The sequence below is a fragment of the Dasypus novemcinctus genome, chromosome 3 (genome assembly GCF_030445035.2).
Source record: "Dasypus novemcinctus isolate mDasNov1 chromosome 3, mDasNov1.1.hap2, whole genome shotgun sequence".
NCBI lineage: Eukaryota > Metazoa > Chordata > Mammalia > Cingulata > Dasypodidae > Dasypus > Dasypus novemcinctus.
Window position 1 is genome coordinate 3,281,064 of NC_080675.1, and position 261,040 is coordinate 3,542,103.

The 261,040-nt window shown below is 48.5% G+C and overlaps 4 protein-coding genes and 1 long non-coding RNA gene across 10 annotated transcripts in view; 2 read left to right on the top strand and 3 right to left on the bottom strand.

Annotated features, from left to right (window-relative positions):
- Positions 1–81,160: 81,160 nt before the first annotated feature.
- LOC131277194 (uncharacterized) lies at positions 81,161–84,945 on the bottom strand. Its single transcript, XR_009184363.2, has 3 exons — positions 84,720–84,945; positions 81,864–81,926; positions 81,161–81,742 (listed from the first exon to the last, which is right to left on the bottom strand). It is a non-coding gene; the product is annotated as an uncharacterized lncRNA (long non-coding RNA).
- Positions 84,946–90,968: 6,023 nt separating this feature from the next.
- On the top strand, positions 90,969–93,383 carry ANKRD9 (ankyrin repeat domain 9). 2 transcript variants are annotated; one of them, XM_058291407.2, is made up of 3 exons: positions 90,969–91,078; positions 91,842–91,913; positions 92,278–93,383. In XM_058291407.2, exon 3 carries the CDS (start codon positions 92,331–92,333, stop codon positions 93,294–93,296), a length of 966 nt encoding a protein of 321 aa, XP_058147390.1. In that variant the 5' UTR covers positions 90,969–91,078; positions 91,842–91,913; positions 92,278–92,330; the 3' UTR covers positions 93,297–93,383. The 2 variants fall into 2 exon arrangements, with proteins under 2 accessions (XP_058147390.1, XP_004483592.1); XM_004483535.4 differs by lacking the exon at positions 90,969–91,078 and adding an exon at positions 91,376–91,511.
- A 2,322-nt stretch (positions 93,384–95,705) lies between these two features.
- TECPR2 (tectonin beta-propeller repeat containing 2) lies at positions 95,706–232,552 on the bottom strand. Of its 2 annotated transcripts, none has more exons than XM_004483537.3 (20): positions 232,393–232,552; positions 205,221–205,511; positions 182,973–183,101; positions 182,464–182,595; positions 173,754–173,911; positions 167,068–167,380; positions 164,625–164,757; positions 153,562–153,882; positions 151,552–152,519; positions 149,129–149,312; positions 141,838–142,011; positions 139,932–140,112; positions 138,686–138,827; positions 137,333–137,573; positions 136,804–136,893; positions 135,159–135,392; positions 118,584–118,732; positions 100,171–100,312; positions 99,564–99,713; positions 95,706–99,298 (listed from the first exon to the last, which is right to left on the bottom strand). In XM_004483537.3, exons 2-20 carry the CDS (start codon positions 205,437–205,439, stop codon positions 99,141–99,143), a joined length of 4,218 nt encoding a protein of 1,405 aa, XP_004483594.2. In that variant the 5' UTR covers positions 205,440–205,511; positions 232,393–232,552; the 3' UTR covers positions 95,706–99,140. The 2 variants fall into 2 exon arrangements, with proteins under 2 accessions (XP_004483594.2, XP_004483593.2); XM_004483536.4 differs by lacking the exon at positions 232,393–232,552 and adding an exon at positions 231,967–232,169.
- On the top strand, positions 232,398–242,738 carry CINP (cyclin dependent kinase 2 interacting protein). Its single transcript, XM_004483538.2, has 5 exons — positions 232,398–232,647; positions 235,204–235,372; positions 236,654–236,783; positions 240,890–241,019; positions 242,130–242,738. Exons 1-5 carry the CDS (start codon positions 232,641–232,643, stop codon positions 242,330–242,332), a joined length of 639 nt encoding a protein of 212 aa, XP_004483595.1. The 5' UTR covers positions 232,398–232,640; the 3' UTR covers positions 242,333–242,738.
- A 5,897-nt stretch (positions 242,739–248,635) lies between these two features.
- ZNF839 (zinc finger protein 839) overlaps positions 248,636–261,040 on the bottom strand; it is a 16,011-nt gene continuing 3,606 nt past the window's right edge. The window contains exons 2-8 of one of the 4 annotated variants that reach the window (XM_058291380.2): positions 260,371–261,040; positions 257,787–258,020; positions 253,219–253,311; positions 252,461–252,610; positions 250,919–251,059; positions 250,683–250,812; positions 248,636–249,570 (exon numbers count right to left, since the gene is read on the bottom strand). The exon at positions 260,371–261,040 is cut by the window's right edge and continues 215 nt beyond it. In XM_058291380.2, coding sequence (XP_058147363.1) covers positions 248,750–249,570; positions 250,683–250,812; positions 250,919–251,059; positions 252,461–252,610; positions 253,219–253,311; positions 257,787–258,020; positions 260,371–261,040 — 2,239 coding nt within the window. In that variant the 3' untranslated portion in view covers positions 248,636–248,749. Of the gene's footprint in view, positions 249,571–250,676; positions 250,813–250,918; positions 251,060–252,460; positions 252,611–253,218; positions 253,312–257,786; positions 258,021–260,370 lie in introns of all 4 variants that reach the window. The other 3 variants (XM_058291378.2, XM_058291400.2, XM_058291391.2) reach the window with 3 other exon arrangements.

Sequence of the window (261,040 nt, forward strand, 5' to 3'; positions counted from 1 at the left end):
TATTATGGGGGCAGCGGCTTGGCCTGCCGCGGCTGCTCCCCCGCCAGGCCAGCAAACCACACTTCAGCCCAAGGGGTGACCGCATTTCCCCCTTCTTTTCAAATAAGGGCCAGGATGGCAGCAGCAACAAGTAGCCGAGGCCCAAGAGGCAGTAAGCAATGAGGGAAGCGGGGCTGAAGAGGGAGGTGAGTATGACGGGGATATAAATGTACAATTTGGGGGGCGGTATCTTGCCGTTGCAAGTAAGGGTGGCCAATGTCCAATTCTTGTTGATCTCGGCGGCTATAAGATCCATCTGTTGTTAAAAGTCCAGGATGACAGCGCGTTGCAGGTAGTTGATCTCTCCTTGGCAGCGAAGACATTGTAGGAGAGGATTACTTTTTCCTGCCAGAGGCTTACTGTCCAATTAAAAGGCTGATGGCTGGGGTTGGTGAGTGCAATGGGGAGTGTGAGGAAAAGAAGGGTGATGGTTTTGGACAAGAGGAGGCTTGGTGAAGTCATTATGGGAGGAAGATAAGGAGTAAAGCATAAAAGAGGATAATAAACAGAAAGGCGATGGAGAGTAGAATTCGTTGGCCAGGGTTCCAATCTTCTGGGGCGGTAGCGGCTAGACAGATGGCGGAAAATATTATCAAGAAAGCAAAGGTTATGAGGAAGAAATAAAGTATTAAAGGCTATGGGGGAAGTGAGAAGATCATTTAGAGGATAGGGTTGAGAATGGTATGTTTAAGACAGAAGCTTTGTGGTTTGTAGGAGACTGCTTTATAAATGAAGGAGAATGAGGGCAGTAAATATAGTAATGATAGATAGGAAGATGACAGTGAGGAGGAGTCTTTGTTTAAGGTTCCAATCGTCCGGCGCAACAGTGGCTAGGCCAATAGCGAGGGGTGTTGCTAAATAGACAATGGCTGCAAAGACAAAATCATCTTCTGTTTCCTTAAGAATAACTTTTCTTTAAATACTTAGTAGCATGCAATATTAGAAACCGTTGTCCTAAAAGCAAGTTGGCAGGGGAGCTTGGTTGCTGTTAATCTTTCCTGTTATAAAATTACCTTTTATTATTATTATCATCAATTTAGTTTTATATATATATATTTAAGAATGACCTTTTGGAATTAGCCATTTAATACCTTAATGTAAACTATTGAAGATAAATTTTATCTTTACAGAACACATTCCCTTACGTAAAGTTATCACAATACCTTTTACACTTGCCGCATGCAAATTAAATTTCAAGAGTTTATGAAAAATTAGCCATCTTACTTTAGGACAAAATACGTCTTTTTGCAAAACTTATTACATTTCCGTTAGCATTTTTACAAACTTTTAACCTTTTTAATATTCATATAAGTTTTACATTCTTTATATTATCCTGTGAAGAAAAATAAGTTATTCATTTTAATCTAGGCAAGAACAACTTTTTATGAAGACGTACAGTTAATTTTGTTAATTAAGACTTATAATTTTTTTAAATTGTAGATATCTTATTAACATTTAAACTTATGTATTAATATAATAAACTTAAGTATTAATGTAAGCACTTATTTAATTTTTGGCCATTTGAATAGAGCTCTTTTAAAGATTTCTAGTAATTTATATTTACCATCCAGAGGTATCACAATATATGTTGACATTGAACGAACAGACAGACAAACACAGAACAATTACAACACATTAACAGAAATATATAATTTATTTACAGTTGACTCATAATTCTTACTTTCTTGTTATAGCTGCTTTTAAATCCTTTTTTATATAGCATATCATAGATTATACCCTTCAAGATTTCTTCTGGACTTCATGTTGCCTGTAATAAGCCAGGAGGGAATCTTTTACCTTCCTGCTCCACAGGAAAAGTGACCCTATCTATAAGGCGAGTATAGGTGTCCGGGTCCCAAAGCTGACATGTGGTAAGCCACGGATTAAAGGGGAGAAGAAGGTCCCAATATACTTGAAGCTGTTTGAAAGAGATCTTACACCGGTGAGTGTCTAGGAGACCGGCGAGGGCCCGAACTTGTGGGGCTTGCTTAGCAGATAGGATGTTACCCATTGCTAATGGCCTTTTGGAGCCGATTAGAAAAGGGGCCCTTACCTTGAGAGCGCGGCGATGGGAGCCGAGGTGCGCGGTGAGACGAGGGGTCGGAGCCGATGGGACTCCGACGGTGGTCGCGGGCCAAAAGAAGGCCCCGATGAGGGGAGGGCGGAACGACGAGCAGTGGAGCAAGGCAAAGGGGAGCAAGCGCGGAGGGGAGGAGGCAGAGGTGAAGGCAGGGGTGGAGGTGCTCAGGCACGCGCTCCTGAGAGTTTTATTTGCGCCTCTTAATCATAGCAGGTCGGTATAAGCCCCCGACATGGAAGGAGAAAGCCATCCAGCGATTCTCCCAGACCGCCGTGGATCATATGAGGTCACCAAGGTTCAGGAGCAGCAATGCAGAGCGAAAAGATAGGGGTGAGAAGAGAGGAGGGCGTAGGGCTGTGGTAGGGTTACTTCAGACGTGCAAGCGCGTGCTCCCGAGAAATCCAAGGCTCCTCTTAATCATAGCGGGTCGGTATAAGCCCCCGACATGGAAGGAGAAAGCCATCCAGCGATTCTCCCAGACCGCCGTGGATCGTATGAGGTAGCCAAGGCTCAGGTAGCAGCAATGTTGCACGAGAGAAGTCCCAAGGTGAGAAGAGAGGAGGGGGGGGCCGCCAGGTTATGGAGTGAGGCTGTGGTGGAGTTGCCTTGCCCCACATTGGGCGCCAACTGCGACGGCCTGCTCGGTCGGTAGAGGTGGGGTCTGGCTGCGGACGAGGGGTCGGTCCCGCTTGGGACGAGGGGTCGGTCCCAGTTGGGGCGAGGGGTCGGTCCGGCAGCAGACGAGGGATCAGTCTCACAAGGGGTTGCGTGGTTCGGCTGACGGGGTCGCCCGGCGAAGCCGGCGACGAAGGGGTCGCGCGGAGAAACAGGCGACGAAGGGGTCGCCTGGAGAAGCAGGCGACGAACTGGGGACAAGGGAGGCCAGGCCCTTGTCGGGGGCTCTCAGGACTGGAGGGCGCACGGCAGAAGAACTACCGCGGAGACAAGGTAAACACGCAAGTCCACTTTATTGAGGGAGAGGCAACAGTTTTATAGGGGCTGGGGAAGGCTGATTGGTCGAAGTCATGCCCTGTTCTGATTGGTTGCCGGCGAAAGGTCAGTGGGCGGTACTGGAAGGGGGAGGGGTGGTGGTTAGGGATTGGCTGTCGCTGTTGCCAGGGGAAGGGGCAGGGTTTAGGGATTGGTGGCTGCTGTTGCTGGGGTGGAGGGCAGGCTTGAGTTTCCTGCCCACGCCTGGCTGTTGCTGCTGTCGGGGGGAGGGAAAAGGGCAGACTGGATTTTTCCACCCACGCCTGGCTGTTGCTGCTGTTGGGGGAGGGGAAAAGGACAGACTGGAATTTTCTGCCCTGCTCCTGCGCAGGAGAAAGAAGAAGAAGGGTGCCGCCCCACAGGCATCGTGTGGCGCCAACCGGGAGGAGGGGCGGCTGCAGAAGCATGGCTGCCGAGAAGGGGAGACCCGAGGGCACTCTGCGCCCATGCCGAGCTCCCTTTGGGGGTGGCCGTGAGTCCGACCAGCCACCCTATTATGGGGGCAGCGGCTTGGCCTGCCGCGGCTGCTCCCCCGCCAGGCCAGCAAACCACACTTCAGCCCAAGGGGTGACCACACCTGGGACCTTCCACAGTGGGAGAGGGGTGATCATTCTCTTGTGCCACCTCAGCTCACTGATGGACTGCGTCTCTTATTGTCTCTCCTCTGTGTCTCTTTTTGTGGTGTCATCTTGCTGCACCAGCTCTTTGCATGCGCAGCACTCTGCGTGGGCCAACTTACCGCACGGGCCAGCTCGCCCTCACCAGGAGGCTCTGGGCATCAAACCCTGGACCTCCTATATGATAGACGGGAGCCCGATAGCTTGAGCCGCATCTGCTTCCCTGATGGAGCCTTTTTTTTTTTTTAAGATTTATTTTTTATTTATTTATCTCTCCCCCCCCCACTCCTCCATTGTCTTGTCCATTCACTTTGTGTTCTTCTGTGTCTGCTTGCATTATTTGGTGGCACTGGGAAACTGTCTCTTTTTGTTGCGTCATCTTTTTTTTTTTTTTTTTTTAAAGATTTATTTATTTATTTAATTTCCCCCCCTCCCCTGGTTGTCTGTTCTTGGTGTCTATTTGCTGCGTCTTGTTTCTTTGTCCGCTTCTGTTGTCAGCGGCACGGGAAGTGTGGGCGGTGCCATTCCTGGGCAGGCTGCTCTTTCTTTTCACGCTGGGCGGCTTTCCTCACGGGCGCACTCCTTGCGCATGGGGCTCCCCCACGTGGGGGACACCCTTGCGTGGCACGGCACTCCTTGCGCGCATCAGCACTGCGCATGGCCAGTTCCACACGGGTCAAGGAGGCCCGGGTTTGAACCGCGGACCTCCCATGTGGTAGACGGACGCCCTAACCACTGGGCCAAAGTCCGTTTCCTGTTGCGTCATCTTGCTGCGTCAGCTCTCTACGTGTGCGGCACCACTCCTGGGCAGGCTGCACTTTTTTTGCGCTGGCGGCTCTCCTTACGGGGTGCACTCCTTGTGTGTGGGGCTCCCCTAGGTGGGGGACACCCCTGTGTGGCACGGCACTCCTTGGGCACATCAGCACTGCACGTGGGCCAGCTCATCACTTGGGCCAGGAGGCCCTGGGTTTGAACCCTGGACCCTCCATATGGTAGGTGGACGCTCTGCCAGTTGAACCACATCTGCTTCCCCCCTGGAGCCTTTAACAGCTTAGATCTCACTCGCCCAGAGGACATTTCTGCCTCCACCCTCCCCCACGCAGCAGGCGCCTCCATCCTCCATCCATCACCAGGTCTCAGTGCTTGTGACGCTCCCAGACCCCTCCTGGGAGCCCGTCCTGCCCTCTCAGCACCCCTGCCCCAGTGGAGCTCTTCCCCCTCCAGCCCTGGAAGCTACATTGGCGCTCCCCACCCAGGGGGCAGCCAGCCTCTGCCTCTACTTCCCTTGCTCTGTTCCCGGGGACCTCCTCCTGCCTGTTGAGATCCCACCTTCCCACGCGCTCCCTGCGTGCTTCCAATCCGTGCCTCCCTCCTTGCCGCATGCAGACCGGGAGAGAGCACGTGCAAAGGGCCCAGAGCGCTGGTCCCGTGGGACGCCAACTCCGCGTGCCCTGCTGCTGCTGGAGGCTCTGGTTTCTGGGCTTCTAGATTCTTGGCTTATTCACATAAAAGAATTTAAGGACAGGCCCCAGGGTAGGCAAGGAATAAAGAGTTTATTAAGAAACAAGAAGGCGGCGGACTTGGCCCAGTGGTTAGGGCAAGGAGTGCCCTGCCATGCAGGGGTGTCCCCCATGTAGGGGAGCCCCACGCGCAAGGAATGTGCCCCGTAAGGAGAGCCACCCAGCGCGAAGGAGATTGCAGTCTGCCCAGGAATGGCGCTGCCCACACGGAGAGCTGACACAAGATGACGCAACAAAAAGAAACACAGATTCCCATGCCGTTGACAACAACAGAAGCAGACAAAGAAGACGCAGCAAATAGACACAGAGAACAGACAACTGGGGCGCTCGGGGGATGGGAGAGAAATAAATAAATAAATAAATCTTAAAAAAAAAAGAAACAAGAAAATGAGAAAAGTACACGGTCCATGGGCATACCTCAGGGTGAATTGCACACGTGGGATCCCAGGTCGGGCTTTTTTTAAAGATTTATTTATTTACTTTATTCTTTTTTAAAATTTTATTTCTCCATCCTTCCCTCCAGATGGTTCTCTCGTCTGTCTGCTCATTGTTTGCTCACCTTCTCCAGGAGGCACCGGGAACCGAACCCGGGACTTCCACGTGAGAGGCGAGTGCCCCACGGCCTGAGCCACATCTGCTCCCCGTGGGCTGCAGCGACAGCTGGCTTGTGGCTTCTGCTCGTTTAGGCGTCTGCTCGTTGCGGCAGGTGCACTGTCTGCTCGTCCTCTTTAGGAGGCACCGGGAACCAAACCTGGGACCGCCCACGTGGTAGGCAGGTGCTCAACTGGTCGAGCCACGTCCGCTTCCCCAGCTCAGGGCGTTGTAAAGTCTGCTGTTCTGATTGGTTGCCCCCGCTGTCATTCCTCAGGGGGCCAGTGGTGAGGCCTTTTGAGGAGAACCTGGGCTTTCTCTTGACCCCAAATCTCCTTCCAATCTCGTTCCAAATGGGGTTCTCGTGGCCGGGGCCGTGGGGTCCTTCCACAGCCTTCCCAGGGGCGGTCTTTCCCTCGGGGGTCTCCATGTGCTTGGCAGCCGTGTTCTTCTGCCAGGCCTTGGGCTCGTCTTCCCTCCTCCTGGACTCAGTGGCCCCACCACCTGCCTCCAACGGGAAATGGGAACAGCCGCAGCCGACTGCACACGTCTCGGGCTAGTGGGAGGCCGGGGAACGCAGCCGCGAGGGCTCTGCGAAGGACAGCCTTCACCACCGCTGCTCCTGCTCTTATTCGTGTGGGTGTGTTTTCCTTTACTCTGAAGTTTTAGATTACATAAAAGTTACACTGAAAATATAGGGGGAAAAAATGAATAAAAAATTAAAAAAAGAAAAAAAAAAGAAAATTTAGGGGAGTCCCGTATACCCCGCCCTGCCCCCTTTGACACTCTCCCCATGAGCCGCATCTTTCATTAGCGTTGTACGTTTGTTACAGCCGATGGACACACATTGAAGCATCGCTGCTGACCTTGCTCTATAGTTTACATTATGGTTTACACTTTGGACCACACAATTTTATAGATTCTGACAAAATGTATAGTGGCCTGGATCTGTCATTGCGACATCATGCAGAACAATCCCAGTGTCCCCAAATGCCCCACATTACACCCACTCTCCCCTCTCCCTGCCCGCAGCCCTCTGGTGACCGCTGCCTGTAGATCAGTGTCACAGGTTTTCCCATTCCTGGAATAATAGCATCTACTTTGGTCCGTAGTTACGTTCTGCCCTTACGTGTGTTCATTCCCCAGTCCTGAGGCTTGTGGGGTGGTGTGTGGCGGCTTGCTCGGTCGGTGGCGGTGGGGTCTGGCTGCGGACGAGGGGTCGGTCCAGCTTTGGATGAGGGGTCGGTCCGGCTTGGGATGAGGGGTCGGTCCGGCTTGGGACGAGGGGTCGGTCCGGCAGCAGACGAGGGATCGGTCTCACAGGGATTGCGCGGTTCGGCTGACGGGGTCGCCCGGCGAAGCCGGCGACGAAGGGGTCGCCCGGAGAAGCAGGTGACGAACTGGGGACAAGGGAGGCCAGGCCCTTGTCGGGGGCTCTCAGGACTGGAGGGCGCACAGCAGAAGAACTACTGTGGAGACGAGGTAAACACGCAAGTCCAATTTTATTGAGGAGGTGGCTACAGTTTTATAGGGGCTGGGGAAGGCTGATTGGTCGAAGCTTATGCCATGTTCTGATTGGTTGCCGTAAGCAGTTACTGGGGAGAAAGGTCGGTGGGAGGTACTGGAAGGGGGAGGGGTGGTGGTTAGGGATTGGCTGTTGCTGTTGCTGGGGGAAGTGGCAGGGTTTAGGGATTGGCTGCTGCTGTTGCTGGGGTAGAGGGCAGACTTGAGTTTCCCGCCTTGTGCCTGGCTGTTGCTGCTGTCGGTGGGGGGGGGGGGGAAGGGCAGACTGGAATTTTCCGCCCTGTGCCTGCGCAGGGAGAAAGAAGAAGAAGGGTGTTGCCTCATAAGGCATCGTGTGGCGCTATCCGGGAGGAGGGGTGGCCGCGGAAGCATGGCTGCCAAGAAGGGGAGACCCGAGGGCACTCTGCGCCCATGCCGAACTCCCTTCAGGGGTGGCGGTGAGTCCGACCAGCCACCCTATTATGGGGGCAGTGGCTTGGAATTAGGCCTACCGCGGCTGCTCCCCTGCCAGGCCAGCAAACCCCACTTCAGCCCGAGGGGTGGCCGCATTTCCCCCTTCTTTTCAAATAAGGGCCAGGATGGCAGCAGCAACAAGTAGCTGAGGCCCAAGAGGCAGTAAGCAATGAGGGAAGCGGGGCTGAAGAGGGAGGTGAGTATGACGGGGATATAAATGTACAATTTGGGGGGCGGTATCTTGCCGTTGCAAGCAAGGGTGGCCAATGTCCAATTCTCGTTGATCTCGGTGACTATAAGGTCCATCTGCTATTAAAAGTCCAGGATGACAGCGCATTACAGGTAGTTGATCTCTTCTTGGCGGTGAAGAGCGGTAAAGGCAGACAGTGTGATGGTCTGGAGGATCGCAGTGGTGAGGACAAGTCGCGTCAGGGCACCAGCGGCAGTGGTGGCGGCAGCGTCGGGAGTGGTGGAGATGTAGGCGAGGACAACAAGAAGGCCAAAGTCTTCACGGGCGCGAGAGAGGCCGATGTTAACGGGGCGGGCCAACATGGGGCGGCCCAATCTGCAATGCAATGGGGGTTCAAGCAAAAAAAGGAGGGGGGCGGGGGACGAGAAAGGATGCTTTGGATGGCTGAGAAGAGGAGTGAGGTCGAGACAGGAGGAAGCTCCGCAGAAGTATGGGGAGGCAAAAGCAGAAACGTTATTAGATGCTAGAAAGCAGGCCACGGGCCGGGGAAAGTGGGTTGCGGGCCGTTTAGCGGGGCTGGAGCTGCTTGAGAGCGATGGTAGCATGGGGGGCCACGGTTACAGAAGACTTGGGGCACCTGCGGGAAGAGTGAGCAGGAAGAGGTCGGGTAGGAGGAGGCCGAGAAGATGAAGTGGGGGGGGTGTCCTCGGCAGTGGCGAGTCGCTGATAGCTGACCTGTACGTATGTGCTAAAAATTGCATTAGCCTGATCCTTGGCGAGTTGGATGATCCTTCTAATGGCCCATGGTCCAACTGCCAGTGCGAAGAGGACAATAATTAGGGGGCCTACGAAAGGGAGGATGTAGGGGAGGATGCCATTGAATCCCCAGGAGAAGCCTCCTTGGGATTCTCTCTCCCTTTTTCGTTTTTCCAGGCCGGCCCTGACTTGGGCCAGATTGTCCTGAATGAGACCAGAGTAGTTAGCATAGAAACAGCACTCCTCACCGAGAGCGGCACAGAGGCCTCCCTCTTTGAGGAGGAGGGGGTCTAACCCCCTACGATTTTGTAGGACCACTTCGGGTAGGGAGTTAAGCGATTTTTCTAGGTGGCGGATGGATGTTTCGAGGCGGGCGACATCCTCGTCAACGGCTGCCCTGAGAGATGAGAAAGCAGTGCTGTGAATGGTTAAGGCTGCAATTCCGGTGCCAGCTCCTGCAAGACCTAGAAGAGAGGCGATAGTAATGGTGGTAATGATTTCTCTTTTCTGCACATGGACTGGAAGAAGATAGTGCTGCCAGGAATCAAAGAATTGGTTATTTGTATGATAGAAAACCCAGGGGAGTATGATTGCGAGCACGCAGGTTTCGTTGGTGGAGTTAAGGGTGCCGACATTAAGACACGGGGTGTGACCTGTGGAGGAACACAGCCATCTTGTATTATTGGGGGGTAAAAGAAATTTTGAGGTTATGTTAGGGGTGACTGTAAGGTTGCAAAGAGTCTTCATGGAGGGGTGAACAGCGCCTCCAATTCTGGTGACGCAAAGCCCGCTTTGAGAGACAGATTGGATTGTCAGTCCTACCTTCGTTTGGTTCCAATTACAAGAGGCGGAATTGCTGCTATCAGAAGATTGGTAAGAGGCATTGGTGGCTATGGCCTCGTAGAGAGGAAGTGAAGGGGAGAGGCATAGCCAACAGCTAACAGTAAGGTTAGAATTAGAGGAGTTAAGTGTACGAAAGGTAGCTTGGACTAGAGACAGAAGCGGGTTATGGATCTGGAGTGGGGGTAGAGGGGTAGGAGGGGTACGGACGGGATTAGAGGATTGACTGCTGGTGGTTATGTAGGAGGGAATGGTCGATGGTGGAGGAGGAGAAGGAGGATTGATGATTGGCCTCGGCGCAGCAGAAGGAGGAGAGGGAGGGTTGATGATTGCGTTGGGACCAACTGCAACTGAAGGGGTGGGAGTTACGTTAAGGGGAAAGCAGGTGGTAGGAGGCGGCAGGGAGGTAGGCGGAGGTGCCCCAGCGGGGGAGGAATATGGGTCCAAAAATAGGCTAGAGGGGGCCATGCGTGCGGCAGCTTGTCACGGATCGGATGGAGGGGGCTGCCAGGGGGAGGCAGAGCCGGGGGGGGGGCCGCTGGCGCGGAGGGCGCGAGAGGAGCCATTGCCCATGCGGTGTTACAAAATGGCTGCGGGCCGTCCCCAGCGGTACTACAAAATGGCGGTGGGCCACAAAATGGCCGTGGGCTACAAGATGGCTACGGACCGCCCTGCGCGGAGGGGTAAAATGGCGGGGAGGGAGCTTCTGGCCCACCCAGGCAGGAAGTCATCGGGGGGAGGGAGGGGCAAAGGGACCTCCCCTTTTCGAGCGAGGAAGAAGGCGGAAGTTCGCCATCTTCACCGGCGCTCGGCACTGCAAGATTACACTGTTTAGGGGGACAATTTTCGAGCGCGTTATTAAGGTGCTCGACAAGCGACTCAGAGTCGGAGTCGGAGCCGGCATCAGGATCCCGATCAGGATCCCAGTTAAAGTCGCCGTCCTGACAATCACGGGCGGCGGCAGTGGCGCGGCCGGGGGGGAGTCGATGGTAGGGGCGCCTTGAAGGCAGGAGCGGATGGTAAAAAGCGCCGGTAATAAGCCAGGAGGGAATCTTTTACCTTCCTGCTCCACAGCAGAAGTGACCCTATCTATAAGGCGAGTGTAGGTATCTGGGTCCCAGAGCTGACACGTGGTAAGCCACGGATTAAAGGGAGAAGAAGGTCCCAATATACTTGGAGCTGTTTCAAAGAGATCTTACACCGGTGAGTGTCTAGGAGACCGGCGAGGGCCCGAACTTGCGGGGCTTGCTTAGCAGAAAGGATGTTACCCATTGCTAATGGCCTTTGGAGCCGATAAGAGAAGGGGCCCTTACCTTGAGAGAGCGGCGATGGGAGCCGAGGTGCGCGGTGAGGCGAGGGGTCGGAGCCGGTGGGGCTCCGATGGTGGTCGCGGGCCAAGAGAAGGCCCCCACGAGGGGAAAGCGGAACTAAGAGCTCCTTAGGGGAAGAGGAGAACGACGAGCAGTGGAGCAAGGTGAAGGGGGTCCTTACCCCTGCCCCACGTTGGGCGCCAGCTGTGGCGGCTTGCTCGGTCGGGTGGTGGTGGGGTCTGGCTGTGGACGAGGGGTTGGTCCAGCTTTGGACGAGGGGTTGGTCCGGCAGCAGACGAGGGGGTCGGTCTGGCAGCAGACGAGGGGTCGGTCTCACAGGGGTTGCGCGGTTTGGCTGACGGGGTCGCCCGGCGAAGCCGGCGATGAAGGGGTCGCCCGGAGAAGCAGGTGACAAACTGGGGACAAGGGAGGCCAGGCCCTTGCCGGGGGCTCTCAGGACTGGAGGGCGCACGGCAGAAGAACTACCGCGGAGACGAGGTAAACACGCAGGTCCAATTTTATTGAGGAGGTGGCTACAGTTTTATAGGGGCTGGGGAAGGCTGATTGGTCGAAGCTTATGCCATGTTCTGATTGGTTGCTGCAAGCAGTTACTGGGGAGAAAGGTCGGTGGGAGGTACTGGAAGGGGGAGGGGCGGTGGTTAGGGATTGGCTGCTGCTGTTGCCGGGGGAAGTGGCAGGGTTTAGGGATTGGCTGCTGCTGTTGCTGGGGTAGAGGGCAGACTTGAGTTTCCCGCCTTGTGCCTGGCTGTTGCTGCTGTCGGGGCAGGGGGAAGGGCAGACTGGAATTTTCTGCCCTGCACCTGCGCAGGGAGAAAGAAGAAGAAGGGTGCCGCCCCACAGGCATCGTGTGGCGCTATCCGGGAGGAGGGGCGGCCGCGGAAGCATGGCTGCCGAGAAGGGGAGACCCGAGGGCACTCTGCGCCCGTGCCGAGCTCCCTTCAGGGGTGGCGGTGAGTCCGACCAGCCACCCTATTATGGGGGCAGCGGCTTGGAATTAGGCCTACCGCGGCTGCTCCCCTGCCAGGCCAGCAAACCCCACTTCAGCCCGAGGGGTGGCCGCAGTGGTGGTGCCCTCTCTGCTTCCAATTGAGAGGGGGCTTCGACCAATGGAACCGTCTTGCCTGAGGTTGGGGACCCCCTCTGTGTTTGGGGCTGGCATTGTCCATCATCTGTGTCCGCTGTCCTGGGTGAGGCCAACAGGCTGGAGAGCGGGCACCGGGCGCGGTTCACCGCGTATGCTGCCATTACGTTGATGCAACGCTGTGTTTGAGCCACAGGATGGCTGCTCAGTGCCAAAGACCAGACAGTTCCTCCTGGTGTTTCCCCAGCACAGAGCATGGGGCAGCGTGGGTGGGAGGAGGCCAGCCTGGGGGTCACAGCAGAGGACAGGTTCAAGGCCTCTGCAGTCCGCAGTAGGAGGAGCTGCCAGGACTAACTCTCCTTCACCACGTACCTTCTGGGGCCCATGAAATGTCTGAATCTTTACAACTTGTATTGTGGTGACTTGTATACAACACCGCATTTCTCATTTTCAGCAGTTTCAAGTACACATTTCAGTGGTGTTCGTTGCATGCACAGTGCTGTGCTCTCGGCACCGTCCTTCCCAGAAGTGGTCCTCCCCTCAAGCGGGAACTCTGCACCCGTGGGCAGCTTCCTGAAGTGTTTTCATCTCACTTAAAATCAAAGGGAGGGAAGCAGATGTGGCTCAAGCAATTGGGCTCCACATGGGAGGTTCCGGGTTCGGCTCCCTGTGCCTCCTGGAGAAGGTGAGCAAGAGAGCAAGCTGGCCTAATGGGCAGGCACAGCAAGCTGATGTGACAAGAAGACTCAATAAAGAGGAAAGACAATGAGAGACACAACAAACCAAGGCACAGAGGTTTGATTCCCGGTGCCTCCTAAAGAGAAGACAGACAGACACAGAGAGCACACAGTGAGCGCAAACAGTGAGGCGGGGGGGGGGGCATAAATAAGTAAAATAAATCTTAAAACTAACTAAATAAATGAAAATAAAAGGGAAAGAGGCCTGTGGGAAGATGGTGGGGTAGGAAGCTCCAGAAATCAGTCCCTCCACCAAAAAACTGGCACTAGCAGTTATTTGTCAGAATCAACTATTTAGAAACTTGAGTCTCGTGGAACGCTGGGGCATCCAGTGGGGAGCCGGAGGAGGGGGCCGGTAGGCAGAAGATATTGGGGGGTCCCAGCCTCCAGGCTGCGGCTACCACCCCCAGCCCCACCTCCCCACCGTCCAGCAGGGAACGTTGCCTCGGGGGGAGGCTGGCTCTGCTGACCCGTGTTCCACCCTCAGGCAAAGGAGCAGGAGAAGGTGCTTAAAAGGACAGTAGCTTTTTTCCCCTTTCAGTTCCGCACTGGAGAGGAAAAATACTTTGGGAAAGCCACAAATTGATGGCTCCAGCCCTCAACAATATTGATGACAACATAAATAAAGTAGCAAGCCCAGGGAAGCAGATGGGGCTCAACTGATAGAGCATCCGCTTACCATATGGAGGGTCCAGGGTTCGATCCCCAGGGCCTCCTGACCCGTGTGGACCTGGCCCACGTGCAGTGCTGCTGCGCACAAAGAGTGCCATGCCACGCAGGGGTGTCCCCCGTGTAGGGGAGCCTGACTTGCAAGGAGTGTGCCCCGCAAGAAGAGCTGCTCTGTGTGAAAAAAGCACAGCCTGCCCAGGAGTGGCACCACACACACGGAGAGCTGAAGCAGCAAGATGATGCAACAAAAAAAAAGACGCAGTTTCCCAGTACCACCGGATAATGTAGGCAGACGCAGAAGAACACACAGCGAATGGACACAGCAGACAACAGGGGGGAAGGGGAGAAGAAATAAATAAAAAAACAAACAAATCTTTATTTAAAAAAAAAAAGTAGCAAGCCCAGAGGAGTGGGAGAACTATATTCCCAGAGTTATGACAACATAATACTCTGCATGTCCAGTCCTCAACAACAACAAAAATTACAAAAAGAAACAGGAAAGTATAGCCCTTACACAGGAAAGGGTTTGCCAGAAACCATTCCTGAGGTTTAAAGTTATTAGTCAAAAATTAATTAAACTATCTTAATATATGTTCGATGAGTTAAAGGAATCCATACACAAAGAACTAAGGGATATTAGTAAATATTGGCCGAACAAAATTAAGAGATGGAAATTATAAAACAGAACCAAAAAATGTTGGAACTGCAAGGAATAGTAATTGAAATGAAAAACTCATTAACTTGATTCATCAGCAGATTTGCATGGTCAGAAGAAAGGATAAGTGAACTTGAAGATAAGAAAATAGAAATTACCAAGTGTGAGGAACAGAAAAACAAAATAATGAAGAAAAATGTACAGAGACTGGTGAGCCGGTGGGACACCTTTAAGCATACCAACATATATGTCATTAGAGTCCCAGAAGGACAAGGGAGAAAGAAAGGGGCAGAAAAAGCATGGAAGAAATAGCGGTCGAAAACTTCCCAAATCTGATGAAAGACATGACCATATCAGCCAGGAAGCTCAGTGTCCTCCAAGCAGGATAGACTCAAAGTCCTGGAGCCCCCAGCCCCATCCCTTCAGTCCCCGCTTCCAGCTGCAGTCCTCGGCCTCCTCCTGCCCCTCTGTGCCACACCTCACCTGCTTCCAGTACCAGCCTGGGGAATGAGGAGCCACAGGACCTTGTAGGTGGGAAGCCAGCACTCAACTGCTGAGCCACATCTTCTCCCACATCTTGTTGCTGTTTTTAAAAAAATTATTTATTTCTCCCCCACCCCCAATTCCCCCTTTGTCTGCTCTCTGTGTCCATTCATTGTGTGTTCTTCTGTGTCTGCTTGTCTTCTCATTAGGCAGATCCAGGAACCGATCCTGGGGCCTTCTGGAGTGGGAGAGTGGTGACCATTCTCTTGAGCCACCTCATCTCCCTGGTCTGCTGCATCTCTTATTGTCTCTCCTCTGTGTCTCTTTTTGTTGCGTATCTTGCCACACCTGCTTTCTGTGTGGGCCAGCACTCCTGCACGGGCAGCACTCCTGTGTGGGGCAGCATTCCTGCGCAGGGCAGTGCTCTGCATGGGCCAGCTCACCACACGGGCCAGCTCGCCCTCACCAGGAGGCCCTGGGCATCAAACCCTGGTCCTCCCATATGGTAGATGGGAGCCCAATTGCTTGAGTCACATCTGCTTCCCTTGTTGTTTTTGAGGTACTGGGGCTAGGAATTGAACCTGGGACCTTGTAGGTGGGAAGCTGGTGCTCAACCACTGAGCCACATCTTCTCCCACATCTTGTTTTATTTTTTTTCTTTTTTTTTTTTTTTTTTTTTTTTTTAAAGATTTATTTATTTAATTTCCCCCCCTCCCCTGGTTGTCTGTTCTTGGTGTCTATTTGCTGCGTCTTGTTTCTTTGTCCGCTTCTGTTGTCGTCAGCAGCACGGGAAGTGTGGGCGGCGCCATTCCTGGGCAGGCTGCTCTTTCTTTTCACGCTGGGCGGCTTTCCTCACGGGCGCACTCCTTGCGCGTGGGGCTCCCCCACGCGGGGGACACCCTTGCGTGGCACGGCACTCCTTGCGCGCATCAGCACTGCGCATGGCCAGCTCCACACGGGTCAAGGAGGCCCGGGGTTTGAACCGCGGACCTCCCATATGGTAGACGGACGCCCTAACCACTGGGCCAAAGTCCGTTTCCCACATCTTGTTTTAAAAGAGCACATACCTGGATGTTTCCCAGGACTTCCTTTGTCACTCAACCGTCTTTGTCCCTGAACTCTAAATAATCTAAAGAGCAGCTGCCGGGAAGCAGACTTGGCCCAGTGGTTAGGGCATCCATCTAACACATGGGAGGTCCGCGGTTCAAACCCCGGGCCTCCTTGACCCGTGTGGAGCTGGCCCATGCACAGCACTGATGCATGCAAGGATTGCCATGCCACGCAGGGGTGTCCCCATGTAGGGGAACCCCATGCACAAGGAGTGCACCCCATAAGGAGAGCCGCCCAGCGCAAAAGAAAGTGCAGCCTGCCCAGGAATGGCACCACCCACACAGAGAGCTGACACAGCAAGGTGATGCAACAAAAAGAAACAGATTCCCGTGCTTCTGACAACAACAGAAGCGGACAAAGACAACGCAGCAAAATTGACACAGAGAACAGACAACTGGGGTGGAGGGATGGGGGAAAGGGAAGATAAATAAATAAATTAATTAATTAATAAGGAGCAGCTGCCTTAGGTGTGGGCACAGCCCAGGAAACTTCTCGCCTCTGGCTGCCTGTCATGAAATAGCTGCAGTCCTCTATAAGTAAGTGCCCCTAATAAAAGCTTAAGGGCTGAAGAAAAAAAAAAATGAAGGCGAGGGGAGCAGGTGTAGGTCAGTGGTATATGCATCGGCTTCCTGTGTACGATGTCCTGACTTTGCTCCCTGGTACTTCCTTAAAAAAATTTGAAAGGAAGGGGGAAAGAATGAAGGAAAACTGGGAAGTGGATGTGGCTCAAGTGATTGATAGGTGAAAAAGAAAATGTGCCCATGCGGCAGCCAGTGTCCACATGGTGAGCACAAGTGCCCACGTGGTGAGCCAGTGCCCATGCAAGCGAGTCACGCAGCAAGATGATGACGCATCAAAAGAGAGACAAGGGGAGAGTCAAGGTGAAGCACAGCAGAGACCAGGAACTGAGGTGGCACAAGTGACAGGGAGCCTCTCTCCACAGCAGAGGTCCCCAGGATGGAATTCCAATGAATCTTAGAGGAGAAAGATGAGAAGACAACATAGACAGCAAAAACAGCAGGGTGGGAGGAGGGAAAGGGGGAAAATAAAAAATTAAAAAAACATAAAAAAAAAAATGAAGGAGAACTTAAGACATTTACAGGTAAAAACGGAAAAGTTTCTTTACCAGAAGACCTGCCCTACAAGAAATGCTAAAGAGAGTCCCTCAGGCTGAAATAAAAGGACACTAGATAGTACTCACAGTCACAGGAAAAAATAAAGAACATTTGTAAAGGTAAATAAAAAATCCTGTTTATTGTACTTTTGGTTTGTAATTGCTTTTCCCCCATATGACTCAATAGGCAAGTGTGTAAAATAACATTTAAAATCTATGTTAATGCACATACATGTATAAAGATGTAATCTGAGATAATAACAATATAAAGAGTGAGGGAAGAGATAGGTGTAGAGAGTCTGTATACTACTGAAACTAGGTTGGTGTTAGCTTAACAAGGTTGTTATTAGCATAAAATGTTCATTGCAATTACAAAGGTAACCACTAAGAAAATAATTATAACTAAAACAATTAGAGAAAAGGAACAAATGGAATCAAAATTGTACACTACAAAAAAATTAATTTTTAAAAAGGTAGTAATCAAGTAATTGTGGAAGTAAATTATATAAGACATACAGAAAACAAATAGCTAAATGGCAGAAGCAAATCCTTCCTTCTCAGTTATTACCTTAAACGTCAATGGATTAAATTCCTCTATTAAAAGATAGAGATTGGCAGATGGTACAAAAAACTTCAGCCATCAATATACTGTCTATAGGAGACTTAATTTAGATACAAAGACACTAAGAAATTGGAAGTAAAAGGGTGGAAAAATATATCACATGGAAAAAAAGTGTGCCAAAATGGCTATATTATTGCCAGAAAAAAAAGATGTTAACTCAAAAATGATTACAAGAGACAAAATAAGATATTATATATTGACAAAAGGTTCAATCCAACAAGAAGATATAATGATTAAAAATATATATGCTGAGAAGCAGATTTGACTCAACTGATAGTGTGTCCACCTACCACACAGGAGGTCCAGGGTTCAAACCCCAGGCCTCCTGATCCATGAGATGAGCTGGCCCATATGCAGTGCTGATGCACACAAGGAGTGCCGTGCCACACAGGGGTGTCCCTTGCGTAGGGGAGCCCCACGTGCAAGGAGTGCGCCCCGTAAGGAAAGCCACCCCACGCAAAAAGTGCAGCCTGCCCAGGAGTGGCGCCACACACATGGAGAGCTGACGCAGCAAGATGACACAACAATAAAGAGATGCAGTTTCCCAGTGCCGCTGACAAGAATGCTAGGGAACACGGAAGAACACACAGTGAATGGATACAGAGCTGTATCCATTCAGGGGGGGGAGGGGAGAGAAAGAAATAAATAAAAACTCTTAAAAAAACCATATATATATATATATGCAGGGAAGTGGATGTGGCTCAAGCAATTGAGCTCCTACCTACCACATGGGAGGTCCTGGGTTCAGTTTCCAGTGCCTCCTGGAAAAGATGAGCAAGACAGTGACCTGGTGTGGCAGAAGCTGATGCAACAAGATGACACAACAAGGAGACACAAAGAGGAAAGACAGTGAGAGACACAACAAAGCACGGAGCTGAGGTGGCTCCAGCAACTGAGTGCCTTTCTACCTCATGGGAAGTCCCAGGCTTGATTTCTGGTGCCTCCTAAAGAGAGGGCAAACAGACACAGAGAGCACACAGAAAATGGACACAGAGCAGAATGTGAGTGCAAACAATGGAGGGGGGGATAAATACATAAAATAAATCTTTAAAAACAAATAAACATATATGCACCTCACAAAAGAGTCCCAAAATGTATGAAGCAAAAATTGACAAAATTGAAGGGAGAAATAGATAGTTCTACAGTAATAGTTGAAGATTTCAAAACACCACTTTCAATAATTGAAAAAAGCCAATAAGGAAAAAGACTTGAACAACACTGTTAACCAATTACCGAATGTATAAAGCACTATCACCCAACAATAGCAGAATACACATTCTTCTCAAGAGCACTTGGAACATTTCCCAGGACAGACAATATGTTAGGTCACAAATTAAATCTTAATAAATTAAAAATTATTGAAATCATACAAAGCATCTTCTTGGACTACAATGGAATAAAGCTAGAAATCAATAATGGAAGGAAAAATGGAAAATTTACAAATATGTGCTATTCTCCTCAATCACTGAGCTACCAATGAGAGCTGGTTGTTTGTTTTTAGGAGGTACTGGGGATTGAACCTGGGACCTAATACATGGGAAGCAGGCACTTAACCACTTGAGCTGCATCTGCTCCCAAATTTGTAGCTTTAATGACCTACTTAAAAAAAGATTGCAAATCAATACCTGAACTTCCCACCTAAAGAAACTAAAACCAGAAGAGCAAACCAAACCCAAAGTTAGTAGCAGTAAGGAAATAATAAAGATTAGAACAGAGAGAAATGAAATAAAGAATAGAAAAACAACAGAGAGAATCAACAAAACCAAAAACTGGTTTTTAAAACCAGATCAATAAAACTGACAAAACTTTACACAGAATGACAAAGAAAAGAGAGCGAGGACACAAATAACTAAAATCAGGAATGAAAGTGGGGACATTACTACCAACCATACAGAAAGAAAAAGGATTAAAAGAGGATACAGTGAACAATTAATTATATGCCAACAAATTAGAAAACCTGCACAAAATGGACAAATTCCTTGAAACATCTAAGTTGGATAATGTGACACAAGAAGAAATGGAAAATCTCAACTGATCTATAACAAGAAAAAAGATTGAATCAGGAACTAAAATCTTTCCTATCTAGAATATAGGTTGAAAAACTGATTCTAACAGTATATTAAAATGATTATGGGAAACGGACTTGGTGGTTAGGGCGTCTGTCTACCACATGGGAGGTCCGCAGTTCAAACTCCAGGCCTCCTTGACCTGTGTGGAGCTGGCCCATGCGCAGTGCTGATGCGCGCAAGGAGTGCCATGCCACGCAGGGGTGTCCCCCGCGTAGGGGAGCCCCACGTGCAAGAAGTGTGCCCCGTAAGGAGAGCCGCCCAGCGTGAAAGAAAGTGCAGCCTGCCCAGGAATGGCGCCGCCCACACTTCCCGTGCCACTGACGACAACAGAAGCGGACAAAGAAACAAGACGCAGCAAATAGACACAGAGAACAGACAACCGGGGAAGGGGGGGAATTAAATAAATAAATAAATCTTTTTAAATAAATAAATAAATAAAAGTTATGTTTAGGGAAGTGAACACGGCTCAACCGATAGAGCGTCCACCTACCATATGGAGGGTCCAAGGTTCGATACCCAGGGCCTCCTGACCCGTGTGGTGAGCTGACCCATGCGCAAAGCTGCCATGCACAAGGAGTGCCCCCCTGTGGGGGTGCCCCACGTGCAAGGAGTGCGCCCTGCAAGGAGAGCAGCCACGTGAAAAATGCACAGCTTGCCCAGGAGTGGCGTCGCACACACGGAGAGATGACACAACAAAAAAAAGATGCAGTTTCCTGGTGCCGCCGAAGGTGCAAGTGGGCACAGAACACACAGCGAGTGGACAGAGGGAGCAGACAACGGGGTGGGAGGAGGGGAGAGAAATAAATAAATGTTTTAAAAAATAATAATTTTTAAACTTTTTAAAAAGTTATGTTTAACTATACAGTAGTCTATTACATGTGCAATGGTGCTATGTCTAAAAAAAACAATATACTTACCTTATTTAGAACGTGACACAGAGACACAAGCACATGCTATTGGAAAAATGGTGCTGAGCTGAGAGTCTTGTCTGGTGCAGGGTTGCCACAAATATTCAATTTGTAAAAAAAAAAAAAAAAAAAGGCAATATCTGCAAAGTACCATACATCAAAGTGCAATAAAAAGAGATGCCTCTATGTGAAGAACTCCTACAACTCAGCAGTAAAAACATAACCTAATTTAAAATGGATCAAGCATTTGAACAGACATTTTTCCAACGATATTCAAATGGCCAGTAAGTCCATGAAAAGATGCTTCTATTAGACAGGGAATCAGAACTGAGAGGGCATGAGATTTGTTACGGGATTTGGTTCACGAGACTGGCAGTCCAAATTCCATAGGGCAGGCCACAAGTTGGGAATTCTGAAGGTTTCACTGAATTCTCCAGGAGAAGCTGGCAGGCTGAGTGGCCTTTCTGACGGCTGAAATCCTTGGTTCTCGCTCAAAGACCTTCCACGGAAGGAGGAGACCTCTCTCGCGGCTGAAGGCGCTCCCTCCGGAGATCATGTGGAATCAGCCGTAGATGCAGGCAGCGTGCTGATGAATTAGTCCATGAGATGTCCTCACAGGAACAGTCAGGCAGAGCTTGCTTGACCACACAGCTGGACCCCACGACCTAATCGAGTCGGTGCAGGAACCCAGCCATCACGGTCCACCCCTTGTCAACTTGGCACCCCCACCTATCTCTTTAAACCATGCCCCATCTCTCAATAAAAGCAAGAACAGTTGTGCTTTTGCCTGACATAATTCAACTTTCCTGTATACAGCTGGAAACACACTCTTTCCCCGAAGGGGCATGCAAATCCTTGGGTAACATTCATTCTTAAACTGGATACCCTGTAACTTAAATACTCTATAATATAAAGTTAACAGCACTCGGGGAGTGGATGTGGCTCCGTGGTTGCACACGGCTTCTCACACATTAGGTCCCTGTACCTAAAATACCGTGTACCTTAAAAAAAAAGTTAATACCACTTATGTTATATGATGAGGGGTTAAGACAGGAAGGAAAACGAAGATATTTGCTTTATGTATATGTACAAATAAACTCAAAACAAGGAAGAGACCCTCAGAGCCATTGCAGCCTTCATGTCTGTAACTGGTCGCGTGGTCGTGGCTCATTTACTACCACCTTCTCCCACTGCCCCATCCGTACTCCTTTTATCCTCTGCAAGCACCCCAGGTTGCTGTGGTTCGTTGGCCAGTAGAGTGATCCACGTCATCATTCCTGAACATTCTGGGTCACTGTGAGTCCTGCCTGGATTGGGATGTTGCAGTTATCCATTGAATTTCATCACAGGGCATGGCTGAAGAAAGACACGCCCTAGGGGTCTCCTGTGTCCCAGGCAACCTCTTCTTTACCTCCATTATGTAGGTGCAGTCCTATTGCCCTCCCCCCCTTTTTAAAAGATTTATTTTTTTATTTATTTCTCTCCCCCCGCCCCCAGTTGTCTGCTCTCTGTGTCCATTCGCTGTTTGTTCTTCTGTGACCGCTTTTTTCCTTATCAGCGACACCGGGAATCTGTGTTTCTTTTTGTTGCGTCATCTTGTTTCAGCTCTCCATGTGTGCAGCGCCACTCCTGGGCAGGCTGCACTTTCTTTGGCGCTGGGTGGCTCTCCTTACGGGGTGCACTCCTTGTGCGTGGGGCTCCCCTACGTGGGGGACACCCCTGCGTGGCACGGCACTCCTTGGGCGCCTCAGCACTGCTCATGGGCCAGCTCCACACGGGTCAAGGAGGCCCACGGTTTGAACCGCAGACCTCCCCATGGGGTAGGCAGACTCCCTATCCATTGGACCAAGTCTGCTTCCCATTCCAAGCAAAATGAACAACCAGCTACACTGTTCAATGTTCTGCCCACCGGGAGGACTTCCCTTCACCAGAGTCCTTCAGGGATGTCCCAGAAATGGGCTGCAGTGCTGCAGCTGTCCACTTTTGGGTGGTACCTGCATATTGTGCAGAACCATCTGTAAACCAGGCCCAAGTTTCCCTTGGCCAACTGATTGTTGGGAACTCCCCAAAGGCCAGAGCTGTAGGCTGAGAAAGAGAAGGATGATGCGGCAGGAGGGGACCATGTGCGTTTGGGCTCCTTTGTCATGTAATTTTCTTGTGCCTTCATGGTCTGCTCAAGCCTCGTCTCATGTGTATATATATATATATATATATATATATATATATATATATATATACCACTTTCATTTGATGATGGGGTATTGCAGTACCTTCCCAAAGCTATGGCTTGGTGGGTCAGACAAAACTCAGTTCATGAGAGGCAACTCTGGTCTAATGGTAACTAGGTGGCCCATGGTTAAACTTTCAATCTCTACTAGGGCCCAGTAGCAGGCCAAAAGCTGTTTCTCAGAAGGAATGCCATTATCTGCAAAGGATGGCAGGGCTTTGCTCCAGAATCCTATGGGTCTGCGTTGTGATTCTCCCACAGGGGCCTGCCAAAGGCTCCAGACAGCATCTGTATTTGCCACTGAAACTTCCAGCACCATTGGATCTGCTGGATCATATGGCCCAAGTGGCAGTGCAGCTTGCACGGCAGCCTAGATCTTTTGTAGAGCCTCCTCTTGTTCTAGTCCCCAATTAAAACCAGCAGTTTTTCTGGTCACTCAGTAAATTGGCTGGAGTAGCACACTCAAATAAGGAGTAGGTTGCCTCCAAAATCCAAAGAGGTCAACTAGGAGTTGTGTCTCTCTTTTGGTTGTAGGAGGGAGATGAAGCAGCTGATCCTACTCCTTTGAAGGGATATCTCAACATGCCTCACACTACTGGATACCTCAAAATTTCACCGAGGTGGAGGGAACCTAAATTTTTGTTGTCTTAACCTCCCATCCTCTGATACTCAAGTGTCTTACCAATATATCTAGACTCATTGCTACTTCCTGCTTACTAGGTCCAGTCAACATGATATCATAATATAATGGACCAGTGTGATGTCTTGTGGGAGGGAGAGATGTCCTGCGGAAAATATTATGACACAGGGATGGGGAGTTGATATGCCCTCTAGATAGGACAGTGAAGGTATACTGCTGGCCTTGCAAGCTGAAAGCAAACTGCTTCTGGGGGTCTTTAGTAACAGGTATCAAGAAAGAAGCATTTGCTAGATCAATAGGTGTGTACCGGTACCAGGGGATGTGTTGATTTGCTCAAGCCATGATACCACATCTGGGACAGCATCTGTGATCAGAGTTACCACCTGGTTCAATTTACGATAATCTACTGTCATCCTTCAAGATCCATGTGTTTTCTGCACAGGCCAAATAGGAGAGTTGGAGGGGGATGTGGTGGGAATCATGACCCCTACATCCTTCAGATCCTTGATGGTAACGCCGATCTCTGCATTCTCTCCAAGAATCCAGTATTACTTTTGATTTACTATTTGGCTAGGTGGGGGCTTCCACTTGGCCCTTCCTACCATAACAGCTCTCACTCCACAAGTCAGGGATCCAGTGTGGCGGTTCTGCCAGTTGCTAAGTATGTCTATTCCAGTTATGCATTCTGGAACCAGGGAAGTAACCACAGATTGGGTCCAGGGACCCTCTTGACCCACTGTCGGACGGACCTGAGCTAAAACTCCATCCATCATCTGACCTCCTTAAGCCCCCACTCTGAATGGTGGGCCACAGTGATGTTTTGGGTCTCCTGGAATTAATGTCAGTTCTGACCAGTGTCTAATAATCCCTAAAATGTCTGATCATATCCTTTTCATCAATGCACAGTCACCCTGGCAAAAAGCCATTGGTACCTCTGGAAGAGGCTGGGAGGAACAGTAACAGTATAAAACTTTGTTCCCCCAAGGGGACCTGGCCTTCCCCTCATTCGAGGGGCTCTGGGTCTATAAACTGTCTCAAGTCTGGGAATTGATTAAGGGACTGTGACTCTGTTTCTGTAATTCAAGTTAGACTTGACCTAAAACTCTTCTGCTTATACAGAACGTGTAAGAATTTAGTCAACTGCCCAGGTATTTTACTCCTAGGTCCCCCATGATCTACTAGGCTCAGACTCTCTTGATTCTGCTCGGAGTCTGCTGGGCCTTGTGCTGGCCCCACAGCCCTGTCCAGTGGTGATTAAGTGCTGCCACCTGGCTTCTGCCACCCAGCAGGCGCCCACCCCACAGGGTGTAAGGACCCCAGGGCAGGGACGGCATCTGTCCTACAGAAAGGAAAGACCACAGAGCTCTTCAGGGAAGATGGAGCTGCTCTTACAAATTTATTCCAGAGCCACTCTGACATTCCAATCTCTAAGCCATTGGATCTGCTCATCTACCTTACCCCAAGGCAGTTCTGGCATCTCAAGTTGAGATAATGTAGGCCATCTTTTGGTCTATGTTTCAACCAACCACCTGAAAAAATGGGTAGAGCCCTTTCTGGCCTCTGGAGCTACAGTGAGGAATCCAGAATCTCTGCTTAGTGGGCTCATATCAATAAATTCAGCCTCATCCAACTTTATGTTCCTCCCACTGCTATCCCACATCTTTAATAGCCGTTCCCACTCAGATTGCCCTGGTTTCTGTCTATGTACATTGGAAAAATCACACGGTTCTTTTGGATGTAGCGCATCTCTTATGTGTTACTTTGTGCCTTGCCTTTGGGGGTCCTGTTGACGTTTTAATCTAGTTATAGGTCTGTAAGGAAAGAGGGCTAGGGGGTAGGCCATGAGAGGAATTATCAGTGTCTTGCAAATCAGCTGCCTCGGCATTCCATTGCAGTTTCTCCTGCTGAAACAGGGTTACTCTCTTCGGAGGCTGAGGGCTGTTTCCCCAGGGGAGGCAGTTACCAGGCACTGGGGGAAGGGGGTGATCTCTTCAGGTGGAGGCTGGTGGGCTGGGTCCTCAGGGCAGACCACTGCAGGTTTATCTGGCAAAGAGGACTCAGCAAAATCTGGGTTTCACTGTCATCATCTTCAGCCCATATGTTCTCATTCCAACTTTCAGCATCTCTTTCCCCATCAATGTCCTCGCTTTAACAGCAGACATCCTGAAAGGATGGGAATTCAATTCATGTTGTAAATCAGTCACTAGCACAATGAGACTCTGGATCTGCTTTTCAGAATTCTCAAGTCTGTGGCTACAAGAAATTTGTTTCTTTTAGAGCATACATAGAAACTTTCATGTGGCACCTGCACTGGGAATTTGAAGCCTAGAGATCATTCCTTTCTTTTATAACTGTAACCAGCATATTTAGGAACAACCAGCCAACATCATTATACTTTTTTTTTAATTAAAAAAAATTTTAATTTAAGTGTTCAGGACTTCCAGGAAGATGATAGACCAGAAAGACATGGGACTCTCTTCTCCTCCAGAAAAATAGATAGAGGACAGGCTGAAACAGCCTAGAAAAAGATCTTCTAGGGTTTAGGACACCAGGCAAAGACTGGACACTGCCCAGAGGAGAGAGGGACAAAGGAGGGAAATCGTGATGACAGAACTGTGAGTTGAAAACAGAAGCTGCTGTGGCCAGCACCATCCCCCACATAAAAGACATTAGAATTCTCGGGCCTCTGGGCCTGCAAGTACAGACAAAGGGGGTTCCAGGGATCCACCTCCCCAGGAAAGGGGAGAATGAGGGGCACAGCCTAAGGCTGACTCAGCTTTTGACTCACAAATTTGGGCTGCTGTGTCTCAGGAGCCCTTCCAGGCCGGGTGGGGCTGGGCCATTGCTTGCCTTGGGAGCTGGCAAGGGGCTAAAGAGATACGACCCCCCCCCCAAACTCCTCCTCTACTAATAGGACTAATTGTTGAGGACTCAGAGGGGAGTGGAAATATTTTGACTTGGGGAAAAAGGAGGGGGCTGCCAGAGAAGCTGGAGAACTGTCTCAGAGAAAGTTTGAATTACAAGGCTCCTAGACTCCAGACAGGAAGCTCTGCCACATTGATCCCATCTAGGTTGCAACAAATACACTCTGATCAGGCATGGAACTGAGAACTGTCAAATAGTGCCATCTGCTGAAAGATGAAGGAAGTGCATGCAAGAAAATTAAAAATAAGTTGGAGGGCCTTTTTCTGGCCTCTATTGCCTCCCTCCCCAAGGCCCTAAGTAATGACACCACAACCAATTACAAGTTTTGAGCAACCAGCAGGACAATCCTAACAATCCAGGTTGAGCCAAGACTCAAAGAGCAGTGGTAACATACAGCCTTCTGCCACTAAATCCCTACAAAAGAGAAAGAAACTGAGCATCAGTTAAACTACACTCTAATCAGATGCCTAGTTATCAGCAAAAAATCATGAGCCATACTAATAAAATAGAAGACATGAACCAAGAAAAGGAATATATTGAAGCCCCAGAAGAGATGCAGAATTTGAGAGAACTAGTCAGTGAGATGCTCACTAATTTCCAAAATCAAATTAATAAGTTGAAAGAAAATATGGTTAAAGAGATAAGTGATATCAAGAAGACATTGAACAAGTGCAAAGAAGAATTTGAAATCCTAGACAGAAAAGTAACAGAGCTCATGGGAATGAAAGACACAATAAGTGAAATTAAAAACACATTTGATCCAATGGATGTGTCATGATGATGGGAACGAGTGTTGTTGGGGGGGGAGGGGGGGTGGGGGGTGGGGCTGAATGGGACCTCACATATATATTTTTAATGTAATATTATTACAAAGTCAATAAAAAAAAAGGAAAAAAAAAACACATTTGAGGCATACAGCAGCAGACTTGAAATGATAGAAGAAAGAATAAGTGATACCAGGAAGCAGATTTGGTTCAACTGATAGAGTGCCCCCCTACCATATAGGAGGTCCAGGATTCAAACCCAGGGCCTCCTGGCCCATGTGGTGAGCTGGCCCATGTGCAGTGCTGATGTGTGCAGGGAGAGCCATGCCATGCAGGGGTGTCCCATGTAGGGGTGCCCCACATGCAAGGAGAGCAGTTTCTTGGTGTCACCTGACAATGTAAGTGAAAGGACACAAAGAGCAGACAATGGGGGGGGAAGGGAGAGAAATAAATAAATCTTAAAAAAAAAACTTATGAGAGGAACAACGAGTAAGATGGCAGCAGAGTAAGGAGCTCCTAGAGTCAGCTCCTTCTACAGGGCAGTTAGCAAACACCCAGAGCTATCTGGAGCTAGCTGAAGCCCTGTTTGTGGGCTCCAGGAGACCAGAAGAGCATCCTGCCACATCCTTGAAGGAATGGGAGGAGGAGACTGCCCGTCTGCAGAGAAGACTCATAAGTAGGGCACTCCATGCCAGGGAGGCCAGTGCCCATCCTCAACTGGAGGCACAAGCCACCTCGAGAGCTGTTCTGCTACTGGAATTGAAAGCTCCATTTCCCAAAAATGGGGGAGGAAGAGACAGTTGGGCACCAACTTCAGCTACTGATGAGTAAATTCAGCGGCTGAAGTATAATCCTAAGAACAGCTAAAGTTTGAGCTTGCCCAAGTTGGAAAGAGGCTGATGACCCTCATTTTGAGTCTGCCACCAGCATGAGGGGAAGCCAGGCTGACCTAAAATCACAGTGATGATAGGAACCAGTTTCTTTCACCCAGATTGGCCTGCAGCCCTAGCCTAGGCTTCTGCCCCACCTCTGACAGGGGAAGGCTGGAGGGCCCTGCACCAGCCTATCCAGGTAACTGCAGGTACTTTTAGCTGACACAAACTAAATAATTGGAAGTCTACAGGGGCAACTGCTGTCATCCTGGACCTGCACTGTACAGATTGCTGCCCACACCTGCAGCTCCATCCCCACCCCAGGCAGGGGAGAAAGGGCCATGAAGCTTCATCAGTCTCTCTGGGCAACTACAATCTAGGCCTGCATGACTTGGATTATTCCACACAACTGTGACTGACCCTATCCCTGGCAAAGGAGAAAGCGAGAGAAGTTTCATTGGTCCCTGGGGCAATGAGGGCAGCTTGAGCCTCCACAGCTTACAGTGCCAACTACATGCTTGGCTCCTACTGCACAACCAGCAAGGGAGAAAGGGCAGGAAACCCTAAACTAAAGAGAAAAACTGCACCCAGAACAAATACTCTAGTAAGCCAGATGCCAAGATACTAACAAAAAATTACAATCCACATCAAGAAACAGGAAGATATGGCCCAGTTAAAGAACAAGATAAGCCTCCAGTTGACATAAAGGAGGTGAGACAACTAATGATAGATATTCAAACAAATCTCCTTAATAAATTCAATGAGGGAAACGGACTTTGGCCCAGTGGTTAGGGCGCCCGTCTACCACATGGGAGGTCCGCGGTTCAAGCCCTGGGCCTCCTTGACCCGTGTGGAGCTGGCCCATGCGCAGTGCTGATGCGCGCAAGGAGTGCCGTGCTACACAGGGGTGCCCCCCGCGTAGGGGAGCCCCACGCGCAAGGAGTGCACCCATTGGGAGAGCCGCCCAGCGCAAAGGAGAGAGCAGCTTGCTGAGGAATGGCGCCGCCCACACTTCCCGTGCCGCTGATGACAACAGAAGCGGACAAAGAAACAAGAAACAAGACGCAGCAAAAAGACACAGAAAACAGACAACCGGGGGAGGGGAGGGGAATTAAATAAATAAAAAATAAATCTTTAAAAATAAATAAATAAATAAATTCAATGATATGGCTAATGAGATTAAGGATATTAAGAGGACATTAGATGAGCACAAAGAAGAATTTGAAAGCATACATAGAAAATTAGCAGATCTTATGGGAATGAAAGGCATAATAAATGAAATTTAAGAACATTGGAATCATATAATAGCAAATTTAGGAGGCAGAAGAAAGGATTGGTGAGCTTGAAGAAAGGGCCTCTGAAAGTGAACATACAAAAGAACAGATAAAGAAAAGAATGGAGGGAAGTGGACTTTGGCCCAGTGGTTAGGGCGTCCATCTACCATATGGGAGGTCCGCGGTTCAAACCCCGGGCCTCCTTGACCCGTGTGGAGCTGGCCACGCGCAGCGCTGATGCGCGCAAGGAGTGCCGTGCCACGCAGGGGTGTCCCCCACGTGGGGGAGCCCCACGTGCAGGGAGTGCGCCCGTGAGGAGGGCCGCCCAGCGTGAAAAGAGGGTGCAGCTTGCCCAGGAATGGCGCCACCCACACTTCCTGTGCCGCTGACGACAACAGAAGCGGACAAAGAAACAAAAGCAGACAAAGAAACAAGACGCAGCAAATAGACACCAAGAACAGACAACCAGGGGAGGGGGGGAAATTAAATAAATAAATAAATCTTTAAAAAAAAAAAAAAAGAAAAGAATGGAAAAAATTGAACAAGGTCTCAGGGAACTAAATGACAGCAAAAGGTGTGCAAACATATGTGTCATGGGTGTCCCAGAAGGAGAAGAGAAGGGAAAAGAGGTGGAAGGAATATTTGAAGAAATAATGATAGACAATTTCCTGGCCCTATTGAAGGACATAGATATCCATGTCCAAGAAACACAACATACTCCCATCCAAAAAAATCCTAGTAGACCAACTCTGAGACACATACTCATCAGAATGTCAAATGCTAAAGACAAAGAGAGACTTTTGAGAGCAGCAAGAGAAAAGTCATGCATAACATATAAGGGATATCCAAGAAAATTAAGTGCTGATTTCTCACTAGAAACCATGGAGGCAAGAAGACAGTGGTCTAATACATTTAAGATACTACAAGAGAAAAACTTCCAGTGAAGAATCTTATAGCTGGCAAGTTTGTCTTTCAAAAATGAGGGCAAGTTTAGAATACTCACAGATTAACAGAAACTGAGAGAATTTCTAAGCAAGAGACCAGATTTTCAGGAAATACTAAAGGGTGTGCCAGAGTCTGAAAAGAAAAGACAGAAGAGAGAGGCCTGGAAGAGAGTCTAGAATAGAAGATTATATCGATAAAAGTAACCAAAAGTGTCAAAATAGTGGTGAAAATAAAATATGACAGATAAAACTCAAATAGTCAGGAATAAACTTAACTAATGATGTAAAGCACTCATATTCAGAAAACTGCAACTCAATGTTAAAAGAAATTTAAAAAGTCCTAAATAACTTGTGGAATATTCCATACTCACGGATTGGAAGACTAAATATCATTAAGATGTCAATTCTGAGAAGCAGATTTGGCTCCACAGATAGAGCATCTGCCTACCACATGGGAGGTCCAAGGTTCAAACCCAGGGCCTCCTGATCCATGTGATGAGCTGGTCCACGCACAGTACTCATGCATGCAAGGAGTGCTGTACCATGCAAGGGTGTCCCCCGCATAGGGGAGCCCCACGTGCAAGGAGTGTGCGCTGTAAGGAGAGCCACCCAGTGTGAAAAAAGTGCAGCCTGCCCAGGAGTGGCGCTGCACACACAAAGAGCTGACGCAGCAAGATGACACAACAAAAAGAGACACAGATTCCAGGTGCCACTGACAAGAATACAAGTGGACACAGAAGAACGCACAGTGAATGGACACAGAGAGCAGACAAGGGGAGAGATATAAATAAATCTTTTTAAAAAAAGTGTCAATTCTACTCAAATTGATATACAGATTCAATGCAATCCCGATAAAAATTTCACCAGCATTTAAAAACAAAATTGACAACACTAGTATCAAGTTTATATGGAAGGGTAATGGGTCCTAAATAGCCAGAAACATCATAAAAAGGAAAAGCAAACCCTCATCTCCAGACTTTAAATCATATTACATATCTAGAGTGGTAAAAAACAGCATGGTGCTAGCATAAAGACAGACACATAGACCAATGGAACTAAATGGATGGTTCAGAAACAGACCCTCACATGTATCGTCAAGTGATTTTTGACTAGCTTTTCAAACCCACAGAGCTCAGGCAGTCCATTCAACAAATGGTGCTGAAAGAATTGGACATCCATAGCCAAAAGAAGGAAAGAGGACTCCCTATCTCACACCGTATCCAAAAATTAACTCAAAATGGATCAAAAACCCAAAAATAAAAGCAAGAACCATAAAGCTCCTAGAAGAAATTGTAGAAAAATACCTTTAAGACCTGGTCGTAGGTGGTAGATTCTTAAAGGAGATAAGAGGAGGACTGAGTGGACTACTGATGTTTAATGTATGTATAAATTTTAATTAGCTTTACTATAAAAGTGTGGAAATATATAGAGTGGATGGTAACACATAGTGAGTAACAGCCAGTTTATAAATGGGGATGTGGCTGAAAATGGTAGTCTAGGGATGTAAATGCCAACTGACAGAATTGTAGAGAATAATCTAGGAACTGAATAGCACAGTAAACCAAGATGCAGATGAGAATTGTGGTTGATGGTACAGATGCATGAGTGTCCTTTGTGAGCTAGAGCAAATGTACATCACTACTGCAGGGTGGTGGGAATGTGGAGAAGCATAGGAAAAATACAACTGGAGTGACCTATGGACTGTGGTTAGCAGTTATAATATAATATTCTTGCATCTATGCCAAAGATGTACTGTGTAGATAATGGGCAATATGGAAATTGTGAACCAAATGTATACTATGGATGCAGGTAACAATCAGAAGATGTTATCTTATCTGTAACAAATGCTCCACCACAGTGTGGTGTGTTGATAGAGGGGTGCTGTTTGTGAATCCTGCACATGTGTATGATTGTTTCATAAGTTTACAACTTCTGTCATAAAAATTTTTTTAAAAATATAATAGGGTTGGTTGAGGGGAAAATACATCAAATGTAAGATAAGGACTGTAATTAGTAGTAAGATTTTGGCAATATTCCTTTATAATTTTTAACAAACGTCAACAAACCAGGCAAGGTGTTGGTGGAGGGTTGATGTATGGGACCCCTGTATGATGTTATGCATGTTTGCTTTGTAAATTCACAACTTTTGCCAAATACTTTACTGTTTATGTATGCTCATATATAAATGATATAAATATAATAATAATAATAGGGTGACTTGGGAGATAATACTTTGGTTAGTAGCAATATTTTGACAATATTCTTGAATCATTAGTTAAAACTGTTTAACAACAATGTAAGGTATTGGTGGGAGGGTGAAGAATAAAAGTCCCGTATGATGTTATAAATGTTTGTTTTATAAGTTCACAACCATTACTATACATTTATAGTTTATGTACACTTGTGTATGAGTGATATACTTCAATACAGTTTTTTAAAATAAAAACTTATGGGATACAGTGAAGGCAGTCTTGGGAGGGAAATTTATAGACCTAAATGCCTATATTTAAAAAAAGAAAGAGTTAAACTCAAAAATTTAACTGAACAATTAGAGAAACTAGAAAAAGAACAGCAAACCAATCCCAAAGCAAGCAGAAGAAAAGAAATAATAAAGATTAGAGCAGAAATAAATGAAATTGAGAGAAAGAAAAACACAATAGAGACAATCAACAAAACCAAAAGCTGGTTCTTTGAGAAGGTCAAAAAAAATTGACAAACCCCTAACTAGATCAATGAAGAAAAAAAGAGAGAAAATGCAAATAAATACAGTCAGAAACAAAAGGGGGGAAATTACAACAGATCCCACAGAAATAAAGATTCATAAGAAGATATTATGATAAACTATATGCCAACAAACTAGACAACCTACATGAAATGGACAAATTCCTAGGAATGAACACCCAACCTACACTGATGCTACAAGGAATACAAGAACTTAACAAACCAATCACATTTAAGGAGATTGAATCTGTCATCAAAAATCTTCCAGCAAAGAAAAGTCCAGGACCAGATGGATTCACAGGTGAATTCTACCAAGCATTTCAAAAAGAATTAACACTAATCCTGTTTAAACTCTTCCAAAACATTAAAGAGGGGGGAAAATTATCCAACACATTTTCTGAAGCCACCATCACCCTAATACCAAAGCCAGATAAAAATATTACAAAAAAGAAAATTACAGACCAATCTAACGAACATGAATACAAAAATTCTCAACAAAACACTTGCAAATCGAATCCAACAGCATATCAAAAGACTTCTATATCATGACCAAGTGGGGTTTATTCCTGGTATGCAAGGATGGTTCAACATAAGAAAACCAGTCAATGTAATACACCACATTAACCAATTGAGGGAATAAAACACATGATCCTCTTAATTGACAATGACAAAATCCAGCATCCTTTTTTGATAAAAAACCCTTCAAAAGATTGGAATAGAAGGAAAATTCCTCAATATGATAAAAGGCAGATATGAAAAACCTACAGCCAACATCATACTCAATGGGGAAAGGTTGAAAGCTTTCCCTCTAAGATTGGGAACAAGACAAGGATGTCCACTGTCACCATTGTTATTCAACATTGTGCTAGAAGTTCTAGCTAAGGCAATTAGAGAAGAAAAAAAATAAAGGCATCGAAATAGGAAAAGAGGAAGTAAAACTCTCACTGTTTGTGGATGACATGACCCTGTACTTAGAACATCCTACTTGAGTTAATAAATGAGTTTAGCAAAGTGGCAGGATATAAGATCGACATGCAAAAATCAATAATGTTTTTGTACACTAGTACTGAACAATCTGAGGAGGAAATCTGGGGGAAAATTCTATTTTCAATATCAACAAAAAGACTCAAATATCTAGGAATTAATCTAACCAAAGAAGTGCAGGACCTATATGCAGAAAACTACAAAACAATGCTAAATTTAAAAAGACCTAAACAGGGAAACTTCTGCCTACCACATGGGAGATCTGTGGTTCAAACCCCGGGCCTCCTTGACCCGTGTGGAGCTGGCCCATGTGCAGTGCTGATGCATGCAAGGAGTGCCATGCCACGCAGTGTGCTCTGCGTAGGGGAGCCCCATGCGCAAGGAGTGCACCCCATAAGGAGAGCCGCCCAGCACGAAAGAAAGTGCAGCCTGCCCAGGAATGGCGCCACACACATGGAGAGCTGACACAACAAGATGACACAACAACAACAACAACAAAAAGAAACATGGATTCCTGGTGCCGCTGATAAGGATAGAAGCAGTCACAGAAGAACACACAGTGAATGGACACAGGAGCAGACAACTAGGGGGGGGAAGGGGAGAGAAATAAATAAAAAATAAATCTTTAAAAAATAATAATAAAATAAAATAAAATAACCTAAACAAATGGAAACACATTCTGTGTTCATGAATTGGAAAAATAAATATTGTGAAGATGTCAATCTTACCCAAACTGATTTATCGATTTAATGCAATACTAATCAAAATCCCAACAGCTTACTCTACAGAATTAGAAAAGGCAATTACCAAATTCATTTGGAAGGGAAAGTTCACCCAAACAGCCAAAAACATTCTAAAAAAGAAAAGCATCGTGGGAGGAATTTCACTGCCTGACCTTGAAACATATTACAAAGCTACAGTGGTTAAAACAGCATGGTATTGGCATAAAGATAGACATATTGATCAGTGGAACAGAACAGAGAACCCAGAAATAAGTTCTCACATATACAGTCAACTGTTTTTGACAAACCTACCAAGTCAATGTTAATGGGACAAAACAGTCTTTTCAACAAATGGTGCTGGGACAACTGGGTATCTATTACCAAAAGAAGAAAGAGGACCCCAATCTCAGGCCCTATACAAGAATCAACTTAAAATGGATCAAAGACATAAATACAAAAGCCAGGACCATACAACTACTAGAAGAAAATGTAGGGAACATCTTCAAGGCCTTGTGGTGGGGGGGTGTTTCCTGACCTTACACCCAAAGCACACATAACGAAAGGAAAAGTAGAAAAATGGGACCTCCTCAAAATTAAACACTTTTGCACCTCCCAGGGCTTTGTCAAAAGGGTGAAAAGGCAGCCCACTAAATAGGAGAAAATATTTGGAAATCACATGTCAGATAAGGGTTGAATATCCAGGATATAAAAAGAGATGTTACGACTCAACAATAAAAAGACAAATGACCCAATTAAAAAATGGGTCAAAGACTTTAATAGACATTTTTCCAAAGAAGAAATACAAATGGCAAAAAAGACACACATGAAATGTTCAACATCACTAATGATTAGGGAAATGCAAATCAAAACTTCAATGAGATTTCATTTCATACCTATCAGAATGGCCACAGAGACCTACAAGCGTTAGAGAGGATGTGGAGAGATGGGAACACTTATTCACTGTTGGTGGGAATGTAGAGTGGTGCAGCCGCTGTGGAGGACTGTGTGGCAGTTTCTAAAGAAGCTGAATATAGACTTGCCACGTGACCCTGCGGTACCACTACTGGCGTATGCCCAGAAGAACTGAGAGCAGGGACACGAATAGACATGTGCACACTGATGTTCATAGCAGCATTATTCGTGACTGCCAAAAGCTGGAAACAACCCAGATGTCCAACAACCAATGAATGGATAAACAAACTGTGATCTGTTCATACGATGGACTGATGCAGCTGTAAGAAATGAAGTGGTGAAGCACATGACAACATGGATGAACCTGGAGGACGTTATGTTGAGCGAAGCAAGCCAGACACAAAAGGACAAATACTGTATGATTGTGTTACTATGAACCAAATAAATTGTGTAGCATACTGTATGATTTAAAATTTTTAGGGAAACAGACTTGGCCCAGTGGTTAGGGCGTCCGTCTACCACATGGGAGGTCCATGGTTCAAACCCCGGGCCTCCTTGACCCGTGTGCAGCTGGCCCATGCGCAGTGCTGATGCGCGCAAGGAGTGCCGGGCCACGCAGGGGTGTCCCCCGCGTAGGGGAGCCCCACGCACAAGGAGTGCGCCCGTGAGGAGAGCCGCCCAGCGTGAAAAGAAAGAGCAGCCTGCCCAGGAATGGCGCCACACACACTTCCCACGCCGCTGACGACAACAGAAGCGGACAAAGAAACAAGATGCAGCAAATAGATAAAAGAGAACAGACAACCGGGGCAGGGTGTAGGAATTAAATAAATAAATAATCTTTAAAAAATAAATAAATAAAATAAAATTTTTATATATATATCCAGTACATTTAAATGAGAAACGTATGTTTTTATTCAACTATGTTTTCTTTGAAACTTTCCTTGTTTTTTTATTTTAATTTTATTTTTTGTGTATTTCTCCCCCCTTCCCCACCCACCCCCAGTTCGTTGTCTGCTCTCTGTGTCCATTCACTGTGTGTTCTTCTGTGCCCACTTGTACTCTTGTCAGCAGCACCAGGAATCTGTGTTTCTTTTTGTTGCATCATCTTGCTGCGTCAGCTCTCTCTGTGTGCGGCCACACTCCTGGGCAGGCTGCACTTTTGTTACATGGGGCGGCTCTCCTTACATGGAGCACTCCTTGCGCGTGGGGCTCCCCTACGTGGGGGACACCCCTGCATGGCACAGCACTCCTTGCGCACATCAGCACTGTATGTGGACCAGCTTCACCACACGGGTCAGGGGGCCCTGGGTTTGAGCCTTGGACCTTCCATGTGGTAGGCGGATGCTTTATGCATTGAGCCAAATCCACTTCCCTCTTTTAAGTTTTTAATTGTTTATATTTTCATTTATTAAATGTACGAAATAAAATGTAGCACTTTGATATGGTTATGAATTCCAAAAATAGATATTGTATTATGTTTGTGATCTGGTCTGTCCCTGGGGTTGACTGAGTTATGATTAGGGCTTTGATTGGACCGTGTCATTAGGGTGTTGAGTCCCCGCCCACCAAGGGGTGGGGACTCACAGATAAAAGACATAGTAAAGGACAGAGCTTGAGGGTTTTTGATGTTGGAGTTTGATGCTGAAGCCTTAAGCTGGAATCCTGGGGAATAAGCTCACAGAGGAAAGAGAAGCAAGCCTCAGGAAGAGAGGAAATCTAAACCCAGAGAGAAGCAAGACCCTGGAGGAGAGGAACCCAGGAAGCCTGAGCCCTGGCAGACGTCAGCAGCCATCTTGCTCCAACACGTGGAAATAGACTTTGGTGAGGGAGTAACTTATGCTTATGGCCTTGTGAAAACCAACCAATTTCTGGTATTTTGCATCAGCACCCCTTTGGCTGACTAATACATAAAGTTTAAAAAAAAAATAATTCAGATCTTTATTGAACATTTTACCAAAGAAGGGTCTAGCCAAAAGACCAAAGCTCAGATTTTTCTTTCTTTGCCTCCACTTTCTTCTCTTCTGCGGAGGCAGCCGTTGGGGGGACAGGACCTCCCGCTGGGGCAGCACCTGCTGGGCGGGTCCCCCTGCCCCGAGACTGCAGACGACGGTCCCGTGTTGACGTGGGCCGGGGCCTTTGCCGACAAGCCTGGCCGGAAGTTTCAGCCTCTGCGCCCACAGCTTCAAGGAGGGCAGAGCTTGTCCTCCGAGACGCTGACCTCATCTCCGTGGAGCAGGCCTGAGGAGGGGCAGGAGCACGCGCGGCCAGAGCCCGGGTGTGGACAAGCGCTGCCGCAGTGCTAGCGCCCGGTGGAGGGAGGGCCTCGGCCCGGCCGGCCGCAGCCTCTCGGGGAAGGGCTCTGACGCTTTTTAACTCCACAGAACTCTGTTAAGGTATGAAGCACGGGGTCACCCAGAGGCTGCCTCTTCTAAGCATTTGTGTCGTAGTGTCCAACGGTGACATTTTGCATCTCTGTTGCCAACTCACGCCACGGACTATCGTCGGAAATAGACTCATTTGTGCCTTTGAATCTAAACAGATTAGAGAACCACTTCCCAAAACCCAGGATGTGACTCAGGAATCTCATCCAGAAGATTGTTTCTCAAGAGCCACACTCAGTACCAAATTTGTATTCGACAGGATTCTCCAGAGAAACAGAACTGATATATATATATATATATTTATATTTATATATCATGTAAATACTAAGAAATTTTGTATAGAAATCGGCCCACATGTCCACTGGAACTGGCAAATCCAAATTCCGTGGGCAGGCTGCAAGTTGGGAACTCTGATGAAGGCTCGGGATAAATTCTCCAGGAGAAGTGGGCAGGCTGATGTAGAGCCAAAAGTTCTGACTGCTGAAAACTTCAGTTCTCCTTTTAAGGCTTTCGTCTGATTAGACGAGACTCCTCTCATCGCTGAAGAAATCTCTTTGTTGATTGTGGATGGAATCAGCCACAGGTGCAATCAACTGACTGATAGTTTAAGTCCAGAAAATATCCTCTCAGGAATAATCAGCCCAGTGCTTGGTTGACCAAACAACTGGACACCATGACCTGGTCAAGCCGACACACAAACTTCACCATCACAACAGACACCGTTAGCCATGAAAGAAATGCAAGCTGGAACAATGAGCTACCACCTCACACTCATGGAGGGCTATCATTTAAAAAGCTAAACATAACGAATGTTGACAAGGAGGCAGGGAAATGGCAACGCTCGTACGCTGTTGGAGGCGAGGTAAATGGTGCAGCCACTGTGGAAAACCGTTCGGCAGTTCCTCAGGAAATTAAGCACAGAATTATCCTATGATCCAGCAATTCCACTCCTGGGTCTATATCCAAGAGAATCGAAGTCAGGGATTGAAACAGACCTTTGTACTCTGATGTTCATAGCAGCATTATCCACGATAGTCAAAAGGTGGAAGCAGCTCAAGTGTCCATCAACAGATGAATCGATACACAAAACGTGTTATATCCATGCAATGGAATATCACTCAGCCTTAAAAAGAACGGAGCGCTGTCCACGCTACGGCACGGATGGACCGTAAAGAGTCATAGCGAGTGAAATAAGCCAGATGCAAAAGGACAAACACTGCATGCTTTTTCCCATATGAGCAAATATCTAGAGACCAAAAGTAGAATAGTGGGTACCTGGGGTTAGGGCCATTATTGCCAAATGAGTATGAGTTTTGGTTTGGGGTGTTGAAAATAGTCTGGAAATAGTGGTGAAAGTTACACGGTATTGTCAGTGTATCTAGCGTCAGACTATTGTGCGGGTGGGGAGTGGACGGAGCGCAGTGGTCGAGCACCTGCTTCTGATGTATGAGGTCCTGGGTTCAGGCCCTGGTACCTGTGGTACCCCAGGACCCCCGTAACTATTGTGCACTTAAAATGCTTAAAATGACTTTGTGTTATGTACATTTTACCACAATTAGAAAAAAAACTAAAAAATCCTAGGGTGGTCGCATAGTTTGTAACAAATGTTCCACAACAACACAAGGTGTCGGTGCAGGGGCGATGTGCGAGAGCCCGTCGTTACGCGTGTGCGTTTTGTAAGCTCACAATCTTTGCTGTACACTTGAACATGCATGTTCAAGTATGAATGACATGCTTCAATAGAAAATACATTTTAAAAAACCTTTGGGTGGGAAAAGAACGTGTAGGTTAAAGACAATGTCTTAATTAATATATAACAGTCACATTAATATATGACATTACACCGATGCAGTCGAGAGCATGCTTTTCAGAGTTTCTTACGGAGGAAGGGTCCCCCAAAGGCAAACAAGCCTGGGGTCCCTGGCGGTCACTGGCAGCCGGGGCGGGCGTCCCCGAGCCTCTGCTTTGCGCTGTGGCTACGCCCGCCTCGAGAGCTGGGGGCAGTGGCCACACCAGGCCCGTCTGTCTGTCCGGTACCTCTGGTGTCTGCCCTGGCGGTACCTGGTACCTGCAGCCTCGCGGGGCGGCCAAGCCTGGCCCTGCAGCTCCCAGGGCTCCGTCTCCGCGGGCACCGCTGGCCAGGAAGGAGAACCCTGGTCGGGGGCCGAGGCCCTCCTCCGCGCCTGGTGAAGCAGGGCCTGGGGGGCGCACGAGCTGGGGCCACGGCGCGGGGGGGCCGGGGGCCTCGGGAGGGGCTGCCACCGGGGAGGACTCTCGTGAGCTGGGGACGAGGTGAAGGCGGGGGACAGGTGGGGCCCCCTAGTGCCCCGGCCGGCTCTGCCAGGGTCCCGCTGAATCCCAGCGAGGGGTCCCGGGGTCGGCAGGGCCTCCAAGGAGCTGGTTGGGGGGCTGGGCCGCTCGGGCTCGGCCTCTGGGCCTCCCGCCCCCAGGAAGGCCATGGAGGGGACGGGGGCTCTTCGGGGCAGGGAGCCCTCCCAGGGCGGGTTCTGGGGGTGAGTGTGGACATGTGCCCCTGCCACACCATGTTTGCCCCAAGGCGCTCACGCAGCCGTGCCCCCAGTCGGGGGTGAAGGTGGCAACGCAGGCGCCAGCCCCAGCCGCGCCGCACCGCAGCATCCAGTGGAGGGGCCCTCCCGCCGCCCTCTGTGCCCCCTGGCGATGGTGGGCTGCCCAGCCTGGCCAGCGGCCTGTGGGAAATGGGGACCTGTGGGCAGGGACGGGCTGGACCTAGAGGGGGGCGGAGGGGAGCATGGGGAGGGAGCCCCCAGAGGACCCTGCTCTCCTCCCGGCCAGGCCTCCTGCTGGGGTCCCTGCTCACTGCCCCCACCCCCAGCACCCATCCCCTAGCCATGCTGGCCCCCCCCCCGGGGCTCCGGCGCCGGCTCCCACCGCCAGCCTCTCCCCCCTGGCCTGGCAGCCTCGGGAACGTGGCTCCAGCACAAATACTTTCAGCTGGAAGTGTCCGGGAGGGGATGGGGTAGGCCTTGAGACATCTGGAACCTTCTATATGGGAAGAGGATGTGGCTCAACTGGTAGAGTGTCTGTCTACCATATGGAGGGTTCGGGGTTTGAAACCCCGGGCCTCCTTGACCCGTGTGGAGCTGGCCCTTGCGCAGTGCTGATGCGCGCAAGGAATGCCCTGCCACGCAGGGGTGTCCCCCGCGTAGGGGAGCCCCACGCGCAAGGAGTGCACCCATAGGGAGAGCCGCCCAGCGCGAAAGAAAGTGCAGCCTGCCCAGGAATGGCGCCGCACACGGAGAGCTGACACAGCAAGATGACGCAACAAAAAGAGATGCCCTTTCCAGCGCCGCCTGACGATGCAAGCGGACACAGAAAAGCACACGGCAAATGGCCACAGCGCAGACAACGAGGGGGGAGGGGAGAGAAAGAAAGAAAGAAAGAAATCTTTAAAATAAATAAATAAATAAAAGCGTCCTTTCTAAAAAAAAAAAAATTCCAGGCCCCCTGTGGGGCGGGTGTTTGGGGCTCAGGACCCCCAGTTCTGATCTGGGGAGGACGGGGGGCAGTGCAGGCCGCTGGAGGGCGGTGGCTGGGGTTCAAGTGCAGACGCCGCCTGTGGCCTCAGCCTCTCCCGGGGCTCGGCGTCCCCCCAGCTCCCCGCGCTGCCGCTGAGGCTGCACCTCCTCTTCTCTCCTGCTGCCCGCAGCTCCCGGGCACGCCTCACGCCGCTGCCCGCCGTGCCCCGCCTGCCCGCCCTCAGGTCCTTCCCATCACAACCCCAGTCAGGACGACCGCACACGGCCGGCACTGCTCACCCCGCCCGGGCACACACCCCTGCCGCCACCTGCCCTTGCCCCACCAAGGGGGACCCGCCAGGAGGGCGGCCCCTGCGCGGCCCCCGCTGGGAGCCGAGGACCCGGGTACCCAGAGAGGGCCGTGGAAATTCTGAGAGTCTGAACGACGGAGACACTCCTGTGGACGGCTGTTACCCCCGACCTCGCCCAAGGGCACAGCGCGGGGGAAGAGCGCTGGGATCTGCAGCCAGGCCCGTGGGCCGCGCTCTCCCTCCGAACTTGGCCTTTTCATGAATGCCACGCCTTGCCCCAGCTTTTTAATTTTTAAAATCAATTTGTTGATACATATTAATAAAGCATACAATCCGTCCAAAGCGTACAATCAGTGGTATTTGGCATAATCACAGAGTTGTGCGTTCATCACTTCAATCATTATTAGAGCATTTTCATGATTCCAACCATGATAATAATAATAAAAAAAAGACAAAGCGCGACCCCTTAAAAACCCCCTCTCAAGCTTTGTGCCTGCCCCAGCACACAGAGCTGCTGTTCTGTTTCTGTGTCTCTTTTTGCATTTATGTTTTGTGAAGGCGGGGTTAAATGATACGCAGGACCTTTTGTCTAGTTTCTTTCACTTTGTGTATTTCCTTTTTTTTTGCCCGTAGTGGAAGAGGGTAGTATCTTACTCTACACAGCTCGCCCTGGCTGTCTTTTCGCCTGACACGCACATCTTGTAACACGAGCACATTTGTTCAGCTTCACAGAGAAGCAGCCTGACGGCGCCCGCGCCCGCCGAGGCCTGCTCGGCTCTGCCCACGTCGCGGTTTCTGGCTTTCCTCCCGTAACACTCACGGCCTTGCTCTGCCCTCTCCGCCGCGGTCGTGGCCCCGCATTAGCGCCGCTAGTTGCGCCCCAGCTTCTCCTGAGCCCACTGCAGCTGCTCCAGGGGCCGCCTTAACGCTCACGTGACTCCTGTCTCCACAGGCGAGGAAGTGAGTACAGAGAGGGTGTATAACTCGTCCAGGGCCACACAGCCCGGAGCGGAGGCGCGGACTCTGAACCCAGGACTTGGCTAAAAAGGGTGCCCTTCACCACGGAGGCCGCGGGGCTCTTTCTCTTAAATGTCCCGAGGTCCCCTCTGGCCACGGGGAGGACGGCCCTCTTGCCTCCCTGTCCCACCGTCAGCTCAGGCATCCAGGCGCGTTCCTCAGACCTGAGCAGGACGAGGAAACCCGCCCTGCCTGGGGAGACGCCCCTCTGCGGCCTGCCGGCCGGGGCCCCTCACAGAGCGGGGGGCCATGGGGCAGGAGGGGGGGGCCGCCCAGCTGCCGGGAGGCGCCACGTGACCCCCCCAGGGTGGCAGTGCGGGGTCCCGGGCCCGGTCACCAGGGCCCCTCCCTGGGGACGCCCAGGGTCCGGCCCCTCCCGGGGAGTGAGACGAGCAGGTGCCAGAGGCGGAGCCACCCGGCAGCGCCCAGTCCCCGGGCGGAAGCCCCGACGGAGGCGCGGCGGCCACACTCTGCCACGCTCTGCCCCGCGGCCCGGGCCCCCGGGCCTTCCTCTCCAGCTCCCGCTGCCCTCCGGCCTCTGGCGCTCCCCTGCGTCCTCTCTGTCACTCCTGAAGGCAGGGCTCTGGTCACCTGGACAAAAGTCCAGCCGGCCAGTGGGCCTTCCTTGCCCCCCTCTTGAAGAGCCCGTGGACACGGGGCCACACCCACAGAGGACGACCGGGTCCGACTGGGGCCTGCGCCGTAACCAGCAGGCGGGGCGGCCAGGGGCCCCTGGGGCCACCCAGAGCCACGGCTCCACGGGGACGCCCGCCCCAACCCGCAGGCAGACCCCGCGCCACCCGGGAGCCCCTGCTCTCCCCAGGCTGCCGCTCTTCCTCCCCGGTGGACACAGGCCACTCCAGCCCAGTCCCGGCGATTTTGGGACGCTGGGAGCCCGGCCGGTGGCTGGGAAGGGCCCGCTCCCTCCTGGGTCCGGCGCAGCTCCCCGCGGCAGTCGGGGCCTGAGGGCGGCTGGGGCCTGGGAGAGGGGGAGCAATTTGCCCGGAGACAGAGACCGTGCACTGTGCTCCGGTGCCTTCACCCCAGCTCCTGGGTCTGAGGGCCCAGAACCCCATCTTTCATCTAGGGCTTTTCTGCCTAGAGGAAGACACCGCCCGGCTCTTGTACTCAGCGTCACTGGGTGATGAGGTTTGGGCCTGGACGTGAGCAGGGTGCTGAAGGATGAGGCCTTTCTCCTTCCTGTTGCCTGGAATGCCGATATAATGGTTGGAGCTTCAGCAGCCATCTTGGACCACAAGGTAACCTTGGACATGAAAAGCACGTGTGGCAGGAGCAGAGCCGCGGAGCGCTAGGCCAGCCTGGGCCACAGCCACACGCCTCAAACGCGAGAGGACCAGGCTTCTATCTTGTCAACCGCTGTTATTTAGGGTTTTATTGCATCACTGTGGCTTTCCCAGGGTGTCACCTCTAAGGAAGTTCATTGAGGTCTCAGTGACAAGCAAGGCCTGGGGTCACAACGTGACCCTGCAGTGGGGTGCTGGACCCCAAATGCTTATTAATAGCTGTACTCTCTTTCCAGGAAACCTGGAAACAGTATCACTTTTGAACGTAGGAAGCTTCAGTTGAGAGGAAGGGGTGGGGCCCCACTCTCGCAGCCTCCCTTCAGGGGCTCCCCAAAGCCCCGAGAGCGCAGTGTCCACCGGGGCACCGATCTCCTAAGCCTGCTCCGGCCGCCACCTCACCCCAGGGTGCCGGGGCTCCGGTCCCCGGCGGTCAGTCCCACAGACGGACAGACTGCTGCGGGCTGCAGTGACCGAGCCGTGCCTGAGGCCCCCCGCCCCGCAGTGCCCCTCCTTTCCAGGCTGCTGCCTGGCGCTCAGGGTCCCCAGGGGGCTGGGGGCGGACCCCTTCACCTGCCCCACCTGTGCCCAGCGCCCCGAGCGCCCTGTGGCCCCAGTGCTGCCCTCCGTGGGGCGGGCAAGCGGTGCCCTGCCCGCCCCCCTCCCCTGCGCGTGGAGACCCCCAAGCCAGGGGCTGGCCTTTGAGGTGCCAACCTGGGGGGCCTGGGCGGCAGCTGCAAAGTGCCACGTGACCCAGGTCACCCCCACGGCAGGGTCCCGGCTCGTCCCCAGGGTGGCAGATGGAGCCGCCTTCTCCAACCTGTCCACGGAAGTCCCCTCATCTGCAGAGGCCAGGGACCAGGCATGAGGGCTCCGGTCGCTGGCATGGATTTTTCCAGAAGTCCAGCAGGTGCTGTGCTCTGTCCCTTTGGAACGGGGACATTTGTATGCCCCAAGGGCAGGACTTCTGCTGAGTGGCACCCCCCACCCCAGGTGTTGGGGTAAACCACTCCCCGCCCCCGCCCGGGCTCGCTGGTGCTCCCGGCCGAGACGCATGTTAGGGAGACTGTGAGTGTTACACAGAGGCTGGGTCCCAACTGTGGCTGATGCCACCAGCGGTGTGACCCTGGCATGTCGCTCAACCTCTCTGAGCCTCCCTTTCCCCTCTGCCTCCACTCCCCAGGGGTCCACGTGGGTGTTAGGATGTGTCTTCTGACAACACAGAGAGGGCTTTCGAGAGTGTCGCTAGGGGCTCTGTTCTGTAGAGGGAGCCCCCAGCCCTCAAGAGCAGCTGGGGAAGCTTCTGGAGGCGAAAAGTTAGAATCCTGGAGCCAGCGCCGGCAGCGCCAGCCCCCCGCCCGGAAGAGGGGCTGCAGGCCCTGCCAAGGGCGTCCTGGGCCCGCGCGCGGTTTCTCCCCAGTGGGGCCAGGGGCAGCAGGTCCAGTGAACGCCGTGACATTTGGGCTTTTTCCCACCTCCCGTGCGGGACGCCTGTGTCCCCGGGCCCCTCCCGCCATCGCTCCAGGAGAACCTGCCCTGCCCTCTGCCCTCTGCCCCGCACGTCCCCTCGCGGTGCGTGAGGTGCCCCGATTTCACCCACCAGCCTCAGGCCTGGCCGGGACAGGCCATCCTTGCCTGGTGCCTCAGCCCGGGGCCACCCAGGTGACAGATGCTCCTGGTGGGCGCGGAGGCCCCGCCAGCCTCTCCCGAGGGTGGCGCATGGGTGCTGGGACACTTTAGATGGCTGGGAACTCCCTTTAACCATTAGCGCCGTGCAGACGGGCCCCCAGGCCTCCAGACACTGCTGCGTAGGGGCCGGCTGGGCGCTGGGGGTCCCTGCACAGACACGCGGGGGGCGGGCGCCGGGTGGGGACAGGGCCGCGGACCTCAGGGCTGGGGAGGAATGAGCTGGGCCCCCGGAGCCAGGCTGAGCGCCCTTTCTCTGCTGCTCCCGGGGTCAGCTCCCCCCCTGCCCCCCCTTTTCCCTCCCCTCCCCCATTTCCCTTTCCCTCCCCCCTCTCCCCCCATTCCCCTACCCTCTCCCCTCCCCCTCCCCTTTCCCCTTTCCCTCCCCTCACCATCCCTATCCCTCCTCCCCCATTCTCCTTTCCCTTCCCGTCCCTCTCTCCCCCCTCCCCCTCTCCTCCCTTCCCGTCCCTCTCTCCCCCCTCCCCCCCTTCCCCCCGGGCTTTTGGGCTTCAGGTCCCAGGAAGGCGCCCGATTGGCCCACCTCAGGGGCTCCCACCCTGATAGGCCGCCGGCCAGCCTATGGATGGGCTCTCCTGGGTCAGGTGTCCAGGCCTGGGCCAATCAGAGGCGGGCACGCAGGCGCACGTGGCGGGGGGTTAAGGGCAAGGCCCGAGGCTGGCGGGTGCCCCCGGGCGGGCGTGGGGCTCCTGCCCCGCCGAGACCCCCGCACCCGGCCCGCGCTGGGCTCGCTGAGCGCTGCCGGGGCGTGGGCGCCGCGGGCCTGCGAGAGGCGCCCCAGGTGCGCGGGCGCCCCGGGACCCCGCCCCGGCGGCCTGGCCTCCTCCCCGGCCCCCTCTATCACGCGGGGTGCCCCCGGCAGCTCCTGCTCTGTTCCCGCCCTTCCTCAAGGCTAGGGGTCCTCCGTGGGGTCGGGAGCCCCCCGCGCTGGCCTTTCAGCGAGCCCAGGGCCTGGAGGACCCGTCCTTTGATTCAGGCTCGAGTGGGGGACCCTGAGCCCCTGCGGCGGGTGGGGAGCGCTGCCCCAGGGGCTTGTTTCCCCGCGGCCTCCCCCCCCCCCCGGAGGGGGCCCCTAATTGCGCAGCGCTAATTGCCAGCCTCACCTGCGCAGCCGGCTGGGCCTCCCGGGGCCTCGGCTTGTTGTTGGAAAGAAACTGATTTCCCCGGTTTCGGAGAATCCAGACTTAGGGGCTGACTACTCTGTGGTTTGGAACATTTATTATTCAAAACAGGCCTGGGTCCTCTCCCAGGAGGGGAGTTTTCTATACACAGCTGAGAAAGCACCCCGCAGCATCCGGGCTCCTGCCCAGCTGGGGTTCCCGACTGAGGGGGCACGAGATGGCACCACCACTAAACGGGGGCTGGGGTCTTAAGCGTCAACGGCCCAGGGCTGGCCCCGGCCCCGATGCTCTCAGCTGACCCGCAGCCTGTTATTCCATGAGTTTTATTGGTGCGCATTTTGGGTACTATAAAATTCACCCCAAATCAAAAAGAAGTAAAAAAACCCCACAAAAACAGAACAAATTCACCCAGTGGTAGGGGTCCAATTCAGTGATTTTCAGTGTTTACCACAATTCTGGCTTTCTTTGTTTCATATAATAAACCTTATTTTCAGAGAAGTTTTAGGTTTCATGAAAATTACATGGAAAGTCTAGGGGATTCCCAAATGCCCCACCCCGGCCCCTCAAAGTCTGAACGTCTCCTGAGCCTGGGGATGTCACCTCCTGCTCCCCCCGCCCAAGCACTCCCTGATTTCTCCATAGCTACTGATTTGCTCCTCTGCAGACCCCCCAACCCAGATACACAGATCAAACAATTATAATTTTTTGCTACTTTTGCCATATCTACCTGTCTTAGCCTGTGTCAAAGGGCTGCCAGTGCGAAGTCCCAGGAATGGGTTGGCTTGCTTTTTTTTGAGGTACAGGGCCAGGGACTGAACCTGGGGCCTCGTATACGGAAAGCTGGTGCTCAACCACTGAGCTACACGGGCTCCCCTGAACTGGTTTATTTGTTTGTTTGTTTTTAGGAGGTACCAGGGCTTGAACCCAGGACCTTGTACATGGGAAGCAAGCGCTCAACCACTCGAGCTACATCTGCTTCCCTGGGTTGGCTTTTATAAAGAGGGTTTATTTGGGGTCAATGCTTAGTTCCAAGGCTGCACAAAGTCCAAGTCAAGACACCCTGAGTGTGCGTTCCCGACCAAGCCGGCGGCCACGTGGTGGAGCGAGCTGGCGCCGCTGGTGCCCGGTGTGCGCCTTTGGGCAGCTGCAGGCAAGCCTGGCCTTGTCCTGCCCGGCCTCCTCGCTCGGTCTCGGCGGCTCTGCTTTCTTCCCGAGTTCAGCTGCACGCGATCAGACGTCCGGGTCCCTTCTCCCTGGGCCTCTGCGGGCGTCTGTCCTGGCAGCTCAGCCGTGGGCCTTTGTCTCGGACCAGGCCAATATGTGGCTCCCTTTTCCCGCGCCTCCATTTTTAGCAGACCCAGGGGGAGGGTGGGGCTCAACCTGAGTCCCGCCTCAGCGCCGCAGCCCACCCAAAAAGGTCTCGCTCCACAGGAATGGATCAGTTTCTTTTTAGGATTCATAAAATAATTTCGAACTGCCACATTACCTACCCATTTTCTGAACATTTGAGAGTAGCAGTGCTCCTTGAACGCTAAACACTGCCATGTACATTTCCTAAAAACAAGGATATTCACTTATTCCCGAAACAGCCCAGGATGTTCACTTCTGTAACCACCTTAAGTGCAGTTCAAGGTCAAGATACTTAACGTCACTATCAAGCGTACAGTCTAAATTCCAGTGTTTTCATATGTCCCAAGAATGTCCCTTTGAGCCTTTTCTCCTCCCTTGTTCTATCTTGTCTCTTCAGTTGCTTTCTTTTTTCTTCTTATTGTGAGAACATTCATGAAACGTGAACTTTCCCGCCTCGTGCGCTCCCCAGCACACCGTCCTGTGGGTTAATCACCTTCACTGTGCTGCGGGAGCCTCACCACCTGCCATTACTAGGGCTTTCCCAGCTTCCCAGACAGAAAACTGACACCCATTTTGCCTTAACTTCCTGTTGGAGATTTGGACCCAAAGGGTATCGGGAATGAAAGAAAGAGAAAAAGGAGAATGAAAGAAAGAGAAAGAAAGAAAAAGAAGGAACGAGAGAGCTGAGATCAGGGGGTCTGTGAGTAGAGACTCATCAGACAACTTTATTGTTCGCAAGGAGCTCTGCATACACCCCAGTCCACGTGGGTAGAAGCAGCAGCACGCAGTTAACCACCAACAGTGCTCCTAGTCTAAGGAATTCAAAAAATCTTATCTTAAGGTACAAAGTTTTAAGTGTTCTATTTACTACACAAATGTCATCTGCTAGTCTTTTCTTTCAGCCTTTCACAGCTTCATCCTTAGGTTGCAAGCATAGCCATGGAAACAGCACATCTCTCCTTGTGAGACCACTGTGCCTCAGTTTCCAACAACTTCTCATTCCCCCCACCAACCTGTACTCTAATTTCTGTCTTTATGATCTTGTAAATTCTGATATTTTCTTTGTAGTTACCATGGGGCTTATATTTAACATCCTAAATCTATAATAATCTCATTTGCTTAGATATCAGTTTCACTTTAATAGTACACATAAACTATGTTCTGTCCTCCACCATCCCCCCACCTCTATGTAGTTCTTGTTACATGGTTATACAGTATGAGTCCAAAACCACTGATCTCTCACTACATCTCATGCATTTGCCTTTTAGATCCTGTAGGAAGTAAAAAGTGGAGTTACAAACCAAAAATACACTAGCACTGGCATTTATATTTACCCTTGTCATTATTTCTTCATACAGCTTTGATTTCTTGCCTGTTGTTCTTTCCTTTTAACCTGCAGGGCTCTCTTTAGTATCTCTCGTAGGGTCATTCTAGCAACAAATTCCCTCAGCTTTTGTTTCCTTGGGAATATCTTAATTTTGCCCTTATTTTTAAAATTTTTTAAATCTTCCCCTCAAGATAGCGCCCTCATCTGTTTGTTTGTTTGTTGTTTTGCTCATTGTTTTTGCTCATTGTCTGCTAGTTGTTTTTGCTGGATGTTTGCTTGTTGTTTGTCTTTTTTTGAGATTTATTTCTCCCCCGTTATTTGCATTCACGGTCTGCTCTCTGTGTCTGTGTCTGTTTGTTGTGTGCTCTCTGTGTCTGCTTGTCTCCTCTTAAGAGGCACCGGGAACCTAGGCTCACCCATGTGGGAGGGTGGCACCCAATCACTGAGCCACATCTGCTCCCTGCTTGTTGTGTCTCTTGTTGTGCCTTCTCTTTGTGTCTCCTCATTAAGTCATCTTGTGTCAGCTCGCTGCCTTGCTCATATCCTTTAGGAGGCACTGGGAACCAAACCTGGGACCTCCCATTTGGGAGGCAGGAACTCAACTGCGTGAGCCACGTCTGATCCTTGCCCTTATTTTTTTCCCACTTTTTTTGGAATGTGTCACTCATGCATAAACAGTAAATGCATAATAGTTGTGAACTTACAAAACAAACATATAACATCGAACATATGCCACAAATAACTTGCATTGTTTTTTAACTAATGATTAAGGGCACTGTCAAAATATTACTGCTAAACAAAGTATATTTTCCCCTAACCAATCTGATTATTATCTTTATACCATTTATATATGAACTTACATAAGCAATTAAGTTATAGTAAAAGCTGTGAACTCACAAAGCAAACATGCATAACATCATGCAGGGGTCCCATACATCAACCCTCCACCAACACCTTGCATTGTCATGAGACATTTGTTACAAACTATGAAAGAACACTGTCAAATCTTACTACTAATTATAGCTCTTATCTTACATTTGGTGTGTTTTTCCCCCAACCCACTCTATTAATTTTCAAATATATTTTTTATGACAGAGGTTGTAAACTTATAAAACAGTCATACACATGTGCAGAATTTCCAAACAACATCCCTCCATCAACACACCACAATGTGCTGTGTCATTTGCTACAGATAAAATAATATCATCTGATTATTGCCATGTCCATAGCATACATGGAAAAGCGTACTTTTTCCATACTGCCTCAGTATCAGCACAGGACATCTTTTGCATGAATGCAAGAATATTATATTATTACTACTAACCACAGTCCATAGGTCACTCCAGCTGTATTTTTCCCATGCTTCTCCACATTCCCATCACCCTGCAGGACACTCTTGCATCTGTACCATCAACCACAATTCTCACCCACCTCTTGGTTTACTGTGCTATCCAGTTCCTAGACTATTCTTAACCATTCTGTCAATTGGCATTTAAATAGCTAGACTACCATTTTCAGCCACATCTCCATTTATAAACTAACTGTTACTCACTGTGTGTTACCATCCACTCTATACATTTCCACAATTTTATAGTAAAGCTAATTAAAACTTCTACATACATTAAACATGAGTAGTCCACTCAGTCCTTCTCTTATCTCCTTTAAGAATCCACCACCTACCACCAGGTCTTCAAGATATTTTCCAATAATTTCTTCTAGAAATTTTATGGTTCTTGCTTTTATTTTTAGTTTTTTGATCCATTTTGAGTTAATTTTTGGATAAGGTGTGAGATAGGGGTCCTCTTTCCTTCTTTCAGCTATGGATGTCCAATTCTTTCAGCACCGTTTGTTGAATGGATCGTTCTGCCTGAGCTGTGTGGGTTTGACAGGCTAGTCAAAAATCACTTGACCATACCTGTGAGGGTCTGTTTCTGAATCATATATTTGGTTCCATTGGTCTATTGTATCTGTCTTTAGGCCAGTACCGTGCTGTTTTTACCACTATAGGTAGGTATTATGATTTAAAGTTTGGAGATGAGGGTTCACTTTTCCTTTTTATGATGTTTCTGGCTATTCAGGGTTCCTTACCCTTCCAAATAAATTTAATGGTCTTGTTTTCAATTTTTTCTTTAATGCTGGTGGAATTTTTATCAGGGTTGCATTAAATCTGTATATCAATTTGAGTAGAATTGACATCTTAATGATATTTAGTCTTCCAGTCCATAAGCATGGAATGTTCTAGTTATTTAGGGCTTTTTTAAAATTTGTTTTAACATTGAGTTGCAGTTTTCTGAATACAAGTGCTTTACATCCTTGGTTAAGTTTATTCCTGACTATTTGAGTTTTATCTGTCATATTTTATTTTCACCACTCTTTTAGTTACTTTTATTGATATAATCTTCATGTCTAGACTCTCTTTCAGGCCTCTCTTTCCTGTCTTTTATTTTCAGTCTCTAGCATGCTGTTTAGTATTTCCTGAAATTCTGGTCTCTTGCTTAGAAATTCTCTCAGTTTCTGTTTATCTGTGAATATTTTAATTTCGCCCCCAGTTTTGAAAGACAGTCTTGTTGGATATACAATTCTTGGCTGGAAGTTTTTCTCTTGTAATACTTTAAATACATCAGACCACTGTCTTCTTGCCTCCATGGTTTCTGGTGAGAAATCAGCACTTAATCTTATTGGGTATCTCTTATATATTTTTTGTTTTTGTTTTTGTTTTGGGGGATTTTTTTTTAAGATTTATTTATTTATTTCTCTCCCCTCCCCCCCCCACCCAGTTGTCTGTTCTCTGTGTCTATTTGCTGCATGTTCTTCTTTGTCCACTTCTGTTGTCAGTGGCACGGGAATCTGTGTTTCTTTTTGTTGCGTCGTCTTTTTGTGTTAGCTCTCCGTGTGTGTGGCGCCATTCTTAGGCAGGCTGCACTTTCTTTCGTGCTGGGCGGCTCTCCTTATGGGGCACACTCCTTGTGTGTGGGGCTCCCCTACGCGGGGGACACCCCTGAGTGGCACGGCCCTCCTTGCGTGCATCAGCACTGCACATGGGCCAGCTCCACACGGGTCATGGAGGCCCAGGGTTTGAACTGCGGACCTCCCATGTTGTAGCTGGACACCCTATCCATTGGGCCAAGTCCACTTCCTTCCAATGTTTTTTTAATTTCATTTATTGTGCCTTTCATTCCCATAAGATCTGCTATTTTTCTATGTATGCTCTCAAATTCTTCTTTGTGCTCATCCAATGTCTTCTTAATATCCTTAATCTCTTTAAATTTGTTAAGGAGATTTGTTTGAACATCTATAATTAGTTGTCTTAACTCCTTTATGTCATCTGGAGGCTTATCTTTTTCCTTTAACTGGGCCATAGCTTCCTGTTTCTTGGTGTGGATTGTAATATTTTGTTGGTATCTTGGCACCTGGCTTCCTAGAGTATTTATTCTGGGTGCAGTTTTTCTCTTTAGTTTAGGGCTTCCTATCATTTCTCCCTTGCTGGTTGCGCAGTAGGAGCCAAGCATGTAGTTGGTGCTTTAAACTGTGGAGGCTCAAGCTGCCCTCATTGCACCAGGGACCAATGATGTTTCTTTCAACTCTCTCCTTTGCCAGGGGTAGGGAAAAAGTCACAGCTGTGTGGGATAATCCAAGTCATGCAGGCCTAGACTGTAGTTGCCCAGAGAGACTGATGAAGCTTCACATCTCTTTCTCCCCTGCCTGGGTCAGGGATGGAGCTGCAGGTGTGGGCAGCATTCCATGCAGTGTGGGTCCAAGATGACTGCAGTTGCCCTGGTAGACTTCTGATTTTCAGTCTATGCCAGCCAAAGTTACCAGCAGTTACCTGTATAGGCTGGTGCAGGGCTCCTCAGCCTCCTCCCTGCCAGAGGCGGGGCTGAAGCCTCGATGGGCTTCAGGCTGATCTGCGTGAAAGAAACTGGTTCCTGCCAACACTGAGAGTTTCAGTCAGCCCGGCTTCCCCTCAGGCTGGGGGTGGAGTCAGAATGGGGGCTACTGGGAAGCAGACTTGGCCAAATGGATAGGGCATCCACCTACCACATGAGAGGTCCACATTTTAAACCCCAGGCCTCATTGACCTGTGTGGAGCTGGCCCATGCGCAGTGCTGATGCCCGCAAGGAGTGCCGTGCCACGCAGGGGTGTCCCCCACGTAGGGGAGCCCCATGCATAAGGGGTGAACCCTGTAAGGAGAACTGCCCAGCGTGAAAGAAAGTGCAGCCTGCCCAAGAATGGCATTGCACACACAGAGAACTGACACAACAAGATGATGCAACAAAAAGAAACACAGATTCTTAGTGCCACAGGTAAGGATAGAAGTGGTCACAGAAGAACATGCAGCGAATGGACACAGAGAACAGACAACTGGGCGGGGGGGAAGGGGAGAGAAATTAAAAAAAAAAAAAAAGAATGGCAGCTACTGACCTCTTTCTGACTTGGGCTGGTTCTCACCCCAGCATTCCCAGGGTTCTCTCTTAGCCAGCCAAGTCTCCCAGTCCATAGCTGAAATCGGCAGCCAACTGTCTCCTTTTCCCCTGTTTCTGGGAAATGGAGCTTCCAATTCCCATCGCAGAGTAGCTCCTGGGGTGGCTCGTGCCGCCAGAGTAGGATAATCACCAGCCTCTGTGGCTTGGCTGGTATTTCCCTGAAAGGCTGGCACAGGTCCCCGCAGCTTCCTCCCTGCTGGAGGTGGCACTGGGGCTTAGGCTAGACCTGCAATATGATTTGGATGGGAAGAAGCCTATCTCCACCAGCACTGGGATTCTCAGTCCACCCCGCTTCCCCTCATGCCAGGTGTAGTTAAGATGGCAGCTCCCAGACTCTTTCTAACGTGAACAGGCTCAAACCTTAGCTGTTCTCAGGATCATATTGTAGCCCTCTGAATTTCCTCATCATAGCTGAAATTGGTGCCCAACTGTCTCTTCTTCCTCTGTTTTTGGCAAATGGAGCTTTCAATTCCAGCTGCAGAACAGCTCCCAAGGTGGCTTGTGTCTCCAGTGGAGAATAGGCACTGGCCTCTGTGGCATGGAGTGCTCTACTTATGAGTCTTCTCTGCAGATGGGCAGTCTCCTCTTTCCGCTTCCCCAAGGATGTTGCAGGATGCTCTTCTGGCCTCTTGGAGCCCCCAAACAGGTGCTTCAGCTAGCTCCATGGAGCTCTGGGTGTTTGCTAACTGACCTGTAGCAGGAGCTGACTCTAGGAGCTCCTTACTCCACTGCCATCTTGCTGGTTGTTGGAAGCTGATATTTTTAATTGAAATAGCCTTGAATCCAAAAGTCAATCTGAGATGAATTAATATTGTCTTCTGATCTATGAACACAGTATATTTTTCCACTTAGTTGGCCTTTAACTGCTCTCTAGGAGCTCCTTACTCTGCCACCATCTTACTGGTTCTCCCTCACCCTTATTTTTTGAAAGATAGTTGTGCTGGATATAGAATTTTTGGTTGGCAATTTTTTTTCAGTACTGTAAATACATCATTCCATTGCCTTCTTACCTCCATGGTTTCTGATGAGAAATCAGAACTTAATCTTATTGAGGCCCTCTTGTACAGGACAGGTTGCTTCTCTCTTGCAGCTGTAAGAATTCTCTTTATTTTGGCATTCAACATTTTGATTATAATATGGTGCAGTGTGGGTCTATTTGAGTTTATACTGTTTGGAGTTCTTTGAGCATCTTGGTTGTGTATACTCAGGTCTTTTGTTAAATTTGGGAAGTTTTCAGCCATTATTTCTTTGAGTATTCTCTCTGCTCCTTTCTCTCTTTCTTCCTTTTTGGACTCCAACAATGTGTATATGAGTATGCTTGATGGTGTCTCACTCACTACTCAGGTTCTGTTCATTTTCTTCATTCTTCTTTCAGCTCCTCAGACAGAATGATTTCTTTTTTTTTTTTTAAGATTTATTTTTTATTTATTTCTCTTCCCTTTCCCCCCACCCCTGTTGTCTGCTCTCTGTGTCCATTTGCTGTGTGTTCTTCTGTATCTGCTTGTATTCTTGTCAGCGGCACCGGGAATCTGTGTCTCTTTTTGTTGTATCATCTTGCTGCATCAGCTCTCTGTGTGTGTGGCACCATTCTTGGGCAGCCTGCACTTTTTTTGCACTGGGCAGCTCTCCTTGTGGGGCACACTCCTTGCACGTGGGGCTCCCCTCTGCAGGGGACACCCCTGTGTGGCATGACACTCCTTGCACACATCAGCACTGCACGTGGACCAGCTCATCACATGGGTCAGGAGGCCCAGGGTTTGAACCTTGGACCTTCCATGTGGTGGGCAGATGCTCTATTCATTAGGCCAAATCCGCTTCCCTGATTTCATTTGTTTTTGATTCTTGCTTCTGCCAGCTCCAATCTGCTGTTGAATATCCTCTAGGATAGGAGTTCTCTCCAGGGGTCCACAGACCCCCAAGGGATCTGTGGAAAGATTTCAGGGGTTCCATGAGCTTGTATTGAAAAAATTCAACTTATTATCTTTATTTTCTGACCTCTAACTGAAATCTAGCATTTCCTTCACTTATGAATGTATGCAATAGATAAATTACAGTAGTACTCATTTCACCTGACTGGTAACAGGGTGCATGGAACAAAAAAGGTTAAGAACCCCTGCTCTAGGAATTTTACATTTCTGTCACTGTTTTCTTCAGCTCTGCCTGGTTCCTTTTCATCATTTCCATTGCTCTATTGATATTTTTTGTGTTCATCTATCTTTTTCCTGATTTTCTTCATTCATTGTTCATGTTTTCCTCAAAGAGCACATTTAGGACTTTTTTTTTTTTAAGATTTATTTATTTATGTCTCCCCCCCACACTCATTATTTTGCACTCACTGTCCGATCTCTGTGTCCATTCGCTGTGTTCTGTGCCAGCTTGTCTTCTCTTTAGGCAGCACCAGGAACCAATCCTGGGACCTTCTGGAGTGGGAGAAAGGAGCTCAATCTCGTGCCACCTCAGCTCCCTGGCCTGCTGCATCTCTTAATGTCTCTCCTCTGTGTCTCTTTTTGTTCTTCTTGCTGCACCAGCTTTTCCAAGCAGACCAGCACTCTGTGTGGGCCAGTACTCCTGTGCAGGCCAGCATACCGCATGGGTCAACACTCCACATGGGCCAGCTCTCCCCTGGGCAGCTCTCTGATCAGGTCAGCTCGCCTTCACCAGGAGTCCCTGGGAATCGAACCCTGGGCCTCCTATATTGTAGATGGGAGCCCAATCACTTGAGCCACATCTGCTTCCCAGGACCATTGTTAAAAAGTCTTTGTCCAGGGAAGTGGATTTGGCTCAACTGATAGAGCATCTGCCTATCATATAGGAGGTCCAGGGTTCAAATCCAGGGCCTCCTGGCCCACCCGTGTGGTGAGCTGGCTCATGTGCAGTGCTGCTGCACACAAGGAGTGCTGTCCCATGCAGGGGTGTTCCCTGTATAGGGGAACCCCACACTCAAGGATTGTCCGCTTCAGGGAGAGCCACTCCTTGCAAAAAAAGTGCAGCCTGCCCAAGAGTGGTGCCACACACATGGAAAGCTGACACAGCAAGATGACACAGCAAAAAGAAACACAGATTCCTGGTACTGTTGACAAGAATACAAGCGGACAAAGAAGAACACACAGCAAATGGACAGAGAGCAGACAACTGGGGGAGGGGAAGGAGAGAGAAATAAATTAAAAATGTATCTTTAAAAAATAAAAATAGGAGGCAGGGCAAGATGGCATCTGAGTGAGTGCACCTTATAATCTCTCCTGCAAAGAAGTGGCTGAGTAGGGTTGGAATCCTGCTGGACCAGACTGTTTTGGGTGTTTGCAGGGCAGGAGGTGTCTGGACATTGATTTAGTGGGACGGTGACAGAGAAGATTCTTATAAAAGGTAGAATTTTGGGTCTCTTTTATGGAGATAGGGGCTGCACGCAGGATGCTTCCCCCTGGGGCTGACAGCCTGGCGGCGGCGGTTCCTGGAGGCTTTGCTGCGCTGGAGAGTTCCCAAGCCCTGAGCATTCTATTCGGGGGCTTGCAGGGTGGGAGGTGTCTGGAAGTCTATTTGGTGAGACAGAGACAGAGGCAATTCTTGTGAAACCTGGAATTTTGGGTTTCTGACTCGGGGGTCAGAGTTTCTGGCTGGAGCCCCTCCCTCTAGGGCTGGCGGCCCATCTGCGGCAGTCCCTGAATTGTTTGTAGTGCAGTGGCGCCCCCAGAAGGCTGTTTCGGGGGCTTGCAGGGAGGGAAGTGTCCTGAAGTCAATTTGGTGAGACAGTGACAGAAGAGACTCTTGTGAGAAGTGGAATTTTGGGTTTCTGATGCAGAGGTCAGAGTTTGCAGGCGTGACCTCTCCCCCTATGGCTGGCACCCAGCTGCGGGGATCCCTGAAGGCTGTGTTGCACTGCGGTGATCCCAGGCTCCCTGTTAACTGGATGCATGGTTCCCAGGTCTGTGTCCCCTAAACCCTGGTGGCCCACACTCCAGAGAGTCACACCTCTTGAGTCTGCAAAATCACAGACTTCCCATCCCTGAATCCACCATGCCCTGAGGTCCATCTAAGGTCCTTGATCGTCCTAGCCCTCAGTATTTGTGTTTTTTTTTTTCCTTTTTCTCTTTTTTCTTTTTTTTTAATGGCCTTGGTTGCTAATATTGCATTATCTCCTGGTCTTTTCTCCCATTGTATCCCCCAAGGTTCTTTTTCATTTATTTAGGGTTTTTTTTCTTTCTTCTTTTCTTTTTCTTGCTTGTTTCCCTCCCTTTTCTTTGCCCACCTCCCTTTTTTTCTTCTTTTTTTCTTTTCTCTTTTTTTCTTCTTATTTTATTTTATTTTATTTATACAATAGGTGCTGCAGGGAGCGCCTCACATTTGCTGTGTTTCCTCATCCTCCATTTCTTCATTTCTGTGTGAATTGGTTTTGGCCACCTACACTATCCCCTTTCCCCCACATCTTGCTATTCTCCATCATCCACTGTCTCTCTTACATTCCACCTCCCTTTCATTGGTCCCCAAATTGTCTAACTTTTAATTTCTAATACCTTTGTTCTGTTTTCTTTCTTTTCTCTTTCCCTCTCTCATGAAAACACTGGCCTTTTAATTCATACTATATTCCTCCCCATATTCAGTTGACTATCTCATTATAGGTACTCTACTTACTGCTATAACTCTACACAACTTACATGAGTCTAATATCCGTTCTCCCAGATCTCACATTGTTGCTCTGTTAACATTTATTACCAATACTACTTTACACATTTTCTTTTCTTACACAATTTCCTTTCCCTGCCCCTAATATTTTCCTTCAAACTGAACTCAGCCAGCAACAAGAAACTAGAATAAGAAGAACAAAGTGACAAAGAGAAGACATAACACTTACACAAGAACAACAACTAGTTAATCCCCAAGACTAGACAAAGAAGCTAAGGAACTGATTACACCCGTCAAAATAAAATGATGACCAGACAGCAACAAAAAACTACAAACCAAACCAATGATTGGGAAAACATGGCTGAATCCAATGAACAAACAGAAAACCAGGAAGGGGAGCAGAACATTGGACAAATAATTAAAGTTCTCAGAACATATATTAGATACCAACTTAATGAAGTAAAGGAAGAGTTTAACAATATGAAGAAAACACTTGGAGAGGAAATTGCAGACATATGCAAAAAGATAACAGATATGATGAGAATGAACACCACAGTTCAAGAAATAAAAAATACACTTTCAACAAATAGCAGCAGATTAGAAGAGGCAGAGGAGAGAATTAGTGACATGGAAGACATCACATCTGAAATCAAACAGATAGTAGAACTCATAGATAAAAAGACAGAAAAAATCCAGCTAGGACTTAGGGACCTGAATGACAATGCAAAACACACAAACATACATATTATAGGCATCCCAGAAGGAGAAGAGAAGGGAAAGGGGTCAGAAGGGGTGTTGCAGGAAATAATGGCTGAAAACTTCCCAAATCTACTGAAAGAGATGGATGTACATATCCAGGAGGCACAACACACCCCAAACATCATAAACCCCAACAGGCCCACCCCAAGACATATACTTGTCAAATTATCCAATGCTCAAGACAAAGAGAAAATTCTAAAAGCAGCAAGAGAAAAGGAAACCATCACATACAAGGGAGGCTCCATAAGATTAAGTCCTGATTTCTCATCTGAAACCATGGAGGCAAGAAGGCAGTGGTATGATATAGTCAAGGTACTAAACGAAAAAAAATTCCAACCAAGAATACTCTACCCAGCTAAACTAGCATTCAATAATGACGGAGTGTTCAAAATATTCACAGATAAGCAGAAATTAAAAGAGTATGCCAACAAGAAACCTCCCCTTCAAGAAATGCTAAAGGGAGTTCTGCAGGAAGAAAGGAAAAAAACAGGAGAGGCAGAGTTGGAGGAGAGTGTAAGAGCAACAAAAAAGACAAAAAGAGAAGGAAACAAAATATAACAAACACAATTCCAATAAAAATATGGCTAACACAAATAATTCCTTGAAAGTAATAACACTGAATGTCAACGGATTAAACTCACCTATCAAAAGATTCAGACTGGGACATTGGATAAGGAAAATATGACCCATCTATATGCTGTCTACAAGAAACACATCTTAGACCCAGGGATTCATGGAGGCTGAAAGTGAATTGTTGGAAAACAATCTTACAAGCACACAATAACCAAAAAAAGGCAGGAGTAGCTATATTAATATCAGACAAAATGGACTTTAAATGCGAAACAATTGTGAGAGACAAAGAAGGACACTACATATTAGTGAAAGGGACAATCTCTCAAGAAGAATGAACAATCATAAATATTTATGCTCCTAACAATGGCGCCTCCAAATATGTGAGGCAAACACTGGAAAAACTAAGTGAAAGAATAGATGCCTCTACAATTATAGATGGAGATTTTAATACACCACTATCAACTTTGGACAGAACATCTCAAAAGAGAATCACTAAAGGAACAAAATATTTGAACAGTATATTAGAGGAGCTGGATCTAATAGACATATAAAGATCATTACACCTGAATACAGCAGGATATTTATTTTTCTCCAGTGCACATGGATCATTCTCCAAGATAGACCATATGCTAGGCCACAAAGAAAGGCTCAATGAATTCAGAAAGATCGAAATCATACAAAACAATATCTCTGACCACAGTGGGGTGAAGCTGGAAATCTGCAAGGGCCAGAGGCCCAGATTTCACACCAAGATATGGAAATTAAATAGCACACTCTTAGAAAAACAGTGGGTCAAAGAGGAAATCTCAAAAGAAATTAATAACTACCTTGAAACTAATGAAAATGATAACACAACATAACAAAACTTATGGTATGCAGCAAAAGCAGTACTGAGAGGGAAAGTTATAGCCATAAATTCATACATCAAAAAAGAAGAAAGAGCAAAAATTGAAGAACTAACTGCACATTTGGAGGAATTAGTAAAAAACAACAACAACAAAGTAACCCCACAGGAAGAAGAAAGAAAGAAATAACAAAGATAAGAGCAGAACTAAATGAAATAGAAAATAAGAAAGCACTTGAAAAGATAAACAAGACCAAGAGCTGGTTCTTTGAGAAGATCAATAAAATTGACAAACCCTTAGTGAGACTAACAAAGAAAAAAAGAGAGAAGATGCAGATACACAAAATAAGAAATGAGAAAGGAGATATCACCACTGACCCCACAGAAATAAAGACTATCATAAGATGATACTTTGAAAAACTATATTCCAACAAAAATGACAATTCAGAGGAAATGGACAAATTTCTAGAAACACATAAGCAGCCTATATTGATGAAAGAAGAAATTGATGATCTCAACAAACCAATCACAAGTAAAGAGATAGAATCAGTCATTAAAAACCTCCCACAAAGAAGAGCCCAGGGCCAGATGGCTTCACAGGTGAATTCTACAAAACATTCCGGAAAGAACTAACACCAATCCTGCTGAAACTCTTCCAAAAAATCGAAACAGAAGGAACATTACCGAACTCATTCTATGATGCCAACATTGCCCTAGTACCAAAGCCAAACAAAGACACCACAAGAAAGGAAAATTACAGACCAATTTCTCTAATGAACGTAGATGCAAAAATCCTCAACAAAATACTTGCTAATCGTATCCAACAACACATTAAACGAATTATACACTATGACCAAGTGGGATTCATTCTGGGTATGCAAAGATGGTTCAACATAAGAAAATCAATCAATGTAAAACACCATATAAACAGATTGAAGGGAAAAAAATCACATGATTATATCTATAGATGCAGAAAAAGCATTTGACAAAATACAGCACCCTTTCTTGATAAAAACACTCCAAAAGATTGGAATACAAGGAAATTTTTTGAACATGATAAAGAGTACATATGAAAAACCCACAGCCAACATCATTTACAATGGTGAAATCCTAAAATCCTTCCCTCTAAGATCAGGAACAAGACAAGGAACCCACTCTCTCCCCTTCTATTTAACATAGTCTTAGAAGTACTTGCTCGAGCACTGTGGAAAGAACCAGATATAAAAGGCATTCAGATTGGAAAGGAAGAAATCAAAATTTCAATATTTGCAGATGACATGATCCTATACACAGAAAACCCTGAGAGGTGTACAACAAAGCTTCTAGAACTCATAAATGAGTTAGTAAAGTTGTAGGTTATAAGATCAATGCGCAAAAATCAGTAGCATTTCTGTACACCAATAATGAGCAAGCTCAGGAGGAAATCAAGAAACAAATACCATTTACAATAGTCAATAAAAAAATCAAATACCTAGGAATAAATTTAACTAAAGATGTAAAAAACTTACACACAGAGAACTACACAAGACTGTTAAAGGAAATCAAAGAAGACCTAAATAAATGGAAGAATATTCCCTGTTCTTGGATAGGAAGACTAAATATTATTAAGATGTCTATCCTACCAAAACTGATCTACATATTCAATGCAATCCAATAAAAATCAACACAGCCTTCTTTAAGGAACTAGAAAAACTAACTATGAAATTTATTTGGAAAGGAAAGAGGCCCCGAATAGCCAAAGACATATTGAAAAAGAAAATAGAAATTGGACGAATCACACTACCTGACTTCAAAACACACTACAAAGCTACAGTAGTGAAAACAGCATGGTATTGGCACAAGGACAGACACACAGACCAATGGAACCGAATTGAGAGTTATGATATAGATCCTCATATATATAGTCATATAATATTTGATAAAGTCACCAAACCCTCTCAACTGGGAGAGAATGGCCTCTTCAACAAATGGTGCCTGGAGAACTGGATATCCATATGTAAAAGAATGAAAGAGGATTACCATCTCACACCTTATACAAAAATCAACTCAAGATGGATCAAAGACCTAAATATAAGAGCCAAGACCATAAGGACTTTGGAAAGCAGTGTAGGGAAGCATCTACAGGACCTTGTAATAGGATATGGCTTCATGAACTTCACATCAAAAGCATGAGCAGCAAAAGAACAAATAGATAAAGTGACTTCCTCAAAATTAAATCCTTCTGCACCTCAAAGGAGTTTGTCAAGAAAGTGAAAAGGGAGCCTACACAATGGGAGAAAATATTTGGCAACCATATATCCGATAGGAGACTTATAACTTGCATATATAAAGAACAACTACATCTTGAAAAGAAACAGAAAAACAACCCATTCAAAAAATGGGAAAAAGGCTTAAACAGACACTTCTCCAAAGAAGAAATACAAATGGCTAAAAAGCACATGAAAAAATGCTCCAAATCTCTAGCTATCAGGGAAATGCAAATCAAAACTACAATGAGATACCATCTTACTCCCATAAGATTGGCAGCTGTGAAAAAAACAGAAGACTACAAATGCTGGGAGGATGTGGAGGAATGGGAACACTCATCCACTGCTGGTGGGAATGCAGAAGGATCCAGCCATTCTGGAGGACGGTTTGGCAGTTTCTCAAAAAACTAATCATAGATTTGCCATATGACCCAGAAATTCCACTGCTGGGTATATACCCAGCAGAACTGAAAACAAGGACACAAACCAACATATGCACACCAATGTTCATAGCAGCATTGTTCACTATCGCCAAAAGTTGGAATCAACCCAAATGCCCATCTAAGATAAATGGATAAATAAAATGTGGTATATACATACAATGGAATACTACTCAGCTTTAAGAACAAATACACTACAAACACACGTGATAACATGGATGAAACTTGAGAACCTTAGGTTGAGTGAAGCAATCCAGGCATTGAAGGACAAATACTCCATGACCTCAATGATATGAATTAAGTAAACCAAGCTGCCTCAGAGAGCTAGAGACTGTATTAGAGGAAATCGGGGGATAGAAGAAGGACGTAAGCTGACATCTACATGGGTGAAATCTATGATAACCTGGAGGTAAGTATGTGTACATGGAAGGGATAAAATGGGGGCATAGGGTTACCTTTGGGTGGGGCTTTGCAGGCTTGAGGGGGGCTAGGGATGGGAGGATGGGTAATATTGCCCAAGAAATTGGGGGGAGGGTGGGGCAACATACGAACATAGGAGATTGTCAGGTGTTCATTGAGAGTATAATGCTGAGAAAACCTTTTCAAAAATATAATAAGGAAAGTCACCTGTTTAAGATACTTAAAGGGGATAATCTGATACAGGACAGACTCCTAGGGAATATGTGAATGCTCATTTTGCCAGAGTGGGTTATATCATTGGGTAGAGACCCATACAATGAGAGTGAAGGTAAACCCACATCCTGGGGAGGACTGAGGCCATCAAATAGAGGGAACTGTATCTCTCAAGAGAAATGGTGGCTCCCAGGGCATTAGGGCAGTTGAGCATGTCAAGCTCTCAACACTGTTGCAAGTATCTCTGAACATGGCTCTTCAAGAAATGAAGATTGACTGTCACTGTGGGCCCCAAGGGGAGGGGGAAATAGGTATTGAATAGATGGAACCAATGTAACTGTGTGGGCAATAGAAGTGTTTCACAAGAGTACACAAGGATGGATATAAGACATGTAAAATTACACCAGAAATATGTAGGGGCTGATAGGCTAAAATGTAAATCATAATGTAAAACATAAGATAACTGAAAATTTAGAAAATTGTATAGTCTAAATATAAACCACAATGTAAACACAAATGTTACCTTGTTAGAAAGGCTATTGTCTCAATATCTGTACATCAGTTTCAGTAAATACGGTATGAATATGTTAAAAGATTATTGCTGTGGAAGGGAAAAGGTTTTATGTTGGATATGTGGGAGTACTGTATATTGTATATATGAATTACTGTGATCTAAGACTCTTGCGAAGATAAGCTTAATAATTAGAAAATAAAAAGATAGGATGTAGAATTTTTCCAAATTAATATGTATTCTATATCTAAACTTTAAGCTCATCGCTATATTCCATTTTACTATTAAGGGAACCTGGCAATATATTGGGCTTCACTTTTCAGGAAGTTTTGGATCACAGAGAGGTTAAAGAAGGGCAACGGAGGAATACTAGTGTGGGATATTATTGACAGAGGACACATGGTTGGCAGGGAGTTCTACAGGGCATATATCCATGGTACATAAAAACGTTTGGATATTTTCATAGTGGAAACAATTAAAAACAACAACTGAAGGAGTGCTGAGATCCTAGCCAGGGGAGCTCTACCACATTCCCTAAAGGAACAGCAACAATCCCTCAAGTGCAATGGCAAAGATCAAAAAAGAATGAAGGTCCAACAATGAGCCCCTGATACTAATGGCTATGCTTGTGAGCCTGTGCACCTGAAATAAGAACAAGGCCTAGAGTAGCAGTGTGCCTAAGAGTTACCTCCTGAGAGCCTCCGTGTTGCTCAAATGTGGCTAGTCTCGAAGCCAAACTCAGCATGTATATTCGTTGCCTTCCCCCCAGCATGGGACATGACTCCCGGGGATGAGCCTCCCTGCCACCAAGGGATCACTACCAAGTACCAGCTGATGACGTAACTAGAAAATGACCTTGAATAAAAGGTTCAACTTGGACCAGCAAATATCTCAGTCTACATATAATAACAGGAGTTAAAAATGCTGTTTGACCTAAATCAAGGGGGAAATGGAAAGGACAAATGAGTTTATATGGCTATGTGTCTCTAAAAAAGAGCCAGGAGGTTATCAGAGGGGTTGCCCTTATGCACACCTCAGCAGAGTCCCAGAGACAGATAAAGTAGATACAACCCCAGTATTCGTTCTTCTGAGGGCTACAGAGACCCACAGGTTTTATGGTCATGGCAGATGGAATTCACTGCCATGTCAGTTGGCCCTTCTGTGGAGTTGGTGTTTCTGTGTGATGGAGCTGGTCTCAGATGTGATCTTTTTTCACAAGCCTTTTCTGTTACTTTACCAGAATTGTAGTTGGTGCGGGGGTTTAAGATATACCCAGAGGATCTGAATCTCTGGACTGACCATATGATAGCCAGGCCCTGAGCCTCAACAGACTTCAGCTCCTACACTCTGGATTATTAGACTTAAACCACTCAGCTAACATGGAGTTGAAGAATGTCAACCACCACACCACAGAGCCAAGAGTGCCTACAACTGAAAGCAGGAGGACTGCATCCAGCATCCATGTGGAATCTAAGCCCCCTCTTGACATAGATGTGGAATGGGCACAACCAATCCAAGGTCCACAGGATGGAGGAACAGAATATGGATTAGAAAGGACTTACTGATATTCTATTCATGAACTATTGTGATTAGTAATCGAAGAAAATGTGGCATTGGTGTGGAAAAGTGGCCATGGTGGCTGCTGGGTGTGGGGAATGGGAGGAAGAGATGAGATGTGGAGGCGTTTTTGGGACTTGGAGTTGTCCTGGGTGGTGCTGCAGGGACAATTACCAGACGTTGTAGGTCCTCCCATGGCCCCTGGGATGGAACGTGGGAGAGTGTGGGCTATGATGTGGACCATTGACCATGAGGTGCAGCGATGCTCAGAGATGTATTCACCAAATGCAATGAATGTGTCATGATGATGGAGGAGAATGTTGCTATGGGAGGAGTAGTGGGGTGAGGGGGGTGGGGGGTACATGGGGACCTCATATTTTTTAAATGTAATATGTAGATATGAATTAAAATAAATAATCAATTAATTTTAAAAAATAAAATAAAGTAACTAAGAGTAAAAAAAATAAAAAATAAAAATAAATTTAAAAATTAAAAAAAAATTGTCTTTGTCTGGTACGTCCTATGTCTGCTTCTCCTCTTTGATGGTTTCTTTTTTTTAAAATTAATTTATTGAAGTATATCACTCATACATAAACATACAGAAACAATAAGGTATAATAATAGTTGTGAATTTACAAAACAAACCTATATAACATCATACAAGACTCTCATAACTCACCATACCACAAATAACTTGCACTGTTGTTAAACCTTTTTAACTAATGATTAAAGAGTATTGTAAAAATATTACTACTAACCAAACTATTTTTCACCCAACCAACCCTATTATTATCTTTATATAATTTATATATGAACATACGTAAACAAGTGTATAGTAAAAGTTGTGAACTTACAAAGCAAACATGCATAACATCATACAGGGGTCCCATAATCCACCCTCCACCAACACCTTGCAGTGTCGTGAGCCGTTTGTTACAAATTATAAAAGAATATTGTCAAAATCTTACTACTAATCATAGTCCTTATCTTACATTTGGTGTGTTTTTCCCCCAATCCACCTTATTATTACTTTATAAATATATTTTTTAATGACAGAACTTGTAAACTTATAAAACAATCATGCACATGTGGAGAATTCCCCCAAAGAACACCCCTCCATCAACACCACACTGTGGTGAAACATTTGCTATAGATAAGATAATCTCATCTGTTTTGTAATCTTTTGTTGAATCCTAGACACTTTGCTATTTTAATATGTTATTACTGGAATGAAGACTCTGAGATGCCTGTTCCTTAAGCTTGTGTCCAGCTAGTGTTATGACAGATCCTTCCTTGAATGCCAGGAGCCAACAACCACCACCACCAAGAAGGAAACACCTTGCCTAGTTTCTGCAGTTTGGCCTGTGTGAGTGCTCTGCTTAGGGCTGATGCATACAATGAGCTTCAAGGATAGCTGTAGGCCAAAGCTGGGGCACTTCCCTGACCCTTTCTGTGCATGTGCCTTGTCTTGGGCATGCACCTGTGGGCCTGGGAATTCCCAATTTACAGGGATACAAATGTCCCCTCCTCCCTAGAAAGCAGTTTCCTCAAGGTCCTGGGCATTGCACTGTTGTGGCAGTTTGGGATTATTTTATGAATCCCCAAAAGAGGGTGTGATACCCTTTGCTTTAAATTCAGCTGAGGGGCCTTTGGTTAGATTACTTTAGGGCTTTGGCCTGGACTATGTCACTGAGGCGTGGCTCAGGTTGAGTCCCTGCCTCATTGCTGGGCCTGACATAATCGGACTCACGTGGACAGAGACCGAGGGAAAAAGGGAGCCAGGATATTTTTTATTCTGCCATGAGAGAGAGTAGGTTGCTTAAGCACGAAGTTCCCAAGAGGCTGGGTGCATGGAGCAGCTCAGGAGGACACCAGCCCTGCGGTCTCCCTGCTAGCTACAACTGAACTTGAGAAGAGCATGGAACAGCCGAGACCAACACAGGAGGCCCGGAAAGAGACAAGCCCTAGGCCAGCTTGCAGTTGAAATTGAGAAAAGGTGGAGCACAGAGCCTGAGAGTGGAAGACCAGAGGGGAAGGCAGAGAGCAGGCAGAGCTCACCGCCATCTTGCTTCAACATGTGGCGGCTGACTTTGGTGAGAAACCACCTCTTATGGCACCTCAAGTTGGGCTCTTCACGGCCTGGAACTGTAAGCTTTTATGCCAAATAAGTCCCCTTTATAAAAGCCAACAGCTTTTATGCCAAATAAGTCCCCTTTATAAAAGCCAACAGACTTCTTGTACTTTGCACCAGCAGCCCTTTGGCAATCTAAAACAGCTTCTCGTTCCACATCTTGATTGGGCCGGGGACTTCCCTCATTGATTCCTACTCCACTGTAACGGTGGAATGGTTTTGCTACAGTCTGTTCATCCCTTTACCAGTCAATGGGCTTGGGGGTTGTTTCCATTGTTTGGCTATTATGAATATTGCTGCTAAAATCATTCGTGTACAAGGTTTAGCGTGGATGCATGTTCTCATTTCTCGTGGGTAAGCACTAGGAGTGGAATTGCTGGGTCATATGGTAGGCTTATGTTTGGCTATTTAAGAAACTACCAAACTCTTTTCCAAAGTGATTGTACCATTTTACATTTCTACCAGCAATGCACAAGGGTTTCAGTTTCTCCACATCTGGGCAGATGCTTGGCATGTGTGGCAGTTTGATATTATTTATGAATTCCAAGAAGAGATATAGATTACATTTGTAAACTGGTCTGTTCCTCGAGGCCTAATAACCCTTTGATTGTATTAGATTCAGCTGAGATGTCTGATTAAATTATGTTACAATTAGGGCTTTGATTCAACCATGTCATTAGAGTGTGACTCCGCACTGAGTCCCAGCCCCCCCAGTGGCCTGATAAAACAGACTCTCACATGGAAGTAGACACAGAGAAGAACACAGAGGAAGACAGACAGCTCAGCACAGGCCCGGGAAGAGAGAGCGCCTGATAGTTTATAGCTGGCCTCGTGAAAAACAGAGCAGATGAACCCAGAAAGAAACGAGCTCAGGGGAGGGACGAGCCTAATGCCAGCCTACAGCTGAGATCAGAAGAAGCTGTGAGCACGGAGCCTTAAGAGGAAGAGGAAGGCTGAACCCTGGCAGACATCACCCGCCGTCTTGCTTCAACACATGGCAGGGGAATTTGGTAAGGAAGTAACCTTAGTTGGACTCTTTAGGACCTTGTGACTGTAAGCTTCTACCCCACATAAATATGCTCTAGGGAAGTAGATGTGGCTCAAGCAGTTGGGTGCCCACCTACCACATGGGAGGTCCCAGGTTCAGTTCCTGGTGCCTCTTACAGAAGACGAGCAAGACAGTGAGCTGACACAACGGGCTGGTGCGGAGAGCTGATGCAACAAGAAAACGTAATGAGATGACGCAACAAAGAATAACCATGAGGAAACACAGTGAGAGACAAAGCAAGCAGGAGAAGGTGGTTCAAGCCATTGGGTGCCTCCCTGCCACATGGGAGGTGCTGGGTTTGGTTCCTGATACCTCCTAAAAAGAAGACAAGCACACAACAAACAGACAGCAAGCACAGACAACAGGGAGGAGGGGCATAAATAAATAAATCTTTTTTAAAAAAGATTGTTTGTTTGTTTGTTTCTCCCCCCTCCCTCCATAGTCTGCTCTCTGTGTCCATTTGCTGTCTGTTCTTCGGTGTCTGTTCTCTTTAGGCAGTTCTGGGAACCGATCTTGGGGCCTTCTGGAGTGGGAGGGAGGCAATCATTCTCTTGCACCACCTCAGCTCCCTGATCTGCTGTGTCTCTTATTGTCTCTCTGTGTCTCTTGTTGTGTCATCTTGCTGCACCAGCTCTCTGCATCAGCCGGCATTCCTGCATGGGGCAGCACTCCCCACAGGCCAGCACTCTGTGTGGGCCAGTTCCCACATGGGCCCACTTGCCTTCACCAGGAGACCCTGGGCATCGAGCCCTGGACCTCCTATATGGTAGATGGGGGCCCAATTGCTTGAGCCACATTTGCTTCCCAATAAATAAATTAAAAAAAAAAAAAAACCTTAAAAAAAACTAACAGATTTCTGGTACTTTGCTAACTAATACAGAATTGTAGGTCTTTTTAATTTTAGACATTCTGAGAGGTATGTTGTGGTATTTTGCTGTAGTTTTCATTTGCATTTCCCTAACGATGTTGAACAGCTTGTGCTTATGGACGATCTGTATATCTTCAGTGAAGTGTCTGTTCGAATCTTTTACCCATTTTAAAAATTGGTTGTCTGTCTTATGTTAAGTTGAAAGAGTTTTTGATACATTTTGGATATTTCATTTGCAAATATTTTCTGTCAGTCGGTGGCTTAGCTTCATTTTATCCATGGTGACTTTGAAGTGCAAATGTTTTTAATGTTTTAATTTATCAACTTTTCCTTTTCTGAACAGTGCTTTTGGTGTTGTATCCAGGAACTCTGCTTCATCCAAGGTCACAGAGATTTTCTCCTGAGCTCATCCTTCTTTTCCCTCCTCTCCCATTTCGAGGCTGCCTTTTTCTTCCCTCCCATTCAGATATCCAGTGTTGCTTCCATTTTTGTTTTTTCTTTCTTTAAAAACATATTTATTGTGGCAATAAATACACAACGCAAAATTTCCCATTTTAACCATTTTTAAGTGTACAATTCAGGGACAATAATGACCTTTACAATGCGCTACCATCACCACCATCCACTACCAAAAGTTTTCATTCCTCCAAGAGGCACTATATCCTTTAAGAAATAACTCCCCATTCCCTCTGCCCAAGCGCCTGGTAGCCTGCAATCTACTTTCTTTCTCTATGAATTCGCCTATTCTACTTGTTTCGTGTAAGAGAACTCATACAGCATTTGCCTTTTGAGTCTGGCATATTTCAAGCAGTGTGATGCCTTCAAGGTTCAGCCATGTTGGAGCGTGTCTCTGGAATTCCTCCCTTTCCATGACTGAGCACTATTCTGTTGGATGGACAGACCATGCTTGTTTGTCCATTTCTCCTCTGAGGGACTCCTGGGCTGCTCCCACCTTTTAGCTCTTGTGGGCAACGCTGCTATAAACACTGTGTCCAAGCACCTGCTCAAGTCCCTGTTTGTCAGTCTTTGGGGTATTGTATTTGTCAGCCAAAGAGGCGCTGATGCAAAGGACAAGAAATCTGTTGGGTTTTACAAAGGGTATTTATTTGGGGTAGAAGCTTACAGTCAAAAGGCCCTAAAGAGCCCAACTCAAGGTTGATTTCTCACCCAAAGTCATCGGCCACGTGTGGAACAAGATGGCGGGCGATGTCTGCAGGGCTCAGCCTTCCTCTTCTCCCTAAGGCTCCCCGGGCGCAGCTTCGCAGCTCTCAGCCATAGGCGGGCCCGGGGCTCAGCTGCTCTCTTCTCTTCACCTGCAAGCTGTCAGGCGAATGGCCCATCTCTCTTCCTGGAGCCACAGGCTCAAAGTCCTCTCCTCTCCGTGTCTGGGGAGCTCTCTCCTCACTTGCGTATCTTCTTCTGTGTTCTCCTTGATTGAGTGTCTGTTTACGTAGCCCCCCAAGGAGGCGGGGGCCCAACCCTGCAAGCCCTAATGACGCGGTCAAATGAAGCCCTAATCTTAACGTAACCTAGTAAACGTAAAACCTCTGAATTTAATATAATCAAAGGGTATTACGCCTGGAGGAACAGACAAGTTTACAAACATAATCAGTATCTCTTTTTGGAATTCATAAATAATATCAAACTGCTCTGGACAGTTTGGTATCCAAGCGATTGGATGCTGGGCTTGCCCATGTGACTTGCTTTGTCCAATGAGATATCTGCAAGCTTGATGCAAGCAGAGCCTTGATATACTTTTTTACTTTGGGGCGTGTCCTCTTGGAACACTGTCTCGTGAAACCAAATTGCCAAGCTGTAAGGAAGCTCAAGCTGGCCAAGCGGAGAGGCCAAGTGGAGGAGGGCTCAAGTACCTGGGACACCGGTCTGCTGACAGCGCATCAGCTGCAGCCCTGGAGGTGACGGCAGCGTGGCCGTCTCACCCAGGTGAACCTCAGATAATTGTAGCTGTAAAAAACATCCCAGTTGACCCCACGTGAAGCAGGAGAACCATCCAGGCAATCCAGAGGAGTGTGAGCAATCATAAATCATGGCTGTTTTAAGCCAGTGCGGTGGGGTATTTGTTACACAGCAGTAGGTAACTGATACTCCTCGGGAAGCCTCATTTGTCTCTCAGGCTCACTGGCACATAGCTGACACTGTGCGAGGCCAGTCCAGGGAATCCAGCCTGGGTCTGCTTTCAGGAGTCTGTGGTCCAGTGGTGGGAAGGGGCGGGGGTTGCAGACCATGTAGGAACCTGGCCGTGTAGGAAGAGACTTTCTGCACTGAGGCTGTGGGAGCCAGGCACCCACCCGAGGCCTCTGCAAACAAATGAGAGGCAGATCCACAGAGCTAGAAAGTAGACTAGTGACCGCCAGGGGGCGGGGCAGGTGGGGAATTGGGAGTGACTACCCGCAGACACAGGATTTCTTATTGGGGTGATGGAATCGGATCGTGGGGTTGGCGGCACGACATTGTGATATGCTGAAAGCCACTGAATTGTCCGCTTTCAAATGGTGACCCCTGTGTTCCATGAATGATGTCTCAACAAACATTTTTCAAAGTGTTTTTAAAAACTGTGAAGCTGGACATAATGACTAACAAAATTCTCCTCTCCCTTGAATAAAAGGAAATTAGGGTTTCCACAGCCTTCCCGCGAGGCGGGGCTCTGCCCCCCGTTTTCTTTTTCATTTCCTAGTTGTGCCCAGCGAGCCCCTTCCTCAGGGCTTGGCGGCTGCTCCCTCTTGCCGGGACCTCCAAGGGCCCCCTCAGCGCCCCCTTGCCGTCCCGGGGCCCACCCCTGTCGCTGAGCGTGAGGGTTTCGACCTCGCTCAGGCACAAGGGTTGGGAGGGCTTGCTCCTGCCGAACCGCCGGCGGGGGGTACTCCAAGTGGGAGCACCGGTTCTCCAGGCGTGGGGGACGCGCAGTTGAGAAAGAACCACGGAGCCCACTTGAGCGCAAGAACAGGTCTGCTTTATTGCGGCAGTACACTTAGCTATATAGGGTTGGGTGGAGGGAGGGGTGTGGTGAAGGGAGGGCTGGCTATAGGGCGGCTGCGGATAGACTGAAGCTGATGGACATACGTGAGGTAAGCAGTCGCTGGGGGAGAGGGCAGATTGTGGGTTGGCAATATAGGCGGGACTGGCGGGAAGGACGGCGGGGGCTGGAAGGGGAGGAGGGGTGGAGAAAGGCGGTAACAATCGCTCCTTTTGTTTTAAAAAGAAATAGAAGTAACAAGTTTTGGTGCGCACGGTGGGTGCGAATGACTCGGCGTGCGCAGCAACAAAAGACAGGGATAAGAGAGGGAGGAGGAAAAGGAGGTCATGGGGACAGGCACTGGGATAAGACGAGGGGTGGGGGGAGACCACGAGGACCGGCCGGCCGTGAGCGGACGACATAGCATCTGGCCAGGACGCATGTGCCCGCCATTAGGGTCGGCGCGCGCCGAGCCTTGCCAGCGAAACGGGCCCGTGATGTCCCTGGACACCCCCGCCCGAAGGGTGGAAGAAGGCGGGAGAGGTGCAGGGAGAGGGACAAGAGGTTACAGGCGTGCTGTTTGGAGTAGGTGGCGCGGGCGGAAGGGGCGCGGTGGACGGCTGGGGGGGGACTCAGCGGTGACGAGGCGTTGGTAGTGGACTTGTACAAAGGAGCTGAACACTGCATTGGCTTGATCTTTGGCGAGGCGGACTATTTTTCTTACGGCCCAGGGTCCTACAGTGAGGGCTAGGATGAGGATGATGAGAGGGCCTAGGAATGGAAGGAGGTATGGGAGGAGGGAATGAAGAACATTGGGAAAGTAGTTTGCATTTTCTCGCTCTTTGCGGCACTTATCTAATCCTTCTTGGACTTTTCTTAGATTGTCTTCGACTAGGCCGGTGGAGTTGGCGTATATGCAGCACTCTTCTCCAAGGGCGGCACAGAGACCTCCCTCTTTAAGGAGGAGGAGGTCGAGGCCGCGGCGGTTTGGAGGACTACTTCAGAGAGAGAATTGAGAGAGTCTTTTAAGAATTTTACGGCATCTCGAAGGTAAGTGATATCCTCATCGACGGCTTGCCTGAGAGAAGAGAGAGCAGAGGATTGTGTGGCAAGGGCGGCGACCCCTGTGCCTGCCCCTGCAAGACCTAAAAGGGAAGCAACTGTTAGGACTGCGGTGATGGGCTCCCTCTTTTGTAGGTTGAGGGAGGTTTGTCTACGCAGCAAGCGGTGGAAAAATTCGGTATCAGAGTGGTAAAGGACTCGAGGGGCATGAAGGATGAGCAGACAAGTTTCATTGGTAGCGTTGAGGGTGGCAACATTGAGGCAGGGGGTGAGTCCGGTGGAGGTACAAAGCCACTGGGAGGTGTTAAGGGGGATTAAGAATTTGGCGGAAGCGCTGGGAGAGGAGTAGTTGGAGCAGGCCCGAAGGGAGGGATGGGAACCTTGACGAGAATGAACACAGCGTCCTGTGGAGGAAACAGATTGAAAGGTAAGGGGGACGGAGGAAGTGTTCCATTTACAGTTGCCTGGGGCCTCTGAAGTGGATTCATCGAACGTGAAGTTAACGGCGATGGGCTCATAGATAGGAAGGGAGGGGGAGAGGCAGAGCCAACAGCTTTTGGTAAGGTTGGGGTGAGAGGAGTTTAGGGAGGTGTACGAGGCTTTGATTAGGTTAATGAGGGGGCTGGAAAGCTGACTAGGGGGTAAGTGAGGCTTGGGGTGGTGGGAGCTGGGGAGGACGGTAACGAGGAGGGTGCTGGGCGAGGGAGAGGGTGAGGCAGAACGGGACAGAGGGGGAGGCTGTGCCTGTGGAGGATTGAGAATCTGATTTGGCCCCACTGGGGTGGAACGTGAGGGAATTGGCTCTTTTGTTATAGTGATAACGGCGCCGTAATCGTAGCCTACTGCATACAGGCGGGCTCCCCACGTGCGGCCCTGTAACCAGAGGTCGGAGTTGGGGTCTTTGACTGTGAGTGTGATGGTGTTCCATCAAGTAGCATTACGCTGGAGAGTGAGGTATGGGTCTTTGTTAGGGGCGCCGGACCATCCGTGAGCGATGGTTTCGCACCCCCAGGAAGGACAGTAATAGTGCGTTGGGTCATGGCATCCTCTGGCGGAGGATGGGCACATGTAGAAGCCCGTGGCAGCGGGTTGGCCTGCCCCCCAATTATAAGACGGCATGTTTATGCGTCCAGTGAGATTGGCGACATCAGTTGTGAAAGAGGGGGCGGAGGCGGTTATGTTTGAGGCGAGGAGCCTTTTGTTGTCCCGGCAGCTTTCGCAGGTTAAGAGGGAGAGGGTCCAATTGAAGGGCTGATGACTCAGGTTGGCAGCAGCCGGGAGAGCTACGGAAGCCAGAACGAAGAGAACGATCGCGAGGCTGTATAGTGGCATCATCTGGTGGTGCGGCATCTGTGGAGACAAAAGAAGAGAAAACTCCTCGCTCGATACACGTGTCGAGCAGGCGGCACGAGGGGGGTAAAGAGAGCAGGGTAAGGGTTTGAAACATTTTAAGAGGGGGCATTTCTTGATGATGGCTGGTGCTGGATCCGGGTGAACGGGGCGACATCTGGGCCATACCCACTGTCAATATTATCTCTCACCGAAGGCATAGGGTGCTGATCGTTCGGTGGAACTAGTGGGTCAGTGGCAGGCCGGATGCAGCGTCCAGGAACCCAGAGCGGCTGCGGCTCAGAATCTGGAAAGATGCAAGCAAAACCCCTCCCCTGTGCTAGGAGGGGAGCTGGATCTTGCCAACAATTTGTGGCAGGGTCTTTCCAATGGACAAGGGGAACTTGTGAGGGCTGCCACATGGGTCCCCAGTGCTTATGGGTGGGGGAGAGTCCATGGTCATCGAAGGTTAGGAGATTGTGATGAATGAGGCAGGCAGTCACGACGTTGGCTGGGGCCTTGTGGGGAGAGGAGGCCCTTTCTTTTTGAATGAGTAGCTTGAGCTGTTGGTGAGTGCACTCGATGATCCCTTGTCCCTGTGGATTGTATGGAATGCCAAAATGATGCGTGATGTGATACATTTGCACGAAGCTGGCGAAGGCGGCACTGCGATATGCTGGTCCATTGTCGGTCTTGAGATCCCATGGAACGCCCATGAACAAAATAGCTTGGCAAAGCGCCTGGATGCAGTGTTTGGCACTTTCTCCTGCAAGAGGGACTGCATAGCACAGATGCGAAAAGGTGTCAATTGCTACGTGAAGATATTTAAGGCGGCCAAAGGCGCTGACATGAGTGACATCTAATTGCCATCTCGAGTTTGGGCGGAGGCCGCGAGGGTTGACACCCTGAGGATGAAGAGGTCCAAGTGGTAACAATGGCGCGCAAGTCCGGCACGCGCGCACAAGGTGTTTGCAAGTTTCAATGGGTAGGTCTGGAAAGAGCTTCCAGATGGACCGCGCAGAGAAGTGGAATTGGGAATGCAGGAGCTTAGCTTGATTGACAAAGTCTCCAAGCCGCGGCCCATTGGTGGAGTCTTCATGGAGAGTGACTGAGTTTACCCGGTGGGTGGACACTGAAGTGTCAGCAAGGTCATTTCCTTGAGCCAGAGGCCCCGGTAGGCCAGAATGGCTTCTTTTTTTTTTTTTTTTTAAAGATTTATTTATTTATTTAATTCCCCCCCCCCTCCCCTGGTTGTCTGTTTTTCTGTGTCTTTTTGCTGCGTCTTGTTTCTTTGTCCGCTTCTGTTGTCGTCAGCGGCACGGGAAGTGTGGGCGGTGCCATTCCTGGGCAGGCTGCACCTTCTTTCGCGCTGGGCGGCTTTCCTCACGGGCGCACTCCTTGCGCGTGGGGCTCCCGCACGTGGGGAACACCCTTGCGTGGCTCGGCACTACCTTGCGCGCATCAGCACTGCGCATGGCCAGCTCCACACGGGTCAAGGAGGCCCGGGGTTTGAACCGCGGACCTCCCATATGGTAGACGGGCGCCCTAACCACTGGGCCAAAGTCCGTTTCCCCAGAATGGCTTCTGATGTGAGCAATGAACCAGGGCTGCTGCCATTCTTCAAGCAGCCGCTGCACGAAGGCGAGCGCCTGATCGATATTTGAGTCACCTGGCAGGAAAGTGGCAAGCAGGAGGCTGCGACACACCTGAAGAGTGTACAGGCTGTCAGTAAAGATGTTGAGAGGCTGGTCTGGGTGGAGATTGAGGACTACAGCGACAGCTAGAAGCTCACCCACTTGAACAGAAAAGTCATTAGCGAACAGCAGTTGCCGTGGCTCAGGATTTCCAGGAGTGTATATAATGGCTGCAAACGCTGTTTTTGAGGCGTCTGTGAAGGCAGTGATGGCTGAAGGGATCGGGTTCCGTGCGGGCAATGGACGGAACGGGTTGGAAAACGCCAATTGAGACATTCCTTGCAGCAATCGGTGATGAGGATAGTGGTTGTCAAAGGAGCCACGAAAGAGCTCTATAAGGCTTTGCATTTGGGCATTGTTCATGATGAGGGAGGTAACTTCTTTGGCATCTAAAGGCCAGACAATGGTGTGTGGCGGGATACCATACATTTGTATGGAGAGAAGTACTAAGTCAGTGGCTAGCGCGATCCAGGCCCTTATGAAAGGGCAGATTTTCGGGAGTTTGCTCTTTGACGTATGCAGAAAAAGGAGAGGGCCATCTTGCCACAAGAGACCTGTGGGAGTGATTGGCGTTGGCAGAACTAAAGCCAAGATTGGAAGGTCAGGGGAGAATCGCTCTAGGCGGCATTGCTGCAGAGCGGCGCTGACCTGTTGGACGGCTTCTCGGGCAGCGGGGGTGATGGTGATGCGGCGAGTGGCTGCAGTTGGTGGGCTATCTTTGGTCTGCAGGAGCTCGAAGAGGGGCTGCATTTGCGCTGTTGTGATGGGGAGCGCTGAGTGAAGCCAATTAATTTGTCCACAAAGCCGTTGGAGCTCAGTGAGTGTCATCCTGTGAGAGACGTGAATCTTTGGGCTTGCGGGTTGAATGGATTGGTGAAAATGAAAGCCTAAGAATTGAAAAGGAGGTTGGAGGCTTATTTTATCTGACTGGATGGTAATCCGAGGCTTGAGAGGTTTGTTATCACTGCAGAGAGCAGGTTATTGAGGAGCGCGCTGGAACTTGCTGCTAAGAGGAGGTCATCCATGTAGTGGAGGATGTATGTGTGCTCTGGCTGGAACTTTGAGCGTAGCGGTTCAATGGCATGGTTGACATACAGTTGGCACATGGTCGGGCTGTTCCGCATGCCTTGCGGTAGCACTCGCCATTGGAACCGTAGTGCTGCTCCCTGGTTGTTGGTGCAGGGGACCGTGAACGCGAATCGTGGACGGTCCCGTGGGTGAAGAGGAATAGAGAAAAAGCAGTCTTTGATGTCAATGGTTGCTGCATGAAAACGCTGGGGAACTGCAGTGGGGTGCGGGCATCCTGGCTGAGGTGACCCCATTGGTTTGATATGCTTGTTGATTTCGCGGAGATTGTGGAGAAGGCGGTATTTGCCGGTGCTCTTTTTGCTGATGACAAAGACTGGTGAATTGTAGGGACTAGTGGATGACTCTATATGCCCTGCCTGTAGCTGCTCTTGGACGAGGGCAGAGAGAGCTTGTAATTTATGAGCTGGTAAGGGCCACTGCTCGACCCAGATGGGCTCCTCTGTGTCCCACTCCAGAGGAATAGGGTCAGGTCTTGAGATGTGAGCAGTGGCCCCTAGTAGGGGGGGGGGCAGCGCAGCTGAGAAGGCTTCTGTGGTAATTCGGGCCTTTAACTGGCTGAGGACATCTCTCCCCCACAAGATGGTCTGGACAGACGAAAGGACAAGTGGGCGAATTTGGCCTCTGTGGCCTTCTCGGTTGCTCCAATGCAGAGGCTGGGATGTTTTCCAGGAGGTAGCAGCTCCCGTGGCGCCGATGACTTGAGGGCCGGTCTCTAGGGGCCAGTGGTTGAACGCAGCGACTTCGAAGGGAACACAGGAGACTTCAGCGCCAGAATCCAGGAGCCTATCCAGCCATTGCCCATCGATTTTAAGCTCTAAGGAGGGTTTCTGGCGGCGCGTGATGGGCATCGTCCACATTATGGCTTGGGAACTCTTCTGGGGGCCTCTTGGGGGAGGGGCTGAGGCCTGACCCGCTAGGAGTTTAAAGGCTGCTGAGGACTTTGGGCAGAACGGCAGTCGCGGGCCCAGTGATATCCTTTCCCACAACGTGGACATGGCGTAGAAGGGCCCCTTGGTCGCCGCGATGGTGGGTCGGGGCGAGGCGCTGGGCCTGGCTGAGGGCACTCGCGGACAAAATGGCCGGGCTGGCCGCATTGGAAGCAGACGGAAGTGGAGGTGGATGAAACAGCCATGGCAGTTGCAAAGGCAGCAGTGAGCGTTTTGACTTGCGGGTCGACGTCGCGGCAAGCAAGGACCCACTCATGCAGAGCTTTATCACGTATGGGGAGGACTACGGCTCGGAATGGCGCAAGGCATCCGTCTATGATGAGTTCTTTGGCCAGCGCAAATTGGGCATCTTCGCTAGAAATTTTTCGCTGACAAGCTTCCAGGACGCGGGCGACAAACGCTGGGAAAGTCTCATTAGAATCCTGAAGCAGTTGCGCGAGCTTGGTGGGCTGCTTGGTGGAGACTAGAGAGAAAGACCGCTGGACGAGGACTTTTACCCGGTGCCAAAACCCTGGGTCAATCTGAAGGTAAGAACGAGGGTCTGCATAGTTGTTAGTCCCCATGTATGCATCGGAGGGATCGAGGACGCCGGCTTGGGCATTCTCCACGATTTGCCGGTCAACAGCTGCTTGGTAATGGGCGCGCCATTCAATAAATTGACCTGGTGTCAGGATGGCATGGGCTAGTGCAATCCAGTCATACGGAAGAACAAGTTGGGTCCCCAACTCCTCAAGTAGTTGCTGTGCATAAGGGCTGCCGATTCCATCTTCCTTTACAGCTTTGCGGAGGGTTCTGACCTCTTCCGCTGTAAAGGGCAGCCAAGTTTGGGGCCGCTGTGGCGTGGGCTGTGGATTCAGCGGATACAGCTGGGGGGTTTGAGAAGACGTGGCACCGGGGACTGATGGAGCAGCTAAGGCAGGCAAAGGGCTATTGCCGTACGGTGGCGGCAAGGGATAAGCGGGACACGGGTGAGAAAATGGCGGCTTAGCGGCTTCCGGGCGACAACAAAATGGCGGCGGGACCCTTCCGGGCGCCGGCCAAGATGGCGGAGCAGCCACATCCGGCAGCGGACAAAATAGCGCGAGGGGCGCTTCCGGTTTAGCGGAAGATGGCGACCATGCAGTTTCCGGGCCAGAACCGGATGCTGACTGGGCAGGAAGAGGCGGATAGAGGTGGGAGGAGGACGCCGGCGAAGAAGAAGCCGGATGTGCGCCATCTTGGACAGGAGTGGGGGAAGAAGGCGGAAGTCCGCCATCTTGGGGAGCGGCAGGGGTGGTTTCTGTCTGCTGCGGGGAGCTCGAGTGGGGAGGTTCGCGCTCGAGAGCAGCAGCAAGTTGGTCAGACAGAGAGTCAGTGTTGGCGGGCTCATTGGGATCACAGTCTAGAGGCCGTTTGGGAGAAGCTTCATAAACGGCTTCGGTCGGAGCGCCAAGGAGACAAGCGCGAATGGCAACGAGAACGGGTAAGAGGCCTGTTGGGAAGGTGCGTTTCTCGTGCTCCATGGCGGAGGTGACTCGATCTATGAGTCGCGAGTATGTGTCTGGGCTCCAGAGTTGGCAGGTGGCGAGCCACGGATTAAAAGGTAGCAAGAGATCCCAGTACTTTTGGAGCTGCCGCAAAGAGACGCGGACTCCATTGGCATCGAGCAGGGCAGCGAGGGCCCTGACTTGCGGCGCCTGACGCAATGATAAAGAGGCACCCATGACGGGATAGAGACGGGACGACGGCGAGGGGTCCCTACCTGGAGAGGAGGATGATCGCCGATTACAGCAGCAGCAGCAGCAGAGAGGGGCCGGGGGAGGAGCTGCCCCACGTTGGGCACCAGTTGTCGCTGAGCATGAGGGTTTCGACCTCGCTCAGGCACAAGGGTTGGGAGGGCTTGCTCCTGCCGAACCGCCGGTGGGGGGTACTCCAAGTGGGAGCACCGGTTCTCCAGGCGTGGGGGACGCGCAGTTGAGAAAGAACCACGGAGACCGCTTGAGCGCAAGAACAGGTCTGCTTTATTGCGGCAGTACACTTAGCTATATAGGGTTGGGTGGAGGGAGGGGTGTGGTGAGGGAGGGCTGGCTATAGGGCGGCTGCGGATAGACTGAAGCTGATGGACATATGTGAGGTAAGCAGTCGCTGGGGGAGAGGGCAGATTGTAGGTTAGCAATATGGGCGGGACTGGCGGGAAGGACGGCGGGGGGCTGGAAGGGGAGGAGGAGTGGAGAAAGGCGGTAACACACCCCCACCCAGGGCCGGCGTCCCTCTGGCAGGGGCTTGGTTTTGCTCATGGTGGCCGGGCCCCATCCCTGGGCCAGGCCTGGCATACGGCACTCGCTCAGCAGATTCTTGCTGCGGTTCAGAACAGTGACTTGTCAGAGGCCTGGTGGCCGAGCCCGGCCTCCCTGCCCCGGCTGTCTTCCCGGGGCCTGGCCCCCCGTTCCTTCTCCTTGGGCTGAGTACATTTTGCAGAGTGAAATAAAGGTTCCAAAGCACGGATTGAAGAAGCCCAGTGAGCTCCAAGCAGGACAACTAGGAAATAAGAAATCCATTCCTGGGCACATCCTCGTGAACCTGCAAAATCCAAATTCAAAGGGAACATCTTGCAAACAGTCAGGAAAAAAAGGGGGGGGGGGGAGGGCAGGTATTTAACACCCGTGAGGTGTTAAAAAGAGAGCCACAGAGGACTTCTCACCACTGGATGCCAGATGACCAGGGAATGATGTTTGCAAGATGCTGAAGGAAAATACTTGTCCACCTAGAATTCCAAACCAGAGAAAACATCCTTCAAGAACGGAGGCAGGAAAGGGATGCGGCTCAAGCAGCTGGGCTCCCGCCCACCATCCAGGAGGTCCAGGGTTCGATGCCCAGGGCCTCCTGGTGAGGGCGAGCTGGCCAGCGCGGCGAGCTGGCCCACGTGGAGTGCGGCCCCACACAGGAATGCCGGCCAACACGGAGAGCTGGTGCAGCAAGATGACGCAACAAGAGACTCAGAGGAGAGACAATAAGAGATGTTGCAGAAAAGGGAGTTGAGGTGGCGCAAGAGAATGATTGCCTCTCCCACTCGGAAAGTCCCAGGATTGGTTCCTGGTGCCACCTAATGAGAAGACAAGCGGACACAGAACACACAGCGAATGGACAGAGAGCAGGCAACGGAGGGGGTGGAATAAATAAATAAATCTTTTAAAAAAAGAAAAAGAATGAAGGCAAAATGAAGGCATTTTTACACAAAACACCCCAAGTTCACCACCAGCAGATTAGTACCAAAGAATGATCTGAAGAGCGTTCTTCAGGCAGAAGGAAAATGATTTCAGATGTAAAGTCAGACACAGAAGAAGGCGTAAAGAGCAACGGAAGCGGTGACTGTCTAGGTAAATGCGAACATCAGCCGGACACAATGGGCTAAAGGTCTCATTGGATTTAAATCGCTTGCACGGGGAAGCCGATGTGGCTCGTGGTTGAGCACTGGCTCCCCACATACCAGGTAGATCTGGCCTTGGCACCTAAAGAAAAAATCACCTATGTTAAATGCACAACAACGTCATATGAATGGGGAGGGGGCATGCATAACTTCAAACTAAGAAGGAAAAAATGTTCATGATAAAAAATAATCCAGGGAAGTGGACTTGGCCCAGTGGTTAGGGCGTCCGTCTACCACATGGGAGGTCCGCAGTTCAAACCCCGGGCCTCCTTGACCCGTGTGGAGCTGGCCCATGTGCAGTGCTGATGCGCGCAGGGAGTGCCGTGCCACGCAGGGCTGTCCCCACGTAGGGGAGCCCCACGCGCAAGGAGTGCGCCCCGTAAGGAGAGCCACCCAGCGCGAAAGACAGCGCAGCCTGCCCAGGAATGGCGCCACACACACGGAGAGCTGACACAACAAGATGACGCAACAAAAAGAAACACAGATTCCTGTGCCGCTGAGAAGACGACAGAAGCGGACAAAGAAGACGCAGCAAATAGACACAGAGAACAGACACCTGGGGTGGCGGGGGGTGGGGGGGGATGAGGAGAAGGGGAGAGAAATAAATACATGAATCAAAAAAATAATAATTCAAAGAAAAGGAAAAAAAGAAAGAAAAGGGAGAGAAAAGGGGGAAAGAGAGGCGGCTGAATAGAGAGGCAGATTTACACCCAAATACATTAGACAGGTGGGATACTACACAGCAATGAAAACAAACCAACTATTGCCACGAAAAACACCAGGGGCAGACCTCACAGACTTAATGGTGAACGAAGGGGAAAACACAAACGATAAGTGCAAACTGTGTCATTCCATTTACAGCGTTCGAAAATTAGGGGAAGTAAGGCGGCGTCGAGGGAGATGCGTTTAGGAGGTAGAGGACGGCGCAGGGCGCAGAGCGGGAGGCGGCGGGCCGCGGGGCTGGGGCGCCTGGCCCTGCGCGGCTGCGGGAGCGCTCCCGCCGCGCCTCCGGCTCGGTGCTGACACAGCGGCGAGAGCGCGGGCCCAGCCGCCCGCCGCCTCCACCCGCGCTCCTCTCCTCTGCGGGAAGCCCTCCCTGCCCAGCACCCGTCCCTGACCGCCCCCACCCCAGTCCAGGGCACGTCAGGACTCCGGGGAACTGCGCAGGGCCTGACCCCAGCCCCCGGGCGGCGCGGCCCGCGGGGGACAGGGGGTGACGCGGCCGACGCCCCTGCCCAGCCCTGCCCCTGGGGGCCCTGGAGCGCTGGCGTGAGGAGCGGCCCCGCGGGGACCCCTGAGCTCCTGTCCCGACCCTCGGGGGGCTCGGCCGGCCACGTCCCAGAGTCCCTGGGTGGGGGCAGCGGGACAGGCCCAGGGCGCGGCGACGCGGGGTGGGGGAGGCGGGACCCCCGGACCGCAGCGGCCTCGGGGTCCGCATCGGAAAAACGGGCAGGACAGGCCCCCGCGCGGCCCCGGGCGGGCCAAGGAGGGGGCGGCGGGGCAGGAGGGTCCCGCGCGCCCCGCGGAGGGGGCGGGAGAGCCGGGGCCAGTCCCGGGGAGGGGGCGCCGCAGGCCGCGCACCGGGGGCGGCCACGGGGTCCGAGGCAGGGAGGCCGGGCGCCCCACGCCCCTCTGCGGGGACTCCGCGCAGCCCGGCCCAGGGGAGGCGGAGGCCCGGGGGTGGGCGCACCCCGGCGCCCTCGCGGGCCAGGCCCATTGGGCCGCGCGCCCCCCACCCCCGCGGCCTCCCCCCGGGGCTCGGCGGTGCTGGTCCCGCCCACGAGGAGGGGCGCTCGCGGGGCTGGACCCCGCGCGGAGAGGCGGGCGCAGGGCGCGGACGTGGGGCGGCCGGGGTGCGGGGCCCGGGGCGCCCGCGCCCTCCTCCGGCGCCCGCAGCGCATCGCCCCGGCTCCCGCCCCGCGCGTGGCTCCGCCCCCCGGCCTGAGAGAAAGGGCCGCGAGGTCGGGGGTGTCCCCTGCGCAGGGTCCACTCTCAGGGGCCGCTCAGTCCGCGTCGCCTGGGAGCCTTAGGGCTCGACCTGAACCGGTCCGGCCTTCGGCCTCAGTTTCCCCTTCTGACTCGGGCCACTGCGAGCTGCCGGCAGTTCCCGACGTCAGCCTCTGCCCTCACCTGGACGGCGAGGGCCCGACGCTCAAGGTCACCGCCCGGTGGGCCTCTGGCGGGGGCAGGAGGAAGGGCGCAAGGGCGCGCTGCCCGTCGCCCCCTCCCCCCCCCCGCGGTCACGGCGGCCCCGCGGGGCACACCCGGCTGCGTCCCTTCGGCTTCCGGGGCCAGGTCTGGGCTGACCCCCGCGGAGGGCCCGCCCTGTCCCTCTCGGCGGCCGCCCTGCGGGAGCCACAGCGCTGAGTCATCAGCGTCCACGGGCCGCCATGGGCACCGTGCCGGGCCCCACCCGTGGGTGGCCACAGAGGGAGGGGACGCCGCGCCAGCTGGAGCAGGGAGACGGCTGAACTGAGGCAGAGGCCAGCAAGTGCAAGGGCCCTGGGGCAGGGGCGGGGTGAAGCGGGAGGCGCAGGGGGCTGGCGGTGTGGCAGGGAGGGCTCTGGGCCGACAGGGGCCTGGGCGGCTTTGGTTTGGGCAGGATTCCTCGGGCAGCTGGAGGCAGGGCCTGGAGTGCAGCAGGGACACGGGGGACTGAGCCCGGGAGGGGGCTGCAGCAGCGAGGAGGGGTGGGCTCAGGTTTGGGGCGCAGTGCCCACAGGACATGACCACTATGGGGGCCCCTGGTGATTCCTTCTAATGCAGCAGCCACTGCTCAGGTATTGTCTCCTCCTCCAGGAAGCCTCCCTGCTACCTCCCTCTGGTCCTCAGAACAGGCTCCAGCCTCCTGCTTGTCGAGCAGACCAAGGAACAAAGCTGCTCCGGGGCGCCGGCTGGCCACCTGGCTCCCCTGGCCACGGCCCACCAGCCCCCAGCCCACCTTGTGCTTGAGCCACCCCCAGCTTGTGAGTGGGGGGCATTTCCAGGGGGAGGGGCCACAGCTTTCCAAGGAGGCTGAGGCCTGGCGAGGGGCTTAGGGACCCGTGAAAGCAAAGCCTTTGCTTCCTGGGGCAGGACGGCGCTTTGCGGCCCCACCTCTGGGGGAGAAGTCCCGTCCCTTCTCTGAGCCTCAGTTTCCCCTCCTGTTGAGTGGGGCTGACGATCTGACCTACAGTGCTGGGCAAGCCCAGGAGATGACGGCCGGGACCAGCGTTGGCCAGAGGGGCCGCCCTCTTTGGGGACTTACTTTAACGACACAGGCAATGCTTGGACTTGGGCCCGCGGGACAGTGGAACCACCCGGAGAGCAGGGCCTGGGAACGGCCATGCGTGGCTCCCAGGATTTTTAGAACCTTGTTATCTGCACTCGACAGACGAGCAAACCCGGTGCCTTCATGCGGGGCCGAGGCCGCACCCGTGACTGGCGTGTGCCTTAGTGGCAGGCTGAGTGACGGACCTTGCACCGCCGGCCCGCGGGTGCGACAGCCTGTCCCAAGTGGTGATGCCAGGGCCGGGCTAATCCCCCCCGAGCCTGCACTGTTCAAGTGATGCACCCTGGCTCCAGCGGGCCCGGGCCGAACATGGGGACTTCCCCGCTCGTTTAATGGGGGGTCCAGGTGTTCAGGCACAGCTGGACCCAGGGGGAGGGGGCGCCGTCGGGGGCCCCAGGGCCCAGGCTCACACCCCGGCCGCTCCTGTGCAGCAGGCCCACAGCGGGGCAGGGGTGCTCAAGCACCCCCTTTGCGTGGACACCCAGGTGGTTTCTGGATTTTCATGATTACAAGTGTGGCTGGGACCCGGCCTCCCGGGGTTCTGGTAATCACCTGCACTCTCGCCAGATTTCACTACGAAAAGGTTAGAGAGGGAGGTTAGCTTAAGGCTGGGTTCTTCTATTAAAACTTGAATGAGGGACGCGGACTTGGCTCAATGGATAGGGCATCTGCCTACCACACAGGAGGTCTAGGTCAAACCCCGGGCCTCCCTGACCCGTGTGGAGCTGGCCCATGCGCAGTGCTGATGCGCGCAAGGAGTGCCGCGCCACGCAGGGGTGTCCCTCGCATCAGGGAGCCCCATGAACAAGAGTGCGCCCCGTAAGGAGAGCCGCCCAGCGCGAAAGAAAGTGCAGCCTGCCCAGGAATGGTGCCGCACCCACGGAGAGCTGACAGACAAGATGCCGCAACAAAAGGAAACACAGATTCCCGGTGCCGCTGATAAGGATAGAAGCGGGCACAGAACAACACACAGCGAATGGACGCTGGGAGCAGACAATGGGGGGGGGATAAAATATCTTTAAAAAACAAACAAACTTGAATGAATCAAGGGCGCAAGCAAATCAAAACCCCCACGCGGGACTCAGCACCGGGGCGCGCATTTATCCACAGTAAGCGCTACCCAGGAACTGTGCGCTGGGGGCTTCCCCGCCGTGGGCTTCCTGGGGGACCCCTGGCCTCCCGCCTGCGTGGGGACGGCAGCTCCTGAGCCCTGTGGATTTCTTCACGGGGGTGCTGCCCCCTCCCCCTCAGCTTGATCCCGGCCACTCCCTTCCCAGCATCGCACGGCCCTGCCGCTTGGACACTTTCCTTTGGAGGACCCCAAATCCACCTGCTGCTTCTCACAGGTGAGGAGACTGCACTCAGAGCTGCTTGGGCAGAAGCCCGTGGGTCTCGCCCCAGCCTCCTCCTCCAGGAAGACCCCCCGCCTCAACCTGGCACACTCTGCGCCCTGCACCCAGGCGTCCGCCATTGCCGGCTGCACCCTGCACCCGGGCGTCTGCCACCGCCGGTGCCCCGCACCCCGCACTCTGCGCCCTGCACCCGGGCATCCTCCATCCCCTTTCCCTGATGTCAGGCTCCACAGGCCCTGCGGGGCGGCGGGGCCTGGGGGTGGAAGCGGATCTGGTGCTCCCCCCACCCCCCTTCAGCCGATGACCTTGAAAGTAGAGGTTGCCAGAGTGGACTTCTCAGAGGCGCCTTCACCTCTGCCCTCGCCCGCGCCTCTGCCCACCTCTAGGGGGAACTGCCTGTGCCCGGGGTCTCGCTTCCCTCCGTGAGGCGGGTCCCAGCCTCAAGGTCACTGCTCGGCGGGTCTCTCCCGGGGCTCCTGCATCACCCGCACATCTCAGTCCGTGCACACAGAGCGCAATATTCAGTGCACACACCTGTGTGCACACACCACAAAGGTGCACGCGGTTCACACACATGCAACACAACTGCACGCACACACCTGCACACATATGCACATTTGTGCAAATAGACACGCACATGCACATTTGTACAACTGCGCGCACGACCCCTTACCTGCCAGCTCCCTCCCCCCTCCGCGCCCCTAGAGCTTGCTCCCCTCCCTCTTCTCTCCTGACCCCTCATGAGAAGGTGTCCCCGCCACTCCAGGGCCTCGGAGAAGGTCACCAGGGGCCTACTCACCGCCAAGCCATCTTGGCCCCAGCTTGGCTTCCAGGACCCGGGGGCCTTTGGGGCTTTGGCTGGCCCCTCACCAGGCTCCCGGGCCCTTGGGCCCGGCCTCTTGGTTCCCATCGTGCTGCGTGGTCTTGCCGGGCGCCCTGGCACCAGCCGGGACCCCCACCCTGAGCCCCAGCTGCCCCTCGGCCGCAGGCACCTTGGGATGAACACACTTCAAACTCCACACTCTTCTTTGGAGCTTCCCCCTGCTGCTCCGCCCCAACCTCAGAGGCATTCGGGACTTTTCTCTCCCCCTCATACCCATGTGGGCCGGGCCGGACCTGGCGCCACCCCCTCGGCCCCCTACCCTCTGCCACCGCTCTTCTGCCTTAGCACAGCCACCCCAGGGAGCCGAGCAAACCTGAGCCACCCCATGTCCTCTGCTCCGGCCCTCGAATCCCCCACTTCACTCTAGTAACAGCCAGAGTCTTCCCTAGACTTAGGGTTCCTTTGACGTGTGCACCCCAGCTCTCTGACCTCATTGCCTATACCCTCCACCCAGCCTCCCAGCCCCCTGCCCTGCCCGCCCCGGGGGGCGAGCTCCCAGGAGGCAGAGGGGAGCGTGTCCCCAGCAGGCACGAGGGCGGAAGCGCAGGGACAGCAGCGACGGGCTGGCTTGCGTTAAAGCGCCCGGGGTGGGGGCAGGCCTTGTGGGGCGTGTCCTGGGCTGAGCAATGGGCCCCCTCTCAGGGGAGCGCTCAGGCGGCGGCGAGGCCGCGGCCCAGGGACACGGGGGAAGGCCCCACCAAAGTCTGCACAGACCCCAGGCAAAGTTGAGACAAGGCTGGGGGCCAAGCAGGGTTCAGAGGGTCAAAGGTTAAGCCCCGTCCCAGAAGGCTGTGCGGTGAGCGCCCTGTGGGACCCGGGCCTGGGCGGCCTGGCACTTCCTAAGCCTCCTGGGTGCCCAGAGGTCCCTCCACCTGGCCCACCCCCCATGGCCAGCCTCCTCCTGAGGGGCCTGCCCTTCACACCCCTCACCCGCACCAGCGCCCCCCGCCAGCGCCAAAGGCCCGACACCCCACGGGCTGGGGCGCAGCGAGGTGGCCACCGGGAGAGCAAGGGGCAAGGGGAGGGCGCCAGGCATGGCAGGTGTCACAGTGTCGCTGCCGCGTCGGGAGACCCCATCATGGAGGAGACCCTCATCGTAAGGGGAGACCCACAAAGGGCGGGGGTTCCCACACCGCGGGGGGCACCCTCACCAGCGTCAGGCTGAGGTCACGGGGGAGCGGGGCAGGGGCATGCAGCCTCTGGGCTGGAGGCGCCGCACTCCCGGAGGGGGGTGGCCTGTGTGCCCCCAGCCACCCCCCACCCCCCTGGCCGCAGGTCCCCACCTTGCCCTGCTGCCCTGCCCGTGCCCTGGGCCGCGGCCTCGCCGCCGTCTGTGGCAGCTCTGCCCTCTGCCAGGAGCGCCCTTCCCTGTCCCGCTGGCCTCGAGGCCAAGTCCAAGCGCACAGACAGCTTCTAGGCAGTGGCAAAGCGGGGTCGGCCCGATGGTGACCCCAGCGAGGTGGGCAGGCTGGAGGGGGAGACAGGGAGGGCAGCCAGGCGTGGAGGGAGCCGGGTGCTCTCTGCACCCTCAGCCCCTGCTGGCCCCCAGCTTCAGTCTGCCGCTCCTGTGGACCCCCGAGGGGAAGTGGGCCGGCAAGGGCGCGCTGCCCTGAGGGGCCCGGGGGACCCCTGCACCACCTGCCCTGGTGGGACCTGGCCCTCTGAGCCCACCTGTCTAAGGGCCTGCCCAGTCCCCTGCAGTCCAGACCTGCCAGGGGCCTGCTGTGGCTGTGTGCACGTGTGCGCCCGCGCGTGTGCGAGAGCACGAGTGGGCAAGCGCGGGGCTGGGCGCAGACAGGCCCCCCTGCCCTGCTGAGGGTGGGTGCAGAGGGGCGCCCACCTGCCAGGCCCCCCCACCCGGGAGGCGTGCCCGAAGGCTGCCTGCACCTGGGGGAGGGGTGATCCTGGGCAGGTGGAAACGGCACTGCAGGAGGGGACCCCAAGACCCCTGCAGGGGGCACCCTGGCTCCCAGGCCTCAGAGCACGCGGGTGGGGACCCAGGCAGAAGGGGCCAGGTCTGAAGCCAGGCTGGGGAGCACTTGTCGCTCCTTCCTGGGGGGCCTCCATGCTGTCATCCGTTCACCGGGCCCCAAACCCCGGCCTCCAGGGTCAGCGCGAGTCGTTCGGAACCGACGCGGGCAGGATAGAGCCGGGCTGCGGGGCCACGGGCCCCTGGCGCGGGGAGGCGGGCTGGGGGCGCGGGACCCTGGCGGGGAGGCGGGGGTGGCCCGCACACTTCCCGCCCGGCTGCTTGCTAGCGCCTCGTGTCCTCGCCTGTGAAAGGGGGTGAGAATTCACACCCGCCGCGCGGGGGGAAAACACAAGGCACCCACGCGTGTTCAGCGCTGGACCGTGCGCCACACACAGGGTCTCCTTCCATCCCTCCCTGGGGGCGTCAGCCTGGAGCCCGCGCTCGTGTCACCCCAGCCCTGGGGGACAAAACGCGGCGGGACCCCCGCGGGGTCGCGGCCAGCCTGCCCCCACCCCACGCACAGAGGGAAGCGGCCCTGGTCTCCCCAAGGTCACGGAGGGTCCGGGCGGAGGGCACCCGCCAGACTGGGGCGACGCGGCAGGTGGCGCGTCGCCGCCGCAGCTCGGGCTCCCCGCGCCCCGCCCCGCGCGCCCCCAAGTTTCTCCCAACTTTTCCGCCCGCCCCGCCCGGCGCCCCGCCCCCGGTGACGCAACAATGGTGCAGCGCGGCGGCCAATGGCGGCGCGGGCCCGGCGGCGCGGGCCAATGGCGGCGGCGGACGGGCCCGCGGGCCTGCCCGGCCCGGGCCGCACTGCGCCGCCCGCCGCCCGCCGCCCGCACCGCCGCCCGCACCGCCGCCCAGCGACCCGGCCCGGGCGGCTCCGAGCGCGGCGCGGCGGGCGGCGTGGCCCCCGGCCCGTGCGTGCGCCCGTGCGGCCTGCGCCAGGACCCCGCGCGGGGACGGCGCGCGCTCCGGCCACCGCGCGGGCAGGACGCCAGGCCCGCGGCCCCGGTGAGTGCCCCTCCCCCGCCCGGGGTCCCCTCTGGCCTCGCGCACCCGCGCGCGCAGGTGCGGTCCTAGCGGCGCGCGCCCCAAGGCCCGCCGGCCGGAGGGTGGCCATGCCCGGGGGGACGGGGAGGCCTGGCGGGCGCCCCGGCGCGCCCCCTCCCACGCCCGAAGCCGCGACCGCGACTCGCTGCCCGGTGACGCGGGGCCGCCAACTTTACGTAACCCGCCCGCGCCCCACGCGTGCCCACGGGGGCGCGGAGGCCGGTGTTGGGGGGGGGGCGGGGCCTCTGGCCACGGGGCCGTCCCAAGGAGCGCTGTGGCCGCGGCCCACCGAGCGCAGCTGCCCCAGTTACGGCCAGCGATGGTGACCCGGCGTGGGGAGCCGGCTGCCTGGCCCTCCTGGGTCCAAGGGCAGTGGGGAGCTGGGGCCGCCGGGGTGAGGGGTCAAAGGCCGGGCCGGCGCTGGGGGCTCAGGGCACCCTGGGGTGGGGGGTCTCCCCCCTGTCCGCAGTGAATCTGAGACGGGCGGCAGGAGCCCCGGTTCTGGCTTGGCTCTCCCGGGGCTGGCCGAGTGACCTTGGCCCTGTCCCCTGCTGGGAAATGGGATGGCAGCGCCCGCTTCACCGGAGGTGACCGACTCGGAGGGCGTTGCAGACTGCGGTGCCGTGCGCACCAGCCTCGGGTGCCAGGAGCGCCTACAGGTGGGCAAACACCCAGCGTGTTGGGGGGCACGGGGCTCACAGCTGTCCGAACCCCCTTCTTACAGATGAAGCCGCGGCCCAGCCAGAGAGAGTGATAGCCCCGCGGCCACACCGGCTCGTCTCGGCGCAGGAACCAGGTGGGTCTGAGTGTGGCGGCTTCGGGACCGCCGCTCACCCCCACGTGGTCAGGACTCAGCCCGCACAGGGGCAGGGGCCCGGCCTGGGGCCTGCTGGGGCGCAGCCACAGATGCGGCCTCCAGGTGGGAGCAGGTGCTGGTGCGCCGGCGGGCAGGTCCCCGGCTTGGACAAGGGTGTGGGGAGGCCAGAGGGCAGGGACTGGAGGGCCGTGACGGTGGGCGAGGATGGAGCAGGGGCCCTGGGATGGGGAGCCAGGGCGCAGCGCCCATTTGGGGCCGGAGATCAGGAAGCCGGGAAGGGCCGCAGGTAGGTGCGAGGGTCCGGGACGGCCCCGCCCCTCACCGCCTCTCTGTCCTCCCGTAGGTGCTCCCGCAGGCGCTCCCGCGGCCCCATGCCGTGAGGCCCGAGGCGCCAGCATGCCGTGGGCTGCGCGGGGCCCCGGCGGCGGCTCGGGCGGCGGCGCGGACGGCGGCCCCGAGGGTGCGGGCGCAGCGCGCTCCCAGGCGCAGAAGCAGTGCCGCCGGTCGTCGTTCGCCTTCTACCAGGCCGTGCGCGACCTGCTGCCCGTGTGGCTGCTGGAGGACATGCGCGCCAGCGAGGCCTTCCACTGGGACGAGCGCGGGCGCGCCGCCGCCTACTCGCCGTCCGAGGCGCTGCTCTACGCGCTCGTGCACGACCACCAGGCCTACGCGCACTACCTGCTCGCCACCTTCCCGCGGCGCGCGCTGGCGCCGCCCAGCGCCGGCTTCCGCTGCTGCGCCGCGCCGGGCCCGCACGTGGCGCTGGCCGTGCGCTACAACCGCGTGGCCATCCTGCGGCGCCTGCTGCGCGCCCTGCGCGACTTCCCGGCCGAGGAGCGCGCGCGCCTGCTGGACCGGCGCGGCTGCGGGCGCGTGGAGGGCGGCGGCACGGCGCTGCACCTGGCCTGCGAGCTGGCGCGGCCCGAGTGCCTCTTCCTGCTGCTCGGCCACGGCGCCTCGCCCGGCCTGCGCGACGCGGGCGGCCTCACGCCGCTCGAGCTGCTGCTGCGCCAGCTGGGCCGCGACGCGGGCGCCGGCCCCGCCGCCGAGGGCTCCGCCGCCGCCGGCCCCGTGGAGTCGCGCCCGCGCCGCCTGCTGCTGCTGGACCTGCTGGCGCTGTACACGCCCGCGGGCGCCGCCGGCCCGGCCCGCCGCGAGCTGCGGGGCGACCCCGCGCGCTGGCGGCGGCTGCTCGGCGAGGACAAGTTCCAGTGGCTGGCGGGGCTGGCGCCGCCCTCGCTCTTTGCGCGCGCCATGCAGGTGCTGGTGGCTGCCATCGCCCCGGGCCGCTTCCCCGAGGCCCTGGACGAGCTGCCGCTGCCGCCCTTCCTGCAGCCGCTGGACCTCTCCGGCAAGGGCTAGGCCGCCGGGGCGCCCCGGGACCGGGGGGACAACGCGGTGTTGTGCGTGCTGTAGCCGGCCCTTGACATATAGTCATCTCTGTACGCACACTCGGCCTCGGTTTCCTGCGTCCGGGGCTGGGCGCCAAGCGGCGGGCGTGTGGGTGGGTCACCCTCCCGTGCTGAGCAGGGGCCCAGGGGCCGGGCGACCCCAAAGGGGTGGGGAGCAGGGCCTCCAGGAAGGTTTCCCAGAGGAAGTGACCCCCGAGCTGGTCAGAAGGTGGCTGCGCAAGGAGACCTGGACGTGTGCCTCCTTGGCGTCAGCGTGGCTGCTCTTGGGCCTGGACTGGACAGCTGCGAGCGCTGGGCGGGTCTGCTGCGACTGGAGCTGCTAAGGGAAGTTCACCCAGGGCTCCCGGGTGGTGGCCGTGGGAGAAGCAGGACATGGAGGGCTGGACATGGGGGCTGACGGCCATCTTGGCGCTGGGCCTTCCGGAGCCCAGCCTGCGCCTGGCACGGCCCAGCCTGTCTCTCCCACTCTGCCAACTGCCTGCCGCCTCCCTGGACGCCCCTCCTCCCACGGCTGTCCATGCGGGCCCAGACTTGTCTCTTGTCCCCCCAGCAGACACCAGGTGGTCCTGGGCTCCTGCCTGTACCTTGGCCATTGGCCACTGCAGCTGCTGCTGCTGCCTCTGGCCCCCAGCACCCCCCTCAGGTGGGGTTGGGTGTGCCTTCCTTTGGGCCCCGGTGGCTGCAGGGGGATGCCCCCCGGTGACGGGGATGGGGCTGCACTGCTGGGCACACCTCCCTCCCTGGCCTGGGGAGCTGGGTTCCACGGGAAGTCCTTGAGAAGAGCCGTGACTCTGAGGACCTGCAGAGAACCTGGGTGACCCCAGGCCAAGTGGTCGGGGCCCCTGGGACCCCCCACAGGACTGCCCAGGCCTTGCTGGATGAGCAGAGGGGCTAATGGTGCGCTGCTGGAACTTACGGGAAAGGCTCTGCCGGAGCCCTGGACGGGGAGGGCTGCCAGGCCGCCTGCTGCCAGTTCCTTGGCCCTGGCATTCAGCCCGTGCCAGGCGGGGGCGCCCGCAGCCCACCCTCCCCCGCAGCCCTGGGGACACCCCTGGCGGCCCAGGGGGTTGGGGTGTGGCAGCAGGTACCTGGCACCTGGCACTGGGCTGCCAGAGGCAAGTCCTGCCTGGGGGCTAGTTGTGGATTTGCCACCTCTGCTCAGGGTGACCTTGACAAGCCCGTGCCCTGTGCTGGGCCTGTTTTCCTGTCTCAAAGGGGTTTGGGGGACTTCCACGGGCCCCACAGCCGGCAGCTGCGCCCTGGTTGGGATTTCACGAGCCGTCTAGGGGTGAGGCCAACGACGGGTCCTAGCTCCCTGGTTCCAGTTACCAGTGTCCTGGGAGGGGGCCTTGGGTCTCGTGTTGTGTCCTTAAGTAGCCTCAGAATGGACGTGCAGGGCCCGAGGACAGCGCTGTTTATCCCCACCCCAGGCCTGGGTGCAGGAGGCCCCAGGTGCCCAGAGGGTCCCAGGCCACACTGAATAACGGCCGGGGGCAGGCGTGCCTGGGGGGGTCTGGCCCCGATGCCCAGCAGCAACTCCTGGGGAAGGCCTGGGCACCTGAGGGGACTGGGGATGCACACTGCTCAGGCCACCCCCCCTCCTAGGCCCATGACCCAGGGGACATGGAGGGCTGCGGCCCCCTCGGTGCTTCCTCCAAACCCACAGCTGCCCCCGGCTCCCTGGGGAGCCACCCCTGGCTCTGGGGCCCCATGCTGCCAGGCAGGACACCATTGGCCCCGGGAAGGTCCTGTGAGGTGGGAAGTGCCAGGGTGGGGCCCACAGGCCCAGCAGCACGTACAGAGAAGGGTGGTGCCGGGGGCCTGCCCTCAAGGGCTGGGTGGGGGGGGCACAGCTGGGAAGCGGCCCCTGGGTGGAGAGGAGGGTCCACCTGGCCGGGAGGGCGGGAGGGTAGCCCAGGACCCAGGCCCTGCCGCCCCACCCTGGGTGGGAGCAGGTGCGGACGGCGGCAGTGCTGACCTGGCGGCCAAGTGTGCGGGGCAGATAGGCAGCGCCGCGGGGTATCTGGGGGCCCAGGACCTGGCAGGAGCCGCTCCGCCTCTGCCTAGCCCAGAGCCCCTGGGCTCATTTGCTCAGTTCATTCCCCTTGGGTTAACAGGCGCCTGGGGAGAGCCGGCCGGCAGGGAGCTCTGGGGCCCACGCCCCCGCCGCCCTCGCTCTCCACAGGATCTGGAGAAACTCAGGTCAAGTCTCGACTAGTGAAGCCGTGAGGGCAGGAAGCCGGCGCCGGGAGGCACCACCCCGCCCTGATAAGCCCCGAGCAGCCAGGGTGCCCCGTCCCTGCCAACAGCCTCCCCGCCTCAGCCAAAAAAGGGGCCGCCGCTGAGACCAGGACCAGCATTTGGGTGTAATTTTTTAGTTTTTTTCTCTGCATATACAGAAATACGTTAACAAAATTTTTATGCATATATATTTTTTACATACATGAAATCACACAGTTTAGTATTTTTAAACTGAGAGTAGTACAACTATATCCCCACATTGTAAAACATTTTGTAAATATAAACTTTAGGAAGTCTTCAGTGATCAAGTGTTGATATCTCGAAGAGTTCATGTTAGGACTACGTTTTTTATTTTGTTTTCGGAATAAATATTTATGTGGCTCATAATCCAAAAGGTACAAAGAGGTGTATGCTCCTGGCGGCCACTGACCGCTTCTTGCAGAGAACGTCTTCCCGGCACCGCCCTGCGCCCCCCTTGGATGAGAACTTTCCCACCTACAGAAAGGCTGGGAGCGGGAGGAGGCCCCCCCCACCGTGGTATGGGGGTGACGCTCCCCCAAACCACAGGACCACCCACCCCCAAACCCAAGAGCTGCAGCACCACGGCGTGAAATTGGTGGTGGTGGGGGTACACCCGGCAGGTCCCCAGCTGCCTGCACTCATCCCAGAGCAGCCCCAGCTGTCACCTTGAGGGCCCTGGGCAGGTAGGTGTGAAGGAGGCTGCCCCCAGGGGGCAGGGGAGGTGGAGCTCACCCACTCCACCCTCTTGAGGCCGCTGCGGCCGCGCTGGGGTTCCCAGAGCCTGTGCGGGCAGCGTGTCCTGCGGGGCCCCGGAGCTGTGCCCCCTCCACGGGCCTCCCCCGCAGCCCGTCTTCTCTGTCCACCTGAGTCTGAAGGACTCCCCCACTGGTTTATCCGAGTTTTTAAGGTACATGTTCAACACCGATGCCACAGTGGAGCAGTGACTTAGCTTTTTGACTTGAGGTGGGGTTTTTAGTGGCACTTCTGCAGTTTGAAGAACTCTATGTACTTATTTCCTACATGGCTTTTCCCATCACATGTGAACTTTGAAAGCCCTTGCCATCCAGAAGGCAGGCGCTGGGACCCCTGTGTGTACAGTCCCTTCTTCGTTCAGCTAATTTGGGTTTCAGTGAGGAGCCACACGGAATGCTCCCCTAGCTGCTCCCTTCTGGCTTGGCGGCGCCGCCTCCACCCTGCCACGTCCTGGGCACGTTGTGGGGTCTGGTCGCACCTGTCCTGTGCCCGCTCCTGGGCCCGGCCTGCCTGGTACAGGTGGGCTCTGCCCCGACTTCCCTCCAGCTGCCTCTCACCTGTTCCTCCTTCCAGGTGGCAGCAGGGAGTGATGCCAAATGGCAGCGGCCTGGGTCCCGCAGAGCCGGGGTCCCTGTATGACCGTGGGCAGGTCACGGACCGGGCTCTAACAAGGCCATGCAGCTGCAAGGGGGCCGGGGCGTGGCTGGCAGACAAGGGGTGCTGACATCAGTCTCTGGGTGCCTCCCCAACAGCACCAAAACCCAAGTGGGATTTGGACTGACGTTGAGTTAAACCTGAAAGTGCCCTGGAAAGCAGTGACCTCTCTGCACAGCTGCCCTCAGGAACGTCACACATGCTGTCCTCTAGCCAGGGTCTCCTTTCTGTTTTCTGTGGAGCCTGCCCACTCTCCACGATGGCCATCATTTTCTGCTACGTCATCTGCCCGGCCACCGTCAGAACAGATCTCCAGCTGCATGCTGTTCTCCCGTGGGCACCTCTGCTGGGCTGGAGACTTGGCCAGGGGCTCGAGCCTCCTAGCCCTGCGTTGGCCGCTCCAGCATGACAGCAGTGCGGCACCAGGAGAGGCCTCCGCCCTCACCCCTGGCAGGGGACCAGGCCACCGACGGCCTCCTCCTGGCTCGAACAGCACGCTTGGCAGGCCTGGGGAGAGCCTACTGCGTTGCACTGTCTCAAAGCTCACCTAAAAATTAAAACCAGAAAGAAAACTACGGAACACTGATGCAGAAAGCACTTTAAGATGGTCACCTTGACGTGGGCTGGACTGCACTGGAGACCGGGGACAGCTCAGGGAGCTCTGCCTGTGGGGGCTGGCGGTGGCTGCGGTCCTGGCTGGGGCTGCCCCTGGTGACAGGGAACTTTTAGGAAGGGTTCTCTGACAGTGGACTGTGAGCAGGACCTAGGATTCCAGCGGCCCTCTGCAGGCCTTCGCGCTGCTGGACCCTGCCCAGCGTGCTTCCTGCTCTCCCCCATGGCCCGGGGCCCTTGCGCTCCTTACGTGTAGAAGGCCCCGAGCCAGGCGGGCTAGAAAGAGCTGCCGGCTTGCAGTGCTCTTGGGACTGGCTCCAGGAGGGAGAGGGTGGTGGGCCTGGAAGCACGGCTGGCTGGTCCCCAGGCTCCGAGGCCAGCGAGAGGAGTGGGCACTGCATGCTGACCCAAGGAAGGGCGCCCTAGTGTGACCACAGCAGACACTGGCGCCGAGCCCCTAAGCCATCGGCCCCGACTGCCCGCTGAAGGGGCTGGGCTGCCGCAGAGTTGGCCACAGGCCCTGCGGCCGCCCTGCCTGCCAGGGCCAGGCGGAGAGATGCTGCCCCTCCAGAGCTGCGGCCAAGGGCAGCACAGGCTCAGCGTGACCATGGGAAGCGACAAAAGGGCCTCCACTGGTCTCAGAAAATCTGCTCTCTTCTAAATCTGCCAGGTTAAAGTGAGGTATCACATACAGGTTGAAGCACAACAGGCAAACCAGGCCGTGGTCCGTAGGTCCATCCTGAGGCTGGGGCTGGTTCTCGAGTCCAGCAGCAGTGCTTCCCAGGTATCTTCCCAAGACACCTCTAGACCAGCCGACAGCGCAGCTCCCTATGTCTGCCGGCACCATCCCGGGCCACCCTGCCTCAGTGGAAGCGACACGGCTTGGACACGTGCACACTTGCAGGCTCCTTTATTTGATTCTGAAGTGCGTCCCTGTGGTGGGACACCCACTCGCGGTGTAGCAGGGAGACAGCGGTGCGCTGTGGGCGAGCCCTGCGCCCAGGCCTGGCGCCCCACGTCTCAGACACAGCCTGCCTCGCCCTGCTGCAGTGTCCAGCACGGAGGGTGTGCTTGGGCCTGTGCCCACGGACATGAGACGGTCACGCAGCCCCCCGGGAATGCTGCTTGGGGGGAAAGCTCTGCCTGCAGCCCGCTGACGTGCACGGCAGCACCGCGTGGTCTGGGTGGCCTATGGTGGCTCGTGGCGCCCCTGGCCTTGACCCCATCCTGCCCTGCAAGAGGCTGCCCTGTGCCATCTCCCACGTGGAGCTTGGATGTCGTGGCTGCAGGACATGGACAGCTGTGGGCGTGCAGGGGACCGAATGACCCGGGAAGGTCTGCCCATGTGGCCGCAGCAGCAGCCTCATGTCCCTTGGCTGAGGCAGTGGGCGGTGGAACGAGACGGAAACAAACGTGGATGAAAGCAAGTGTGGGCGCCCCCCTGGCCCGGCGCGCCCGAGAGAGCAGCCCAGATGCCCTTGTCCTTCCTGAGCGACGGCCCCACCCCTCTCCTTCAGATGACCTCCCACTCGTCCTCCAAGTCCTCGGGACGGAGCGCGGCGGTGGAGAGGCCGCTCTTCTGGGGGCCGTGTGAGTGGCTGAAAGTCTTGGTCAGCCGCTGCAGCAGGCAGCCAGGGGGCCCAACGGCCCACAGCTCGTCGGCCGAGGTCACTGCAGGGACAGCACACATGCTTGTGAGCCCCCGGGGGTGCGGCCCCTGCCTCCACCCTGGACCTCAGTCTCCTCAGCCTGGAGGAGGGCTGCCCAGGGCCCACCCCTCTGGGCACAGCGCGGGCTCCTGCAGGCAGGGTCTTGCCGCCCGCCCTGCTCTGGGAGAGCAGAACCTTGAGATCCCCAGGTCATGACCCCACACCCCCAAGGAGAGCCCTGACCCCACCGGGCCCCCAGCACACCCCTCTGGGCCCCGGAAACCTGCCTGTGAAACACAGCACGTTCCCAGGAATTTTCTTCCAGTAGTCTCCGGCTGGGTTCTTGTCGGTGACGCCGTACCGCCGGGCAAGGTCGCCGTTGGGGCAGCGGGCCCACACGGTCCTCGTGCTCAGTGCCAGCTGACAGGCCTGTAACCCTGCGGGCAACACGGGCACTGCTGCTCAGCTGCGGGGGCCACCCTGGACCCCAGGGCAGAAGGCTGTGGCTTTCTGGGAGGTGCAGAGTGCCAGCACCGGGTCTGGATGGAGCCGAGGGGGTGGGCCGGGAGCCGAGGGGCCAGGAGCCGAAGGGCTGGGCTAGGAGCCTGGGGGCCAGACTGGGAGCTCAGGGGCTGGGAGCCGAGGGGCCGGGCCGGGAGCCGAGGGGCCGGGCTGGGAGCCGAGGGGCCGGGCCGCCCTGTGGAGCAGCAGGGCTGGGGAGCCCAGTCTAAAGCTGCCTCCTCCCCCCAAGGCCGAGGACGCAGGCTGGCTGCTCCAACAAGCAGTGCGGTTAAGAACTCCTTTGTCCGCTCCCTTGGGCTGATGCCCCAGGCAGGAGGTGGCAACGCCCCTGAGGGCCCAGGCCGCATCAGGGAGGCGCTGGCCTGCTCCTACCTGGCACGTGCTCCCAGGCAGTCCCCAGCGGCATCTCCTCGGTGATGCCAGTTCGCACGTGGACGTTCCACTTGCTGTCGAGTGCCCACAGCATCCGGTCGTTGGGGCTGGAGTGGACGCTGACCAGGGTGACCCCAGCAGGCTGGAACAGGAGGGGCATTTCCTCAGGGCAGGGCGCGGGGGGACGTTGTTTTTGCAGAGAGGGAGGACGGGGGTTGAAGAACGCAGACCGTCGGTCCGCTCAGGCTGGGGGCAGCAGGGCGGGTGGGCGCACGGCGCAAGGCGGTGTGGACACAGCCCCTGCCCTCGGGCCCACACGACCAGGTCGAGGCTCCACCGATGCTCAGAAAGGCAGGTCGTGAGGGACCCAGGACGGGAGGGACGGCCGCAGCTCCAAGGGGACAAAGGCGCGAGAGATGTCCCTGAGGTGGTTGTCGGCGGGGCCGGGGCTGCCTGGGGGCCACCGCCGACCAGAGGGCTGGTCAGAGCGAGGACAGCACCGTGGAATCGCAGGAGAACCTGCACAGGGGCCGGGCTCAGAATGACCCCCCACACGAGGTGATGCGGATGGAGCAGAAGGGGGGATTTAGCAGTGGGGGCTGGGCAGGGCCGCAGGGTTTGTCGGTCTAAGGTCTTCAAAGTAAAAAGCTGAACGAAAGGCCATTACAGAAGCAAAGCCACAAAGGACGTGGCTGCCCTGCTGCGCGCGGCGGGGAAGAGCCCAGGACAGGCCGGCAGCGCCCCCCGTCTGGGCTGGCCGGGGCGATGCTGCCTGACCCTGCAGCAGCTCTGGGCCTTCCAGGGCCCTGGCCCCGTGCTGTGCAGGAGCGGAGCGGCCCCTCTGCGCGGCCACCCCAGCCGAGGCCCTGCGTCCTGACCCACACAACCCTTTCGTCCTGTCGCCGCGTCCTGACCCACACAACCACATGACGAGGCAATAACCAACCTGCTGTAAGTTTTGGGTGGTGCGTAGTGGGTCACCAGGACAACAGAAAGAGGGTGCAGGCTGTGAAGCAGGGGAAGGGAAAGGCCAAAAACTGGGCAATAAAGGGATGTGAGGGCGTGGCAGGTGGCGGCGGTGACCCCTACCAGCACTTTGGTCCAGGCCGGCGGCAGGTGCTGGTCCCACCTGTGCCTCCACCCCCCGGCTCTGATCGGCTCCCGCCTTCCTGCAGCCTGCCCTGTCCCCAGGCGCTGCCACCTGCCCAGCACCAGGGGGCTTCCACCCCTTTCCCTTTGAAGCCGCCTGCTGAGCAGCGCGGTGCGAAGAACCCCAAGTCCCTGGCCCGCTCGTGCTCCCTGCCCAGCGCAGGCGCCCTAAGGTGGCAAATGCCCACACAGCCGAGAACCCGCTCACACCGCCTCCCTGCAAAGCTCCTCGGCTCCCGCAGTGCCCAGGAAGCCCAGGCAGACCCTCCGGGGGTCTCGCTGCTCGTCCAAGGGCATGCTGACAGCGGGAGGTGCCCACAACTGGTCACTCTGCCCAGGGCCCAGCCCAGCACATGGGTGCCCAGTGGGTGCTTGGAGCATCTGTGTCCTCTGAAATGTCCATCCAGCTTCCCAGCTCTTCCCCTGCTCCTGTTACTGAAGGAAAAAGCACGTTCCAAAGAGGGCGCAGACCCTGCACGTGAGCCTGGCGAGGCTTCGCGTCCGCACACGCCGTGCAGAGCTCAGTGCCGAGGGGCACACTGCGACCCGGGGGCGTGAGCCGCGACAGTGACCATGGCTGGAGTCAGCCGCGCGGGGCAGGGGCCCCTTGCACAGCCAGGTGGCGCGCGAGGGGCTTGGCTGCGGGTGTGTTTCCTGTCAGGAACCCAAGCCAATGGCGTGGTCCTCTTTCTTGGGAGAAACAGTTCCTTCCAGGTCTCAGAGAATCTCTGGTGGGAAAGGCGGTAGGTCCCAGGAGCAGGAATTCTGCTCCGCGCTGCTTTCGGACAATGGAAATGCTGTGCGCCGCTGCCATCAGATGACTCGCTGCTGCCATCAGATGACTCGCTGCATTCACAGTCTCAATGTTCCTTTGCTGTATCAATTTTATGAACTCAGAATTCTCTTTGGACTGTCACTTCCTGCTTTGCTTTTCTGCTTGCTGGCACCTGTTTACCTCTTCCCTCATGAAAGGTGCTGACCTAACATAGGTGCCTCCCCTAAGACAAGTTCAAGTACACCCTCCTTGGGCCCTTCCCGGGCATGAGGGCAGCCCAGTGTCCTCTGATTTAGAAGCTGCACCACCAGGACAGAGGGGCTTACCCTTCTGGTCTGAACCAGAGTGTCTGGGGTTAAAGAAACCCTCATTTAAGCGGACAAAACCCAGGCACACCCCCAGGCCTTTCAAATGGGTGGACGTTGCTCAGCGCCCAGCAGCGTGTCGGCAGGCGGGACACACTGCCACCGTCCATCAGGAAACACGAAGAACAAAGTAACAAGGACCTTCTGAAAGTGCCCCTGTTAACATCTGACTTCTTCTTGGTTTTGTTCCTAAGTAAGCATCCTCTCGGCACCGTGCCCTGTCGAGCTTCGGCTGGATTTGTCCTGGAGGGTGCCTTCTCCCCACGGGTGTGGGCTGCACTTCTCAGCACTGCTTACTCACTGCTACCACCCAGACGGCTTCTACCAAATGAAAACCTGAACAGCAGTCAAAACGGTGTGGTGCTGCCCTAGGACACAGCGACCGATGGAACCAAACTGAGAGTCCAGAAACAGACCCAACATCCATGGCTACTTGGTTTTCAACAAGGATGCCAAGTCCACTCGATGGGAAAAGACCAGGCTCCCCAACAAGTGGCACTGGGGCAACCGGAGAGCCATGTGCAAAGTGGCACTGGGACAACCGGAGAGCCACATGCAAAGTGGCACTGGGACAACCGGAGAGCCATGTGCAAAGTGGCACTGGGACAACCGGAGAGCCATGTGCAAAGTGGCACTGGGACAACCGGAGAGCCATGTGCAAAGTGGCACTGGGGCAACCGGAGAGCCACATGCAAAGTGGCACTGGGACAACCGGAGAGCCATGTGCAAAGTGGCACTGGGACAACTGGAGAGCCACATGCAAAGGAAGGAGGTCGGACTCCCACCCATACCACAGACAAAATTGACACAGAAGAGATCAATGACATAAACGTAAGAGCTAAAGCTATAAAATTCATAGTAGAAAATGGGAAAATCCTCAGACCTTTGGGTTAAACAATGGATTCTTAGATATGATACTAAAGGCATGCACAACAAAAGAAAAAATAAACTGGATTTCATAAAAATTAAAAACTGTTGCACATCAAGGAAGATTACCAAGGAAGTAAAATGATAACCTACAGAATGGGAGAAAATAGTTGTAAATGATTTATCTGACAAGGGTTTAACATCCAGAACACAACAACAAAAGGACAAACAAGTTTGCCCAATGGATAGGGCATCCATCTACCAGATGGGAGGTCCGCGGTTCAAACTCTGGGCCTCCTTGACCTGTGTGGAGCTGGCCCAAAAGCACAGTGCTGCTGCACGCAAGGAGTGCCATGCCACGCAGGGGTGTCCCCAACGTAGGGGAGCCCCACCTGCAAGGCATGCACCCCATAAGGAGAGCCACCCAGCGCGAAAGAAAGTGCAGCCTGCCCAGGAATGGCGCTGCACACACAGAGAGCTGACACAACAAGATGACGCAACAAAAACAAACACAGATTCCCATGCTGCTGACAAGAATAGAAACGGACACGGAAGAACACACAGTGAATGGACACAGAGAGCAGACACAGGGGAAGAGGGGGAGAGGAGAGAAATAAATAAATCTTAAAAAAAAAAAAAAAACTGGGTAAAGGGAAGCAGAAGTGACAGGGCCTCCGCCTACCACATGGGAGGACCCAGATTCAATCCTTGGGACCTCCTGGTAAAAAGAAGAGAAAGTGTGCCTGCGCAGTGAGCCAGTGCCCGTGTGGTGAGCCAGTGCCCATGCAGCAAGCCAATGCCTGCACAGTGAGCTGAGTGCCCGCGCAATGAGCCAGTGCCGTGTGAGTCACGCAGCAAGATGATGACACAACAAAAGAGAGATGAAGGGGAGAATCACAGCAAAGTGCAGCAGAGACCAGGAACTGAGGTGGCACAATTGACAGGGAACCTCTCTCCACATCAGAGGTCCCCAGGATCGAATCCTGGTGAATCTTAAGAGAAGAAAGATGAGAATAGAAGACCAAAAGAAAAACAGATACAGAAGATCACACAGCGAATGGATACAGACATCAAAAACATCAGGGCGGGGAGGAAATAAATTAAAAAAAAATAAAAAATAGGCAAGGGACTTGAATAGACATTTCTCCAAAAAAGATATAAAAATAGCCCATAAGCATTTGAAGAGATGCTTGGTATCAGCAGTCATTAGGGAAAGACAAGTAAAAACCAAAATGAGGTATCATTTCACCCAACAAGGATAACGATTATTAAAATATAGATACAACAAATGTTGGTGACGATGTGGAGAAACCAGAACTCTCAAGTATTGCTTGTGGGAATGTAAAATGGTATAGCTGCTGTGGAAAACAGTTTGGCAGGTCTCAGAAAGTTAGGCATAGAATTACTGTATGACCCAGTAGTTCAACTCCTAGGTATATACCCCAAAGTACTGCAAGTAGGGACTTGAACAAATATCTGTTCACCAATGTTCACAACAGAATTATTCATAATAGCCAAAAGGCTGGAAACCACCCAAGTGTCCACCTACAGAGGATAACAAAACGTGGGCTGGCCACACAACGGAATTCTAGTCAGCCTTAAAAGGAGTGTCATTCAGTCCATGCTACAGGCTCCAGAACGGACGACCTTGAGAACACGATGCTTGGTGAAATAAGCCAGCACAAAAGGACCGAGATTCTATGATTCCACTTGCGTGGAGTATCTAGAATAAGCAATTATAGAGACAAAAGGAGATCAGAGGTTACCCAGGGCATGGGGTGAGGGGAAATGGGGAGTTACTACTTAATGGGTACAAGGTTCTGTTTGGGATGATAAAAATGTTCTGGCAATAGTGGTGAAGGTTAAACAACATTGTCAGCATACTTAATGTCACAGAATTGTACACTTAATAGTGGTTAAAATTATTTTTATGTATGTATATTCTAACACAGATTAAAAGAAAACTAACTAAAAATAAGTAGGCAAAACACTACTACCTAAAGTGATCTACAGATTCAGCGTAATCCCTATCGAAATCCCAGTGGCCTTTTTTTGAAGAAAAGCTCACCCTAAAATTCATATGGAAATGCAGGGGCCCAGAATAACCAAAACAACTGTAAAAATGAAGAACAAAGTTGGAGGACTCATACTTCCCGATTTCAAAACTTACAAAGCTATTGGAGCCAAAATAGTGAGGTACTGGCATAAGGACAAACAAACAGGCCAAGAGAATAGAATTTAGAGTCCAGAAATAGACCTTCATATCTATAACCAACTGACTTTCAACAAGGGTGCCAAGTCCATTCAGTGGGGAAAGAACAGTCTCTTCAACAAATGGTGCTGGAACAATTGGACATCACATGCGCAAGAGTGACACTGGACCCTTACCTTATACACGAAAACTAACTCCAAATGGCTCAAAGCCTAAATAAAAGAGCAAAAACAGAAGTGTAAATCTTTATGATCTTAGATTTGGCAACAGTTTCTCAGATATGATACCAGAAGTGTAAGAAACCAATGAAAACAATAAATTAGACTTGCTCAAAATTAACAATGTTTGTGCATCAAAGAATAATATCAAGAAAGTAAAGAGACAACATACAGAATGGGAGAAAATATTTGCAATTTATGTGTGTGACAAGGGTCTATCTTAAAGCTCAATAACGAAAAGACAAACAACCCAATTAAAAATGGGCAAAAGGGAAACGGACTTTGGCCCAGTGTTAGGGCGTCCGTCTACCACATGGGAGGTCCATGGTTCAAACCCCGGGCCTCCTTGACCCGTGTGGAGCTGGCCAGGGGCAGTGCTGATGCGCGCAAGGAGTGCCGTGCCACGCAAGGGTGTCCCCCGCGTGGGGAGCCCCACGCGCAAGGAGGGCGCCCATGAGGAAAGCCGCCCAGCGTGAAAAGAAAGTGCAGCCTGCCCAGGAATGGCGCCGCCCACACTTCCCGTGCCACTGACGACAACAGAAGCGGACAAAGAAACAAGACGCAGCAAATAGACACCAAGAACAGACAACCAGGGGAGGGGGGGAAATTAAATAAATAAAAAAATAAATCTTAAAAAAAAAAAGGGCAAAAGACCTAAACGGGGGTTTCTCCGAAGAGGAGGCACGAATGGCCAACAAGCACATGAGCAGCTGCTCAACGCTCGCTGCGCATTGAGGACACGCAGATCCAAACCACAATGGAAACTACTCCACACCCTCTAGGACGGTTCTAAGAAAATAAAAACAAAAACAAGCAAGACTGGGAGGATGTGGAGAAACTGGAGCCCGCGTGCACTGCTGGCAGAAATGTACAACGGTGCAGCCACTGTGGGAATTACCATGTGATCCAGCAATTCCAGCCCTAGATACATACTGCAAAAACCTGAAAACAGGGGTTCAAACAAAAGCGTGTACATGCAGCATTATTCCTAAGAGCCCAAAGGTGGAAACAACCCAAAGTCCATCAACTAATGAATGGAGAAAAAGATGTGGTATTATCTGTATGATGTAATAGTATTTAGCCATGAGAAGAGAATAAAGTACTGATTCATGCTACTACGTGGATAAACTTTGACAATATTATGCTAGGTGAAAGAATTCAGACACATTAAGGCCACATATGCTACAATCCCATTTTTATCCAGATTAGGTAAATTGGTGGGCGGGGAAGAGGGGTATAGGTAAGTGCTTAAGGGGTGAAGGATTTCCTTTTGGGGTGATGAAAATGTTCTAGAACTAGCTAGTGGTGATGGTTGCACAACGGTGAATGTATTAAATGTCACCAATGCTAAACAGGTGTTATGTGTTACAGCAATTTGATATGGTTATGAATTCCAAAAATAGATACTGGATTGTGTTTGTAATCTGGTCTGCAACTGGGCATGATTAAGTTATGATTAGGGCTCTGAGATAAAAGGCAGATAAAAGGCATGGCAAAGGACGGAGTTAGCGGTTTTTGATGTTAAGAGTTTAGATGGAGTTTCATGCGGAAGTCTTAAGCTGAAGCCCCAGGAAGTAAGCACACAGAGGAAAGAGAAGCAAGCCCCAGGAAGGCAGGAACCCTGAACCCAGAGAAAAGCAAGACCCTGGAAGGGAGGAACCCAGGAAGCCTGAGCCCTGGCAGACGTCGGCAGCCATCTTGCTCCAACACGTGGCAAAAGACTTTGGTGAGGGAAGTAACCTACGCTTTATGGCCTGGTATCTGTAAGCTCCTACCCCAAATAAATACCCTTTTTAAGCCAACAGACTTCTGGTATTTTGCATTAGCACCCTTTTGGCTGACTAATACATGTGTATTTTACACAATGAATAGAAACAACTGACAAGCCTTGGTTGTGACAGTGGACTGGAGTTTTGTAAGATGTTACCACCGGAGGGAAATAGGTAACGGGTACACAGGAGCTCTGTGTTATTTGTTTCAAATGCGTGTGAACCTACAATTATCTCAACAAACATTTCAAATAAGAAAAAAGTAGACAAGTCTAAAATTTGGTTGAATTATTCATATTCAGAACTTTATAAAAATGAAACAGAAAAGGAATGAAGGATGCAAACTTGCAAAATGGAGTAAATAAGTAACTTTAAGATTTAAAAACAATTTGGAAATGCTTCCAAAGTGTGTGTGTGTGTGTGTGTGTACAGAGTCCATGCGTGGGGGGCTGTTCCTCTAATTACAGCCACAGAGGAAGTGCTGTGATCTTTACAGGTCAGAGAGGTGGTTGGGGTGGGATGTAAATTTTCCCTTAAACAAGATTTTGTGAAAAGAAAAAAAAAAAACAAAACTGCTATCCCATGTTCTCAAAAATCATAATAATTATTAAGAACATGCAGTGTGTTTTCTTTATTCCCAGCCACCAGGGTTGGTTACAGAACAAACCATTACTTTCTATCATCATAAGAGACTCTCAATAGAATTTGTTAGTTTATTTTATACATTTAGATTTTCAACTAGAAGTGGAATTTAAGTTAAGGACCAAAATTTTAATGTGACCGACACCCCTGGGTGCCTCCACCCTGGGAGGAGTCTGCAGTGACTCTTCTCAGTTGAAGGGGTTGATCTCAGTTGTGAGGTGTGGTCAAACACTGTGCAGTTTAGATAACACAGGCTAGAGATGTGACAGTTGTTTCCTGGTAATCAAAAATTTGTTTTTGAGTAAACACACAGTACTTGTAAACTCTAAGTCCACTTTCCTCATCTCGAAGAGTTCATCTGACCACAGCCACTCCATTAGTTGTGTTAAGACCACACACTGGTAGAGAAATGATTCAATTAACCACAGATCATGGGAACATTTCCCCAGCCAAAGTTTTCACTGCCGCTTTGGCTTGGTTGGAAGGCGCACGCCACACCTTCATCAACTGGTAAGGCTGCAGCAGGGCAAGCGTGCAGCCAAATGGGTCATCCACCTGCTCCTGACCTCCGACTTGCTACAAGTTTTCATGAGGCCACGAGCTCTGCATGACGGCAGTGGCCTCCTACTGCCCACTGCCTCGAGCCGTCCTACTTGGGCTGCCAGTGTCCTGGGCGGCCTCCCTGGGCCTGCTCTGCCTGCAGAAGGGCCAGCCCTGTGGCCCGTTGTGCCCTCTCCAGCAGGCGCCACGCGCCTCTCGGCCCACGGCCCTGGGCTGGGCATCGGGGAAGGCCAGCTCCCGCCTCCCAGCTCTGCCTGCGCCTCCCCAGGCCCCTCTGCGGGTTCCGCTGCTCCACAGGGCCCCGCGCACAGAGCACCTGTGGTGCCGGCCGTCCAGGTCACTCCCATCCGTGGGACAGAAGCAGATGCCTTCTCCACGCACCCCCACACCCTCTCCCCAGATGGGCGTCCCCGGAGGGCATGTGCCAGGCTTGTCATCCTCACCAGGCTCGGGGCTCCCGAGGGCCTGTCGAGTTGGGCACTGCAGAGGCCGCGAGGCCAGACACCCGGGACCCGGCCCCTCCGTGCTTCCCTCAGCCAGAGTGAGGAAACCAGGCAGGGAGAAGACATCCTGAAACGGCACACCAAAGGAAACGGCTGTTTAGGCAGATCATTTCGGGACGGACCTTATGTGAATGTGGATAAAGTTCAAAAACCAGTTCAGGAGCTGGAGGCAGACGACTCCAAGAGCCGCCAGTGCCCGGACGACTTCTGGAAGGAAACCTTCGCCCAAACCAAAAGTGGTCGTCAGAAGGGCCAGCTGTGCTTTCTGGGTGGCCTTTCCCAGGTCACGCCTCTCTCTATTCTAACTTTGTTGTTGTTGCTGAGGTACTGGGGGCCGGGACTGAACCCAGGGGGAAAACCTTCAAAAATCTAAAGGAAAATGACTCCCAACCTAGACTTCTATATCCAGTCAAGGTCAAGGGCAAAGGTTGATGAAAGATATTCTCAGAACATTACCTAGCACCAACCGTTCCTCAGGAATCTGGTGGAAGGTAAGCTCCACCAAAACAGAAAGGGGAACCACTACCGCATGGAGCCAAGAGTGCCTACAACTGCAAGCAGGAGGATGGCATCCAGCATCCATGTGGAATCTAAGCCCCCTCTTGATATGGATGTGGAGTGGACACAACCATTCCAGGGTCCACAGGATGGAGGAATAGAGTATGGATGAGAGTGGACTTACTGATATTCTATTCATGAACTATTGTTGATTAGTAATCGAAGAAAATGTGGCATTGGTGTGCAGAAAGTGGCCATGGTGGCTGCTGGGGGTACGGAGTGGGAGGAAGAGATAAGATGTGGGAGTGTTTTCGGGACTTGGAGTTGTCCTGGGTGGTGCTGCAGGGACAATTACCAGACAGTGTATGCCCTCCCATGGCCCACTGGGTGGAACGTGGGAGCGTGTGGGCTATGGTGTGGACCATAGACCATGGGGTGCAGCGATGCCCAGAGATGTACTCACCAAATGCAATGGATGTCTCATGATAATGGAGGAGAACGTTGCTATGGGGAGAGTAGTGGGGTGAGGGGGTGGGGGGTAATATTAAAAAAATGAATAAACACACACACACAAAAAACAAAAACAGAAAGGGGAGGACACAGGGTGAGAGGGAGATGGGGGCTGCCCAGAGTGGCGGTGAAGGACAAGCTGGGGTGGCAGCTGCCACCAGGTGGACAGCCAGTCAGCACAGGGCAGGCCAGAGGGCCCAGGAGAGATCTCTCCTGGAAGACAGGAGGCAGAGAACACCTGAGTGTCCACCTGCACGGAGAGGCAGTTTATTCAACTGGTAGAGAGCCTGGGCTGGCTGTGTGCGAGAGGACTCAGAAAATGAGATGAAAAGATGACCAAGCCCAGGAAAATCAGGAGCAGTACAGAAGAGAAAACCGAAGTGTGGCTTATCCCCTGCCCAGCTGGGAGGCGCACACCCCCTCGTGATCCCACCAACACTGAGCCGTGTGGCCAGGGTGGAGGTGGGGGCTCATCGTGTCTGTCGGGGCAAGAAAGCATGAGAGTGCCCTCTACCCCACCCTCGGAAACTCTACGAAGATCAAGAAATAGCCATGTAAGCAGTTATTCAGAGGTGGGAAGCTAAAAAGCTGAAAGTAGTTCTCTTGGCAGGGGAGCGTGGGGGGGGCTTTTTTTTTGTCGCACACCTTGTAGAGCTAACTGACCCAATAAATTATGTGCGTGTCTGACTAATTAAAAAACAAAGAGGTCCAAACCACCCAGGCCCACTCTAGACCTGCAGAACTAGCATCTCCAGGGGAGGGGCCCAGGCCTGGACACTTTAAGGTTTATTTATTTTTAGTTGCAGTAAAATGGACAAAATACAAAATCATTTTAAGCATTTTTAAGTGGCAATTCCCTGACATCAAGTATATTGACAAGACTGCAACTGTCACCACTATTTCAGTCTACATCCATCATCTCAAACCAAAGCTCCTTTAGCAGGCACTCTCCATGCCGCTGCCCCACCCCTGGGACCCACTGCTCTGCGTTCTGTCTCTCTGAATTTGCTTATCCTAAGTATCTCATGTAGGAGAGCTCATACATCGGTCCTTCTGTGTCTGGCTTAGAAGGAAGCTGTACGGGGACCACAGCTGCACAACATTCTGTCCTGTGGACTTTATCCCTTCACCTGCGGAACACGTGGGCTGCTTCCACCTTCTGACCTCTGTGAACGAGATGAACACTGGACTACAGATATCTGTTTGAGCCCCTGCTTTCAACTCTTCTGGGTAAATACCTAGGAGAGGAATTGCTGGCTCTTAAGGTGGTTCTGCGTTTAACTTTCTGAGGAGCTGCCAGACTGCACCATTTTACATCTCTACCTACAATGCATGAGGGTCCCTATTTTTCCGCTTCCTTGCCGACACTTGTTATTTTCAGTTTTTTAAGCACTAATCCCAGCAGGGCGAAGTGGCAGCTCACTGCATTTCTTTAATGGCTTATGATGTGGAGCATGTTTTCATATACTTATTGGCCATGTGAGTATCTTCTTTGGAGAAATTACTATTCAAATCCTTGACTATTTCTTAATTGGGTTGTCTTTTTGTTGTTGAGTTGTAGTTCTTTATATATTCTGGATATTAAACCCTTATCAGATTACAATGTGGTCTACAAATACTTTCTCCCATTATGCAGGCTGTCTTTTCACTTTCTCGATATCCTCAGATGCACGTAAATTTTAAGTTTGATGAAGTCCATTTTATCTTTTTTTTTCTTCTTTTGTTGCTTGTCCTTTTGGTGTAAAATCCAAAAATCTATTGCCTACCACAGGTCCTGAAGCTATTTCCTTGTTTTCTTGTAAGAGTTTTGACATTTAGCTCTGACATTTAGGTCATTGATCCATTTTGAATTAATTTTTGTACATGGTGAGAGGCAGGGGTCCACACTCTTTTGCATGTGGATATCCCATTGTCCCAGCATCATTTGTTGAAGGGACTATGCTTTCCCCATTGAATGGAGTTGGCACCTTTGTTGAAAATCAACTGGCCACAGATGTGTGGATTAATATCTGGACCCTTGATTCTATCCTATGGGTCTATGTCTGTTCTTATGCCAGTACTATATTGTTTTAATTATTGTAGTTTTGTAGTAAGTTTTGAAATCAAGAAGTTGAGTCCTCCAACTTTGTTCTTCTTTTTCAAGACCGTTTGGCTACTCAGGGCCCCTTGTAATTCCACATGAATCTGGGGATCAGCTTTTCCATTTCTGCAGAAAAGGCTGCTGGAATTTTGACAGGGAATGCATTGATCTTATAGATTGCTTTATGCAGATTGATATCTTAACATCTTTCAATTCATGAACACAGGATGTCTTTTCATTTATTTAGGTCTTTTTTAGTTTCTTTCAGCAATGTTTTGCAGTTACTGGTGCACAAGTCTTTCCACTTCCTTGGTTAATTTCTAGGTATTTTATTCTTTTAGATGCAATTGTAAATGGAATTGTTTCCTGATTTCCTTTTCAGATTGCTCATTACTGGTGTATTGGAACCTGACTGACTTCTGAGTGTTTATTTCCTGGATTTGTTTATTAGTTCTAGGAGCTTTCTATATCTAAATCATGTTGTCTGATGAATAAGGATTTGACTTCTTCCTTTTAACCTGGATGCCTTTTATCTTTCTCTTGCCTGATTGCTCTAGCTAGACCTGCGGCATAATGTTGTACAGCAGTGGTAATGGCAGGCACCACTGTCCCTGATGATCTTAGGGAAAAGCGTCCAGTATTTTGCCACTGAGTATATTTGCTGTGGGTTTTTCATAAATGTCCTTTATCAGGTTGAGAAAGTTCCCTTCTATTCTTAGTTTTCTGAGTGTTTTTTAAATCATGAAAGGACGATGGATTTTGTCAAATGCCCTTTCTGCATCAGCTGAGGTGATCATGTGGTGTTTCCCCTTCATTTATTGAGGTGAGTTATACTGATTGACTTCATGTTGAACTATTCTTATGTTTCTGGAATAAATTCTACTTGGTCTTGCTGTATAATGTTGTTTTAGGTTGCCATTATTTTGTTGACGATTTTTGCATCTATAATATAAGGGAGATTGGTCTGTAATATTCTTTTCTTGTGCCGTTTTTATGTCTTTGGTATCAGGGTAATGCTGGCCTCATAGAAGGAGTTAGGAAGTAATCCCCCCCTCTTCTACACTTCAGGAAGAGTATGAGAAGGACTCGTTAAATCTTTAAATATTTGGTGGAAATCATCAGTGCAACTTTCTGGTCCCGTACTTTCTTTTGTTGGGCGATTTTAAATTACTGATCCAATCTCTTTACTTGTTAGAGTCTGCTGAGATTTCTATTGCTTCTTGCATCAGATATGTAATTTGTATATTTCAAAGAATTTGTCCATTTTTGCCAGGCATAACATTGTTTGCTGATTCCATCTGCCTTGGTTTGCCATATTTCTTTCTTTTCTGAGCCAAACATGTGCTCCAGGCACAGCACACCGTCTCCCACTGCGCTGGTCCGAGGAGGAAGGGACAGCCGAGAGCAAGAGCTTCCTCCCTGTGTGGCCATGCCCGTGGTGGCCCGGCAGGAGCAAGGTCAGTTCTGGAGGCGCCGAGAGGAGCAGGAGGTGAGGGTGGGGGCCGGGCGCGGAGAGGGCCATGCCTGAGAGAAGGGGCGAGGCTGGGCTGTGGCAGCAGGAGGGCTTTCTTCTTCTATTTCTTTTTTGAGGTACATGAGGCCAGGGACTGAACCCGACCTCAACCACTGAGCCTCGTCGGCTTCCCTGACTTGGCTTTCTTGTCTGTTTTGCTTGTTTGGTTTTCCAGGAGGCACTGGCAACTGAACCTGGGACCTCTCACGTGGGAAGCAGGCGCTCAACTGCTCGAGCCACATCTGCTCCCTGCTTTCTTCTTCTATCCTCCTGTTCAGTCCGACAGAGTCCTGATGTGTGGAAATATCCCATCAACAACTGTGCCCTCTAACACAGACAGAAAATCCTCCAACTGAGGCAGGCAGCAAACTCCAAACTCATGAGATGCTGAAGGCAACTACACTTATTTTCTCAAATCCTTCTAATGCTAGCAAGCGTGAAAACCAGTCATTTGTTTTGAGTACTTGTTAAAACTTCACCCCACAACTACCACAGGAGGGAGGTTTTACTAGAGAAGATAATAGGGAACAAAAATAGAGTGAGGCTACTGCTGATTTTAAATCAGTTCTGTTGCTTCACCCCTGTGCTCATGAGTATAAAATTATCACCTGCTTCCATGTCAGTGTCAACTGAAAATACATCCTGCTTGCCATCAAGAAGTTGAAGTTGAAAAATAAAAATGAAGTAGGGAGGTGCTGATCATGATAAACAATGTAAACCATTTCCTTTCTAATACACCTACACCTTCCTGACTTTCAGAATCCCTCTACCAACCCCTTGCCCCTCCCACCTGGCCACTTCTCGGGAATCCTCTGCGCCTCTGGGACGCAGGCGGGCGCCATCCTTCAGCTCGGCGTGAGGTGGAGTCTAACACGCCGCGGCGGCTCCTCCCTCTGCCACCTGCAGGCTCCCCATCCCTGACCCCCGTGGCTCCCCCAGATCCCATCCTGCTCCCTCACCCAGGAGGCGCTGAGGATGGGCAGGTCATGTAACTGCTTCCTCTGGGAAGCGGGGACAGCGCCTGACCGTTCTGCCTCCCTGGACTGAAACAGGATTAAGGACAGGGCCAAGGCTGGACAGGTGCAATGTACAGCCTGCCCCCCGCCCCCGCCCTGGAACCATTTAAAAAGCATCTCGTGGTTTCCCATGCTCCCTTTCGAAGACAAGGTCGTGAAATCAGGAGGAGTCAGCGCCGCCACTTGTGCTGCCCTCCATCCCTGCGCCTTTGGCAGCGCCTCCAACCACACCATGCTGGGGCAGAGCGGAGCAAGGTCACTGCCTTTGTGCTCTGTGCCAGGCCCAGGGAAGAAGGTGGTCATTTTCAGTGGAAAACAAGTAGTGGCCACAGATTATGATAACTTTTTACTTTGGATCTGGATTTTCCACACCTTTCTTTATATTAAGACACCAGTGCTTAGCAAATAAAGATGTTTTGGTTCATCTATGAAACAGCTATGAAGATGTGCCATCTTGGAAAAAAGGATCAAACTCTTGAACATGTAGAGTATGCTGAATATATTTATAAAGAAATTTATTATGTGAATGCCAAAAAAAAAAAAAAGCATTTTGTACCTACAAATTCCATGGCAGAGTACACTAAAAGTCAAATGAATAAGAGAGCATGGTCTGATTCAGCAGGAACTACTGGAGATAGCTGTTCACAGCCCATTTAGCTTTATTCAGAGCACAGCATTGAGGCTCTTTCAGGTAAACTTGTTCTATTTCGGTCATTTTCCTGGCCAATAGAGAAATCCAAGTAAAGCTTTCTTCCTCCAATTTTAGTTTTGCTTCCTAGAAGTTATTTTAGAACCCTCGAGGAGAAAGGGGCAGGCATTTGGGGCTTCACCCACCACCCGGGCCCCGGCCGTGGCTTGGTGGGAAACAGCGAGGCCAGGCCCTGAGCAGCGCTCTGCTGCCACACAGCCCGCACACCTAGGCCGGCCACGAGCAGTCCTTGACTGACCATGCCCCTGCAAAGCTTCACAGGCCAGCATCCCTGCAGGACTCGTGCGGGTGCATGATAAACACGACAAACATGACAGGATCCATCCGAAAAACCTCTATCAAGAGAGCACTGGAAAAATGCATGTGTGGAAGAATGAATAAAGTGCAAGTAAATGAAATAGAGAAAATCAACAAAACCAAAAGTTGGTTTTAGAAAAATCAGTAACACTGACAAACCTTTAGGAAGACTGAGCAAGGAAAAAAGAATACTCAAATTACTAACGAAATTTCAGGAATGAGAGAGGGGACATTACTACTGAACTTACAGAAATAAAAAGCATTTTAAGGGAATACTAAGAATAATTGTATGCCAACAAATTAGATGACAGAGATGAAACAGAAAAATTTCTAGAAAGACAAACTACTGAAACTGATTAAAAAAGAAATAGAAAATCCGAACTGATTATAGCAAGAAAGAGATGGAATCAGTCATCAAAAACGTCCCACAAAGAAAAGCCCAGGCCAGATGGTTACAGTTGTGAATTCTACCAAATATTTATAGAAAAACCAACACCGATCTTTCACAGACTTCTCAATGGAAAAGGAGGGAACACTCCCCAACTTATTCTGAGGCCAGTTTTATCCTGATATCAAAACCAGACAAAGACATCACAAGAGAATAAAACCACAGACCAACAACCCTCATGAAAGTGCACATAAAAACCCTCAAGAAAATATTAGCAACCCAAATACAGCAACCTACACAAAGGAGTATACCCCAGGACCCCCTGACCAAGTGGGATTTATCCCAGGAATGCAAAGTTATTTTGTTCGTTTGTTTGTACTGGGGCTGGGGATTGAACCCAGGGCCCTGTATGTGGGAAGCCAGTGCTCAACCACTGAGCCACACTGGCTCCCCTGAGTTGTTTTTTTTGTTTTCAGGAGGCACTGGGAACTGAACCTGGGACCTCCCATGTGGGAAGCAGGTGCTCAGTCGCCTGAGCCACATCTGCTCCCCAAAGTTTGTTTAACATCCCAATATCATATAATACAATATATCATTCTGAATTGAGTATCCAGATTACATAAATATTAAAAATAAAGGACCAAACCCACATGATCATCTGAACAGGTATAGAAAAAGCATTTGGAACAAACAAACAAACAACCCAATACCTTTTTATGATAAAAACACTCCACAAGCTTGGAATAGAAGGTAACTTCCTCAGTTTGGTAACACAGCCAACTTCACACTCAACGGTAAAGAATGAATGCTTTTCCCTAACGTGATGAACTAGACAATGAATGGCTGCTCTTGCTACTTCTATTTGATATAATTATGGTGGAGGTTATCGTCAGGGCAACTAGGTAAGAAATAAAAGGCATCCCAATGGGAAAGGAAGATGTAAAATCATCTCTATTTGCAAATGACAAGATTCTGTAGGTAGGAAATCCTAAGGAATCTGCCAAAAAAAATCTATTAGCGGGGAGCAGGTGTAGCCCAGTGGTTGAGCGCCTGCTTCACATGTACGGGGTCCCAGGTTCAATCCTGGTACCTCCTAAAAAACAACAACAAAACTATAAAGAAGTTTGGCAATGTTGCAGGCTACAAGATCAATACTCAAAAATCAAAAGTATTTCTATGCACTAGAACTGAACAATCTGAAAATGAAATCAAGAAAACAATTCCATTTACAATAGAATCAAAAAGAAAGAATAAAATACTTAGGAATAAATTTAGCCAAGGAGATTGGCAAGACTTGCACACTGAAAACTACAAGCACTGTTTAAAAAACTAAAGAAGACCTAAGCCAGTGGAAAGACCGCCTACATTCAGGAATGGGAAGACTCAGTCTCCTGAGGGGAGCACTCCCTAAGGTGGTCTGCAGACTCAACACAGGCCCCATCAGAATCCCGGCTTCTCTGCAGAAATTCAAAAGCTGATTCCAAATCTCACAGGGCTATGCAAGGGACTCAGAAGAGCAAAACAATATTGAAAATGAAGAACCAAGTTGGAGGATTCACACTTCTCTTCAAAACTTACAAGAAAGCAAAGTCATCAGGACAGCGTGGTACTGACCTATCACTGGAACAGAACGGAGAGTCTATTAAGAAACGCACATAGCCAGGACCACCTGATTTTTGCAGAGTACCAGAACCATCTAATGAGAAAAGAATGCTCAGATGGTGCTAGCACAATGGGATATCCACAAGCAAACGACACCGCAACCGGGGCTAGCAGGCGTCCAGGCAAGTTGTTCTGAGGAAGATGTGGCCCCGGGATCTCTTAATAGCACCCAAGCCTAGGCGGTTGTTAACAGTCTCTAAAAGCAGCCTCTGGTTTGGGTGGTGGAACAGTCCAAAGAGAAAACTACATGCATTTAAATATGGCAGGAGTGGGGCCACGTGGGGCAGGGCAGGGGAATTTCTTCGACAAACCAGGATGGGTTCTCACAAAGTGCTGATAGGAAGTTACTGCCAGATATAATTTTAAGTGACTTTCACTTTCTTCTTTATACTTTTGGGTATTGTTTGATTAAAAATCATAATGTTCATTTTGCAAAAATTCAGAAACACAGTATTTTTGAAAGGAAATAAACTTATTGTTGGCTCAAATGGTCTCTGAAGGTCTGTTCAGCTCAAAATGTCACAGATATTCAATTCCAGATCTGGGACGCCAGGGAGCGAGTGTGCTGGGCCTGGGCACGCTGCTCCCCCCGGGCTGTGCTCCTCGCTTCCCCACGACCGCAGCCCAGCAGCCCCTCCCGAGCCGAGGAGCGAGCCCCTCCCAGCTAACTTCTGCTTACCTGGGCAGGCGACTCAATGGTTATCCAGGCAGGGAGCATCAGGCTGGGGTTCAGAGGCTGGGTTCCGACGCGGAAGTGAACTCCACCCCTGGAATCACAGGCCCAGACGTGCTGATTCCCGCATGCCACGCTCGTCAGCTTTACACCTCCTGTAGACAAATAAGGGGAAAGCACAGAGCATAACTGCTTTTGTAAAATGACTAACCTTTCATTTAATCAGTGACCTTCGGTTCTATCCTTCAAAGGAAAAGAGGAGCCTGCACTTTTGGCTGGACTGAGGCCACAGCATCAGCAGACGGCCTACACAGGGCGGTTAGAAAGGCCTCTGGCTGCCCTGCCACCTCCCAGGTCCACGTGGCAGCCCCTCTACACCCAGTGGAGCAGCCAAGATGCTGAGCGCCAGGCTCAGCCCTCTGCAACACGGGCCACGCCTGCAGCTTCACCGGACGTGAGCCACCATGAGCAAACTCTAGATTTGGGGATGGGAACTTGTATAAGCTGGTAATCTTGACCTGTATTAGAATGAACATGAATGATCTAAGCCTCCAGTGGATTTTCATCTTTATTTTCACATTTCTTCTTGTTGATTAAAATGACTTTAAGAAGGAAAAAAAGGTGCCTTCAAAAAGAAATTACACTTGACAATAGTCTCTCTTGGCAAAAACAGCAGCAGCTCCAAGTTACCGAGCAGCTGTGGCAAGACAGGCGGCAGCCAAGGTTCCCATCCCGTTCAAGCCGCAAGGCAAGGCTGCAGCCACTCGGCCCAGCTGATACCCGAGACCATCGAGGCGTGGACACGCAGAGCGCTGCCCAGGACCCCTGGGCAGGAAGGCAGCGAAGCCAGGAGGCAAAGGGGGTGGCTGAGGCGTCGGGCCATCGCTGGACCTCACACCCAGCGAGACACCCGGCTGCAAAGGTTCTGCTCAGCCAGTTCTCACAAAGTGTCTCCTCAGGTGACCCACATCGTCTTTGGTGAAGTATCCAGTCTTTTGTCCATTTTCAGAGCTGGATAACTGTCCTCTGATTATGGAGTGAGAGAAGCGCCTTTGAAATTCTAAACAGAGTTCTCCTGTCAGATACCTGTATTGTGAATATTTTCTCCTAGTCTGTGGCTTGCATTTCCATTTTGAAAAGTGTCTTTTGAGAAACAGAAGTTTTTGAACTGTGATGGGTCAGTTTGACTTTTAAACAGGAAAAAAAAATGGTGCAAGTTAATGCCTGCCAACCTCAGGGGCATAGCCCAGCAGTGGAGAGGAGGGCCTGGGCCTGGGGTGCGAGCACACAGAGGGCGGACGAGGGGCTGCTCTCACGGTGGTCCCAGGCCTCGGGCACGGCCAAGTCCATGCCAAAGCCCACAGGCATGGGATCTGGCTGTGTGGGAGCCTCCTCATATGTCTTCAGTTATTACAGCAACTTAATACTATTAATTGACTGCTACACAGAGACTTACTGTTGTTCCTTTGTACAGTTCCTATAGATGGTGGTTTCTCTTGTACTTAAAATAGTTGTATTTTTTTCCTTCTTTAATCTTTCATGAAATGTATTACCAGCAAGTTCAAAAGACTCCACAGAATTCTAACACTGCATATTAAAAGGTTCATACCAATCAAAATAAATTCCCTTCAGCAGTAAATTCCAGAAATAGCAGAGAAGCAAATGCTAACTTAGAAGACAAATCTTGCCATTGGGTCTTCAACTTCCCTAAGAGGAACTACAAGCCAATCAGCACACAGTAGATTTGTCAGAGCTAGTGCTAAACTGCAGCACTTCAGAAGAACGTAAGCGCAGATTATAAGCAAGTGTTCTTCTAGATTATAATGGGCTGCTAGAATCCTCCTTCAGTGTATAAAGCAGCTTGTTCTGAACTCAGGTTTGACCAAGGGCCTTCAGCAGTCTCCCACTCGTGGAGACCTCCACGGGGCTGCCCAAATCCTGAGGTTCATGAGACCTTGACCTGGAGAAGTTGGTCAAGGCTGGCGGGCGGGCGGGCGGCTGGTCCGGCTGTGAGCAGCAGCGGCTGGCCCATGGGAGCCCGAGCACGGGGAGCCGCAGGGCCTTTCTGCCCGGGGCTGCTGCGGTGGTCTGGGTGAATCGGAGGAGGTCGCTGAGGTGTATGGCGTGTCCTCCCGTGACCCAGCCTGACTCCTCAGACACATTCTGTGATTGCTTTTCCCATTAAACGCAAAGTTCTTAATAACGTTATTCAACAGAGAAGGGATTTTCCCCTTTAGGAGTACTTTTTAAACATATATTTTAGAAAAATGGCACTTATTTGGTATTTCGCTATTTATAAAATAGTTTTCCACAGAAATTAATGTATAATATAATCCTATTTGTTACCTAAAGCATAAACTGACATTGAATATTTCTTCATGAAATGCCATGACCAGATGAATTAAATTACAAATTGCATTAGTTTGTTAAACATTCAAATGCCTGACATAATGCATAAAATGTCATAAGCATTTTAAATATCTGCTAAACAATGCAACTTATCTTCCAAAAACTAGGATAGTAATAGATCATTGCAAAATTCCATATCCAGTTTCTACAAGTGAGTTTGGTAGCCAGTCATTTAATTTTCAATTGAATTTTAAAGTAGGAATTGACTTGGTAATTTGTATATTGGCAGAAAGGAAGGGGATGCTATGCCTTAAATAAGAAATTAAAGGTAAAATTCATGTCTATGCTTTGACAGTTAGCTAAAGTCACCCTTGAAACTGCGATTTCTGCTTGCACTTTAGAGGACTGATGGCACTGAAACCTTACAGTGACCTGACACCATCCAAAGCTGTTACTGTCTGTGAGGTGGCACAGAGCGCATTTTCATCACAGGCTGCGAAAGCCGCCAGCAGAGAAAAAGGCTTTCACAGTTTATGCTTGCTTTCTTTTTAAAGATTTATTTCTCCCCACCCCCTCTTTATTTGCATTTGCTGTGTCTGTTTGTTATGTGCTTGTCTTCCTTTTAGGAGGTACCAGGAACCGAATCTGGTAACTTCTGTGTGGGAGGAAGGCACCTAATTGCTTGAGCCACTTCTGCTCCCTGCTTTATCCAGGGTCTGTCGTTATGTTTTCCTCCTTGTGTCTCTTGTTGCATCTGCTCGCTGCGCCAGCCTATCATGTCAGCTCACTGTCTTGCTCATCATCTTTAGGAGACACCAGGAACCAAATCCAGGACTTCCCATGTGGTAAGTGGGAGCTCAATTGCTAGAGCCACAGCTGCTTCCCAGTTTATGCTTTCAATGTCTGAACTCCTGTAAAGATAAACCAAGCTGCAGGGAAGAAACACGTAAACCGTGGCTCTGAACACTGCCCTGGCTGCTTCACGCCCTGAGCAGACCAATAGCAACTTGAAGCAGCAGCCAAGACGCTTCCCAGGAGGGTGCGAGGTGTTTCTTCCAGTGGACTCCTTGTGAGGATGCCCCGAACCTGCATGTGAGGCTGCATTGTTTTTTATTACCAATTACAAAGTCCAATGTAGTGCCAAACTGCATATCCCAGAAGCACTTAAATGTGGAGTTACAAAGAGTGCCCACTTTCCTTGATGGTTCACCTTTCCCATAGGGCCCTGCCTGCAAGGACTCTGCCCCATGGCCTACTGGGCCTAAACACCTGCTGCCCCAGAGCAGCCGTGCTCAGGAACAGGGCAAGGCTCGTGGGGGACAGGCACGCCTGGAGCACAGCCCACCAGGGAAGGGGGCCTCCATGGCACGGAAAGCTCGGAAGGCTACCTGGAGTGACTGGAGGCTTTAGAGGCCACGCGGAGCACTGGAGATTTATCCAAGGGGCAATGTGGAGCGACGCTGAGCTGTGTCAGGGAAATAACTGTCAACCGCGGCTGGTGTCCCTAAGGTGCACTGACAAATGGGCCACCACCGTGGCCGGGTAGGAGGTAAAGGGAGGACAAGGCAGCGGGGAAGAATCCAGGGGTAGACTGAGAGGACACTGTGACCGACTGGCCAGTCTGACCGTTCCAGCGCTCAGGAGGAGCAGAGGTGGGAACTCAGGAAAAAGGGCACGTGTGTGTGTGGGGGTAAATTAATTTGGTATTGAACAAAATCCTCAAATGCAGAGTCCAAGTCCTGAAAAGGTTCCTTTCATTGCTCTGAGCCCGCTCAACCGTAAAAACAAAAACAAAAACCACCAACAAAAAACATCCAACAAAGCATTTCGAATGAATTCCAGAAAACACACAAGGCAGCATTTAACGCTCTTAGACAACCACTTTCTTCGCTTCTGAAACGACCGACAGCAGCCACGAGTCCTGGCAGCTGGCACCCCTGAGCTCCAGGCCGGCAGCCTTCCGCTGGAGAAGAGGGAAACCTCCCATCCCCGCCATCCAGGCTGGCCAGACATGCATGGAGAGGCCTGGCCCGTGCTTCGGCACCCCCGCCTGGCTCAGGGGCGGCCAGCACCCCTCCCACGGCGCCCTGCCCCCCCTCCCAGCTCCGAGACAAAACCTACCAGGTATGGACTTGTTGCGTTCTCTCAGGAGGCAGGAGAACAGTAAAAGACAACCCAGGTAGAAGAAGGCCACCCGGCGCTCAGCGGCCACGGGCCGGGAAGGCAGCCCCTTGGCCAGCCAGGCCGAAGTCACGCTCCCTTGAGCACGTGCCCCGCAGGCCCGAGGATCTGCGCTGTGAAGGCTCGAGAGGGACCCACCCAGGTGCTTCACAGACATGAGACCATCCCTCCTGCCCAGGACACTGGACTGGACACAGGCTGCTGGCCTGCATTTGAAAGATGAGGAGATGAGGCTGAGGCAGCTGGGCAGCCCGCCTGAGTCCCAGGCCCTGGCTGGCACCTCCGCCGCGCTGCTCCACCTCCGCTGCGAGGCCCAGCTCCTTTCCCATGAGTGCCTTGCCCCGCTGTCTGTGGAATCCATTTTGGGACCTGGCTGGACACTGGCATTTGACTCGTGTTGTGACTGTTCTCTCTCTACACGGGGCCCAAGCTGGGACCAGGCTAGGGTGGGCTCGGTGAGGCTCGGCCCTCTGTGGGGACCAAGACATGCCATGCTGTTCTTGGGTCAAACCCCGAGACGCTGAGTGGGCACTGACTCCACACTGGGCGGACTCAAGCTGGCCTTGTTCCTGCTTCACGCTCACGGTCAGACTCCGAGCCACAGAAGCCAAGTTTCTCCCCTAGAAAGAAGGGCACTGACCCAGGGCAGTCCAAATGCACCTCTCGGACACCTGCACACTTGAGGCCGCTGGCTGGAGCCAGGCGGGAGCATGAGCTGAGCGCTGGCAGACGCTCTCCAGGAACTAGCAGGTGGGCGGCCCTGCCTCTTCCCAGACATGAGGCAGAGCAGCAGAGGAGCAGGGCCACTCCAATGCTGGGAAAAAGTTTATTTATCTATCTATTTATTTTTAGGAGGTACTGAGAATCAAACCCAGGACCTTGTACATGGGAAGCAGGCGCTCAATCACTGAGCTACATCCGCTCCCCTGGAAAAAAAAATTTTTAACAGTTGTAATTGTATAATAGGTATCAATGACCAAAATGTAAAAGTTAACAATTGGGTGGGAAGATGGCAGAGTAGGGGGCTCCAGGACTGAGTCCTCCTGCCAGAGCAACATCAAGCAAGCAGGACTATCTGAAACAACTATCCTGAAACACCATCCAAGGAAGAGAGGGCGAAGGAGGCCGAGAAGGTATAAAGTGCTCTCTCCGCTGGTGGGAACTGGTACCCATGCCCAATTCTCACGGCAGGCAACCCTGGGGTCCAGCCCCTGAGGAGCTCACTGGTGACAGAAAGGGACATAAAATCCTCTTCCCCAAGAACAGGGGGGAGCATGGCCAATCCCTGATTGTGGCTTTCGAGTAGTGACTTTGGATTGCTGGGTCCTGGCTCTGAGGGCAGCCACCGTTTCAACGTGCCCTGGACAAAGCCCGCGAGGGAGGATGTAACAGCACTGCACTGCCACAGGCTGCAGGGACAATGAGGTGAAGGGCTGAATTTCCTGGGAAGGCCAAGGAAGCTCAGCTTTGGAGAACTGTAGAAGAAGCTCCTGGAACCCCCTTAGGGCACTCTGGAGCCAGTCTGTGCCCCCTCCATTGGTCCCTGGTCCTTTTGTGGCTGGGAAAGACTGGATTGGGAATATCTGCTCCAGTGAGCCCCTCCGGCCAGGATGTGCCCTCCAGGCAAAAGCAGCCTGAGACAACAAAAGGAGTGGAAGGAACTACAGAGGAGGAGAGTCTGGGGCAAAGGTCTGCTGGCTTCAGATATGTTTGTCCTCTGGGGAACAGAGAGGACAACTCCAAAAAGCCCAGGATAAGACAGAGGACCAGAGAAACAGGGAAAACCCTGCACAGAGCATTCGCCTGAGCAGGCCTTCCTGAGAGGAGAATGAAGCTCAAGAAAGTCTCTGTCCTATCACCAGCTGCTTACAAAATCAAGAAACAGACCTCTCAGGGAATAAATCCCAGAGTTAACATTTTAAAATATGAAAGTGTACAGTGTACAACAAGAGTACAAGACAAACAAAGATACAGGCAATGATGGCCCATCCACAGGAAGAGGACAGAAATCCACAAAACACCAACAAAGAAGACCAGAATGTGGACACACCAAAGACTTTTAAAAAAATGATCTTAAAAATGCTCAAGAGGATGAAGGAAAGTACAGAGAAAGAACTACAGGATATCAGGAAATCACTGAATGAGCAATATGAGAATCTTAGTAAAGAGACAGGAGTTTTAAAAAGGAACCAAACAGAACTACTGGAGTTAAGACCACAATAGCTGAAATGAAAAATGTCCACAAGGGTTTCAAGAGCGGATTAGAGATGGCAGAAGAATCAGTGAAAGTGAAGAAAAGATACTTGAAATGAGTTAGGCAAAGGAGCAAAAAGAAAAAAAAGAATTATAAAAAGTGATAATAGTGAGAAGCAGACAAGGCTCAACTGATAGAGCGTCTGCCTACCATATGGGAGGATCCAGGGTTCAAACCCAGGGCCTCCTGACCCATGTGGTGAGCTAGCCAATGCACAGAGCTCATGAGTGCAAGGAGTGCCATGCCACTCAGGCACGTCCCTGTGAAGAGGTACCCCACGCACAAGGAGCGTGCCCTGTAAGGATTGCCACCCCACGTGAAAAAAGTGCAGCCTGCCCAGGAGTGGCGCCACACATGGAGAGCTGATGCAGCAAGATGACACAACAAAAAAGAGATGCAGTTTCCTGGTGCCACCAAGGGTGCAAGCGACACAGAAGAACACAGCAAGTGGACAGAGAGAGTAGACAACGGGGGGGGGGGGAGCGGGGGGAGGGGAGTGATAATAGGACTTCTGGGAAGATGGCAGACTAGAAAGACATGGGCCTCTCTTCTCCTCCAGAAAAATGGCTGGAGCACAGGCTGAAACAGCCAAGAAAAAGATCTTCTTGGGCCTCTGGGCCTGGGAGTACAGACAAAGGGGGCTCCAGGGACCTACTGAAAGAGAAGAGAGAGGGACAAAGCCTAAGGCTGACCCTACTTCTAACCCATAAATTTGGTCTGCTGTGTCCAGGCCAGGAGGGGCTGCACTTCTCTTGGCCTTGGAACTAGCAAGGGGGTAAAAATACACAACTCCCCCAATCTTCTCCGCTACTAACAGGGACTGATTGCTGAGGACTGGGCAGGGAGCGGAAATATTTCCAACCAGGGAAAAGGGAGGGGCGTGCCAGAGGAGGCTGGAGAACTGTCTTGAAGAAAGTTTGAATTACAAGGTTCCTAGCCTCCAGACAGGAAGCTCTAGCACATTGATCCAGTCTGCGTGGCATCAAATACACTCCACCCAGGCACTGAGCCTAGAACTTCCAAAGAGCACCATCTGTTGGCAGACAAAGGAAGTGCACTCAAGAAAATAAAAGTAAGTAGGAGAGGCTTTTTCTGGCCTCTACAGCCTCCCTTCCCAAGGCCCTAAGAAGTGACTCTACAACCGATTATTGGGTCCAATGCCCAGTTTTGAGCAACTGGCAGGACAATCCTAACAATCCAGGACAAGCCAAGAAATCAAACAGAAGGGTAACATAGCCTTCTGCCACTAAATACCTATAAAAGAGAAAGAAATTGAGTATCTGAGTAAAGAACATCCTAATCAGATGCATAGATATCAGCAAAAAATCATGAGGCATACTAAGAAAATAGAAGACGTGACCAAAGAAAAGGAATGTATCAAAGCCCCAGAAGAGATGCAGAATTTGAGAGAACTAATCAGCGAGATGTACACAAACTTCCAAAATCAAATTAATGAGTTGAAAGATAATATGATTAAAGAGATAAATGACATCAAGAAGACACTGAACGAGCTCAAAGAAGAATTTGAAATCCTGAACAGAAAAGTAGCAGAGCTTCTGGGAATGAAAGGCACAATAGGTGATATCAAAATTATAGATCCTGCCATAACTCACTGAATGGACTGGAGGAGAGTGTAAACTACAATGTAAACTATTATCCATGCATTGCAGCAGCGCTCCAAAATGTATTTACCAAATGCAGTGAATGTGCCACAATATATATATATTTTTTAAAGATTTATTTATTTAATTCCCCCCTTCTCCCCCGGTTGTCTGTTCTCTGTGTCTATTTGCTGTGTCTTGTTTCTTTGTCCACTTCTGTTGTCATCAGCGGCATGGGAAGTGTGGGCGGCGCCATTCCTGGGCAGGCTTCCCTTTCTTTCGGGCTGGGTGGCTCCCCTTACGGGGCGCACTCCTTGTGCTTGGGGCTCCCCTACGCGGGGGACACCCCTGCGTGGCAGGGCACTCCTTGCGCGCATCAGCACTGCGCATGGGCCAGCTCCACACGGGTCAAGGAGGCCCGGGGTTTGAACCACGGACCTCCCATGTGGTAGACGGACGCCCTAACCACTGGGCCAAGTCCGTTTCCCCTTATATTTTTTAATGTAACATTTTTTGTGATCTATGTATCTTCAAAAAAAAAATACAATTAAAAAGAAATAAAATAATATTACTGGGAGAAAAAAGCACATTTGAGGCATATGAGATCAGACTCAAAATGACAGAAGAAAGAATAAGTGATACCAAAGACAGAACAGGTAAAATTGAATGAAAAAAGGACAGAGAGAGAAAAATAGAAAAAATTGAGCAGGGGATCAGAGAGTTGAATGATAACACAAAACACAACAACATATGTGTCATGGGAGTTCCAGAAGGAGAAGAGAAAGGAAAAGGTGCAGAAAGAGTATCTCAGGAAATAATAGCTGAAAATTTTCCAACTCTCAAGAAATAAATGAACTTACAGACCCAAGAAGCACACTGTACTCCAATCAGAATAAATCCGAATAGATGTACTCCAAGAGCACATACTACTCAGAATGTCAAATGTCAAAGATACAGAGAAAATTCTCAGAGCAGCAAAGGAGAAGAAAACCATCATGTACAAGGAGCGTTCAATAAGACTTAGCACAGATTTCTCTTTAGAAACCATGGAGGCGAGAAGACAGTGGTATGATATAATTAGGACACTGAATGAGAAAAACTGCCAGCTGAGAATTCCTTTTTTTTAAAATTTCTCTCCCCTTCCCCAACTCCCCCCTCCCCCCGCAGTTGTCTGCTCTCTGTGTCCATTCGCTGTTCTTCTGTGACCGCTTCTATCCTTATCAGAGGTACCAGGAATCTCTGTTTCTTTTTGTTGTGTCATCTTGTTGTGTCAGCTTTCTGTGTGTGCAGCACCATTCTTGGGCAAACTGCACTTTCTTTCGCTCTCCTTACGGGGCACACTCCTTGTATGTGGGGTTCCCCTACGTGGGGGACACCCCAGTGTGGCACAGCACGTGCATCAGCACTGCGCATGGGCCAGCTCCACACAGGTCAAGGACACCTGGGGTTTGAACCACGGACCTCCCATGTGGTAGGTGGACGCCCTATCCATTGGGCCAAGTCCGCTTCCCTGAGAATTCTTTATCCAGCAAAACTGTCCTTCACATATGACGATAAGTATAAAATATTCACAAACAAACAGAAACTAAGAGAGTGCAAAAAATAATCCACTTTTGCAGTAAATATTAAAGGAAGCCTTAGAACCTGAAAGAAAAAGACAGGAGAGACAGGCTTGGAAGAGAGTATAAAAGAAAGAATAGCAGAAAGAATAACCAAATGAGTAAAAAGACAGACAAAAATAAGATATGACATATGAAAACCAAAGAATAAAATGGAGGAAGTAAATAGTGCATTTACATTAATATCATTAAATGTGAATGCATTAAATTTCCCAATAAAGAGATACAATCTGACAGAATGGATAAAAAAATCACAAGCCATCCATATGCTGCTTACAAGAAACTCACCTTAGCCCTGGGATACCAACCGGCTGAAAGAGAAAGGCTGGAAAAAGATACTCCACACAAAGAGTAACCAGAGGGAAGTGGATTTGGCCCAATGGATAGGGCGTTCGCCTACCACATGGGAGGTCCAGGGTTCAAACCCAGGGCCTCCTGACCCGTGTGATGAGCTGGCCCACGTGCAGTGCTGATGTGTGCAAGGAGTGCCGTGCCACGCAGGGGTGTCCTCCACGTAGGGGAGCCCCATGCTCAAGGAGTACACCCCATAAGTAGAACCGCCCAGCATGAAAAAAGTGCATCCTGACCAGGAATGGTGCCACACACACAGAGAGCTGATGCAGCAAGATGATGCAACAAAAAGAGACACAGATTCCCACAGAAGAACACACAGCAAATGGACACAGAGAGCAGATAACTGGGGGGGTGGAGTGGGGGGTTGGGAGAGGAAAAAAAAACAAAAAGAGTAACCAGAAAAGAGCAGGAGTAGCTATACTTAATATCAGACAAAACAGACTTTAAGTGCAAAAAAGTTCTAAGAAATACAGAAGGTCATTATATATAGGGGCAATCCACCAGGAAGATATAACAGTCATAAATATATATGCATCTAACCAGGGTGTCCCAAAATATGAGACAAACTCTGACAAAACTGAAGGGAGAAATAAACATCTCAACAATAATCATTGGAGACGTCAACACCCCACTCACATCATTAGACAGAACAACTAGACAGATGATCAGCAAGGAAACAGAGAACTTAAACAATATGATAAACGAGCTAGACCTAACAGATATACAGAATACTGCATCCCAACTCAGCAGGTTATACTTTCTTCTCAAGTGCCCATGGATCTTTCTCCAGGATAGACCACATGTTAGGGCACAAGGCAGCTCTCAATAAATATAAAAAGACTGAAATTATACAAAGCACCTTCTCAGATCACAATGGAATGAAACTGGAAATCAGTAATAGACAGGAAAAAAGTAAATTCTCAAATGTGTGGAGGCTGAACAACACACTCTTAAATAATCAGTGGGTCAAAGAAGAAACTGCAAGTGAATTCAGTAAATACCCTGAGACAAATGAAAACGAGAACACAACTTACCAAAACTTATGGGATACAGTGAAGGCAGTTTTGAGTGAGAAATTTATAGCCCTAAATGCCTATATTAAGAAAGAAGAAAAAGCTAAACTCAAAGACTTAATCGAAGAACTTGAGAAACTAGAAAAAGAACAGCAACCCAGTCCCAAAGCAAGCAGAAAGAAAGAAATAATAAAGATTAGGGCAGAAATAAATGAAATTGAGGAAAAAAAAGAGAAAATCAACAAAACCAAAAGATGGTTTTTTGAAAAGATCAATAAAACAGTCAAACCCCTAGCTAGACTAATGAAGGAAAAAAGAGAGAAGATGCAGATAAATACCATCAGAAATGAAAGGGGGGAAGTTACAACTGACCCTGAAGAAATTTGTAAGAGGCTACTATGAGAAACTATATGCCAACAAACTAGACAACCTAGATGAAATGGACAAATTCCTAGAAATGCACAACCAACCTACACTGACACTACAAGAAATTCAAGAACTTAACAAACCAATCACATTTAAGGAGATTGAATCTGTCATCAAAAATCTCCCAGCAAGGAAAAAGCACTAATAGCCTAAGAGAGCTATGATACACCATCAAGAGTACCAATATATGCATTATGGGAGTCCCAGAAGAAGAAAAAGAGGCACAAGGAATATTCAAAGAAATAATGACAGAGAACTTCCCAAACTTGGCAAAAAGACATTAACATGCACATCCAAGAAGCCCAAAGAACACCAAACAGGATAAATATGAAGAAAAACACACCCCGTCATATACTGATTACACTGCCAAATGTGAAGGACAAGGAGAGAGTTCTGAAAGCTGCTAGAGAAAAGGAACATAATGTGTTATATCCAGGGGAGTCCCAATTAGACTGAGAGCCAATTTCTCATTGGAAACCATGGAGGCAAAAAGGCAGTGGGTTGAACCACTTAAAGTGCTGAAGGAAAACAACACCAAGCAAGAATTTTATCTGGTTAGACTTTCTTTCAAAGCTGAGGGAGAGATGAAGACATTCCCAGATAAACTGAAGCTGAGGGGGTGCATCCCCACTAGCCCCGCCCTACACGCAGTGCTGAAGGGAGCTCTTCAGACGGAAAGAAAAGGACACTAGACAGTGGCAAAGCAATGTATAAATTCAACGCAATCCCAATCAAAATCCCAAGAACTTTCTTTGCAGAAATGGAAAGGCCAACCATCAATTTACGTGGAAGGGTAAGAGGCCCCAAACAGCCAAAAACATCTTGTAAAAGAAGAATGAAGTTGGAGGACTCACACCACTCAATGTTAAAACATATTACAAAGGGATAGTAATCAAAACAGCATGGGGAAGCAGTTGTGGCTCAACTGACAGAGCATCTGCCTACCATATGGAAGGTCCAGGGTTCAATACCCAGGGCCTCCTGATTATGTGGTGAGCTGGCCCATGCACAGTGCTGCCACACGCAAGGAGTGCCATGACACACAGGGGCATCCCCTGTGTAGGGGTGCCCCACACGCAAGAAGTATGCCCTGCAAGGAGAGCCATCCCATGCAAAAAAAGCGCAGCCTGCCCAGGAATGGCATCGCACACATGGAGAGCTGACACAGCAAAGATGACGCAGTTTCCTGGTGCCGCATGACAAGAATGCAAGTGGACACAGAAGAATATACAGCAAATGGACAGAGAGAGCAGACAACAGGCGGGAAGGGGAGAGAAATAAAGTAACTCTTTAAAAAAAGGAAAAAACAAAACAAAACAAAAAAATCCAGCACGGTACTATACATGTACAGACATATAGAATACAGACCAATGGAACTAATTTTTGAGCTCAGAAATCAACACTCACATTTATGGCCAACTGATTTTTGACAAGGTGGCAAAGACCACACAATTGGGAAAGAATTTTCTCTTCAACAGATAGTGCTAGAAAAACTGGATCTCCATTTGTAAAGAAAAAAAAAAAAGATGACCTCAACCTCACACCTTATAGAAAAATCAACTCAAAATGGATCAAAGACCTAAATATAAAAGCTAGCACTATCAAATGCCTAGAAGAAAACATAGGAAAACGTCAGCACCTTGTCTTAGGCAATGGTTTCTTAGACTTTACACCCAAAGCATGAGCAACAAAAGAAAAATAGATAAATGGACTTCATCAAAATGAAAAGTTTTTATGCCTCAAAGGACTACTGTATCATGAAAGTAAAACAACCTACACAATGGAAGAAAATATTTGGAAACGACATCTCCAATAAGGGTTTAATATTCACAATATGTAAAGAAATTCTTCAACTTAACAACAAAACGGCAAACAACCCAATTTAAAAATGGGCAAAGGACTCAGGTAGACATCTCTCCAAAGATGATATACAAATGGTCAGAAAGCACATGAATAGATGCTCATCATCATTAGCCATCAGGGAAATGGAAATCACAACCACAATGAAATACTATTTTACACTCATTAGAATGGCTGCTATTAAAAATAAAAAAGGAAAGTAACAAGTGTTGGAGAGGATACGGAGAAACAGAACACTTGCTAGTGGCAATGTAAAATTGTGTAGCTGTGGTAGAAGACATTTTGGTGGTTCCTTAGAAAGCCAAGAATAGAACTACCATATGACCCAGCAATCTCACTACTAGATATATACCTAAAAGAACTGAAAGCAGGGATTCAGTTATTTGCACACTGATGTGCAGAGCAGCATTATGCACAGCTGCCAGAGGATGGAGGCAACCCATCTGCCTGTCAACTGATGAATGGGTAAACAAATGTGGTATCTACATGCAATGGACTATTACTCAGCTGTAAAGGGCAAGAAGGCCTGACACACGTGACGTGGATGAACCTGAAAACGTCATATTGAATGAAATAAGCCAGTCACAAAAGAACAAATATTGAAATGATTTCACTGATCCGAAATAATTAGAATAAGCAAACTAAGTCAGAATCTAGAATACCGGTTACCAGGGGATGGAATGGGGATAGGGGATGGGAAGTCAAGGCTTAAAATGGACAGGTTGCCTATTTGGAATGACAGGGATGTTTTAGTAATGGATGGCGGTGATGGTAGCACAATGCTGCAAACATGGTTAACCGCACTGAAATATATTTCTGATTGAGGTTAAAAGGTGAAGTATTAGATTGGCTATATGGTAACAGAATACATTTTTTTTTTTAAAGTCCATGAAACTGCACTGCACAAAAATGAGCCGTAAGTAAAACTGTGGACTATATAGTTAATAGTACAATTATAAAACTGTGCCTTCATCAATTGTAACAAATGTTCCACATCAGTGCAAGGTACTGGTGGTAGAATCCTGTATTTTATGCCCAATTGGTCTGTAAACCCCCAACTTCTCTAAAGAAGAAAAAAAAGTTAAAAAGTTACCCCCAATCTCCCCAGCTGAAACTTCTAAGGGATCAAGCAGGATCGGTGAGGAGGGGACCTAAGGAGGACCAGCTTGTGGCGCTAGCCCGCGGGGGCGGGTGGTCGGGGCTAGTGAGGGCAGCGGAGGAGCCCCCCGAGGCCTGCAGGCTCTGGCTCTTTGGGTGGGAGGATGGATTAACGGCCCGCTGGGATGAGCCTTTGCACTGCCAACCGCCAGCGCGATTCTTTGTAGAGGCCCTGCACCCTGTCCTGGTCCTGCTCGTTCGTTCACATGTTCATTCATTCGTTCTTCTCCTACGTCTTCAGCCGTGGGATAGGCTCTGGGGTGCTGCAGTGGGTAGGCCAGTCTCGGTGCGGGCTCCTCAGACCAGTTGGCCAGAGAGGCCGTGTACAGCTTCCTCTTCTCCCCCGAGACTGAGGGGCAGCTCGAAGGGACCCAAATTCCCAAAAAAAAGTTTCCTCCCACTGCAAATACCAAAGCCACCTATATTTCAGGAGACTGTCGGAAGAATTTAAGAAGAACCATCCCACAGCAGCACGAGATGGTTAATGCAGAACTGGAAAGAATCAAAGGGAGGCAGATTGTGGTGATTTTGCTCCTGCCCCTGCTTCAGTGTCGAGGACTTGACTGGCAACACCCGTGCTTATCTGTGGGCAAGCCGCCGACCCCTTGTTAGATGTAGGAAAACCTCTCCAACTATAAGGCCTTTGGGGTTCCACCCAAAAGATGGTGCCGAGGCATGCGGCGAACATGCCCGGGCATGTCCCTCAGAAATCTGCCTTCCCCCCAGCAACTAGAGCACATGAGCCAATCAGCCTCACTAAATTAGCACAGCCAGTAAGCTGCTTGCACGTTGCCTCACGGTCTATAAAAGCTACTACACTTCCTCAATAAATCAGACCTGCGCCACCAGCCTGCGTCTCCAGAGCGGTTACTGTGTGTTGTCTTGCTCTGTTCGTCCTTAGGTTACTGTGTGTTGTCTTGCTCTGTTCGTCCTTAGGTTACTGTGTGTTGTCTTGCTCTGTTCGTCCTTACCTCTTCGGGAGCGGAGCCACTGGACGGCACCGCAACACTTATCCATTTGATTCAAAACCATTTCCATATTATAATTATAGAATAGTCTATTTAGATGTGAGTTAAGGTAACAGGCAATGAGAAAAAATACAGTGTGACACTAAAAACAAAAGGTGCTGCCTCTGCCTTGGCCAGACCTGGCCAGTCGCCTTTACTGGAAGGATAACCTACTGTTGGGGACTGACCTTACTCCACTTCTTGAAATACGAATGAGTCGTTTCTAAATGGCATCACTCGCTAGCCTGCTCTGAAAGTCGAGGGGAGAATCAGAGACTAGCAGCGGCTTGCAGGGACCCACCAGCCCTGGCCTCTGACCACAGAGGCTCCACACACGGGGCTGCACAGCTTTTCTGTGCTGGGCATGATGCTAGACGCCGAGGAGACGGCAATATGGCACTGATCCTGCCTCAGGTTTAAAGGTCGCAAAGCTGGGTCCCGTGACTAAAGATGGAAGAGATAGCCATGCCAGCATATCATCTCAAGCTGTCCTTGGCACGACTTTACTTGATTATATCCTCCCATGAGGGTTCTGAAAACCCTGCAAACCCTAAGGAAGGGGCAGAGTAGAACACTTGACAAAATTCAAAGGGCCACGGAATCTTAACGAGTGGGCAAGGATCTTCCGAAACCCACCCCCTCACACAACGCCTGAGTCAGAATTCCCGCAGGCCTAGCATGGGGCCCCGTGAATTCTGCTCGGACCCGTACGCCTCAGCCGGCTCGGCCAAGGTGTGCGCGCTCACGAGACAGCCGTACCTAGCTGGGAGAGATCCAGCCTGGTCCAGTGCATGCCCGCGGGGCAGCTCTTGGAGAGCGTCCTGATGAACACCTGGCCCCAGCTGTCCAGGGCCCACAGGGCATCGGGGCAGGCGGAGTATGCCCTCATCTCAGCGTCGGGGGGCAGCTGCACGGTGGACGGGCGAGACCGGGCATCCTGGGCACTGATGCTGCACAGCTCCTGGCTGCTCTGGCACAGCCACAGACAGCTTCCTGTGGGCAGAGTTGGAGCTCGCCATCGCCTTGGCCTCGGGCAGCCGCCTGACACCCCCACAGGCCGCTCCTGGCTGGCGGCCGGGCTCACCCCCCCAGGGCTTGCTCCACCACCCAGCTGGGGTCCAACAGGGACCTTAACTCAGACGCCAGAGGGCGCCACCACGACCAAGCCAGCTAACGAGAACCCACCCAAGGCAGCAGAAGAAACGGGAAGGCAAGCGGGCTTCTGGGGTTTAGGAGGGCTGCAGCGCTGGCTCGGGCTCTGGCCTGGCACTTAAAGAGGTTGGGGCCCTTAACTTCAACAAAGCACAAAGCCTTTCATCAGAACGTTAAATCTCACCAAACGGGAAGGGCTGCCTCAGTCCCCTGGAAAAAGGACGATGCCAGCACATTCCTGTGCTGGCCTGGGGGCTGCTGGCAAGGGCTTGGGAAACTGGGAAGCCTGCTCGCCCACCCTCACCTCAAAATTACATCATTTCATCCAGGCCACCATGTTTAAAGGGTCCTTCAGTTTAACAGAGTCTATTTAAAATGCAAATAACCCCTGGGAGGTTAGAATCATGCAAAGTCCACAGTCCCTTATCTTAAACCTGTTGCAAGTTATGTCTGGAACTCAAAAACACGTTTGGAAACCTACGATCAGTGTAATGCCACGTATCTACATGAGAGCCCAGAGGAGGGGGCAGAACCCCCAGTGCAATAGGGGAGCGGGGTTCAGTACATAGCCCCACTGCAGGTCAGGTCCAGTTCTGGTGCCACATGAACTGGTGCCAAACTGAGGACATAACTGCCAGGGCTCTCTGACTTCCGAAGTGTAGTCAGAACAACTTGGCAAGAAGGCCTTTCCTGGCCTGGCCAGGTCACCCACATCCTAGTGTGGGACCAACACGGGGACCACCAACCGGCTTCCTCCTATGCCAGACCCCAGAGCACCTTCTCCTTAACTTCCTCGCAGCCCTGCATGCCACTACATGGGGTACAATCGGGGGACTCAGGTCAGCCAGAGGCCGTGGACAAGAAGGAAAGAGGCTGCTGGGAGGAGAGGGCAGAGCTCCAGGGGAGATGGGAAGGTATCCGAAGAAGCCTGCTGCCTTCTGGGGGTGCCATGGCCCCCACTGTGCGCCTGGGGAGGCCCCTGCCGCCAGCCCCTGCCGACCCCCTTTTGCTCCCCTCCTCCAGGGGCATGCCTTGCCTTCAGACTCTCTCAGCTTCACCCCACGAGGTGAGGTCCCCTCTCTGTGGCTCTAGGCCACGCCCAGCCGGGTGCTGGGGCCCTACAGCCCGGACGGGAGCCCCACTACCACCGCTGCCTTCCCTACCCCGGGCCCACACAGAGCAGTCTCCGCCAGCAGAGGGGTCACGCTGACTGCAACAAACTGTGCCAACTGCCAGGCGCAGGCTGACCAACCTTCCTTGGTGGGGGCTGCAGAAGCCAACACAAAGGCCCATTTCGTGGCAGAAGCTGTCCCACGGGGAACAACGGTGTTCCAGTATGTGCCTGAAAGAACAGACAGGAAGGCCCTGCTAAAGAGAAGAGTGAAGGAACACTGCAGAGCCTTCGTTGTGACCCCAACCGGCCTCCACACCTCTCGCAGCTAATTCCAGAGTGTTGGGGTGAGGGGTGGGGAGGGAGGCTGGAGGGGAGAGCAGGAGAAAATCCACAAAGCAGGGGACTCGCTCGCAGAGACGAGCCCCGCCCACACGGCTCCACCCCTGCGGCCCCAAGCCTTCTGGCTCCTCCAGGAAACGCAGTAGCTTAAGAGGTTTTAGGTTTGGTGGATTTCTTCACTTAAGTGTGAAATTATTCAGGTAACAATGAGCTCCGTGTATCTTCCCATACCCCAGAAATTATCTTTCCAAATTGGGATTTTAAAGCTTTTCTTTAAACAGTCTGCTTTAAAATGACGCTGCCTGTAACTACGAAGCCGCCGGCCCACCTACGAGGCTTCCCTTCGCCACGTGGATCTCGTTCTTGCCCGAGGAGATCCAGACGCCGCTGTGGTTGACGCCGAGGAGGCTGGGCTGGCACTGGAGCTGCTGAGACCAGAACGCCGTGCGCAGCTTGTCCGCCACCTTCTCCACGGGCACTTGTGCCGCGGTGGCCACCGAGTGTGTGGCGTGGAGAAGTGTCTGGAACAAGCTACACTGGTCGAACACCACGTAGTCCGTGATGCCCACCTAGGAGGAGACCGCAGGGCCTGAGCTCAGGGCACAGTGTGGCCTGGGATCCCGAGCGCTGGGAGGCAAGGCCCTGCCCCGACCTGGACGTCCCAATTTCTAGTGACACGTGCTTGTGTTCAGGGCTGAGAGGAGTCTAGCCAGATACCACCAACTAATGGGAATTGCTCCCAAGGGTCGGACTTAAAGGGAGGGAAGGAAACATTCACTTTCAATTTTGTAAACTTCCCTACTACACGGCCCTGTTACAAGCCAGTTATTTCTGTGATTCTCAGTACAGAGAAGGCATTTTAAAATCGTTGGCACAGCTTTTTCAAACGTCACCTAATGCCACAGCCACATGCACGCACGTGTTCATCAAAGAACACATGACCAGTTTCTCTCATTACAGCTGTGACAGCCCCCGAGCAGCCTAAGTCTGAAGTGAAAATAAACCTGAACCAATGGGAACGTAGGGCGGGAGGTCCCATCTACCAGAGCGGTGTGCAGTCCTCACCCCTCCACAGGGGCTAAGCTAGAACTGAGGGGGACCAGAGAGGGGGAGTAGGCGTTCCTTAAAAGCACATTCTAGGCCACGTGGGTTGGAACTGAGCCATGAGAAAAGTTACCTCAGTTATACCCTCCTATTTCTCAAAGTATTTTCTTTTCTGGGAGCATGTGGGAAAATTCTTTCTTGGTCAAAATACCATTTACTCACAGGGCTTTTGAACAAGTTGAGATGGATGAATTGTAATTGTGGGTTGGGTTTTGCGAACCTATTGTCTAGTCTCTTTTTTTAGCACGTTTGTTCAGAATTAAACATCATCATTACCGAGGTCTTCAAATGGATGCCACTGGGTTATTTAGCATAAAGTGATCAGTTTATCAACAGCACCAAAAAGATAATTAAGTAAAGCCTGCTTTATGAAAAGAGGGCTTTGCAGGTTATTTCCTAGGGTGAAATGCCCTGGATGTTTCCATTGTTCTTAAATACATCAAATAGTGGAAGTGGCTGTTAGTAGTTCAATCCCACCTCTCCCATCTCTAAGAAGAGAGAGAGGGGTTCAAAAAAGGGGAGCAGAAGCCCGGCTCAGCCGCACAGCCCACGCACGCCGCTGGGCTTGAACGCCTACTTGCCACCAGTGGTCATCGTCTCCTTGGGGCTTCTTGGAAACGATGCCAGTCCTGAACCACAAGCTTCCGTGGATGTCCAGGGCCCAGAGTGTTTGCTGATGGCCGAGAGCTATGCAGACGGGCTCCAGAGCTTGCCTTTCACTGGAAATGGAAGAGACAGCCTGTGGGTCAATGCCCCATGGGCAAAACACTCCCCATTGCCAGGACGCCACCTCCAGTGTCTCGGGGGGGGGGAGGGGGGGCATGGGAGAAGAAACGTGCGTGGCCCACACGTTCCAAGGGAGAAAGTTCGAGCTCTGAGTTAAACGACTGTGCAAACTACACTGTCCAAGTGCATGGTAGCTCCTGAAGGACTTACAAGAAGACCCAGAGTGGGAGGGGGGCTCATTAAGTAAAGCAGCCTAAGAAGAGCCTGAGTAGGCGTGCAAGTTGCTCACGGCCTATGAGCACCTCCACCTCTCTACTCAATCCTTCCCCGCACGGACCAGGTGGGCTCTGCAGCTGGCCCGGGCAGCAAGATCCGCCCGTTCTGCTGGCAACGCCCCACCATCCTTTCTGCCCTGCAGGCAGTGGCTGCTCCCACGGTGCCCCGTGCACCACCCTCCCCTTTGGGGCCACGGACAGGGGCAGGTGGCGACTGGTGTGCGTGCCCTGTCTAGATGAGGCAGGTTGCATCTCTGCACACCCAGCCCCAGCACAGTTCTGGTGCCTACAGGTACTCACTAAGGATTTTCCCGGCTGCTAATTTAAACCAAGACTATTCTCATCTCAGTTTTCTAAGAACTGCTAATCTTTCACATTAACTGGTTTGATGGTAATTCTATAATGAAAATCTTGAATATTAAAAAAGTAGTTAAATAAATGACAGCTCAGAGATCAATTTTAATTGACTAAAATGAGAATTAAAAAATACGTGTGTGTATATATATGTATCTGGCCCTAAACTACCATAGACTTTACAGAGAAACTATCTGACAGAGGGCGGCTGCCAATGCAGAGGCTCGGGGCCCGTGGGAGGGGCGAGGCTGCACAAGGCGCAGCACTCCAGCGTCCGGTCTGCCACCAGGGTGGGAGCAGAAGAGGCTCCAGGACAGGCTCCCACAGTTCAAGAGGACACACTGCCATGGGCTTCCAGGGAACCAGCTTTTCCCGGGAAAGCCACACACCAATGCTTTGTGCAGTCAACCTGACCCAGAAGGGAGGCTGGACAAATGAGTCACTGCCGGGTGCCAGCCCTCGCGGTACCTGATGATGTCCCACTTCCACTGCTCCCCTTCAGGACAGAAGCTGCTCACGCCCTCCCGGAACAGGAGGGCCCTCTGCTCCGTGAGTGCCCACACCACGCTGTCTCGGGCCGTGACCTGGGCCAGGGGGTAGGGGCAGTCCACCTTCGAGGCTCTGGCACAAGGGCGGTCCACGCTGAGACCTGCCGGGAGACAGACAAGGAGCCCTGAGGGCACAGGACAGTCAGCACTCGGCACCTCCTGTGCCTTCTGCGGTTCCGTTTTCTCTTTTTGGTATTTCCCTATCTCCTTTCCTAATAAGCATTTTTCCTTGTTAGGGTTGCTTGATATAAGATGGTTAAGCTCCCTTAAGTGTAACACCTGCCTGCAGCGTTTTCGGATGCTCTTTGGAAATGCAGGGGCGACAATAAAGAACGCTGCTGTCCTGAAGGCACATGGAAGCCAAGGGCAGGAGCACAGCAGGACCGCGAGCCAGGAGGTCAGGGGAGAGGGCGGCCCAGCCGGCCGCGTGCAGGGCCGAGCCTGGCCTCGCGGTCCCAGGCCGACGAGCAGGACTCCGGGTGCCTCTGACCATCCTCTCAGAACAGCAGAGCAGGGCGCTCCGCTGCCGCTGCTCTTACCTGGCGGTTTCTACTACTAACTCGGAAACCTCAAATTTCCTAGAGGAATCTGAGGCGGAGAGAAGCCCACCGTGGGCCATGGCAGGGCCAGCACTCAGGGCTCTCCCCACCTCCTTGAGGCCCCTGTCACTCAGCCGAGTCTAAGGAGCTCAGGCCACTCAGGGGACCTGGCAGAACAGCTGTCACTGAAACCCTGGACTCGCAGGCCAGCCTGCGCCAGGTTGGATTACTCAAATTTGGCCCTCAACTACCACAAAAGCACACGGTCGCATGCCAGGCCTCGGGGTGTAGGGTGTATCTGCCTGCACCCAGCTCAGCGGGAACCACTTGTGGGACTCCTGGCACGTCCAAACCTGCCGCCCCAACGTTCCTATGGCATTTGGTGGCAGAGCCTTCTCATTCGAAGGGGGTCAGAGGACGAGGCTGGAGAGGCGGGCTGAGGGCGGAGCCCCAGGACGGGCCTGCGCCTCCGCACCGGGGCAGAGGCAGAGGAGCGAGGGCTTTCCGTCTCGGGGGCTCGCCCGCAGTGGGCTTTCCTAACAGGGATTAGACTCTTCCCTCAGAATCAGCACCTTTAAATGGGGAGAAGCTCAGGCTTTCCATAGATCCAGTGTGGCCTCTTGACAACCAGGAAGGCGCTTCTGCCCCGCGATCCTTCCCAGATGCTGATAAATCACATTGCTTTCAGAAAATCATTTCCCATTTTGCTGACAGTACATAAACACTGATTCTCATTACAGTTATTTTTAATAAACGAGTCCCACTGTGCCTCTTCCAGCAGCTCAAGGTTTCCCTCGGGGCGGTTTCCTAGGACAAGGTGAACTGCTATCTAGAGTAAATAATTACACGTTAGTTTTTTCTGACTCGCATGTAAGTAAGTATATAGAAACAGGGCTTTGACCTGGCAAGAAAATTCAGTCACATAAGCTTAAAGGGAAAGAAATGATTCTAAGGCAATTTCTGTTATTCTTTCCTCTTAATACTTGGTACTACAGGATAAGTGAGAGGCAATGGGTTAGTCATAAGATGATTCTGTTCTTGTACTTCACTAAACAACCCTATTTAATTCTTGCCCTCTATTTGTCACAAGTTGAAATTTTTGTCAATAGCTGGAAATTGTTAATATGCTCTAAACGGCAAATACTCTTTCCAGAAGTGTTTACATGTAACTGATTTTTGGCCTCTTCAGCTCTGTACCTGCACTAAATATCCCACTAACAAAGCAGGAGGCAGTAAGAAGCAGCAGAACCAGACCTGACAGGGTACCTGAGTACTGCCTTCAGTTACCTGTCTGCAGGTACAGGTCTCCATTTGTCCTGATGATCCAGGCAGTGTCATCACTCAATGCCACAAACACTGTCTGGGGCAGCGCTTCATACCAGTGACGCTTCCCCCTGATGGTTACTTTCCCACAAGCAAAAGCCCTGTTAGACTTTTGTTCAATCTTCCAGAGAAGGGCTCCTGTAAAAAACAACAGTTCTGTTCATTATACAACAAAGATGGAGAGGAGAGTTAGCTATATGCAAAACTTTATTCTATAAAGAAAAATAAGCTGTACCCAAAGCTGGCAGGGGGACAGAAATAATAAAGATTAGAGCAGAGGTAAATGAAAATAGGGAACTGAAAAAAGAGAAAATCAATGAAAGTGAATGCTGGTTCTTTGAAAAGATCAACAAAATCAACACATCTTTAGATAGACCAGGGGTTCTTTACCTTTTTTGTTCCATGGACCCCTTTGCCAGTCAGGTGAAAACCAGAGACCCCTTACTAAGTCCTCATGATACTATGTATTATTAAATAAATATATCACACCTGCTCCAACATGTCCCCATAAAAATAATGGTTTTTTTATTTCAATTCAAGCTCATGGACCCCTGGCTAAGAACCCCTGAGCTAGAATGATTAAGAGAAAAAAGGGGAAAAAAAAGAAGAATAAAGGAGTAGGTGTAGCTCAGTGGTTGTACACTGGATTTACATGTATGAGGTCCCAAGTTCAATGCCCGGTACCTCTTAAAAAAAAAGGTGTGGAGGGGGTGGGCATTACTATTGACTTTACAGAAATAAAAAGAAAAGAATTATGAAAGGACACTATGGACAACTGCCTGCCAATTAATTAGACAACCCAGGTGAAATGGACAGATTCATAAACACACAAACCACCTCCACTGCTCAAGAATGAAGAGACAACCTGAGTAGACCTATTGCAAGTAAGGAGACGGACTCAGAGTCCAAGCCTCCCAACAGAGAGAGGGCCAGGAGCAGGGAGGTGGCTTCACTGGCAAGTCGGCCAGCCAGGAGAAGACGGTTCTGTTTCTATACTTCACTAAATCCTGCTCAAACTCTCCCAAAGAGCTAAAGAGGAAGGAACTCTCCCTAATTCATTCTACGAGGCCAGCATTTCCCTGATGCCAAAGATAGACAGATATTATAAGGAAACTACAGATTAAATTCCTTATAAATACAGACATAAAATTCCTCAGCAATATATTAGCAAACTGAATTCAGTATTATAAAAGGATTACACATCATGACCAAGTGGCTCAATATACGAAAACTAACGACAGCAACAGTTTACATTAATAGAATGAAAAACACACACGTATCTATCTCAAATGATACAGAAAAAGCATTTGACAAATCTAATACCCTTTCATGATTAAAACATTCCATACATTAGGAATAGAAGGGAATTTCCTCAACATGGTAAAGGGCACATATGAAAAATCCACAGCTAACGTCATACTTAGTGGTGAAAGATGAAAGTTCCTCCCCTAAAATCAGGAACAAGACAAGTATGTCTGCTTTCACTACGGTTATTCAACATTATACTAAAAGTTATAGCCAGAGTAACTAGGCAAGAAAAAGAAATAAAAGGAATCCAAATTAGAAAGGAAGAAATAAAACTATCTCTGTTCACAAAAGGCATGATTTGATATGTAAAAAACTCAAAGAGAGATAGGAACACTTATTCACTGTTGGTGGGAATGCAGAATGGTACAGCCACTGTGGAGGACTGTTTGGCAGTTCCTAAAGAAGCTGAATATAGACTTGCCATGTGACCCTGCGGTACCACTACTGGCGTATGCCCAGAAGAACTGAGAGCAGGGACACGAATAGACATGTGCACACTGATGTTCATAACAGCATTATTCGTTACTGCCAAAAGCTGGAAAACAACCCAGATGTCCAACAACCAATGAATGGATAAACAAACTGGTGTATTCACACAATGGAATATTATGCAGCTGTAAGAAGAAATGAACATAAAGCACATGACAACATGGATGGACCTGCAGTACATTATGTTGAGCGAAGCAAGACAGATACAAAAGAACAAATACTGTATGACTGCATTACTATGAACCAAATGCATTGTATAACATAGTGGGGTGATTAAAAAAAAATTATCAGTACATTTAATTGAGAAATGTATGTTTTTATTCAACTGTGTTTTCTTTTCATTTTAAAATTATTGTTTATATTTTCAATAATTAAATGTACAAAATAAAGTAAAAAAAAAAACTCAAAGAATACACATACACACACACACAAAAAACCCTGTTAGAACGAATAAACAAATTTGGTAAAGTTGCAAGATACAAAGCACACAAAAATCAGATACATGTCCACATACTAGCAATGAATAATCTAAAAAGAAAATTAAGAAATCAATTCCATTTACAATAGCATCGAAAAGATAAAAGTCCTTAGGAATAAATTTAACCCAGAAAGCACAAGACTTGTACACTGCAAATTATAAAACATTGCTGAAAGAAATTAAAGAAGACCTAAATAAATGGAAAGATACCTCATGTTCATGGTTTGGAAGACTTAATAGAGTTACATCAGGGCAATACTTATCAAAAAAACCCAATAGTGTCTTTTGCAGAAATTGAAAAACCCATCCTAGAAATCATGCAGAATTTAAAACAACCAAAACAATCTTGAAAAAGAAGAACAAAGTTGGAACCCAAACCTCCCTATTCAAAACTTACTAGGGGAGCAGATGTGGCTCAAGTGGTTAAGTGCCTGCTTCCCACATGAGAGGTTCCAGGTTTGGTTCCCAGTGCCTCTAAAACACAAACAAACAACAAGCAAAACAAATGGAAAAAACACCAACTCAGGGGAGCCGATGTGGCATTGGCTTCCCATTTATGAAGTCTCGGGTTCAATTCCCAGGCCTGGTACCACAAAACAAAACAAAACAAGACAAAACTTACTAGGCATCAAAACTGTGTAGCACTGGCAAAAGGATAGACATATAGACCAATGGAATAGAGTTAAGAGTCCAGAAATGAGCCCTCACATCTATGGTGAATTGATTTTTTTACAATGGTACCAAAACCATTTCATGGGAAAAGAACAGTCTCAAACAAATGGTTCTGAGAAAACTGGAAGTCCATATGCAAAAGAATGAAGATGGACCCTTACCCTATAGACAAAATGATCAAAGACCTAAAGAACTAAAACTACAAAACCCTTCATGATCTTGGATTTGGGAATGCTTTCTTAAACAGGACATCAAAAGCACAGGCAACAGGGAAGTGGACGTGGTTCAAGAGATGGGGCTCCCACCTACCACATGGGAGGTCCCAGATTCGGTTCCCAGTGCCTCCTAGAGAAGACGAGGAAGACAGCAAGCTGGCGCTACAGGAAGGTGTGGTAAGGTAATGCAACAAGATGAGTCAACAAAGGAGACACCAAGAGGAAAAACAATGAGAGACACAACAAAACCAGGGAGCTGAGGTGGCTCAAGCTCAATGATTGAGCACCTCTCTCCCACATGGGAGGTTCCAGGTTTGGTTTCCGGTGCCTCCTAAAGAGAACATGAGCAGACAGAAAGCACACAGCAAATGGACAAGAGCAGACAGCAAGTGCAAACATGACGGGAGGGGGGAGAGTAAATAAATAAAACAGTTTTGTTTTTGTTTTTGTTTTTTTAAAAAAGGCATAGGCAACAAAAGAAAAAATAGAAAAACTGCACTTCATTAAAAACTTTTGTGCCACAAAGGACACTATCGAGAGAGTGAAGAGATAACCCACAGAATGACAGAAACAATTTTCAACCACATATCTATGGGAGTTAAATTCCAGAATATATAAAGAACTCCTACAACTCAACAATAAAAACTTAAAAATGAGCAAAGGACTTGAATAGACATTTCTCCAGAGAAAATATACAAATGGCAAATAAGTATATGAAAAGATGCTTGTGGCAATTTGATATTATTTATGAACTCCAAAATGAGATACAGATTATGTTTGTAAACTGGTCTGTTCCTCTGGGCATGATACTCTTTGACTGTATTAAATTCAGAGGTTTTATTTTTACTTTATTAAATCAAGATTAGAGTTTTGATTCAACCACAGTCATCGGGGCGTGCAGCATTGAGTCCCTGTCCCCCGTGGTGGGCTATATAAACGGATGCTCAATCAAGAACGAGATAGATAGATACACAGAGAAAAACACCGAAGAAGAGAGACACCTCCACGGACATGGCAGAGGCCCTGAGAAGAGAGAGAAGCTGAACAGTTTGCAGCTGAGAAGCCCTGAGAGACGAGCCTTATGCCAGCCTACAGCTGAGATTGGAAGAAGCTGGGACCACGGAGCCTTAAGAGGAAGAGGGAGGCTGAACCCTTACAGACATCACCCGCCACCTTGCTTCAACATGGGGCAAGTGACTGAGTGAGAAAGTACCTCTTATAGTATCCTGAGTTGGGCTCTTTCAGGCCTTTTGACTGTAAGCTTCTACCCCAAATAAATACCCTTTATAAAAGCCAACAGATTTCTAGTACTTTGCATCAGCACCCCTTTTGCAGACTAATACAATGCTAAACATCATTAGCTATTAGAGAAATACAAATCAAATGCACAGTGAGATGGCTGTAATTTAAAATATGGACAGTAACAAGTATTGGTGAGGATATGGAGAAAATAGTGGGAATGTAAAATGGTGTAGCCACTGTGGAAAACAGTTTGGTGGTGCCTTAAAAGTTAAACATAAAATTAGCACCTGGCAATTCCAAGCCTAGGTATATACCCAAGAGAATTTGTGTAAATCAAGGTTTACATACTTGTTCAGACAAGGGACTAAATGGTTTGGAAACACGAAGTAATTAACATAATCAGGAAAGAGCCAAAGTTTGTAAGTGGCTGGGGAGCTGAACCTAAGGGTATGTGACAGAAAGAGAAAAAAATTAAACACATAATGGTATGATGCCAGTTAATGGTCCTGGGCTATTAACTCAGCTAGTCTTTAATGAGAACTATTTCTCTAACAAGCACCAAGAGAGAGAAAGCAAAGCAACTGTGAACAAATAATATTTTAAATAATCACAAAGGCCAAGAAGAGTTTAAGGAAATTCATGCTGAAGCACAATAAAGTTATACAAGACTGGTCAAAAGACACAGGCTCAGGGAAATGCTAAGAAACTTTTGCCTGATGTCTGTTCCAATGTCCTACACAAACCAGGTTATTTTAAGGTGAAAAACACATAAATACTTCTATTCTACTTTCCTCCCCTGTGTACCACACCCATGTACGCCCTGGAACTGGTAAAGAAGTGGCTAACATTAAAAATAAATATGGGAAATGGCTGTGGTTCAACTGATAAGAGCATCCGCCTACCATATGGAAGGTCCAGCGTTCCATACTCAGGACCTCCTGACCCATGTGGTGAGCTGGCCCAGGCATAGTGCTGCCACGTGCAAGGAGTGCCGTGCCACACAGGGGTGCCCCCCATGTAGGGGAGCCCCATGAGCAAGGAGTACACCCTGCAAGGAGAGCCACCCCGTGCAAATAAAGCACAGCCTGCCCAGGAGTGGCGCCACACACAGGGAGAGCTGATACAGCAAGATGACACAACAAAAAAGCAACACAGTTTCCTGGTCCCGCATGACAAGAATAAAAGCAGACACAGAAGAACACACAGCAAATGGACAGAAAAGAGCAGACAACAGGAGGAAGGGGAGAGAATTAAATAAATCTTTTTAAAAAAGAAGACGAAATAGAGGTGCATGCAAACGATTTCCTGCACAGAAAGGAGGTATTTCAATGTAGCAGGGTACCGTTCAGCAAACGTCTGTTAAAATTCACTAAACGTGGCCTGAAAATGGCAGGAAAAGAACACATGGTTTCCTTCTATAGTCAGGGAGTAGCTCTTTCAGCCAAAGCACATAACTCATTAAAAAATAATTTCTAAGTTACCACATTTAAAAATTTAAGAAAAACAACAAAAGTCATACAGCTGTACAACAAAAAGAATGAGCCCTTGGGAAACGGACTTTGGCCCAGTGGTTAGGGCGTCCGTCTACCATATGGGAGGTCCGCGGTTCAAACCCCGGGCCTCCTTGACCCGTGTGGAGCTGGCCCATGCGCAATGCTGATGCGCGCAAGGAGAGCCGTGCCACGCAAGGGTGTCCCCCGCGTGGGGGAGCCCCACGCGCAAGGAGTGCGCCCCGTAAGGAGAGCCGCCCAGCGTGAAGGGAAAGTGCAGCCTGCCCAGGAATGGCGCCACCCACACTTCCCATGCCGCTGACAACAACAGAAGCGGACAAAGAAACAAGACGCAACAAATAGACACCAAGAACAGACAACCAGGGGAGGGGGGGAAATTAAATAAACAAATAAATCTTTAAAAAAAAAAAAAAAAGAATGAGCCCTAATATAAACTATATACTTCAATTAGTAACATCAATATAATAATTTCAGTTCAAAATAATATTTTCTAATAAGGAAACCGAATAATCTGAGCATACCCAACATGCCCACAGGCCAGTCTTCATTGGTTCAGTTGCTTTAAAGCAACACTGAGAAATAGAACCACATTTTATTTTTATAAGTAGTATATTATCCCTCAAAAAAAACCTGTCAAGGGAAACGGACTTTGGCCCAGTGGTTAGGGCGTCCGTCTACCATATGGGAGGTCCGCGGTTCAAACCCCGGGCCTCCTCGACCCGTGTGGAGCTGGCCATGCGCAGCGCTGATGCGCGCAAGGAGTGCCGTGCCACGCAAGGGTGTCCCCCGCGTGGGGGAGCCCCCACGCGCAAGGAGTGCGCCCGTGAGGAAAGCCGCCCAGCGTGAAAAGAAAGAGCAGCCTGCCCAGGAATGGCGCCGCCCACACTTCCCGTGCCGCTGACGACAACAGAAGCGGACAAAGAAACAAAAGCAGACAAAGAAACAAGACGCAGCAAATAGACACCAAGAACAGACAACCAGGGGAGGGGGGGAAATTAAATAAATAAATAAATCTTTAAAAAAAAAAAAAAAAAACAACTTTAAAAAAAAAAAAACCTGTCAAGATTCAAACTACTTGTGTAGTTTACAAACATATATATATATATATTCATGTGTTACCATTGCAACTAATAAAGACAAAACACATTTTCAAATTGAACACCCATTTACATTACTACTTGATGCCAAGTGAAACAATCCACGTTTTGCAGAGAAACCCCCTCCACCCCTGGGGAAGAGGTGAGGGTGTGGAAGGAGCTGCGCAGGGACGGCTGTGGGAACCCCTGGCCCGCAGCGCTGGGGCCCGGGGGCCGCTCTGGAGTGGGGCTGGGGAGGCGAACCTGAGGGGGACACCGCCACCTGCTGGACAGCATCTTCGAACTTCTGCCATCGCAGGCCGGCGCCGGGCAACGCGCTGCAGAACAGGCCGCCTTTGTAGTCCAGGCACCAGATGTACTTCTCGGAGACTGCCAAGCTGAGGATGCCGCAGCCGGGGCCGGAGTAGCCCATCCAGCTTTCTGCAAACTGGTAAGGACAGAGCCAGGTGAGTTCTGTGGCAGCGGGAGGAGCTGCATTTGTCGGACTATTCTCAACAACAACAAAAACGTGCAGAGTATCGTTGCTATCAAGGAGCTGAAAGGACCTCTGAGAAGCCATGGAGACTTGCTCCATTAGAAGCACTCTGAAAGGGGGGCTGCCGTTCACCTCATAAAGCCCCCAGCCCCTCTCTAACAGTGTGTCATGGTGTAACCAGCATCCTAGAGGAATATGGTACATGAAAAAGGCTCTGGCTTTATTCTACAGCAGGTAAACCTCCCTTTCCACAAAGAGATGTGTTCTCAAACATTTGCCTGCAGAGCCTTTTTTTTTTTTTTTGAGGTACCAGGGATTGAAATCGGGACCTCATCCCTCATGTGTGGAAAGGTGGCGCTCAACCACTAAGCCACACCGGCTCCCCTGAGTTGGTCTTCTCTTTTGTTTGTTTCTTATTTTTAGGAACCGAACCTGGGACCTCCCCTGTGGGAAAGCAGGCGCTCAACCGCTTGAGCTGCATCTGCTCCCCTATCGCCATCTTCTGGATGTTTAATCGTAGTTCCATTGGGGGAGCAGCCTACCGCTGTTTTTCCGTGTTTTGTTTTACCCTATTTGTTCAGGCTCTGTTCCGCCCGCTGTACACACGGCACACTGGGTGGGAAGGCTGGTAGAGGTTTGGCTGGGACACTACCTGACTGAATTTTGTAGACTAAGCCTTAGCTGACGGGATTCTTTTTAAATATTGACGCTAAATAAAGTCTTCGTCCTTTAACAATTTTCTAAAACTGCAAAGGAATCAATGAATGTGTGCACATATCCACATAGGGACGTTAGCTGCTTCAGAGAGAATGGTGGCCCCTCTTCTCGAGCTGGACCTGTCACTGCTACAAGCCTTTTCTCTCCCCACCTCCAGCCCTCACCCAAAAAGACACCCCCAATCTCCAGGCTTCCCAGACATCAGGGGAGGCGAGGCTGAGGGGGCCCTTCGCAGGGTCTGGCACCGCTCGCCCGTGCCCTCCTTAGGCCCCAGGCTGGGCTCCCGGCACCCCACCTGCAGGCGCAGTCCACTGCAGGCTGGTTCTCCCAGTCCCGCCTCTGCTCGTGGCCCGAGTCCCCAGTCCCACTCCACTGCCAGGATGCAAATACATTTCTGCCCCCGAGACTCAGAATTCCATGAAGACGAGTTCCCCAGCAGGCTGTCGCTTCCACCATGGGGTCCCGGCACCCAGCAGTCCAGTGTGGACATGGCCCTAAGGACCACAGGTGTCGACGACCGAATGACAGGGCCAAGCTGTGGTTGTTCTACCTCCTCTCACCGGGGAGGTAGGTGAGCGTGGGCCCTGGGGCTGGCTCGGCCACTCTCTTGCTGCACCCAGCGCAGGCCACCTGCCTTTGCCGAGCCCCATCTGCTTCCACCCTAAGCAGCGGACAGTACGGGCACCTGCTTCATGGCCACCTGTTTTGTTTTTAGAGACGTAAATGAATTAAATTTGCCAACTGCTTCTCATGGTGCCTGGCACAAGGGGAGAGCCCCGTGCAGCCATGGTCATTACTGAGAGTGTGAGGGCACATGGGGAGAGCACCCAAGGCTCTAAACTCATTCTCAACCACAATCCAATCTGACAGCTACAGCCAAGAGGAAAAGTTTTAATACACAGGTAATTTTGAAATCAAATATGTCTAAGAACAACTACTTGCTAAGGAAACAAAGCACTTTCCCATCACTTTTTAAATATAAATACCCAAGACCGGTTACTAAAGTCTCTTAATTACAGGGACCTGCAGGAAACTGGTCATCCAAGGCTGGTCCCTACGCAGCCTGCAGGGGCGCCTTGCACTGCTGCCTGGAGGTCGGGCCCTGGCTCTGAAGAAGCTCCAGTTCCCGCGACAGCTGGGGGCAGGGAGGAGGGCCCTGCCGCTACCGGCCAGAGCTCTCGCCCTCCAGGGGTGGGCAGTCCTCCAGGACAGTCCCAGCCCAGCTCCTGCCTGCGCTGGCCCTGCCGCATCAGGGGAGCAGCAAGACACTGCATCGGCTGGAAAAGCGGGTTCCTGAGCCGGGCACAGGGGTCAGGGCGCTCAAGCCACCTGAGGAGGGTGCACTGGGGATCTGCCCCCCCAGACTTGTTTTGGGCCAAGAATATAATTTCTTTCAACAAGGAAAATAATCAGTCTCGCAAAAGGTTTCCCTTAAGAGAGAAGCCTACGTATGTTTCCCCCACCGAGCACATACCTGATCCGACCTCATGAGCCCCGGTTCACCTGCGACCGGTCGGCTCTGGGCCTGGAGGGAGCGCCCCGCTCCGAGCTCTGTCATACTCGTCTCTGAGGATGAAGAAGGGAGCCCGTGGGCATAGATGTCCTCCTCGTCGCTGGACGTTAGCGCCTGATCCCGTGACGGCTGCGCAGGCAGCGGCTCCCGGGTGTCAGCCGCCGGAGGATTCCACGTTCTCCCCGCCAGCCCTAAGGCACGGTCAGGAACAGCCACTTCTTCCCGGCTTGCGTGCTTTTCGCTGGCCTCAGGCCAGGGCTGGGGCCCCAGGCCGGTCAGGAAGCCTTGCTCTTCCCTGGGCTCCTGCACACTGCCTTCGTCAGCCGGGGGCCCAGGCCAGGCCTGCTCGGGCCCCCAGGCCATGCTGAGGCTGGAAGGCCCGGTGAGCAAGTCCAGAAGGGGGACTGCAGAGAAAGTGCTTTGGGGGACCTCAAGCTGCACATCCTGGGCCTCCTGTGACCCGGGGGCGCCATCCTGCTCTTGGGAAGGTAACTGTTGGCTTGTGGGCCCGGCAGCTGCGGGAGCGGGCACCTCGCCAAGTTCTGAGACTCCGCCTCCATCTCCGTGTTCCCTCGGGAGCCAGGGTGAGTTAAGTCCTCCATCGTGCACGCCCACGTCCCTTGCCTGGTCACACTGTGGCATGGCAGTTCTATTGTCCTTGTCGGCATCCAGAAAGCCCGCAGTGGGTCCAGGGGCCTCCAGGACACTGAATGCTTCTGAGTCGTTTCCCTGCGAGGTGCCGTTCAGTTCACTGCTGAGGTTGCTCTCGCGGTCGGGGGAGCCTGAGCTCAGCTGATCCGCGTGACTGCTGGGCAGGCTGGAGGCCAGGGACAGCACGTCTGTGCTCCAGGATGGGGGGCGACCCCCAGGAAGCTCCCAGCAGGGAGTGGATTCCAGGGAGCTGGGGCAGGCCTTCTCACTTCCACTGTCTAAAACAAGAACACTTAAAATAAGGTACGACTCCACATAAATACTAAGAGACCAATTAAAAAGAAATTTGGGCTCAAGAAAAAAGACATTTTAAATGAAGGGTTTTTAGTTGGTGAAGAATAAATTTCTTAAGTACAAGTTACCCTAAGGCAGGAAAGTTCTATATGTGCACAAATCTCATCACCAGTAGGCTCTGGGCCTCACTCAAGGGCTATTGCTAAGGAAAACAAAGGAACAAAGCAAGATGGTCAACTGGATTGTAGACTAATTGATTTCTTTTTAGGAGGTACCAGGGATCGAACTCAGAACCCTGTACATGGGAAGCAGGTGCTCAAGCACTGAGCTACATCTGCTCCCTGCTTTTTAGTCAATACTGCACTGATTTTTAGCTGGAGACATTTGAGAGGCACCAAGGAATGGAAAGTTACAGAACATTGAATGCTAGACCCCATATGTGGTAACCCACCCAAGGATAAAAGGAAAATGCTCTATCCTAGATGCCCATGTACATTTTCTTCATATAGCATGACTTCTCATCCACATCCATAATTCGTAGTCTAATAAATGGTATACATGGATAAGCCAAAAATTTTATGTATGCATTGAAAAGTATAAGACCCAGACCACTTCAGCAGGATGGCGTTACGCTATTATTTAAACCTCACATGAACACCTTACGTAGGTGTGTCTTAGTTGTTTTTTTTAGGCAGTACCAGAGACTGAACCTGGAACCTCATGCATGTGAAGCAGGTGCACAACCTCTGAGCCACATCTGCTCCCTGTATTTTTTTAACGTGTGAAGTATTTCGTGGTAAAACTCCTTTGAGGAGGAATATATTTGTTTTCTGAAGACCCTCACTGCTTTTCAACAGGTGGGCAAGTGTTCCGTGGGCTTCCGGAAGCCGACTACAGGGGTCGGCGAGACGCACCACTCCAGTCCGGGCAGGCGGGCAGCACTGCCAGCGGGGCGGGAAGCTGCCTGCAGGTGCTGGTTTAACCCATCTGCCCCCAGAGGGAGAGGAACCTTTGCTACTGACGTACCTGGCTTCTTTCTTCTCTTCTTCTTCTTCACTCTGACAGGGTTTACAACGAGCTCTTGGTCAAAGTCCTCGGAGCTGATTAGGCTGAATCTCTGCATGGAGGGCTGGCCGCCCTTCCTGAGCTCAGGGGCGGCTTGGAGCGCGGGCGGCAGGAGCCCCGAGCCGCTGTCGCTGGAGTTGAGCGAGCTGCTCCTGCTCCTTGGCTCGCTGGCCACCGAAGAGCCTCTGAGCCTTGTCTCTGAAATGGTGGCCCCCAGTGGCTTCTCCCCATGCTGCCCATGGACTCGCTCGGCGCATCCTGACATCTCCACACTGGCTCTCACTGAGAAAGAAGAGTTTGGTTTTACTACTGCTTACCTGAGGACGTCGATGAGCTCTTGTTCATGTTTGTCGGCCCCAAATACCAGCTGTCACAGAGGGAACAGCGCTCCAGCCGATGAAAGAGCTGAGCAATTCTAAGTTCACAGTAACTAGCAAAACTGGAGTCATAAAAGCTATAGTGACAATAACTGCACATAAAATTCCAAGAAACGGTCCTGGCTCTCCAGGAAGCTTGGTATCAGAACCAGATCTGGGTTGCCACAGCAGCACCACTATCTACAGAGTGGTTCCCACTTTAATTAAGAGATCATTTATAAAGGGAGATGCTGTGGAGGAAAAGGGGCTCAGGGAGCCATCACTCAAACCCTGTGTATTAATATCCTTTAATGTTACTCAAGGGGCATTTGAAAAATGTATGTGTACTTCAACTAAGGTCTTGAAATTCAGGCAGGGAAAAAAGGTAACCTCCCTCTAGAACAAACGTAGGACTCGGGCACCTGAGAATCAAGTCAGCGCAGGGTCGAGTACGCACAGCATGAGGGGGCCACAGGAGCCGAGTCCTGGTGCCCTGAGCTGCTGCACCTCTACCACGGCGGTCCTCCTAACTCGACGCCAGAAGGTGTCCAGGGCCAGGCCTTCAAGACAGGCTGTGGGCCACAAGGATACCTCAGCCTCCATTCATTATGGAGTGTGCTCTGCGTGCTAGGCACTGCTCTAGAACCTGGGAGGGGCAGCCGTGGACAAGACAGCCAGGAGCTCCTGCCCCTCTCCCAGGAGCTGGGAAAGGAAGGTGGAGGCCACAGAGCGCTGCAGGCCACAGGGAGCCCTGCCAGGCTGAGCGAGGCCTGGGTGATGCAAGTTAGCAGTACATCTCGGAAGAGAACTGAGCTGCTCAATATTAAAATTCAAATTAGTTAACCCGACACATTCGGGAAGATGTCCGACTAGAAAGACACAGCACACTCTTTTCTCCCAGAAAAATGGCTATAGGACAGGTCAGTAAAGTCCTGAAAAAAATATTCTAGGGTTTAGGACCCCAGGAGAAGGCAGGACACCGCCCAGAAGAGAGGGGGCAAAGGAAAAGAAACACAAGTAAAAAGCCGCAGCTGCCGGCACCCTCCTCTACTCCACAGACACTTTTTTTTTTTTTTAAAGATTTATTTATTTATTTAATCTCCCCCCCTCCCCTGGTTGTCTGTTCTTGGTATCTATTTGCTACGTCTTGTTTCTTTGTCCGCTTCTGTTGTCGTCAGCGGCACGGGAAGTGTGGGCGGCGCCATTCCTGGGCAGGCTGCACTTTCTTTTCACGCTGGGCGGCTTTCCTCACGGGCGCACTCCTTGCGCGTGGGGCTCCCCCACGCGGGGGACACCCTTGCGTGGCACGGCACTCCTTGCGCGCATCAGCACTGCGCATGGCCAGCTCCACACGGGTCAAGGAGGCCCGGGGTTTGAACCGCGGACCTCCCATATGGTAGACGGACGCCCTAACCACTGGGCCAAAGTCTGTTTCCCTCCACAGACACTTTTGAAATCTCAGGCCTTGGGGCCAGGGGCTAGGAAAAGGGGGTCCCAGACGCCCACCTCCCCAGGAAAGGGGAGAACGAGGAGCATGGCCTAAGGCTGACTCAGCTTTTGACCCACAAATTTGGTCTGCTGTGTCCCAGGAGCCCTTCCAGGCCGGGTGGGGCTGGGCCGCAGTTTGCCTTAGGAGGCAGCAAGGGGCTAAAGAGATACGACCCTCCCAGTCTCCCTTTCCACTGACCAGGACTGGCTGTAAGAGGAATTATTTCCAACCTGGGAAAAGATTGGAAAACTGCCTCTAAGAAAGGATGATCTGTGAGGCCCCTGACCAGCTCCAAGGAAGGATCCCCTATCACGCTGGTCTGGTTGGTGATAGGTACACACACTCCAACCAGGCACTGAACTGAGAGGACTGACAAAGAACACCATCTGCTGGCAGACCAAGGAAGTGCACATGAGGAAATGAGAGGCTTTTTCTGGCCTTTACAGCCTCCCTCCCCAAGGCCCTAGGAAGCAAGTCTACAAGCCATTACTGAGTCCAGGGCCCAGACATGCACAACTAAGAGGAACAGTCCTAAAACCTGGAACAGGTTGAAACAAGAATCAAAAAGCATCAGTTAACACACAGCCTCCTGCCACTAAATTCCCACAAGATTGGAACTGAACATCTGAATAAACTTTCCTGCCTAACCAGAAACCTAGATATCAGAAAAAATTATGAGTCATATTAAGAAAATGGAAGAAATGGCCCAAGTAAAGGACTATATCATAACCCCAGAAGAGACACAGGATTTCAGACAATCAACAAGATGCACTGAAATTTCCAAAATCAAATTAATGAGTTGAAAGACAATATGGCTAAAAAGATAAAGGACATCAAGAAGACACTGAGGGGTGGCAGACTAAGCCCAGTGGTAAGGGCATCCATCTACCACACGGGAGGTCTGAGGTTCAAACCCCGGGCCTCCTTGACCCATGTGCAGCTGGCCCATGCACAGTGCTGAAGCGTGCAAGGAGTGCCCCCCGCATTGGGGAGCCCCATGCGCAAGGAGTGCACCCCGTAAGGAGAGCTGCCCAGTGCAAAAGAAAGTGCAACCTGCCCAGGAATGGTGCTGCACACACTGAAAGCTGACGCAACAAGATGACGCAACAAAAAAAAGAAACACAGATTCCCATGCCACTGATGACAAGAGAAGCAGACGAAGAAGACGCAGCAAACAGACACAGAGAACAGACAACCGGGGTGGGGGGGAAGGGGAGAGAAATAAATAAATAAATCTTTAAAAAAAAAAAAAAAAAGACACTGAGGGAACAGTCTTGGCCCAATGGATAGGGCATCCACCTACCATATGGGAGGTCTGCGGTTCAAACCCCAGGCCTTCTTGACCCGTGTGGAGCTGGCTGTGCTGATGCGCACAAGGAGTGCCATGCCACGCAGGGGCGTCCCCGCGTAGGGGAGCCCCATGCACAAGGAGTGTGCCCCGTAAGGAGAACTGCCCAGCATGCAAGAAAGTGTAGCCTGCCCAAGAATGGCGCCGCATACACGGAGAGCTGACACAACAAGATGAAGCAACAAAAAGAAACACAGGTTCCCGGTGCTGCTGCTAAGGATAGAAGTGGTCATAGAAGAACACACAGCAAATGGACACAAAGAGCAGACAACTGGGGGGGAGAGGAGGGGTGAGAAAAAAAAAATCAAAAGGAAAAAAAAAAAGAAGACACTGAGTGAACATAAAGAAGAATATGAAAACCTGAAGAGAAAAGTAACAGAGCTCTTGGGAAAGAAACACAATAGGTGAGATGAAAAACACATTACAGGCATACAACAGCAGACTTGAAATGATAGAAGAAAGAATAAGTGATACTGAAGACAAAACAGCTGAAGTTGAAGTCAGAAAAGAGGAGAGGAAAAACAAACTGAGCAAGTGCTCAGGAAGTTGAATAACACGAAATGCAGCAACATACACGTCATGGGAGTTCCAGAAGGAGAAGAGAAGGGAAAGGGGCAGAAAAAGTATTTGAAGAAATAATAACTGAAAATTGCCCAACTCTCATAAAATAAATGAACTTACACGTCCAAGAAACGCAGCATACCCCAATCAGAATAAATCTAAATTGACCTACTCCAAGACACATACAAATCAGAATATCAAACATCAAAGATAAAGGGAAAATTCTGAAGCAGCAAAGGAGAATCAAACTATCACATACAAGGGTTGCCCAATAAGACTTAATGCAGATTTCTTATCAGAAACCATGAAGGCAAGAAGACAGTTGTATGATACAATTAGAATACTGAAAGAGATAAACTGTCAGCCAAGATTTCTTTATTTGGCAAAACAGTCCTTCAGATATGAAGGTGAGTTTAAAATATTCACAAACAGAGACTAAGAATTCGTAAAAAAGAATCCACCTTTGCAGGAAATATTAATGGAAGCATTAGCACCTGAAGGGAAAAGATAGGAGAGACAGGCTTGGAGGAGAGTATAAAAGAAGAATGGCAGAAAGGATAACCAAAAGAGTAAAAAGACAGACAAAAATAAGATATGACACATGAAAACCAAAAAATAACATGGTAGAAGTAAATGATGCATTTACAGTAATATCACATAATATGAATGGATTAAACTGCCCAATCAAAAGGTATAGGCTAACAGAATGGATTAAAAAACATGAGACATCCATAAGCTGCCTACAAGAGACTCTCCTTATATCCAGGGATACAAATTGGCTGAAACTGAAATGCTGGAAAAAGATATTCCACCCAAAAGTAACCAAAAAAGAGCAGGGGTAAGTATAATAATATCAGACAAAATAGACTTTAAATTTTAAAAAGTTTTAATAGTTGCAGAAGGCAATTACATATTAATAAAAGGGACAATCCACTAGAAAGAAATAACAGCCATAAATATCTATGCACTTACCCAGGGCACCCCAAAATACATGAGGCAAACTCTGGCAAAACTGAAGGGAGAAATAGACATCTCTACAATAATCACTGGAGACTTCAATACCCCACTCACATCATTAGACAGAGCAACCAGACAGAAGATCAATAAGGAAACGGAGCTTGAACAATATGATAACAATTCAGATCTAACAGACATATATAAAATGTTGCACCCAAACTCAGTGGGTTATACATTCTTCTCAAGTGCTCATGGATCTTTCTCCAGGACAGACTACGTTAGGTCACAATGCAGCTGTCAAAAAATAGAAGAAGACTGAAATTATACAAAGTACCTTCTCAGATCTTATTTGAATGAAAATAGAAATCAATAACAGATGGAAAAAAGGTAAATTCGCAGATGTATGGAGGCTGAAAAACACACTCTTAACTAACCAGTGGGTTAAAGAAGAAATTGTAAGTGAGATTAGAAAATATATGGGAAAGAATGAAAATTAGAACACAAGTTATCAAACCATACGGGATACAGCAAAGGCACTGCTGAGAGGGAAATTAATAGTCCCAAATGTCTGTTAAAAAAGAAGAAAAAGCTAAAATCAAAGACCTAAATAAAATGAAGAAACTAGAAAAACAGCAAACCATTCCCAAAGCAAGCAGAAGGAAAGAAATAATAAATGTTAGAGCAAAAATAAATGAAATTGAGAACAAAAAACCATAGAGAAAATCAACAAAACTAAAAGCTAGTTCTTTGAGAAGATCAATAAAATGGACAAACCCCTAGATAGATTAACAAAAGAAAAAGAGAGAAGATGCAAATAAATACAATCAGAAATAAAAGGGGTGGTTATGACTGAGCCCACAGAAATAAAAAGGATCATAAGAGGATACTATGAGAAACTATATGCCAACAAACTAGGTAACCTACACGGAATGGACAAATTCCTAAAAGTGCACAAATGACCTACACTGACGCTACAATACAAAAACATAACAAACCACTCACGTTTAAAGAGATTGAATCAGTCATCAAAAATCTCCCAACAAAGAAAAAGCCCAGGACCAGATGGCTTCCCAGGTGAATTCTACCAAGCATTTTGAGAAGAATTAGCACCAATTCTGTTTAAACTCTTTCAAAACATTGAAAAGGAGGGAAAATTGCCTAACACATTTTATGAAGCCAACATCACTCTAATACCAAAGCCAGATAAAGACACCACAAGTAAAGAAAATTGCAGACCAATCTCTCTAATGAACACAGATGCAAAAATTCTCAACAAAATACGTGCAAATTGAATCCAACAGGATATCAAAAGATTTATACATCACAACCAAGTGGATTTATTCCTGGTATGCAAGACTGGTTCAACATAAGAAAATCAATCAATGTTACACACCACATTAACAAATAAAAGGAAAAAACACACATGATCACCTCAATCAACAAAGAAAAGGCATTCAACAAAATCCAGCATCCTTTCTTAACAAAACACTTTGAAAGATAGGAATAGAAGAAAAATTCTTCAATACGATAAAAGGCATATATGAAAAACCCACAGTCAACACCATGCTCAACAGGGAAGCTGCAAGCTCTCCCTCTAAGAGTGGGGACAAGACACGGATGCCCACTGCTACCACTGCTATTCAACATTGTGCTAGAAGTTCTAGCTACAACAATTAGACAAGAGAAAAGTAAGTAAAGGCATCCAAACAGGAAGAGAGGAAATAAAACTCTATTTGCAGATGACATGATCTTATATTTAGAAAACTCTGAAATGTCTGCAAGAAAGTTACTTGAGCTAATAAATGAGTTCAGCAAAGTAGCAGGATACAAGATCAACACACAGAAATCAGTAATATTTCTGTACATTAGTAGTGAAGAATCTGAGGAAGAAATTAGGGGAAAAAATTCCATTTATAGGGGAAGCGGACTTTGGCCCAGTGGTTAGGGCGTCCGTCTACCATGTGGGAGGTCCGCGGTTCAAACCCCGGGCCTCCTTGACCCGTGTGGAGCTGGCCATGCGCAGCGCTGATGCGCACAAGGAGTGCCGTGCCACGCAAGGGTGCCCCACGCGTGGGGGAGCCCCACGCGCACGGAGTGCGCCCGTGAGGAAAGCCGCCCAGCGTGAAAAGAAAGAGCAGCCTGCCCAGGAATGGCGCCGCCCACACTTCCCGTGCCGCTGACGACAACAGAAGTGGACAAAGAAACAAGACGCAGCAAATAGACACCAAGAACAAACAACCAGGGGAGGGGGGGGAATTAAATAAATAAATAAATCTTTAAAAAAAAAAAAATTCCATTTATAATAGCACAAAAAGACTCAAATACCTAGGAATCAATTTAACCAAAGAAGCATAGGACCTATATGCAGAAAACTACAAAACGTGCATCAAGAAATCAATGAAGGAAAGGAGACATGGCTCAACTGACAGAGGGTCTGCATACTATACGGGAGGGTGCACCCTGCAAGGAGAGCAGCCCCGTGTGAAAAAAAAGCGCAGCCCACCCAGAAGTGGTGCCACACACATGGAGAGCTGATGCAGCAAGACGACGCAACAAAAAAGAGATGCAGTTTCCTGGTGCCGTCAAAGGTAAAAGCGGACACAGAAAGAAATCAATGAAGACCTAAAATAAAAGACACTCCATGTTCATGGACTGAAGACTAAATATTGTGAAGATGTCAATTCTACCCAAACTGATTTACAGATTCAATGCAATACCAATTAAAATACCAACAGTCAACTTTACACAAATAGAAAGAGCAATTATCCAATTCATTTGACAGGGAAAGTTCCTCCAAATAGCCAAAAGCATTCTAAAAAAGAAGAGCGATGTAGCAGGGATTTCACGGCCTGATCGTCAAACATGTTACAAAGCTCCAGTGGTCAAAACAGCATGATACTGGCATAAAGACAGAAATACCAAAGCCATGTTAAGGGGATAAAACAGCCTCTTCAACAAATGGTGCTGGGACAACTGGATATTTATAACCAAAAGAAAGAAAGAGGTCCACTATCTCACTCCCTATACAAGAATCAACTCAAAATGGATCAGAGACCTAAATATAAAAGCCCAGACCATAAAACTAGGGAAGATGTAGGGAACATCTTAAAGGCCTTGTGGTAGGTGGTGGTTTCCTGGATCTTATACCCAAAGCACGGGCAACAAAAGGAAAAATAGATAAATGGTACCTTCTCAAAATTAAACATGTTTGCACCTCAAAGGACTTTGTCAAATGGGTGAAAAGGCTGCTGACTCCATAAGAATATATTTGGAAATCATTTTTCTGTAAGGATTTAATATCCATGATATATAAATAGATGCTACAACAGTAAAAAGACTAACAACCCAATTAAAAAATGGCAAAAGACTTGAATAGACATGTATCCAAGGAAGAAACACAAATTGGAAAGAAACACATGAAAAAATATTTAACATCACTAGTGTTTAGGGAAATGCAAATCAAAGCTACAAAGAGATATCATTTCATACCTATTAGAATGGCCACTATTAAAAAGACAGAACTACATGTGTGGGAGAGGATGTGGACACATAGGAACTCTCATTCACTGTTGGTGTGAATGTAGAATGGTGGAGCCACTGTGGAGGACTGTTTGGCAGTTCCTAAAGTAGTTCAATACAGATTTGCCACATGACCCTGCAATACCACTACTGGGTATACACCCAGAAGAACTGAGAGCAGTGACAGAGACACCTGCACATCGTTGTTCACAGTGGTATTATTCATCACTACCAAAAGATGGAAACAACCCAGGTAATCCATCAACTGATGGGTGGATAAGCAAACTGTGATGTATTCACACAATGGAATATTATGTAGCGGGAAGAAGAAATGAAATTGTAAAGCATATGACACCATGGATGAATCTGGAGGACATTACCCTGAGTGAATCAAGCCAGACACAAAAGGACAACTACTGTATGATTGTGCTACTATGAACTAAATGCATTGTATAATCTCATAAAGGTAGTAACTTGAATATGGGTCACTAGAAAATAGAATAAGGTTAGAGAATGGAAAACTGAGGATTAACAACAACAACAAAATGTAGAAAAAATGGATAGTGAACCCTGGTTCCTCAGCTGTGCCAACCACACCCCAGGTACGTGGCGGCCGCGTGGCTGAAGGCCGCCTCCAGGGCGGCAGGAATGGCACTGTCCCGCCATTGCCGAGCTCTCCACCGGACAACAGGGGCCTGGAGCTTGGCCTCTTCCCGGAAGGCACACTGCCCTAGGTTGCACTGTTTGAGGGTTCCCCAGCACATCAACTCGAGGTCAGAGCTTACTCACTTTCTATAAAAAGTACGGTTTTGGAATGATATCTGTCTGAACAATCCCTCTGATTTAAAAGGTAATTCACCCTCTTTTCTCTCTACTCTTACAGAATTATATTAATAAATTCCTGGAAAGTTGAATTCATTTTCCGACTTTCGTTAACCTGCCACAATATGCTGAAAGCCACTGTCTACTTCAGAATTCAGAAGCTCAGGAAACCCTGTTGACTAAAGCAGGTTAATTTTTTATTTTTTTACTTTAGGGCCAGGACAGCTCTTATTATATTTTCATCTTGTCCAGTGCTAACTGCCTAGCTAATGCACGAGGCTTTTTCATATTTTCCTATTAGCTACCCTTTCTGCATTAGCGGACCGTCGGGCCCTGTCCACCAGCCGACTTCCTCCTCCCAGGCCCTCAAATTCTGGACGCACCCCTCCATCGGATTCCTGCCTGCTCTCCACAGGCCTCTGGGGTCTGCGGCTGCCCCCACTCCGCTCCTGTCCTGGACCCCTGCTCTCTCCTGTGGCTGCTCAGCCGTCAGCTTCAGCAGACGTGGCTGTGACGACGCCTCTGCAGCACTGTCCAGAGCTCCTGCCAGGTGGCCGTTTAGAGAGGAAAGGGGCCTGCTGACCAAGCCGCACCAGGAGAGACCTTCGTCCTGTCACTCACCGACCCAAGCCTCGGCTTTCTAGACTGTAAAATGAGGTCCCCTTTCTTCACTGACATTTACTGAGTGTCTTTATGTGCCATGTTCCATGGTAGGACCACAGAGGCAAGTCCAACAAGATCCTTGCACTCAAAAAAAAAAAAAAAAAAGTATTATTTTGTGAGGGTAGGTGAATGACTCTAAGACAAAACAGCAGTACTGGAAAAGGTCCACAGGAGCTCAGAGAAGAGGAAGAGGATGACTGGCTCTCTAAGACAGGAAAAAATTTAAAAAAATGCAGTGCTATCTGCATTGGGTCTTGAATAACATGTGGGGGCGTGACAGTGGGGGTGGGAAGGCCTGGCAGAGGACCCCATGTACAAAGGCCGTGTGATGGGTGAAGAGTGGCAGAGGGGCCCAGGCAGGGGCTGGCAGCAGCAGACTGGAAGAGCCAGGCACCACCCTGCAGTGGCATCAGGAATGGTGGGGGAGCAGGGGCAGGGAGGCTTGCCCGAGGGTCTTGCAAAGTTGGTCAGGAGAGTCAAGCAGGCCTCCAGTGCGGCCACTGTGGAGCTCGGGCCTTGGGGTCAGGCAGATGCCCCAGGGGCGCCTGTGGGCATGTGGTGTCACCTCACGCCACCTTGTGGAGGCTGTTTCTGCAGCTACAGAACCAGCACCTTCCTGAAGGGGTTTGAGAGTTTAGGGAACCATCAACGCCAAGTACATAGCAAAGTCTCTGGCACACAGTAAGCCCAAAATAAGTGACAGTGTGATGCTGACAAGGACAGTAAGCACAGCATTGCTGTGACCATGAGGAACAAGTTTCCTGGCGAGCCCCACCCAAGAGTACTGAGTTCATGTGCACGGCATATGATGAAGATTCTTCACTCACCGGAACACAGGCTTGTGTGACCTACCAAACAGGTCACCAGCACAGAGTATCGACACGAGCAATGGTGTGAAGACACACCCTGGATGCGAGAGCCAAACATACTGGAATTGTCTCCAAACACACGCCATTTGTAGCCTCGACCCCCCACTTACTTGCTCAGGGGTCAGGAAAGTGGCTTCTGATTTCTTCTTCCTGATAAACCAATTTCCCCACCTTCCATACCGATGAGAGCAACTCTACCAAACAGGTAGGCCTCACAGTAAGGTAACTTTCAAGGAAAACACTGAAAACAGCATTTTGAGAACTGTGGGACATCCTCCAAATAATGCTACAACAGCTTAACTAGCAAAAGAGTAGTACGTTTTAGAAATTGCAATCACAAATAGCAGAGGTCAGCCTTTTCTACCAGACACAGTCCATTTTGTAATGAGTTTTATAAACTGCAGTTATATACAGCAGGGGTCAAACCAACAAGTACAAACCTATTGATGTAGGTCCTTCAGGCTTGCTTGAAAGTCTTATAATATTCCTGTCTCCCTTTAAGAAAAATATTTCATTTTCTGTGCAGGAAACAGACACGATATCACCTGAGCCTTCCAAACCAGCAACTGTGGCCTGTCCGGAAAAAAAAAAAACATAAAACCAGGCAAAAGTAATAGCTGAAAGCATTAAAACGCATGTGTAAGAATGCAAATAAGCCAAATGATAAATGCACTTTGCCACAACATTTCCTGAGAATTCTTGAAGGATTTCAACCCCAAATTAGGTAATATCTGACACGTGTGACTTTTTGTCATGCACCTCAGCAGGGCACTTACATGCCTGAGGGCAGAGGCGCCCCCACCTCTCAGCCACTCTCCAAACTGAGCCCCAGCCCCGCTGCCTTGCTCTTGGCTCCCGAGGAGACCGAGTGCACCCCTGGCTCGGCAGGGCTGGCCTGCCCGTCCCCCTGCTGCTCCCCATGCTGGGGGCGCACCAGGCAGGCCAGCCCAAGGCGCACACACACGCTGCTCCCCTCTCAGCTTCAAGTCCTCTCCTGTCCCTTCCAGATGCTGCCTCAGCGGGAAGCTTCCTGTCCGCTCGCCCTCCCAGTACCTAGGGCTCCTCAGCAGCTCACAGCCCTGTGCACAGACCTCCACCTGGCACGCCACTCCTGGGCCAGAACAATGTGCTGACACAACTGGGTGCGCCTAAGTGGGACTCGGGACAGCCTAGTGGTGTCCGCATGAACGAGAGCAGGGAGCAACATCCCCACCATCATCACAGGTGGACGGCAGACAACACAGGGCGTCCCAAGGCCCCAGGAGGAAAAAGGAGTTCTTGCTTTTCTGGCAACAGGGCAAATAAGAGACCAGTTTATTTCAGAAGATAAAGAGACCCTAAGTTCTTTTTAAATATTTAAATAATTCTCATGTCCAGCTAGAAGCATGACATTGCTTCAAAAAGCGGCCAATCAAGTGTTGTAGAAGAGCACGATGCATGTTTAAAGACAGAGAGATTGAGAGAGAAAACAAGGTAGAGAGAAAGATAGAACAAACATGGCAAAAGGCCAAACCTGGAAATCTGGGTGGGGAGTTTGTTGGAGTTCTATGTATTGTTTTATATTATTTTTGCAACTTTCCTGTAAGTTTGAAGTCATTTCACACTAAAAGATTAAAGAAAAAAAGCAGGCAGGAAAAAAGCTGCCAATCCTGTGGTGTTGCCACTGAGAGGTATAGATTCCAGGGCGGCACCTCTGATGATGGCTGCCCTGTAATTCGGCAGAGTCCCTCTGTCTCCACTTGCCTACCTGAAAGTGAAGTAATTACACTTATTGGATAAAGCACTTGGTAAGTGCTCAGAAAAAAAGAACTGACGGGCCATTACAGTCTCTTGACCCCACTAATGAGTAAGCGTGCACTAGTTCCACAAGAGACCAGGGTAAGAAGAAAAGCCGCATTCCCTTTAGCTGGGGGAAGGGCAAAGATGGCTTTCAAATGTCCCTTGGGAGCAGATGTGGCTCAAGCAGTTGAGCACCTGCTTCCCACATGGGAGGTCCCGGGTTTGGTCCTGGTACCTGCTTAAAAAAAAAGTTCCTTAACAAAAGAACAGACTCAGGCAAAGGCATCCCGGTGTCCCCAACCCCTCCCACCCCCACCACTTTACAGGAAAGCAAGCCGGGGCAGCTGCGAGACCCTGAGGGAAAGGCAGAAGCAGGACAGAGCCCTCTCAGGTGGGTCTTCATTCTACCACACTGGTCTGTCAAGCATGGCTGACAACATAATTAAACGGCTTCAATGCGCACCCGATGGAGGAAACCAGATGGCTCATTTTCTGCCAACACGCCCCAACACACCAGGCCCCACTTACCATTACTTATCTGTAATGGTAATGTGTTTTCAGCCCAATTTATACAATTATCCCCTACCATGATGTTCTGATGAAAAGCTGCCCAAGATCCACTATTACGTAAAGAACAGTTAGAAAAACAAAAAACAAGTGAGGAATAATGGGGCTCCATTTGGGTCAGACAAGTTAAGGACGGGCTAGAAGAGGCTGAGAAAGGAGCCGCTCTCCTGGGCCAGAGGTCCCCTGGGGAGGGCCTTGGGGTCGGATCCCCCCACCCTATTGTTTCTGGCATGTTTGGGGTTTCATTTGATGTGCTCGTGGTAATTAGGAAGTCAGGAAAAAACCAACCCAACCAGACTGTAAAGAACAAGTTTAATTTTGTGTTTAAATACAAAAAAACATACACACTTTCTTGAAAGAAGGTTGGACCGTGAATCTCAAAATTAACTATTTTAGTCTACAAAAAGTACCAAACCATTGTGTGTTTGGTTTCCTGGACCGGCTGGAATCAATGCGCGTGGAGCACAGGGAGCAGGGCAGGCACAGCTAGGTGGCCTCTGCCTGGGGTGCCCCTGGTGGTGCGTGCCTGCCACTTACCTGGGTGACAGTGTCCAGAAGGTAGATGCTGTACTCGTTCCAGCTCAACACCCAGCCTTCCTGGAAGAAGCATGAAACGAGCCCCAGGTGCCTCTCAGGGAAGCTGCAGCGCCCCCTGTCAGAGGCCTCCAGGCGGGGGTACAGTTCCAAAGGCTTGATGCCGCCAGCAAAGACGTCTTTTAAGATGAACGTGGCCTGAACAGCCCCGTGGACGTCAGCCTTCCACAACCGGAGCCCAGGCCTGGATGCGTACAGCGTTAGATCGCTCTGCTTACGAAGTCCTGGTATAAAACAAGCACCAAATTTCCCGGCCCTGAAATGAGAAGAAAGAAAAAGAAAAAGAAAAAGAAAGGAAAACCCTGAACAGAGAACGATTCAGAGGGACGCAGTGGTAAACCCCTGATATTAACTACACAAGAATTTCTGTGCAGGGCTGGTGGAGCTCAGTGGTAGAGTACCTGCTTTGCATGTATGAGGTCCTGGGTTCAATCCCCAGTACCTAAAAGAAAAAATTCTAATACAAGAACCCAAAGCAATAAAAAATAAAAGAGTTTCTGTGACTCAGGTTAAACAAGACTGATTCCCCCCTTTTCCACCTTGTGTCTTTTGTCAATTAAACCATGCTTCCGCCCACCCCGCAGATGCGCATGTCTGAGCCCACACATTGCGGCTGGAAGGGCAACTCCCCACAAGCCCCCACTGCGCCCTGAGCCTTATCTCCACGCCCTCCTTCAGTCTTCACCACACCCCGCGAGGTGCAAAGCACAGCTCCCATTGTAAAGAGGAAACTGAGGCAGAAGGCCGCCAATCCAGGTCTGGCCAGGCTCCCTACTCTGAAATTCCGTCCCTGCTGGGGTCAGGTTTGAGCACTGTCCTTTCAGAATTTCTCTACCACCACCAGAGGGACCAGTTTCCCTTCCTGATGTTCCCAGGCTTGATGTTTTCATTCCATTTTTTAAATTATAAAATATCTAATGCGCACAAAAGGGCATGTGATGTGCGCACGTTGTGAAGCCTAAAGATGGAATGTACACCCAGAGCCACCCCCCAACTTAGGAGCTAAACCCTGAGCCATCTCACTGCAGAGCTCCTGCCAGCTCCTTCCGTCCCCCGGAGGGGCTATGAGCCCGAATTCTAGTATTATTCACTAGCTTTTATTCAGAGTTTCCCCAAAGACCTCTGTATCCCTAAACACTACATGACTTAGCATTGTCTTTTACTTTTACCAGGGAAGGTACGATACTAAGTGCACACTTTGCAACTTGCTTCTTCCCACCTAACATCGCGCTCCTTGGCACAGAGGCTGTAGCTCACTCATTTCCACCACCCGACAGTATTCCACAGTGTTTCTTTGCTCTCCTACTGACGGACATTAGGGTTATTCCAGTTTTTACTCTCCTGAACACTGTTTCAGCACATAGCTCCTGGCACACAGAGGTAGTTTGCCAAGGCTATTTCAGGAGTTAGATGGTTCAGTTGCTGGGTAACAGCATTTTAAGTTTAGAAGACAAATTCAACTTGTCCTTCCATGTGAGACTCTACCCGCCACCTGGGCCCTGTCACTGCTCCACGTCTTTGCCGACCCTCAGACTTCCACCAGGGTCTAAATTTCAAGAGTTTCAGTTCAACCCTACTTCCCGCTGATTCTCTCTCGAAAATATTCCTCTGGTCTGCACAGTAGAAAGTCCACCCACTGTGGAGCAGGACCCGGGTCAAGCCCCCATCGTGGAATCTCGTGGCCGAGTAGTTTACACAGGCGTTTTACCCTCTGCATCGCAGTTCCTAAGCCATAAACGATGGCTAACAAATCCCACCTCACAGGCTGAGGGGCGATCAAGTGGATCACCTATACAAAGCACAGGAGTGGGGGTGGCGACCCCGTAAGCCCTCCAGATGCTCGGCCACCTTGCCCGCTGTGGGCAGCTGCAGGGCAGAGCTGCCTCTAATCCTCCTGCTTCATCTTCCGTGACACACAGGCTGGGCCCGGCCCCCCAGACTCACTGTACCTGGCAGCCCACCCACCCTGGAGGGCTGTCCCTGGCATCATGCACCTCAATAAGCAACTAGCTCCCTCTGTAGAGGGCCCAGGAGGACACTGCAGGTCAAACTCAGCTTTGAATCCAAGATGGCTCTGCTTGCCAAGGTCTGGTGTCTGAGTGTGTAACAAGTGCCATGTCTGATCACTGCCTTTGGTGGCATGTGCTGGAATCTTCTAGATAGAGGGCCCAGAGGATCCTATCAGGGCAGCCCACAAGCTTTTTCCTCCTGCCTCCACTGTTAACCAATTTCCTATTTGGTGATCCAATTTTTAAACATTGTTCTTCCATTTACAGGACCTCTTAAAAACCTCCGTCACTGTCATCTGGATCTGTTCACCTTAGACAACTGTATCATGGGTTGTAGACACACTCAGTGAACTTCTATATGTGGAAGATGCCAAGGCTGGTGTCGCGGGCTATGAAAGACAGAGAGGAAGTCCTCGTCCTGTCGTGCAACAGTGTAGCAGACGCGTCCACAAAAAACGCCTTGGCACACGGAAAGTGCTAGAGAGGACAGGTGAAGGGCATGTGTTCTGAGTGAGGCATAGGAAGGCTGAGTGGACTGTGACCGGATTGAGCCATGGGGAAGAGGCACTCTGGGTAAAGCAAGCACAGCAGGCAAGGCTCTAAGGAGTGGCTGAAATGCGTAGTGAGTGGGCGAGGTAACTGGCTAGAGCCAGGGGTCATGTCCGATCACCCCCCCATGGTCCCCTGGACTGCAGGGCGACTCTGCAGCATCTGCCGACACCAAAACTCCACCTTTTAAGCACTGGGCACTACAGGAGTCTAGAATCATTTAAAAAAATGAATATGCTTTCTACATTTTAATGGAGATGATTTTCAGATCACTTAAGACTTTTAAAAATGCCTAATCCCCTGTAAGAGCCACCTTAGTGTGAAAGGAGTGTTTTCTGGGCTAATGAATTCTAACTAAAAACCAAGAGCCCAAAGGAGAGGGTAAGTCTAAGATGAGCAAGGGAGCAAGCCAGGGAACCGGGGCCATCAACAGCCAACCACCAGAGGCCACCAGGCTGGGACAACAGTGGTGCTGCCACACTGCAGTGTGTGGTATACAAGGGCCCTGGCACGGCCCCGAGCCATGGAGGCTGGACGTAGGAGAGGCGCTGCCAGCTGTGCAGAGGGTGTCGACCAGAAGGAGGTGGTGCCAGCACAGGAGGGGAGGGCACAGTCAGGGGCCAGGGTCTGGGGAGGTTTCACCCGCCTATCAGAAACCCCCGGCCTCACCGGCTAGGCCCGCAGCCCTGCTTCTCCATCGCTCCTCGAGGAACACCCTGCGCCCACATGTGCAGTTCTGTGCCCTGTGTCCTGGGCCACCGTTTTCCTCTTTGCTGGGTCACCCCTGCCCAGGCACAACCTGCCCCTGCTGTCATGACACCACACGTTCCCTCTAAGAACAGCCCCACTTCCGCATTCCCTTCCACCAGAACACCTTCCACGAAGGTGTTCACGCTCACTGTGCACTTCTTGTCACCTCACTCTTGTCCTGAGCCCACTCAATTGTGCCCCGGCCCTCCAATCCGCTGGTCGTGCTCTCCACAAGCTCATGGCAAGGCCACCCAAAGGCTCCTCTCAGCCCATCCTTCCAGCCCATTGCCGCCGTGGCTGCGGCCCCTCCAGGAGACCCTGCTCACGGGCCTCCGCGGCTGCAGCCTGCCTCCAGCCTCCAGCCTGGTCCCTGTGGTGCTGCTTCCTCTGCCCTGCAAGCGGGCGCTGGGGCCCCCTCTCGGCTGTGCAGCTACGCGCGGTCTCTCCATCTGTCCAGACCCTGACCAATCCCCGTATAATCCCTCCAACCCCGCTGCCTGGAGCCCTCACTGGCCTCCCCGAGCCCTACTCCCGTCCCCTCTAAAACATTCCCACAAAGCAGCAAACAGTGGAATAAAGCCGCCCCAAGCAGGGCCCACAAAGCCGACAGCCTGTGGCCCTCTCCTCGCGCCGCGCCCCCCACCAGGCCTCGCTGCCCTCACACTGTGCACACCAGCCCCTGCCACCGCTTCTCCCCAAGGTGTTCTCAAAGCTTGCTCCTTTGGGATCGACTAGAGCCACCCAGGAGACGCCTTCCTTGTTCACTTACCTAACGCGCCATCACGCTCTGCCACACTCTGCCACGCTCCAGCTCCTCACCCTGATTCCTCACCACCGACCAGCCCGACACAGCTGCTCATTTGCCTCCCTCTTCCACAGCTACGCGGCTGCCCTAACCAGGGCTGTGTGGTCTGGTTCACAGCTGCCTCCCTGGCCAGGAGGCCCGGCGCGGCACACACTCGGCGACCAGCTCAGCCGGGAGCGACCCCTCTGCCCACAGGCCTGTCGGCTCCGCCCGGCTCCAGGCCTCCCTCCTCCTCCTGGGCGGCCCCACAGGGCTCTGTGCAGGAACCTCCTGGGCGCGCCCGTTGTGCAGGCCTGGAGCGCAGGGCTGGGCATCACGCTCTATTCCTCTTCCAATCCAAACCAGCCCGGTCCCTGTGCCTCCAAACCGGGTCTCAATCACCCTGGCCCCCACCCCCCACTGGGAGCTGCCCCCGTGCCTCCCAGAGCCTGGGTGGCCTCTGATGTGCCTCAGCTGATTTTCTCCTGCCAAGGCCCTTTGATGGCTTTCTGCACCCCTACAGTGAGTGAGGATGACAGCCCTCGCCCCGCTACGCTGGCCAGGGCCTCCCTTGTCAACCTCACTTTACCCAGTGCCCAGACCCACTTCTCATGGCCACACCAACCTCCTCTGGCTCCCTGGACATTCTCTGCCTGGCCTGACCCGGCGCCTCTGCAGGGTCTGCTCCCTGTGCCTGGAACGCAGCCCTCCCCAGCTTCCGGCCTCCATGCCGACCCACGTTCCTGCGCGGGCTCCCGGACCACTCGCCTGAAAGAAGGCTTGGGACTCCCTAACCCTGCACCCATCACCTCCTTCCCAGTGCTTCCTGGGCCTGTGGAGCCCCTGAGCCTGTGGGGCCGCCTGCCCCTCCCGTCTGCCCCGTCCCCTCGCTCACTGCCGGCTACTGGGCACGCCTGTGAACGCGGGCCGCATGCTGGCGCAAGCACGGCCTCCAGGGCCCAGACAAGGCTGACGCCCTTTTGTACCGTCTGGAAGTGTACACAACAGGAGACAAGCCTTTAGGACCCTCGAGGTTAAAAACGGTTCCGTTTATTTGGTGTGCTCTCCTTCCACCTCTCAGGGTTAATAAACTGCGCCTCCCCGCAAGAAGGGCCCACCTTGGTGGTATCTGCACCCTGGAGTGGGGCCTTAATCCACGCTGCCACCCCAACGACACAGCGCACCAGGACAGGCCCACAGGGAGGCCAGCAGGCCGGGTTTTAAGGGCACAGATCCTTGGGGAAGGTCATGGATTTTTAAATCTCTTGCTTTCCATTCCATCCTTCTTCCAAAAAGACAGAACGCAGTAAGACAGTGACGAAGGGACCAGGACAAAAGCAGCAGAGCATTCAGGCAGGGAAGCCAGGACCAGGCTCTGCGCAACCATGACACCCGAGCTAGAGATCCTGCTGCTTCCTGGGGCCAAGTGGGAGCCTGCTGCTATGAAGGGCCCAAGTGTTACTGGATCGTGGGCATCCTGCAGGGAAACTGAAGCCAAAGGGGCGTAGGAGAGTGGCTTTCAATAGCTGGAGGCTGTGCATGAGACAGAACGAGCTCCACTGTGCTCTCCGGAGCCGGCCACACATGAAGGACGGCAAATGCGCCGGCGGAGGGCCGGCTCCCCGCTCTGACCTCACCCGGCCCCGACAGCACTCGGCTGGCACCACCAGCCTCCGGGCTCCTGGTGCCTGGCATCTCACCAGGCTCCAAGTCAGCCACTCTCCCACTCCCTCCATGCCTGCCTTGGACCCTCTCCACATTCCTTACCTCCCCTGCCACCTGCCCTGATGTCCTGCAGGCAAAGGTGTCACTTAGTGGGGCAAAGAAAGGGAGGCACAAGGTGGGACCGCCTCACCTCCCCCGCCCAGTCTACAAACGTGCCTGGTTGGTGCCCCCACCCTGGCGCCTTGCCAGGACATGGAGGGCTCAGCTCCACCTCTCTAGCTGCCCCTTCCTCACCCCTCCTCAAATGACCTGGCTGCACAGGGTCCTATGAGCCTGTCCTCCAGGCCGCAGGGTGGCGCTGCACTGCAGGTCACCCATGTTCTCCTCAGTCCTTCCCCCAGGGGGCAGGTCAAAGGGGACCACCTCTCACCTGAAATACGGCACCCTTGGGACCCTCCCTCTGTCTTGTGGCCAAGTACCCCTTCTCCTGGCCCCTCTTCTTCAGGATCGAAGCCCATTCAGACACTCCCAGCATCCTGGGCATTGCTTGCCCTGTGGGAGACCACCCCCCGTCCCCGCCACTGGAGTGTAAGGAGTGCACGGCCACAGTGCTGGGTGGACAGTGAGCATCCAGACCGCCCCCTGCCAGGGCGGCGGAGCCAGGCCTGGGGCCTGGGCAGGATGCAGACTGGCCAGACCGCCTATGGCCCCTCCTGCGCACAGGGTGCACTCTGCCTCCCGGGCAGGCACAGATGCCCCCGGGAAACCCCCAGGCTGAAAGCCGCCGGGGGCTCGCGAGCAGCCAGGAACAGCAGAGTGTGCTCTGCAGCCAGTCCTGACATTCAGCCAGAATGGACCCCTGTGGAGCTTACGTTTTCCTTGGTTGTGTGCCAACCTGCTTGACAGACTTCTCCTCCGTGTAGAAAAGCAGGCTTCTCTGTAGAGTAGAAACGAGCAGTACCTTCTGGCTGTAATCGAGCTGCACAATTGAAGACGGCTCCTCCAACACCAGCTGGGAGTTGCAGGCACCCTGGCAGAGAGTCCGGATAAATCTAGGATCAAGGTTGCATCACAGGGGCCTGACTTACCCACAGCTCACAAGCTTCCTTTCTGCTCTCTGTGGCCAGGAGAGTCTACACTTTAAAGTGCATGCTTTATGTCTCTGCAGAGGCAGTGTCAGCCCACCGTAATGAGACCATCAGGAAAAGTCCTTACTAAAGAGAAAGGAGCCAACCTAAACATCTACCGCATACTATGTCACATTTGCCAGGAAATACTGAAAAGTTTTACATAATGTATTTTACATGTTCTCAGTAGATAGTTCCAAGAAGAATCCATAAAGACCTAAATAGAAACATGTCACACTGTACGTGTTATTCATTCTATGATTAAACAAACTGGGACTTTCTATAAAATTGAGACAACGAGCAGCTCTGTAAGTTCATAATATACTCTCCCATGCTCACCCCCAAAGAATTCAATGGAATTCTGAGGACAACCTTACCGACTCAAAGGGTCATAGAAAATAGGTTAAAAGAATCAAAATGGTACTAAATATAATAAAGAGCAAAGTAGAAATTCCAGAAGACATTTTACTGCTAAAACAAGCTATATGTCTTAATATCAAAAATCTACTTGTATACAATGAACAATATTATTGAGTCATAAAAAGGAAGTTCCAATAACATGCAACATGGATAAACCTTGAAGACAGCATGTTGTGTGAAAAAAGCCAGACACAGGAGAACAGAAATCGCATGATTCTTCTTACATGAAATAAGTAGAATATGGAAATTCATAGAGACAAAGTAGAGAACAAGTTACAGGGGCTGGGGGACAGGGAAAATGGGGAGTTAAGGCTTAACTGGTATAGAATTTCTATTTGGGTTGATGGGAAAGTTTTGGTCACAGATGGTGGGGACCTTTCTAAAATCTCTACATACATCACGCATCAGCTCCCCCTTCTCAACCCACATTCCACCTCATAGTAACCTACACTCTAGGTCTTACTTCCACGACTTCCTCCGCATAGTTCATTCATATTAGTGAAACCACACAATAGTGTCCTTTTTTGTCTGGCTTATTTCTCTCAACATAATGTCCTCAAGGTTCACCCATGTTGTCATAGGCTTCCTGACTTCTTTTCTCCTTACAAGCGCAATAGTATTTCATCACATGTAAAGACCTCATTTTGTTAATCCCTTCATCAGTTGACAGGCACTTGGATTGTTTCTATCTTTTAACAATTGTGAATAACTGCCCTATGAACACTGGTGTGCAAATGTCTGTTCCCATCCTTGCTTTCAGTTCTTCTGGATATATTCCTAGTAGTAGGATTGTCAGATCATACGGCAGATTGATTTTTAGCTTCCCGAGGAACCACCACACCGTCTTCCACAGGCGCCGTACCCATCTACATTCCTGCCAGCAGTGAAGGCGTGTTCCCATTTTGCTACATTCCCTCCAGCACTTTTAGTTTTGTTTTAAAAAGAAAAAAACAATAGTCATTCTGTAAGGTGTGAAATGATATCTCATCATAGTCTTGATCTGCATTTCCCTAATAGTCATGTGGAACATCGTTTCATGTGCTTTTTGGCTATTTGTATTTTCTCTTTAGAAAAATTTCTGTTCAAGTCTTTTGCTCATTTATTAACTGGGGTGCTTGTTTTTTTTTTAATGTTGAGTTGTATGATCTCTTTAAGTAACATGGAAATCAAACCCTTACCAGGTAAGTGAGTTCCAAATATTTTTCCCATTGAGTAGGCTGCCTTTTTTAACCTTCTTGACAAAGTCCTTTGAAGTACAGAGGTATTTTAATTTTGAGAAGGTCCCATTTATCTATTTTTTCTTTCACTGCTTGTGCTTTGAGCCACCTGACAAAAGTTCTTGATGTTTCTCTACATTTTCTTCTAGGAGTTTTATGGTTCTAGCTTTTATATTGAGGTCTCTGATCCATTTTGAGTTAGTTTTTGTATAAGGTGTGAGATAGGGGTCCTCATTCTTTCTCCTAGTTATTGATATCAAGTTCTCCCAGCAGCATTTGCTAAATAGACTATACTGATCTAACTGGGTGAGTCTGACCCTTGTCAAAAATCACTTGACCATAGATGTGAGGATCTATTCTGAACTCTCAGTTCAATTCCATTGGTTAGTATGTCTATCTTTACACTAGTATCATGCTGTTTTTACCATAGCAGCTAGATAATATGATTTAAAGCCAGGAAGTGAGAGTCCTCTAATTTCATTCTTCTTTTTGAAGATATTTTGGCTATTCAGGGTCATTACCCTTCCAAATAAATTGGATAATTAGCTTTTCCATTTTTACAAAAAAGGCTATTAGAATTTTTACGGGGATTATATTGAGTCTATAAATCAATTTGGGTAGAATTGACATCTTGATACTTAATCTTCCTATCCAAGAACACAGAATGTCTTTCCATTTGTTTAGGTCATCTTTGATTTCTTTTTAAAAAATTTTTTTTATTTTATTCATTTCTCTTCCTTCCTCCCCCCCCCACCCAGCTCTCTTGTCTATTTGCTGTGTGTTCTTCTTTGTCCACTTCTGTTGTCAGTGGCATGGGAATCCGTGTTTCTTTTTGTTGCGTCATCCTGTTGTGTCAGCTCTCTGTGTGTGCAGCACCACTCCTGGGCGGGCTGCACTTTCTTTCGCGCTGGGTACTCTCCTTATGGGGTGCACTCCTTGCGCGTGGGGCTCCCCTATGCGGGGACACCCCTGCATGGCACGGCACTCCTTGCACGCATCAGCACTGCGCATGGGCCAGCTTCACACGGGTCAAGGAGGCCCGGGTTTGAACCATGGACCTCCCATGTGGTAGATGGACACCCTAACCACTGGGCCAAGTCCGCTTCCCATCTTTGATTTCTTTAAGTAATGTGTTGCAGTTTTCTGAACACAGGTTCTTTGTGTCATTGGTTACATTTATTTCTAAATATTTGATTCTTTTAGTCACTATTGTAAAAGCAATTTTTTCCCTGACTTCCTCCTCAGATTGCTCATTAGTAGTGTAAAGAAACACTAGTAACTTTTACCTATTAATCTTGTATCTTGCCACTTTGCTGAGCTTGTTTATTAGTTCCAGTAGCTTTACTGTGGATTTTTTAGGATTTTTAGGTATAGGATTATATCATCTTCAAATAGCTAGTTTTACTTCTTTCTTTCCTATTTGGGTACCTTTTTTTTTTCTTACCTAATTGTGTTAGCAAGAACTTCTAGTACAATACTGAATAACTTTGGTGACAGTGGGACTCCTTGTCTTGCTCCCAATCTCAGTGGGAAAGCTTTCAGTCTTTCCCCACTGAGTACAATGTTAAACTGTAGGTTTTTAATATATGCCCTTTACCATGTTGAGAAAGTTTCCATCTAGTCCTATCTTTTGTAGTGTTTTCATCAAGAAATGATGCCGTGGGAAGCAGAGTTGGCCCAGTGGTTAGGGCGTCCGTCTACCACATGGGAGGTCTGCAGTTCAAATCCCGGGCCTCCTTGACCCGTGTGGAGCTGGCCCATACGCAGTTCTGATGCTCCCAAGGAATGCCATGCCACGCAGGGGTGTCCCCCGCGTAGGGGAGCCCCATGTGCAAGGAGTGCACCCCATAAGGAGAGCTGCCCAGCACGAAAGAAAGTGCAGCCTGCCCAGGAATGGTGCCGCACACACGGAGAGCTGACACAACAAGATGACGCAACAAAAAGAAACACAGATTCCTGTGCCGCTGACAACAACAGAAGCAGACAAAGACGACGACGCAGCAAAGAGACACAGAAAACAGATAACCGGGGCCGGGGGAGGGGAGAGAAATAAATAAATAAATAAATAAATCTTTTTTTAAAAAAAGGATGCTGTATACTGTCAAATGTCTTTCCTGCATTAATCAAGATGATCATGTGATTCTTCTTCTTTGATATATTAGTGTGGTATATTACACCGATCGATTTTCTTGTGTTGAACAATACTTCCATACCAGGGATAGAATCCACTTGATCATGATGTATAATCCTTTTAATGTGCTTTTGGAGTGGATTAGCGAGGATTTTGTGGAGGATTTCTGCAATTATAGTTCATTAGAGAAACTGGTCTATAATTTTGTTTTTTCATATTATCATTATCTGGCTTTGGTATTAGGGTGATGTTGGCTTTACAGAATAAATTTCATAGCATTCCCTCTTGTTAAATTTTGAAGCATTAGAGCGAAATTGGTATTAAATCTTCTTTGAATGATTGGTAGAATTCGCCTGTGAAGCCATCAGGTCCTGGGCTTTTTACCTTTGGGAGGTTTTAGATGACTGTTTTAATCTCTTTACTTGTGTTTGGTTTGTTGAGGTCTTCTATATATTCCAGGGTCAGTGTAGGTTACTCGTGTGTTTCTAGGAATTTGTCTGTCTCATCTATGTTGTCTAGTTTAGTGATGTACAATTGTTCATAGTATCCTCTTATGATCTCTTGGGGGGTCAGTAGTAATGTCTCCCTTCCTACTTCTGATTTTATTTGCATCTTCTCTCTTTTTTTTCTTTCTCAGAATGTTTTAAAATCACTCTCCTGCACCTGACTTCTCTGTTCGCTGAAAAGGCAACACAGGACCAGCACACTCTCTGGTCAGGGATTGGAGGATCTGCGCCGGTACCATTCAGCTGTGTTTTTCGATTAATAGGCTGGATTAAATTGGGAATATGCCAAAATCAAAGATTTTTCAATTTTGCCTAACAAATAAACTTTTTAATCTCAAACTTGCAGCTTATAAGGGACTAACTCAGTTTTCGTCCTCAGCAGCAGCAAAGTATAAATACATTAGCCCCTTAACAAAACGTTTTCTTATTGAGTAACAGTTCTCAAAATGGGGTTCACAGATCCCTGAGGGTTCCAAAGACCCTTCTGAGGATCTGAAAATCAAAATTGTATAGTAAACAATATTGTGAGTGTAATTAATATCTATGAATTATACAGTGGATGTGCAATTTCAACAACTGTATAAAAGTGGTTGAAACAGGAACATCTGTATTGTATGTTACCACCAAAAAAAATACACACATACATAAAATAAAAAACTGTGTAGTAAAGAATTTGGTTTTGCCCAAAGAGATGGTTTGGCTTTGCCTTTAGCTTCTGATGTATTATCTAGACAACTTGGAATGCTATGTCTAACTAGTTCCTGGGGCCCTGGGGCATACCAGCTAATTTAATGAAGTGACTTAGGGCAGGGACTAGCTGTACCTGTCTGCCACACCAGGAAGACCAACAATACGATTTAGGGTGTAGGTGTGGGCTCTGGAGACCGCAGTATCAATGGACCTGGAGGCTGAGATGAACCCCGTGAGCAATCAACTAATCAGTCAGCCATGCCCACTAATGGCGTCCCAATAAAAACCGTGAACACTGAGCTTCGTTGGCAACACTGTGCATTTTGTCATGCGCTGATGGCAGGAAGTAATGCAACCTGACTGCCGGGAGGGATGATGCAAGCTCCTTGCGGGCTCTGCTCTGGACTCTGCCCTAGGCGCCTCTCACCTTGCCTAGTTTTATTCTGAATCCCTTTCCTCTAATAAACTATATGAGCATAAGAGTTTCCAGTGAGTTCTGTGAGACTTTGAAGCAAATTATTAAACCTGAGGGTGGTTGTGGGAAAGTCCTAGAACTTTTCTGGTGTCAGAAGTGAGTGCATGGGGGGGTGGCAGGTATACAGGAACCTCTTATATTTTTTAGTGTAACTTTTTTTTTGTAGCAACAAATACATCTTCAAAAAAATACAATTTACAAAAATGATGTGTTGGGGTTGGGGAGTGGGTTATATGGGAACATCTTATGTTTTTTGTTTTTTTATGTTTTTTAATGTAACATTCCTTGTGATCTATTAACTTTAATTAAAAAAAATTTTTTTTTTAAAGTGAGTGCAGTCTTGAGGACTGGGCCCTCAACCTTTGCAGTTGTCCCCTAACTCATCAGAAAGCCATTTTCACGATAATGCTAAGACATCATCTGCCTTTTTGCTGGGCTAACAAGTGTACTGATGGTACACAAGCCACAGGGGGTAAAGCTCCTGGAACCTCAGCCTGAACTGAGGCAGTGGCACCATACTCCACGAGCAGCACTGTAACTTCTTCACCTCCACATACGCACAGCAAAAATGCATTTCTCTTAGGAATGTCTTTGATGAAGCAGGATAGTAATTTTATTAAATCTTGACCCTTAGGTACTCATCTTTTTAGTATTCTATGTAACAAAATGGGACATTCACATATAGGCCTTCTGCTGCATACTGAAGTACAATGGCTATCTCAAGGAAAAGCACCTGTGCAGTTGTCTGAGCTGTGAGTCGAACAGCTGCTTTTTTCATGGAACACCATTTTTACTCAAAACACTATAATTATTCAAACTTGGGTATTTGGCAGGCATTTTCTCGAAAAGAATAAAGTGGACCTGTGACGTCAAGGAAAACAAGGGATAATACTTGTGGCCGATGATGAAATTCAAGCTTTCAAGTGAAGATGGGAAGTCTAAAAACTTGTACCTGCCCTTCTGAACTTGACAGCTTCTCAACAGATAAAAACTCTTCTACCAATCAAAATGATGGCAATGTTAACAGAGGTGATTTTTTTTAATGTTGTATAATGAAGTGCAACAACACTTGGAAGATATGCATCTCCCCGTGAACCAGTCTTTCAAATGACCAATACATGTTGCTACAAAATCATGCAAAGGGAAGCGGACTTGGCTCAATGGATACAGCATCCGCCTACCACATGGGAGGTCCACGGTTCAAACCCAGGGCCTCCTTGACCCATGTGGAGCTGGCCCATGTGCAGAGCTGATGCATGCAAGGAGTGCTGTGCCATGCAGGGGTGTCCCCCGCGTAGGGGAGCCCCACGCGCAAGGAGTGTGCCCCGTAAGGAGAGCTGCCCAGCACAAAAGAAAGTTCAGCCGGCTCGGGAGTGGCAGCTGAACACATGGAGAGCTGACAGAGCAAGATGACACAACAAAAGAGACACAGTTTCCTGGTGCTGCTGACAAGAATAGAAGTGGACACAGAAAAACACAAAGCGAATGGACACAGAGAACAGACAACTGGGGCGGGGGGTGGGGAATGGGAGAGAAATAAATAAAAATAAAGTCTTAAAAAAAGGTACTTTCTCACTCAAAGTCATTAAAAAAAAATCATGCAAGATTTGAAGATCCATTCAAAGAGCAGGATAGACCAATGGACTTTGATGCTACAGAGTATGAAAAGTATGTTATGCTTCAGATTCCACACTCTAACTAACCTTTAAGAAGCCACCTCATGTCCTGCTTAGATGCAGGATCAAAGAAGAATATATTACAATGATCTGAAAATGGTTTTAAAATATTCTCTTTCCCAACTACATGTCTATGTGAGGTCAGATTTTCTTTATAAATTTCAACCCAAACAATGTATTGCAACAGATTGAATGGAGAATCCAGCTGTCTTCTATGAAGTCAGACATTATAGGTATTTGCAAAAATGTGAAATAATGCCTTTTATACTGCTGAAAATATAGACTTTTTCACAAAAATGTTACTTTTGTTAATATGTAAAACATTTATTATTGTTTTAAAATGTTATGCTGCTGAAAATAGACTTTTTCACAAAAATGTTACCTTTGTTAACATGTAAGAGGTTTATTATTATTGTTTTAAAATATGTTCATATTTTTAAATTTCTCGGTTTTAATTCCTAATACAGTAAACTTGATAAACATAACCCACATAAACAAAAGCTCTCTGGAGTCCTTGGTAATTTTTATGAATGTAAATTTTTATGAATCCTGAGATTAAAAAGTTTGAGAACTGCTGCTAGAGAATATTTGTAATAGGCAGGTCAGTCATAGATCAAGGAATTAAAAGTCACTCAGCTGATAATTGCCGTGCACTTGGAATGAAAACTACAGTCTAGCCGGGCAGAGAGACTTAAAATAAAGCACAGGCAGGCGTACAGCACTACGTCCACTGGCTTTGCAGCAGAACTTCAGTTTGAAATTCAGCTCTGCCAGGTATTAGCTCGTGATCCTGGGCTGCTTACTGGATCTCTCTGGGCCTCGGTTTCTTCATCTACTGCTTGGGGATGAGAACACACAGCTCGGCGCATTGCTGTGCAGGTTAAATTCAGTAGCGGATATGTGGGTGGGGCCTGGGCACTGCGCCGCCGCCCGCCCTGCTCTGGCTTCCTCTCCCTGGTGAGGATCGCTCAGACAGGCAGGGTTTGCTGCTGGAGAGCTTTCCATGCCTTGAAATCACCAGCCTTTGTCCATAGCTATGATTATGAAGTGCTTTGCATCACTCCTACTAAACCTTTCAAGGTATTGGGAATTGAAAAGGGGTTCTTTCCTAAGTTGTAGCAATAGATAATAGTAGAATAAAAAAAGTGAATGTTCGAATAAAAACAAAGACCAACTCATTAGTCACAGAAATGGGAGTTAGATCCTTGAAAGAAAATGTTACAGACAACAACACAGAGTACAAAGGGAATATGATTAAGATTATAAACTAACTGAAAATACAATTATGGAGATAATTTCTCTAATATAAGAGGCAACAATATTTCTGAAAATAATTTTACCTGGTCTAGATCCAGAGAAGAGTAGACAATTTTCCCTTTGTCATCTCCAGAGAATAATTTCATTCCATTGGGGCTCCAAGCCAGAGCTGTAATGCTATTTTTGTGAATACCAGTGACATCAAATCTCCGAAGCTATGAGTAAACGATAAAAATACACACAAGAAGAAAAGGATAAAAACTGTGAGATGGGGCCACATGGGCAAGAGGATGTCAGTCCCTCCCATACGTCCAAGAGCTGCTTCTCCTAACCTTGCTTCCCACGTGGACATGTACAAGTGTCCATATGTCTGTCTACCGTCACAACCTACAGAGAACATGCCAGAAAATATTAAGCAAAACTGACATCACCTATACGTGCTTTTTGCCAAGAGCCCTACCATGAGCAAAAATGTTATCTAAGTACAAGCAGCCTAACATTAAGGTTTCCTAGACAGATGAGGTTTTCTCATTTTAAAGCCCATGAGGAATTTGCCAAGAAGTTAAGGAAAGCTAAAACGGTGAGCACATACCTGTTTATTCCTCCCTGGCAATGAAGACACAAGCTGGAAAACTGCCACCCTCCCAGAGGCTGTGCCTGCAGCCACGAGGTCATCGAAGCAGCTGAGCAGCTTCACGACCGTGATGGATTCCATTTTCCCCTAGAAGAGGAAAATTCAAAAACAAATGGAACTGGACCTTGTAGGTTTTAAAAATGAGTAACAAGGAAGATACTGCCTCACTGGGCTGCAGTTTGTACATATTCCTGGCTGGAAATGAATACAAAAATTCCACTTTAAAAGACCACCTTTTCCTTCTGAGGCTTTTAAAATGACAAAATAAAAAACTCATCTCTGATGAAGGAAATGCTGATCAATTAAGTATGAATACGCTGAGCTCTGATCAAGAGACTACCCAGCATGGCACCCCCAGCCCCAGCGGCTGAAGCCAGCAGCCGCTTTGCTCTGGGCAGCTCTCTCAACTCTGGGCAGACCATTCACGCCTCTGCACGGGTCCTGCTGCCCAGGTCTTCCAGCCTCAGAGGTTTGCTGCAAGTGTCAGTGAGAAAGAAGACTGCCTGGGAGTGGTTTAGAGACGAATTCCTGGGGGGTTTGGTTTTTAGATCAACAACCATATTAAATAACAGTAACTCAAGCTTAATGCATTGGTTAATTTAAAAGCATTTGTGCAAGCACTGCACACACATGCAGGTTTCCAACCTACCTAACCAATGATTTTTATTTTCAAACCAATCATTTGAAAAAAAGTACACAGTCATTTTGAACTTTTGCCAGTAGAACTATGGAATGATCGCCAATACATCACTCAAGTAGCAGTCATTCTCACCCACAGGACACCTCTACACTCACAGCCCTCCACCTCTTAAAGCTCAGCTCTGGCAGCCGGATGCGCTCGCGACAGGACACTTGAAGCGGGGGGGGGGGGGGGGGGTGCCAAGGGCAGGACCTTACTTTCGTCTGAAACTTCATGGCTTTCAGCGTATTTTCACAGTTCATAAAAACATCTTGTGCCAGATTGTGATCTAAGTTAAGGGATCTGGATCTTAAGCGATAGGAAGGAGAAGGAGGACGGCTTGAGTTCTGGTTTTGTCAGTGTGTGTCAAAAGGATGTCAGGAAAGCCCAGCGCAGGAGCAGGAGGAAGGAGGGGTGGAGCACTGCGGGACGACTAGCTTGGAGCCTTGGGACGTGGCCTGAGTCCTCAGGGCCCGTTAGAAAACAACACGTAGACGATGCCATGAGTCAGCAGGACCTTGTCATAGCAAGGAACACAGCACCCTGCCTCCATCCATGGGCCTGCTCCACGCACCAGGCGACTCACCATGTGCCGTGCACTTCGCTGCCTCCTCAAACAGCCCTTAGCGCTGGGTGCGGCGGAGATCCTCTAAAGGACAGGGCTGGGCTCAGGGAGGCTAAGCAACCTGTCTAGGCCCACACTGCCTGCGACTCCCCCAGGGCCCTGGTCTGCCCACCGCTCTGCTTTCCCTGTGGAGGACCCAAAGGGCTTGGGGACGGAAGGCTGGGTCAGCTTTGGGAAAGGAGGGAGAATGAAGGAACCAGACAGGGTCCAGCGGGGGTCACAGGAGAGTGAGGGTACCACTAGCCAAATCACTGGCACTGCTTTGAGGGGGACAGTGAAGGTGTTAGAATCAACAGGATAAACATACATATACATGAGATATACACGTAAATGTACATACATACACTACCTAATATACACTATACATACCCATACCACACGCACACACACCTAGCAATAGAGCTATTTTAAAGAACTGGCTCACATGAGTATGAGAGCTGCTAGGTTTGAAATCTGCCAGCAGGCTGGAGGCTGGAAACTCTGTAAGTGATGGTGAAGTCCTGGGCAGAATTCCTTCTCTTGCCCAGACCTCTCAATTCTGTGCATTTAAAGTCTCCCCACATTATGGAGGAAAGTAATCGCCTTTCCTTGATCAATCATAGCTGCTCAATCCACCTACCAAAGCCCTGGACACCATAATCCAGCCACGCTGACACACCAAATCCACCGCCATATGCAGTTAATATGTTTTTTATGCAATTTTTACCCATAATATTTCAAAAGACCTCATGTGAAATATGAATATAGGTAATATGTTTTAGATATGTAGAGTTTTGACATGGTAGCAGGATGTGCAAAAGAGAATATTTTCCCTGGGAATCTGTAATTATAAAAACCGCCACCACATCAGGAATCAAAATGATTTACTGGGGAGTGAATGTGGCTCAAGCAGTTGAGTGCCTGCTTCCCACATGAGAGATAGGTCCCAGGTTCCGTTCCCAGTGCCTCCTAAAAAACAAACAGCAACAAAAAATAAATGACAAGTAAACAAACGAAAAAAAAAGAAAACTCAGGGAAGCCAATGTGGCTTAGTGATTGAGTGCCAGCCCCAGAAAAAAATACTGATTTACTGGCAATCATGCCATATGTTTTAGCACAAGTTTAAACAGCTAGGTAATTTTTTCTGAATGAACGATTTCAAAATAAAAATCATCAGTCTGATGGGTTAGAAACCTGAATATGTGCAGAGCCTGTACAAATGTTTTCCAAGAAACCAGTGTATTGAGTTTGAGTTAAGGTTATATGATCACAAATAAATGTCATGGTTCTCGACCTACAAACCAAAACATCCCAAGAAATGGATTATCAGCACTTAACTACGGTTCAGATAGGAACGAAATATGAGGCTTCACAACTTCTGGCAAAACAACAGTCTAGGTATTCCAAAAAACCTCCCTAATACCTAAAAATGCTGGATAAGATAGTTGTGGCATTCTTTCAAATGCAGAGCTGGGCTCTGAGGAAAGTAGGGAAAATACAGAAGAGCCAAAAACAAAAACAAACCTGCTGTCAAAACAAAAGCAAAGCTGGCCCTAAAGCCACAGCCTTCTCTGGGACTTCTGGCCAGTATCTAGCTGCAGCATCCCACCTGTACAGAGCTAAGGGGGAGAGAGAGCTTCAGGCCAGACAAGGTGGGCAGCTGCAACTGATGGCCCCTGCAAAGGCTGAATCCCTGAGGAACCACTCCTCAGTGAAAGAAGCCAGGGAAAAACTGATTTGCTGGCAAATGGAGCTGACAAGGAAATCTGCCTTCTCTCAGGCATCAGATTGGAAGGAGTGCAAAAGCAGCTTTCCTGAAAATGTGTAATCACAAGCCCGCCCTGTCTGATATCTGAGTTCCACCTTCTTCTCCCTTGCTACTCAGAAGAAGTGCCAGGCCAGCTGGCTCACCTGAAGGGCTTCTATGTTGGCAGCGCTCCGGGGTGCCTGGCACTCACTCCCACCTGAGGACACCGCTTAGACCAGGCTGCTCAGGGCTCCAGCACTCTGGGATCAGCCAAACAGCTCATCACGAGAAACCAGCCCAGGCACAAAGAGGCCCATGAAGGTCAACTGAAGGAACCAGCAAGAGGACCAAGTAATCTCCCCACCCCACCCCACCACTCACTCAGCCTGCGCACACCCAGACCATAAAATAAACATGCTTCAAATTCTCAAAGAAATAAAGAGGAAATTGAAAATAAAACCAAAGAACAGGCCACTACCAGAAACAGAAATGAAAAAGGAACCTAAAAGAATGTTAAATCTCAGTGGAGTGACTAAATAGCAGGTTAGTCACTGCTAAAAGGAATTGCTGAAGCAGAAGAGAGATCTGAGGAAATTACCTAGTGTGCAATAGAGACAAAAAGATAAAAAGACATATATCTAGGACAGAATAGAAAGGGCCAACCTACCTCTAACTGGAATTCTAGAAGGAAAGAGAAGGCAATATCTTCAGCGATAAAGGCCCCAAATTGTCGAAAACTGATGAAAGAATCCTGAGAAGGGCAATCTTGAACAGGATAAATAAAAAGAAGCGCACAGTGGAGCGGGTGGAGCTCAGTGGCTGCAAGTGCCTGCTTCACACGTATGAGGTCCCAGGTTCACTCCCCAGTACCTCCTAAAAAAAGGAAAAAATAAAAAAAGAAGTGCACTTGTATACATCTAGCAGGGAATGAGCAAACCCTCAAAGACAAAGAAGGTATTAATATCTATCAATCAGATAAAGAAGATAAATTATCAAAAATGAGTAATTATTAAAAGAATCAAATTCTCAACAAGAGTCCAGAACACATGGGAAAATCATCTTCAAAGGGCTAAGTGAAAATTAAACAAACAAAACAACTATTAACCTGTAATAATTCAGTGAGAGAGACATTTTCAAACAAAAAATCAGAGCACTTACTGCCTAAAGACCTCACCAGAAGTCCAACAGGATATACCCCAGGAAGAAGGAAAACAGTTACAAGGGCTGAGATGTAAGAAGAAACAGTGAGAGAAGAAACTGACAGAAACGTGAGGAAATCTAAACAATGGCTATAAATACAACAATAACAATGTCCAGGTCTGTTAAAAAAACAGAACCAAAATACTAGCAGTTATATGCACGATGAAAAGCCAGAGAGAGACATCACGAGAGAAGTACAGACCAATGTCCCTTGTGAACCTATGCACAAAAATCCTTACCAAAATATTAGTAAAATGAATATCACCAGTTTAAAAAAAAGATAATATATCATGACAAAGTGCAGTTTATCCCAGTAATGCAAAGTTGGGTTACTATTTAAAAATCAATAAGTAGAGCAAAGGAGAAAATCATACGATCATCTCAATTGATTCAGAAAAAAAGTATCAGACATCTTCAATACATGTTTATGATAAAAAACTCTCAGTAACCTAGGAATGGAAATAAATGGAAATAAAAAGCATCTATGATAAACCTACAGCTGATATAATGGTGAAAGAATAAATGCTGAGGCAAGGATATACACTCTCACTATTTCTATTCAACATTATACTTGAGGTACTAGCCAGTGCAATAAGTCAGGAAAAAAATTAAAGGCATATACAGTTTGGAAAAGATGAAATAAAATTGTCTTTCTTCATAGACAGACATGATCACCTACATAGAGAAGCCTAAGAAATCTAAAAACAGAATACAAGTAAAATATACAAAAATCTATTGTATTTCTATATGCTAGTAACAAAAAAGTCCCAAAATAGTAAAACTGTATGATTCTTACATTATCTGTGAAGGGATACAATATTATTTGAGGGTAGATGTGATAAATTAAAGTCATGTTATAAACCCTACAGAAACCACTAAAAAAACAAAGCATAGAGGTAAAGCCTAATAACCCAGAGTGGAGATAAACTAGAAATATGGAAAATAAATCCAAAGGCAGCAGGAAAAAAGAAAAACAAAAAAAGGATAAAGATTAGATGAGTAGAAAAATAATTAGTAATATGGTAAGACTTAACAAGTGGTTGTCAACCAAGGGCAATTTCAAGTACAGCAGTTGGGGCTATCCATCAGTTACTCTCCCTACAGCAGGAGAGTGTAACTAAAATTAGGTTATTAGCAAAGGACATAGAGAATGAAAAGACACTGATGAAAATTCTGTTTTATTTGAGGAGATAAATTATCTGAGGGTTATTTTTTATGACTGAATCGGGATACACAAAACCTCTTTCAAGATACCCCAAAACTCCAGGCTCATATCCACCATCAATCTTTTTAGCAGTATTTCTATTTCATAAAACCAATTCTTCACTTAAGATATTATTTAAAAATGGGATTTTCCTGCACTAACTCCACTAAAATAATGATCTAGTATTGCTTTTTTTCAGTATTGCTTTTCATACAAGTCTGCAAATACGGATAGGCCTAACATCAAATAGCCTATTTAAAGGAACTGCTAAAGTTTAAAATGAGTTGTGCAGTTAAGAGTTTACTGATGGCTTCACTATGCTTGGTGTCAGGGAAACAAACCAGGGTGCTTCTTTCAGGGTTCTTGCAGGTTAGGAAAAGGAGCGAGAGCCACCACAAAAATACAAGAATAAAACACTCTCAACACATGCATACAGGTGGGTCATGGAGAGGCATGGTCAACTCCAACAGGTGCAGAGAGGGGAAGCCAGCTGGCTGCATACATTGTGCCTCATCATATGGTCTTCTCTGCTTCCATTTTTTTAGAATAGTGAAATATGACCATATATACACATCAGACTACATATAACATACACAATCCAGCTTAAAGAATAAGCATAAAATAAGCACCCAAGTAATCATCATCTAGCTTGGAGAGGGAACATTAACCGCATCTTTGAAGCTCCATGTGCTACACCCTGATGTGCTCTATCCTGACACCTGGATTAATTATTCCCTTGGTCTCATTCACAGCTTTACCACTTACTCTTGGGTCCCTAGGTACTCTAGAGTGTCTAGTTTTATCTACAGTCTGCCTAACACAGAGTCACCCTGGTGAATTAATTTCCCTGGGAAGGGTCTGGCCATTGGCCTCCATGACCCAGACACTCAACCTTCAATTGAATCCTATTGGTGGCCAGCCGAGGGAGGATGTCTCGTGATCATCTCACACACAAGATGGCCGAGTTTAAGCCAAAAAGCCAATTTTTTATTCTACAATGAACCGACAACCACATAGACCAGAAGGCTCAGGTGAGCACAATCTGTACATTTTCTCCCACTGTTAGATCTATGTGGGCAGCAAGTTTTAGTCCCAAAGCTGATTGCCAAGCACAGCAAGCAAGAAAAGATCTCAGGAGGGTCCACAGCTAGAGCAACATGAGGCCACGTCCTTGCCCGAGTCAGCCATGCCAAGGGGCTCTCCCCTTGGGCATGAGCCATTCAGCCCAATTTGTAGTTTTTCCTAAGTTCCATACCAGACCATCCCCCTCTTCCTTCCATCATTCTCTTTTCTCTTGACATGGGGACAGCCCAGCTGGCTCTGGCCTGGGAGAGGCTTTACAATGTCTTTTTTTTTTTTTTAAGATTTATTTATTTCTTTCTCCCTCCCCTACTCCTTATTGTTCGCACTAGCTGTCTGCTCTCTGTTTGTTGTGTGTGCTCTGTGTCTGCTCATCTTCTTTTTAGGAGGCACTGGAAACCAAACCCAGGACTTCCCATGTGGGAGGAAGGCACTCAATCGTTTGAGCCACCTCCACTTTCTGCTTGTTGTCTCTCATTGTGTTTCCTCACTGTATCTCCCTGTTGCATCACACTGCTGTCAGTTCACCATGCCAACCCACTGCATCAGCTCACTGTCTTGCTCATCTTTAGGAGGCACTGGGAACCAAACCCAGGACCTCCCATGTGGTAGGCAGGCGCCCAGCTGCTTGAGCCACATCTGCTTCCCTAGAGTAAGTCCTGTTATCTAGAAGAGCAACTTCTCCATTCTCCATTCTTTACCCATTAAAAGTTCTTATATATTGTGCCTTTTCAGAGACTCTTTCCACCTCATATTTCATCTATCGTTGTGTTTAACTCTCCTTTCCCCCATTTCCAGGTTCCTAAGGGGCTCTGGTTGCATTCGTTTGAGGAATTCATAATTTCCTCAAAGGGGAACCCAGTAATCAAAACATTTAAGGAAAAAGGGCTTTTGAGCAGAAAGCTGCCAGCAATGGTTTTTTGGACACACACTTCACCATCAGTACAGCACTTGGGTAACCTTCCTGAGCTTCTTGGCAGGCAGTTTTCCCTTTAAAACAAGAAAAAACGGCATCAGGGAAACAGTGATCTTTGTGAGCAGGTTCATGGGAACTGGGAAGTGTGAAAAGGCTTTCTTTATGAGCTTCCTTTGGTAGGCCAAAGCTTACCCTTCAACTGAAACAGCTAGCATACCAAATAACCAATAGATCTGAAATATTTTGAAATATTTAATAAGACTCAAATAAGAGACGGATTCATTCAATTCATAAGGATTATTTACCTTCTTTTACTATTAACAAAGAACAACTTTGAAATTTCAATACTCATACAACTTTTTAATGGTCTGAAAGTTAAACCCAGGCATCTATTTTTCTTAAATAATTGCTTTACTTATAACTCAATGGGGCAAAATGGAATACAGAATGCCCACTGGACCTGAAATAAGGAGTGGAAAGGCCTGGGACTCTACCGCTAGAGATCTCAAAGAGAGGAAAAGGGCAAATTACTTACAATGGAAAACAATCTGATAGTCAGCAGAAGCTCAGCAGCCAGGAAATAATGGTATAATACCTTCAAAGTGCTAAGACAAAATAACCATAGGAGTAAAGTAGGGATCAACTTTGATTTTCTTCCCTATTCATATCCAATTGCCCCACACCATTTATTGAAAAGACACTAATACGATGTGCGATAACTCAAGTGTTCATCTGCACGTGGGTCTTCTGAATTCCCTACCCTGTTCCAATAACCCATCTACCTATTCTGATGCCAACAGCACACTGCCTCCATCACACAGGCTTTAGAATAAGTCTTGTTATCCAGAAGGACAACTTTTCCCATCTTGACCCATTAAAATTTTTTACACACTGTTAAATTAGCTTGTCAATTGTCTTTTTAAGAAAAATCTGTTGCAATTAAATTGAATTTATAGTCAATGTAGGGAGAACAGACATTTAATCAAATGCATTTTTTACTGGGAATCTCAGTCAAACATATTTGAAAGCAAAATTCCCAGCAATTAATTAATTTGAAACAATCCATCCTAAAAAGTACACCAGTGAAACCTATATTGTAATGCCAAAGACATCCTGGAATTTAGCTGTCACAAGCTACACACTCCAGCCCTTAGTGCCTTCTGCCATCTTGTTTGTCCATTTATATGTGCATTTATCTGGTTTCTCTAATTTTTCTTAATTCTTTGTCTCATTCTCCCCATTAGACTCTAAGCTCATGAGGGCAGGGATTAGTCTACTGCTTTCTTTCATGCATCTCCAGGATCTACAATGGGCCAGGCTCATTGAAAGCACCCAATAAATATTTGCAGAATGAATGAACCGGGAGAACAAGCGTGGAAAAGTTGCAGAAGTGAGAAATGGCATTCCATCAGCACATATCACGGCAGCAGTCAGTACAAAGAAATTTCTGAAGACAAATCTATGGAATTTCAACAACTTGACAAATGCTAAGAGAGGATCAGACATTTAATTTCAAAACAGAAAATTAGAAATTCAGGTCAAGTTATCTTTCTGGTCTATTCTTACATGTCACAACTTATATTTCACAAGCTTATAGCATGTTTTAACTCAGTAGCTTCTCAGACATTTTCTTAGTGCTTCTGGCACTAGATAGGGAGAATTTTGTGTGCTTCCATCTGCTCTCTCTCACTAACTTCTACGGAAAAAAAGATTTCCTGAGGCATTATTCTCGAAAACACATGTCAGGCTATAATCACCACTTAAAAAGTCTGCTTTCTGAATCTTTAGGAACATAATTTCGTTCAAAATCATGGACTTTCAGTCATGCCAAAAACATGCATTTTTTTATATATAATTTTTTTAATTTGAGAAATTGTAGGTTTACAGAAAACATCATGCAGAAAATAAGAGCTCCCATATACACCTTCTCCCCGTTATTACACACACATTGTATTAGTGTGGAACTCTGTTATGAATGAAAATATTATTAACATTATACTATTAACCATAGGCCACAGTTTACATAAGGATTCACTGTCTGTGCTATATAGTCCTATGGTTTTGCTTTTATAAAATTTTTATCCTACTAACATATATATTACCTAAAATTTCTCCTTTTAACCACACCCAAATACGTAACTCAGCAGTGTTAATCACATTTGTTGTTGTGCTACCATCACTACCATCCATTACTAAAACATTTCCATCACCCCAAAGAGAACTTCTGTACCAATTAAGCATTAACTCCCCTTCCCTACTCCCATCCCATCCCAGCCCGGGTAATCTATATTCTAGGTTTCCACTCTAAGAATCTATTTAATTAATTATTCCATATCAGTGAGATCACACAATATTTGCCCTTTTTGATCTTGTTTTTCTTATTTTTCTAAGATTTATTTATTTAGTCCCCTCCCCTGAATTGTCTGCTCTCTGTGTCCATTCACTGTACACTCTTCTGTGTCTGCTTGTCTCCTCTTTAGGCGGCACCGGGAACCGATCCTGGGACCTTCAGGAGTGGGAGAGAGGTGCTCAATCTCTTGTGCCACCAGAGCTCCCTGGTCTGCTCCATCTCTTACTGTCTCTCCTCTGTGTCTCTTTTTGTTGTGTCATCTTGCTGCACCAGCTCTCCACTCAGGTCAGCTTGCCACATGGGCCACCATTCCTGAGCAGGCGAGCACTCCGTTCCGGCCAGCTCACCAAACATCTCCGCTCGGGCCAACTTGCCTTCACCAGGAGGCCCTGGGAATTGAAAGCTGTACCTCCCATATGGTAGATGGGAGCCCAATTGCTTGAGCCATATCTGCTTCCCAAATCTGGCTTATTTCACTTCACATGACGTCTTCAAGGTTCATCCGTGTTGTTGCATGTATCAGAACCTCATTCCTTTTTGTGGCTTAATAATATTCCATTGTATGTATATTCTGCATTTTGTTTATCCACTTGGATAAACATTGATTGATGGATACTTGGGTTACTTTCATCTTTTGGCAGCTGAAAATAATATCACTATGAACATCAGCATGCAAACACCTGTTTGAGTATATACCTAGAAATGGGATTTCCAGATCACATTTAACTTTCTAAGGAACTGCCTGTTTTCCACAGTGGCTGCACCATTTTATAGTCTCACCAATGATGAACAAGTGTTCCTATTTCTCCATATCTTATCCAACACTTGTAATTTTCCATTTTTTAATAGTAGTCATTCTATTGGGTATGAAATAGTATCACACTGTGGTTTTGACTTCCATTTCCCTAATGGCTAATGATGTTGAACATCTTTCCATGTGCTTTTGGGCCACCCATCTGTACATCTTCTTTGGAGAAATGTCTATTCAATTTTGCCCATTTTTAAATTGAGTTGTCTTTTTGTTCTTAAATTACAGAATTTTTTTACTTATTCCAGATATTAAACGCCTATCAGATATATGGCTTTCAAATATTTATCCCATTTGTATGTTGTCTTTTTAACTTTCACGATGAAGTCCTTTGATGAACAAAAGTTTTTAATTTCGGTGAGGTTCCCACTTATCTATTTTTCTTTTATTGCTTGTGCTTTTGATGTAAAGTCTAAGAAACCACCACTTAACACAAGTCCTGAAGATGCTTCCCTATGTTTTCTTCTAAGACTTTTATAGTACTGTTTCTTATATTTAGGTCTTTGATCCATTTTTAATGCATTTTTATTTTTATTTATTTATTTATTTTTTTAAAAAAAGATTTATTTTTATTTATTTAATTCCCCTCCCCTCTCCCGGTTGTCTGTTTTCTGTGTCTTTTTTTTTTTTGCTGCGTCTTGTTTCTTTGTCCACTTCTGTTGTCGTCAGCGGCACGGGAAGTGTGGGTGGCGCCATTCCTGGGCAGACTGCACTTTCCTTCGCGCTGGGTGGCTCTCCTTACGGGTGCACTCCTTGCGCGTGGGGCTCCCCTACGCGGGGGACACCCCTGTGTGTCAGGGCACTCCTTGCGTGCATCAGCACTGTGCATGGGCCAGCTCCACAAGGGTCAAGGAAGCCCGGGGTTTGAACCGCGAACCTCCCATGTGGTAGACGGACGCCCTAACCACTGGGCCAAAGTCCGTTTCCCTTTAATGCATTTTTATATACTGTGTGAAGAAGGGGTCCTCTTTCATTCTTTTGCTTATGGATATCCAGTTTTCTCTGCACCTTTTGTTGAAGAGACTATTCTTTCCTAATTAAGTGGACTTGGCAGCCCATTAAATATCAACTGGCAATTGTGAGGGGTCTATTTCTGAACTCTCAATTAGATTCCATTGGTCTATATTTCCATCCTTGTGCCAGTACCATGCTGTTTTGACCAATACAGCTTTGAAATAAGTTTTGAAATTGGGAAATGTAACACACAGCAAATGGACACAGAGAGCAGACAATAGGGCAGAGGGAGCGGAAGGGGAGAGAAATAAATTAAAAAATAAATCTTTAAAAAAAATAAATAAAATTGGGAAATGTGAGTCCTCCAACTTTTTCTTTTTCAAGATGGTTTTGGCTATTCAGGGCCACTTACTCTTCCATAAAAATTTGAAGAAATGGTTTTTCCATCACTGCAAAGAAGGAGATTGCATTAAATCTGTAAATCACTTTGGGTAGAACTGACATCTTAACACTAGGCTTCAAAACCATGAACACAGAACGTCCTTCTATTTCTTTAGGTCTTTGATTTCTCTTAGCAACGTTGCGTAGTTTTCCATGTATAAGTCCTTTACTTCCTTGGTTAAATTTATTCCTAGATATTTGGTTCTTTTAGTTGCTATTGGAAAAGGAATTTCCTGTTCAGATTGTTCATCACCATTGTGCGGAAATACTACTGGTTTTTGCATGTTGATATAATACCCCGCCACTTAGCTGAATTCATTTATTAGCTACTAGAATGTGTACCAAACATGGAATTATTAGAGGGTAAACTTTTTACTTTTATTTACTTTCCCATAAAGTCTTAAATTTTCCCTAAACTAAACTGATGCATTTCTCGATTTTTCTTTGGAAGTTTCAGAGACTGAGACTGCGAAGCAGCTGTCATGGTTTCTATCATCTCTACATATGGACACTGCCTGGAGAACCTGCCTCTCCTCATAGGCACAAGCCTGATGCTCAGGCAACCAGCTCTGTGGCCAGAGATGGAATCTTACCACTCCTTTATCTCTAAGACGTGCAGATTATACCACACAATCCTAAGATCCAGCCAGCTCTGAAGTCAAGGAGGACAATCATTAACAAAGTAAATATTTCATTCATCTCGAGGATGACAGAGCTAATAATGGGTACCAGAGGGAAAACCAAATCTTTGTTTATGGTGTTGCTTTAATACCAATATATGAATACATTCTTATCAACAAAAATTCTAATAACTCCATATTATTTAGAGCTTAAAAAAAAAAGTACTTCTGGTACTTCTCCTCCCTATTCCCTTCCTCACCCCACTCCTTTCTCAATCCCCACCTAAACTTAGAAAATGATGATTAACAGTTTGGGGAGATTCCTCCAGACCTTTTCCTGTGTATATGTTTGTTTTTTAAGGTACAGGGGCTGGAGACTGAACCTCGTATATGGGAAGCTGGCACTCTACCACTTAACCACACTGGCTCCCCTGAGTGTGTTGTCTGCTTGTTTGATTTTTAGGAAGCACTGGGGACTGAACCCAAGACCTCCCATGTGGGAAACAGGCACTCAACCACTTGAGCCACATCTGCTCCCTTCCTATGTGTTTTACATACAGATACACAGCTTTGTTTTCAAGTCCTAACATTCTAACTCAAAATTCTCCATTCTTTCCACAATGGCACTATTTTTGTGATTATGCACATTTATAAGTTTTGTGCTCTATATACAACAGGTACTCAAAAATGTTTTTGATATTCAGAGCTACAAAGTGTGAAGTTTGGCCTCAACAAAACCTTTTTTTTTTTTGGTCCATCACGGAGAACCCAGCTAAAAGCCTTTACGTGGGTTTTTTGTTTTGTTTTTTAAGATTTATTTTATTTATTTATTCCACTCCCCACCTCACTGTTTGTGGTTACTGTCTGCTCTCTGTGTCCACTTGCTGTGTGCTCTCTGTATCTGCTTGTCTTCCCTTTAGGAGGTACTGGGAACTGAATCTGGGATCTCCCATGTGGGAGAGAGTGCTCAATCGCTTGAGCCACCTCAGCTCCCTGGTTTGTTGTGTCTCTCATTGTCTTTCCTCTTTGTGTCTCTTCGTTGCATCATCTAGTTGCATCAGCTCACTGCGCCTGCCTGCTGCACCAGCTTGCCTTCTCCAGGAGGCACCAGGAACTGAACCCAGGACCTTCTGTGTGGTAGGCGGAAGCCCAATTGCTTGAGCCACATCCACTTCCCTTTACACCAGGGTTTTCCCCGGGCCCTCTCCAGTCTACTGGGTCCAATAATTTGTACTGGCTCCCCTCAAACTTCATCAGTGCTGCTGAGCTGCCCTAGTATATTATATTCCTTCCAAATTCCATAGGATTCATTGTATGTTAAATAGAATAATTCTAGGTAAGACTGAAAACCTGGCAATCAGATGTAATATGCAGTTTTATTCTGCAGAGCACTAACTTTTTACTTCTTTAACTTTACTTCTTCTGAATGTGGCAGCTGGAATTTAAAAAAAAGTTACATCATTTTAAAAAAATAGTGGTCAATGAAACACACGAGTTTTATAACAGAGAAATTGGTTATAATTGTAACTTAAGAGGTGCAGGTTCCACTAATGCATACTAAACCATAATGTCAGAAATTACTTGTTTTAGTTTCCTAGGCTGCTTAAAGCAGATACCATGAAATGATTCAGCTTAAACAACGAGAATTTGTTTACAGTTTTGAAGCCAAGAAAATGTCCAAATCAAGGCATCATCAAGGTGATGCTTTCTTCCTGAAGACTGGCTGCCGGCAATCCTTGGCTCCTCTAACACATGGCAAAGCACATGGCAACATCTGCTCGTCTCTCCTCTGGGTTTCATTGATTTCAGCTTCTTGATTACTTGACTTTATCTCTCTAGGTCTGAATTTCATTCTCTTATAAAGGACTCCAGGAATAGGATTAAGACCCATCCTGACTGAGGTAGGTCACGCCTTAACTGAAGCAGCCTCATCAAAAGGTCCTCCTTACAATGGATCCATACTACAGGAATGGATTAACTTTAAGAACATGTTTTTCTGGATACACATGCTTCAAACCACCATATTACTCAGGTGAATGAATGCCTGGTGCTAGCACAACTCCTCTATAGTGTTTGAAGGAGTCAGAATAGTGGTTGTCTTGGGGAGGGTTATGGAATGGAGTAGCATGAAGGAGTCTTGTGGGCTGCTGGAAATGCTGATATATTGATGGATAGGGGTGATTACACAGCTGCATACAGATATAAAATCCACAATTTATTTGGTGTAAGTTACATGTCAATTAAAAAGTGAAAAAACAAAAACCAAGGAAAACACAAGGGCCTGAACGCTTGCTCTAATTCAACTTAGTCACAATGTTTTACCACCCAGGATATGGCCTACCTTGGTGAATGCTTCATGTGCATTCAAAAAGAATGTTTATTCAGCTTTTGTTGGGTGGAGTGGTCTATAAAGACAAATTAGATCAAGCTGGTTGATAGTTCTGCTCCGTTCTTCTATTCCCTTACTGATTTGTTCCCACTTTCTTTTGCTTAGCGTTTGCATGGAGTATCTTTTCATTCTTTTGCTTTTAACCTAACTATATCATTATATTTGAATTGAGTTTCTTTTTTCTTTTTTTTTTTTTTTAAGATTTATTTAATTCCCCCCCTCCCCCGGTTGTCTGTTCTCTGTGTCTATTTGCTGCGTCTTGTTTCTTTGTCAGCTTCTGTTGTCAGCAGCACCGGAAGTGTGGGCGGCGCCATTCCTGGGCAGGCTGCACTTTCTTTCACGCTGGGCAGCTCTCCTTACGGGGGGCACTCCTTGCGCATGGGGCTCCCCTACGCGGGGGACACCCCTGCGTGCCAGGGCACTCCTTGCGCGCATCAGCACTGCGCATGGGCCAGCTCCACACAGGTCAAGGAGGCCCGGGGTTTGAACCGCGGACCTCCCATGTGGTAGACGGACGCCCTAACCAGTGGGCCAAGTCCGTTTCCCTGAATTGAGTTTCTTGTAGACAACATATAGCTGTCCATTCTGACATGTCTTTTAATTAATATGTTTAAATCATTTGCATTTAATGTAATTATTCATATGTTTAGATTTAGACCCATCATTTTGTTTTTAGTGTGTTCTTCTGTTTTTCCTTCTTGTTTCCCCTATTTTCCTTTCCTGTCGGTTGCCTCAACGTTTTTAGAATTCCATTTTGATATATTTAGTGTTTTTTTAACTATATCTCATTGTACATTGTGCATTTTTCTTCTCAGCAGTTGCTCTAGGGGTTATTACATATGTGTGAGTGTGTATATATATACATACATATGTTACTGAATTTTGTTTAGGTTCTTCGCTATGCTGCAGAAATAAATTTCAAGAGCACACTGGGTGAGTTAGGCCAATAATTTATTCAGGTAGGGAGGAAAGAGAAATGGGAGAAAATAAAAGATCAGGGGTCCCAGGTAGAGAGGAAGGGGTGAAAAATGATAAAGAGGGCTGATTTACAGGCTACAGTTTCCCATTATAGGTTATAAATCCCCAGGTTTACTTGCGCAGTAATCCAAGCAGGGCAGAAGGCAGCTGGAGTCTGAGGTCCAAAGGCAACAGAGCAGGAGGGAGCAAGAGAGCTCATTCAGGCCTTGAGCCTGGCTTTCGAACTGTTAATTATCCCACCCCTTTGCTAACAGCAGGGGAGGAGTTCCAGCTGTTTTCTGCTTTGATTGCTTATTTTTCCCATTAATCTCCCAGGAGAGCCAAACAATAAAGTCCTTGGGGAATATCCAGGACTTCTCCTGGCTTCCAGAGGAAGTCTTCTTCTGGGTGGTGGAATCTTGGGATTACTGATGTCCACATGGACTTCTTGCCAGGTTCCAGATCCATCTATTAATTCCCTATCTTGTTAGCCTGCTTCACAAATATACACATACTTAACTTTTCATAATCTACTTAGGAATGATATTTTTTCTCTTCAAGAAGAATGTAGAGGGAAGCGGATTTGGCTCAACTGACAGAGCATCTGCCTACCACATGGGAGGTCCAGGGTTCAAACTCTGGGCCTCCTGACCTGTGTGGTGAGCTGGCCCATGCACAGTGCTGGTACACAAGGTGGGTCGTGCCACACAGGGATGTCCCCTATGTAGGGGAGTCCCACGTGCAAGGAGTGCGCCCCAAAAGGAGAGCTCCCCTATGCAACAAAAGTGCAGCCTGCCCAGGAGTGGCACCACACGCATGGAGAGCTGACGCAGCAAAATGATGCAGCAAAAAGAGATACAGATTCCTGGTGCTGCTGACAAGAATACAAGTGGACACGAAGAACACACAGCAAATGGACAGAGAGAGCAGACAACTGGGGGCGGGGTGAAGGGGAGAGAAATAAATAAAAAATAAAATCTTAAAAAAAAAAAAAAAGAATGTAGAAACCTTCCCACTCTACAGGCCCCTTTACTCTCCTCCCCTTGTGTTACAGTGGTCTTATACTTTGCATCAACACACACTGAAAACCTGATCAGACATTATAAGTTTTGCTTGTATCTGCCAAACATATTTTAAAGAACTAAAGAGGGAATAAACAGTGTATTTTATTTACTTTTGTTCTTCATTCCTAATGTTCCAAGTTTCCTTCTGATATAATTTCCATTCTGTGTGAAGATCTTCCTTAAGCAATTCTTTTACAGCAAGTTTGATGGCAAGAATCCCCTTAGTTTTCCTTTGTCTGAGAATATCTTTATTTCTCCTTTCCTGATGGACCCCTGCATGGGTAAAGAATTCTAGGCTGACAGTTTTGAGTCTTTCAGCACTTTAAAAATGTGTCATCATCTTCTGACCTCTACAGTTTCTGATGAGAACTTTGCAATCATCCAAATTGTTGTTCCTTATGAGTCACGTGCTGTTTTTCTCTGAGTACTTTTAAGACTTTTTCTTTGTCTTCAGTTTTTAGCAGTTTGATTATAATGTGTACAAACAAAGGTTTCTTTGGTTTATCCTGTTGGGGTTTGTTGAGCTTCTTCAGTCTGTGGCTACATGTCTTTCACCAAATTTCTGTGTTTTCAGCTATTATTTCTTTAAATGTTTCCAGCATTGCATTTCTTCTCTCCTTTTGGGATTCTGATGACATGAATGTTAGTCCTTTTGTTATTGTCCCACAGTCACTGAGGCTTTGCTGGATTCTTTTTTCAGATTGGATAATTTCTATTGAATTATCTGCAAAATCACTGACTCTTTCCTCTGTCATTTCTATTCTTCTAGTGAGCCCATCCAGTGAGTTTTTTATTTTGGTTATTCTATTTTTCAGTTCTAAATTTTCCATTCAATTCTTCTTTAGTTCTTCTATTTCTTTGTTGAGACTATTTTTCCATTAGTTTCAAAGGTGTTCATGATTGCTTGCTGGAGCTTTTTTTTTTAAAGATTTATTTTTTATTTATTTCTCTCCCCTTACTCCCAACCCTCCTAACCTCCCCAACCCCCCCATTGTCTGCTCTCTGTGTCCAATCGCTGTGTGTTCTTCTGTGACTGCTTCTATCCTTATCAGCGGCACCCGGAATCTGTTTCTTTTTGTTGCATCATCTTATTATGTCAGCTCTCCCTGTGTGAGGCACCACTCCTGGGCAGGGTGCACTTTCTTTCACACTAGGCGGCTCTCCTTACGGAGCGCACTCCTTGCATGTGGCGCTCCCATACAGGGGGACACCCCTGTATGGCACGGCACTCCTTGCACTCATCAGCACTGTGCATGGGCCAGCTCCACACAGGTCAAGGAGGCCTGGGGTTTGAACCACAGACCTCCCATGTGGTAGGCAGATGCCCTATCCATTGGGTCAAGTCCCCTTCCCTGCTGGAGCATTTTCATGATAGTTGCTTTAAAGTCTATGTCAGATAATTCCAGTATCTGTACAACCTTGCTTGTTGGTTTCTGTTGTCTTTTCCCATGTAAGCTGAGATTTTCTTAATTTGTCATATGCCAGATAATTATGGATTGTGTCCTAAGACATTTTGAATATTATGAGGCTCCGGTTCTTGTTTCAATTCTGTGGAAATATGTTGATATTTTTGTTTTATCAGAATAATACAAGCAGCTAGTCTAGTTAGAGTCATGTTGCAAGTTCCAACACCCCTTTTGCAGGCTGTGGTTCCAATGTCCATTTGCTTTTCAAAGTCTATTGCTGTATTACTTGGATCTGTCCTCCAGGTGCTGATGGACCAAGCACTGTCCAGCCTGGGACCTGGGCAAAGTCTACCTGTTCTAGTCATAAGGTCTTGGTTGTGCTCTACAGGATCAGCTCCACACGTGCATGGCTCAGGTGCACCCAGCTCCACAGGATCAGCTCCACGTGTACCCGGCTCAGGGTGCACCAAGCTCCACGGGATCAGCTCCACGTGTACCCGGCTCAGGGTGCGCTCAGCACATGAACAACCTCATGGGGCTGCTTTCCCTAGTTCTTCCCTCTATCCAATCTCCCCAGACTTTCCAGTTCCCCGTGGCTCCTGTTTGTGGTCTTCTGGCTAGAAAGCTGGGGCTTTAACCATTCCACTCTGCTGTATACTTCTACTATCAAGCCTGTGCCTGGGGTCAAGTGGCAGGAGGACAGAAAGAGAAGAAAAGGAATGCAAATTAGCCCCAAACTCTTGGAACCACAGCTCTACCAACCAGACAGGAAGTTCCCCTCCCTCAGCGTTTTGGCTCCTGGAAGCAGACTTTGCTGCCAGCTAACAGTGCTACCACAGGATTGCTGGAGGTCAGGGGTATAAGATAACCAAGAAAAGAGAGAGAGGAAAAAATCAGGGATTTCTACATGATATCTAAGCATTAGGATTTCTCTTCTGTGCAACTCAAGTCAGAATTAGAGGGTTTATGCTACAGTTCTCCGTCTACATCTTGTTGCCCACTTCTGGGTTGCACTGAGTTAAAGCCAGAGGAAAAAATGGCAAACTTACTACTAAGTCAGTATGTAAAAATCTGGTATTCTTCCCCAAAATACCTGCTACTACTTATTTTCAGAGTCCTCAAACAATTTCACCATACATTCTGTTAACATTTTATAACTGAGTTCAGATGAAGAGATGGGATGGAGCGTGCTTACTCCATCCTACCTGGAAGCAAAATGCTCACTGGCAGCTCCGAATGCTTTTTCCTCACACTGATTTAAAGAAATGTTTGCAGAAAAGACATTAGGTTGAAAGAAACAGAAAGTCAAGAGTAATTAATATCTAGCTAAAGAACAGGGATCTAGCAAGCATCTCTGACATAGCAAAAAAAAAAAAAAAAACTGACCATGAAAAAGCGTCCACCCAAGTCACTGGAAGGAATACCTAAATCCTCTCGGTTCTGAGTTTCTTCACTGGTGGCCTATGTTGTGGATCTATTTTTAGCCAGATAAATTCAGCTGCTCTGAGATATAATTATATTAGTCAGGGTTCTCTAGGGAAAGAGAACCAACAGGAAATATCTGTAAATAGTAAGAGATTTTATACAAGTCTCTCACATGACCGTGGAGATGCACAAGTCCAGGTTCCGCAGGTGGGCTGCAACCAGGGGCTCCAATGAAGGTCCTTGATGAGTTTCTGGGAGATGATGGCTGTATAAAGACAAGCTGGGCAATTCTCTCTGAATGCTGGAATCACTTCCCCTTTTAAAGCATTCAACTGATTGGATAAAACGTCACTCACTGCTGACGGCAATCTCCCTGGTCGATCATAGATATAATCAGCCATCTATGCAGTAAACTCACTGATGACTAAAGCCCGTAAATGTTCTTGTATTACCATCAGCCCGGAGCTTGCATGACCAAATAAATGGGCACAATTATCTGGCTGAGTTGACACATTAGCCTAACCATCACAATTCTGTTCCCTTTGGTTGGTTGAGCAAGTTTGTAAGTACAAAGAGGTATAAAAAATGAATGCTTTATGTTGAACGAGGTAACATAACAAGTTTTATAATCATAATATTGTTTTGTGTCAGTTTAGATTTTTTTCTAATCACGCTAAGTGCTTGAGAAAATCTGATCTACTAAGTTTATGTCTTATTTATTAGACTTATAAGGCTGGTTTAAATGCTTACAATTTGTTGTTGTTGGATTCATAAGTCTTTCTTGTCAATATTTTAAGTGTATGAGAGATTTCAGACATATTTAATTCACAGCTATAGTTTCAAAGACTAACTATGTAAGTGGTCTTAAATGTTTGGGGGAATTTATTAGTCAACTCCGTAAGCTAACTATTAGCCAAAAAGGAATCGAAATTTACTAATTTTTATAGAAAAAAAAATGATTAATACCAACTCTGGAGCTGGCCTGCCCAGGTTCAACACTGGTGCCTCTTCACAAGCTACCTAACCTTGGGCAGGTGACTCAAGCCCTCTGTGCCTCAGCCATCTCCCTGGTAAGATGGGAAAAATAATTACATCTGCTAAGGGCTTTTGTAAGGAGGAAACAAGTGAACACCAGTAAATGTTTACATTTATTCCTGGCACAAGGCAAGTTCTATGCATGCACTCTTCATTTTTATTATTTTTAACTGAACAAAGAGTCTAAGAAAAACTAAGCTTTTATTTATTTATTTATTTTTTAAAGATTTATTTATTTTATTTAACTCCCCCCCTCCCCTGGTTGTCTGTTCTCTGTGTCTATTTGCTGCGTCTTGTTTCTTTGTCCGCTTCTGTTGTCGTCAGCGGCACGGGAAGTGTGGGCGGCGCCATTCCTGGGTAGGCTGCACTTTCTTTCGTGCTGGGCGGCTCTCCTTACGGGGCGCATTCCTTGCGCGTGGGGCTCCCCTACACGGGGGACACCCCTGCGTGGCATGGCACTCCTTGCGCGCATCAGCACTGCGCATGGGCCAGCTCCACACGAGTCAAGGAGGCCCAGGGTTTGAACCGTGGACCTCCCATGTGGTAGACGGACGCCCTAACCACTGGGCCAAGTCCGTTTCCCAAACAAAGCTTTTAAATTAAAGATTGACTAAGTTGAATATTGAACAGAACAAGTATTTGTAACACAGAAGCAGAGCTAGCAGAGCCCGTGAGGCTGTGAGCTCCTTGAAGCAGGAGCCACAACTCTATTATTTTCGGGTCCCTCACAAAAGCTGTGACTCAATAAACTACAGCTGTTGACCAAATGGATCAAGCAGCAGATGGTGGTTCATCAACACTTGGTGCTACCATAACACAGACCATGCACTCCCCAGTACCCACAGCACCCAGACACCTGACCTGAGCCAACCACCAGTGCCAAGCAGAGATCAGTCCTCACCCCAACGGTGGCGTGATAGGGGTGATTTCATTCAGGTGTGCATGTTCTGGCAACTGGCCAATACTAACTTTAACCATTTTTGATAATAACTTTAACACGAAAGAACTACAGATACATCAGTGAAGACACCTGGAAAAATAAAACACTTAGAAAAAAGAAACTACTTCCACCCAAAGCATTTCTAGTAAGTGTTAAACACTAAAATGTTCTTTTGAAAGGGATAGAGGCAGGGTTGGGGAGTCAAAAACACCAACAATTGTAGTTATATTCTACCTCGACTGACGGTGACTTTAAAGTCCTGCTTGGCGAGGTATTAAGGGCACATTCGAGCAAAGCAGAAGTAAATGACCCCATCCCAGAACACGTAACCATGAGGAACACCAGCCAGGGCTCAGGCCAGCTGAGGGCAAGCCGAGTGAGACCCACCTCGAAGTTGTACTTCTTCATCCGGCCGAGCCGCCGGCAGTAGAGGTAGAGCATGCCGATGCTGCTGCCCAGTGCGATGTAGTCCTCACTGGCGTCGAGGGCCGTGAGGTACACCACCACGGAGCGGAAGCCCTTCTGGATCTTGGTGGGAATGGCATTGAGGAGATAGTACAAAGGGCAGAACTCTCTGAACGTGACGGGCTCGGAGGGCAAGGCCATGGCCGGGGTTCCCACAGATGACGTTCCAGCAGGAAAAGGAGAGCGTCCTCTGGCATTAGAGACACCTGGGGGCTGAAGACAAGAGGCTGTCATTCTTGCTGGCTCCCAGTGCCCCTCGCTATGCACTGACCCCTACAAGTTAGGCTATGGTGAAGACAATGGAGGGTGGCAGGAACATAAAATGTGGTTCTTAGGCTCTAGTAGCTTAGGATCGAGCAGGGAGGATGAAATAATGACGAAGAGGTCAGGTGCGACTGCGGTCCCAGGAGAAGGTGGGGTCAGTGTGGAGGGGTGCCACCAGAAGCATCCTGAGCTACGGAGCCTGCCAGGGTGGATGGGCTGTGGAACAAATCAGGAAAACACCCATGCCAGGAAGGCGAACAGTCCGAGACTCAGAAATCCGCCAAGTGCACCATGCCACAGTGAAGCAGCAGGCCCCCCGGGAGGATGCCCACAGCCGCCTCCTCGCCCCCCCCTCCGGGCCACGTTGAGGCTGCTCCTCTGTGCACTGTGGAGTCAAAGCTTCGGCCCCCACAGGCGTGCTCTGCCTTACCACGGGCTCGCTAACTCATTTAATCCTCACTGTCCCGGGTCTGTACATGAAGGTCCCCAGGTCAAAGGGGGTCAAGAGACTTGCCCTCGACATGAGGCCAAGACTTGACATGAGGCCACCTCACTCCCGGGTCCTTTCCACAGCCAAAGCCCTGACAATCAGACGCACAGGGGAAGGAGCTCTGGACAGATGTTGTGGCCCTTAATGCTCTGTGGAGACACTCAGCCCCCCTGGTAAAGCTTCTCAGGTGCTGGGGGATGTGCAGTCTCCTAGGTTCACAGGCGTGGCTGGCTGACCTCCCAGCCCTCTTCTGGTCAAGGCCTCCGCTCCAGCCAGATGCACTTTCTCCTGACGTCACCTGGCTCTGCTAACATGTCGCATCCTCCTCGAGGCCTTGCCTGGCTGCCCCCCAAGTCCCCTCTCCCTCCCTTTCCCCAAACTGGCACCCTCCGTAGCATCACCCTGCTGTACTTTCTCCATCCGTCCCTTCCTTCTCAGTTGACTGGCTACCTCTGCCCACTCTCCACCCCACTGGTCTGTTAGCCCCAGCAGAGTGACCACCCCCCATCTGTCTCATTCACCCCTTTAGCCTGGACAACTGAGACAAGGGTCAAGCACACAGGAGGCGCTCAATAAGATTTTCTGAATAAACGAATGAGTTGTGAAAAATGTAAATGTGCAAAAAAAGAATGAATTACAAGAATGGAAGAGCAGCAAAATATCATCTATTCTCCAATATGGCCAAACTCAACCCCAGAATAATAATTCTCCATATCTGTATGGCATATCCTATTTTCCACTGATTTCTACTTCATTTGACAGTCACAACAGACAAGATATCTACATATGAAAACTGTCCCAAAAGTAAATTAACGCAAATAATCATATCCCTGCATTAGCAGGAACTGGAGCTCTGGAGGTTTCAGCAATTTGCCCAAGTCACATGGCTCTAGGAGGACAGTCGAGGCTGGTGCTGTCTACAGAGCGGCCAGGGAAGTGGGCTTACAGCCTGGAAGGCTAAATGCCTGGCAAAGAGGCACACGAGATCCGCAGGCCTCCGTAGGGCGAGCTCTCCAGAAGGACGGGCAGGAGGCACATGACCCAGCAATCAAACGAAAAGGAAACGGCTGCCAGGCAGACCACGTGGCAGGGGCCACCGGCAGGGGCCCTGGGAAAGCATGCGGATCCCTGCAGCCCAAACCACCCAAACAGCAGCGAGAACAGCGATCACTGACACTGGGAGCTAAAGACATTCAGACCCAGGAAATGGTCCAGTCCTCAGCACGGCACTCTGGGGTGGGCACCTTTGGTACCTCCATTTTCCAGAGGAAAAAACGGTTCCTCTTCCACCTTTCCTCCATCCTCAAGCATAAGGAGACACCAGCAGTGAAGGCTTTTGTTTCCTTGATGGGAATACAGAAGCATGCACATACACACACACCGGAATTATGTGGCTTTTAAAATAAAATTTTCTTTTTGGAACAGTTATAAATGTTTACTACAGAAAATATGGAAGTATAGAAAAGTGCAAAAAGGAAATGAGAGCCGCTTATAATCTCGTCACACAGAGGCACGAGAGATGAGAAACTGAAGGTAGGAGGTAGAGGGGTGTGTGTGTGTGTGTGTATATATACAATTTTTCACTTACTAAATCTTGAATATTTTCATATCCTTAAATATTTTTTTGTTTAAAATTTTTCACTTTTTTTGGTTTTAGTTTTCTCACAAAATGATTTTTAATGACCACAAAGAAAAATCCCAGAGAATACAATATATGGATAAACCCAAATATTCTTCACCAAAATGCTCTAATTTCACAGACAACAAAGATGTTTTCAAGTGTTTTCTCAGAGTAAATTTCAAGATGTAAAATGGATGAATTAAAAATAAAATGTAGACTTCAGGGAAGATGGAGTATTATTACAGACACACAGGACTCACTTATCTCCCAGAAAAATAGCTAGAAGACAGTAAAAAAAATGGCCTGGAAAAATGTTCTAGGGTTTAGGACACCAGGGGAAGGCTGGAACCACCCAGAAGTGAGAGGGATGAAGGAAAAGAACAAGACTCTCACAGGAAGACTCGGTAGTAAGAGCTGCAGCTGCAGCTGACCGCAACACTTGTCCTACCCTCGGAGCAGACACCTTTGAATTCTCTAGCCTAGGGCCAGGGCTGCCAATGAGGGGGCCACCTCCCCAGGAAAGGGAAGAGAGGGACACAGCCTAAGGTGGACTCGGCTTGTGACCCATAAATGTGGCCTTCCAGGCCGGGTGGGGCTGCATCACATTGCCTGCCTTGGGAGCTGGCAAGGGGCTAAAGAGATAGCCCTTCTCCAGAGGACTAAAGAGATAGGGCTTCTCCAGAGGACACAGAGGAGACTAGAACTATTTCCTACCTAGGAAAAGGAAGGGGGCTGCCAATAAAGGTTGGAGAAGAGTCTTTGAGAAAGTCTGATCTGTAAGGCTCTAATCGCCCTAAGGCAGGACCCTCGGTCACACCGTTGCTGTCAGCATTGCAGCAAACACACTCTGACCAGACTTTGAACTGAGAGGGGGGTGGAAGATCACCATCTGCTGGCAGACCAAGGAAGTGCACATGAGGAAATTAAAAGTAAATAAATAAAAGGTTTTTTCCTGCCTTTACAGCATCCCTCCCCAAGGACCAGGTCTGCAACCCATTAGTGGGCCCAGGGCCTGAATTTGAGCAACTAAACGGGGACAATCCTAAAGAGTTAGAACAGGCTGAACCAAGACTCAAAGAACATCAACAACACACAGCTTCCCACCACTAAGACGCTATGCAAAAGAGAGAAATTGAGTAGCAGGGTAAACTCACCATCATAATCAGATGCCCAGACATCAGAAAAAATTACAAGCCCTACTAAGAAAAAAGAAGATAAGGCTCAAGCTAAGGAATATATCAAAGGCCCAGGTGAGACACAGGATTTGAGACAACTAATCAACAAGGTTAATACCAATCGCCTAAATCAAATCAAGGAGTTGAAGGACAATATAACTAAAGAGATAAAGGACATCAAGAAAAAACTGGGCACAAAGAAGAATTTGAAAACCTGTACAAAAAATAACAGAGCTTATGGGAAAGAAAGACACAATAGGTGAGATTAAAAACATAGACTGAAAGGTGAAGAATTTCCTTGTCTATTTTCTGTTTATTATTATTATTTGAATAATGAAAATGCTCTAATAATGACTGAAGTGATGAATGCACAATTATGTGATTATACCAAATACCATTTATTGATTGTACACTTTGGATGAATTGTATGCTTTATTAATGCATAGCAATAAAATTGATTTGTTAAAGAAAAAAACACATCAGAGGGTGGGAAGCTCAGTGATTGAGTGCCTGTTCCCCATTTACGAGTTCCTGGTTCCTCCCAAACTAAACAAAACAAAAACAAACTAGAGGCATACAAGAGGAGACTCAGATACATAGAAGAACGAACAAGTTATAAAGAAGACAAAGCAGCTGAACTTGAAGAGAGAGAAGAGCACAGAGAAAAAAAGAATGTAATATATCGAGCAGGGACTCAGGGAGTTAAATAATAACACCAAGTGCAACAACATACGTGCCATGGACATTCCAGAAGGAGAAGGGACGTAAAAAGAGGCAGAAAGAGTATTTCAGGAAATAAAGGGCGAAAATTTCCCAATTCTCATGAAAGGAATGAATTTACATGTCCAAGAAGCACAGGGTACTCCAATCAGAATAAATCTGACTAGACTACTCCAAGACACATACTACTCAGAATGTCAAATGCAAAAGATAAAAAGTGAAAATTCTGAAAGAAGCAAAGGAGAAGCAACCATCACATACAAGGGACCCAATAAGACTTAGTGTGGATTTCTCATGAGAAACCATGGAGGCGAGAAGACAGTGGTATGATACCATTAGGATACCGAAAGAGAAAAACTGCCAGCTGAGAATTCTTTATGCAGCAAAACTGTCCTTCAAATATGAAGGTGAGTTTGAAATATTCACAAATAAACAGAAACTGAGAGTTTGTGGAAAAGAATCCATGTTTGCAGGAAATATTAAAGGAAGCCCTAGGGCATGAAAGAAACAGAGTGGAGAGAGAAGCTTGGAGGAGAGTCTAGAAGGGAAAACTATCAGAAAGGATCATCAAAGAGGTAAAATGACAGGCAAAAATAAGGTATGACATATGAGAGCCAAAGAATGAAATGATGGAAGTAAATAACGCTTTTTACAATAATATTACATAACATGAATGGATTAAACTCCCTAATTAAAAGATAGAAGCTGAAAGAATAGATTAAAAAGACATGATCCACCCATATGCTGCTTACAAGAGACTCACTGTAAACCAAAGAACATAAATTGGCTGAAAGCAAAAGGTTGGAAAAATATATTCTATGCAAACAGCAACTAAAAAAGAGCAGGGGTAGCTATACTAATACGAGACAAAACAGAATTTAAATGAAAAACTTACAAGAGATGCAGAAGGCCATGACACATATTAATGAAAGGGGACAATTCACCAGGAAGGAGTACAGTCATAGGGGAGCAGATCTGACTCAACTGATAGAGCGTCCGCCTACCAAATGGATGGTCCAGGGTTCAAACCCAGGGCACCCTGACCCGTGTGGTGAGCTGGTATACATGCAGTGCTGCCATGCACAAGGAGTGCTGTGCCACGCAAGGGCACCCCCAGGTAGGGGGCCCCACACACAAGGAGTGTGCCCTGCAAGGAGAGCTGCCCTGCGTAAAAAAAAGGGCAGCCTGCCCAGGAGTGGCACTGCACACATGGAGAGCTGATGCAGCAAGATGATGCAACAAAAAAAAGAAACGCAGTTTCCTGGTGCCACCTGATAATGCAAGTGGACACAGAAGAACACACAGCAAATGGACACAGAGAGCAGACAATGGCAGGGAGGAAGGGGAGAGAAATAAATATAAAAAAAGAAAAAAATCTATGCACCTAACCAGGTGCTCTAAGATATATGAAGCAAACTCTGGCAAAACTGAAGGGAGAGACATCTCTACAACAATGGTTAGAAACATCAACACAACAACTCACATCACTTGCTAGAACTAGATAGAAGATCAACAAGGAAACAGAGAACTTGAACAGTATGATAAAAGAGCTAGATATATACAGAACGCTGCATCCAAACTCGGTGGGTTATACATTCTTCTCAAGTGTTCATGGATCTTTCTCCAGAGTAGACGACATGTTAGGTCACAAAGCAGGTCTCAATAAATATATAAAATTGAAATTACACAAAGCACTTTCAGAGTTAATAATGGAATGAAGCTGGAAATCACTGATGGAAAACGAGAAAATTCACAAATGTGCAGAGGCTAGAAATCACACTTCTAAACAATCAGTGGGTCAAAAAGAAAATGTAAGAGAATTAGTAAATATCTAGAGATGAATGAAAATGAGAACAAAACTTATGGGATTCAGTGAAGGCAGTGCTGACATGGAAATTTATAGCCCTAAACACCTATATTTTAAAAGAAGAGCTAAAATCAAAGACCTAATTGAACACCTGGAGGAACTAGGAAAAGAACAGCAAACCAATCGCCAAGCAAACAGAAGGAAAGAAATAACAAAGGTTGGAGGAAAAATAAATGAAATTGGGAACCAAAATAAAAAGTGAAAATCAACAAAACCAAAAACTGGTTCTTTGAGAAGATCAATAAAATGGACAAACACTTAGCAAGACTAATAAAGAAAAAAAAGAGAGAGAAGAAGCAAATAAATAAAATCAGAAATGAAAGAGGAGACATAAGGACTGATCCCAGAGAAATAAAAAGGATCATAGAAGGATATTATGAGAAACTGTATGACAACAAATTAGACAACCTAGATGAAATGGACAAATTCCAGAAACGTACAACTTAAACTAACTCTACAAGAAATACAGAACCTCAACTAAAGAGATCAAATCAGTCAGCAAAAATCTCCCAACAAAAATTTTCCAACCCTCTTGAAGGACACAGATATCCCTGTCCAAGAAGCACAATGTACTCCCATCCGAAAAAATCCAAATAGACCAACTCCAAGACACATACTTATCACAATATCAAAGGCCAAAGACAAAGAGAGAATTCTGAGAGCAGCAAGAGAAATGAATGCATAACATATAAGGGATATCCAATAAGATTAAGTGCTGGTTTCCTACCAGAAACCATGGAGGCACGAAGACAGTGGTCTGATATACTTAAGATACTGCAAGAGAAAAACTTCCAGCCAAGAATCTTATATCCAGCAAGACTGTCTTTAAAAAATGAGGGCAAAATTAGAATATTCACAGATAAACAGAAACTGAGGGAATTTTTAAGCAAGAGACCAGAATTTTAGGAAATACTAAAGGGCAAGCTAGAGCCTGAGAAGAAAAGACAGGAGAGAGATGCCTGGAAGAGAGTCTAGAAATGAAGATTAGATCAACAAAAGTAACTAAAAGTGTCAACAGAGTGGTGAAAATAAAATACGACAGAAAAAACTCAAATAGTCAGGAGTAAACTTAACCAATGATGGAAAGCACCTATATTCAGAAAACTGCAACTCAGTGTTAAAACAAATCAAAAAAGCCCTAAATAACTGGAAGAACATTCCATGCTCATGAATTGGAAGACTAAACATCATTAAGATGTCAATTCTAGGGGTGGGGGTGGTGGGGTTGAATGGGACCTCATATATTTTTTTAATGTAATATTTTTACAAAATCAATAAAAAATAAATTTAAAAATATATATATATATTATAATCCATAAAAAAAAGATGTCAATTCTACTCAAATTGATATACAGATTTAATGCAACCCCGATAAAAATTCCACCAGCATTAAAGAAAAAATTGAAAACATGATCACTGAATTTATTTGGAAGGGTAAGGAGTCCTGAATAGCTAGAAACATCATAAAAAGGAAAAGTGAACCCTCATCGCCAGATTTTAAATCATAATACCTACCTATAGTGGTAAAACAACATGGTATTGGCCTAAAGACAGACACGACAGACCAATGGAACCAAATTTATGGTTCAGAAACAGACCCTCACAGGTATGGTCAAGTGATTTTTGACGAGCCTGTCAATCTCACACAGCTCGGGCAGAACGATCCATTCAACAAACGGTGCTGAAAGAATTGGACATCCATAGCTGAAAGAAGGAAAGAGGACCCCTATCTCACACCTTTTCAAAAAATTAACTCAAAATGGATCAAAAAACTAAAAATAAAAGAACCATAAAACTTCCAGAAGAAATTATTGGAAAATATCTTGAAGACCTGGTGGTAGGTGGTGGATTCTTAAAGGAGAAAAGAGAAGGACTGAGTGGACTAGTGATGTTTAATGTATGTAGAAGTTTTGATTGGCTTTACTGTAAAATCGTGGAGGTGTATGGAGTGGATGGTAACACATAGTAAGTGATAGCTGGTTTATAAATGGGGATGTGACTGAAAATGGTAGTCTAGTTATGTAAATGACAATTAATAGAATAGTTGAGAATAATCTAGAACTGGATAGCACAGTAAACCAAGAGGTGGGTGAGATTTGTGGTTGATGGTAACAAGAGTGTCCTTTGTTAGCTAGAACAAATGTACATCACTACTGCAGGGTGATGGGAATGTGGAGAAGCATGGGAAAATACAGCTGGAGTGACTTATGGACTGCGGTTAGTAGTAATAATATAATATTCTTGCATCTATGCAAAAGATGTACTGAGCTGATACTGAGGCAGTATGGAAAATGTGAGCCAAATGTACACTATGGACACAGTAACAATCATATGATATTATTTTATCTGTAGCAAATGACACACCACATTGTGGTGTGTTGATGGAGGGATGTTGTTTGGGAATTCTGCACATGTGCATGATTGTTTTGTAAGTTTACAACTTCTGTCATAAAAAAATATATTTAAAAAATAATCATACAGTGGGTTGGGGGAAAAACACACCAAATGTAAGATAGGGACTATGATTAGTAGTAAGATTTTGACAGTGTTCTTTCATAATTTATAACAAACATCTCACGACAATACAAGGTGTTGGTGGAGGGTTGATGTATGGGACCCCTGCATGATATTATGCATGTTTGCTTTTTAAGTTCACAACTTTTACTATATACTTAATTGTTTATGTATGTTCATATATAAATGATATAAAGATAATAACAATCGGATTGGTTAGGGGAAAACTACTTTGTTTAATAGTAATATTTTGACAATGCTCTTTAATCATTAGTTAAAAAAGTTTAAAAACTGCAAGTTATTGGTGGTAGGGTGAGATGTTATAAATGTTTGTTTGATATTATACGTGTTTGGTTTGTAAGTTCACAACTATTACACACTATTGTTTATGTATGTTTATGTATGAGTGATATATTTCAATAAATTTTTAAAAAATAAAAAAAATTTTAAAAAATCTCCCAACAAAGAAAAGTCCAAGACCAGATGGCTTCACGAAGAAACACCAATCCTGTTAAAACTCTTCCAAAAAATTGAGAGGGAAAATTATCCAATACATTTTATGAAGTCAGCATCACCCTAATACCAAAGTCAGATAAAGACACTACAAGAAAAGAAAATTACAGCTCAGTCTCTCTAGAGAATATTGATGGAAAAATTCTCAATAAAATACTTGCAAGTAGAATCCAACAGTCCATTAAAAAAGCATAAACCACGATCAAGTGGTATTTACTCCTGGTATGCAAGGGTAGTTCAAAAACAAGAAAAGCAATTAATGCAATACACCACAGTAACAAACTGAAGGTGGAAAACCACATGATAATTTTGATAGCTGCAGAAAAGGTATTCGACAAAATCCAGCATCCTGTCTTGATAAAAACACTTCAAAAGATAGGAGTAGAAGAAAAGTTCTTCAATATGATAAAGGGCATATATGCAAAAGCCACAGCCAACATCATATGCAATGGGAAAAGGTTGATAGCTTTCCCTCTGAGAGCAGAATGAGACAAGGATGCTCACTGTCACCACTGTTGTTCAATATTATAGAAGTTCTAGTTAAAGAAATTAGACAAGAAAAAAAAAAGGCATCCAAATAGGAAAAGAAGAAGTAAAACTCTATCTGTGGATGGCATGATTCCATATTTAGAAAATTCTGAAATGTCTACAACAAAACTACTTGAGCTCATAAACGAGTTCAACAAAGTACAGGATACAAGATCAACATGCAAAAATCACTAATGTATCTGTAAACTAGTAATGAGCAAGGGGAGAAGGGAATCAAGAAAGAAATTCCAGTTACAATAGCAACAAAAAGACTCAAATACCTAGGAACCAATTTAACCAAGAAATAAGACTTATGTGCAGAAAACTACAAAACAGTGCAAAAAGAAATCAGTGAAGACCTAAACAAATGGAAAGATATTCTATGTTCATGGATTGGAAGACTAAATATTGTCAATCCTACCCAAACTGATTTACAGATTCAATACAATAACAATCAAAATTCCAACAGCCTACTTTACAGAAATAGAAAAGATAATTACCAAATTCATCTGGAAGGGAAAGTACACCTGAATAGTCAAAAGCATTCTAAAAAAAGAGAGTGATGTGGGAGGAATTTCACTACCTGACCTTGAAATATATTACAAAGCTACAGTGGTCAAAAGAGCATGGTATTGGGAAGTAGCTCCAGCTCAAGCAGCTGAGCTCCCATTTACCACATGGAGAACCTGGTTTGATCCCTGGGCCTTCTGGTAAAAAAAGAAAAAAGATGTCCCAGACTGTGCAGTGAGGCACAGGCCCCTGCATGGCGAAGTGATGCACCAAAACGATGATGACACAGCCAGGTAAAAAAAAAAAAAAGAAACCAGCATGGTACTGGCATAAAGCTAGATACATCCATCAATCAGTGGAACAGAATTGAGAGTCCAGAAATAGAAACTTACCTCTACAGCCAATTGTGGTTTCTTTTTTTTATTTTGTTTTTTAAGTATCTCCACTACTCTTTCTTTTTTAATCTTATTATAGGTGATTTTTAAAAATTTATTAATTTATTTATTCCACTCCCCTGAGATGTCTCCCTCGTCTGTCTACTCACTGTTTCCACTTGTTATGTCTGCTTGTCTTCTTTAGGAGGCATGGAGAACTGAACTCAGGACCTCCCATATGAGGTGGGTGCCCAATCGCTTGAGCAACATCCACTCCCTGCTCAGTCCACTGTGTCAGCCTGCTGCATCAGCACATCTTCTTTAGGAGGCACTGGGAACCAAACCCAGGACCTCCCATGTGGGAGGTAGGCACCCAACTGCTTGGGTCACATCTGTTCCACCCAATTGGTTTTTGACAAGCACGCCAAGTCCACATTACTGGGACAAAACCATGTCTTCAACAAATGGTGCTGGGAGAACTGGATATCCATAACCAGAAAGATGAAAGAAGACCCCTATCTCACTCCCTATACAAGAATCAACTGAAAATGGATTAGAGACCTAAACATAAAAACCAGTGCCACAAAACTACTAGAAGAAAATGTAGGGAAACGTCTTTAAGATCTGGTGGTCGGTGGAGGTGTCTTAAATCTTACACCCAAAGCTCGAGCAAGGAAAGAAAAAATGGAAAAATGGGACCTCCTAAAAATTAAACATTTTTGCACCTCAAAGAACTCTGTCAAATGGGTGAAAGGCGGTCAACTCAATGGAAGAAAATATTTGGAAATCACATATCTGTAGGGTTTTATATCCATGATATATGAAGATTCTACAACTCAACAGTAAAAAAACAAATCACCAGGTTAAAAAATGGGCAAAATTCTTGAACAGACATTTAACCAAAGAAGAAATACCAATAGTGGAAAAAACACATGAAAAAATGTTCAACATCACTAGTGATTAAGGAAATACAAATCAAAGCTTTAATGACATACCGTTTCACACCTGTTAGAATGATCACTATTAAAAAGACAGAAAACTACAAGCATTGGAGAGGATGTGGAAAGACAGACAGAAATGATTATTCCCTATTGGTGGGGAATATAGAATAGATTTGCCATATGACCCTCCAATACGACTACTGGGTATATACCAAGAAGAACGAAAGCAGTGACACAGACATTTGCATACCAATGTTCATAGCATTATTAATAATTGCCAAAAAACAGCAACAACCTGGTGTCCATCAACCAATGAATGGATAAACAAATTGTGGTGTATACAGACAATGGAATATTAAGCAGCTGTAAGAAGAAATGAAGTTGTGAAGCATACGACAATATGGATGAACCTGGAGGACATTATGTTGAGTGACGCAAGCCAGACACAAAAGGATATTGTATGATTACATTATTATGAATTAAAGATATTGTGTAAACTCTCAAGAATTGGTAACTAGAATATAAGTCACCGGAAAACAGAATGAAATTAGAGAATGGAAAGCTGAGATTTAATCTGTGCAGAACTGGTAAAAAGGTTGTTTCTTTGGAAATGGATAGAAACGGTGAAAGTATATCATAGTACATCATTATATGGGTATGATAGTGGTACATCATTACATGGATATGATAGTGGTTTAAAGGGAAAATCTAAGGTTCTGTTTATTACTAGAAGGAAAGCTAAAAAGTATAACATAGGCCTGTGTAACAGTAATATCTCATGTGAAATATGAGTATGCATGAAATTGCATCTACAAGACTATTTTTCTTTGAAACTGAACAAATGTACGTTAATGTTACAAGATATTAATATCAGGCAAAAATACAATCAAAGCAAACTATGGACAGTAATGTATAGTAATATATTAATAATCTTCCACTAAGAGTTAAAAAAAAGGAAATTTATTAAGTGAACGAACCTAAAGTACTACGTATTGTTTGACTCCATCTATACAAAATATAAATGCAAATAAGAAAGAAACAGAATAGCAGCTATGTATGGCAGGGGAAGGATAGAGAGACTGAGAGATGATTATTCAGGAGGTAGAGGGTGTGTTTTTTTAAAGATTTATTTATTTATTTAATTCCCCCCCTCCCCCAGTTGTCTGTTTTCTGTGTCTATTTGCTGCATCTTGTTTCTTTGCCCGCTTCTGTTGCTTCTGTTGTCGTCAGCGGCACGGGAAGTGTGGGCGGCGCCATTCCTGGGCAGGCTGCACTTTCTTTCGCGCTGGGCGGCTCTCCTTACCGGGCGCACTCCTTGCGCGTGGGGCTCCCCTTCGCGGGGGACACCCCTTCGCGGGGGATACCCCTGCATGGCACAGCACTCCCTGCGTGCATCAGCACCGCGCATGGGACAGCTCCACACAGGTCAAGGAGGCCCGGGTTTGAACCACGGACCTCCCATGTGGTAGACAGACGCCCTAACCACTGGGCCAAGTCCTTTTCCCTAGAGGAGTTTTTTCGGTCTGGTTTTTATTATTATTGGAATCATGAAAATTCTCTAATATTGATTGAAGTGATGAATGTACAACTCTGTTATTATTCCAGATACCATTGATTGCACACTTTGGATGGACTGTATGTTTTATGAAAATGTATCAATTTATTAAATGTATCAATTTATTAAAAATCAATTTAATAAATAAATTGCCAAATTGCTTTCCAGAACAGTCCTATCAAACTATGTCTTAAGCACATGCGATAGTCAGGCTAATGTGTCATCTCGGCTAGGTAATGGTGCCCAGTTGTCTGGTCAAGCAAGCACTGGGCTAACTTTAATACAAGAGAATTTCATGGACTTTAATCATAAATGAGTTGATTGCATAGATGGCTGGTTATATCTACAAGAGACTAAGAAGACTGCCATCAGCAGTGAGTGATATCTCTTCTAACCAGCTGAAGGCCTTAAAAGTGGAAATGATTTCACATTCAAAGAGATTTCCATCTACCTCTATCTCAAACAGCCAGCATCTCCTGGGAACTCATCCAAGGACCTTCAGCAGAGCCCCTGGTTTGCAGCCTGCTCTGTGGAATTTGGACTTTGCATCCCCAGTCGTGTGAGACAATTTTATAAAATCTCATACTATTTACAGGTATCTCTGTTTCCCGAGAGAATCCTGACTAATATAGCTAGGTACTGGGAGAGGTTCCTAAGAAACAGAATCTTAAAAATGGAATTTTTGAGAAAGCGGATCAGGCTCAATGGATAGAGTATCCGCCTACCACATGGGAGGTCCAAGGTTCGAACCCAGACCTCCTGACCCGTGTGGTGAAGCTGGCCCATGAGTAGTGCTGATGCACGCAAGGAGTGTTGTCCCACACAGGTGTCCCCCATGTAGGGGAGCCCCACGCACAAGGAGTGAACCCCATAAGGAGAGCTGCCCCACGCAAAAAAAGTGCAGCCTGCCCAGTAAGTGGGGCTGCACACACATAGAGCTGACGCAGCAAGATAATGCAACAAAAACAGATACAGATTCTCGGTGCCGCCGACAAGAATACAAGTGGACACAGAAGAACACACAGTGAATGGACACAGAGAGCAGACAATTAACTGGGTAGGGAGGAAAGGGAGAGAAATAAATAAAAAATAAATCTTTAAAAAAAAAAAAGGGATTTCTGAATTGGTTCTGGGATTTTTGCAATTGCCTCTGTACTCTGATTAGATTCAAGGGCAATGACTTCTTTTTCAATAATCAAGAGGCCATTAACAGTCCATGGCTTGAGTTTGCAATAGAGATACTTAAGCACCGCATGAATGATGTGAAATTTTCTGCGTGCTCCAAAAATATTCTTGTTTTGTGCAGCTACAGACTTGAGATCTCTGAAAACCAGACTCATAGTCTCACTATACAAGTTGCAGAGTTACAATGGAAACTAAAATCTCAACCTTACAAGGAAGTAGATGTGACTCAAGCAATTGGGCTCCCACCTACCATATAGGAGGTCCAGGGTTCAATATCCAGGGCCTCCTGGTGAAGGCAAGCTGGCCTGTGTGGTGAGCTGGCCCACATGGAGTACTGGCCTGTGCCAAGTGCTGCTCTGTGCAGGAGTGCTGGCCCACGCAGAGAGCCGGCACAGCAAAATGACTCAACAAAAAGAGACACAGAGAAGAGATAATAAGAGACACAGCAGACCATGGAGCTGAAGTGGCACAAGAGAATGATCACCTCTCTCCCACTCTGGAGGTCCCAGGATTGGTTCCTGGAGCCGCCTAATCACGTTATCACATTAATAAAACAAAGAAGAAAATCACATAATTATCTTGATTGATGCAGAAAGGTATTTGAGAAATACAGTATCCTTTCTTGATTAAAACACTCCGAAAGATAGGAATTGAAGGAAACTTCCACAACTGATAAAGGGCATATAGGAAAAACCCACAGCTAACATTATACTCAGTGGTGAAAGACTGAAAGCTTTCCCATTGAGATTGGGAACAAGTTAAGATGCCAACTGTTACGACCATTGTTCAATATAGTGCTAGAAGTTCTAGCTAGAACAATCAGACCAGAAAAAGAAATAAAAGGCATCCAAATTGGAAAGGAAGAAGTAAAACTTTTGCTATTTGCAAATGACATGATCTTATCCCTAGAAAGTCCTGAAAAATCTACAACAAAGTTACTAGAGCTAATAAATGAGTTTAGCACGGTGGCAGGATATAAGACTAATATGCAAAAATCAGTAGTGTTTCTATACACAAGTAGTGAGCAACCTGAGGATGAAGTCAGGGAAAAAAACTCCCTTTACAATAGTGACTAAAAGGATCAGATACTTAGGAATAAACTTAACCAAGGATGTAAAGGACCTTCATTCAGAAAACTACAATGCATTGCTAAAAGAAATCAAAGAAGACTTAAATAAATGGAAGGAGAGTCTGTGTTCATGGACTGGAAGGCTAAATATTGTTAAGAAGTCAATTCCACCCAAACTGATTTACAGATTGACTGCAATCCCAATAAAAGTTCCAACAGATTTCTTTTTAAAGCAATGGAAAAACCACCTATCAAATTTATCTGGAATGGTAAAGGGCACCAAATTGCCAGAAACATCTTAGAAAGGAAGAATAAAGTTGGAGGACCCTCACTTCTGTACTTTAAATCATATCACCTAGCTACAGCAGTAAAAGCAGCATGGTCCTGGCATAAAGACAGACATAAAGACCAAGGGAACTGAAATGACTGTTCAGAAACAGACCCTCACATCTATAGTCAAGTGATTTTTTACAAGGTTGTCATACCCACCTAGCTGGGGAAGAACAGTCTATTCAACAAATGGTGCTGAGAGAATTGGTTATCTTTATTCAAAAGAATGAAAGAGGGCCTCTACCTCATACCTTATACAAAAAATAATTCCAAATGGATCAAAGACCTCAATATAAAAGCTAGAACCATAAAACTCTAAAGAAAATGTGGGAAAACATCTTCAAGACCTGGTGGTAGAGAGTGGTTTCTTAACCCAAAGTACAAGCAATAAAAGAGAAAATAGATAAATGGGACCTCCTCAAAACTAAACACCTTTGTGCTTCAAAGGACTTTGTCAAGAAAGTGAAAAGGCAGCCTACTCAATGGGAGAAAATATTTGGAAACCACAAACCCAGTAAGAGTTTTATTTCCATGCTATATAAAGAGATCATACCACTCAATGATAAAAGGGCACGCAATCTAATTTTTAAATGGGCAAAAGACTTAAATTGACATTCTTCCAAAAAGGAAATACACATGGCAAAAAAGCACATGAAAAAACATTCAGTATCTCTAGCTGTTAGGGATATGCAAATCGAAACAACAATGAGATACCATCTCACACCTTATAGAATGGTCGTTAATAAAAAAACAGAAAACTACAAGTGCTGGAGAGGATGTGGAGTGATAGGAACACTCCTTCACTGTTGGTGGGAATGTAGAATGGTGCAGTCTCTGTGGAAGACAGCTTAGCAGTGCCTCAAGAAGCTGAATATAGAACTGCTGTATGATCCAGCAATCCCTCTACTATGAATATATCCAGAACACAAAACAGGATCACAGACATTGGTACACTGATATTCATAATGGCAGTATTCACAATTGCCAAAAGAAGGAAGCAACCCAAGTGTTCATTAACCAATGACTGGGGAAACGGACTTTGGCCCAGTGGTTAGGGCGTCCATCTACCACATGGCAGGCCCGCGGTTCAAGCCCCGGGCCTCCTTGACCCGCGTGGAGCTGGCCATGCGCAGTGCTGATGCGCGCAAGGAGTGCCGTGCCACACAGGGGTGTCCCCCGCGTAGGGGAGCCCCATGAGCAAGGAGTGCGCCCATAAGGAGAGCCGCCCAGCGCAAAGGAGGGAGCAGCCTGCCCAGGAATGGCGCCGTCCACACTTCCCGTGCCGTTGATGACAACAGAAGCGGACAAAGAAACAAGACGCAGCAAAAAGACACAGAAAACAGACAACCGGTGGAGGGGAGGGGAATTAAATAAATAAAAATAAACCTTTAAAAAAAAAAACAAAAAAAAAAACCAATGACTGGATAAATAAACTGTGGTAATTCATACAATGGAATATTACTCAACTGTAAAAAGGAATTAGGTTCTGATATGTGCAACAATATGGGTGAAACTTGAAGACATCACGCTGAGTAAAATAAGCCAGATCAAAAAGGACAAATATTGTATGATCTCACTGATATGAAATAATTAGAATAAGCAAAGTCATAGAGTGAGAAACTAGAATACAGATTACCAGGGACTGGGATAAGGGTAGGGAATGGGGAGTTAATGCTTAATTGGTACAGACTTTCAATATGTAGTGATGGTGATGATGGTAGCATAATACTGAGAACACAATTATCAGCACTGAAATATATATATCTGAATATGATTAAAAGGGAAAATGTCAGATTGTATATATGGCAACATTAAAAATTTTTAAAAATCCATGGAACTATACTACACAGTGAACCCTAAGTTAAAAAATGTACTTTAATTAATAGTACAATTATAAAATTGTGCTATCAATGGTAACAAACGTTCCATACCAATGCAAGCTGGTAGTAATGCATGATTGTTCCATAAACCTACAACTTCTCTAATAAAATAAAAGTGGGGGAAGCCTCAATAAGATTAAGTGCTGATTTCTTATCATAAACCATGGAGGCAAGAAGGCAGTAGGATGACATATCTAAAGTGCTGAAAGGAAAAAACTTCTAGTCAACAATTCTATATCTTGCAAAACTGTCTTTCAAAAATGAGTAAAAGATTAAGGCATTCCCAGATAAACGAAGCTGAAGGAGTTCATTGCCACTAAACTGGCCCTAAAAGAGATGCTAAAATGAGTTCTACAAGTAGAAAGGATAGGACAATAAGCACTAGATTGAAGCTGCATAAAGAAACAAAGGTCTCCGGTGAGAGTAACAACAGGAGTAAATAAAAATATTAATACAATTGTATTATTGATTTGCAACTCACTTTTTACTTCCTACATGACGTAAATGGCAAATGCATAAAATATAATGAGAAATCAGTGGGTCTGGACTCATAAAGTAGAAGCATGTAATCTGTGGCAAGAACTACATAAAGGTGAAGGGATACTATTGAAGTTAGTATCAAAAAAAAAAAACTAGAGTGTTAGAGATTTAAGATGTGAAATGTAGGCACCATGGTAATTACAAAGAAAATATCTGAGAATATTCAAGCTCTTGGGGGGCGGGCAGTGGCAGGGGGTAAGGGAAATGGGGAATTAATGCAAAATGAATGGGTGTCGGGTTTCTGTTTGGGGAGATGGGAAAGTTTTGTAATGGCAGGTGGTGAGGTTCCGGCAGCATAGTGAATGTTATTAATCCCACAGGACCGTATGCTGGGGAGTGGCTGAAATAGGAAAGTTTATGCTGTACTATGTTCCCTCAATTAAAAAGAAAGAAAGGAAAAAGGCAACTAAAGAGACAGTAACAACTGAAGGTAATACATGATACTGGATGGGCTCTAACAAGAGAGGAGGGAAGACTCAAAAGGACATTTTGGGGACTTTGAAAAAAATGAAATACAGACTGTAAGCTTTATATCAATGTTAAATTTCTTAAACTTGATTTCTACACTTAAATTGGCCATTAAGTGAATCTTGGGAATCGTACACGACAGTGTTAAGTGTTCAGGAGCATGATGTGTACAGCCTACACTCAAGTGCTCAGAAAACAGACTGATAAATAGACAGACAGATGGACACACAGATAGATGGACTGATATACTGATAGAATGAGATAGCAAATGTGGCAAAATGGTAAAATTGATGAATCTGGGTATCCGGTGGATAGGGGTATGTTGGATTTCTCATGTTTGTATTATTTTTGTAACTGTCCTGTAAGTTTGAAAGTATTTGAAAATAAAAAACTTACGACATAAGAAATCATAACAATGAAAATTAAAACAACAATGAGGGAGCAGCAGTGGCTCAAGTGAGGTGGTTCAGTTCCCGGTGCCTCCTAAAAAGATGATGAGTGGACAGTGAGTGCAAAAAATGAGGGGGGGAGAAATAAATAAATGAAAATAAATAAATCTATAAAAACAAAACAAAAAAACAACGAGGGTACTATTTTCCAATTATTACACTGGCTAGAAATAAATCAATAAGGATTTTTATTCATATAAAACAGGAATAAAGTTCTGAGACATGCTACAACATGGCTGACCCTTAAAAAACACTACAATAAGTGAAATAAGCAGACAAAAGAACACAAGTTGTGTGATTCCCCTTATATGAAATATCTAGCATAAGCAAATTCAGAGACAGAAAGTAGCAAGATCCAGGTGGAGGGGGGAATGAGACATTATTGCTTAACTGTACAAATTTGTGTTTGGGATGATGAAAATGTTCTGGAAATAGACGATGGTGAAAGTTATACAGTATTGTCAATTATTTAATGTCACTGACAAATTTTATGTTATATAGATATTACCACATTTTTTTAAAAAACCTATAAATTCTGCAGCCAGTAACAGTATAATCAAAGCTTGAATGTTAAATATTGCTCAAGATAAAATCAATCCTTCTTGATTCCTCCCTCTCCTTCTTACCCCCCGCTCAACAATCCTTCACCTCCTGCCATGAGCTCTGTCTCTAAACCTACCTCAAACCTGGCCCCTTCTCACCAAACTCTACCCATGCCTGAGTCCAAGCCATCCTGTCTCTCATTGGAACCACTGCGATGGTTTTCTAGTGACTGCCACGCCTGCCTAGAATCCATTCTCTTACACAACAGTCAGAATAAGCAATTTGATTGCATTGAAATTAAAAACTTTGTGCTCCAAGGAAACTATTACTAACGTGAAAAACAACCCACAGAATGGGAGAAAATATTTGCAAACAATACATCTTAGAAGGGATTTTATCTAGCAAAAACAACAAAAAAATCTTACAATTCAACAACAAAAAAGACATATGACCTAATTAAAAAATACATAAAGGATCTGTCTGAATAAAGATTTCTTTAAAGAAAATTTTAAAATGGCCAATAAGCACATGAAAAGATGATCAACATCATTAGCCATCAGGGAAATGCAAATTTTTAAAAACCACCAGGAGATACCACTTCACACCCACTGGGATGGCTAGAATCAAAGTCAGATAACAAGTATTGTTGGTGAGGATAAAGAGAAATTGGAACCTTCACGCATGGCTGCTGGGAGTGTAAAATGCTGTAGTCATTCTGGTAAACAATCTGGTGGTTCTTCTAATGGTTAAACATTGAGTTGCCGAAGGACGGAGCAACTGCACTCATAGGTACATATACAAAATAAATAAAAACATACTGGTATTCTACTAAAGAACTATTGTGACTCTAGCAATGGAAGAAACTGTATCTTTGATGTAGAGATAGTGGCCACGGTAGTTGCTGAGGGCAGGGAGAGGGAAGAAAGATGTGATGTGGGGGCATTTTCGGGACTTGGTGTTGTTCTAAATGATATTGCAGGGACAGATGCTGGACATTATATATCCTGCCATAACCCACTGAATGGACTGGGGGAGAGTGTAAACTTCAATATAAACTATAATCCATGCAGTGCAGCAGTACTCCAAATGTATTCACCAAATGCAATGAATGTGCCACAGTGATGAAAGAGGTTGTTAATGTGGGAGGAGTGGGGGGTAGGGGGTATATGGGAACCTCTTTTATTTTTTAATGTAACATTTTTTGTGATCTATGAATCTTTAAAAAAAAAAAATGAAAAAAATTAATTTTAAAAAAGAAAATATACACATCCACACAAGAACTTACATATGAATTTTTCACAGCAGCATTATTTACAATAGCCCAAAAGTAGAAACAACCCAAGTGTCCATCAACTGATGAATGAATAAATAAAATGTAGTGTATCCATTCAATGGAATATTATTCAGCAACAAAAAGGAATGAAGTACTGACCCCTACATCACACCATATACAACAATTAATTTAAAATGGATCAATGACCTACATATAAGAACTAAAACTATAAAAATCTTAGGGAAAAAAACATAGGAACCTTGTTTTGGGCAATGGTTTCTTACACTTTACACCAAAGCATAAGCAACAAAAGAAAAAATAGATAAATGGGGGGAGTGGATGTGGCTTGAGTGGTTGAGCACCTGCTTCCCAGATGGGATGTCCTGGGTTTGGTTCCCAATGCCTCCTAAAAACAAAAAAAACAACAAGCAAACAAACAAAGAAATTGACTCACGGGAGCTGATGTTGCTCAGTAGCTGAGCACCAGCTTCCCACATATGAGATCCTGGATTCAATTCCCAGCCCCAGTACCTCGGGAAAAAAAAAAAAAAAGATAAATGGGACCTCATCAAAATGTGCAGGGGAGGGAAGTGGATGTGGCTCAAGCAGTCTCGCGCCCACCTCCCACATGGGAGGTTCCGGGTTTGGTTCCCAGTACCTCCTAAAAAAGACAAACAACGAACAATGAGTAGACAGACATCAAGCAAAAAATAATAACCAATGAGCAAGATAAAAAGCAAACTATGAGCAGAAATGAGCAAAAACCAAACAAGGAGGGAGCGGATGTGACTCAAGCAGTTGAGAGACTACCTCCCAGATGGGAGGTCCCAGGATCAGTTCCCAGTGCCTCCTAAAGAAAAAAACAAAACAAAACACACACACAGGCAGACAAGAAACAAAAAAAAAGAGTAGACAATGAGCAAAAACAACAAGCAAAAATAATGAGCAAACAGAGCAGGGAGCCATGGGGGGGAGGGCAGGGAACGTGCAGGGTAGCAGGTGTAGCTCAGTGGTTGAGTGCCTGTTTCCCATGCATGAGATCCTGGTTTCAATCCCCAATACCTCCTTAAAAAAAAATTGTGCATCAAAGGGCATTATCAAGAAAGGGAAAAGATAACCTACAGTATGGGAGAAAATATTTGGAAATCATATACTTGATGTGGGCTTAATCTTCAGAATATATCAAGAACTCCTACAACTCCTCAACAACCAACCTAACTAAAAAATGGGCAAAGGATTTGAGTAGACATTTCTCCAAAGAAGACACACAAATGGCCAATTGGCACATGAAAAGATGCTCGGTCACTAGCCATCAGGGAAATGCAAATCAAAACTACGAGATACTACCTCACACCCACTAGAATGGCTACTATTTTAAAAAATGGAAAGTAAGAAGTGTTGATATGAAAAAACAGGAACCCTGTACATTGTTGGTAGCAATGTAAAACGGTACAAATGCTGTGGGAAACAGTTTGGCAGTTCCCCAGAAAGTAAAACACAGAATTACCATATGACCCAACAATCCCACTTCTAGGTATATACCCAGAAGAACTGAAAACAGGGAGTTGAACATATATTTGTACACTAATGTTCATAGCAGCATTATTCATAATTGCCAAAAGGGTGGAATTCACCGAAGTGACCACCAAGAGAAGAATGGGTAAACAAAATGTGGCCCATCCATACGATGGATTATTCAGCCATACAAAGAAGTGACGTTCTGGAACTTGTCTCAACGTGGCTGAACCTTGAAGACATCATATTGGGTGAAAGAAGCCAGACGCAAAAGGATAGTTCATGATCTTATATAAAGTATTTGGAATATGCAAATTCAAGATCAGAAATAAGAATACAAGTTTACCAGGGGCAAGTGTGGGGGTGAGGAAAGGGGTGTTGATGGTTCAGTTTCTGTTTAGAGTGAGATGGAAAAGTTTTGGTATTGGATGGTAGTGATGGTGGCACAATACTGTACACTTGGTAAGTGGTTAAAAAGGGAAATTTTAGGCTGTATGTTACCAGAATAAAAAATTTAAAAATCCATAGAACTGTACCACACAAATTATGAACCCTAATATAAACTATAAACTATGGATTATAGTTGAAAATATAATAATATTGTTTCAAATATTAAAAAAAAAAAAGTGGGGGTTGAGGGATTAAATACTGATTTATGCCACAAGGTGGATAACCTTGAAAATCTTACGCTAAGTGAGAGGAAGCCAGTTCCCGCAGCGTATGATTCTATTTACATGAAATGTTCAACACAGGCAAATCTGAAGAGACAGAAAGCAGGTCAGTGGTCGCCAGCCTGCAGGGACTGGGGGGACAGGAACTGCTGTTGGGTATGGGGTTTCTTTTTAGGGTGATGAGAATGTTCTGAAATCAGAGTGTGGTAATGGTTGCACAACCTTGTGAACATACTAAAAACTACCAACCTGTACACTTTAAGTGGGTACGATGTATGGTATGTGTATTATATCTCAATAAAGGTGGTACCCAAAGGAAGAAACGAGAAAAATGAAAGAGCGCTTTGAAAGGGAAATCAGACCCACCCTTCTCAAAATCCTTCAGTGGCTCCCCAGTGCTCTGTGTGTTCCTGCCACCCACCAGGTCCTGTGGGGTCTGACTCCTTCCTGGCCCCCATAATCTCTACCCCTCTCCACTTGCCCTCCAAGCTCCAGCGCCACTGACCTCTCACTCCCTCCTCAAGTCTCAGGACCGAATACTCCTGTGACCTGGAACAATCTTCACCTCGCTGGAAGTAACTGGGTCTTCTTCACCCCAGGGTCTCAGGTTAAAGGTCACTACCAGAGAAAGGCCTCTGCTGACCAGTTTACTTACAGGACCCAAGAGACCCTCAATCCTATCATCTTATTTGTGCCCTTTAAAATTCTGATCACAACCTCTAATTACTTTATCTGCTCAACAGTTTAATGACCATTTCTCCCATGAGAAAGTAGGCAACACAGTCTCTCCTGCTCACCAGCGTGTCCTCTAGTACCCAGCAATACTTGTGAACAAAGCCAATGCTCAACAAATATTCCTGAATGAATAAACAAAATGCTAACTTCAGGTCTTACTGCAAAAGAGTATTCTCAAGCCAATCTTTAAATTCAATAATGCTTCTGTGGCCACGACTATTTCAGTTAAAAAAACAAAACAATGCACCATGGCTTGCTTATTTAAGTCACATACTGCCTGGCACTGCCCGCACTGTCCCATCAATCCCATAAACAGGGAAGCCGGAAGCTGGCCTTTGTTGCTTACAGCTCCCAATGGTCACAAGGTTCAGGAGTTTTTTGAAACTGGAGCTAGGACTGGAGAGAGTCCAAAGCCCCAACTCAGAAGTACGGTGATCACATGTGGCGCTCATGTATAAGGAATGGCTCCAATCTCGAGGAAGGGACGACTGGTTTCCCTGAAGCACAATCTACTTTAAGATGGCTACCACAACTATTAATTCTTTTAAGTGTTAAAATCTTAAGGCCAGCTCTCTGCCACATCTACTGTGAGAATGAAAACCATCCTCAGCAACCAGACTGTTGACATTCCAGAAAGCATCAGCACCACAATGCAGGGAAGCAGTTCTTGTGAAGGGCCCAGAGGAACCCTGCATAGACTTCAGCACATCAGTGTAGAACTCGGGCTACTTGAGAAGAAAAAGAAGAGGCTTCGGGCTGACAAATGGTGGGGAAATTAAAAGGAACTGGCTATAGTTGGCACTATGTGTCGTCATATACAGAATATGACTAAGGGTGTTAGGCAAGCTTCTATTACAAGACGAGGTCTGTGTGTGCTCACCTCCCCATAAAGTATTCAGGAGAGTGGGTCTCTGGTTAAGATCCGAAATTTTGTGGGTGAAAAATACATCCACAGGGTTCGGATGAGGCCAGGTGTTACTTGTTCAGTATCTCAAGCCAAGAAAGATAAGTGAATTCTTGAAGGAAGGACATTGAACTTGTATCAAATTCAGATGCTTTGATTCAGCAAGCCACCACAATTAAAAACAAAGGAACAGTTCAGCAGGCTAATGAATAAGATCTAAGAGTTGTGTAGCAATGGAAACAAGATGCCAGACCTACTTGTGATATTTTAAAGATGCAACAAAATTTATCTGTTCGAAAATAAAATTTCAAGGCTGAACATAATGGGATTGAAGCATTCATTTCTATTCCAGGTGAAATTTGTTCACTTCCCTGCTCCTTGGCCGGCTGGCCAGTGCTCAGGGGCTAAGGAGACCTGGGAAGTGACAATTCCGACACACTGGTCTCTGCCCAGTCCACGGCGGGCCACTCTTCATGCACACTCCATGCTCCAGCCACAGCCAGTTCTCCACCTCAGCCCCTAAAGCTGCCAGGACCTCTGCGTCTTGGCCTCCATGTCTCCTTCCCCGGCCCCCCCTCACTCTCTTTGAGAGCTGATTCTCCTCCACCAGAAGCCTCTGCAGACTGCCTCACTTAGTCGGTCCCTCTCTGCTTTCACAGAATCTGGGAGAGCAGTTCTCAAAAGTTAGCATCATCATTTCTTTTCCATCTCCTAGTCTTGGCCTGTCTTTCTAGTCTATACTTTGTGGTGCTCTGAAAGATCACTAGAGTGTGATTTATCTACATTCAGTAAGTATTAGCTGAATTAATCTTTCTCTCAAAACGCTGTGAGAGATTTGCCCAAGTATGATAGCCCTAAATGTAAGATCATTCCACCTGGACTCTCACAACCAGCTCCACAGAAGACACACATTTAAACTGAACGCACACTTTTATTGCTTACTTCTACCTCAGCGGCTCACAAAACCCATCAACTACTCCCTCCTGATTCTACCAGGGTCCCCTTGCATCACTCCGTCTAGAAGTCTTGACCTGTTTCCTGATCTCATCCTTACCTTCCCAGGCTCCATCAACTGCTCTGCCCAATGCCCGTTTCCTTCCTCTCTTCCCGCTACATTCCAGCAGGCATTTTGTACAAAGCACGTACAGAATAGAGACTAATAGGAGACCAGACCTCCTCAAACCTGAAGTTGAACTTCTCTAAGAGAAAACTGAAGTAAAATCCAATGGCACCCAGCCTTCTGTTGAAAAACAATGTGGCTACAAAATAACAAACCTTGCAAAAGTTGTTTATTAGTCAGGCCTTCAGAACTGGCTGCTCCTTACCCCACCTTCCCCACCTATTTTCCCAGCCAGTTGTGACAACTCAAGTAGATTTTGCCTCTGAAAGATCAGAGGCCAGACTCTGCGGCCCCTGAGGGCAGGGTCTGTCTGGTTCACAGTGGGCATCCCTGGAGCCTGGCAGAGGACCTGGTACCCAGTGGATCCCAAATAGCAATCCGCCAAATGAAGGTGGGTTATCGGAAAAAAACGGGGAAGGTCTAAAAGGTGCACTGCAGCTGGGTGTGAGAAAGGACAAGGATGCGTGTGGCGTAAAAGACCAGGACAAGAGGCAGGTGACCCCGCCTCAGGAAGTTCAGCGTCATTATCAGTAAAACGGAGATGACAGTATTTTCGACCTCTGGCCACAAGGGGCCACAAGGGGCCACAGGGGCTTTATTCCACTCTGCCAAGGCCTGGGATCCGGCTTGAGGATTTCCTTAAAAGTTTACCTGGGCTGCAAGAACACGAGCAAGGGTGCCCCCCGGGCCGGTACCCCACATTCTGCCAGAAAAGTGGACAAAAGCAACTGTACGAAACAAAATTCCAGAGTATGGGAGAGAAAGAGGGAGAACAAAGGGCGGCGAAGAGGAGTGGGAGTAGGAGAGGAGGAGAAACCCAAGTACCGAGAAGTCAGAGAGATGCAAGAGTGGGAGGAAGGCGCAACGAAGCAGGAGAGCACAGACACCGGCGCCACCAGGAGGGCTGTCCTTACAGGCACCGGCGTCTCGTCGCCTCACGAACCAGGGGCAGTCGCCAGCCTCTCGGATCTACTGAGGAGCAAACTGAAGCTCGGCGTGCCCGGGGCACCCCTCTTCCACACTCACTGCCCCTTTCACCTCGGGGCGCGTCGCCACTTCACGGCGCGACTCACGGCGCGCCCACGGGCTGGCGACCAGGCCTGCTGCGGGCGCCAGCGGGCGGGTGCCGGCCCGGGGCTCAGAGGCGGCGCCACCCGCCAGCCCGCGGCCGGGAGCCCCCGGCCCGCCCCGCGCGAAAGAAGCGCGGGCGCGGGGAGCGAGCGGGCCGGGCGCGCGGGGGGCTGAGGACACTCGGGGCGGCGTGGGCGGCGGCGACCGCCAGCGAAGCCAGGAGGGGGCGCGGCCGAGGTCGGGGCCGCCAGCGGTGTCGCCAGACTCACCTCCCGCGGCGGCCCCTCCGGACTCGTCGGCCCGGCGGGGCCCGAAGAGGCGGGGACGGACCCAGGCCGTGGGGGCTGCCGGGAGCCCGTTCCCCGGGCAACGGCGCCGATCCGGCCCAGCGGCAACGCGCTCCTGGCGGGCTAGAGCGGCCGAGCCGCCAGCGGCGCGGGTGGGGCGCGGCGGAAGTGACGTCGCTGACTTCCGGAGGCGGGGCTCCGGCGTCTGGCAGGGCTGGTCGGCTTGCGGCATGGCAGGTGCGTGAGGCGCGCGGATTCGGGGGCGAGGCGGCCGCGCGCTGGAGCCCAGACTGCGGAGCCGCTACGGGCTAGGATGGGGGCCCGTGCGCGGGCGGCAAGGCGTCCATTCCGCCAAGCGTCGGTCTCTGTCGTGACCGCGCGATGCTGTATGCAAAGGACGAGCCTGGTTCTCAACGCTTGAACGGCCTTCTCGCTGCGCGTTACTGTCCGCGCAGCACCGGGGTGCCGAGCCTCGTGTGCCCAGCGCCTCCAGAAACCCTTCCCCGAGCTCCGCTCAGAATCCCTTGCCCAGAGCATCCTGCTAGTGGTGAAAACTGGCCGTGGGAGAGTGGTCTGAGGACGTGGGTGAACTCGTCTGAGCCTCGCTTACCCCCTTGAAACGCTTTGTCCTGCCCGTTTTCCAGGTGGGAAGTGCTGTTCAGCACTGCTCTGCCGCACTCCGCCTGTTTCCCTACTACCGGTGTGTTCCGTGAATTCAAGAACCATGTCCTGTTTGCAGTTCCTAAATATGTGCTAGGTATAGGGCAGCCAGAGGATGAATGAGATGTGGCCCTTGCCCTCAAAGTGTCCCCTCTGGCAAAGAGACAAACCCTTAGACAATTAAGTATGGACAGATAGTAAGAGCTATTCCTCCACTGAACATATTTAATTCAGCACCTACTATGTGCTGTGGGTATAAGAGGGAGCAAAACATAGTCCCTACTTTGGTGAACCTCACGGTCTAAGGTGCATATAGACATTTAAGCAAGCAACTTCACTGCACTTGTGTTAGATAGTATGAGGTTCCGAAACTTAGTAACACTGAGTACCAGCCCAACATGGGGGATCCATGAAGGCTTCTTTGTGGAGGTGACTTTTTAAAAGCATACGTCAGATCATATCCCTTCCCTGCTGGAAGCCCACTGCTCCGGTTCCATCGTACTTGGCCAGTAAGTCTAGATGTCTGATCCTTTCTCACCTACCACCTCCTACCCCATCTCCATTTCATTCCAGGGACTCAGCTCTTTGTGTTTTAAAGTCATCAAGCTCCTTCTCAAATCCGGGCCCATGTACTTTATGCCATTTCCTTTACCTTCCCTCTTGTGGCTTCTCATGATTCATGTCCCAGCCTGACTAACACCTTCTCAGGGGATCACTCTAACACGAGACACCGTTTTATTTTTTTGTGTGGCACTTATGATATGAACTGATCACAATCATTTAATTTTTTATCATCTGCCTTCCCCTTGGAAACAATTCTGGGCTGTCTGTGCAATCACTTCATCCCCCATGCCTTACATATCGTAGGCATGCAGCAAGTATTTATTATTCGTATGTGAAAGAATGAATGGAAAATCAATATGATATTTAAAAGCTGAGCCCTAAAGGATGCTAGGAGTTTCCTAGGGGGCACACACTGACAGATTGAATATTCCAAGTGAAGGTCAGAACTTGTGCAGAGCCAGGGCTGAGGCATCAGAGTACGTGGTCAAGGTTGAAGCAAGACAAGTCATGGGCATGACTTAGATAATGGAGACTCTTGTGACAGTAGGTAATATAGCAGATGCTTGCTTTGTGCTACTCCCTCACAGCTTTGTTTATTATCTAATCCTCACAACAACCCTACAAAGTGGTTATTATTTTTATCCCATTTTCCAGATGAGAAAATTGAGGCAACTAGAGGTTAACCAACTTGCCCAAGATCACACAGCCAGCAATGACAGAGCTGAGATTTGGACTCAGAGTCCAGACTCCAAACTATAGAGCTGTTGTGTGGCCAGAATTCCTTCTGGGGCCTCTGATGGAACAGGAATTTTATTCTGTGGGCCACAGAAAACCTTTGGCAAGTTTTAAGGGCAGAGGAAGAGAGGACACAGGAGTGGGGGGTGGGGACACAGAAGTCCTGAGTCAGCGTCTGCTGGGTGGCCGTGGGGGGAGCTGTCCTTGGGAGGTGGGATCTGGGTGAGTCTTGGAGGGTGGGAGGATACGCCAGATGAAGCAAAGAGCTTTCCCAGCAGAAAGAACCGCACCTGCAGAGTCCTGGAGGCTCCTCGGCTCTTGGTGCATTTTAGCTGGAGGTGGAGGGGCTGGGGCAGGCACTGCGATGAGTGTTGAGGCACAGGGGCAGCTGCTCTGAAGGGCTCACCTCCAGCAGCTCGCCCTCCCCGTGTCTTGGAATAACAAGACTTGCCACCACAGAGCTCTGAACAAGTCAGGGAGTCTGCTGAGGAGTGGAGGCTTTATCTTTTAGGGAAGGTTAGGGGAGCCATGGAGTTCTTTTAGCAGAAAGTCACAGCTTTACCTTATTTCTAGCCTTTGAAAATGGTGAAAGTGCTTAAGGTAAAACCATTGGGGAGCTAATAAGCTGGGAAAGGAGTCAGCTATATCTAGTGAAACTTAATATGTAAAAGTAGAGATAAAGTTCTGCGTTGTCTTGTTCCAGGCAGTGAGCTTTCACATTCACCCAGACTTATTTGTCCAATTGATTTGGCGTTTCACATAGTTTCACTATTGAAAGCTAGATGTAACTGTGATTGTGAACTTCTTAATCATGTTTCCTTTATTCCCTCTCAGCAAAGACTCTTGGAATTGCAGCTCCCAGAAAACCTGTCTTATCTGTCAGTGCAAGAAGAATTAAGGACAATGCAGCTGACTGGCATAATTTAATCCTGAAATGGGACACGCTCAATGATGCAGGTTTTGCTACTGCAAACAATATTGCCAACCTGAAAATCAGTTTATTGTAAGTGCACATAGAGGGCCACACGCTCTGAACTTTTCAATCTTGATGGGGCAGAATTTTTGTGGTAGTCTTTCAGAGTGGTAAGGGTGGTCTCTGTTTATTATCGTGGATAAATTATAAAATATTAAGTAAAAAAGCAAGTGGTCAAACAATAAGCACATCATGAACTGTCATTGTACGTTTTTTTCCTTAAGATTTATTTATCCACACCACCACCACCACCGCTTGCTTGCTTTCTGCTCTGTGTCCATTTGCTGTGCATTCTTCTGTGTCTCCTTATCTCCCTTTGTTGCATCATCTTGCTGTGCCAGCTCTCTGCAGGCACGGCCAGCTTGCCTTCACAAGGAGGCCCTGAGAAGCAAACCCAGGGCCTCCCATATGGTAGATGGGAACCCAATCGGTTGAGCCACATCTGCTTCCTGTCATTGTACGTTGTTAAACATAAAACTACTACATCTTATTCATGGTTTCATCTGTGAATAAAATAATAAAAGGGTGGAAGGATACAGGTTCAATTCAAGGTGGTGGTGGCTTCTGGGAAGAGTCAGTATGGGCACTGGTGGAGAAAGGGGGCTGTACTTTTATCTGTAATGTTGCCTTTTATTAAAAGCAGTCAAAGGGCTTATAAAAAAAGTGTTGGCAGTTGCCAGTTCTGGTTTGTTCTTTCTGTTCTTTACACTGCAGTTTCCTGTAGAGTCTTTTAATTTCTCAGCTTCATTTATCTACAGTTTAGAATCTTGACTTGCTGGCATCATCCTCCAGCTCTTGCCAGCCTGTTCTCTCATGAAATTCCCATGAGACCCATCACCTACTCTTGGTCCTGCGCTGTCTTTCTGGTGGAACAATTCTTAAACCTTTTCTACATGCAGTGATCTCTATGTTGGCTCATTTTTTAATCTGTTTAATTTTTTTGTTAATATTGGTTGTGATCATTAGATTAATTTCATGCCCCATGGCTCACAGCCATCAGTTTAAAATTCACATTCCTGAAGTGTCACCTCTTTGAGGAAAAGGTCCATGTTTTTGTTCCTCCTCCAAGGATGCCACACATTAGCTGAATCTAATTGACTTCTCTACTGCCAAACTGAGCACTCCGTGGACATAGTCATTGTAAATGTAAATAACAGTAATGTTTATTATTATAATAACGTGAAACAACAGCGCTTGTGCAAAATGTCTGACGTAGTTAATGTGGGTCCTGAGTTGTCTAGGATTTAGCATAAAAAAATAAGGCAAGCTTCAAGAGTATATTCAATTCCCATTATTTTCCGTTTTTTCCAGGGCTGAAGACAAGACAGAATTAGAGAACAGCAGCCTGGCTTCTGAGAGAAGTGAAGAGAAGGTGCTTCCAGATTATAATAAGGAGCTTGAAGCGCTGTGTGAGGACTTGCAGGCTACCCTAGACAGTTTGGTGAGCCCCATCCACCTGTGGTCACTGTCACTGCTTGACCACTCAGCAGCTTTCAACGCTGCCTGCTTTTTCCCTCCTCGGCCTCTTCTACTGGCCCCTCTCCCTCTGCTATCCCTTGAGTCTTCAGGGGCATCTGCCTGCCTGTCTTTCACATTGTCAGGGGCAATTTCACCTACTTCTGGGGCTGCAGACAATCAAGATTTTATTCGTGTGACCAAAATTAATATTATTTTGATCTTTTTGAATCATTTGAAAATGTAAAAGCCATCCTAACTCACAGGCCAAGGCTGTAATTTGCCAACCCCTGATCTAGCACATAAGAGACACTCGGTCAGTTCTGGTGAACGAATTCCTTCTGAGTGTTCAGGACTCACCATGCTGGCCGCCAGGTGTGAATATAACAGTAAGACGTCTCTTTGCCACCCACAGGAAATAAGGGTGTGCACATATTTGAACTTGAATAACGTGACACTCAGAAACATGCAAGCTCTTTACCTTTTGTGATGGAAATGTTTCTAATGCTCCCCTGGCATCCTTGTCTACTTAAACAGAATATTTTGAACATAATTGTCTTTCCCTAAGATATCACTTACTCATAATTAGTTTTCCATCTGATAAAAGACAGACTGCAAGTTTAAAAGAATTCTCCAGGAAAGAAACATTACCCTGTTATAAATATCACATCAACTGTAAGATACATGTTTAATTTCAGAAACTCTAAAATGAGAAAAAAATGTGTGTTGGGGACATTTTAGGAATTTAGCCTTTTCTTTATGATTGAATTGCAGTATTGTCTTCAGTACTTTTTGAGGTTTATGGAGTTGTTTGACACACACTTGATTCCTCTAAATAAACCCTTAGGTTTTTATAATTGTCCTGTGTACTTTTTGGGATTCCATCTTCCATTGGCCTTGGGGTTGTGCTGTGCTAAGAAACACTTGCCCTAGTGCCCAGCTTCCTCAAAACCACATTATAAAAATAGTGGCTGGATACTGCTTCCCTGTCAAAATCTCCATGCCAGTGGCTTGCTCCGTTAAAAGGGTTGTGGCAAGTAATAGGGGTGGAGAGGCATGCTGGCATCAAGCCAGTACCTGGAAGAATTGAAAGACACTTGGGACGATGCAGGACAATGTTTCCCACCTTGTGGCTCAGGGTCACCAAGTCCGCAGCTGATTCTGCCACCTGAACACATCCTCCCAAGGCCGCAGCGTGCCCACCACAGTGAGGACCCGGGGCCACGTGGTCTCTAAGGTCTCCTGAGCCCCCAGGTTCCTCTTGCAGCAAGGTTTTTTTTTTCAATTAATAGACTTTATTTACAGAAAGATTGAGGAGATACTTCAGGGAGTTCCCATAGACCACCTCCCCCACCTAGCTCCCCCGTTCTTCACATCTTACGTTAGTGTGGTACATTTGTTACAATTAGGGAGCCAGATTGATGCATCATTATAAACTAGAGCCCACACTTTATCCAGAGTTCCTTAGCTTTCCCCCAACGTCCTCTGTCCCAGGAGCCCACCAGGACCCCCATTACCTTCCGTGGCCACACCTCCTCAGGTTCCTCTTGGTTATGACAGGTCCCAATTTCCTGTGTTTGTGATGACCTCGGCAGTTTTGAGGAGGGCTGGTTGCGTGTCTTGTTGACTTCCATTCAGTTTGGGTCTGTTCGCTGCTCTTCTCAACAGCTGCACTGGGGCTGTGGGCTTTGGGGAGGAAGACCCCAAAGTGCTCACTCACGCTTGGGCAGGGGTATTAGGCTCCTCCCATGAGGGCACAGGAGCTCCATAAATTATATGGAAATTGTTCCAGCTTGGGCCTTTGAGAGCTCTTTGAGTTGGCTCCTGTGCCCTTTTGACCTAACCCCATCACTGTGGGGTTTGTGGATTTCGGTTTTGGTTTTTGTGTTCAGCACTTCCTTTCTGGTACTACGGTCTCAGAGTCAGCCACTTCTCCCAGGAGCTCTGGTTCCTGTTACTAGAGAGTGGTTCTAAACACCACAGCCCGGGCACTGGATGCAAGGCGCCAAGCCTCTCAGCTCCAGTGGATTTATGCTAATATAAAGTGGCTTAGAAATCAGGTCTCATTCCATGTTCAGAACCAAAATTTGGTGTGATGAGGCTATTGACCCTGTTTTTCCTGTTTTCCTCCACCCTTTCAGAGAATGATTTCCCCAACCTGCTCTAACAGTCTTTAATAACTTTCAACTTTGCAGCTGGTTTGCCATATCCCTCTGCCTCAGCTGGAGTAACGTTCTGCACTGTATTCTGCATTAGCTGTGGGAGGAGACGTCCTGACATTGAGATGGAAGCAAGGGCCACGGTTCACACACTCTCACATGGGGCCTGTGCACCTGTACATAACTATAGTCTCTTTATTAGAGATTATAGCAGTTTGATATAGTTATGAATTCCAAAAATAGATATTGAATTACGTTTGTAATCTAGTCTGTACCTGAGCGTGATTAAGTTATGATTAGGGCTTTGATTGGGCCACGTCATTAAGGTGTTGAGTTCCCCACCAAGGGGTAGGGACTCACAGATAAAAGGCAGGGCAAAGGACAGAGTTGAAAGGGTTTTTTGATGTTGGAGTTTGATGCTGAAGCCTTAAGCTGGAGCCCAGGGAAGTAAGTTCACAGAGGAAAGAGAAGCCCTGGGAAGAGAGGAACCCAGGAAGCCTGAACCCTCACAGCTGTCGGCAGCCATCTTGCTCCAACGCATGAGAATAGACTTTGGTGAGAGAAGTAACTTATGCTTATGGCCTGGTACCTGTAAACTCCTACCCCAAATAAATACCCTTTATAAAAACCAACCAATTTCTGCTATTTTGCATCAGCACCCTTTTGGCTGACTAATACAGAGACCAAGCTGCGGAATCGAGCTCGGCCCCTCTGGCCTTTGGCACACCTCCAGCGTTCTCCTTGCTTTCTGAACTTGCCAAGCTCCTCTCAGAGGGTGCAGCAGAACAGGCATAGGATTGGGCGTCCAGAGACGTGGGTCGGAGACTGTCACCAAGTTCTGGCATCACCCCCTTTCCAGCTCAACACCCCAAGCAATCTCCCCGCTGTGAAATGATGAACCCCTCGGGATGGAACAAAATAACGAACCTAAAAATGCTTGGGAAAGAATATAGGTTCTTTTGAAAATTAATGGTGGTTAAAGTTAGTGTATGCCACTGCAGATATAATTGGAGGGTTGAAAGGACCAGGTACAAAAATTAAGTTTTTTTATTTTCCCCGTGTACATAAAGCTGACTACGTTTAGGAGTTAGAAATTAGAGCTTTACTACTTAAACCTGAAATCCTAGAGTTTCTTCACCTATTTATTTTCTTGAACAGCACATTCCTGTATAATTCCAGCAAGGGTCTTCACGACCATTAACTCACCTAATCCTCCTTGGAGCCTTGTGCGCATAGGCACGTCATCAGCCCTGTTCCGTGCTCCCTCGTCCATCCAGTGGGGTTCGCACGGCATCTTCTGGGGGCAGCCATGCAGGTGACGCAGCCACAGGGCTTATCGTGGAGCCCGACATGCGTGAAGGACACCATAGGCATCGAGCACCACTGTTTCCGTCCTCCACCTGTCACAGCTGGCTGTCCTTATGACCATGTCATAAAAAGGAAACCAAGGCTCGTAGAGGTTTCAGTAAACTCAGTAGTACCTGCAACTGAGTTTACTGAAAGGCGGCTGCTGAAATAAAATAAAGGCAGTTAATAGAAGGGAGTCAGAACTGAGCTCCTTATTTGATGCCTTTTCTCTTTTCTTTCCATAAAGCATGAGAGCGCCTACCTTGGGATTCTTCCAGGTCTCTGGGGCTGAAAAATCAGTGCCATTCGTAAACCTCGGTGGAGCGGGACTAGGCAAGCTCTCTCTCCTCCAGGCTGGCAATCGGGCTTTGTGACTGAAGTAATCCAAGTTAACGAAAGCACAATTGCCTGCCTGCCTCCATCTCCCTTGAAATTTGCTGTACGTGGAATTAATGGTGTTAAATTATTGGAATTTTAGTCTGAGTAGACTTACACTTCTTACCTTTGAAATCTTAAGAGTTATTGAGTCTGAGACAGGAAGAGATTTCAAATAATATTCCCATATTCCAAATGTTTATCTTTTCAGACCAAAATACAGATGAAAATGGAAAAGCTGTCTTCAACAACCAAAGGAATTTGTGACCTAGAAACTTATCATTATGGAGAGGACAATAAACGGCCCCCCCTGTTTCACACCTGGCCCACAGCCCATTTTTGTGAGTAGTTCTTGCAGTGTTGATTTTCAGGGAGTAGAAAGGATGAGAGCACATGGTCCCATGTAGGTCTGTTATTTTCAGAAGGTGACAAGGCTCTGACATTCAATTCAAGAGGCTCTATTACCTTTATTTTTTAAAAAAAAAGATTTATTTATTTAATTTCCCCCCTCCCCTGGTTGTCTGTTCTCTGTGTCTATTTGCTGCGTCTTGTTTCTTTGTCCGCTTCTGTTGTCGTCAGCGGCACGGGAAGTGTGGGCGGCGCCATTCCTGGGCAGGCTGCTCTTTCTTTTCACGCTGGGCGGCTTTCCTCACAGGCGCACTCCTTGCGTGTAGGACACCCTTGCGTGGCAGGGCACTCCTTGCGCGCATCAGCACTGCACATGGCCAGCTCCACACGGGTCAAGGAGGCCCGGGGCCTGAACCGGGGACCTACCATGTGGTAGATGGACGCCCTAACCACTGGGCCAAAGTCCGTTTCCCGAGGCTCTATTACCTTTAAACAAGCATTTCTTCTTGGCTTCAATTACCTAGCAATCAGCAAATAAATATTAAATTTAATTAGAGACCCATGAAGCAAGTTGCGTTGTCATTATTAACCCTTTAAAATCAGTGGGAGGAATGAATTCTGCTTCCTCTGTGGAGGCAGAAATCTGTAGTGTTTTGTTTAATTGAAAAATCAAGGTCACTTCAGCTAACCCACGGAAGACTACTGGGAAACTGAACTCTATCTAAAACAGACTCTTAAAGGTTTACTTTGAGTGTTTTAGCTTTATTAGTTCAGAGGAAGGGCTAAGGTGCTTGATGTTGATTTGACACTTCACTGTTTAAATAAGGATAAATGTAACACGTCCATTGAATTGCTGTCAGCTTCAGGTGACTCCCGTTTCCAGTCACTGCAGGCCCCTAAGGTTCTAGTTCACCTTTAATCTCTTGATCCTTACCCTGTCATCTAGCTCTGCGTGGCTGCACCAGCTGGAGTGACAAGCACTCTGGCCCATCAGCAGCTCCTGGGTCTGGTTTCTAGCAGGGAGTTTTAAAAGTGTCGATTCCTCCCAGGCAAGAGCACGTCCCTGCCTTCCAATGAGGGAGGGGTCTGTCTGGTTGTTTCAGATGCAGCTTCCCGCAGGCTCTCTGACATGTACAGGAAGGAGCTCCTTCTGAAGCGCGTGGTGGTGGAGGAGCTTGCCCACACCACGGACCGCAGCCTCACCCTGAGCTACTTGTCCATGTGGCTACACCAGCCATACGTGGAGAGCGACAGCAAGCTACTTCTGGAGAGCATGCTGCTCGAGACCGAACACCGGGCACTGTGACTTCCCAGAACCCCTCTGCTTCTGGCATCAGCCTCCAGATACCAGGCCTCTTCTCCTTCCCGACTCCCGAAGCAGACAGCCCTGGCTGGCCGCTCCTGTAGGCTCAGGGCCCTACCCCAGTCTGAGCCCCGTGCTCTGGTGTGGCCGCCCCCGACCTCCTCAGGGCCCCCAGCTCCCCGTGGCCTGTCCTCCCTCAGCCCTCTGCACACCTACTGCAGCTGTGCATGCCCAGCGCCCATGCTGCCCACCCTTGCATCCCACCACTTGGTGTCACCAGCACCTACTCCGAATCCATCACCCACAAGTGCTTCCAAGTGAGATGAGTTCCTGATACTGTTTTGTAAATAAGATGAATTCCATGTATTACATTTACACAATAAAGCCCTGGTTTGATAGTTTTTCTTTATATGTGTCTGTATTGTTTGAGTTTTTATAAAAATATTAGTCTTATAATTACAACTAATTTTTAAATAAAGTTAACTCAGTAAAATTAACTCAGTAAAGATTGGCATCATGGAAATGAAAACTGACCCCCAAAAATTGCCTCTGTATACTGAGGATGTGACAGGCCAAGTAAAACACCTCTACATCATTGTTCTGGCACAAATCTGAGAGTCTGGCATGTTTTCACAACAACTTTCACATTTGATATATCCTGTTAGAATAAGAGAAAAGTTAATAACTTTGAAACAAACTGAAGAGGCTGGCCAAAAATCAGGGTGCAGAGAAAATACTGACCTATAATTCTTTGACCCCAAACTTTATTTCTGTAGGGTTGTGTGCATAGTGACCTTTAATAAATAAGAGTTTTAAACTGTGTTTTTAGCTTTCTTATATTGAATCACTTGTCTACATTTATCAAGATTATTTGAACTCTGACTCACTAAATAAGGACTTAAACATGTAGAATTTAGAGCTGAGAAGGACGTGAGAAAATAACTGCTTATAATGCTGCCCTGTGCATTTTACAGATGCAAAAAGAGCCAATGTCAGCCTGCAGCTGTCCAAGGTCACGTGGCTAGTAAATGGCAGAGCCTGGATTTCTTTTTTAGACTTTCATGATTTACTGAGAAGAAAGGTGCAGCCATCAAACTATTTGGCCAAGCAGTACCAAGAAATTTCTACATACTCAGCCCTGTGCTTTGGAACGGGCTTATAAACTATGCCAGGTTCCTCTGAGGAGACCCTGTCTGGGGCCGGGGGAGGAGGCAGGCTTGTCAGACCTGTAATACAACACATGCAATTATGTCACAAGTGCCAACATAAAAGAATGTGTGTAGGGAATCAATTTTACATTGCTTCCCAGAAACTAATCTAAGAAGCTGGTGCTATGTGATATTGGGTGAAACTGAAGCTCTAGCATCCAATGATAAGTGCCTCCCAGGAGAAGAAAGAAAATATTCCAAAAATAAAAGGCTGTCTACATGGTAGGGATATATTTTGAGAAAAAGTTAGGATTTCTCATTGGGCAACTTGACATATCAAAAGCATTTTAAAGGCAACTTTTCTTAGGATTTCTCTCTCCTCTGCTTTTGCAGTCCATTAAAATCTAACTACCATGAAAGTAGCCAATCTGTTTGTTTCCTGGGCTGCTGAAACCAAATACCTTGAAATGGGTCAGGTTAAACAATGGGAATTTATTCACTCATGGTTTTGAGCCCTGGGAAACATCCAGATCAAGGCATTATTAAGGCGATGCTTTCTTCCTGAAGATAGCTGACCCTTGGCTCCCTGCAAGACACATGACAGTGTCTACTGGTCTCCCTTCTTTTCTGGGTTTCATTGATCTTAGCTTCTTTCTTCCATGGCTGCTCTCTCTGTCTGAATTTCATTCTCTCATAAAGGATTCCAGTAAAAGGATTCAGACCCATCCTGATGAGGTGGGCCACGTCTTACCTGACGTAACCTCATCAAAAGTCCTACTTCCCATGGGGTCACACCCATAGGAATGGATTAAGAACATGTTCTGGGCACCGACAGCTTCAAACCACCACCCAGACGTCTTGGCTGAAAACTCCGTGGTTAGTGGCAGCAACAGCCCAGGCCTGCCCAGTGCCCCCCTGCACGCTTAGGAAGCAGATGGCTGTAAGCAGCTGCAGAGGCCACTGGGCAGTACAGGTGCTTGGAGGCCCTGCTCACCAGCTGCCCACCCAGGAGTGGTCTTGGCAGGAAGGTCCATCTGTAGTCAGTTTTATGTTTGGGAGGCACTGAAAGTTTTAATATCATGAACAGGCCTTTGTAAGGCACGTCCTGCTTGCTTGATGACTCACCCCTGGACACTGATCAGCAGGTTCCGCAGGGGGACAAAGGGAAAGGATTGACACTGAGAAGGACAGACAAGTCAAAGAGCTGAGTGGAGAACAAGTCATACAGTGGCATCAACCCAGGGATTCTGTCCCCAGTGGAAGAGGTGTCAAACTACTGGAGGCTTCTGGTTGTTGAATTTGCTGCTTTCAAAGTTCATGACACAACTGCAGAAGTAACGAATCTGCATATTGCACTGAGTTTCTACCTGGAAGGGACAATGAAGCAGCCAGAGAACTTATTTGGGACTTGTAGTCAAACACGGTGCCCAAGTCACACCTAGTTATCTCCTCTCTCACCAGAAACCCTGCCAAATTGACCATAGAGGAATATGAAAGGTAGAAATCCATGGGGAATAGAATTGGGGTAGGATTTCAGGATGAATTTTTGATGAGTGCATTATTAACAAGCAAAAAACTAAAAAGTACCATACCTCCAGGAAATAAAAAAACTCACACAAAAGCAGCAAAGTAATCACAATGTAACACCCAGCTGCGCTCTGGAGAGCACTTGCCTGTCCATCTAGCCAAGATGACAGCCATTCCTGTTGCTCAGTTACTCCTGGTGCCATGCACTTCCAGTTCCCTCGTGGGGGAGACCACATGGCTGGTCGTGGCTCCCGAGTTGTGGGCAGAGGTGCATTTCATGCTGGTTTGAGCTCTCCTGGAGCTCTCTCCATCCCCTCCGGCGTGGCCCTCAGCAGTGTTTGAGACCTGGGCCCTCCACCTGGCCTTAAGCCAAGCCTGTGCACAGTCCTGTGGCAGATGTGAGCAGGAAATATGTTCACCTTTGTTGTTTTAAGCTGCTGAGATTTTGGAGCTGTCCCGACAGCCTATCCAGACAGATCCACGAAAGTTTTAACCGTATTGGGAGATGGCATTCATCAGTGATCGCTAATTGTCCTTCAGTGTTGATTCTCCATGTCTTCATTTTAGTTTTAGATGACACGTAGCTGCCAGGTTAGGAGGACATTTCCAAACATTCTTTGTGGCCAGGTTGGCCACATGACTGATGACATGTGAGCAGAGGTGCCCTGAAAACTTGCACGTGCTCCACTTGCTTCCTGACCTCCTGGCAGATGGTGTGGGCATGGGAAGGCTGTGCAGGGATGAAGGCCACTCCAGGGGTGATGAAGCAACCTAGGTCCAGAGCAAAGCCACCCGACTTCCCGCATGCATGCCAGCCAGCTCTTGTTTGCACTTGAGAAATAAAATTCAGTGTCCTGTAAGTCACTACCATCCCTGTTATCGCTCTTAAAGCAGCCAGCAGGATGGGAAGTGTGCCTGTGGTTGGCAAGATGGCTGCAAAAAATAATGCCTGAAGTTGGAAACTCAAGAAGTGACAGGATAAGCTTATAATTTAGTGATATGCACAGAAGTGTCTTAGGGAATTATGTGATAGTTTCAACTATACACATGCATAACTTTGTTAGAAATAAAAACCAACAAAAAGAGAAAACTGCATATAAAAAAATAAGGCAATTTTCTTCGAAAAACAAAGGTTTGTACGAAAGAAAATGTCCCCATAGTACCCTATATGGCTCACCAAAGAATAATTTTTACAACTGTCAATGTAAGCACTAAATATTGACTTGGTAACAATTTGTGACATAACCACAGTAGAAGTGGGAAGCCAGGAAGTGTACAAGTCCTCATATGTCACAACAGCTAGTTCACTGATCGCATATCATCCAAATAAACCAAGAAAACAGCAATATGGACGGGATTCAGGAATGGGATGGTAAATAACCGAAAAGAAGGGAAGTGGCTGCTTCTGCCGCAGGGTGCCAAGGCCTAAGGTCAGGGCCTGCAGCTGCTCGGCACAGACCCCGTAGCAGTACTTGATGTTTTAAACCATGTGCCCCTTTCTTAGATGAACATAAGAATCTATATCTGAGGAAAGCGGATGTGGCTCAACTGATAGAGTGTCCACCTACCATATGGATGGTCCAGGGTTCAAACCCAGGGCCTCCTGACCCGTGTGGTGAGCTGGCCCACACGCAGTGCTTATGCACGCAGGGGTGTCCCCCGCGTACAGGAGCCCCACATGCAAGAGTGCACCCCACAAGGAGCTGCCCCATGCAAAAAAAGTGCAGCCTGCCCAGGAGTGGTGCCGCACACAGAAAGCTGTCGCAGCAAGACGACAATAACAAAAAAAGACACAGATTCCCAGTGCTGCTGACAAGAATGCAAACGGACATAGAACACAGCAAATGGACACAGAGAACAAACAACGGGGGTGAGAGGGGAGAGAAATTAAGCGAATGGACACAGAGAACAGACAACGGGGGGGGGCGGAGTCAGGGGAGAGAAAATTTTTTTTAAAAATCTATTTCTGAAATAAGTGCCTAAAAGGGCATTAAAGATTGGCCCTCCTATGGCCCCTTTACTTCCTACCTGTTCAGTTTTTCCCAGGTGGATGTGGATCTTCGAAGCTGGTCCTGGGGCTCTGGTGACAGAGGTACCTTCTATCACAGTGCAGCTGCAGGGCCTGTGGTGCTTTCCAGAACATTCAGTCCTAAGGAGCAACGGCTGAACAGACCCACTGGTAGGCACTGTGATAAAGGCTGAAACACACGTTCTCAGTGAAGCCCCCTACTGGTCCACCCGGGCAGTCAGACCAGTGGCACTTGTCAATAGGTCTTTGCTCAAAAGCCCTGTGTCTGCTCCCAGTCTGGGTATTTCATATCTAAGTAATTATAAATTATAGATAAATTATAAATTAAATTTTTTTCTATCTGTGCTAAAAGGTTCTCTATGAGAACAGGAAGTTTCTGCTGCTGTTTTCTGTGTAATGGGATTATAATGTAGAAGCTGTTTAGGGAACTCTGCAAACGCTGAGCTGGTGGACGGGGCCGTCGGCCCTGGCCACTGCGGCCGGCTGGTGCCTGGCAGAGCAGGCCCTCCACAAGCACATTTGAAATTGTAAGTACACTGCTACCATTGCCCCTTGTCTTCAATTCTATACAGTGGTTCTAGGGTATTCTTACATTACATCCATTAAATTTACTATACATTTACAGCACATAGGCAGTGGAATTAAGGTGTGGTAAGCATCGAATAACATCCAACAAATAGGAAAAACAGGGTCTTGGTCTGGACCGGGGACGGATTTGACCCCGTTTCCTGCTATTTGCCCAACAGGGTTATGATCCACCCACAGGTCCGGGGTCCCAGGATTGGGAGGGCTCTGGGAACCCCAGGGGCACAGCCCCGGCCCGACATACTGGCCTGCGCTGCCATACCCACCCCTGCTCCCACCCCTGCTCCCATGCCTTTCAGGTGCTCAACCCGGACCTGTTTTCCAGGAAGTGACTGCTGAGTGGCTTCCCTTTTTTTCCCACATTTTGAAGTGGTTTGGAAGCACTGGCTCCAAGATCCCTTCCTGCTCTACCAGGTAGGAAGGGGGAGCCCAGATGGTCCCAGCTCTACAAAGTAGCCCCGGCCTGCTGGGATACTCAGCCTTCTGTTCGGGGGAACCCTGTCTTGATATCAGGTGAGAAAATAGGCAAAGGCCTCCGGGTCACTGAAAGGCAGGAGGGAACACTGGCTCCCTGAGCCTAACGCCTGCCCCACCCCGAGGCAGGGAGGGCGCCAGCGCAGGGTGACGTCCTGACAGCTGCTCCCTGTGGATGCTTGCTTCCCCACAATGTAGCCGAGGACAGCATTCAAAAGAAAGGAGACCTCAGTAAGCCACGGGACGAGTGGACCTCAACAGCGGGGTTCTCGTCTCAGCTCAGTCTCCTACCCTTTCATACTTCCCAAAAGAAGCTTCTAGTATGGGTGAAGTCTGGTATAAGAAGCGCCTCACTGAGAAGGAAGGGGACATAGTTCTTCAGGGGTAGGGACCAGGCCAGATAGTCAAGTAACTGTGCAGCAGCAGTAACTGCCACAGTCGCCAGAAGCTTCTCAGAGGCGGAAGCGCCAGAGGCACTCATGGTCAAGTAACAGAGTGCCTTGATTATGATGAGCACGATAGAGGAAAAGGCAGACAGCAGGGTAGAAAGACATCGTTCTTTATAAATAAAAGGTGCATTTGCGCATCAGTATTCACATTAGAAAAATATATGACTTGAAAGAGACCATCTTTGGGTAAAACATCCACAAATATCAATTATGGTGTTTCTAAAGGAACCCCTTCCGGTGGGCCCATGTGCAGGGCAGGCTCCTCCACCTCAGCCACTAAGATGATGTCCTCCTCCTGAGACACTATCGTCCCTGGATGGGACAAGATAACCCCATCTGAAGTCTGAATGAACATCTGCTCCTGCCCCTGAGACAATTCACGGCACCCACTGGCGATCTCCAGAGCCACGGCTTCGCCTACAGCTACGATGCTCTCCAGCTCCCTCTGGGCACTGCACTCCTCAATCCCACAGGAGAACTGGGCAAAGCCACTCACGTGGCCTTCCAGGCTCCCCTCAGCCGACAGCTGACGCCCTGGCTCGCAAACATTCTGGGCACGGTCCTCCGGCCCAGTGTCCACGGACAGCGTTCTCTCAGGCAGAGGGGGTGTGACAGCCGCAGGCGAGACGCAGCAGGGGCTGGGCGGTTGGCCATGGTGGTCGGCATCTCTGCCAGGCGGCAGGGAGCTGGGTCCTCCGTCGGGGCCCAAGGTGCTGCGGAGGCCTGAGCTGCACAGGCTGTGCCCAGCACCCTGGTCTGCAGCGTGCTCCTGAGCGCGCTCCGTGGGGAAGGCTGCCGCCCACTCCTGGGCCGGCTCTCCAGGCTGTGCCAAGGGAGTGCAAAGCGCCAGCCCGCTGGTGTCCTGGCACAGGACAACAGAGTCTGCAGAACCACTCCTGGCTTCCAGGTTAGCAAATGCTTTAAGCTGCTGGCCCGCATGGAAGATGCTCCGTTCACTATCAGAATCCGTCACCGTGTGACTCTCTTCAGAATAGTGATATGGGTTCCCATTTACCTGAGGGGCAAAACCTAGAGGGTTCAGAAAAACAGGGTAAGCACACATGAACCATATTAGGGCCACTCGCTGGATTCACCATCCAAAACAGGCCAGTTCAAATCAATTTTCCTGCAAAAACAAGCCAGACATAAACTCCCCTTGCAACTGGGGATTGGCAGCGAACGTGCTTTGTGTTAGTCCCTACTATGTATTCAATAAGAAATTCTGTATTAAAAATGTGTTCCCAGAGCTGTTCAGAGTGGCATCTTACACGTGTGCAGCATGGGCCGTGGGGCTCTCAACCAGAGGTGAGGGGCTGTCAGACACTCGCTCCACACCCCCTGGCCCCGCTGGACTTCCCAGGGCTGAAGCCCAGGCCACTCGGCCACCCTCCATCAAGAGTCGCCGTACCAGACTGCAGAAGAAGCCTCTGCCTTTTCATGGGTCCTCGGCACCTACTGCTGTGTGCGGCAAGAACCAAACTGGACTGCAGGACTGCCCACTGGGCTTTCAAGTATGGGTGGAGATAAAAGAAGAGCCGGGCTAGGTAAGCTGCAGGTGAGGGACAGGGTGCCCACAGAGGCTTCGTTTTCTCACCAAATGGGTCTGCCTTTTAGGGATTCAGAGTTTCCCCCAAGGTAGAATGAAATCCTAAGTTCTAAAGTGGAGAACGCGTCTTCCACACCGAGACCCTAGTAGCAGGCTAGGGATCAGGCTGGCTCCTCTTCTCAGGCCACAGTTCAAAGTGTCTAGGTGAAAGGTTCTAGCTAGGGCCAGAGCAAAAGCAAGATGTCTTGTTTTTAAGTGTTAAGTCACAGCCTGGCATTAACAGCCAACTCTCAGGAGAGCCAAGCCAAGACAGAAGGTGCCCTTGGCACCCACTCCCTCCTCTCGGGTCTGCCCTGCCCTTTCAGATTCAACTGTTTGCCAATGGGATGGCTTTCCATTGTAATAACGGACTCGAGAAAACCCAAAGTCCTGGAGACTCACAGGGAATGAACACGGAGCAGAACCGTGGGAGGCTGGGCTACAACCTGGGCGAGACCAGAGGGTTCTCTTCAATCCAGCCTCGGGGCACCCAACGCTGAGGACCGCGATCCTGGGAGTCCGGGGGCACACACTGCCAAAAGCCTCTTACCCTCACCGGCCGCGGTGGCGCGCAAGGGCCTTGGCTTCTCCTGGCCTCTGCTGGGGGCAGCAAGGGACCAAGCGGCGTCCTTGGGCAGCGTTTCTCTTCGGGTCCTTTTCGTGGAGGCCAGCACCTCCTCTGTGACCTACAAAGAGAAACTCCAGTCAGCCAAGAACACGAAGAAACAGGCGCACCTGCACCTTTTCTGGCAAACCACAACAATTCAACATATTAGTGACATCCAGGCCCACCTCGTTTCCCCGCTTTCGTCCACTGGCTTCCTCTGGCTCCTCCCCATGAACCTCTGGGCTACTGCAATGAGATGGAGCACAGTCTGCACATACTTCTCTTTTTCTCAGAAATTCTTCCGTGATACCTAATGACTCAGCAACCTGAGGAGAAAGGGGCCAATAGAGAGAGAGGATTCACTCAAGACAAACAGAAGTGTCCAGCCCCTAAGAAGTAAATGCTGAGCTTAAGTCTAAGCAGTCCCTGTGTACAGGGAAGTGCCCACTGAACAGCGAGAGGGGAGAGCAAGGTTAAAGGAGGACACGGGGTCAGGTAAGTTTAGAGCCCACCAATCTGGAGTGTCCCCCGATCAGCCGAGCCCCTACCCCTGCTCCAGAGGCTGGAGCGCAGCCCGAGCTGCCTTCAAAAGCTGGATTCCGACAGAGGTACAGCACCCCCGCACGCCCGGCTCTGCTTCATGCCAGGGTGGTACCCACATGCATTTGGATTACTCCTGTAAAGCGGGTCATCTGCATGAAGCTTTGCAGAATAAACATTGTGCTTTTCTATATTATATAACTTAAGAAGACAAAATAGAAAGTTTTATTAGGGAATGTACTCAACACTGAATTTGTGTGAAACTAACAACAGAGACCCAAAAAATCAACTAACCAACCAACAAGAAACTGTATTCAGTCTCGTCTGGATCAAGACTTCTTGCTACAGAAGAGCCGTGACATTGTCCATGAAGTGCCGGTCCTTCACACAACAGGTAGACAGTTGGTTTAACATAGTGCTAAGAGCAGTTCAAGGGCACACAGCCCTCTCAGTACTCCTGACTGCTCTGCACGCAGGAGTTAGATGTTAAATCAACAGGGGACCATACACCACGGGGCTGTCAGAGCCAAGAAAGGACTGCTGTTTAGCTCTCCTTGGCCCAGGTGGAGACTGAGCCCAGCGGGGCACAGGGATTGTGTCGGCACTGATGACACCCTGCCAGGCACAGACCCTAGGCCCCGCACATGCGTGCCTGCCATGGGCCCCTGGCACGACAAGCTACGCTGCGTACTTTTAAGGGCAAAGACGACCCGACCATGGGATGCACGCTAAGCCCTCAGCAAAGGGTTTTATCCAGAACAAGTAAAACCACGTCAAAAGTCCCAAACTTACAAGAATTCGGTATCACTAAATGCAACTTGATGACAATGACATCAAAATGAGAGTTATGTCAAAACAACCACAAGCGATAACCACTGGCCCTTGTGTAACCTTTCCCCCAAAACTTGCTTAAATAGGACGCTCCAAGGTCTTAGCTGATCACCAAAGAGGGGGGATTATGGGCATTTTCAATTTTCTTTTAGCTTATCTTATATCTGACTTTTCTGGAACAAGCATTTATTGCTTTCATACTAAGAAAAAAAAAATCCTCTCGTTGGGGAAAAAAAGAGCTAAAAAAAGAGATCACCCAGAAGACATCACGAAAGCCACGGCCCCTCACGGCTGCGGGGCGGCTTTCTGTCGGCTGTCTCCAGGAGCGCAGGGCTCTTCCCTGGTGAAGGCATTACCTTACTGTTGCTTATTTCCAGGGGCTCCTGAGGCCTGGGACCTGAGCTACTGAGATAATCTTGACACATCTGTTTCACCATTTCATGCAACTCTTCAAATTCCTTATACACAGCTGGGAAAAAAGGCCTTGCTAGATGACCTTTTTCAACCTGCATGAAAATAAAGATGACCAAAACTGTTTAAACTCGAGGCCCTGCCATAGAAAATAAATACAGAAAGCAACTTTAATGGCCCGACAGCAGCTTGCTATGCGGCATTTCCTCCACTCAGCAGGGAGGTGAGAACAGCCTGCTCACCTCTGTTTCAGAGGCTTGGGCAGGTCCCAGGTAATGGGAAGGGCAGGTAGAAAGGCCCCGGGGACCGCACAATGCCTGAGCCCACAGGCGGGAGTAGAGCAGGCCTCTGATTTTCGAGGGGCCCTGACAACAAATTGGGATGCTGTCCGCCTCCCAGAACTGTGCCTGCCATCAGCAGGCTGGACGGGATGCAGCCCACCTGGGGCTCATCAGAGGGCCGAGTAGAAGGTGCAGAAGGGTGGATGGTGCCCTGGGAGGGGGCTGAGGCCTGCGGCTACCGTATCCATCATGCAAAGCCAAATCAAGGGAGCAAAGAGGTGCCTGCCCAAGGGACCTGCCATGGGGCACCAGACAGGCGCCAGCTCTGTCCTGGAAAAAGCAAGCTCTTCCAAGCAGCCTGGCTCTTGCTGAATGACTTCCCACCATCCCCTCTATTATTTAGGAATCCTGAGAGAACTCACCTTCATCAGGAGAAATTCATACACTGTCACAGCCTGAGCCAGCCGGGGCAGAGCCAATTCCACTAAATCCTCCTGGTCGCAATGCTGGAGACACTACCAAAAGAAAGTATGTGACACCTTTAGAATGCCCCGCCAGAGTTCCTAAGAGCCAGTGAGCTGATGCAACACAGAACATAAAAGATGGAAAGTTCCCCCAAAACTCAGAAATTAAGCAACTTTGTAATATGATAAAAGTTCTGCTTTATGAAACATCTCACTTGTCCACCTGTTGACCAAGTGTGTGATCAGCTGTGGATCCCAGGTTCGGTGCCCTGTGACAAGCACTGGGATGTACTGGGGCCAGGCCCAGCAGGAGGCACCACGGGAGGCATGGTGTATCCTCCTGTCCCTTCGCAGCACAGCAGACAAAAGTGCAAACCAGTAAGGACGCCGTGGCATGACCACCAGCCATGCGCACGTGCTCATGGAGCCCAATGGAGGAAATAATGAAGTCTGCCTGCCAGGGGCTCAGGTGAAGCCAGGAGATTGGTCAGCTGGAGGCAGCACCTGGAGGCTGAGGGACGGTGAGGGCAAAGGGCAGCCCAGGCCAGGTTGCCAGGGGCCTCGGGGTTTGGGTTCTTTGTCTGGGCGCCACAGAGCAGTTTGAGGCAGGCCACTCGAGTGGTACAGGGCAGGGGCCAAAGGCCGGAGGCAGCATGCAGTCAGGAGGTGCAGGCAGGAGGTGGGGACCCAGGAGAGGCCTGGGTGTAGAGGAGGGGAGCAGAGATACAGGGGGCTTAGGGACCACAGGGCCTGGGGAGAGCATGTGAAGGAGGAAGGCGCCTAGCATGCCTCTGTACTTCCAGCTGCCCTGGACACCGTGCGGGTGGGACAGGAAGCCAGCTCGAGAGAGGAAGGGGTGGGCTCTGTGCAGACTGGGAGCCAGAAGGGTCACTGGACACCCAAGTGGGGATGTCTGAAATCAGAGACCTGCCGCTCAGGAGAGTCTGAACAGGACACAGAGGCGTGGAGTCAGCAGAGGAAGCTGGTGTGTGAGCCAGGATGAGCCCACCTGAGAAGGCAATAAAGGGAGGAGGGAAGCTGCAACAGAAACCAAGTCTTCTGAGGCTCAGGGGCAGGAGGCCAGGGCTCCGGAAGAGAGGTCAGGAGCTGCTGAGACTGGAAGGGCTTTGGAGGAGAGCCACAAACCGTCCTCATACAGCCAGAAAAGCCAAAGGAAAACCTTTGCATTTGCATGTGTAAGACAAGAATGTTTAATTATAACTTTTCAAAAGCCCTTAAACAGAGAAAACTGATCGGCTGGTTTCTAACTGTGCAGGAAGTGTGATAATGTCAGACTCCAGGGTACAAACTCGCGACAACCCGGTCTAAATTCAGGACGAGCTTAAGGACGGCGGCAGGGCATCCCCTCGAGCCTGCGCCTCACCCTCATGCCCCCGACAGCTCTGTGCACTGATGGTTTGCCTACCACCCTGCCTGCTAGAAGGACATCCTCGAGAGCAGGGGGCGTGTCTGGCCTATGCACCTCAACGCCTGAACAGAGCCTGCGACTTGATGGACACCCGGTAAATGCATAAATTAATACCCATTCCTGGAAAAATTCTCATCTGTATGAGTCCTCAAAATCTCGGGGCAACAGGCAAGCTGGCGGCATCATCCTCTCAGCCTTGCTGATCTCAGTGCACCCCATCACATCAAACAACCTGGGTCCAAACTCCCGATCTGCCTCGACCTGCAGTGTGAAAGTTATTCAACTTTCCTGAACTTCAGGCTCCTCACCTGTAAAGCCAAGACAGAATTATTATGGAATAAATGAGACGAGGTACTCGGGGCGCTTGGCACAGAAGTACCAGGCTTTCAGTGTGGCCGAGTTGCCACACAGGATGTGCCACCAGTGGTCGCTCTTCTGCATGGAAGGTGGTCACGTCAAGGACTACTTGTAAGAATCACTCCTCCAAGATTATCACCACACAAGCCCAAAATGGGAGTGCAGGTAACTCACCAGGGTTTAAATTTGCAACTAAAACCTACAACCTTACATTTGCCTAAAAGAAACTTTCTAGGAAACCCACTTCCTCTCTGAAAACCACTTCTCCCCTTGGCTGGGAGGCCCTGGGCCGCTTGGCAGCCACACTTTCTGCAGGTGGTTGTCTCACTAACTTACTATCTTGTGTACTCTCTTGCTGTTTTTCACTTGCTTTTTTTGGGATATTTCCCTGCCATTACAAAGCAAATGAATATAATCAAGCCAAAGACAATTTTATTTAGTTTAGAATTTGTTTTCCAAGCCAATTAGATTGAATTCAATAAACCTATTTTCAAGGAACCAGAATGGGAGATTCCAGGGTTCAAAAGCTGAAGCATGCTTTTATACCTTGAAATTTTTTGCAGAAAAAATGGAAAACCAATCCCATTGTTTTCTAAACTGCTTCCATGCAAACACATGTTCTGATTATTCCACAACTTTTGCAAAGGCACAGGTGGCTCTCAGCTGTATCTGAGGCCCTAGGGTCATTTTAAACAGGGAAAGCTGTGAATTATTTCAGATATGTAATACTATCTGTGACAGTTTGAGATTTTTGTGAATCCCAAAAGAGAAAGATTATATTTGTCAACTATTCTTCTGGGTGTGATAGTCTGATTATAATGGATTCAGATGAGGGGTCCTTGATTAAATTACCTGTGAAGAGTAGGGCTTTGATTCGACCACATCAATAGGGCATGACTCAGGTTGAGTTCCTGCCCCCTTGGTCAGCTGATATAAATGGACAGCCACTGTAGCAGTTTGATATCATCAATGAATTCCAAAAAGAAATATTGGATTGTGCTTGTTATCTGATCTGTACCTGGGAATGACTGAGTTATGATTAGGGCATTGAGTCCCCACCCCTTAGTGGGTGGGAACTCACAAATAAAAGGCATGGCAAAGGACAGAGTTGAGGGCTTTTAACAGATGGAATTTTGTTTTTGGAGTTTGATGCTGAAGACTTAAACTGGAGCCCTGGGAAGTCAGCACACAGACGAAAGAGAAGCCAGTCGCAGGAAGGAAGGAACCTTGAACCCAGAGAAAAGCAAGCCCCAGGAACGTCGGAACCCAGGAAGCCTGAACCCTCACAGACGTCGGCAGCCATCTTGCTCCAAACAGACTTTGATGAGGGAAGTAATTTGTGCTTGATGGCCTGGTATCCATAAGCTCCTACCCCAAATAAATACCCTTTATAAAAACCAATCCATTTCTGGTATTTTGCATCAGCACTCCTTCGGCTGACTAATAAACCACTCAAGAGGACACGGGAAGAGAGAGAGTTCTGTCATTTCTGATCATGGGACCCCAGGAAGAGATAAGCCATTTGTCAGATATGCTAGCCAGCAGCTGAGAGAGAGGAAGCCCAGAGGGGAAGGCTGACCCCTGCAGAGATCAGCGACCATCCGGCTTCAACAACACGGCAACTGACTTTGGGAAGAAAGTAACCTTGAGTTGGACTCTTTAGAGCTTTTTAACTATAAGCTTTTACCCCAAATAAATACCCTTTTAAAAAGCCAACGGGGAAGCGGATTTGGTCCAAAGGATTGGGCATCTGCCTATCACATGGGAAGTCCAGGGTTCAAACCCCGGCCCTCCTTGGCCCGTGAGGAGCTGGCCCACATGCAGTGCTGATGCGCACAAGGAGTGCCATGCCACATAGGGGTGTCCCCCACGTAGGGGAACCCCACGTGCAAGGAGTGCGCCCCATAAGGAGAGCTGCCCCGCGCAACAAAAGTGCAGCCTGCCCAGGAGTGGGGCCGCACACATGGAGAGCTGATGCAACAAGATGACGCAACAAGGGAAACGGACTTGGCCCAGTGGTTAGGGCGTCCGTCTACCACATGGGAGGTCCGCGGTTCAAACCCCAGGCCTCCCTGACCCGTGTGGAGCTAGCCCATGCGCAGCGCTGATGCGCGCAAGGAGTGCTCTGCCATGCAGGGGTGTCCCCCGCGTGGGCAAGGAGTGCGCCCCGTAAGGAGAGCCGCCCAGCACAAAAGAAAGTGCAGCCTGCCCAGGAATGGCACCACCCACATTTCCCATGCCGCTGACGACAACAGAAGCGGACAAAGAAACAAGACGCAGCAAATAGACACAGAGAACAGACGAGACAACAGGGGAGGTAATTAAATAAATAAATAAATCTTTAAAAAAAAAAAAAAAAAGATGACGCAACAAAGAGACATGGATTCCGGGTGTCGCTGACAAGAATACAGGCGGACACAGAAGAACACGCAGCGAATGGACACAGAGAGCAGACAACTGGGGGGTGGGGGGAGGCAGGGAAGGGGAGAGAAATAAATAAAAATAAACAAATCTTAAAAAAAAAAGCCAACAGATTTCTGGTCCTTTGCATCAGCACCCTTTGACTGACTGATACACGATCCTTGAATTGATTATAATACCCCATCCAAATGCATTTCAGGTGAACTCATCAGCTGATCTGAGAATTTTACTTTTAAATCCAGAAACTTAATAGTGAACCACCACATACAAGCCAACACAACACCCAAGTGTCAGGAAGAGGGTCAAGAGAGCCACGCACCTCCTGAAGCCTGGCTCGGCCTTGCACCACGCTCAGCTCCTCTGCTGCACCAGCGTCCATGTGCAGCCAGGCTGCTCTGCTCTGCTGGAGGACGGCTGCAGGGGACTTGGCCAGGACTTTGGAACAGCTGCTTCTTCTCAGCCCTGGGCATTTCCTGGGTCCCCAAAGGGCTGAATGGCTTCCGTTTTCTGGCTCAGACACCAATGCCTCTTCAACACCTATGGACTGGCCATCCTAAATGCATACCCCAAACCAAAATAAATTAAAATAATCATGCTTCCACAATGAAAACCTTTAAACAGAAAATCATCAAGTCCAAAGTAAGGAAACTGCTTAATTATTTCTTTTTTGTATAATCAAGATATATTAACTACAATCAATGCATGTGAAACTTTCTCACCCAAGAGCTCTCCGAGGACTCTGGATTATTGTTAGCCACCCAGTAAGTTTGGGCTGGTACACTGCAACCCTGGAGTGTTACCCAAAATGAAACCAGAAACTTCTCTGATATTACTTTCATCTTGAAAAATTGACTCAAAGTTTGCATTCTAATTCCCAACTTATCCATGGCTTTTTTTTTTTTTTTTTTTTTTTGAGGTACCAGGACTGAGGATTGAATCTGGGACTTCATATGTGGGGAGCTGGTGCTCAACCACTGAGCCACATGGGTTTCCCTCAGTTGGTTTTTTCCATTTGTTTGCTTATTGTTTGTTTTTTGGTTTGTTTTTAGGAGGCACTGGAGACCAAATCCAGGACCTCCCCTGTGGGAAGCAGGCACTCAACCACTTGAGACACATCCACTCCCTCTCTAAGGGTTTTTAAAAGAAAATCTTTTTCTTTTAAAAACACACAAAAAATTTTCTGGCTGTTCCCACATCTACATCTAATCCGTCCTCTGTAAAAGCAACAATAATGCACCTCTGCCTCCTGGGACAACTGGTTAGTGAACCAACCCAAGGAGAGCGCTAACATGGAGCGAGCACCAGCACATCCTACCCAAACCATCGCCACCATTCTCAGGTGACCTAAGAGTCGTCTGCCTCCACATCTCCACACATGGGACCGTCAGGAGGCAAGCCTGGCCCCAGCAGCCTCAGGAAGGGGGAAAACCCAGATGCATGTGTCCCTCTCCACCCCAGCCCCTGGAGGGAACAAGCTGGAGACCGCATGGCCTCGCAAGCAATCAGGATGGCCACGACTGCCCAGGCCAGGGAATCAAGTATCTAGAAGCTGCTGTTGCTGCGGTGGAGAGTTTCTCTATTGAAGGAACTAGAAAGTGCAGAGGTAGGGTGGCTGTTCAATTTGTCTGAGACTCCTTTGTCATTATGAATCATCTCAAAAATCCTGGTTTGGACAATAAATCACATGGTCACCCTAGTGCACCTTAGGGAAAGTAACAAGGTTGTTGAGAAGGGGTGAGCCGCTCAGAGCCTCCTAAAAGAGACAGCCTGGTCTAGAGTGTAGGTCAACTTTTCACCCTGAACCTGAGTCTCATTGCCTTTTCCCAAGGAGGACCATCACACCCACCTCTCAGGGCCCTGAGAATTAAGATGAGTACGTGCCACTTCCAGACACAGCCTACCCAAAGGAGCAATGCACCAAGGGCTGACACTCCTACCCAAGGCTAGAGCTTCGGGTGAGATAATGTTCTGAATCCTAACACAGGGCTGCCCCACAGTCCTACCACTGGATTGCCATAAGCTCTCCTGGGCCCAGACAAGTCTGTTGTGACCCCGAGGAGCCAGTCCCTAAACCAAGTCGGCCTCCTGCCCCACCGCAGGCAGCACGGTATGCTCTGGGGCATCCAGCAGTTTCCTAAGGTGGCGGCTCTCATTCTTCATACCTCACAGTCACTAAAATCACACTGATAGACAATGCTGGTTTTTTTTCCTCTAACATTTCAAAAGCTACAAATGAATATAAACATAATTCCTTGGCACAGACCCAAAAGAAGTAACAGCAAACAAGTCAAAGGAAAGGGAGGAAGGGACTTGAAAGCAAAGGGCAATGAGGCGCAGCTCACAGAGACCTGCCATCTTGTTAGCGATCCAGACTTCTTAAAATGATTTACCTACTCTATATATCACACATATACACATTGCACATGTTCGAGCACCTAACAGCTCAGTAAATAAATTCTGATGTGGGAATGCAAACTCCTAGAGACTTGTATCTGCTGTTTTGCTAGGAGTTCTGGAAAGGGCAAAGTGAGGAGAGGACACGGTAAGCAGCATTACTGCTGATGCTCCAGGAAGGACCGCCACCCCCAATTCTGGCCTTGCCCAGATGCTGTCACGTCAGTATCCAAGAGGACACGGCAGTTACGGTTCTCCTGACCAGACCTGGAGAATCAGGGGCTGCATTCCCACTGGATTCACGCATCGAAGCACGCGGATGGTCGGACCAAGCCCTTCCCACACATCTGCTTGCCGTTTGCCAGCACAGCAGACCGTGGAGTGGGTTCTCAGGTCCCCGACCAGGAAGGCTTGAGCCACTGCCTGAGCGCTCATCAGACACTGAAAGCGTAACTTCAGTTTAACATGCAGGAAGGGGTGGGGTAAGGAAACTGTCACACAGAAGTTACCTGCAGCCCACCCTGGCTCGATTCGGCCTCCGTCGCGCACGTGGAGAGGGTCCCTTCCTCGCTTGCGGTGGCTGGAGTGGATGACCGCGGGGAGCTTGGGCCGACGGGCCCTGCGCCCCCGCACTCCTGCGTCATGCGGCCGCCGGCTTCTGCACCCGGTGCCCCTGCAGGCTCCAGCTGGCCGTGGCCTGGATGAAGTTTAAAATGCCGGGCCAGCCCCCCCTTTCCTATGTATGACTTGTCACAGGTCTGACACTTAAAAGCTTTGGGCCTCAGGGAGCAACCTGACAGGTCAAAGAGCACCTCCTTCTCCCTTTGGTCTTCGTCCTCTTCCACGCTCAGCTCTGAGTAATCGTCAGAATCGGACTGGCGCCCGTCGGCCAGGTCCTCAGTTTTTATGAATTTATAATCTTTAGCTTTATACTTGGGAGGTCGAGAGATCCGGCCAGAACGGGTTTTCACTTTCAAAGATTTTTTAAGTTTCTCGGTATGTTTCGTATGCGTGGTGGAAATGAACACATCTGCTGAACTGGAAGAGACAGACGTCCTTGCCGGTGGGTCAGAGGCTGGCAACAAGGTTGCGGCCGCTCCCAGTCCACTGGGAGCCGGGGGCGCCGTGGCCCTCCTCGCAGGGCCTGGTCTGAGGGCCGGCAGCGGCCCCTGCACGAAC

Coding starts and splice junctions, on each gene's coding strand:
- ANKRD9 (XM_058291407.2), top strand. CDS start 92,331: ATGCCGTGGGCTGCGCGGGGCCCCGGCGGCGGCTCGGGCGGCGGCGCG.
- TECPR2 (XM_004483537.3), bottom strand. CDS start 205,439: ATGGCCTTGCCCTCCGAGCCCGTCACGTTCAGAGAGTTCTGCCCTTTG. Junction 142,012..149,128: donor GGTGGCGGTGTCCCCCTCAG/GTTCGCCTCCCC, acceptor TGTTTTTTACAG/GAGCCCTTCTCTGGAAGATT. Junction 135,393..136,803: donor TGCAGCCCCCACCAAGGAAG/GTTGGTCAGCCT, acceptor CTCTGCCCACAG/GAAGCTGTCTGTGGCTGTGC.
- CINP (XM_004483538.2), top strand. Junction 235,373..236,653: donor AACCTGAAAATCAGTTTATT/GTAAGTGCACAT, acceptor CGTTTTTTCCAG/GGCTGAAGACAAGACAGAAT. Junction 241,020..242,129: donor CTGGCCCACAGCCCATTTTT/GTGAGTAGTTCT, acceptor TGGTTGTTTCAG/ATGCAGCTTCCCGCAGGCTC.